At 42.6% G+C, this 280,051-nt stretch overlaps 4 protein-coding genes and 1 non-coding gene across 5 annotated transcripts; 3 read left to right on the plus strand and 2 right to left on the minus strand.

The window, feature by feature from the left end:
* Positions 1 to 12,729: 12,729 nt before the first annotated feature.
* On the plus strand, positions 12,730 to 39,818 carry TCP1 (t-complex 1). Its single transcript, XM_089673498.1, has 12 exons — positions 12,730 to 12,891; positions 15,128 to 15,213; positions 25,987 to 26,115; positions 26,700 to 26,797; positions 27,844 to 27,954; positions 28,723 to 28,904; positions 30,881 to 31,007; positions 33,296 to 33,471; positions 34,114 to 34,237; positions 36,377 to 36,569; positions 37,052 to 37,215; positions 39,467 to 39,818. The coding sequence occupies exons 1-12, from the start codon at positions 12,825 to 12,827 to the stop codon at positions 39,678 to 39,680; spliced, it is 1,671 nt and encodes a 556-aa protein (XP_089529624.1). The 5' UTR covers positions 12,730 to 12,824; the 3' UTR covers positions 39,681 to 39,818.
* On the plus strand, positions 21,310 to 21,444 carry LOC149465226 (small nucleolar RNA SNORA29). The gene has a single exon (XR_016312231.1). It is a non-coding gene; the product is annotated as a small nucleolar RNA SNORA29 (small nucleolar RNA).
* ACAT2 (acetyl-CoA acetyltransferase 2) lies at positions 39,815 to 100,308 on the minus strand. The gene is made up of 9 exons (XM_089673499.1): positions 100,147 to 100,308; positions 91,369 to 91,503; positions 89,827 to 90,008; positions 80,713 to 80,830; positions 54,291 to 54,434; positions 52,936 to 53,058; positions 50,467 to 50,621; positions 46,558 to 46,668; positions 39,815 to 44,063 (listed from the first exon to the last, which is right to left on the minus strand). Exons 1-9 carry the CDS (start codon positions 100,199 to 100,201, stop codon positions 43,890 to 43,892), a joined length of 1,197 nt encoding a protein of 398 aa, XP_089529625.1. The 5' UTR covers positions 100,202 to 100,308; the 3' UTR covers positions 39,815 to 43,889.
* A 12,840-nt stretch (positions 100,309 to 113,148) lies between these two features.
* WTAP (WT1 associated protein) lies at positions 113,149 to 191,063 on the minus strand. The gene is made up of 8 exons (XM_089673500.1): positions 190,834 to 191,063; positions 169,305 to 169,340; positions 169,162 to 169,217; positions 168,192 to 168,250; positions 156,102 to 156,229; positions 146,948 to 147,126; positions 128,342 to 128,496; positions 113,149 to 114,374 (listed from the first exon to the last, which is right to left on the minus strand). The coding sequence occupies exons 2-8, from the start codon at positions 169,332 to 169,334 to the stop codon at positions 113,800 to 113,802; spliced, it is 1,182 nt and encodes a 393-aa protein (XP_089529626.1). The 5' UTR covers positions 169,335 to 169,340; positions 190,834 to 191,063; the 3' UTR covers positions 113,149 to 113,799.
* Positions 191,064 to 260,524: 69,461 nt separating this feature from the next.
* Positions 260,525 to 278,419, plus strand: SOD2 (superoxide dismutase 2). Its single transcript, XM_089673502.1, has 5 exons — positions 260,525 to 260,673; positions 266,511 to 266,713; positions 269,293 to 269,409; positions 276,400 to 276,579; positions 278,082 to 278,419. The coding sequence occupies exons 1-5, from the start codon at positions 260,645 to 260,647 to the stop codon at positions 278,225 to 278,227; spliced, it is 675 nt and encodes a 224-aa protein (XP_089529628.1). The 5' UTR covers positions 260,525 to 260,644; the 3' UTR covers positions 278,228 to 278,419.
* The last annotated feature ends 1,632 nt before the right edge of the window (positions 278,420 to 280,051 follow it).

Genomic DNA, 280,051 nt, shown 5'->3' on the forward strand with positions numbered 1-280,051 from the left:
TTATACTATTTTCACACCCTCCCTGTGCAGGTTCCTCCTCATTGTCTTCGGTTGATTCAGGAGAAGATTATGCGTTTTATCTGGGCCGATAAGCGCCCCAGAGTCTCCAGAAATTTGCTTTTTCTTCATAGACTCCAGGGTGGTCTTGGGGTGCCTAATGTAACTAAGTATTATCAGGCAAGCCAGATTGTCCCCCTGTCTATGTTGCATGCTTCCTCAGACGTTCCTCTCTGGGTCCTGCTGGAACTACCTAATTGTGCCCCTATTGCGACATCAACGCTTCTATGGCTTCCCCCTACCCTGCACCCTATGGCACTGAGTCCGATTTTGCTCCATGGCTTACAAGTGTGGGACCCGGTACATTACTCCAGTGGCCTGATGTCACCTTCCCTGCCTTTGCTCCCAATTACTAACAACCCTCTCTTTCCACTGGGTTTAGATCAACCAAGGGCATTTTCTTGGTGGGTGGCCAATGGTTTTTCGCAGGTGCAACACTATTTGACTTCTCGGTCCTTCCCCACCTGGAATTCTCTTCGGGAGTCACGGGATGTCCCTCCGGCGGAATTTTTTCGTTACTTTCAATTGCGGCATTGGCTGATCTCACTGCAGGCACTTCCGCTTTCCCGTATCAGAAATCTGCCTTTGAACTGCTTTGCTAACAGCGTCCGGGCTCCCCGGGCCTTATTTCCCTTCTTTATGCAGCTTTGAACAGACGCTCGATGCATACTTCTCTTTCATATGTTGTTCAGTGGGAGCGCAACCTGGGGGCAGTTGTGGATCTGGAAGATTGGAATAGGGCCTAAATGTTCATTTAATACGACCATGCTGGAGGCGGCATACAAAGTATTGTTTCATTGGTATTGGGTTCCAGCTCATTTGGCCCAGGCGAACCCTGCCTGCAGTAATGGATGCTTTTGGGGTTGTGGCCATTGTGGTGATGTATTGCATATCTGGTGGTCATGCCTGAGACTGTTTTGTTTTTGGTCTCGTGTGTTTGGCCTCCTTTTCACCTTGTTCCATCTTTCCATACGTCGGGATGCTCGGTATGCTTTGCTTCATTGTCCCATACCGGGCCTCTTGGCTCATCAGCAGAAGATGGCTTCCTATTTGTTTTTGTCAGCCACTAGAACAATTGCTCAGGCCTGGAAGAGTCCGTTTGTCCCTCTTCAGGGGGTGCGGGACCATATGACCACTATGATGCTCAATGAACAGATGTCAAGTATCTGCAACGACTCCTAATGTAAATTCTTGAAAATATAAGAGCCATGGTTGCAATATGCCTTTCCCCCACTCCACCCGGCTAGTCTGGGGATGTGATGTTTGGTATTGGCGTTCTCGGACCAATACCTTATCTTTTTTCTTTTGTACTCCTCCTTCTTTTTCTTTTTTTGTTTGTTTTTGGTGTGGCAGTGGATAGCTGCCTTTAGTTTGAGTTACTGTTGGTGTTATACTAATGTTTTTGTCATTTACGTGCCATTGATAGCCCCTGCGTGGGCCTACTTTTTGCTCTGTTGGTGTTAGAGCACTGTTTTTTCTATTTTTTTATGTGCAATTGATAGCCCCTTCGTGGGCATGATTTGTTGCTCCTGTCTTAAACTGTTTAAACATTAATAAAAAACATTGAAATACATATAGTGAACTCAGTGTAGAGTTATTCACCTTGAGATCATCACAGAGGACAAGGGGGTACTCTTTATGTCTGGAGGAAAATAAATTTAATCTCCAAATACGGAAAGGTTTCTTCACAGTGAGGGCTGTGAAAATGTGGAATAGACTCCCTCAAGAGTTGGTTCTGGCCAGCTCAGTGGATTGCTTTAAAAAAGGCCTGGATTCTTTCTTGGATACACAGAATATAACTGGTTACTAACATTTATAGGTAAAATTGATCCAGGGAATATCCGATTGCCTCTCAGGGGGTCAGGAAGGAATTTTTTTCCCCTGCAGGAGTAAATTGGATCATGCTTTGTTGGGTTTTTTGCCTTCTTCTGGATCAACTGTGGATGTAGGATTATAATTTTTTTTTTTATGGTTAAACTGGATGGACTTTAGTCTTTTTTCAGCTAGACTAACTATGGAACTATGTAACCATTTTGAGTTGCTGCAATGAAATTTCACCAAAGTGGACTAGCCTGCTGCATCATTTTTTTCACTTTGATTTTCAGGGTGTCTTTGAATTCAGTCCTCTTTAAGTTGATAATTTTCATTTCCATCAAACAATGGGGCATCCTTACGTTCCTAACACATTACCCAGTCCATATCAGTATAGATATCCAGCATGATATTTTTCCCCATTGAGATCTGATGTGTTTTCAAAGTGTTCCTTTAATTTTTTTGAGCAGTGTATATCACTTTAAAAACATTTATGCCATTTAGATTATAATGTTCATTCACAGGATTATGTATATCAGAAGACACCAGTATGGTGTACTAGGCCAAATCATCTAGTAGAAGCTTGCATCTTGGGGCAATTTGCCTGGATATTTTGTTGTGGTGAGGAGAGGAAGGGTCTGTACTGGAGGAGAGGATCTGTACTGCAGGAGGGGGTCTATACTGGTGAGGATGGATGGATTCTGTACTGGAAGGAGAAAGGGGTCTGCAATAGGAAAGGAGGTTATTTACATTGTGTGCGTGGGTGTGTGGGGGGGGGGGGCGGGGACTGTACTGATAAGGGGCTGGGAGGGTGGGGGGGGTATGTGCTGTAGAGGTGGTCTGAACTAAGGGAGCTGTACTGAGGAGGACGTGGCGGGGTTGAATAGTGCTGAGAAGGGATTTGGAACTGTGAGGGGAGATCTGTCCTGGGGGGATATGGGTTTTGGGGATGGAGAGGAGGAATTTGTCATGGGAGGAGAGGGTAATTTCTGGTTGTACCCAATCCTGACACCTGTATGTTCTGTGTTATGCATTTTTGAGCCGGCTGATTGTGCAGTAACCACTCCTGACCCCTTCACTCTATGTGTTAATCATTCCACCCTATGCTCTGTTCAACATGCACTCCTGACCCCTGCACTCTGTATTACACACTCCTAACCTCTGTACTCTGTATTACACACTCCTGATGCTCTGCACAATAGATACTATGAGACACCTTTCATAAATCTGACTATTGCACTGTATATTGGGTTTTATATGACATACTCCTGACCACTGCACCCTAGTACATTACTCCAGATGTTCTTCTTTAAGGCGCTTGTAAGGGGACTTCTAATTGGCTGTGTGCTAGTGCAAATTGTACCAGTTTTCACCTTGCTTCTTCTTGAATAGGACAGTGACCCACTGCTGGTAGATGAGAGCCATATTGTGTCCAACTCCTGGCCGTAGGCCCGCTCACAGTATCTCTGGCCTTAGGCCTAATATTAAAGAATAAAGCAATGTCTACACAAGTAATGCTTTTTCTACACTTCTGTCACCAAGATTAACAAAGTGCTTTTCTGTAGTATACCAGTTTCTCTCTCTCTAAAATCCCATATTATAGTTCTGCCCAGTGGGGCATGCTCCCAGATGTCCTGTGATAAAGTCGGAAGTGACGAAACGTGTTAGAGGTGAAGTCAGACATAGACCGGAAGTTGTGGAGCGGCCATCTTGGACGAGGTCTATAGTGAGCAAACGCTGATTTTAAAGGAGAACATGCTATTAAATTATGTTTGTGTGTCAGCGCTTTTTTATGGAATAAACACCGATTTTAATACTTTATTACACTATGGAGGCCTTTTTGTTTTGATCCATTATATATTGACATTTGAGATCAGAAGTATTATTGGCTAAATCATCGTTATTCATTATTGGTGAAGTGGTGTAGCCTGATGCCTATGTGGCATTGGGAGCAATAATGGCCAGGAGGAGCCGGTAGTATTCCATGCTGACGACCCAGTCTGGTCCGGTAAGATGCATGGTCTGTGCGGTGGTGGAGTGTGGATTCACATTTCACTGGTGGTAATATGGATGTGTAAAGGGATCACAAGAGAGCACCATATTGAGAAGTCAAGATATCATACTATATTCTGATCTTTTCTGAGGGTCCATTACTTTGGAGAGGAAAGACGGAGAAAAGTTTACTGTGTGGGAGAATCTTATTGGTGGAATGTATTATGAGGAAATATTCAAGTAATTAGAGGGTAAGCGTAAGGATAACAGATATTTAGACGTGGACACTTGGTGAAGTGTGGAGCACATTTTTTACGTATTTTTGTAAGTGTGATTCGGAGTTATAATTTTGCGCATATTGAGGATAATACACTATGTGCGTTTTTTTTTTTTTGAGGGTAACAAGTGGAGAAAGGATTAATTATCTCGCACAGAAAGAACTGAACAAAGAAGGATTTATTCATCACTTTAGCGGTTACTTATTTAAATACGCTGCGAGAGACTTTTTTTTTTAATGCTCTCAGATGCTACTTTCACTCCCAGGTATACTAGTACTTATGTCAGCGAACGCTTAGCCTGGCCTAAAAGACCTTTTATATCCCTCTCACAGTCCACATCAAACCGTTAAATGAGTTAGGGCAACTACAGCTGGTTCTTTTGCGTGAAGCCTACCTCACCTGGGGCTTCAGCCCTATGAAGAGCCCTAAGAAGTAGCAGACTACATGCACGTGGCTCTGGAATGTTTGGTTCCCATGCCCCGTCTTTGTCTGACTCCTCCCAACCTGGCATTTACACGGACACTAATTCCACCCATTACATCGCTACAGGAGGGCTTTCTCTAAAAGGGACCTAACACCCAATTACATCAATTACATAATTTCCTCTACCATATTATTTTGGGACAAAACCACCCAGTGGCAGACTAGCTAACTGCACCTACTAACACTGCCAAAAAGTATTTATGATGGAACACCTTCATTTAAAAAAAAAATTGTATACCGAGGTCTGTTAAAATCTCACTTGTGGCATAGTCATAGGCATATTTTGTAGGTAAAAGGACTGGGGAATATGTGTGCTGTGCATGCAGTGAGTGAGTAGGTTTCCTAGGTTCTGCAGCAGTCAGCAGAAAATGTCATTGTCAAATGTTTTATAAATATTTGATGTAAAATGTATTTGAAGGGTAATTACTGTTCATTACTGCATTCTTTGGAAAAGAACTGTGATTGGCTGTCACAAATTCACATGACCGGGCCCCCATCCCATCGCCTCCCAATCATAATAAGAGACTGGGAGCTGTTGGATGTGAAAAGTGTGCGCTCTTAGCACAGAAACCTTAGCTGCCATGGATGCATCGCATCGACTTAAACCCCAGCCTACTTGCCACTTAACATAATTGTTATTTGGTCGGCAAGAGATTAACTATTTCCTGTCTGCTCATTGCCTGTACACGGCAGACAGGAAGCAGCGCTGATTAGGGCTGACGTACCTGTATATCAGCCCACATCAGTGGCTCCTGTGCAGCTCACAGAGCATGCACCTGGGAGCCTGGTGTCACCATCACATTACTGCTGTGTCCGGGGGGGTCATATGGTATTGTACCATGTGTGTCAGGGCAGGAGCTGAGGAACGGACAGGCAGGCCTAACAATGTAACGCACTGGCTGACGACAACCACCACCCACAGACCGAAGTCCCTCAGGGCGCGGAGTCTAAGTCCCAGGCTGCCCTTCACCAGGGCCCCTGATGGTGGGGATGGACTTGACGCAGCCAGGAACCAGGTCGCGGCCCCCGAGACACCTCAGCTGCGGTAATGGCCGCCGCCAATGGCGTGTAGCTGGTGGAAGAGACAAAAGAGTAGTCAGACAAGCCGGGGTCAACAACAACAGGACAAAACAGTACAGGACAGCAGACGAGAATCACAGGTCACTAGCCGGGTTCAGCAACAGAGGGTCAGATCAAAGGAGAATACAAAGAATAGTCAAGTCACAAGCCGAATCAGATACCAGGAGAGTCACGAGAGTCAGAACAGAGTAATAGCAACACAAAGACACAAGACACAAGTGCAAAGAGCATGTGCGGGCCACAGGCTTATATGTCATCAGCCACGCCCCTCTGGGGGATGGACCACAGAAACCTGAAGGCATAAAAGGATTCCCATCATGCACAGCAGAATCCAAGATGGACGCCAGCACATGGAGTAACATAACCTCAGGGAAAAGGTAGGACCTTGACAATGTGATTGCTGTGTCCAATCACAGCAATCACATAGTAAACAATGCCAAATGAAAGTAAAGATCGGTTCTCTTTCCTCTCACTCTGAGAGAAGAAAGAAGCAATGCTGCAGTCTGTCACACTGCTTGTGCACTCACAGACTGAAGTGCCAGCCACCCCAGTGTCCCTGATCACCGCCCCACTGTAATCATAATAAAAAATGCAGCCAGCCCTCTTACCTGTCCCAATGGTTACAAAAGCACCACCATGCAACATACCAATGATCTGATCACCGCCATAGCAGTGTCCTGACCACCGCCATACCCCATACCAGTGCCATGATCACCGACATATGCCACACCAGCCTCCTGATCACCACCATACACCATACCAGCACCCTGATCACCACCATACGCCATACCAGCGCTCTGATCACCGCCATAAACCATACCAGTGCCATGATCACCACCATACACCATACCAGCACCCTGATCACCACCATACGCCATACCAGCACTCTGATCACCGCCATAAACCATACCAGTGCCATGATCACCACCATACACCATACCAGCACCCTGATCACCACCATACGCCATACCAGCGCTCTGATCACCGCCATAAACCATACCAGCATTCTGATCACCACCATACACCATACCGGTGCCCTGATCACCACCATACACTATACCAGCACCCTGATCACCACCATACACCATACCAGCACTCTGATCACCGCCATAAACCAAACCAGTGCCATGATCACCGCCATTCCAGAGTCCTGATCACCACCATAGGCCATACCAGTGCCCTGATTACCCCATATGCCATAGCAGCGTCCTGACCACCGCCATACATCCTTATCACACCCATACCCCATACTAGCGTCCTGATCAATGCTATACCACATACCAGCATCCTGATCACCGCAATATGTCCTGATCACCGCCATACCTCATACCAACATCCAGATCACTGTCATACATCATACCAGCGTCCAGCATTTTAGGGTCTCAACTAATCAACTTTCAGATGTATATCCCATAGTTTGTAGACTCTATAACACAGATTAAATAATATACACTATTTTGGGTTATTTTTACCCACAAAATGTAAAGAAATACATTTTGGCCTAAATTTATGAAGGAAGATTATTTATTTGCAACATTTTATAACAAAAACTAAGCAAAAAATGTTTTTTTTTTTCTTCAAAAGTTTCGGTATTTTTTCACTTATATAGCAAAAAGTAAAAAAAAAACACAGTGGTGATCAAATGCCACTATAATGGAACCCCAAACACAGCTAGGAAACATGCAGTAAAAATGCACAAAGCTCAATGCCTGAAAGATGCAGAAGCTTCTTTGGCACATTTGTCATGCATAGGGCAGCCCATTCGAGTGAAAAAAATGTGACAAAAGATGTGCTAGTGTAGGGCTTGAAATTTCCTCTCGCCAGCTCGCCAATGGCGAGTGGAAATTATGGTGGGGGTCATTGCTGAGCAGGCTCAGAGCTCAGGCTGGATCTGTCATTGGCACTGGGAGCCGTCAGACTGCTCAATAGCTGAGCGCAGTGAAAGCAAAGGAAGGAGTGTGTGCTGTGCTCTCTGCCTCCCCCTAGGGTGCAGTACCCGGCTCTATGAGTGAACAACGAAGTACTGCAACTTTTTATGGGTGAGTGTGTGTGTGTACATGTACATGTGTGTGTTTGTGTGTGTATGGATGTACAATTGTACATGTGTCTGTGTGTATGTACATGTGTGTATCTGTACATGTGTCTGCGTGTATGTACAAGTGTGTGTGTGCATGTACATGTGTGTGTTTGTATGTACGTACATGTGTTTGTGTGTACATGTGTCTTTGTATGTATGTACATGTGTCTATGTATGTATGTACATGTGTCTGTGTGTATGTACATGTGTCTGTGCGTGTGTATTTCTGTGTATGTACATGTATCCGTGTGTATGAGTGTCTGTACGTGCCTGTGTGTGTATACGTGTCTGTATGTGTGTGTGTGTACATGTGTCTCTGTGCGTGTGTGTACATGTTTCTGTGTGTGTATGTGTATGTACATGTCTGTGTGTATGTACAGTTGTCTCTGTTTGTGTGTGTTTGTTGGTGGCGGGTAACTCTAAGGCCTGGCTAGTAGCTCAGAACTTAAAATTTTAAGCCCTGTGTTAGTGTGACATGCAAGTGTGAATGGGGACGAATAGGCTGCTGTACCCATGACACACAAACGTGACACGGTGCACATATGTGCCAGCATAAGGTTGCTTGGGCGCTAGGATGGGGGGTGGTGGTGGAAAAATTCAAATACCCAGCCTCTTGCTGGCAGGGCTGCTGTTAGAAACCATGGGGCCCGATACAAGCAACCTGACAGAGCCCCCCCCCCCAAAAAAAAAAACACAGTTTACTATGCTTCATTTATGAATGAACACGGTGAGTGATCGGTATCAATAACTCAATGTGTTAATTCAGGAAAGGGGCTGGTAAATGTGATATATTTACTGGACCCTTCCCCCAACTCTCCATCTTGAAGGTTCCTATTGCGTGCTTGCAGCTGCCAGTGGAAAGGAGAGGAGCGAAGCCGGCAGCACTGCGGGGATGGGGGCACACAGGGGGGCCTGGGCAGGAGGAAAGTTATAGTGCACAAGGAGGGTGATGGTTGCGGTGGGGAGGGGGGGATTATTGGAACTGATCCCCTGTACAGCTAAAACCAAAGGGAGAAATAGGAGAAGAAGCCAACTTTCAGCTGCTGCAGAAAGAGCCATACAGGGGATTGGTTCCAGGAACTGCAACCCCCCTCCCCCCCCCCGCCATGCTGATCATCCTCCCTGCCCACATCTGATTCACCCATCTGCCTGGGCCCTGTACATGAGGACTGGTAATACCCCCCAGGGGTGGACTGACAACTCATGGGGCCCCCGGGTAATAGGGGATCATGAGGCCCCTGTGTCCTTGCTCAAACTCAAAAAAGCCTATGAAAAAGGTATCAGGGGCATCTCATGGGGCCCCCTACTGACCCCGGGCCCTCGGGCAGTGCACGAGTTTCCAAATGGTCAGTCCGCCCCTGGTACCCCCTTATTTATGGCTCTGCTTGCTGGGGATTCATGTTATAACTCCTTCTCTTTGCTTTACCCTCCATCATGAGATAATTAAAATACCTGCCTTTCATTCCCTAATACTGCCCCCTCTCTCCTACTGGGCACAGCATAGAAATTTTAGGCTCCATGTACACTAGCGTTTTTTAAGCTCCTAGAAGCTGTTATTAACATTTTTTTCTGCTCCTATGTGTCCATGCAAACTACTTTAGGCTATTAGAATTTTTCAAGCTTCAGCTCCTAGGAGCAGAAAAAAAACACTAATAACACACTAGTACTCCTAAATGCTTCTAAACGCTAAAAAACGCCATTAAGCTTCATGCACACTAGCGGTTTTTTTTTTTAAAGCTCAAAAAACACTGGGAAAAATGCTGGATAAAAAAACACTGGTAACAGCATTTTTAGTAGCGTTTTAGGAGCGTTAAGAAGCATTTAGGATCATTATCATTTTATTAGCATTTTTACAGTACATGTAGAGGGAAAAAAAAGCTAGAAAAAAGTGTTTCGGAGAGCTGGAAAATCTCTCCAAAAAACTCTACATAACATTTGTTTTTCTGCGCCTAGACGCTAAAGCTCAGAAAATGTTAATAGTCTAAAGTAGTGTGCATGGACACATAAGATGACACTGTTTAGCTTCTAGGAGCAGAAAAAAATATGCTGATAACAGCTTCTAAAAAATGCTGGTGTGCATGGAGCCTTAGGCTGGCCATACACTATACAATTTTCTGTCCAAGTTCTGCCCAATTTCCTTTAGATTTACCTTTCACTATGTAGTGCAAGGGCCTGCCCAATTGGATACAACTGAAAGTATTGTTTAGGTTTGACCTCATATTATATGGTTTTGGTAAATCTAATGCAAAATTCTCAAGAAAACTGTATAGCGTATGGCCAGCCTTAGTTTGTCTCACCTGCCAAATGCACATAGCCAGTGTGGAGTGGCAGTGAATGATTAATCCCGCCCCCTCATTACACTCAGCTGTTTAACCACCTCCCACCCGCCCCATCAGGAAATGACGGACAGGCAGGAGTTGCCTTGTTCTGGGAGGACGTCATAGGAGGACAAAGTGGCAATCGATCGCGGTAAAAGAGCTGATGACGTAGGCTCTACCATGTGATCAGCTGTGTCCAATCACAGCTGATCACATGTAAACAGGAAATGCTGGTAAACGGCATTCCTCAGATGGGACATCTACACTGATATCAGGGTACTGATCATCAGTGCAGCCCCTTTAGTGCTGTCTTTCAATGCCCATCATTGCCTCTGATCAGTGCCCATCAATGCTACAAAACAATGCCCATCAATGCCACATATCAGTGTTGCCTGTCAATGCCCATCAGTGCCGCCTATCAGTGCCTCCTAATCAGTTCAGTCTATCAGTACCCATCAGTGCCACCTATCAGTGCCACCTATTAGGGCCAGTTAGTGCCACCTATCAGAGCCAGTCAGTTCTGCTTATCAGTGCCCATTATTGCCGCCTATTATTGCCAATAAGTGCTGCCTATCAATGCCCATCAGTGATGCCTGTCAATGTCCATCAGTGCCTCCTCATCAGTGTAGTCTGTTACTCATCAATGCCACTTATCAGTGCCCATCAGTGCCGCCTATCAGTGCTGATCAGTGCTGCCTATCAGTGCCCATCAGTGCTGCCTTTTGGTGCCCATTGATGCCTGTCAGTACCCATCAGTGCCGCCTATCAGTGCAGCCTCATCAGCACACATCAGAGAAGGAGAAAAATTACTTATTTACTAAATTTTATAACAGAAACAAAGAAAAAAACTTTTATTTTTTAAAAAAAGTGAGTTATTTTTAGTATTAGTACCATAGTGACGGTTATTTTTATTACTAGGACCATAGTGACTTTTTTTTTATTATTAGTACCATAGTGACGGTTATTTTTATTACTAGGACCATAGTGACGGTTATTTTTATTACTAGGACCCTAGTGACGGTTATTTTTATTACTAGGACCTTAGTGACGATTATTTTTATTACTAGGACCATAGTGACGGTTATTTTTATTAGTACCATAGTGACGGTTATTTTTGTTACTATGACCATAGTGACGGTTATTTTTATTAGTACCATAGTGACGGTTATTTTTATTACTAGGACCATAGTGACGGTTTTTTTATTACTAGGACCATAGTGACGGTTATTTTTATTACTAGGACCATAGTGACGGTTATTTTTATTACTAGGACCATAGTGACGGTTATTTTTATTAGTACCATAGTGACGGTTATTTTTATTACTAGGACCATAGTGACGGTTATTTTTATTAGTACCATAGTGACGGTTATTTTTATTAGTACCATAGCGGCGGTTAGTTTTATTACTAGGACCATAGCGACGGTTATTTTTATTATTAGTACCATAGTGACGGTTATCTTTATTACTAGGACCATAGTGACGGTTATTTTTATTACTAGGACCCTAGTGACGTTTTTTTTTTATTACTAGGACCATAGTGACGTTTTTTTTATTATTAGTACCATAGTGACGGTTATTTTTATTACTAGGACCCTAGTGACGGTTATTTTTATTACTAGGACCATAGTGACGGTTATTTTTATTAGTACCATAGTGACGGTTATTTTTATTACTGGGACCATAGTGACGGTTATTTTTATTAGTACCATAGTGATGGTTATTTTTATTACTAGTACCATAGTGACGGTTATTTTTATTACTAGGACCATAGTGACGGTTATTTTTATTATTAGGACCATAGTGACGGTTATTTTTATTACTAGGCCCATAGTGACGGTTATTTTTATTACTAGGACCATAGCGACGGTTATTTTTATTACTAGGACCCTAGTGAAGTTTTTTTTTATTATTAGTACCATAGTGATGGTTATTTTTATGACGGTTATTTTTATTACTAGGACCATAGCGACGGTTATTTTTATTACTAGGATTATAGCGACGGTTATTTTTATTACTAGAACCATAGCGACGGTTATTTTTATTACTAGGACCATAGTGACGGTTAACCATAGCGACGGTTATTATTACTAGGACCATAGCGACAGTTATTTTTATTACTAGGACCATAGCGACGGTTATTTTTATTATTAGGACCATAGCGACGGTTATTATTACTAGGACCATAGCGACGGTTATTTTTGTTACTAGGACCATAGCGGCGGTTATTTTTATTATTAGGACCATAGCGACGGTTATTATTACTAGGACCATAGCGACGGTTATTTTTGTTACTAGGACCATAGTGACGTTTATTTTCTGTTGGTATTATTAATGTTCCTCTCAGTGACAACCCAATTGAGAGAGAAGTGAAGCGCGCTCCCGTGCATCATCTGACAGAAGCAATCCTCGTGCACAGCACACATGCGCGCCTCCTCCAATCCATGCTAGACTAGAACATTCTTTGCGCTGTTCAGCACCGTACCGGACGGTCACGCCCCCATCCCATGACGTAACGACGCTCCTAACCCATTCCCTCCTGACGCACATCGCGTCCATCTGCTTAGGGCTTCTATTCCTTTTGTGGTAGTTGAGGGGTGTCTGAATTAGGCGGAGTCTAGTGGCTAAGCCACCGCGAAGGGGCGGGGATACCCAGCGTTCACTGCGGCCGGGCGGCGGTTGGGGAAGCACGTTGTAGCGGGTCTGTAGCCGGGATACGAGCAGGAAGATGATGGAAGGGCCGTTAGCCGTGTTCGGGGAGCGCAGCTCCGGTGATATCGTCAGAAGCCAGAATGGTGAATACACGGGCAGTGTGAGGGCGGCCTGGGCTGAGTCAGCATGCTTCATAATGGGGCTGTAGGGGAAGAGGAGAGCATGCTGGGTGCGGAGGGCCATGTGAGCCTTCCTGAGGCCGGGGACAGCGCTCTGTACTGTGTATGGCCGTCACCCGTGCTGGGGTCTCCCAGGTCTCTCCTTCAGTCCTAATACCTGACCATGGGTAAACTACAACCCTTTCTCCTCTGGTGAACAATATATACATGGGGGGGAAGGGGTTTACATCATAATTGGAAGTGACCAGTGGGAGTCATAATAAAGTGTGCCCGCAGCCAAATCCCCATCCATAGGTATGGGGGAGGGGTTGGATCCCCTGTCAGTTAATTGCTAACACATCCGCTCATTTCCAGTTGTCACAATAGGAAGTGATCGCAGACACTAGGTTTCCCCTCCTTTGTGAGGATGTCCCGAGGACACACTGGGGGTTATTTACTAAAACTGGAGAGTGCAAAATCTCATGCAGCTCTGCATAGAAACCAATCCGCTTCCAGGCTTTATTGTCAAAGCTTAGGATCTGCTCACATACAGGCATGTGGAATCGCTGCAATTCTGCCTGCAATTTCAAAATGCGCTGTTAGCCCAGGCTCACATATGTGCAGTTCCGTATATCGCATGTGATTCGCACAGTAACCGCACCTCGTTCCTGTGCAAATCACATGCGAATTGTGTGATTCTCAAATCATACCGCATCAAAAAGGTGCAGGACCTTTTTTTTTGGTCCGCACTAGAGTCGGTTCGCATGGGTATTCACATCTATGCAATCTGATTCTGCACATTGCACCGTGTTTTGTGGACCGATTTCGGGGTGTTAACATACACACCCGCAGTGGTTTGCAGGAATGGGTGCGATTCTGAAAACGCTGCAAATTCCTCATCGCATCAGTGTGAACCAAGGCATAAAATGTCAAATTGCACATAAGCATGTTCAGGTTGCATTAATTTCAATGGCACCCAAAAACGCGAAGCGATTAGGAGCGACGCGTCACCCAAAAGACATTTGGGAACACTCTGCTTTTCAGTCTTGCTGATCACTTCCTAATTGGTGGTTGCCTGGCACGCTTCATCTTTTATGCTTTTAATGGTTCACCAGGAACAAGCATGATGCTAATGGTTAATAAAGTCTTCTTGATTTTCAAATGGCGGAGATCATTTACTAAAGCTGGTTCCCTCAGAATCTTGTGTACTTATGCATGCAAACCAATCAGCTTACAGGTTGTCTTGCTAAAGCTTAAAGTGGTTCTAAAGGCTCAAGGTTTTTTTACCCCTATGTATTCTATGCATGAAGGTAAGGAAAAAAAAAAAACCTGTGTGCAGCTCCCACCCCAATTCTTACCTGAGTCCTCTCCAATCCAGTGATGTTCTTGTCAGCCTCTATCTGGGGACTCTTCCTTCTCATTGGCTGAGACAGCCAATGGGCTCCCGCTGCTGCTGTCAATCAGCCAGTAAGCAAATGAGGGAGGGGAGGGGGTTGAGCCTTGGCCCTGTGTTTTATGGATGCATAGAGCAATAGCTCAGGGACGAGCACATAGCGGTGCCCTCAGGGTGCACGGACTTCCCTGGGGACACTGCTTGATGGGGAGGAGCTATGAGTGCAGGGGAGGACCCGAGAAGAAGAGGATCTGAGCAAAACCATTGCACAAAGCAGGTAAGTATAGACATATAGTTATTGAAAAAAAAAAAAACTTAGTTTTAGTGTCACTTTAATTGAACAAGCCAAGGTTAGAAGCTGATTGGCTACCATGCAAAGGTGCATGCGTGAACCAGCTTTAATAAATAAACCCCAGTGTATTGAAGCTTTCAGGTTAGGACAGAGATGTAGCAAACATTCTTAATAGTAGAGGTCAGCATTGGCAGCCTACATTCTAGTGCAGGATTTTTTTTTACCCCATTTTAGTACCACTCTTTCCTTTCACTCTATGAAAGTGGTAGCTAATCTGATGGGAAATAAAAAAAAAAAAAAAAAGTTATCAGAAGGAGATGTCTGTCTTCTATGTGAAATAACAGAACATCAAAGAATACTTTATGTATACAGCGTATGTGTAGTACAAACACATAAGCTTTTTATTGTGGGATTGTTTACGATATGTTGCTTAGTAATATATTCTTGTGTATTTCAGGTATTTTGCGTTTTTGCACTTTAACAGACCACATGTTAGTATAATAAATAATAACCTCAATTTTGTTTTGTATTTTCAGTTATGGCAGCAGCATCCATTGCTAATATTGTCAAAAGCTCACTTGGTCCTGTTGGTCTGGATAAAATGTTGGTGGATGATATTGGGGTAAGCGTTTAAAGAAGCTTTGATTTTTCTTTGTTGACTTGCTTTATAAATTGGTGGTAAAATGTTAGAGGATGCGGTACAGGTCTCATATAGGATAAACTAACTTGCCTGGCAGTACTAGGGTCGTTGGTTCGAATCCCAGCCACGGCACCACCTGCCTGGAGTTTGTATGTTCTCCCTGTGCCTGAGTGGGTTTCCTCCGGGGACTCCAGGTTTCCTCTCACACTCCAAAGACATGCTGGTAGGTTAATTGGCTCCTGTCTAAATTGTCCCTAGTATGTGTATGTATGAATGTGAGTTAGGGACCTTAGATTGTACGCCCCTTGAGGGTCGGACTGATGTGAATGTACAATATATATGTAAAGCGCTGCGTAAATGGACGGCACTATATAAGTACCTGAAATAAATAAAGATCCTCTTGTGTAGTGGAAAAACAGAGTCCTCTATATAGGTTTGTTTTGCTGCTCAGTATGCCCTTGGGTATAGTGAACCATGATGATGGTCGGACTGCATGGGCTGTCAGGAGTTAACCAACCAGCCCTAGCCACATTTAGGATCTGTTTATATTTTGAAGTAACATAAGCATTATTGCAACTAACGTACGTAAGTTAATCCAGGGCTCAACAAATCCCAGGCGCCAGGTTGCCATGGTGACTAGAAATTGCATCCTTGCACCTGGTGTTTGACAGCCGTCCACTAGCGGGCATTGGGAAGCTGCTTTACTGATCCAGGGAAATCCAGCAGCTTAATTTCCTAGCTTTTCTTCCTCTCCATCCAGTCACAGCTCAGGGTGCCTCTCACGCAAAATTTAAAGGTTTCCTAGCCATAGCTCTCAGCGTATGGCCAAGAGGCATTCTAATTGGTCAGCACCATCACATGGTCAGTGCTGAACAATCAGAATCCATCTAGACTGTCCTGTCAGTGCTGAGAGGAGAAAGAGAGCAGCTGGGATTTTTTTTTTTTTTTTTTGGGTTCTCGTTTGAATGGGCTGCCTTAATGCGACACACAGTAAGTTGTTACACGTCACAATGTCTACTATCGTAAAAAAAAACAGACCGCCGACATGAGAAAGGGCCATAAAAGCACATTTTCAGCCAAAACACAAGGAAAACCCTAACTAGACGAGGGCAGCACAGTGGCTAAATGATTAGCACTTCCGCCTGGCAGTACTAGGATTATTGGTTTCGAATCCCCTCAATGGCACCACCTGCCTGGAGTTTGCATGTTCTCCCTGTGATGGATTCCTCTGGGTACTTTGGTTTCCTCCCACACTCCAAAGACAATGCTGGTAGGTTAAATGGATTCTGTCTAAGTTGGCTCTAGTATGTGTATGTATGAATGTAAGTTAGGGACTTTAGATTGTGTGTGTGTTTGTAGCGCTGCGTAAATTGACGGCGATATACAAGTACCTGTAATAAATAAAATAGACAGCCGTTTGTAGCACCTTACAGTCTAAGTTGGGATCAGTAGGGACTTCACGTTTGCCAAGTTCTACCAGGTGGATGTTGAACAGAGGAGCAGGTGGCAGCCTTACAAATCTGTAAAACAGATTCTTGGTGTTGAAAAGCCTAAGAAACTCCCTCAGACCTAGTGGAGTGGGCCTTAACAGGAAAGGGGGGAGCCTTATTCTATAGAGAATAGGCTGCAACAATGACATGTTGAATCCACCTAGCGATGGTGGAACAAGAAGCCGAATGCCCTTTGAGAACCTTGAGGAAGGTCAAAGAAAATCTGAAAGCCTAGGAGGCTTTAGCTGACGGGTAAACATGCACAGCAAAGAGAGCCCGCTTGGGGGCTGGACAGAAAGGTTGTAGATCAACATCCTGATTAAGGTGAAAGGAGGAGACCACCTTGGGCAAAAAAAAAAGAAACCTTTTAAGGGAGTTCAGCTAAGGGAGTATCCGTAATAGGTTAGAAAGGAGGTTTCTGAAGAGCTGAGCACACTAGCTTGAGGTCCCATGGTGTCATTGTAATGTGTTTAGGATGAGCTAAATGCGCAACTCCCCGCACAAAAGTCTGGAATGAGAGGTCAAAAAGTCTGACCCTTGAGGGTACTCAAGGCCAGATGCTGATCCAGACTTAACTGTAGAAAAGTCAGGATACGTCCAACAGAATACTGTCTAAGATGAAACTTGAAACGCAAAATAGGCCTTGTATGTGTAATCGTATATTTTGCAATAAGTCAACTACATAGCATGGAGGAGTGTCAGGATAAATTAATTCAATAAGCCTCTGGCCCTCAGGCCATGGACTTCAACAGCCTAGCCATCGAAGCCAGCGACTGAGAAGCAGAATGGTAGATCAGAACTTGAGACAGAAGGTTTCGTCAGTCTGCAAGATGCCAAGGGGAGTCTGCCTGCATTCAGAGAATGAGTACCGAGTTGTCATGGGCCAGTTTGGTGGCATAAGAATCACTGGAATAGCCTTTGACTCAACCCTGCAGAGTAGTCGAAGGCACTTTAGTGGAAGAAAAACATAGATAAGATGAAGCTGATCTTGAAGAACCACCGGGACATCGACTGCACAAGCCCAAGGATTTAGGGACCTGATGATGATCCTAGCCAGCTTTTTGTTGAATCAGAATGCCAAGTCCATATCTGGTATTCCCCCCCCCCCCCATGACAAGGTCCCGAAACAAGTCTGAGTAAAGGACCACTCTCTGTGATCCAAACAGACATTGATGGCTGAGAAGGTCGGCTTGCCAATTTTCTACTCCTGGAATGTGTACTGCGGTAAGGACCAAAATGTGATTGCCCAAGTCAGAACCAATTCCCTTCTGGTGACTCCTTGATGTAGGCTACTCCCATGGTATTGTCTGACTGGACATGTCAGAAGTACAGTGATGAGGAGACAGTCAAATTGCTCTGAGCTCCAGAAGATTTGTTTATGGGAAGGTTGATTCTTCCCCTGACCAGGTTCCTTGAACCATCCATGTTCCAAAGACTCCTCCCCAGCATCGGCCTAAAATTTATTTATTTTTTTTTAATACTTTTGTTGGATATGTTTTATAATAGAAAAATTTTTTTTTTCTAAAACTGTTGTTCTTTTTTGTTTATAACGCAAAAAGTAAAAACTGCAGAGGTGGTCAAATAACAAAAGAAAGCTCTACTTGGGGGGGAAAAAGGACAAAAATTTCATTTGGGTACAGTGTTGTATGACCGTGCAACAGTCAGTTAAAAATAACGCAGCGCTGTAACGCAAAAAATGGCCTGGTTAGGAAGGAGGGTAATTCCTCCGGAGCTGAAATGGTTAAAGTGATTGTAAACCTTGGATTTTTTTTTTTTTTTCAACAAACATGTCAAACTTACTTGATCTGTGTAATAGTTTTGCACAGAGCAGCCCTGATGATTTTTCTAGTGTCCCCCGCCAGTACTTCTGGGTCCTCCTGCCCCTAAGCAAGCCGTAAAAAAGTATAGTGTAGAGTTCCCCTATAGTAAGGTAAAAACCTTATGCCTTTAGAATTACTTTAAATCACTTCCTTAGGTTCAGGACTGCATGTCCCACAAGGCATTGCTCCTCAAACATTCACAAGTTCTCAGTCACTTACTGACAAGTATGAAGGGTGTACTGAGCTGTATGTATGCTGCACTGTATTTTCCTGATATGTAAGCCAATTATGAATCCTGTATGCAGGCCACCTAACCAGCTGACCAACTAATCAATTATGAAAATAGTTGTTAACAATTAGTTTTTTCAGACATAGAATTTTATACAAATTGGGCAGTTATTTCTGTGGACCTGGTTATTGCCTGCCTCAACGGGTTCCTTAGGTTCCACCAGGAAAACCTACTTGCAATTCCAATTTTCCCCTGCACCAGCGATTTTTAATGTTTTGTGTGAGGGACGATCATTTTCAATTTGTGGCTCTCCTTTTCAGCTTATCCACTGCTCGTGTTTACACAAAGGTCCTGGCTCTTCTTTGCTTTCAGAGTGTCTGCACTGTAGTTTACCTTACTGACCTGGTGTTGAAAGATTGGTCCGGCCAGCCTTTGAATGCCAGTTCAAAGAAGGGATCCTTCAGCAGTGCAAGTACTCCCCTGTGAGGCGAAAGTGCAAGATCAAGTGTATATATATATATATATATATATATATATATATATATATATATATATATATATATATATATATATATATATATATATATAGAGATGTGTGTGATTTTGCACAGGAGAGCAGCCCTGTAGCAGTAAAACCGCTATAGGGTGAATGTAAAGTGGTTAAGGGCTCTGTGCAGGGAAGATCAGCATCTGAACTCAGAGAAGCTGAAAGCAGAGAAACATGTGGGCATTGTCAGGCATCACTGATGGACACTGAAAGGTAGCACTCATATATGGCACTGACAGGTGGCACTGTGATTGGTGTGATTGGACAAAGCTGATCACATGGCAGAGCCGGTGTCATTGTCTCTTTACAGTCATCGGTGATCCCCTGTGTCCCAGATTGCCGCACATATGACGTCCTCCCAGAATGAGAGAACCTTCACCCTCCCATCATTACCTTATATGGCGGGCAAGAGGCTGTTAAAGTAGTAGAGTCCCCTTCGTGATTTCTACCTACAGGTAATTTTTTGAGGTTTTCATCTGATTAATCGAATGTATAATCTGCCAACTAATCGATTTATGAAAATAATCGTTCGCTGCAGCCCTATAAAATTCCTCTTCCAAGGAATATTGCTGTGAAAAGCAGTTAATGTATAAAGACCTTTTCAGTATGCGACCAATACAGTATAAATAGTCTGAGTGCATTGGAAAGGCTTCGGAGTCTTCTTGCGGCCCATACTAGTAACTTGGTTGGATGGTGTCCAGAGGTTCAATTTTAAACATGAGCACACCTCGTCCACCAAGACAGAAATGTCTGAATTTAGGTGAAAGAACTGCTGAAGTGGCCACCTCTGTCTTAGAATTGTTTGAGTCCTCTTCGTCTTTTAAAACCTCCTCTTTCTGCCCTCCCTTTCCTGTAGTAAAACACGAGCCAGATACCTCTGCTGACTGAAATGGGGTCCCTTGTAAGAGAAGAAAGAACCCTCCTTGAACCCATTGGCAGAAGGCGTGCTTGAAAACTCCTTAACACATCCTCTCTTCCCTTAGAATAATCCATTAATAGTAAGATGAAACCCAGAGGGGTATTTGGTAATAAGGTAACATGTTAACAGGCATCATAAGAAAGTTCTTAGACTTTTAATAAGGGGGTGTCCCAACAGTAGTTCCTTTCAGTTTAAAAACTGAGTGGAGAAAAGGACACTGGATAGTTTTAAAGGGACCACGTCCAACTTGCTAACTGGGTAGTGGCCGGAATATTTGAGTTATAAAACCCCCTAGCTTGACTCGTGTCAGACGTGCATCATACTCCCAAAAGAGTCTTCAAGGACTGGGTCACACCAGCACAGATTTCTCACTGCCCTGGGCCTGTACAGTACCCTGCGGATAATTCTGTGATCTGAACAATGCTAGATCTAGTGCTTGAAGTGACTACAGGCTAGACTTGTCTTCAATTACATAGACGGAGTCTGGATACGGTCGCAGTGGAGTGCCTAGGTACTGATCTAGAAACTATGCAATTAGCTAGAAAAGCTGGTGCATAGCCAGGTTGGTGCTGCAATACAGAAACAATTCCTCAGTAGAGAAGGATACTGGACACTCAGTGCACTCCCTCCCCAGCCACTGCACCGATCACACACACACAGGAGCATGGCCAAGGAGTTTCGTAGTGGGGTGGGAGGAGCCTGATGGAGAACCGAAACTCGTTTTCCATCAGTTCTGCCTTCCCTGTGACTCATTACCCATCCCTCTTTGTTTACATCCATCATTGGGTCAGGGAATACCTGCTGAATAGAGTTAAGGATATGGTCCTGTGTTGAAAGCTATCACATTTATGACCGCTTCCCTGAACACACATGCCTCACTCTGAGCACTGGCAGCTCCCTGTATACTTGCTCAGAGCTAATCGCTGCCAGGTTCCTAGTCCAACTTGCAATAATTCTTTGAATAAATTCTTAAATTGGTGGTAGTAACTATTACCAGACTAGCATCTTTGGGTCCTGAGTGCACAGCCAGCAAATATCAAGTAATATTACAGTTTTTTCTTTTTATTATCTATAGTCCCATTTTAGTACCACTTTTTCATTCCATAGAATAAGTGGCTATGCTAATGGGATAGAGCAACATCTGTTATCGTCTGAAGGAGTAGATGTCTTTTGATCTTCTTCTATATGAAATAACAGAACATCTTTTGTAAGAAAAGGTTTCTTTGCTGATTTTAGGTTTGGTGTTCATTTACAAAGAATATATGGAGAAAACTATATTGGTCCCATGGAAAAAGATGTATGTGTTGAGGATTTCTAGGGTACTTCTCTAAGTCGGACAGAGTAAACTGCTGAAGGAAAACCTTGAGGGTCCATTTATTATACATGATTTATATAGCGCCAACAGTTTGCTCAGCGCTTTACAAAATAAATGGACACAATACAGTTAAATACAAGAGGGGTAGGAGGGCCCTGCTCATTGGAGCTTACAATCTAAGAGGAAGGGGCTGGTGTTACAAACTGTAATAACTGTGGGAGATGGACTGGTAGAAGGAATAGAAGATTCTGTTATTAGCTGAAGGCGAGATAGGCTTCCCTGAAAAGAGGATTTCAGAGATCGCCTAAAAGTGGGCAGAGTAGGCTATAGTCTGATTAGGGTATAGCGTTCCAGAGGATGGGGGAGGCTCTGGAGAAGTCCTGGAGACCAGCAGTGGAGGAGGAGACGAGAGCTAGAAAGCAGGAGGTTGTGGGAGGAGCGGAGAGGACGGTTTGGGTTATATTTGGAGACAAGATTGGTGATGTAACTTGGGGCAGAGTTATAAATGGTTTTATATGTGATTGTTAAGGTTTTGAATTTTATTCGTTGGGCAATGGGAAGCCAGTGGAGAGATTGGCAGAGAGGGATGGCAGATATGGAACGGTTAGTAATGTGGATGAGTCTGCCAGCAGCATTCATGATAGACTGAAGAGGGGATAGCCTGCGATTTAGGTAGGCCAATGAGGAGGGAGTTACAATAGTCAAGGTGAGAGATAACAAGGGAGTGAATAAGTTGATGGAGAAGTCAGGGGAGGTGGCACGGGACGGAGGGAATACTAAGAGCTCAGTTTTAGAAAGATTGAGTTTGAGGAAGTGGAATGACATCCATGCCGATATGTCACTTAGGTTAGTAATGCGAGAGGAGACTGAAGGGATGAGGAGAGGAGTAGAAAGATAGATTTGTGTGTCATCAGCATAGAGATGGCCGTGAGAGTTTATCAAGTGACCAAGGGAGGAGGTGTAGATGGGGAAGAGAAGGGGTCCAAGGACAGAACCTTGAGGGACCCCTAGAGGAGGAGCAGACAGAGTTATAGGTAATGCTGAAGGAGCAATGCGATAGGTTGGAGAACAAGCAGAGAGCTGAGTCTCGAAGGGCAAGAGAGTGGAGTTTTTTGAGGAAGAGGGGATGGTTAACAGGATCAAAAGCCGCAGATAGGTCAAGTAGTAAGTGTACGGAGTAGTGGCCATTGGTTTTAGCAGTTAGGAAATCATTAGTGAGTTTTAGTAGGGCAGTTTAAGTGGAGTGTAGTGAGCAAAAGCCAGAATGTAAAGGGTCAAGAAGGTTGTTGTCAGGTAGGAGCTCAGGCGATTGTAGACTAAGCGTTCTAAGAGTTTAGAGGTAAACGGGAGCAGGGAGATGGGTCTTAATTTGTTCAGGTTGGGGGGGTCCAGGGAGGGTTTTTTAGTATGGGAGTGATCTGTGCATGCTCTAGAGGGGTGGGGAAGGCACCATTAGAGAGGGAGAGATTGAAGATGTGACGAGGACACTGAAGGTGATGAGATTGTGATGAGAGAGAGGAAAGGGGGTGTTTGTAAGGTTGTAGGGAGTTCAAAGATGGGAGAAGCAAGGTCTAATGTATTTCCATCAGAGTGAGTGGGGGACTGTGTCCATTGTGTTAAGGCAAAAGATGAGGTTATGTTGAAGAGTTGGGATGTAGCTGGGTTGTTAACATTAATGGGTAGGTTAAAATCTCTGAGAATGATGGTGGGTATTTCAGAGGAGAGAAAGTAGAGTAGCCAGGCAGAGAAGTCCTCAAAGTGGGACACCGGTCCAGGAGGCTGGTAGATCACTGCAATCCTTAGAGAAATGGGAGAAAACAGCCAAATGCAGTGAGTCTCGAAAGAATGAAGGATAGAGAGGGAGGGTTATGGAGGACTTGAAAGGTGCTCAGTGGGGATAGAAGCAAACCAACTTCACCTCCTTTCCGACTCCTGAGACTGGGTGAGTGAATCCAGAGAAGGCCTCCATAGGAAAGTGCTGCTGGAGAAACAGAATCTGCTGCTTGAAGCCAGGTCTCTGTAATTGCTAGTAGGTTAAGGGAGCGGGAGACAAAAAGGTCATGGACAGAGGTGAGCTTTTTACAGACAGAGCGGGCATTCCAGTGCGCACATGAAAAAGGGAGGATGGTTTTTAGGAGCACGGGGATAGAAATTAAATTAAGTGGATTGCTAGTATTCCCGGAGGAAGGAGAGTGCCTGGTGTGGGGTAAGATACCGGAGGACCAGGGTTTTGAGGAGATATCCCCAGAGTTTAGGAGGAGAGTGAGGAAAGTAAGGGGGGAGCGGGATGTATGAGTGCACATGCCTTCCTGTCCTGGTGTTTGGGTCAGCAGGTGAGTAAAGTATCAGCAGGAGGCGATAAGAGCAGTAGTAGGGAGATGGTAGAAGTGATGGTGATATGTATAAGCTTTGGGGTGGAGCAGAGGGGTAAAGAAATCAGATTTTGAGAATAGAGGATAGTAATCTGAAAGGGAGTAGAGGGGGCATTTTAAAAGGTACATTGAGTGTGAATCAAACTTGTAGGAGATGTATCCCAGGGTGTTTACTTGCAGCCCATCCAGCGTGCAGTAGAGTTCTTTGTTGAATCTTCCTGCTGCTTGAGTTCTCCTGCTTTAAACTGCTGTGTTCAACTGCTGCTTCACACTCCAGCAGACAATGCACTCACACAGGAAAATTGCCTCCCGTCTGCGATTGAACCCCGTCTGCGACCTCCCCCATAAGCTGGTCTAATTTACACCTATCTGATGCATAACGACACACCATTCATGCATTTCATTGGGGTCCTTTTAGCACCCCAGTGCATTATGGAAGTGTACCTCTGCACCTGCGTTGTATGCTTTTTGGTTGTTGGCAGCCCATTCTTTTTAATTCCCCAGTGTTCCAGAAGATTGGGTGTATATGGGTCCTGTCTAGTGGTGCACTAAAATGAAAATCCTGGTGCTGGAACCGAAAATTCAGGATGCACTTAGCCAAAAACTGAAAGTTTTTTTTTTTTTTTTTTTTTTTTTTTCAAGAAATGCTAAAAATTGTAGGTAATGTGGCTGGTGTTTTTGCATTGCAGTCTATGGGACGTGATTTTGCATTGCAGTTTGTTGGACATAACGTGCCATTATTGGCACTTTTTTTTTTTTCTTTTCCCCTCCTATTGGCAAAATGCCAATAGCCCAATTTTTGGTCAATTATTTTTGGCAGCCGAGATATTTTTGTATCCCAATGTGTGTGTGTTGTGCAGGGTGGATAAAAATCAATGATTTTTAAAAAAAAATCAAAAAAATCGGATTTTTTTTATTTAAATCGGATTTTTTTTTATTTAAATCAGATTTTTTTAAATAAAATGCTTTTTGAGGAAAATATATTACCATCCAAAGGTTATTCCATCATGAAATAAAGATTAGTTTTTTAATTATGTAGAATAAGGCTGTATATGTTTAATTTTTTTGGTGAATAAATTCCATGAATCCATTCACAATGTCATGCTCTTCCAGAGGTTTTTGTAAGATTATTGGGCAGTTTCTCTGCCTACAAGATATTATCACAGATGCTTGGTTTACTTTTGCAGTTCTCAAAACTGAATTTGACTCAGCGGAGATCACATGCCTCTTCTTCACAGCAAACATGTTATAACATAAACAGAGTTAAGAAAAAGACCTTAATCCTAACTTCTACAAACCTATGAATACAGAATCAACCCCTTCAGTGCTAAGTTTCAAGAAGTTCAGTGAATAGAATAGAAACAATATTTTTCTGATTGTTTGGAGTGGAATAGATCTGCACAAGAAGAAATGAAACTAAGTGTGAGGAGGAAGGGGCTGACAGTCTAAGTTTTTTTAAAAATATATATTTTGTTTAGCCAAATTAGTTAACAAACATGGATGTTTGTTTAAGCAAATAACATATGCTGGAATGTTATTGTTTCAGTTGAATAAATCTATTTAAATTGTTATTAAGGTAATGATTATTTTTCTCCTTCCTAAGTACAACAGAAAAGTTGTCCAAATACAAATGATTAACCTATTAAACTGGGGATTAAAAAACTAATATGAAAAGTTGTTGTTCATCTACTTGCATATTAAAGTTATACCAGCAAGAATTGGTCTTTATGTAGATTTAAATCAAGCCTTACTGACTAGTGATTTAAATCGTGATTTAAATCAAATCCACCCTGGTGTTGTGTGTGTGTGTGTGTTTTTTCATGATTTTAAGTAGGTGGGGGCGAGTGCAAGAGTAGTCATCTTATGCCTTTTTATTAAAATGCATCACCAACCCCTTTTCACTAAAAATCATCTAGGCTTTAACAGTACTGTACTTTGAACTAGAAACACACAAAAACTTAGAAATATAATGGGCATGGCAGTTGGTTGTGCAAAAAGGGGGAAAATATATAATATATATTTTATATATTTATTTTAATTTGGGTCATACTTTATTCTTATAGGATGTAACTATAACTAATGATGGGGCAACCATTCTGAAGTTGCTGGAAGTGGAACACCCGGCAGCCAAAGTCCTTTGTGAACTGGCAGATCTACAAGACACTGAAGTTGGAGATGGGACAACATCAGTAGTAAGTTTGATTAAATATCTCTATCTGAGAACGCAGCAACATCCGCACACGTAGGACACACAAAGCACTTACACACTGTCACTGACTATTATCCCAGTGTTTCTCCAACATACGTTTCTCTCCCTCTTACCTAATACTCCACCCACACGGCTGCATCATTCATTCACCATTTCCTGTGAATGCACAAACTACAGCTACTGTCAGCCTTGGCAGCTGACAGCTTATAGTACTGAATGGACTGCAAGGTCACTAATGAGTGGCCATGCAGTTCATTCACAAGTCCTGTAGCTTGTAAACCATCAACCTTTATGAAGGCACAGGCTGAAAGCTGCAGGGCTTATCTGCAGGAGTCTGCCATGGCACCCCTGAACCACTGATCATGGGTACAATGCTTTCCAGGCTCCTTTGAGAAAAAATAATTAAATGCACTTATTTTTTTTCTGCAAAAATATTTGCATTTATTTTTTCCCAAAAGGTGAACTTTTAAGCAATTATAAACTGAAAAATGATTTGTTCTAAATGACTTATTAAAGTTGTAATGGCCCTTTTACATTCCTTTACCTAAAGCAGTGTTCTATGCACAGGTAATTATTGCTGCGGAATTGCTGAAGAATGCTGACGAACTGGTGAAACAGAAAATTCACCCCACATCTATCATTGGGGGATATCGTCTGGCTTGCAAGTGGGTTATCTTGCTACTCTTATATATATATATATTTTTTTTTTCTTAGATTTCTACATTTTGCTCCATGCTATGTTCTTATTAAAACACTTTGTGATACATTTGTGAGGTTATCGTTCTTACCTCTTGATGGCAACAGCACAGGCTTCGCTTTCTGTTTTCATGTTGAAATCAGGCCTTCTGTGATGGCTATGCCATTGAAAAGGAGTTATTGTCCTACAGATTCTAGACATTTGTGTGAAATATCACCTGAAAAGTGACCTATCTGGCTTGCATTTTAATGTTGCTTCTGTATGGCAAAACTTGGCAAACTGCCGTATACATACAAAAGCTTATATTGGACCTAGTCAAAAAAGTTTATTCCCTGTCCGCCACCAAACAGATTCAAACCCACCTTTATCATTTCGTGCGATACATGGCTCCTCTATAATGAGTCTTGTGTTTCCAGTAAGCCTCTCATCTTGTTTGGAGGTGGTGAATCACTTGGAGGCAGATTTCACCTTAATAAGATTAATGCCTGCATGCCTATTTTGGGAAGTTTGGAAATTCACTGGATTAGTGCACTGGTGCTTTATGATTTTATGTATTTTGGGATTTAATGTATTCAGTGTATTCCAATTTCTTTTTTAAATCTATTAGCTCAGCACTTTTTGATGTACATTTTTTTTTTTTTGTAATTTTGTTACCCACAGCTAGGTCAAATTGCTAGAAAACTACCAACAGAGTAACCACTATTTCTCCATGAGGCCCAGAGTAGCAAGTCTTTCAAATTCTGGTGCATACAGTATGCCCCAAGCAACACTTATGCATTTAAAGTACCTTTTTCTGAGATTGCAGCTATAAAGATTAGGCAGTGCTCTAGTTACCCTTTTAAACCCAATTCTGAATGTTCTTAAGGAATTGGCATTGTATACACTCTTATAATAGTCTTTGCATATGGAATAGAACTGTTTGTTAACCTTGCTATGTAAGTAACTTCAACAACCATTTTTATTTGTTTTTGTTTTGTGTACTAAGTGTGCCATCTGTTTTTCTTTTCTCAAAAGAGAAGCCGTCCGATACATCAATGAAAATCTCACAATCAACACTGATGAGCTTGGCAAAGAGTGTCTTCTCAATGCTGCCAAGACATCAATGTCTTCTAAGATTATTGGAGTGTATCCTTTTCACTTTCATCATATGATTCATTATGAAAACGTGTTTTACTTGAATGCACTTTGCTGTGCTCCCCCACCTCCCTAAATACTTGCCCTCCCTTATACTTGTCCTCAGGCAATCCATTGCTGTGCCCAGTTGCATCTTCTCTCCCCTCTACTCACAGGGATTGAGGCACCAGAGGGAGCCATTGGCTCCTGCTGCTGTCAGTTAAATCCTGTGAGGAGGGAGTGGGGCTCAGCTGTGCTACATATCAATAGAGCCACACAACCCGGCTTGGCATCTAGCCCACCCATCTGCCCCATAGCAAGTATCTTGATATGGTGGTAGTGGCTAGCAAATGGTTTGCTATTGTGGCAGACACAGAAGAGAAGGAACCAGGGTTGCCTGGGGGAGGCTCAGGTAAGTATTGAGGGGGCTGGGGGTGTGTTTAAAAGGCAATGTTTAAAAAATTGCCTTTTTAAAGAGGAAACCAATATTAAAATCACTGTTTCGACTTACAGCCTATTTTGCTCTTCCCCTCTCAAAGTACATAAGACTACCATAAATATGGTATAAATATGCATAGGTGTGAATGAATCCTGACAAATTTCTGAGGGGATATCTGAACTAGTTGAGGTAATCCTGTACAATGAGAGAGAGAAAATATAAATACTTTTTTGCAAAGCTGTTTGGAATAATTGTTGAGGTACTTTTGTGCTTTCCATCGTTCCCATGTGAGCGAAAAATTTCTGCCATTTTTGATATGTTCACCTTGACTCTTTGTTTAGCGACAGTGACTTTTTTGCTACCATGGTGGTTGATGCTGCACTTGCAGTTAAGTACGTGGATCCTAAGGGTCTGGCTCGGTACCCCATCAATTCTATTAATGTCCTGAAGGCTCACGGCCGGAGTCAGAGGGAGAGCATTCTTGTCAATGGTTATGCACTTAACTGTGTGGTGGGCTCACAAGGTAACATGATATAATTTTGTAGCCAACGTTTGGCTTTCCCATCCTGGCATAGCTAAAAGTAACCTACCTCAGATTATTGGCTAGGCTTACCCACTTACTTCCGCTATTGTTAACAGACCAGTACATTTCATCTGGATTTACAACCCCGTATATCCTGCCAACTGTGGTTTACATTGTATACTTGCCGGCTGGCAAGATGTAATGGGACTTGCAGTTCCACCTGGAGATCTGCTGATTGCCTCCCGCTGTTCCAGAGTGTGCTGCAAATAGTTGAGCTTAGCTCCACCCCAGGGTTCATTCAATTACTTACAACTAGCAGATTGGGTTCTTTTCCATACAATCACTACATTCTCATTAGTCATTGGGTACATGTAGTATTCAATAAGACTGCTTTTGGTGTGGTTCGCCTCAAAATAGCTTTAAAAATGACTAGCATTTTTTAGGTGTTTTTGAAGCGGAACATCCTGGACATGTGACTTTTGTAGCTCAAATTGGGCAGATTTGCACATTTTTGCCAAGTTTTTATTCCCAAAACCTAGCAACAAATGATGGAATAGGTGATATTGGGCACAATTCAATAAGCGGTATCTTACCGCATCCAAGTATGCAGTAGGATACCACATAGCATTTAAAAAGAAAACAGAATTCCCTAAAAAAAAAAAACGCTACTAAAATACTGCGTGAGTTATTTTATCAAGTCACACAGAATTTTAGTAGTGAAAAACGTGAGTTAATGAATGTAAAAAGAATTGCTGGCAATTAAAAATTAAACGGCGTGGCCCCTCCATCCATACCAAGCTTTCCAGGGCTAGCCCCCCTCCCCCCCAAAACCAAAAGCACCTTGTTTCCATGTTGCTTTTGTTACCATTTATTTTAGTGGGTAGAGGCATTTTCTTTTTAACTCCCCAAAAATGCCTCAAAGATGCTGCAAGCAGGCGTTTTTACACCGCAGGCGCAACGCCTCAGTGTAAAAACATACATAGATATACATTAACAAACGCAGAGAAGCAGTTTTTTTTCTAGCTTTTAATGTGTTTTTTTTTTTTAATGCAAAAACGCTTCAAAAACTCCAGTGTGAAAGCAGCCTTATGGTTTCAGTGGCATGCCATTACTAAGCAGCTTAATTTCATTTGTTCCAATCTCCCCATGACTAATTTTGTTAGATTGACTGTATATGAAGTGTAATGGCTGTTTAAAGGATGGGGTCACCTTTATTAACATGTTGCATACATTTAGGATGTAACATGTTACTGTACAACATCCTCCCTTCACCCTCTGACAGCGGGCGGGAGCTTTTTCTGCTGGCACAGCCATCTGTTATTCACAGGCATCTGTGCATGAGAAAACTTCGAGTCCCATATGGCACTGTGGTAGACGGACTTATAGCATCCATGAACTGTGAACACACTGACCAGCATGCTTGTATTGCATTGCCAACAACTCAGGAACTGTCTACCTGTACAGAGGTAGGGGCAGAGAGTTTTAGGCAATGTGTGCTCTTATCGCGCATGCAATGTGTGCACTTATCGCGCATATAATGCTTTGCAGGCTCCTGTAAAAAAAAAAAAAAAATTAAATGGGCATTTTTATTTTATTTTTAAGGAAAGGTAAATTTAACCTTTTTGCTGTGCAAGCATACTTTATGGTCTGACTTTCTCATTATGAAGTGAGCCAATATCAGAAAAATAGGTTGCCAATGCTGACCCCTTCTAATGGCTGTTACCTAGTATGACACTGATTAAATAGGTTCAAAACTCTAAATCTTTAACTCAATTATGTAGTTCAGGCACTCTTGACTGCATACTTCTTCTGGGTCATTGACTTCAAAGTATTGAAGCCAGTGATAGCCAAGCAACTAGCATTTTGTCAGTATTTCTTTCAGTACAAGTCTTTTGTAATTGTATCAGATGGTTTATTGCTGCCCTGGTTAGGCCAAATTTTCAGTTTTGCCTTTCTGTGTCTACTTTATTTTTCAGGGATGAACAAAAGGATCACAAATGCAAAAATTGCCTGTCTAGATTTCAGTCTGCAGAAAACAAAAATGAAACTTGGTGTACAAGTTATCATTTCAGACCCATCTAAGCTGGATCAAATCAGACAAAGGTATGCACATCGTTTCAACACCTTGCCTATGAAGCAAGATCAGGAGTAGCTTTTTTGAACCCTACACTATTGTGTACACTAGCAATTAACAATATGGAAATTTCTGTGCTTTTGAAAGTATTGCACTGAAAATGATTTAGGTTGCCTCCAGGCATAATGGCTTGAGATTTGTCTTCAGTCACCCTTTATTTTATATTTGAGAGTGTTAGGATGCTGTGCAGTGCTATAAGAATCTTTGCAAATACATGCTCGCTGCTATTGAATATGGGTGCACTACTAATCCTTGCCAGCTCGTGACGTATCTGATGGTGGTAATAAAACACAGCAAGCATAGAGTGCACAGTATTGTGCAGAATCACCACTATAAATCCTTTCTAAAGCTGGCCATACATGATTTCAAATTCAGCTGGCTCAGCAGGGATCAGCTGAATTTTGATCCATGTATGGGCACTGTGTGTACTGCATAACTCAACCTACCGATTTAACTTCTGTTCAACCACCCTGTTGGACTTTTACCTGCTTGATCAGCCCTGCAGATTATAAACTGCAGCACAAATCAATGTGTTATGACAATGGGGAAGTCTCCCTGCTTTCAGAATACAATAGTTTAGCAAGAATAAGGTTGTTTTTTTTTTTTTTTTTCTTTTTCCCAACTGCTGGTTGAATGAAAAAAAGACTTCTGTATGGGCAGCCTAAGGATCCTAGGGATTTGAATAGGCTTTATCCTGTTGATCTGCTTATTAAGTGTGTGAATGTAGTGTAAAGATGGAAGCAAACCCCTCAAAAAGGGAGAAGATGGTTTCAAGTATTTAAGAAGATGCTTCGTAATACCAAGGTGATGCAGTGGACCTTTTTTCTTCAATATTTTAGTTCTGCATTTTTGAGCAGTTTATTATTCACATTGTTAAAACATGTTGCATTTAGGGGTCTTTCCACCTATTGTAGTAAATTCTCCCCATTTCAATTGCTGCCACACAGTACTAGTGGTGTGAACAGTTATACGCGTGGGGTAAAGTATTGATGGGCTTCTGTTTTTGTGCTGAAGAGTACCTTATATGCTTCCTAGTTTCACAGAAGCTGTACATTGATATACTTGCAGCCTATGACTTTAGTTAGACTGCTATTGTCTCCTGTTTAGTTATCTTAGTGTGCAAAGGAAACAGAGCAGGGCACCAGATTAGTGTATGGTTAAAAACAACACTTTAATGCCAGTTCCCACTTACATCTGAAAGACCTGTAGACTGCTCCAGGTGTCAGAGTGGTGGTGCAATATACAGCTCTCTGCAATCTGGATGGACTGATAGGGCTGCAGGGCACAAACGGACCCACTGCAAGATGGTAAATCTGCGGCATCTCCTTTAACTCATGACAATAACAGCAGACCTGGAGCAGTCTACAGGTCTTTCAGATGTAAGTGAGAAATGGCAAAGTGTTTTTACCCATACACTAATCTGGCGCCCTGCTCTGTTTCCTTTGTATGCTCGTGAGGGATTACCCAGATCCACTGGCTAGGAGCTGCCGGACAGTGTGTTTTTCTCACATCCACCTTTCCAGCCATCCATCCATCTGCTTTGTGAACTTAATGGATTATTCACCCTGGACTTGAGCGCTGATTATGCTTGTTAAATATCTTAATGCACAGTACAATATAGTTTTGTTATTTACGAAATCGCATTGAAAGACGTGCATAACAAACAAGTAAAAATATTCACTTACTTTTTTAAACCATCCAAGTTCACTGGAATGGACATTTTTACAGCTTTTACTATAAAGAACTCTTTCCATTTGTGGAGGTTAAACCTCTTTTTTTCCTCCAGTCACAATTTTGCTATCTTCAAGTGGACAAGTGGATTGATTGTTTATACATAGAGATTATATTGCTTCTTCTCAAGGTAGGAATACATTTTACATCTTGGCATGCCCCTTCAGTTTTTCTGCACACAGCCAAGCTTGGGAGTGTGCCTGTATGGATGCCTCCATACATATGGGCTTGCAATGGGGACACCTGCAGAAAGAAGGAGCAGAGAGAGTGCCAGCTGGGGATTCCAGAATAGGAAGTATGTGACTGCTCTGTGCAATACAATTGCATCGAGCAGGTAAATTTTCTCTTTTTTGTTCTTTTTTTTTTGCAATTTTAATAGGCTTCAGCATTTTACCTTTGCGAAGTCACCACTCAAGCAGTGCACTCAGATCAGCTTGTAAAATTGTCCAATAAAATTCTGCCCTTTTTGCTGTACTGTCCTGTGTATGCGCTTGTTTTCTTTACATTTTTTGTTGTGTCCTTATAGGGAATCTGACATTACCAAGGAGAGAATCCAGAAGATCTTGGCGACTGGGGCAAATGTTATTCTTACTACTGGTGGCATTGATGATATGTGCCTCAAGTACTTTGTTGATGCAGGTGCAATGGCTGTACGAAGAGTTCTTAAAAGGGATTTGAAACGTATTGCAAAAGCTACTGGAGGTAGGTTTAAGCACTGCGTGAAACTTGTTGAAAGCCTCCAGATATGACTTCTATAGGGTATGTGAATGCTCCCAAAACTGAAGCTGAAGGGTGCTCTAAAAAAGCAGTGAAAATATTTTGTAAAAATCCTGCTGTACATACAGCTTTTATATCGGTTGAAGCTAGTGTATACAAGGCCTAGGTGTGTTCTGCATTGATGTATAAACGTCTAAGGATTTTGTCACATTTTACTTGTTAGATGATAGGATTCTGGTTTTAAAATGTATATCAAATTATAAACCGTATTGTATAGTTTTCTAAAGCTGGCCATAGATGGATCGAATCGCGGCCGGTCCAGCAGCGACTGGCTGAGATTCAATCCATCTGTGGGTAGGCTGATTCTATTGATCAAGTTCAGTACAACCAGCCTGTCAGCCATGTTGGGCTATAGCCTCCAGCAGTAATTGTGTTCTGCTGGCAGGGAAGGGTCGCCGCCAGCAGAACCCAATGGTTCTGTAAGGGGGGGATTCCCCCATTAACCCTACCTGTGTTGATGAGGGAATCAAGCAAAAGAAAATTGTATCTTCTATGGCTTGGTTTAGAGGCAACGTGCAAATACATTTTATCAGTTTGATTACATAATGCACAATTATCTTTTAACAGCTACTGTTTGCTCAACACTTTGTAACCTGGAAGGCGAAGAAAGCTTTGAGGTGTCCATGTTGGGGCAGGCTGAAGAAGTTGTACAAGAAAGAATATGTGATGATGAGCTGATCCTAATTAAAAAGTAAGTGGACATTCAACTCATTTTAGATGGTGGTTATTCCATTTTATTACCACACTAATCTGTAGTGGTGCACCAAAATGAAAATTCTGGTCCCGAAACAAAAAATTCAAAATGCACTTGGCTGAAAACCAAAATGCTCAGTTTTTAAAAATGAATATGTATTTTTTGGAAAAAAATACTTTGATTAAAAAAAAAAAAAAAGCAAAACAATATATACCACAATTTTTTTGTAAAATATGAAAGAGAATGTTACGGCGAGTAAATAGATACCCAAAATGTCACGCTTTGAAATTGCTCGTGGTATGGCGTAAAACTGCGGTACTTAAATCTCCATGGGTGATGCTTTAAAAATTTCTATAGGTTAGCAGTGTAAATTTACAGAGGAGGTCTAGTGCGAGAATTATTGCTCTTGCTCTGATGTTCGTGGCGATACTTCGTGTGTGGTCTGAACACATTTACATATGTGGGCATGGCCTACGTATGCATTCACCACTATGTGTGAGCACGGCAAGGCAATTTATACCCTCAACATGGACATTACAAAAAATAATGAATTGTAGTCATATTGGTCCACAGACCGGATTCATCATATGCCCATGTTCTTTGCTGTTAAATATATGCCCAACATGGACTAGCAATGTACTGGTATGTCGCTGGACTTTGAGTGGGTATACTGGGATGATGCCTGCTGCTACAGGCATCATCCTGGTATTGTGTTTTTTTTTTCAGCTGGTGATCGGCTTTCATGTAAAAGCAATCCTAGTGGCCAATTAGCTGCTGAATTGTTTTTATGAGCAGTGGGAAGGAACATAAACAAAAGATTTGCATTTGAGGAATCGCTTTAAAAAAAATGTAATGTTTGGGGGCTCAAAGTAGTTTTCTAGCAAAAAACTGTTTTTTCATGTGAACAAAAAGTGCCAGAAAAGACTTGGTCTTCAAGAGTGGGTGATGTGTGGCATAAGCTTCTAATGTTTGCGCAGAAATGCCAGAATAGTAGAAGCCCCCCCCCCCCCCCCAAATGACCCCTTTTTGGAAAGTAGACACTCCAAGGGATTTGGTAAGAGGCATGGTGAGTGTTTTACAGATCTCATTTGTTGCCACGTTTTTGGAAAATGAAGAAAGAAAACAAAAGTTTTTTGTTTTTTTATTTTTTTCAAAACCCTGTGACAAAAATGATATCTGTAAAATACCATACCTCTTACCAAATTCCTAGGGCTGTCTACTTTCCAAAAAGGGGTCATTTGGGGGGGGGGGGGGGTGGTGTTTGTACTAGCCTGGCATTTTAGGGCCTCCGAAACTGTGATAGGTAGTGGGGAAGCAATATGAGGAAATTATGCCCTTTGAAAGCCTAGAGGTGGTCATTGGATTTTGGTGGCCTGTAAGTAGCTAGGCTGCCATAAAGTCTCTCACATGTGGTATCCCCATACTCTGGAGAAATAGAAGAATGTGATTTTGGGTGTTATTCCACATATATGCATGGCATTCATGAGCATTAGATAATTGAAGTGACAACTTTTGTGTAGAAAAAAAATTAAAATTGTCATTTCAAATAATTTGTGGCAAAAAAGTAAGATGTTCCATGGACTCAACATGCCTCTCTGCAAAATCCTTGGGGTGTCCTTTCCAAAAAGGGGTCAATTGGGGGGGGGGGGGGGTTGTACTGCCCTGGCATTTTAGCATCTCAAGAAATGTGATAGGCAGTCAAAGTAAAAGCTACATAAATTCCAGTATATATACCATAGTTTGTAGACGCAATAACACAAATCAATTAATATACATGTATTGATATTTTTTTTATTAAATACATGTAGCAGAATATATTTGCCTAAATTTATGACTGAGTTTATTTGGATATTTTTTATAGTCAAAAGTGAAAAAGTTGTTTTTTTTAAATGTTCGGTCTTTTTTGTTTATAGTGCAGAGAGTAAAAACTGCAGAGGTGATCAAATACTACAGAAAGAAAGCTCTATTTGTGTGTGAAAAAGGGCATAAATTTTGTTTGAGTACAGCATTGCACGACCGCGCAATTATCAGTTGAAGTAGCGCAGTGCCGAACAGCAAAAAATGGCCTGGTCATTAAGGGGGGTAAATCCTCAGGATGGCAAGTGGTTAAACTACATTGGCTATTTTTTGTTACAGTACAAAGGCTAGAACATGTGCTTCAATTATTCTTCGTGGGGCAAATGACTTCATGTGTGATGAAATGGAGCGATCTGTCCATGATGCACTTTGTGTAGTGAAGAGAGTCCTAGAATCCAAGTCTGTGGTACCAGGAGGAGGAGCGGTAGAGGCTGCACTTTCCATTTATCTTGAGAACTATGCTACTAGCATGGTAAGAATTCTGCCATCACGTTTAGTCTTTGCATGATGTTGTGTGTGTTTTTTTTTTTTTTTTTTTTTTTTTTTTTTTTTTTAAATAATTGTCCTAGACCTAAACTATGCCTCTGAGCGATAGCCACTTGCTGGCATTCCTCATTTCCAGCGTACTAATCTCATTGAGCAATGAGGCAGAGTGACCATGCCCTCTCTAGCCCACTCTTTTTTTGCTTTTTTAGAGAAACAAAGTAATGGCATGAAAGGAGCATGGATGGGTGGATATGTATACTTTGGCTGAGCTCTGAAGTTGGAAGGAGTCACTGTCACTTTGGCCTGAATGGACAGATGACAGGGCCTTTTTTTTTTAAATTGCCAATGTAGTTCAGTTTAATAGGATTGAAAAATACTAAATTATAAATAGATGCTTCCTTGTGTCAGTTGTGGCTGCATGATTTTGTGTTTTTGTTTTTTTCCCATCTCTTTAATTATTCCTTCTAGGGCTCCAGGGAACAATTGGCAATTGCAGAGTTTGCAAGAGCACTTCTGGTTATTCCAAAAACACTCGCAGTGAATGCTGCTCAAGATTCTATTGACCTGGTCGCTAAACTTCGCGCTTTCCATAACGAGGCTCAGGTCAATCCAGAACGCAAAAACCTTAAGTGGTAAGGATATAAGCTGAGCTCTTTGCTTATAGATCTTTCTGTTGGAACTTGTTTTATGCATAATGTCCTCCAAAGGTGGCGAGATTGTTTGAGATTACAAAATGTGCAAGCTCTCTAAAACAAAGAGCTACTTTAATCCCTGGAAAGCTAAAGATGATGCAGTTCCAACATGCTAATTACATGCCAGTCAAAAAAAAAAAAAAAAAAAATTTATAAACACATACAATATTGCCCAACGTATTGGTCGGCCTGCCTTTACACGCACATGAACTTTAATGGCATCCCAGTCTTAGTCTGTAGGGTTCAATATTGAGTTGGCCCTCCCTTTGCAGCTTTAACTCTCCTGGAAAGGCTGTCAAGGTTTAGGTGTGTGTCTGTGGGAATGTTTGACCATTCTTCCAGAAGCGCATTTGGGAGGTCAGGCACTGTCGGAAGAGAAGGCTTGGCTCTCAGTCTCCACTGTAATTCAGCCCAAAGGTGTTCTATCGGGTTGAGGTCAGGACTCTGTGCAGGCCAGTCACGTTCCTCCACCCCAAACTCACTCATCCATGTCTATATGGACCTTGCTTTGTACACTGGTGTGCAGTTAAGTTGGAACAGGAAGGGGCCATCCCCAAACTGTTCCCACAAAGTTGGGAGCATGAAATTGTCTAAAAATGTCTTGGTATGCTAATGTCTTAAGAGTTCCCTTCACTGGAACTATGGGGCCAAGCCCAACCACTGAAAAACAACCCCACACCATAATCCCCTCTCCACCAAATTTTACACTTGGCACAATGCAGTCAGGCAAGTACCGTTCTGGCAGCCGCCAAACCCAGACACGTCCAAAGGATTGCCAGACAGAGAATCGTGATTCATCACTCCAGAGAACATGGCTCCACTGCTCTAGAGTCCAGTGGCGGCGTGCTTTACACCACTGCATCCAACACTTTGCATTGCACTTGGTGATGTAAGGCTTGGATGCAGCTGCTTGGCCATGGAAACCCATTCCATGAAGCTCTCTATGCATTGTTGGTGTAGCCTTCAGATTAGCACAAGTTTTTTTAGGCCTTTAGTTATTGACTCTGCAGACATTTGGCAACTTCTGCGCAATGTACACTTCAGCATGTGCTGACCCCGCTCTGTCAGTTTTTGTGACGTGAGTTGCTGTTGTTCCCAGTTGTTTCCACTTTGTGATAATACCACTAACCGTTGACCGTGGAATATTTAGTAACAAGGAAATGTCACAGATGGGGCTTATTGCACAGGTGGCAACCTATCACAGTACCATGCTTGAATTCACTGAGCTCCTGAGAGCGACCCATTCTTTCACAAATGTTTGTAGAAGCAGTCTGCATGCCTAGGTGCTTGATTTTATAGACCTGTGGCCATGTAGGTGATTGAAACACCTGAAACCAATGATTTGGAGGGGTGTCCTAATGCTTTTGGCAAGTGTGTGTGTGATCTTTATTTTAAAAATTTTTTTTTTATAACAACTGCTTGAGAAGTGTAGCAAAATTACCAAATTTAAATTCCACCCGGAACGCTGAAGGATTTTGCCGGCTGCCATCTGACCATAGGCCGGGAGGGAAATGGTTAAGGTAAGTGTGTGTATATGTTATACACACTGCTAGGAAATGTGGGTGTTCTAGACTGATTCCTTTTTGTATACAGTCTATTGCAGGTAACACCCACAAACCTGTCCACCACTTTCCAGGTTCAGAATAATTCTAAAAGGATAGAGTAGGGTAAAGGCAGATGAGCTAGTTGCAGCTTCTCCCCCAGAACAGGAACTGGAAGCACTGCAATGGCTGGCAACGGATTGCAGAGATGACATTATTAACTGCTTTTCGTCCACCCTATAGCAGAAATACTGATAGGGTGGCTGAGGTGAACAAAAGCACGTGTATACATACATGACTTTGCATTTACGGGTAGGGGGCGCGCACGCGCCCTACCCACGCTGCGGCTGTCAATCACCAGGTCAGGCACATGCCTTACTCGCACCGCCATTTGTGGCCGTCAATCACCAGATCCCAGCTGGTGATTGCTGAGGAAATCCTCAGGAGGGCAAGTGGTTCATTTTAATAAGTTTTCTAGACTCCGTGGTTTTCTAAAGATGTGTATGTGGTGTGCATCAGCACATAAAGCAAAACTTTTAAACTAAACGTTAGCTTTAAAGTTCTATCGATAAATCCATATCAGCAGTTATCATGCTTTGTATTTTCTTTGTTCATGCCACTAATGTTTATATATTCTCCTCCTCCGTTAGGATTGGTCTTGACTTGCTCAATGGAAAGCCCCGAGATAACAAGCAAGCTGGTGTATTTGAACCCACTGTAGTCAAGACAAAGAGTCTGAAGTTTGCAACAGAAGCTGCAATCACAATCCTGCGAATTGATGACCTGATTAAGTTACACCCAGAGAGCAAAGAAGAAAAGGGGAAGTACCATGAAGCTGTGCAGTCTGGGTCAATTGAAGGTTGATCTGTCCTAAAGCCGTATCTTTGTTTTTGTATTACTGTAATTTATAAACTAGTAACCGTTTCATTTTTCATCTTGCACTTGTTGGTCTCACTGAAACCAGTCTCCCATACACTTAAATAAAAGCAAACTTTCAATTTACTTCCTTTGTGCCTTTATTTCACTGGTATATTACTGGATTCTGTTCTCTACAAGCGTTTAGAAGAAAATACTGAGTTATTAATGCATATTATGCTAGTTAAAGGCACTTAGTAACATTCTTAGCTTGAGCACACATGTTTCATCCATTAAATCACACAACATTAAAAAAAAAGCCTTCGTACAATGCTCATTTAAACACTCCAGCCACATGTTTTATGGAGGGTTAGAACTTCTGTTAGTCTTTACTGTCTTAAAATACTCAAAAAAAAAAAAAAATTAAAGGAACACTTTTTAATCAGCGTATAGCATCAAATCAATTAAACTCCTGGGATATTGATCTGGTCAGTTAAGTAGCAGAGGGGTTGTTAATCAGTTTTAATTCAGGTGGAGGCCACTGACATTTTTTCCCTACTCATCTGACTGTTTTTCACTAGTTTTGCATTGGCTAGGGACAGTGCCACTACTGGTAGCATGAGGTGATATCTGGACCCTACAGAGGTTGCACAGGTAGTCTAGGATGGCATATCAATATGTGCCATTGCCAGAAGGTTTGCTGTGTTTCCCAGCAGTCTCGAGCATGGAGGAGATTCTGGGAGACAGGCAGTTACTCTAGAGAGCTGGACAGGGATGTAGAAGTTCCTTAACCCATCAGCAGGACTTTATCTGCTCATTTTGTGCAAGGAGGAACAGGATGAGCACTGCCAGAGCCCTACAAAATAACCTCCAGCAGGCCACTGGTGTGAATGTCTGACCAAACAAATCAGAAACACTTCATGAGGGTGGCCTGAGGGCCCAATGTCCTCTAGTGGGCCCTGTGCTCACTGCCCAGCACCATAGAGCTCGATTGGCATTTGCTATTGAACACCAGAATTGGCAGGTCCACCACTGGCGCCCTGTGCTTTTCACAGATGACAGCAGGTTCACCCTGAGCACATGTGACAGATGTGAAAGGGTCTGGAGAAGCCGTGGAGAACATTATGCTGCCTGTAACATCGTTCAGCATGACCATTTCAGTGATGGTCTGAGGGAGACATCCATGGAGGGACGCACAGACTTCTACAGCCTAGACAATGGCAGCCTAACTGCCATTAGGTGTCGGAATGAAATCCTTGGACTTATTGTCAGACCCTATGCTGGTGCAGTGGGATCTGGTTTCCTCCTGCTGCACAACAATACTCATGTGGTGAGAGTATGCAGGCAGTGCCTGGAAGATGAAGAAATTGATACCATCGAATGGCCCCCACACGCGCCTGACCTAAATCTGGGATATCATGTTTTGGTCCATCTGACGCCACCAGGTTGTACCTCAGACTGTCCAGGAGCTCAGTGATGCCCTGGTCCAGATCTGGGAGGAAATACCCCAGGATACCATCCATCTCATTAGGAGCATGCCCCGACATTGTCAGGCATGCATACAAGCACGTGGGGGCCATACAAACTACTGAGTACCATTTTGAGTTGCTGCAATGAAATTTCAGCAAAATGGACTAGCCTGCTGTATCATTTTTTCACTCTGATTTTTGGGTGTCTTTAAAATCAATCTACAGATGACCGAATTAAATTTCCATTAACCAACGGGGCATCCTTACATTCCTAACACGTTACCCAGTCCATATCAGTATAGATATCCAGCATGAGATTTTTTTCTCATTGGGATCTGATGTTTTCAAAGTGTTACTTTAATTTGTTTGAGCAGTGTGTACATTAAAGTGTTACTAAACCCACAACAGTAAAATCAGTCTGTATATGCAGTAAAGCATGCTTGTTATACTCACTGTGGAACCTAAGGGTTTAATCTTCTGCATTGTGTAAAAAGGCTGTTTGATCCTGTCTTCTCTGATCCTCCCCTTCTTTTGACATCCCCAATCCATCTGCCATAGAGCATATGAAGACTTGCCACTGCTACTCTCTGTACTGTTTGGTATTGCTGGAGAGGGTCCATATGATTGGCACAGGGCCAGTCATTACTGTCCAGACAGAGGGTCGGGTTATGCAGCCTCTTAGGACAGTCAGAGGAGAATGAAAACGCCTTCTGATAGAAGTCACAAGACTGCTATATACTGCTGATAAGAAAAGGTATTTAGCAGTCTATATTTACTAAAATAATTGCATTTCTGTGTACTGTGTGAGACTGAATACAGTGAATGGAGGGTCATGGGTTTAGTAACACTACAAGGTTGCCATATCAAGTGTATCACAGTGCAAAAGTCACATTCCAGGCTAATCCTGGTACCTTGTCTATAGCTAGTGCTGATATCTGGATAGCTGCTGTACAGACACCACCTCAAGCAACAGTGTAGCAAGGAATCCAAAAGTAAGGGTGTGTTCACACTTGCAAATGCACTCACTCAGGGATTAGATGCTAGAACCCCAGCAGGGCTTCCTGCAATTATTGAAAGCAATGAGAGGCTACTGGCTCCCATAGCTAATTACGCCAACTTGTAATCGCTCATGCAGCGATCAATGCTGGACACAGCCCGTGTCCAGTGCTGATCACTGCATGAGTGATCACTTGCAAGTGGGCATTGGCAGCCTCCCATTGCTTTCAATGGGGCTGCCTCTCAAACCGACAGAAGCCCTGCTTTGGTTCTCGCATCTAATCGCCACATGTGCATTTGCAAGTATGAATGCACCCTAAAGCTAAAAAAATAAAAATTGTGCTTGCTCTCTGTTATGGTACAGCAGAGGGTGAATCTCCCAAACAATAACACTTGGCAAAATCCTGACAGGTTCTGACCCCCTCTACTAAAACTACACGGCTGGGGGGATCCTCTGGCACAAAAGGTTTTTGACTTTAATACATAGAATGTAAAGGTAAAAAGCCTTCAGCCTTTACAACCACCTATACCAAAGATAAGGTCATCTTTGGACCATGTTACATGTTCCACCCGTTTTTATGGTGGACTATGTAACATGTTCCCGCAGCTGCTGCCCCCTTCCTCCGTATAGAGAAACTTCTCCCTGTATTACCTGTCAGATTTGAAAACAGCAGGGTTACGGCCGCCTCACTCAAGTGTTCTGTGAATAAGTGCCTACAAGTCCCAACAGCCTTAGCGGCTGTTAGCTTGTAGTTTTCCATGAACTACCACCGCGTTGTGGAGCACTGTGGTAGTTCACAGAAGCTTCCAGTCAGTATATCTGCTTGCTTGTACATCCCGTACGGCAAGCAAATATTCTGACAGGTCTGCAGGAGACCTGCATGGCATCAGCGATCTACTGATCTCTGGTGCAATGCTTTACAGGCTCATTTGGACAAAAATAACTGTCCATTTTTTTTACCTGCAAAAAAAGTGCATTTATTATTTTTGTCCAAGAGGTGAACTTATCCTTTTACATCTGAAAGGCCTGGGCAGCAATCAATACATTGTCATAGGTTATAACTCTTGCTCACTTAAAGATGTGTTTTTGCCCATGTCCTCCATTAGGGGAGTTTTCCCTTTACTTCCTGTCATCACAGGAAGCAAGAATAAATCTCCCCAATATGTGCACAAATGGCAATAAATCTAACAGGCGCTATAACCCTTTTGGTTGGAATTGGGCTATAAGCCATTTACTGTAAACACCAATAAATGGCATTTCAGGTATTTCTGAGTGGGATACTGACAAGTGTAATTTCCCACTTGCTAGCCTCCTCGCTCAGGCACTTGGGCATTATAGCTGCAGACAGAATTTCAAGTTGTTTTACTTGCAATAGCCAGAAAAAATGGGCAGTACTAGAAAGTTGGTTGTGGAGATTTCACCACTACGGTCATTAGGCATTTTATTTTTTGAACTCTCATACACAGTAAATGCAACAGTCTTGTGCACTACCTTGTAACAAAACAACTCTGCTTGCTTGTAGTTTGTTTTGATGCCAAATGCAGGGTCATGAATATTTTGTCAAAAAAAGTTAAAATAATGCTAAAAAAACAAATTGTTACATCTAAAATTACTTCCAACTTGGGTGGAATGTCATAGTGTATCTTTGTAACAAGAACTGTTGCGGTTTCCTATTACCATGTTTTAAAAAATCTGAACCTTAAAAATTGGAGAAAAAAAAAAAAAGAATTGTAGATGTGGAGAATGTTGGTTTTAGCTTGTTCTCTCAACACACATTGCTATTCCCATGCCTCCACCTATACATAGGGCAGCCACTCCTTTCTTCCCACCAGTTCTTTCCAGAGCATAAAGGAGAGTCACCAAAATACGACAGCCAGACATTCCGAGAGGATGGCCGAGAGCTATGGCACCTCCTTGAATGTTAACCTGTAACAGAAGAAACTGCTTTAGCAACATACCAAAGTTGACTCAAAGATTTTTGTGTGTTTGTTTTTCAGAAATCCCTTCAAATGTTACTAAACCCAGGACACTGCATTCACTATATCTGGTCTCCCACAGTACACAGAACATGGAAATGCAATTATTTTAGTAAATATAACTGCTAAATACCTTTTCTCATCAGCAGTATATAGCAGTCTTGTGACTTCTATTGGTGTCTAGCAGAGCACTTGTTAAAGCTTGTGGGAAGAGTTTTTATTCTCCCCTGATTGTCCTATAAGGCTGCAGGATCTCTGACCTTCTGTCTGGACAATGCTGATCACAATCAGTCTCCCAAGAGAAAAAAAACTCTCTAGCTATACACACCAAACTGAGCATGTGCAGCTTGCCCCCAAGGCTCTGTTCTATCTGCAGATGGATTGGGGATTGTGGAAGAAGGCAAGGATCAAAGAAGACGGGATCAAACAGCCTTTTTACATAATGAAGATGATTACCTCATTATGTTCCACAGTGAGTATAACAAGCATGCTTTACTGCATATACAGACTGATTTTATGGTTGTGGATTTAGTAACATTTTAATCTCAAATTATTTGCCTAACTCCACTATCTTTGTCCCTTGAAACCCGAGGACCCAGTGCTAGCTATTCTTACATCTTTGTCAGTGTATCACAGACTATGAAGTTCTCTTCCAACTACTGTAATTTTCAGGTCAAGCTAAATCTCATTCAACAGCTATAGCCATTTTTAAGCAAAAGTGGAAATTCAAAAGAAAAATCCAGCTTCGTTCAAGTTATATTACCAGATTTGGTAGCGTAGCACATAGTTTTGAATTGATTTGCCTGTTTCTTCAAGTTCAGGTGGAATTCCTGAGGTCGTTGGAAAGGCACTTGATTGGAGCCTTCATTGAAGAAGAGCTCCAGTCTCCTGTGTAAAAAATTAAAAGTCAGTAGCTACAAAACACTGTAACTGCTGACTTAAAAAACAGCCATTCACCTGTCCCATGATCCAGTGGTGTGCTCACCCCAGCCGTTCTCATCTCCTGATGTCTGTCCCTGGGCACTGGCATGTTAACTGTGGGTACTCGGCTGTGGCAGCTTGCGGCTTCACAACCGGGCATCCACTGTGCATGCGCGAGACATGCCACGCATTGTGAATGGTCCCGCAGTCTTCTGGGACCGGTCACATGTCCCAGAAGACTCAAGAGGGTTTGGGGGTTAGAACTTCTTCCAAATGCCTAGGCCAGGGCTGTCAAACTGGCAGCTCTCCAGCTGTTGTGAAACTACAAGTCCCATCATGCCTCTGCCTTTGGGAGCCATGCTTGTGACTGTCAATCTTGAAATGCCTCATGGGACTTGTAGTTTAGCAACAGCTGGAGGATCACCAGTTTGACACCCGTGGCCTAGGCAGTTGGAGCAGACGTGGGTACCTGTCAAAATCAGGTACCCGCTCCTAATAAAATGTGCCATTTCTTTACTAGGAGCAGGGAAGGAGGCCTTAAAGTGGAACTTCCCCTTTTGGGTGGAGCACCTATTTAAGGTGCTGTGGAAGATGGTAGCTGCATTTAATGCGGTCTTCTATGCCCAGTTTATTTCCAGAGCCCTGCAGCTCAATATGCTATTAGTATGAGACAAGTGTCAGGAGTCCTTGGATATGTCAATGAATGACTCCCAAGACCAGGCCAGCTATGGAATGGTGGATATCCACACTTATGTTGGAAACTGGGAAATCCTTCTTTTGGATGAATTGGAAGGTGGTGACAACAGATGCCAGCTTTTAGGGCTAGAGAGGTGTTCTGCAGAACCTCTTGCCAATCAACATCCTGCAGCTTCAGGCAATTCATCTGGTTCTTCTACAATGGATTGTGTGTACCTTCGGGGTCTGCCCGTGACGATGCAGTTGCACAATGCCAAGCTGTAGTTACAGCTACTATGAATGAAGCAGCTGGACGGAGAGGGCAGGCGTACGTTTATTAACCCTTGGCACACTGGAAGATTACACTGCCACTGGTGGTGGTGGGGAGATTGGAGGAGGAAGGTTTAGGCAAAGGAAGGACACACTTTTACGTTTTAGGAAAACTAAGGCGATACCTACTGTGATGTACGATTATAAGCAATTGTGTAAGTAAAATTGTTTTGGCCAGTGTCTATCCACCTAAGGTGCCTGCATAACCTAAGTAATCGTAAATATTAACTCCTCTGTGTCCTTTAATGTACCCCAAGAAAAGGATTTTACAGGTAAACCATTTTCCAGATACTGCTTAGGCACAATTAACACTTCTAGATGTATAACATGGCAAATCCTCACTTTTTTAGTTTTAGGTTCATGAAGTTTGTGAGTCAATGAAAGTCTTGACTGCAAAGACTCTGCAAGGCAAATTCAGAATGTGCATGGTAGGGACTATTTCTTTCCCCACTTGGCCTAGAAAATCTCAACCCTGGGCTTGGCACAGATACCAAGATTGACAAATTAAGGTATCTTACCTTATCAGGGTTTATCCCCAATTCTCTCACAACTGCCAATGCTTGTGCTGCAAAAGCTTCATTTATTTCAAATACATCCACATCATCTAGGCTCCATCCAGCTTTTTCAACCTGCAGGGAATAAAATCCATTAGCATCTGGGAGATCTGTCCGTAATGATTTCTTCTGCTGGATGACAACAGTAAAACTGGCCATACATTTACACTAATCAGCCATAACATTATGATCACTGACAGGTAAAGTGAATATCATTGATTATCTCATTACAATGGCATCTGAAAATGGGTGGGATATATTAGACAGGAAGTAAACATGCTGTCCCTGAAGTTGATGCATTGAAGGCTGATAAAATGGCCAAGCATAAGAATTTGAGCGGCTTTGATAAGGCCCAAATTGTAACTGCTGTATGACTAGGAGCATGTCCAAATTTACAGCTCTTGTGGGATGTTCCCAGTTTGCAGGTATCAGGACCCATGATAAGTGGTCCAAGGTAGTTAGAAAAAGCTCTTCCCTATACCTGGACCTCTGAAGGACTGCCATAACTAGCTATTACCTTAACAACTTCCATTACAACTTTAGCAGAAGCTAATTTTAAGCACCCTTCTAAATAAACGAAGCGTTGAACTACAGCACATATCAAACTTTGAGCTGTCATGGGCAGGCAGGTTAGCCACCTTTAAAATGTTAGTACTACCACAACTTATATACTACTTCAGAACTCTTCCCATCCTCCTCAAAAGCTCCTAACTTCCCTATAGCCGATTGTCAGGAGCATGGAGACAAGTGATAGACCTCAGGAGGCTCAACATGTATATCAAGAAAAACAGATTCAAAATGGAATCTCTCCAGACAACTCTGAAAATCATTCAGCCAGGGGATTGGCTTCTATCAGTGGACCTCATGGATGCGTATTTCCATGTAACAGTAGCTCCAGTCTGCCAGGAATTTCTACGGTTTGCGGTAGGGCAGCTCCACTTCCAGTTTGTATGCCTACCCTTTGGGCTGACCACATCACCCAGAGTATTCATGAAGATTTCTCTGGCCCTAGTGGCATACCTAAAGTCGCAGGGAGTGCGAATATATCACTACTTGGACGACATTCTGCTCCTGAATCAAGACAGAGAGACGCTTCTGTCACACCAGAAGTTAACCATGGAGACACTAGAGAACTTCGGATGATTAATCAACCGAGAGAAGAGTCACCTTGTGCCAACCCAGAACCTGGTATACCTAGGCGCAGAAGTGAACACACGGGCATCAGTGGCGTTACCGGAGGACAAGATGTCAGGCATCCTGAAAACAATGTCAATAGCCCAGAAGAGGCTCCACCTTCCTGCAATAGAATGTATGAGACGGTTAGGAATTATGACCTCGGCTATTCCGATGGTCAAATGGGCCCCCTTCAGGTGGGACTCTTAGAACAATAGAGATTGAAGGCTCTTGGGCAGAAGACGCAAACCACTCCCCAGATGAGAATGAGCCTGGAATGGTGCTCTAGATGGCAGAATCTCCTATAATGCCATTCGTTACTTGCGATACAGTGGCAAGTGGTCCAATTGGATGCCAGCAAAGCGGGCTGGGGAACCCTGTGTGGAGTTCACTGGGCCCAGGGCCAGTGGCCATTCCAGGCTGTCAATAAGGTTTCCAATATTCTAGAATTGAGGGCAGCATTCCAAGCACTCCTGGCTTTCAAGAAAATCATTCAGGGTACACCCGTTCTGATGAAGTTGGACAACACAACGGCAGTAGCCTACATACGCAGACAGAGGGGCTCCCGCAGCATTCCCCTCCTGGGGGAGGTTATTCCAATTATGGAATGGGCCCAGCCCAACTTACAACTGCTAGCAGCAATGTATGTGCCCAGTCGCTTGAATACCCAGGCAAATTATCTATCCAGAACGAGTTTGGACAACATCGAGTGGGGCCTTTCACCTCAAGTTTTTCAGTCTAGTGGCTTGGGCCTTTCTGCCGGAGATAGACTGGTTTGCCTCCCCAGAGAATACCAAACTACCCCATTTTTTTCTCCAGGATCAGCCACCCACAAGCTATGGGGGTGGATGCGTAGACAATGGCATGGAATTTCAAGACTGCGTATGCCTTCCCTCCAATTCAAGTGATTCTGAGCTTGCTGCACAGAATACACCAGGAGAGGGTGACAGTTCTATCAGTAATACCAGATTGGCCAAAGCGACCCTGGTACCCGCTACTCCATTCATTGAACATCAGAGAACCATACCCTCTGCCAGTGACACTGGATCTGCTCATGCAGGGACCCATTCGACACCCCGCTCCAAAGAAATTCAGGCTGACGGTCTGGGTTTTGAATGGGAAAGGCTTATAAATCTAGGCTGCTCAACTAAGGTCACAGATACTTTGATGAGAGCTAGAAAGAACAGCACCAACACAGCCTATAGCAGGATATTGGGCAAGTTTGTGGAATTTGCAAACAGGCATGGCTTTGCGCCAGATACCCTGAGAATCTGCCACTTATTGGAATTCTTCCAGGTGGGGCTGGATATGGGTCTGTCTGTGAGTAATCTGAAGGCTAACGTTTCTGCACTCTCTGCTTTTACAGGTACCCTATGGGCATCGGACTCTTTAGTGGTTCAGTTCTTTAAGGCAGCTATCAGCCAAAGACCACCCAAGCCTCTGATTTTCCCAAAATGGGACTTGCCACTGGTGTTGGACTTCCTCTCATCAGACACCTTCAATCATCCTGTGTCGCTATGGCATCTTACTCTGAAAACCGCGTTTCTCGTGGCAACATCAGCCGGAAGAGTCCCGGAGCTGGCAGCCTTCCGTTCTTTCCGGATAGAGTCGTGCTTAGACCAATGTTCGGATTTGTAACCAAAATTGCCTCCAGGTTTCACATAATGCAAGACATTACACCCCCGATGCTCCTTTTGGAAAATTCCCAGGACCCAAGTCCATTGGATGTTGGGCACTCATTGAGAGACTATGTGGATGTTACTTCCGAGCTCAGGAAGTCAGAGCATCTTTTCACCACCCCTAACAGTGCACGGAAAGGCTTGAGAGCTTCTAGTAGAGCAATCGCTACTTAGCTGGTCAAGACCATCTCTTTAGCTTACAGAGCGAAAGGCATGCCTATGCCTGAGGGGTTCACAGCGCATTCCAGTACAGGGGTTTCAACCTCATGGGCAGCAGTGGGCCGAGTTTCCCCAGTAACAATCTGCAAAGTGGCTACATGGTCTTCTGTTCATACCTTCAGAACTCATTATTGTATAGAACCTGCGGCTTTGACTACTGCTGATTTTGGCAGGGGTGTCTTGGCCTCTGCTTTCAGGCAATATTAAATTGTTTTTGCATTACTCTCCCATGTGTAGCTAGTTAAATCCCAGCTGTGCTGACATAGAGCCATCAGGAAAATGGAAAATTGAATTCAAATACTTACCGTAATTTTCTTTTCCAGACGAGCTCAAATCCCACCCAGTTTAGCAGTACGAGTTACGGAACGCCTAGGCTGAGGTGGGTCAAAAATTTATTGAGTTACGTCCTGATCAGGCAGGGGTGGGCGGGGCCTCACCCAGCTGTGCTGCCATGGAGCTCCTCAAGAAAGGAAAATTACAGTAAGTATTTGAATTCAATTTTCTGTTTTCTGGATGCAAACCTGCAAAATCTTATGCATGGTTTGGGAAAAATCAATCCGAGAGTATGATTATGAAGCACATATTAACTCTAAAGATGTATTTTATTGTGTTGATGGCAACATTTTAACAACTAAAAAGTTATCTAAAAGTCTGAAGCAACAGTCTTTTGATTTGAATCAAGTTTGCAAAATTCTGTTTAGTAATGTGATCAAATATACTTGTAGCAAAGAACACTGATGACATGACATGACAGAACAGTAATCTAAATCTTTCTGATTGACTTACTGCAATAGATACTTACAGCTTTTCTGATGGCTGGGATTGGTCCAACTCCCATAACAGATGGATCCAAACCAGCCTGAGCTGTGCAGACAATCTGTGCCAACGGGGAGAGGTGTCTGCGGTGTGCTTCAGACTTCCGCATGAGAACCACTGCTGCTGCTCCATCATTAATACCTGAGAAGAGGATATTAATAGTAGTGTATCAGCACCAATGTCATCTGAATCATTCATATAGATCTGCAATCTTTATTTTTTTTTTAAGACAAATTCATTTTACCATAGGCTCTACTATAACAACTTCATGTATAATATTTTCCATTTTGATGATCTCTTAAAATACGTATGTGTTCACAAATATTAAAGCCTCCCCTACATAATCAAGCTTATGCTGCCACTGCCAGACCACGTGGGCAGATGAGCAGCAAAACTTGTGAGCAGAAACAGGGCAGGTGGACTGAATAAAGAGATATTGGAGTAATAAAACCTACAGAACTGTGTATGCGTTCATGTTTTTGACTGCGACGCAGCAAAGACGACTACATAGGAGCAGTAAGGGACAGGTCCTACACAAGCTACTGTGTGTGCCTGGTCCATGGGCCAAAAAAGGATGAAATTGAAAGGAAAAAACAGTGACTTTTAGCAAGGATGAAGTGTTAAGTCTCACAAAATATGGGGTAGATGGAAGGCACAGTAAAAAAAAAGGAACTTTATTGATAATTTACTGTGAGATTTTGATTTTTGCTCAGATTTGGGCTTTAAAGGAAACCCATCTTCGTTGTAATATCCCATGTATACAGGGGTTAGACAAAAAAATGGAAACACTACATGATTTGCAGCTGTGAAAGTGAAGACATGTTTCACATTGAAAGCTGAAGTGATGTAACATTCTTTTGCTGCTGCTGTGTAATGAGACACCTAGCTAACAGGTGGGAAGCCTCACTTTCATCATTCACTGCATGCGCTGCTAGTAACAGAAAGTCATGTCAGAGCTTACTGAGCTTCACAGAGGGAAAATTGTTGGTGCCCACTTAGCTGGTGCCTCCGTGACTTAGCTTACCAATTTATTTGCCGTGTACAGTGTCAAAGGTTAGGAAGGAATATACAATTTCAGGGAAAACGTTGTCTGATAAGCATAAGAAGTTGACATGGTCAACTGACCGAAAGAGACAAAAGACATTGTGCAGAATTGTGAACTAGAATAAGAAAACAACTGCTGCAAAAGTGACTGCAGAGCTCAATCTCAGCACTGTGAAGGAAAAATTTCCTCCCCACTTAGGACAATACAGCTAGACCTCAAGAGACGGGACAGAGATACCCACACATGGTTTGGTAGAATAAGAATTAAAAAAAAAACAAAAAGAAAAAAAAATACATAATTTCCCTCACTTGCACTTGTTATAAACCAGGGGTGTCAAACTGGTGGCCCTCCAGCTGTTCTGAAACTACAAGTCCCATCATTCCTCTGCCTTTGGAAGTCATGCTGGTAACTGTCAATCTTGCAATGCCTCATGGGACTGGAGGGCCGCCTCAATGCCTCATGGGACTGGAGGGCTGCCAGTTTGAGACCTGTGTTATAAACCCTTCCAAATCCACATTCTAAGCCCGTTCCTGAGATCACTGAGCAAATCACTGAATCAAGTGAACAAATTAAATTCCTCTGGGCCAATAACACACCACAGATATTTAGCACAAGCTTACTTTTACCAAAACATAGGGGGTTCTTGGTTTCCTATTTTTCCTGTAAATATGGAAGCATTTATTATTTTTTTAAAAAGTGGCACCTGAAACATGATGCGGTTTTGCCACAATTGTGCATTATTTATCGCGTGGCGATTGTGGCAAACCACATCACATGAAGCATGTCACCCAAAAGAAGCTCCTGCTCCTTTTTGGGCAACAAGCTTCACGCGATGTGGTGTTTCACGACAATTGCAGCAAAACCACACCATGTTTTAGGTGCCATTAAAAATTAATGGCACACAAACAATTTTGGCATTTTGCCAAGATTGCAGTGCGATTTGAAATTGCGGGCGGAATAACCACGATTCTGCCCATAATCCTAAATGGCCAGTGAACAAGGGCCTTCAAGTTAATAATGCATAGGCCAGTGCAAATTGGCTTAATGGAAACTTGCTGTAATATCAGAACGTCTCTTTTTTTTCAACTTTACACATGCCGGTGAGAAATCCTATTGTGGCTTTCAGTAGTCCGTGATGCTAGCCTATTTCTTTCTTCTAATATGCAGAAAAAGTAAGGCTGGCTATACACCATGTAATTTTCTTACAGTTTTCTGGCTAATTTCCTTTAGATTTACCTTCCACTATGTAGTGCAAGGGCCTGCCTAATTAGATACAATTGAAAGTGTTGTTTTCGTTTAATCTCATATTATATGTTTTTTGTTAAAACTAGAGCAAAAATCTCAGAAAAATTGTATAATGTATGGCCAACCTAAATCTTTTGAATCCAATGATAAGAGCAGTTCACTAACCTGATGCATTAGCAGGGGTTACTGTACCAGTCCCATCCTTGAGAAAATAAGGTTTTAACTTTGACATTGCTTCTAAAGTACTGCCATGTCTAGGAAATTCATCAGTTTTCACTACAACAGGACCTGTAAAAAAAAAAAGAATATAACTTACAGACAATACAGCTGTATTATCAAATCCTGCAATGACAAGGACAACTGACTCAAGAGATTGATCTTATAAACAGAGCAATATTCTGGATTTATGTTGTGCTAGGCTCAAGTGAATGATGGTATATTATAAAGACAAACCACAGACTTCTGTATGTCACTGCAGGCTGCTCTAAATCATGCAAAATTGTGTGAAACTTGACATACAGTACCTTGCTTTGCCCACATGCACCACAGGAAAAAAATATATAAATAATGAAAAAGAAAAAGTCTAGCTTTTGTTAAAGTGGGAATTCCCCTGTCACAAAGGCACATCGGAGAGATCACTGTACTAACATCCGCTTAGTACAGCTGCCTTTCAGTTTTCTTTGTTTGAAAAAAAACAAAAAAAAAAAATGAATGAGTGTACCAGGCCTAACACTATCCTCTCCCCAGACTAAAAATATTGCTGTCCAAAAAAGGTATCTGCTTTACCACTTCATCCAGAGAGCAGATACCCTAAGACAGGAAGTGTGTTACTGTCTGGATTAGCAGGTGAAATGAAAGAAAAAAAAAAAAAAAGCCAAAAAAGAAAAATGAATGCAGCCACCACATCCAAGGATAAGTAGGCCTCAATAGCTTACATTTTTGCTTTTGGGTTGAATACCATTTTAAAGCTTACATTTATAGTTTAGAATAGATTAGTAAATCAATCAATCAGCACAAGGGAACGTAACTTACTATTAGTGAGTTGTGTCCCTTGTGCTGCTGTCTCCTAGTTTTGTAGAAATCCTCATCTGCCCCCAAGCTTCTCAGCCGTAATCTTCTGGAGTGGCCTTCTGTGTCAACGAAGCTGTAGGTGTGTATCCCCCAAATTCACACTGTCTGTGTTCAGGGACTTGCATCCACACCCACAAGTAAATCAAATTGGGATCGGTGGCTGTGTCTGTTCAGCCTCTGCATCCCAGTTGACATAAATGGGACTGCCTGCACATGGATGCATGATATACCACTGCATCCCATGCTGTCAAGCACAGCCCTGACACAGGTGTCACACATGGGCGCATAAATATGCCAATGTGAACGAGGCCTAAATAAAAGAAGTCACAGATCAGAAACTATAAACAATGAGACAATCTTGATAAAATGTTTAACAGAAGTTGTTTGATATTTTAGGCAAAATGAACATAAGCACATGCTATAGTTAAAGGAAAATAAAACGTATAAACCTTTCCTGGAGGGCACCTCAACGAATACAATTTCTTTGTCGAAATGGCCAGCTTTTTGTGCAGCCTCAGTCCTGTTTTGTGATTGAACCGCTTGCTTGTCCTGCTCTTCTCTGGATATTTTCCATTGTTTGGCCACATTTTCAGCTAGAAAAGAAACAAAAAACAATTGAGATTATATATACACTGCTCAAAAAAATTAAAAGGAACACTTTGAAAACACATCAGATTTCAATAGGGAAAAATATCATGCTGGATATCTATACTGATATGGACTGGGTGATGTGTTAGGAAAGTAAGGATACCCCATAGCTTGATGGAAATGAAAATTATCAACCCACAAAGGACTGAATTCAAAGACACCCTGAAAATCAAAGTGAAAAAATGATGCAGCAGGCTAATCCATTTTGCTGAAATTTCAACTCAAAAGTAGTTTGTATGGCCCCCACGTGCTTGTATGCATGCCTGACAATGTTGGGGCATGCTTCTAATGAGACGACGGATGGTGTCTTGGGGTATTTCCTCCCAGATCTGGACCAGGGCATCACTGAGCTCCTGGACAGTCTGAGGTGCAACCTGGCAGTGTCGGATGGACCGAAACATGATATCCCAGAGGTGTTCTATTAGATTTAGGTCAGGCGAGTGTGGGGACCATTTATTGGTATCAATTCCTTCATCCTCCAGGAACAGCCTGCATCGCCACATGAGGCCGGGCATTGTCATGAACCAGGAGGAACTCAGGACCCACTGCACCAGCGTAGGGCCTGACAATGGGTCCAAGGGTTTCATTCTGATACCTAATGGCAGTCAGGGTGCCATTGTCCAGCCTGTAGAGGTCTGTGCGTCCCTCCATGGATATGCCTCCCCAGACCATCACTGACCCACCACCAAAACGGTCATGCTGAATGAAGTTACAGGCAGCATAACGTTCTCCGCGGCTTCTCCAGACCCTTTCACATCTGTCACATGTGCTCAGGGTGAACCTGCTGTCATCTGTGTAAAGCACAGGGCGCCAGTGGTGGACTTGCCAATTCTGGTGTTCAATAGCAAATGCCAATCGAGCTCTATGGTGCAGGGCAGTTGAGCACAGGGCCCACTAGAGGACATCGAGCCCTGAGGCCACCCTCATGAAGTCTGTTTCTGATTGTTTGGTCAGAGACATTCACACCAGTGACCTGCTGGAGGTAATTTTGTAGGGCTCTGGCTGTGCTCACCCTGTTCTTCCTTGAACAAAGCAGCAGATACTGGTCCTGCTAATGGGTTAAGGACCTTCTACAGCCCTGTCCAGCTCTCCTAGAGTAACTGCCTGTCTCCTGGTATCTCCTCCATGCTCTTCAGACTGTGCTGAGAGGCACAACAAACCTTCTGGCAATGGCACATATTGATATGCCATCCTGGAGTAGTTGGACTGCCTGTGCAACTTCTGTTGGGTCCAGGTATCGCCTCATGCTAACAGCAGTGACACTGACCCTAGCGAAATGAAAAACTATCGAAAAATATCAGAAAAGATGAGTAGGGAAAAAAATGTCAGTGACTTCTACCTGTAAAACCATTCCTGTTTTGGGGGTCATCTCTTGTTGCCCATCTAGTGCACCTGTTGTTAATTTCATTAACACCAAAGCAGCTGAAACTGATTAACAACCCCCTTAACTGACCAGATCAATATCCCAGGAGTTTAATTGACTTGATGCTATACTCTGATTAAAAAGTGTTATTTACCAGTAAACATAAATAGAAGACAACTATCATTCTATTTAAAATATGCACATTCCGTTTGTAGCATTCAACATACAGTATGTTCTCGCAACTAACTCTCTAATTTTTTTATATCAGAGAAACCTTTCATTTTAACAGGGATGTGTAGACTTTTTATATCCACTGTACATGTATTTAAAAAAATACATTTAATGATTTCTTATTTACAGAGCTGCGATACTTTTTTGTCTTCCTCTGCCTACAGTTCAGTTTTAACATACAGTATATGCATGACACATGCCTGTGAAACTGCAATACACAAAATGTGCTGCAATACATTTTAAATTGTGTCAAGTGTGTTTTTTCCAAAGGTCCCATTCAATTTACTTGAATATGAAAATGTATTTAAAAGTGAACCAAATGCAGCATACACAGTCTATTTCCACTACATTAAAATAGTGCTGAAGCGAACAGACCCTACCAAAATAATAGACTTATCTTGTCCATGAGTTTTGAACGATGGCACAATGAATGACAACACATCTGGTATACACAAATTCCTAAAACACCTGTAACTATAATAAATCTAATGCTATTCTTCCTAGCCCCCCCCGGACTAATCTACACTAAAGCCTCTTGCACATGGGTAGCCTTAATATGTAATATTTTTATGCATTGAGGTGTTTTTATTTATTTTTTTCGGATTTAGATGCAGCCCATTGTTGTCAATGATCCTGTACACATAGATGCATAACCTTATGCTGCATATAGATAAGTAAAAAAAAAACAAATTGCATTACAGATGCTTACAATAATTTCCCTTTCCTGATGAGCTCCATGTCAGCACAACTGGTAAGGGCCCTGACACCCATGTTTCCAGGACCTAACTCATAGATTTGAGCCCACCTGCAGCTTCGGCATTCTGCAACTAGTCCTACCAAGCTGGGTGGGAATTGTACTGACATGTAGCTCGTCAGGAAATGAAAAATTACAGTAAGTACCTGTTATTCAATTTTCCATTTCCCTGACAGCTCCATGTCAGCACAGCTGGGAACTAACTAGCCACACGGGGGAGGGATAATGCTACACACTCCTCCATTCTGACTAAAAGCAGATGTCAGGATGCTTCTGCCAAACTCAACTGTCAGTAAGACTGCTTCTGTACAGTAATGAGCCATGAACATGTGTGTTTCTGTATATGTGTATATATATAAAGAAAATTTTTTTGACCCCCCCACGTAGCTGCCTCGTATATAGTGTCTGGGAACACTCAGTCTGCTGCCACTCACAAGGTCAAGACCTTTCGGGTGGACAGTAATGTGATCCCCCTATCACAGCCAACCCTTTCAACTTGTAGGCGAAGGAAATGAGCTTCACCAACCAAGAGGCAATAATCTTGTTGGAAGCTGTGAAATCATTGCACGCTCCACCTGGAATGACAAACAATGCTCCGACTTCCTGATGATAGATGTCACCTTGATGTAACATTTTAAAACTTGGCCCACATCTGATGGGCTAACTTCTTGGGTACTCCGCAAGAAGGACGTAAGAAGGACAACTTTTTGTGTAACTCTCTGAAGGCCACTTATCTTGAGCATCAGCATGAGTACCACTCTATCCAGGATAAACCCAAGAAAGGGTTCTGTAAACCCCAGGGCCGCTAATATGGACACTCTTCTGTTTGATGTAATTGCCACCAGGAAAGCAGTTTTCAGCAAGAGGTACCACAGGGGGGCACTTTGATTGAAGGCATCTGATGCAAACAAATCCAACACCAATGGGAGATCCCACTTCACAAACAATAATCCCTTGGGTATGTTTCAACCAAGTTGAAGCTTGAAAAACAGTATAAATTGAGTGTTGGATGCTCACTGTATGCCACTGAAGGAAGAGATAGCTGAAATGTGGGCCCACATCATACTTGCGCATAAACCTAAATCAACCCCGCCTACAGAAACTTCAGAATGTGACAGACTTGTGAAGATCCCTGTGTAAAACGTTAATCAGCAGCAATCCTGTCACTTTGGGGTTTATTTACTAAAGCTGGAGAGTCCAAAAATCAGACTCCCTTCTGCATAGAAACCAATCAGCTTCTAATCTCAGCTTGTTCAAGGAAGATTTGGCAATGAAACCTGGAAGCTGATTGGTTTCTATGCAGAAGGGAGTCTGATTTTGGACTCTCCAGCTTTAGTAAATAAACCCCTTTATGTCATATTCTACTATAGGCACTGTTAGTGCTGTCCTTCTTTGCTTTCATAAGAGTATTTACAACCTTTACAGAGCACCCGAGATCTATTAGCCTCTGCCTCTCAAGGCTGAAGCCATGAGCTTGAGCCTGTCAGGTGTTGGATGAATGGGACTTTGGAGAAGATCTGGCAGAGGGAGAGGGCCTTTGACAATCATTAGCAGGAAGCTGAGAATCAGAGGGAGAGGCAGAAAGGCATATGCTGTCCTGGAGATCCACTCTGCAATCAGCACCTCCACCCCGATTGCTTGTGGATGCTAGAACCTGGAACAGAACTTCAGCAACTTCGTGTTGACTGGGGATGTGAACAGGTCTACCTCTGGAAGAGATTACAAGCCCCTTTGTTCTCAAAAGACTTACGGCAGTCAGGACCATTCATTGTTTCATTGACAAATTGTTTGCTTAAAGATTCTTCCGACCGGGCACATAGGCTGCAGATAGCTGCAGGATATTGACTTGGGCCAACACTAGAATCGGAGAAACCTCCTTCAGGAGGGAGACACTGAGTGCCCCCTTGTTTCCGGGTGTAAGCCATAGTCATTGTACTATCTAACTTCACCAGGACAGGTCCACCCTGGATGAGGTGACTGAAGGCTATGAGAACTAAAGTTCCGTTCTTAACTCCAGGATGTTCGACACGATCTTGGACCCTTGAAAAAGGCCATTGGTTCTGATCCTATTGTTCCTGAATTAGGGCTCTCCAACTATTTTGCTGGTGTCTTACTGTATCACGAGCCACTAGGTCGTCAGATGGGAATGACATTGCAGAAGATTCTCCTTCTCCCAACCACGTTTAGGCTTGCTTTCATACAGGGCGTAATCCATATCTTCTGACCTAGGCCCTCCAACTTCTACTAGTCCAGAAACCCGGCTTGAAAGGGGGCGATAGTTCAACTGAGCTTATCTGACCTGCTGGAGTGAGGTTATTTATGCGGCCCAATCTGAGACACTAAGGATGAAAAATCTTCTAAATATTTCCTGAAATGCAAGAAAATATGTGTCCATCACCAAAGCTGTACCTATGTCCAAAGAGGAGCCACCAAGTGCCCATAAGACAAGTATGTATAGCACAATCCCCAAAATACCAGCAAGCATCCTGACATGAAGCTCTTCGCTGACTTCCTGGATTATGTGCTGGCTTTTTCTTTGATTCCCAGCCAGGAATGCAGAAGCTACCCTCTCTGGAGTGAGCATGGAAATTGACTCTTGAGCTTCAGTCTCATTTAACTCAACAGATGTTTGTCTTGAGGCAGGAAGCCAAACTGACCACTATTAATTTAGGCTTCACCTTCTAAGATCAAGAACAATACAGTGATTTAATACGTCCTTGAAGGCCACAGCATCTTCTAAATGGTAAAGTCATGTATCTGGCCAGTCCCCAAAAGAGACACACCAACCAAAGGGGTGACTCAAACCCTTTGACATCCTGCTATGACAACATGCTTCAATCTTCTAGAACAAGCACTTGATTCAGCCACCATAAGGGAATTTTCAAACTGTCTTTTGAAGGCACTTCTACAGATTTGCTTGTATTCAGAGGCATTTCATCAACCTTACAAAAGGAGGATTCAAAAACCTGGACAAAGGTCGCCCTCATCTTCCTGTTCAGAAGGGACTAAAGAGAATTGATTGGCTTGAGAAAGCTCCGAGACCAGTTATAATAGCCCTAAAAGGAAGACTGGACATTGCCAGAATAGATGGTCCTTGCAGAAGGTGAATTCAGCAATTCTTTTAGAGTGTCTTGACCACATACTTTATTAATTATGACAACTTCATCACTATCATCCTAATCACTGTCTACTTGAACAAAGCAGGAATCATGCAGTCATGTTCATCCACATGTTCTTTGGATGAATCTGGCAATGGTTGATTTGCCCGAGAAGGTTCTGAGACTGCTGATTGGCAGAATAGATGACCCCTTCACAAGGTGAGTGGAAGCAACTCCTTTAGAATGTATTGACCACAAAGTCAATGAATGTGATAACTTTTTAAGTGTCAACTTTCCTGGCTGTTTGAACCAGCAGGGTTCATACAGTCATGCTCATCTGACTCTTTTAGAAGAGTCTGAAGAGGATTGTTTGCCATGAAGGCCAGGAGACTGCTCATTGATAGAATATATAACGCCTTCATAGTTTGAGTTGAAACACTCCCTTTAGAGCAGTGTTTCTCAAGCTTTTTCAGTCAAGGCACGCTTAACAATTCTGCACAATCTCGAGGCACCCAAAACAAATTATAAAAAAATAAACAAAATAGTTTCACAGAACGCAGCAACGTTGTAGGACACCCAACGTTAGAGGTTATTTATTCTTTTAAAGCAGAAACACTTTTGCACTTCTCTGTTTCTCTTATCCCTCAGTTTCACTCTTGCACTCATCTAATGTGACCCCAGTGCTTATGAAGAGGGGCTGGGAAGGGGAAAGAAAGGATGCTGTGCAGGTGTCCAATGTCCTGCTTATGAACTGATTACATAATTGGTTGTTATATGGCCAGTGGCTAGAAAGTTGTAATGGTGCACAATGAAAACCTGTGGCTTTGAGAAACTAAAAGACAGGCTTCATCCACCTGCTGGCTTGTATACAATTTTGGGCAATGTTTAGGCATTTTGTCAAGGCACCCCTAAAGAAAACAGTAGGCACCCTGGTTGAAAAAGGCTGCTTTAGATTGTATTAGCCTCATGTGACAACCTGTTAGGTGTCATCATCTTTATCCTCGGTTGCTTGAACAAAGAAGTATTTATGTAGTTATGTCAAACCGCATCATCCTCTTTGGAAACTCTCAAAAGGGCTGTTTCACCTGGAAAGGCTAGGCCGCTTGCCAAAGCAGAAAACCCTTTCACAGGGTAAGTGGAAACACTGAGGCTGCAGGTGGGCTCAAATTATGAGTTAGGTCTTGGAAACATGGGGGGGGGGTGGGGGGGGAGCTGTGCTGACGTGGAGCTGTCAGAAAAATTGTGTTGATGGTCAGTATTTTGCATGCAATTACGTGCCGTCACACACAATTCCTTCACTTGATTGAAAAAAGCTAGAAGAATTTTTATGTGTGTATGCATCCTCACATTTTTTTTCTGCCAGGGATATCTGATGTTCATTCATCAGTACCACGTGCAAATACCCTAAAAACCTCCGAATTTATTATAACTATGAAGGCAACATGTCCTACTGGGCAGTATTCTCCTTGCAATCTGCCTCAGGGGTGCAATAGACATTAAAAGGAAATACATAAAAAGTGAGGGGAATTTCCCTCTTAGAATGTGGTCATTGGAACAGGTGTCCCTTTTAGAAAGTTTCAAAATTTTGGATTTCCCATTGTATTCTGTCTTGGTAAGATGGTAAACAGGACAAAGAGACGGTGAATCCACCCAGCGGAGCCACAGACAGCAATAAAAACATGACAAGGGCTCCAAGCCTTCCCCACCCTACACAAATCTAAAGAATAAAGTTTTGGCAGTACATACATTTTAATAAATGCAATGATAATATTTAGTATATGAACTTCTTTTTTACTATTTCAGGTGCCTTTATGTAAGCTTTTATTCACATTCACAGCAAGCGGTCTGCTGTTAGGGGTGCTCACAATGGTTACCTTTAATTCACATGGCTTAAATGTTATATGTAGAGATGAGCGAATCGAAGTATCCGAAGTGGAATTCGAGTCGAATATCGGAAAAATTTCGATTCGTGCCGAATCCGAAAAACAGCCTAATTCGGACGCGCGAATCGAAATTTTTCCGAAAATGGCGGCTGACATGTGCGGCGACGGAGCGGGGATGTCGGGGAAGGCGCGCAGACAAGGCGCGCTGCCCCATAATGCATTCCTCAACGACATGTGATCGCATCAGCCAATCAGCAGCCAGCCAGCCAGCACTGTGTAATGGTCGAGGTATATATAGCGGCCATTTTGGAAATCTTCATTTGCCTGCAGTCATTGAACAGAGGCAGACCGCTCTGTACTAGGGACAGGGACAGAGTTAGGGCCACAGAAACGAGAATTGGGGACAGAGAGAAGTTACTTAGGGACAGAGAACCATTACTCAGGGACACAGACTTGTTAATGAGGGCCACAGAATCGTTATTTAGGGACAAAGAAACGCTAGTTAGGGCCACAGAATTCATACTCAGGGACAGACAGAATTGTTACTCAGTGCCAGAGAATTGTTACTTAGGGCCACAGAAACGTTATTAGGGCCACAGAATTTTTACTCAGGGACAGACAGAATTGTTACTGAGTGCCAGAGAATTGTTACTCAGGGACAGACAGAATTGTTACTGAGTGCCAGAGAATTCTTACTCAGGGCCACAGAATTCATTCTCAGGGACAGACAGAATTGTTACTCAGGGACAGACAGAATTGTTACTGAGTGCCAGAGAATTGTTACTCAGGGACAGACAGAATTGTTACTGAGTGCCAGAGAATTGTTACTCAGGGACAGACAGAATTGTTACTGAGTGCCAGAGAATTGTTACTCAGGGACAGACAGAATTGTTACTGAGTGCCAGAGAATTGTTACTCAGGGACAGACAGAATTGTTACTGAGTGCCAGAGAATTGTTACTCGCACAGACACAAAATTGTTACTTGCACAGACACAGAATTGTTACTCGCACAGACACAGAATTGTTACTCAGGGCCACAGAATTCATACTCAGGGACAGACAGAATTGTTACTGAGTGCCAGAGAATTGTTACTCAGGGACAGACAGAATTGTTACTGAGTGCCAGAGAATTGTTACTCGCACAGACACAAAATTGTTACTTGCACAGACACAGAATTGTTACTCGCACAGACACAGAATTGTTACTGAGTGCCAGAGAATTGTTACTCAGGGACAGACAGAATTGTTACTGAGTGCCAGAGAATTGTTACTCAGGGACAGACAGAATTGTTACTGAGTGCCAGAGAATTGTTACTCAGGGACAGACAGAATTGTTACTGAGTGCCAGAGAATTGTTACTCAGGGACAGACAGAATTGTTACTGAGTGCCAGAGAATTGTTACTCAGGGACAGACAGAATTGTTACTGAGTGCCAGAGAATTGTTACTCGCACAGACACAAAATTGTTACTTGCACAGACACAGAATTGTTACTCGCACAGACACAGAATTGTTACTCAGGGCCACAGAATTCATACTCAGGGACAGACAGAATTGTTACTGAGTGCCAGAGAATTGTTACTCAGGGACAGACAGAATTGTTACTGAGTGCCAGAGAATTGTTACTCGCACAGACACAAAATTGTTACTTGCACAGACACAGAATTGTTACTCGCACAGACACAGAATTGTTACTCAGGGCCACAGAATTCATACTCAGGGACAGACAGAATTGTTACTGAGTGCCAGAGAATTGTTACTCAGGGACAGACAGAATTGTTACTGAGTGCCAGAGAATTGTTACTCAGGGACAGACAGAATTGTTACTGAGTGCCAGAGAATTGTTACTCGCACAGACACAAAATTGTTACTTGCACAGACACAGAATTGTTACTCGCACAGACACAGAATTGTTACTCAGGGCCACAGAATTCATACTCAGGGACAGACAGAATTGTTACTGAGTGCCAGAGAATTGTTACTCAGGGACAGACAGAATTGTTACTGAGTGCCAGAGAATTGTTACTCAGGGACAGACAGAATTGTTACTGAGTGCCAGAGAATTGTTACTCAGGGACAGACAGAATTGTTACTGAGTGCCAGAGAATTGTTACTCGCACAGACACAAAATTGTTACTTGCACAGACACAGAATTGTTACTCGCACAGACACAGAATTGTTACTGAGTGCCAGAGAATTGTTACTCAGGGACAGACAGAATTGTTACTGAGTGCCAGAGAATTGTTACTCAGGGACACCTAATCGTTGAATTAAATAGTATGTCAGACAACATGCAGAGGAGTGGCAGAGGAGGCAATGTTTTAGGAGCGAGCAGACGTGGCAGCAGAGGAAGGGGTCGAGGCAGCAGTATTCGCAGCCAGAGGCCAGTGCTCCCGGTGTCATCCAGCGGTCGTGTCTCCACCGACAACCCTGCCGTCATTGATTGGTTGGCTCGGTCGTCTTCCTCTTCCCAGGTCACCTCTGACACCTACAGCCAACGGTCGGTGGGTACGTCAGACACAACCGTTAGTTGGCATGGCCCGGGACCAAGCCCACTGAAATCACGTGTCCTCTACCTGCCCCTGTCCTTTGCTGTTCCCTCACCAAGCGAAGTATCGCATGCTGTGGGCTCAGCCCCACTGTACAGTGAGGAAGAGCTAACAGAGGGCGGTCAGGAACGGGGGGAGACATCGGCCTTTTCAGCAGCCAAGCGAACAAGTACTGGCGAGGAGAGTGGCTCGGTAGCCGGTCTAGAGACAGGTCTGTCTCCTGACCCAGACGCAGCCGAGGGGGCTAGTAGTGAGGCGGAGACCCTACTTGATGATGAGGAGGTTGATCGCACTTGGCAGCCTCGTCGTCATCAGGCAATTTCTTCCGCATCATCAGGAGAAGAGGGTGGCAGCTTGGCAGCGAGCAAAACAGTCGGTGGGTTGCCCAGGAGACAGCAGCAGGGTCGCATCAGTGTCAGTGGAGCCAAACGTCCACGGAGTAGAGCACCAGCTCCACTGCAGCCTACCACCACGGCCAGTAGTGGTGCCGGTGCGCACGGAGGAAGTAGCAGTCAGCCAGTGAAGAGTAGCGGGGGCAAAGTTTCCTACTCGGTGGTGTGGCAATTTTTCCTCAAGCCGCCCGAGGAAGTAAACGTAGCCGTATGTCGACTATGTGGCCAGAAATGCAAGCGTGGCCAGGGGGCCCATGTTGGGACTACAGCGTTGCGTCAGCATATGCAGCGTCACCATTCGGTGGCCTGGGAAAACCGTGATAAACATACGGCGGTTCTGCCTGCCCCAGCCCCCGCTCCATCACCCGCTCCGTTACTTGCTCCGTCACCCGACGTCGTCAATCGCCCTCTATCAGCCAGTCAAGGCTCCAACACCTCTGCTGAGGGGAGTTGTCGCTCATTGGCATCTTCCGCTCGTTCAGATGCTCCTTCTCCTGCTACTCCTCTTCTCGGATTCCGTCAACAGTCTTTCTTGGAATCCGTATCCAAGAGACAACAGTTTGCGAGCACGCACCCGACGGTGCAAAAGCTGAACGTCCTCCTGTCCAAGTTGCTGGTGCTGCAGTCCCTCCCTTTCCAACTGGTGGACTCAGCACCTTTCCGAGAAATGATGGCTTGTGCCGCGCCGCGGTGGAGAGTGCCAAGCCGTCATTTCTTTGCCCAAAAGGCAGTGCCAGCCCTGCATTCACATGTAGAAGAGATGGTGGGCCAGTCTTTGAGCATGTCGGTCTCTGCCAAAGTGCACGGCAGCGCCGACGTGTGGAGCTGTAACTACGGTCAGGGACAGTACATGTCATTTACGGCCCACTGGGTGAACGTGGTGCCGGCACAGCCGCACCAGCAACTTGGACAGGTCACGACGCTTTTGCCTCCACGTTTGCACGTCCTTGGTCCAGCAAGCATGTCCGCCTCTACCACCTCTTTTTCCGCCGTGTCCTCAGCCGCCACCCCCGTGCCAAGTCCCATTACCCGACCGGCATATCACATGTGCAGGGCGCAACGGTGTCACGCTGTGCTGCACCTGGTATGCCTTGGCGAACGTAGTCACACAGGGGAGGAACTGCTGAGTGTAATGAACAGAGAAATCGACAGATGGCTGTCTCCGCGCAAACTAAAAATCGGAACCATGTTGACTGACAACGGAAAGAACATGGTGTCTGCTCTGCGTCAAGGAAGGTTGTGCCATGCGCCATGCATGGCTCACGTGTTCAATCTGGTTGTCAAGCGATTCCTAAAATCCACCATCCCACTGCAAGACATCCTTAAAATGTCACGTAAACTGTGCATGCATTTCAGCCATTCCTACACCGCAAAGAACACCCTCATTGAGCTGCAGCGGCAGAACGGAATTCCACAGCATCGCCTGATCTGCGACGTTGCAACAAGGTGGAATTCAACCCTACACATGTTAGACCGCCTTTACGAGCAGCGAAAGGCCATCACCGATTTCCTGATGTTACAAGCGGATAAAGGTACTCCCCTGTGTAACTTAGATGTCAGCCATTGGCAGCTCATGCGTGACACCTGCCGCTTGCTCAGGCCCTTTGAGGAGGCCACGCTATTCGTGAGTCGGCAGGACTATGGGATGAACGACGTCATTCCTCTGTTGCACGTCCTGGAACAAATGCTGTTAACAATGGCTGGTCAGGGTGCGGTAGACGTGGCGCACAGATGTCAACGCCACATGACCCCTGTGGGGGCAGGACAGGAAGAAGAGGAGGAGGTAGAGGAGGACATTTGTGCTCAGGAATTATTGAGTGAAATGGGTGGTTTTTCCACTCAGCGGACAGGAGTGGAGGAGCAGGAGCATCTGGTAGAGGAGGAGGAGGAGGAGACAGAGGACCCAGACGCACCGTGGCAGTATGCTGTGGAGATGGAGGCAGGGAGTCCCTCGCATTCCTTGGCACAAATGGCCCATAGCATGCTCGGTTGCTTGCGTAGCGACAGCCGAATAATAACCATCAGACAGAGGGATGACTTTTGGCTGTCCACCTTGTTGGACCCTCGCTACCGGTCCAAAATGGTGGCCTTTTTCACACCTGCTGAGAGGGAGGCCAAAATTACGTACTATAAAAACCACCTATGTAGTCAGTTGGTCTCTGCCTTTGTGCGCCAACGTCCATCCTCAGACACTGTGGGCCCTGTGCGCTCGCGTTCCGCTGGCATGGCAGCAGGGGAGGGGTGGGGTGGTAGGAGCAGTGGCAGCTCCACCAGCAGTGGCTGCCTCAGTCTGCAGTCGATGATGAGTAGCTTTCTTCACCAGCGCAGTGAGGAAACTACTAACCAGCCGCAGCAGCAGCAGCAGCATCAGGTGGACCTGGAGCAGGAGCTCAAACAACAGGCTTGGGCCTACTTGGACAGCACCCTGCCAACCGAGGTAGACAATCCCCTTGACTACTGGGCAACGAAACTTGACCTTTGGCCCCAACTAGCTGAATTTGCCCTTGAAAGGCTGTCATGCCCGGCCAGTAGCGTGGCATCGGAGCGCGTGTTTAGTGCGGCAGGAGGTATTGTAACTCCGCGGAGGACACGACTGTCCACCCAAAGTGTGGAGAGACTCACGTTTGTGAAAATGAATCAGGCGTGGATTAGTCTGGATTTCAAACCACCAGTTCCTGACACAACTGACTAAATCCGCCATGAATCATGCCTCAAACATGTGCCACTTTGAGGTCTCCTCACACACTGCTGGTGTGTTGAATTTTTTGACATAGGGTGCTGGCAGATTATGGGCCTCCTATAGCTGCTGCCAGGCCCCTAATCTGCCATAGGCCCCTATATACCGCTTCCTCATGCTGCTGCCAGGTCCAGAGTCTCTCATGGGTCCCTGTACGGCCTCCCATTGCTGCTGTCTCCATCGCCACACTCTGCTGCCATGTGCCACTTTCAGGTCTCTTCACACTGCTGGTGTGTTAAATTTTTTGACATAGGGTGCAGGCAGATTACGGGCCTCACATAGCTGCTGCCAGGCCCCTAATCTGCCATGGGCCCCTATATACCGCCTCCTCATGCTGCTGCCAAGTCTAGAGTCTCTCATGGGTCCCTGTACGGCCTCCCATTGCTGCTGTCTCCATCGCCACACTCTGCTGCCATGTGCCACTTTCAGGTCTCTTCACACTGCTGGTGTGTTTAATTTTTTGACATAGGGTGCAGGCAGATTACGGGCCTCACATAGCTGCTGCCAGGCCCCTAATCTGCCATGGGCCCCTATATACCGCCTCCTCATGCTGCTGCCAAGTCTAGAGTCTCTCATGGGTCCCTGTACGGCCTCCCATTGCTGCTGTCTCCATCGCCACACTCTGCTGCCATGTGCCACTTTCAGGTCTCTTCACACTGCTGGTGTGTTTAATTTTTTGACATAGGGTGCAGGCAGATTACGGGCCTCACATAGCTGCTGCCAGGCCCCTAATCTGCCATGGGCCCCTATATACCGCCTCCTCATGCTGCTGCCAAGTCCAGAGTCTCTCATGGGTCCCTGTACGGCCTCCCATTGCTGCTGTCTCCATCGCCACACTCTGCTGCCATGTGCCACTTTCAGGTCTCTTCACACTGCTGGTGTGTTAAATTTTTTGACATAGGGTGCAGGCAGATTACGGGCCTCACATAGCTGCTGCCAGGCCCCTAATCTGCCATGGGCCCCTATATACCGCCTCCTCATGCTGCTGCCAAGTCCAGAGTCTCTCATGGGTCCCTGTACGGCCTCCCATTGCTGCTGTCTCCATCGCCACACTCTGCTGCCATGTGCCACTTTCAGGTCTCTTCACACTGCTGGTGTGTTTAATTTTTTGACATAGGGTGCAGGCAGATTACGGGCCTCACATAGCTGCTGCCAGGCCCCTAATCTGCCATGGGCCCCTATATACCGCCTCCTCATGCTGCTGCCAAGTCTAGAGTCTCTCATGGGTCCCTGTACGGCCTCCCATTGCTGCTGTCTCCATCGCCACACTCTGCCATGTGCCACTTTCAGGTCTCTTCACACTGCTGGTGTGTTTAATTTTTTGACATAGGGTGCAGGCAGATTACGGGCCTCACATAGCTGCTGCCAGGCCCCTAATCTGCCATGGGCCCCTATATACCGCCTCCTCATGCTGCTGCCAAGTCTAGAGTCTGTCATGGGTCCCTGTACGGCCTCCCATTGCTGCTGTCTCCATCGCCACACTCTGCCATGTGCCACTTTCAGGTCTCTTCACACTGCTGGTGTGTTAAATTTTTTGACATAGGGTGCAGGCAGATTACGGGCCTCACATAGCTGCTGCCAGGCCCCTAATCTGCCATGGGCCCCTATATACCGCCTCCTCATGCTGCTGCCAAGTCCAGAGTCTCTCATGGGTTCCTGTACGGCCTCCCATTGCTGCTGTCTCCATCGCCACACTCTGCTGCCATGTGCCACTTTCAGGTCTCTTCACACTGCTGGTGTGTTAAATTTTTTGACATAGGGTGCAGGCAGATTACGGGCCTCACATAGCTGCTGCCAGGCCCCTAATCTGCCATGGGCCCCTATATACCGCCTCCTCATGCTGCTGCCAAGTCTAGAGTCTCTCATGGGTCCCTGTACGGCCTCCCATTGCTGCTGTCTCCATCGCCACACTCTGCTGCCATGTGCCACTTTCAGGTCTCTTCACACTGCTGGTGTGTTAAATTTTTTGACATAGGGTGCAGGCAGATTACAGGCCTCACATAGCTGCTGCCAGGCCCCTAATCTGCCATGGGCCCCTATATACCGCCTCCTCATGCTGCTGCCAAGTCCAGAGTCTCTCATGGGTCCCTGTACGGCCTCCCATTGCTGCTGTCTCCATCGCCACACTCTGCTGCCATGTGCCACTTTCAGGTCTCTTCACACTGCTGGTGTGTTAAATTTTTTGACATAGGGTGCAGGCAGATTACGGGCCTCACATAGCTGCTGCCAGGCCCCTAATCTGCCATGGGCCCCTATATACCGCCTCCTCATGCTGCTGCCAAGTCTAGAGTCTGTCATGGGTCCCTGTACGGCCTCCCATTGCTGCTGTCTCCATCGCCACACTCTGCTGCCATGTGCCACTTTCAGGTCTCTTCACACTGCTGGTGTGTTAAATTTTTTGACATAGGGTGCAGGCAGATTACGGGCCTCACATAGCTGCTGCCAGGCCCCTAATCTGCCATGGGCCCCTATATACCGCCTCCTCATGCTGCTGCCAAGTCTAGAGTCTGTCATGGGTCCCTGTACGGCCTCCCATTGCTGCTGTCTCCATCGCCACACTCTGCTGCCATGTGCCACTTTCAGGTCTCTTCACACTGCTGGTGTGTTAAATTTTTTGACATAGGGTGCAGGCAGATTACGGGCCTCACATAGCTGCTGCCAGGCCCCTAATCTGCCATGGGCCCCTATATACCGCCTCCTCATGCTGCTGCCAAGTCTAGAGTCTGTCATGGGTCCCTGTACGGCCTCCCATTGCTGCTGTCTCCATCGCCACACTCTGCTGCCATGTGCCACTTTCAGGTCTCTTCACACTGCTGGTGTGTTAAATTTTTTGACATAGGGTGCAGGCAGATTACGGGCCTCACATAGCTGCTGCCAGGCCCCTAATCTGCCATGGGCCCCTATATACCGCCTCCTCATGCTGCTGCCAAGTCTAGAGTCTGTCATGGGTCCCTGTACGGCCTCCCATTGCTGCTGTCTCCATCGCCACACTCTGCTGCCATGTGCCACTTTCAGGTCTCTTCACACTGCTGGTGTGTTTAATTTTTTGACATAGGGTGCAGGCAGATTACGGGCCTCACATAGCTGCTGCCAGGCCCCTAATCTGCCATGGGCCCCTATATACCGCCTCCTCATGCTGCTGCCAAGTCTAGAGTCTCTCATGGGTCCCTGTACGGCCTCCCATTGCTGCTGTCTCCATCGCCACACTCTGCCATGTGCCACTTTCAGGTCTCTTCACACTGCTGGTGTGTTTAATTTTTTGACATAGGGTGCAGGCAGATTACGGGCCTCACATAGCTGCTGCCAGGCCCCTAATCTGCCATGGGCCCCTATATACCGCCTCCTCATGCTGCTGCCAAGTCTAGAGTCTGTCATGGGTCCCTGTACGGCCTCCCATTGCTGCTGTCTCCATCGCCACACTCTGCCATGTGCCACTTTCAGGTCTCTTCACACTGCTGGTGTGTTAAATTTTTTGACATAGGGTGCAGGCAGATTACGGGCCTCACATAGCTGCTGCCAGGCCCCTAATCTGCCATGGGCCCCTATATACCGCCTCCTCATGCTGCTGCCAAGTCCAGAGTCTCTCATGGGTCCCTGTACGGCCTCCCATTGCTGCTGTCTCCATCGCCACACTCTGCTGCCATGTGCCACTTTCAGGTCTCTTCACACTGCTGGTGTGTTAAATTTTTTGACATAGGGTGCAGGCAGATTACGGGCCTCACATAGCTGCTGCCAGGCCCCTAATCTGCCATGGGCCCCTATATACCGCCTCCTCATGCTGCTGCCAAGTCTAGAGTCTCTCATGGGTCCCTGTACGGCCTCCCATTGCTGCTGTCTCCATCGCCACACTCTGCTGCCATGTGCCACTTTCAGGTCTCTTCACACTGCTGGTGTGTTAAATTTTTTGACATAGGGTGCAGGCAGATTACGGGCCTCACATAGCTGCTGCCAGGCCCCTAATCTGCCATGGGCCCCTATATACCGCCTCCTCATGCTGCTGCCAAGTCCAGAGTCTCTCATGGGTCCCTGTACGGCCTCCCATTGCTGCTGTCTCCATCGCCACACTCTGCTGCCATGTGCCACTTTCAGGTCTCTTCACACTGCTGGTGTGTTTAATTTTTTGACATAGGGTGCAGGCAGATTACGGGCCTCACATAGCTGCTGCCAGGCCCCTAATCTGCCATGGGCCCCTATATACCGCCTCCTCATGCTGCTGCCAAGTCTAGAGTCTGTCATGGGTCCCTGTACGGCCTCCCATTGCTGCTGTCTCCATCGCCACACTCTGCTGCCATGTGCCACTTTCAGGTCTCTTCACACTGCTGGTGTGTTAAATTTTTTGACATAGGGTGCAGGCAGATTACGGGCCTCACATAGCTGCTGCCAGGCCCCTAATCTGCCATGGGCCCCTATATACCGCCTCCTCATGCTGCTGCCAAGTCTAGAGTCTCTCATGGGTCCCTGTACGGCCTCCCATTGCTGCTGTCTCCATCGCCACACTCTGCTGCCATGTGCCACTTTCAGGTCTCTTCACACTGCTGGTGTGTTTAATTTTTTGACATAGGGTGCAGGCAGATTACGGGCCTCACATAGCTGCTGCCAGGCCCCTAATCTGCCATGGGCCCCTATATACCGCCTCCTCATGCTGCTGCCAAGTCTAGAGTCTGTCATGGGTCCCTGTACGGCCTCCCATTGCTGCTGTCTCCATCGCCACACTCTGCCATGTGCCACTTTCAGGTCTCTTCACACTGCTGGTGTGTTTAATTTTTTGACATAGGGTGCAGGCAGATTACGGGCCTCACATAGCTGCTGCCAGGCCCCTAATCTGCCATGGGCCCCTATATACCGCCTCCTCATGCTGCTGCCAAGTCTAGAGTCTCTCATGGGTCCCTGTACGGCCTCCCATTGCTGCTGTCTCCATCGCCACACTCTGCTGCCATGTGCCACTTTCAGGTCTCTTCACACTGCTGGTGTGTTTAATTTTTTGACATAGGGTGCAGGCAGATTACGGGCCTCACATAGCTGCTGCCAGGCCCCTAATCTGCCATGGGCCCCTATATACCGCCTCCTCATGCTGCTGCCAAGTCCAGAGTCTCTCATGGGTCCCTGTACGGCCTCCCATTGCTGCTGTCTCCATCGCCACACTCTGCTGCCATGTGCCACTTTCAGGTCTCTTCACACTGCTGGTGTGTTAAATTTTTTGACATAGGGTGCAGGCAGATTACGGGCCTCACATAGCTGCTGCCAGGCCCCTAATCTGCCATGGGCCCCTATATACCGCCTCCTCATGCTGCTGCCAAGTCCAGAGTCTCTCATGGGTCCCTGTACGGCCTCCCATTGCTGCTGTCTCCATCGCCACACTCTGCTGCCATGTGCCACTTTCAGGTCTCTTCACACTGCTGGTGTGTTTAATTTTTTGACATAGGGTGCAGGCAGATTACGGGCCTCACATAGCTGCTGCCAGGCCCCTAATCTGCCATGGGCCCCTATATACCGCCTCCTCATGCTGCTGCCAAGTCTAGAGTCTCTCATGGGTCCCTGTACGGCCTCCCATTGCTGCTGTCTCCATCGCCACACTCTGCCATGTGCCACTTTCAGGTCTCTTCACACTGCTGGTGTGTTTAATTTTTTGACATAGGGTGCAGGCAGATTACGGGCCTCACATAGCTGCTGCCAGGCCCCTAATCTGCCATGGGCCCCTATATACCGCCTCCTCATGCTGCTGCCAAGTCTAGAGTCTGTCATGGGTCCCTGTACGGCCTCCCATTGCTGCTGTCTCCATCGCCACACTCTGCCATGTGCCACTTTCAGGTCTCTTCACACTGCTGGTGTGTTAAATTTTTTGACATAGGGTGCAGGCAGATTACGGGCCTCACATAGCTGCTGCCAGGCCCCTAATCTGCCATGGGCCCCTATATACCGCCTCCTCATGCTGCTGCCAAGTTCAGAGTCTCTCATGGGTCCCTGTACGGCCTCCCATTGCTGCTGTCTCCATCGCCACACTCTGCCATGTGCCACTTTCAGGTCTCTTCACACTGCTGGTGTGTTAAATTTTTTGACAAAGGGTGCAGGCAGATTACGGGCCTCACATAGCTGCTGCCAGGCCCCTAATCTGCCATGGGCCCCTATATACCGCCTCCTCATGCTGCTGCCAAGTCCAGAGTCTCTCATGGGTCCCTGTACGGCCTCCCATTGCTGCTGTCTCCATCGCCACACTCTGCTGCCATGTGCCACTTTCAGGTCTCTTCACACTGCTGGTGTGTTAAATTTTTTGACATAGGGTGCAGGCAGATTACGGGCCTCACATAGCTGCTGCCAGGCCCCTAATCTGCCATGGGCCCCTATATACCGCCTCCTCATGCTGCTGCCAAGTCCAGAGTCTCTCATGGGTCCCTGTACGGCCTCCCATTGCTGCTGTCTCCATCGCCACACTCTGCTGCCATGTGCCACTTTCAGGTCTCTTCACACTGCTGGTGTGTTTAATTTTTTGACATAGGGTGCAGGCAGATTACGGGCCTCACATAGCTGCTGCCAGGCCCCTAATCTGCCATGGGCCCCTATATACCGCCTCCTCATGCTGCTGCCAAGTCTAGAGTCTGTCATGGGTCCCTGTACGGCCTCCCATTGCTGCTGTCTCCATCGCCACACTCTGCTGCCATGTGCCACTTTCAGGTCTCTTCACACTGCTGGTGTGTTAAATTTTTTGACATAGGGTGCAGGCAGATTACGGGCCTCACATAGCTGCTGCCAGGCCCCTAATCTGCCATGGGCCCCTATATACCGCCTCCTCATGCTGCTGCCAAGTCTAGAGTCTCTCATGGGTCCCTGTACGGCCTCCCATTGCTGCTGTCTCCATCGCCACACTCTGCTGCCATGTGCCACTTTCAGGTCTCTTCACACTGCTGGTGTGTTTAATTTTTTGACATAGGGTGCAGGCAGATTACGGGCCTCACATAGCTGCTGCCAGGCCCCTAATCTGCCATGGGCCCCTATATACCGCCTCCTCATGCTGCTGCCAAGTCTAGAGTCTGTCATGGGTCCCTGTACGGCCTCCCATTGCTGCTGTCTCCATCGCCACACTCTGCCATGTGCCACTTTCAGGTCTCTTCACACTGCTGGTGTGTTTAATTTTTTGACATAGGGTGCAGGCAGATTACGGGCCTCACATAGCTGCTGCCAGGCCCCTAATCTGCCATGGGCCCCTATATACCGCCTCCTCATGCTGCTGCCAAGTCTAGAGTCTCTCATGGGTCCCTGTACGGCCTCCCATTGCTGCTGTCTCCATCGCCACACTCTGCTGCCATGTGCCACTTTCAGGTCTCTTCACACTGCTGGTGTGTTTAATTTTTTGACATAGGGTGCAGGCAGATTACGGGCCTCACATAGCTGCTGCCAGGCCCCTAATCTGCCATGGGCCCCTATATACCGCCTCCTCATGCTGCTGCCAAGTCCAGAGTCTCTCATGGGTCCCTGTACGGCCTCCCATTGCTGCTGTCTCCATCGCCACACTCTGCTGCCATGTGCCACTTTCAGGTCTCTTCACACTGCTGGTGTGTTTAATTTTTTGACATAGGGTGCAGGCAGATTACGGGCCTCACATAGCTGCTGCCAGGCCCCTAATCTGCCATGGGCCCCTATATACCGCCTCCTCATGCTGCTGCCAAGTCTAGAGTCTCTCATGGGTCCCTGTACGGCCTCCCATTGCTGCTGTCTCCATCGCCACACTCTGCCATGTGCCACTTTCAGGTCTCTTCACACTGCTGGTGTGTTTAATTTTTTGACATAGGGTGCAGGCAGATTACGGGCCTCACATAGCTGCTGCCAGGCCCCTAATCTGCCATGGGCCCCTATATACCGCCTCCTCATGCTGCTGCCAAGTCTAGAGTCTGTCATGGGTCCCTGTACGGCCTCCCATTGCTGCTGTCTCCATCGCCACACTCTGCCATGTGCCACTTTCAGGTCTCTTCACACTGCTGGTGTGTTAAATTTTTTGACATAGGGTGCAGGCAGATTACGGGCCTCACATAGCTGCTGCCAGGCCCCTAATCTGCCATGGGCCCCTATATACCGCCTCCTCATGCTGCTGCCAAGTCCAGAGTCTCTCATGGGTCCCTGTACGGCCTCCCATTGCTGCTGTCTCCATCGCCACACTCTGCTGCCATGTGCCACTTTCAGGTCTCTTCACACTGCTGGTGTGTTAAATTTTTTGACATAGGGTGCAGGCAGATTACGGGCCTCACATAGCTGCTGCCAGGCCCCTAATCTGCCATGGGCCCCTATATACCGCCTCCTCATGCTGCTGCCAAGTCTAGAGTCTCTCATGGGTCCCTGTACGGCCTCCCATTGCTGCTGTCTCCATCGCCACACTCTGCTGCCATGTGCCACTTTCAGGTCTCTTCACACTGCTGGTGTGTTAAATTTTTTGACATAGGGTGCAGGCAGATTACGGGCCTCACATAGCTGCTGCCAGGCCCCTAATCTGCCATGGGCCCCTATATACCGCCTCCTCATGCTGCTGCCAAGTCCAGAGTCTCTCATGGGTCCCTGTACGGCCTCCCATTGCTGCTGTCTCCATCGCCACACTCTGCTGCCATGTGCCACTTTCAGGTCTCTTCACACTGCTGGTGTGTTAAATTTTTTGACATAGGGTGCAGGCAGATTACGGGCCTCACATAGCTGCTGCCAGGCCCCTAATCTGCCATGGGCCCCTATATACCGCCTCCTCATGCTGCTGCCAAGTCTAGAGTCTGTCATGGGTCCCTGTACGGCCTCCCATTGCTGCTGTCTCCATCGCCACACTCTGCTGCCATGTGCCACTTTCAGGTCTCTTCACACTGCTGGTGTGTTAAATTTTTTGACATAGGGTGCAGGCAGATTACGGGCCTCACATAGCTGCTGCCAGGCCCCTAATCTGCCATGGGCCCCTATATACCGCCTCCTCATGCTGCTGCCAAGTCTAGAGTCTGTCATGGGTCCCTGTACGGCCTCCCATTGCTGCTGTCTCCATCGCCACACTCTGCTGCCATGTGCCACTTTCAGGTCTCTTCACACTGCTGGTGTGTTAAATTTTTTGACATAGGGTGCAGGCAGATTACGGGCCTCACATAGCTGCTGCCAGGCCCCTAATCTGCCATGGGCCCCTATATACCGCCTCCTCATGCTGCTGCCAAGTCTAGAGTCTGTCATGGGTCCCTGTACGGCCTCCCATTGCTGCTGTCTCCATCGCCACACTCTGCTGCCATGTGCCACTTTCAGGTCTCTTCACACTGCTGGTGTGTTAAATTTTTTGACATAGGGTGCAGGCAGATTACGGGCCTCACATAGCTGCTGCCAGGCCCCTAATCTGCCATGGGCCCCTATATACCGCCTCCTCATGCTGCTGCCAAGTCTAGAGTCTGTCATGGGTCCCTGTACGGCCTCCCATTGCTGCTGTCTCCATCGCCACACTCTGCTGCCATGTGCCACTTTCAGGTCTCTTCACACTGCTGGTGTGTTAAATTTTTTGACATAGGGTGCAGGCAGATTACGGGCCTCACATAGCTGCTGCCAGGCCCCTAATCTGCCATGGGCCCCTATATACCGCCTCCTCATGCTGCTGCCAAGTCCAGAGTCTCTCATGGGTCCCTGTACGGCCTCCCATTGCTGCTGTCTCCATCGCCACACTCTGCTGCCATGTGCCACTTTCAGGTCTCTTCACACTGCTGGTGTGTTTAATTTTTTGACATAGGGTGCAGGCAGATTACGGGCCTCACATAGCTGCTGCCAGGCCCCTAATCTGCCATGGGCCCCTATATACCGCCTCCTCATGCTGCTGCCAAGTCTAGAGTCTCTCATGGGTCCCTGTACGGCCTCCCATTGCTGCTGTCTCCATCGCCACACTCTGCCATGTGCCACTTTCAGGTCTCTTCACACTGCTGGTGTGTTTAATTTTTTGACATAGGGTGCAGGCAGATTACGGGCCTCACATAGCTGCTGCCAGGCCCCTAATCTGCCATGGGCCCCTATATACCGCCTCCTCATGCTGCTGCCAAGTCTAGAGTCTGTCATGGGTCCCTGTACGGCCTCCCATTGCTGCTGTCTCCATCGCCACACTCTGCCATGTGCCACTTTCAGGTCTCTTCACACTGCTGGTGTGTTTAATTTTTTGACATAGGGTGCAGGCAGATTACGGGCCTCACATAGCTGCTGCCAGGCCCCTAATCTGCCATGGGCCCCTATATACCGCCTCCTCATGCTGCTGCCAAGTCCAGAGTCTCTCATGGGTCCCTGTACGGCCTCCCATTGCTGCTGTCTCCATCGCCACACTCTGCTGCCATGTGCCACTTTCAGGTCTCTTCACACTGCTGGTGTGTTAAATTTTTTGACATAGGGTGCAGGCAGATTACGGGCCTCACATAGCTGCTGCCAGGCCCCTAATCTGCCATGGGCCCCTATATACCGCCTCCTCATGCTGCTGCCAAGTCTAGAGTCTGTCATGGGTCCCTGTACGGCCTCCCATTGCTGCTGTCTCCATCGCCACACTCTGCTGCCATGTGCCACTTTCAGGTCTCTTCACACTGCTGGTGTGTTTAATTTTTTGACATAGGGTGCAGGCAGATTACGGGCCTCACATAGCTGCTGCCAGGCCCCTAATCTGCCATGGGCCCCTATATACCGCCTCCTCATGCTGCTGCCAAGTCCAGAGTCTCTCATGGGTCCCTGTACGGCCTCCCATTGCTGCTGTCTCCATCGCCACACTCTGCTGCCATGTGCCACTTTCAGGTCTCTTCACACTGCTGGTGTGTTAAATTTTTTGACATAGGGTGCTGGCAGATTACGGGCCTCCCATTGCTGCTGCCAGACATGTAATCTGCCATGGGCCCCCGTACCGACTCCTCATGCTGTGACGTTGCAACAAGGTGTAATTCAACCCTACATATGTTAGACCGCCTTTACGAACAGCTAAAGGCCATCACAGATTTCCTGATGTTAAAAGCGGATAAAGGTACTCCCTGTGTAACTTAGATGTCAGCCATTGTCAGCTCATGTGTGACACCTGCGCTTGCTCAGGCCCTTTGAGGAGGCCACGCTATTCGTGAGTCGGCAGGACTATGGGATGAATGAGGTCAAATCGGCCATGGGCCCCCGTACCGCCTGTTCACGCTGATGCTGGTCCCACAGTGTGACCTGGGTCCCTGTACGGCCTCCCATTGCTTCCACTCTGCCATGTGCCACTTTGAAATCTCCTCACACTCCTGCGGTTGTCCATTTTGTCATAGGTTGCTGGCAGATTACAGGCCTTCCATAGGTGCCACCAAGCCCCATATCGGCCATGGGCCCCCGTACCGCCTGGTCACGCTGCTGCTGGGCCCACAGTGTGACCTGGGTCCCTGTACCGCCTCCCATTGCTCCCACTCTGCCATGTGCCACTTTCAGGTCTCCTCACGCTCCTGCTGGTTTCCATTTTGTCATAGGTTGCTGTATGGCCTCCCATTGCTGCTGCCTCCACCGCCACACTGTGGCTCCAAACACTGGTTTTGGCCCCGTGACTGGCCAAAGGAGTGAAGTGTGCAGTGATTCTAAGATCGACGGCACTCATCTGCATGTCATACTGACAGACAGTATTATTTCTCTTCCCCAGCAGACTCCAAGGGCATTTACATTAAAGGTACAGTGTTCTGCACTAATATTAAGTCTCTCTGAAGCCTAGAAACACCCTTTTTTAAGTTAAATTCACAGCGAATTTATTCGACTCGAATCGAATATTGTCCACGAATTCGCCGAATCAGTCGAATCGAATTTTTCATTTCTTCGCTCATCTCTAGTTATATGTAAAAACAATAAAAAAAAAAAAATAATAATAATACTGCTCAAGTAGCCCTGGCAGTGTCCTGATGTTTTCGAAAAAATGAATAATGTGCTTTTCATCTGACAGAGTAGTCTGCATGTAAATGTGGAAAAAATAAATAAATTTGAATATTTAGTACTGTCATTACAAGTATAAATAACATATCCTCTTAGTTTGTAAGCTCCAAGGAGCAGAGCCCTCCTATCCCTCTTGTATCCCTCTTGTATTGTTGCTGTATTGTCTCCCGTTATATTGTAAAGCGCTGAGCAAACTGTTGATGCTATATAAATCCTGTATAATAATAATAATAATATTCTCTGAATACATTATCTTTCTAATAGTGATCCTTTAAAAGGAACAGCATTGCACACTTAAAATGCTTATAGCAGTATTAAACTCAAAAGTAAACATTTATTATTGCGGCTTACAAATCCTTAGATGTGGTGGCTGCATTAGTTTTCTATTTTTAGCCTTTCCTTCCACCTAATGATCCAGCCAGTAATTCTGTTTTACAACAGAACAAGCTGTCCTGCATGGTTAGCAGTCAGGGAGTTGAGACAAACTGTTTAACACTGATCAGGGTGCTTACAATGATCAGCTTTTAATCATTCATGTAAAACTTTTATGAGCTTGAGATTGGCTTCAATTTGTTAATGTATCTAAATCTGCTAGTCCATCTAACACTCCCCTCCCCCAGATTAACACTGATGCAGTCCAAAAGTGTCAATGTGCTCCTTCATTTGGAGTGGGGACAGTCTAATACAGGAGGTGTGTTACTGGCCAGATTACCTGGTGAAAATCAGAAGGGAGGGAGGGGAGGCCTAAAAAAAATAGAAAACAAATGCAGCAATTACATCTAATCATTGGTAAGCTTCAATATAATACATTTACTTTTTTACTTAATACTGCTTTAAGAGCGAGTATACTTACCAAGGCCCTGGATGCCCTTGGAAATTGTGCTGATCGAAAACCGCTCCCCAAGTATGCTCAGTTAGCACAGTGTGTATTGTGATGTCATTTTCAGGTTGACAACGGCATTGTGAGATCCTTTTAGTAACTAAGGTGGTCAAGGAAAAAAAGATTGTACGCTCCTTGAGGGTTAGGGGCTGATGTGAATGTACAATATATAAAGTGCTGCATAAATTGGTAAATTGACAGCGCTGTATAAGTACCTGTAATAGATATATAGGAAAAAAAACTGCCTTATGTGACCAGGATTTGTAGCCTAAGGTTGCAAGATTGTGGCGATGATGTTAGCATACATTTTGCTTTTCTAGTTTTCCAGATGTCCCACTGGATCCAGAATAAAGGAAAATCAGCATTTACATTATCTAAAATGTAGGTTTTATGGTCCTTGAGTGGAAATAAATGGTCAGTCTGCAATCATCTTACCAGTTACTCCCATGTGGTACTTGTAAAAGGCATCATTGAGACCGTCACAAAGTATGCTGTCTTGTAATGGGACATCCCCAGCTTTCACACCTGCTCTCATCTGGACCAAGTGAGGAGCCTGAAAAAGAATGATTTAGTTAAAACACTTAAATGGTAAGCAAGTTTAAAAGATAGGAAGTAAATACACTGCTCCAAAAAATTAAAGGAACACTTTGAAAACACATTAGATCTCAATGGAGAAAAATATCATGCTGGATATCTATACGGATATGTGTTAGGAATGTTAGGATGCCCCATCGTTTGATGGAAATTAAAATGATCAATCTACAGAGGACTGAATTCAAAAGACACCTGAAAATCAAAGCTAAAAAAAATGATGCAGCACGATAGTCCATTTTGCTGAAATGTCATTGCAGCAACTCAGAATGGTACTCAGTAGTTTGTATGGCCCCTAAGTGCTTGTATGCATGCCTGGAAATGTTGGGACATGCTCCTAATGAGACGACGAATGCTGTCCTGGGGTATTTCTTCCCAGATCTGGACCAGGGCATCACTGAGCTCCTGGACAGTCTGAGGTGCAACCTGGTGGTGTCGGATGGACCGAACCGTGATATCCCAGAGGTGTTCTATTGGATTTTGGTCAGGCGAGTGTGGGGGCCATTCAATGGTATCAATTCCATCATTCTCCAGGAATTGGCTGCATACTCTCGCCACATGAGGCCAGGCATTGCCGCTCACCAGGAGGAACCCAGGACCCACTGCACCAGCGTAGGGTCTAACAATGTGTCCAAGCATTTCATCTTGATACCTAATGGCAGTAAGGGTGCCATTGTCTAGCCTGTAGAGGTCTGTGCGTCTATCCATGGAAATGCCTCCCCAGACCATCACTGACCCACCACCAAAATTGTCATGCTGAATGTTATTACAAGAAGCATAACATTCTCCTTGGCTTCTCCAGACCCTTTCACGGCTGTCACATGTACTCAGGGTGAACCTGCTCCGATCTGTGAAGAGCACAGGGCGCCAGTGGTGGACCTGCCAATTCTGGAGTTTAATGGCAAATGCCAATCGAGCTCTATGGTGCTGGGCAGTGAGCACAGGGCCCACTAGAGGACTTCAGGCCCTCAGGCCACCCTCATGAAGTCCGTTTCTGATTGTTTTGTCAGAGACATTCACACCAGTGGCCTGCTGGAGGTAATTTTGTAGGGCTCTGGCAGTGCTCATCCTGTTCTTCCTTGCACAAAGGAGCAGATACTGGTCTCCTGGAATCTCCTCCATGCTCTTTAGACTGTGCTGGGAGACACAGCAAACCTTCTGGCAATGGCATGTATTCATGTGCTATCCTGGAGGAATTGGACTGCCTGTCAAACTTCTGTAGGGTCCAGGAATCACCTCATGCTACCAGTTGTGACACTGACCCTAGCCAAATGCAAAACTAGTAAAAAACAGTCAGAAAAGATGAGTAGGGAAAAAAATGTCAGTGGCCTTCACCTGTAAAACCATTCCTGTTTTGGGGGTTGTCTTATTGTTGCCCATCTAGTGCATCTGTTAAATTTAATTAACACCAAAGCAGCTGAAACTGATTAACAGCCCTCTCTGCTACTTAATTGATCAGTTTGATATCCCAAGAGTATAAATGACTTGATGCTATACTCTGATTAAAAAGCGTTCATTTAATTTTTTTGAGCAGTGTATATGCACATGAATAAAAGACATGTAAAAGTAACTTTCAGCACTAGGCTCTAGCATAATGTTATAGTTTAAGGAAAAAATAAATACTAACAATAATGAGTATACAGAATAAATCTACATCCTGTATAATATTTAAAATAGATATAAGAACTTCCCAGTGCAGCTGACAGGAAACAGGAAGTTTGTTTCTATTAGCTTTATACCCACAGTGAACATGTTCCATCCAGTGTCTGCTCTCCTACTTCAGAGTTCCACTCACCTCTCTGCACTCTCCTAAAGAAGAATGCTTGTTGTATTGAAATGATGTGAACTTGTGAGCTACTATGGTGGTATACAAACACCTACAAATAATTAACTCCTATAAGTATGACGGTGCATCAACACAAAAACACATACTCACAATATTATGTGGAAATGAATAAATAAAATATTAAGTGTGTCGCGCTCCTCAATATTGTTTAGTAGTGAATAAATATAAGAAAATAATAAATAAATAAATAGAATTTAAATAATTCTAAATGGATCCATAGTGATAAAATTTAAAAACCCCTGGTGTTATATTTAATTAACCATACAAATAAAATTAAATAGTGTGAAAATAGCTGATAAATTCAGATTATATGGACACAATATTAATTAAATCAGGTAAACTAAAAAACCCCCATACGTAGTGGTATATTATGTGCAAAACTTATATGTGCAAAAAATGCAAAAATACTTCATAAAACAGTGAAGAAAAAAAAAAAAATATATATATATATATATAATAAAAAACAGTATACTAATTCATATAAAAATTGACAAATCAAAAATGATAAATAAATAATAGTAAAACAATACAAATAATATAGTTTATTCACTCTCACTTGTGCAGCCTAAAAATAGTGATAAGAGCTATATACTGGTTATCCTTAACTCAGGTGACAAATGATTGTCCCAAACGTGGAAAATGTATTGCTGTTGAGGTAGATTGTAATATTCCTTTCCTTCCACTAGATGGCCTTTTCTTCTGTGTTATAAGGGTTGGATAGATGGAAGTAGATATCTCCCCTCGTCCTATTAAAGACTATCTCCTCTTCTTCCCTTTTGCTCCTCCAATTTAGGCCATGTAAAAGAAAGATTCCCACATAGTGCTTTATCCTTCATATAGGGTTTAATGTGTCTCCAGCCAAATGCAAACTTACATTTTCACAGGGTAATACAGAGCGTTTTAAAAATGTGTGTGCCCTCGCACAGTGACAGTACTCGCCGTTCCATTGTTGGTGGCGTCGTGACGTCAGAGCCCCTCCCCTACGCGTTACGCCACAGGGTCACGTGGCTTCCTCAGGGGGATGTAATAAGACGCCATGACGCTACTGCCCTTATATAGGTCGTTCCAGCGCCATTTTCCCGGAGCCCGCACAGAGGCGGCCATCTCAATGGGGCCAGATATTTTGCTTGTGTTCCCGCAATGTGTACATGCATAGACCACATTGCTTATATTTTATTTGCAAGATTTATTAGGAAACAACCTTTACTCTGACTATGTGTCACTAGTACTGTGACCGGGCTGGGCACCAAAAAATACAATAATTATGTATATACAGAAACTTTTGCTTGGACACCTTATTAAAAAACCTTTTAATCAATTTATTTAAAATATGTAAAATAATATTTATAGAGGAGGAAGTTATTTTATTTATTACGGGTAAAAATATTTAAAAAATAAAAATGATAATTACTTGGACACCTTATTAGTTCTTATTGTCTCATGATATACAGTAAAAAAAACTTTTTAATTAATTTATTTAAAATATGTAAAATAATATTTATAGAGGAGGAAGTTATTTTATTTATTGCAAGGAAAATAATAAATAATAAATAAAAATAATAATAATATAAGAAAAGAGTGAAAATTTGAAATTAAAAATAAATGTAGAGGAATATATCTACAGAAGTCAGAAAAAAGAAATACTAATATATAATAGGTATATTGATGATATTGTTCTTATATGGGATGGCATTAAAGAGGATTTAGAGGATTTTTATGAGAACCTAAATAGGAATGAAAACAACATAACTTTGAGCTGGAATATAAGTAAAGAGGTTGTAAATTTCCTAGATATACTGATGGTAAAAGAAGGCAATATGATATATACAAAGAATTCTTTCAAACAGACAGATCGTAATGCATATATACCAACTACAAGCTGTCACTATCCACCTTGGATCAATAATATGCCCAAGGGTCAATTTATAAGGCTCAAAAGAAATTGCACTAAAGAAATTGATTATAGAGCACAAAGCGAAGTATTAACACAAAGACTCATAGACAAAGGATTCTGAGTTAAGGATAACCAGTATATAGCTCTAATCACTATTTTTAGGCTGCACAAGTGAGAGTGAGCAAACTAGATTATTTTTATTGTTTTACTATTTATTTATCATTTTTGATTTATCAATTTTTATATGAATTAGTATACTGTTTTTTATTATATATATATATATTTTTTTTTTTTCTTCACTGTTTTATGAAATATTTTTGCATTTTTTGCACATATAAGTTTTGCACATAATATACCACTACGTATGGGGTTTTTTTAGTTTACCTGATTTAATTAATATTGTGTCCATATAATCTGAATTTATCAGCTATTTTCACACTATTTAATTTTATTTGTATGGTTAATTAAATATAACACCAGGGGTTTTTAAATTTTATCACTATGGATCCATTTAGAATTATTTAAATTCTATTTATTTATTTATTATTTTCTTATATTTATTCACTACTAAACAATATTGAGGAGCGCGACACACTTAATATTTTATTGCTTGTTGTATTGAGCAGTACTTGATTCTAGCGCACATAGGTTTTTTTTTTACTAAAACTGCATGGTGCAAAATGTGGTGCAACTCTTCATATGAACCAATCAGCTTCCAGGCTTTATTGTCAAAACTTACTGTATTTTTCGCACCATAAGAGGCACTTTTTTTCCCACAAAAAAATGGGGGAAATGTCTGTGCGTCTTATGGAGTGGCTGGCCCGGTAGTTCTCCCCCCCCCCCCGTTCGCTGAAGACGTGTCAGAATACCGGCCACTCGGCTGTTCTGTGCAGCAGAACCTGCAGACTTCAAGCGGTCCTACCTGTTCCTCGGTCCAGCGGTGTTCTCAAAATCTTCTCTCCCTGGTGCTGGCATCTTTAGTGTGCGGCTTCACAGCCGGGTTCCCACTGCGCATGCACGAGAAGCACTGCGCTTTGTGAATGGCTCTGTAGTCTCCTGGGACCTGTCACATGTCCCAGAAAACTACGGGGAGGGAGGGGGAAGGACAACTCCACCGAAGTGGGAGCGGGTACCTGTCAAATTCGGGTATCCACTCCCCCCCTGCGCTCCCAAAGGTCCGCAGTCTCTGGTCATCTCCTGTACTATGTCTGCAGTCCATTGGTTCAGAATATTTTTTTTCTTCCTCCAAAACCTAGGTGCGTGTTATGGAGCGAAAATACGGTAAATGAATAGGCTGAAGATAGAAGCCGATTAGCTACAAAAACACAGCTGCGCCAGATTCTGTGTGCACCAGTTTTAGTAAATCAACCCCATAGATTTGTATATTCTCAGGTACCACCTACCTCTCTGCTCTCCCCTTTAGTGTTGCACTACCTGTTCTCCTTGCTCTCTTCAATGTTACAGCCTCCTCCTGCAGCAGTAATCCCTGCATATATGGGTAGTAAAAATTATTTAAAAACCTGCCAGAATTTGGCTTTTTTGTATATGGAGGCTGTTAGAATAGGTTATACATTCTATTAACAATGTGCAGAGAGCTACAGTAGGTGTGTGAACTATTCCTTCAAACCACTCTTTGCTTTTCATATTCTGTTAATTATTTATATTGATACATTTATAGTGTCAGTAACATCCTGGTGTTACCAATTCCAGTCTCACAGCACTTAGCAATTTACACTGTACCAATAACCTGTTGTCATCAGTATGGATGTGAACTACTAATATACAGGTGCTGTTCTTTTTTGTGTAATGCCTAACTGAATGTAACCCCAGCATTTCACATTCCTGATGTCTGTTGTACCATGTACTTGCATTAAAAAAAAATATCCTGTACTCTTTATATTTCTTGCTTTGTGTGAAATACCTGGTGATACTGCCAGTCCCACACTCTCCTATCTCAAACTGACCAGGTTAGCACATTCACCCAGCTTGGTCGGTTTTCTCGCTGTGCAGGGGGTGTACTGTTTTTTTTTTACCACCTCCACCTCTCTAAACCCTCATGCAGCTGAGAACACAGATTATGTGATAACGTATTACAAAAAAAGAAAAAGGGGACAGACACGCACTCACACATGTTTTGCCTTGCATTTCTGTTTTAAACTAAACAGGTTGTTTAGCAAGGTAAGAATTCTTATATACTTCAAATCAGCTAAATACATTTCAGATGCATTAAAGAACTAGCGGTTTAAAGTTTTTCAGATCTTCTTTAGAAAGTGGTGGCACCATGAGCAGTGCAGCATGCTGCAAAAAAGAACTCCTTGCTCTCTGTGTGGTAGTAGTGGTCCTGTTGCAGAAGTCTGAAATACTCCATGTTAAAAGTCCACCTTTTGACCATGAATAATAAATGCCCTTTTTTGCAGGTAAAAAAAAGTGCATTAATTATTATTTTCGGTTGCAGGAGCCTTTAAAAGCATTGCACCAGATCATTGGTACCATGCAGGTCTCCTGCAGACCTGTCAGTATATCTGCTTGCCCGTACGGCAAGCAGATATACTAACAGGAAGACTCAATGAACTAACATAGCACTCCACAGCGTCAAAGTAGTTCATTGAGAACTACAAGCCGACAGCCTCTTAGGCTGTGGGGACTTGTAGTTCATTCACAGAACACTGTGAATGAATGATGCGGCTGTGTGGACAGAGCCCTGAAAGGCAGTTTTTAAAAAAAAAAAAGTGACAGCTTGTACGTGGAACTTCCCCTCATTCTTCTGTCACAGGGATTAGGGGGGAGGGGGGGGGGGGTCAACAGCTGCAGCATTGAGCATAAGCTACCTTCCCAAAGGTGTTCCCAAAGGTGAACTTATCCCTTAAGTCAGAGTTACAGGTCTCCAGTCTGTAAAGAGCATGAGCTTTGACAGAGGATATGTTGGATCTTCACAGACTGACCACTGCTTCCACACAAAGAGCAAGAGTTCTTTCCAACAACATGCTGGCTTTTCTTAAGGTGGAAGAAAAGCCTAAGTCTAACCCTCGTACTACCCATTCTGCTTAACATGTATAATAAAAGATACTGTACGTACATAATGTATATTTACTTAATTTTAGTCTGCTCCGGTCATGTGATCCTGCAGCTTTGGCTTTCCTGTGTAAGTGAGTAACAGCTGCATGGAAGAGGAGGGAGCTCTGACAATGGCTGAGCCATGGGAGCCGGTGATGTCATGGCTGTTTCCGGAAGTCACAGCCATTGTCACCATGCACAGCTACGCCAGATTCTGATTGCACCAGTATTACTAAATCCCCCACAAAGTGTCTTGTGTGTATTTGCCAGACAGCATACCATAACAAGTAATACAGTACGTGTCATTTTTTCTGTCCGACTATTCCTCTCTTTAATGTTAAATTAGTGGAAGCAGGAGAAATTTATAATTAGCACAATAAATCTTCTTAAGGATTTATAGTTCACAGTTTATAGTCTCAGTGTAGTGATGCAGATTATTGGTGAGAGAAGTTGAAGGTGATTTGGTTCATTGGTGCATATGGACCAACATGCACAGCTGTTCCAGAGTGTACATTAACCAAATGTAGCTAATGGGCCATGTTTGTTAAGCAGCACTCCCCGACCTCGGACTCCTGGAAATAAGAATTTAATATGTGTGTTCACCCTCCTCATATACTGTCCCCTCTCCTCTGTTCCTGTTGGTGGGGCCTCTCCTCTCAACTAGGGAGTAGTGGTGGCTAGCTCCCGGGTCAAATCTCAGGATGGTCACTTCTGGCCATCGGGCAGAGCCTGGGCTCACTGTTAGCTCCTCAGAGTGCCATCTTCACCAACTTCCTGGCCAGCCAATCAGAGAAAACCCCATCCCCAGCTCGCCTCCTGATTAGGGGGTCAAAAAAGGGCAGGAAGCTCCAGCCAATGTAGAGGGGAGAAGCTGACAGGCTACCCAATCCCCCTCACAAGGTCAATGACCAATGAATAAGAGAAGGTGAGGAGCTCAGTGGATGGCTGCCAGAGGGGTCCTCATGCCTTGTGCTAGCGATGGGATGGTGGGAGCCCAGGCTCCAGGATGCAATTTATGGTAGCCATGGCGACCTGGCGCCCAGGATTTGTTGAGCCCTGTGTTAATACAATAGTACATTAATGATAAGGCTATGAGTGTCCAGCCCTGAGAAATTTAGTCATGCTTGCCAGATGATTTCAAAGTTTAAAGATTTACCCTATGTCTGTATATAAAGCTGGCTTGATGAATTACCCGAAATTTGTTCCATAGGCGGACTTGTCAGCACTAACCAGTGTAACAAAAGTCAATTTGGTAATCATCTTATGTTGAAGAAGCCAGACAAAAAATTCTCGGCACCTCAAACAGTGCCTGCATCTAATCAGGTCAAGTCAATGTTCTCGTATTCTGACAGCTGCGAGTACCAGCTGTCAGAATACAATAGCCGGCACTGCATATGAAGACTGGCACCTGGAAGAAGCTGGGGAGAAAGGTGCCAGTGCTGGCAAGGGACCTCATGGGCATTGCACCATTGCCATAGAGGTGAGTAATCCTAAAATTTAGTTCCACTAAATTTTCGTAGCCAGAAATGAAACTCTAGAACTTGCAGGGTCAGTCTATGGGTGTAAATAAGGATATTCAATGATTCCTAATAAGCATACTGAATGTGAGGGAGTGGTGGACGCCGTTCCACTGATCCCCAGGAGTCAAGCAGAAAGCAACGTGAGCTCCATCTGGCCTCAGCCATCACGCCGGCCATGCCCTCTGACGTGTTTCGCCCGGCCCAGCGGCTGAGGCCAACTAGAGCTCACATCGCTTTCTGCTTGACTCCTGGGGATCGGTAGAACGGCATCCACCCCTCCTCACATTCAGTATGTCTCTGGTATGACTCGGGACACTGCTCCCCTCTCTTTCACTGCCGGCGAGGTGATTATACTTTCTGTCCAGCTTCGAGCGGCGCCACAGGCTTGTTACAAGGTCCTAATAAGTATAGTTTGGGATGTGGTTGCAGGTGACAGTAACAAAATGGACACACACACACACCTCTCTTAAATAGTAGTTCATGATAATCTGTCTTCTTTAATCAATATTGTTTCACATTCTCAAAAAGGTCAGTGGAATGTCTCTATGTCTTGTAAGGAAAAAACTTCAATAGAAGTGGATTACTTCTACACATAAATATCTCCAAGTCAAAATTTCAACAAGAAGAAAACTTAACCTCCATACCTGACTCATGTTCTCCATACCACCAGCAACCACAATATCAGACTCTCCTGTCAGTATGGCCTGAGCTCCAAGGCTAACTGCCTTCAGGCCCGAACCACAGATCATCTGGCAGCTCCATGCAGGAACAGAGTAAGGAACTGAGGCTCCCACAGCAGCTTGGCGAGTTGGGTTTTGCCCAGTGCCTGCAGGACACAGGAAAATAAGGATATACAGTAGCAGAGAGAAGACAGTTTAACTGGAAAAATAAATATAAGCAATTTTGGACATATCTAAATAATGAGAGCATTTGCCTATACAGTAATTGCTTATACAATATTTATACAAGTCTACCTAATTGTCATTTGTCTATAACAGTGTGCACTAAAGAAAACGTGGGAACATTTTCACATCTTTTTTTCCTATAAATAATGTGCATGCTACTTCCAATCCCCTGTAAAGCACTGCTGTGCACCCCCATTTTCCTCTGATTGTCCTATGAGGCTACATGACCCCTGACCCTCTGTCTTGGCAGTGCTAATCACATAAAAAGTTAACACTGGCAGCGCCGGCTCCCACCCTCCGTCCAGAACTCTGCTGCCTTACACTTTCTCCTCGGTGTACACCTGCAAGTAGGACACTGCTTATTCTTGTGTGGGGGGTAATGTTAAGGGAACAGAGGGCACTACAGTGTGTGTGCTATAGGGGGGGAAGGAGGTGGGACAGAGGACACTGCTATGGGGTGCAAGGGACACTGCTATGGGGGGGAAGGGGGGGCAGAGGACACTGCTATGGGGGGAAGGCGGGGCAGAGGTCACCAGCTGCCTTAAGATGCCAGGGTAGGGGGAGCAGTAAAATTCAAATCCCCAGCCACTTGCTAGGAATTTGGATTTATAAGATACTTGTCTTCCGACGATCCCGTGTTTTCCTCCTGCAACAGATGAAAGACAGCTTCTCCTCTTCTCCGTCCAGACGGCATTTAGCTGCTGCAGGAGGAAAGTTCTAGTAAATGCCTCCCCCGCTGCACCACCTGTCCTTTTTCCTCTTTTTTTTTGCCTGGATCCTCCTCGTGTGCTCCCCAAAGATGGCTCAAAAAAAAAATTTAAAAAAATAATAATAATAAATATATATATATATATATATATATATATATAATATTTACACACACACAAAAATAATGAAAAATAAAAGTTGCAATAAATACTAAAAATAAAAACTACTGACACCATCCACTACCCTACCAAATGACAAGGTCTACTTTTCAAGTAGGCCAAGTTTATATTTTTACAGTGCAATTTGTTTTAATATATTTTTCTGAGTTTTCCTTACAATTTAGTTAGGCCTTGCTAGTTAATTTCTTGAAGAAAAAAAAAAAAAGGAGAATGCCAAACCAACCCCAGTGATCTCTGATCTCTTTCATGTTGTTCAAGTAGATCTCCACCTCTGAAAGGTTGAATACCCCTGCTCTAAAGCATTGTACAAAATGATGTTTCTTCTATATAGTTCACTAGGAGAATAAAATAAATTGGATATATTTTAAATACAAAATTAAAGAAATTAGCCTACCTGCAGTCAACACATGTCCAAATATAACTTCAGAAATTTCATCTGGTTTAATGTCGGCTCTCTTCAGCACTTCACCGATCACTATGCTACCCAGGGTATGAACCGGGAGAGTGGACAGGGTTCCAGTAAATGAACCTAACAGAGGGGGAAATATATAAATACAGAGCTAAAAACTGCATACCGATCAATAGTCACATCAGAGGGACAAGGACCAATGTAGTTGCAGACAACACTTAGGGCCCATTCACACTAAAGTGATGTTGTGATACTTCAGCATGTTCTACGGCAGGCATTAACATGTGTTGCCTTGAGGCAGCCCATTCATTATGAACAGGCTGCTAATGCACCACAACAAATTAAAAAAAACGCAGTGCACCACAATGCATGGTATGTGTGTTGCGGTGTGCAGCAGTGCATTGAACTCTACTATATAGTGTATTGGGGTGCCACTCACAATGAATGGCACTGCATATAGAAACAAAAAGCAGGTGCGTTGCCATTCATTGTGGGTCATTGCCACAACACAAAAGTATGAATGGGCCTTAAAGCTTAACTTCAGGTATGATCTGTATTGCAGATATTTGTCCAGGTATGAGTTTGCATTACCCATACCTGGTGAGCCACAGGAGAAGCTGGAAATCACAGAAGTCATACTACTACAGTGATAGCTGCAATCTGCTGGGTCCTGGATTCTATGCAGCGGCTTCACTACTGTACACTAACCCCAGGGGGTCACATGCATTGCACCATCGCCATTAAAGTGGAAGTAATTTCCCACTGGACACTTAATAAAGCTCACCTGCATGTACAAGGAAGATCTCCTAGAACATGCACCGTTTAAGAGATATTCAATGTGAATGACATCACCAGCGCATGCGCTCTGAAAAAGCAGCATACCCGTGCCGTTCCTTCAGTGCTTTGTGCCGCGGCCAAGACGTCATCGTGGGTCAGCTAGCCAAGAGGCCAGAGCTCATGAACCTGGGTGAAGATGGAATCCCTGTCAGCGGTGACAGTGCGTCACTGGAGGGCTTCCTTCTAAGGGAAGTCTTTCATAAATGTGCAATATGACATTATTTTGCAGGGGAATATTTTTTTTTTGGTGGTTTACTACCAAAATCGTGAGTTTTTTTTCCAGTAAATACGCAGCGTTTTCTGATTGAACCTGGTGAAAATGACGCCATCACTCCTTCTCTCTACCTTGTCCAATTAAAGACAGCCTTTTATTCATTGAAAAAATACAATGCGGTGTGAATGACCTTCTGTAGTCAGTGTGCAGCGGAGCAGCTGTTTGCACAGAACCTGGGCAGAACCCATAAGATCTACTACTGCTGAAGACTACAGTGATTTCCAGCTTTCTCAGTGGCCCGTCTGGTATGAGATGTGCATACTTACCTTGTGCCCAGCTGGACCAATGTAAAGCTGGTCATACACTGTGTAATTTCATTTATCTTAACTAAAAATATGTAGTATCCAATCAGGCGGGCCCTTGTACTACATATTTGATAGGAGAGCTAAAAGAGATTGTACAATCAGATTGTATGGTGTATGGCAATACAAATCATTTCTAGAGTTCAGCTTTAACTAAAGCTGTACAAAAGCATCAGCACCGTATACACTCACCGGCCACTTTATTATTAGGTACACCTGTTCAATTGCTTGGTAACACAAATTGCTAATCAGCCAATCACATGACAGCAACTCAATGCATTTAGGAATCTAGACATGGTGAAGACGACTTGCTGAAGTTTAAATCGAGCATCAGAATGGGAAAGAAAATAGATTGAAGTGACTTTGAACGTTGGTGGTGCCAGATGGGCTGGTCTTAGTTTTTCAAAAACTGCTGCTCTACTGGGATTTTCACACACAACCATCTCTAGGGTTTACAGAGAATGGTCCGAAAAAGAGAAAATATCCAGTGAGCAGAAGATGTGTGGATGAAAATGCCTTGATGAGGTCAGAGGAGAATGAGCAGACTGGTTCAAGATGATAGAAAGGCAACAGTAACTCCTGTCAACATGGCCCAAAATCTCTGAGGAATGTTTCCAACACCTTGTTGAATCTATGCCATGAAGAATTAAGGCGGTTCTGAAAGCAAGGGGCGTCCAACCCAGTACTAGCAAGGTGTACCTAATAAAGTGGCCGGTGGGTGTAAATAATAAGAGGAAAAATGTTAAACCGACACAATCATTGGCAGGTTACAAGTAAAAATATAAATCCACATCTCAAATATGCATTGCCTATGAAGGTAATGTACAGGGGCGGACTGACACCTCATGGGGCCCCCGGGCAATAGGGGGATCATGGGGCCCCTGTGTCCTTGCCCAAACTCAAAAAAGCCTATGAAAAAGGTACCAGGGGCATCTCATGGGGCCCCCTACTGACCCGAGTTTCCAAATGGTCAGTCTGCCCCAGGTAATGTACTAAAAAAAAGGCACATCTACAGAGGCACAAAGATAAAAATGAAATCTGACTGCCAATCTCTAGCGAACGCAGTTACGTCAAAACATTCCAGCTTTATTAACCAAATTTGTGAAAGGCTGCATAAAGACATATGAAAAGGTTATTTAGGGAAAGCCAAGAAAGGTTGTATAAGGACAGAACAGTTCACGTGTTTAAATATTACTGATGTGACACGGCTACTCTGCCAATTTGCCTTTGGACTTTCCCCTATGACTTTGGACAAAAGAACATGATCCGATCAGTAGACTGGCCTGTCCTATCACACTGACAGTATGCAGAGGAGGCATGGACTGACAGCGTGGACCTGGGACATGGTTCTATACTCACAGGCAATCAGATCGCTGGGAGGGCTGCCAGCTGCACAGCTACCCTATCACAGAGCCACCAGCATATATGGTTCTACAACAGCCAGCCAATCAGCTGCAGAGGAGAGCAGGGCTCACTGTCAACACGTAAAAATCCTCCCTTCACTCCACACTGAGCTCATGAATATTCATGAACCCCAGATCCATGCAACAGCATGCTATACAAGAAGCTATGAATCCCAGGAGAAGCTGATTGTAGAGGACTATGCAGCATGTGCTCTTCATTGTCTGTTTACAATTTTCACATTCTACTGTTCATGCATGTAACCCGTACAGTGATCTGTATTTACCATTGTGAGAAAATTGAGCAGATCTCTATACACTTTACCAGGGGCGGACTGACCATTTGGAAACTCGGGCACTGGCCGAGGGCCCGGGGTCAGTAGGGGGCCCTATGAGATGCCCCGGTACTTTTTTCATAGGCTTTTTTGAGTTTGGGCAAGGACACAGGGGCCCCATGATCCCCTATTTCCCGGGGGCCCCATGAGTTGCCAGTCCGCCCCTGCGCTTTACATATATATTGTACATTCACATCAGTCCCTAACCCTCAAGAGGTGTACAATCTAAGGTCCCTAACTTACATTCATACATACACATATTAGGGCCAATTTAGACAGAAGCCAATGAACCTACCAGCATGTCTTTGGAGTGTGGGAGGAAACCGGAGTACCCGGAGGAAACCCATGCAGGCACAGGGAGAACATGCAAACTCCAGGCAAGTGGTACCGTGGTTGGGATTTGAACCGACAACGCTAGTACTGCCAGGCGGAAGTGCTAACCATTTAGCCACTGTGCTGCCTACAGTATATGTAAACCCTCCACTTTGTAAAACAACCTATTCAGTTTAAAACAGAAAATTAAAAACAAAACATTTGTGTATAGATGTAAAAAAAAAAAAATCATTATAAAACACAACTTTTCCCTTTTATATAAATGATCACATAATCACATATCTTCTGTTCTCAGCTGCATAAGAGCTGGGAGAGGAGAAACCGTAGAACACAGAGCTCCCCAGTCAAAGGCTGTGTGGGGGGGGAAGGGGGAGGTGTCGTCAGAACAAGTTTGACCATTGAAGGAGAGCAGGCTGAGTTCCAGCAAAGCTAGAGAACTGACCACACCGTGCTCTCATGCATAGTGTGGTCAGTTTTAATAGGAAAGCAGAGGGACTGGCAGAACACCAGGGATTTCACAGACAAGAAGCAATACAAAGAACAGGATACTTTTTCATACAAGTACATGGTACAGCAGGCACATAGGAATATGAAATGCTGGGTTTACATATTCTTTAACCCCTTAGGCTGGGTTCACACCTACATGTTAAATCACACACTTTCCCGAAATGCAGAGAAATGTGCCGCAGTGCACATCTGCAAATGCATACGCCAAACTTCATGGTGCCGTGGCACCACGCAGTTTAGTACAGGGCATTTTTGAGTCACAACCAGTTGTGGATTTTCCCTCATCACATGAACATGCGCTGCCTTCTGCAGATGGACACAAATGACTAGATTTCTTAATGGTGCCCCCATGCATCTGGCAAAAGCGTGGGGGCTTGAAACCGCCACCATACGGTCTAGTGCAGCACTATTTTTCACGCCCAGAGGGCAGCCAATTGAAATTAATGAGCTTCCCTAAACGCACAAAAATAAATGTGCACACTTAAGGCGCAACTTACGGTGTGAACAAGCCCTTAGGGACTGCCAAGTTTCTTGCATGTAGGTCAGCCAATTGCAATGAATGGGCTGGCCTACATATGATGCATTGGAAACGCACACATGCTCAGTAGCACCTGTAGCTATGAACCAAGTCTTATACCTAGGGCTGCTGAGATGGAAATCAACCCCAACTTCAACATACACACACTAATATCTGCAGTGCTTAAAGTGTTACTAAACCCAGGACCCTGCATTCACTATATCTGGTCTCCCACAGTACACACAACATGGAAATGCAATTTAGTAAATATAAACTGCTAAATACCTTTTATCTTCAACAGTTAGAGCAGTCTTGTGAATTCTATCAGTATCCAGCAGAGCACTGGTTAAAGCTTGTATAAGGCGGTTTCATTTTTCTCCAGGAGGATGCAGAACCCTTGACCTCTGTTTGGACAGTGCTGATTGGCCCTGTGCTGATCACATGCACTCTCCCAAGGAAAAAAAAAACCCCTCTCTAGCAATACACACACCAAACTGTGCATGTGTAGAGTGTCTCCACACAATCTGTCTGATCAAGAGATAAGAGGGGGACACTGGAAGAAGGGGAGGATCAGAGCACACAGGATCAAACAGGCTTTTTACACAATGCAGAGGATTAACCCCTTAGGTTTTGCAGGGAGTATAACAAGCATGCTTTACTGCATATACAGACTGATTTTACTGTTTGGTAACACTTTAAACACCCCAATTGCTCTTGTTTCATCCCCAATTTAGAAAGAACAATAATCTGTACATTGGTACACTCCTACTTAGAGTGAATCCCTGGGGCTGCACATAGCCACCCATAGACATAGTTGCAGATGACTGTATGTAGCCCTGCGCAGCTGCATGGGTAATATGGCGCATGGTTACAGGCGTAATGTCCCAGACACGGGTGGTGTGCGTTTGAGATATGGGGTTGACTCACTAAAACTGCATAGAGCAAAATCTGATGCAGCACTGCACAGAAACCAATCAGCTTCCAGTTTATTTGTCAAAGCTTAATTTGAAAAAGTTGAAGTTAGAAGCCGAATGGCTACCACGCACAGCTGCACCTGATTTTGCACTCTCCAGTTTTAGTAAATCTCCCCCTGTATGTATTAGGCTCACCATACACATTACAATCTGACTTTAGAACCCTTTCATACTGATATGTTTTTATCTTGCAAGAAAGTTGCAAGAAAAAGGTTTCCTTCTAAATCTTGGGGGAACCTGCGCTGCAGGTTCGGTGCATTTTGAAAAATCCTGCATGCTGCATCTTTGGTACGGTTTTGAAAACTGCACCAAAAATACAGCTCCTCATTGAAATTAAGGGAAAAAACAACAAAAACGCACCGGATTTTGGTGCGTTTTTTTAATTACATGTCCACTTTTCACAGGTACAGGCAACCAAAAGATGCACCAGAAATTCATCTGAAATGCACCGGTTTTTGGTGCATTTTTTAAACTACATGTCCATTTTTCACAGGTACAGGCAACCAAAAGATGCACCAGAAATGCATCTGAAGCACAGCAAAAATCGCTGCAAAAACACACATGCGTTTTTACAGCAATTTTGCAACAGAGCAGTGTGAAAGTAACCTTAGTGCTACCAAAACTAGGTAAAAGGATCTATGTAATCTATCCATTCAATCTGTATGCAGACCATTGCATAGCTGTTAACAGATCTAAGGCAGCTCATTTATTAAACATTTTTTTTATTCAACCAGTGGATTGAATTAAAAAAAATTGATCAGATTCCCTCATCCACATATATGACGTTGATCGGGTTATCACTCCTGCTGTGGTTTTGTATTCTGACAGGGTGTTCTCTGCCATCAGAATACCATGATCAGTGCTGCCGGCTATAGATGGCAGACACTGATCATTCAGGAAAAACCCGACAGGCTGGTTGTACACAAGTTGATTGCCAGATTTTTGTACAATCAGCTAGCCAATACATGGATTAAAATGTGGCTGATCCCTGCTGAATTGGATGGATTTTGATCCATATATGGCCTGCTTAAGGCTCACCACACATATTACACACACACATTACAATCTGACTGTACAATCTCCTTTATAATGTAGTGAATGACTTACTAAATATTAGTCCTCATGCACACTTGACTTTTTGATAACGCTGGTAAGGTTAGCTGTGTAAAATCACGTTAAAAACGTGAGTTTTTCAGCTATTTTTAGCGTTTTTGCATTAGCGTTTTGCTGCGTTTTGTTTTTTTAGTGGGTTTTTTTGCTCAAAAAAAGTCCAAAAATGCCAGTTTGTGGCGTTTTACTGTATTTTTAGAGTGTCTTTACAGCTGAAAAACTCCTCTAGAAACCCATTAGTTTTTGTTTTTTTTCCAGCCAAAAAACGTTGATTAAAGTCTATGTGTGCATGGACACAGGAAACTATCAAACGCCAAAAAAAGCAGCTGTAAAAATGTCCAGTGTGCATGAGGACTAAATAGATTAGGTAGGTCATCATATGACATAGTTTTGGTAATCTAATTGTTGATTGTATGATCAGATAGTAATGTATATGGTAACCTCTTGTACCAGATTATATTGTAACTGGAATGTCTAAATTAATTTTATAAAGTGCTGAGCAAACTGTTGGCGCTATATAAATCTCTTAGATTGTAAGCTCCTAGGATCAGGCCCTCCTAACCCTCTTGTATTGAACTGTATTGTTGCTGTATTGTCTCCCTTTAGGCTCCTGTACACTGCAGCTGATAAACTTGTGTTTAGGAGCTTTTCTGCGTTATTTTCAGCAGCCCCTGAAATCTCCCTAATGTTTTCCTATGTACATGTACACTATGTTGTTTACAGGCAGTTGAGTTTACAGTCGTTTTTCTGAACGCACCAAACTTGCGTTCAGGAGTAGATTTTATCAGCGTTTCAAACGTGGCTAACCGCGTTTATAAGTGTTTGGGAATTTTTTTTTAACTCTTCCATTTCCAGATGCTGTCCGGAGCCTTTTTTCATCATGAAAAATGCATGCAAAGCGTTTTCCCGGTACTCAAATGGACCTGGTACACCATACTTTGAGGTTTTGCATGAAAGAAAATATGTTAGACACTGCTGCAATAATTTCTGCACAGAAATGAGCTGGAACACATCCAAACACCACACAAAAAAAAGACAGCTAATCTCAACAAATACTGCTCTCTCTATTGATCTCAAAATGTCCGAAATAGTTACTTTTTTACTGTTTTTCAGTGCATTCTGGACATTTTGGAAGGTCTCCTGAGGTTATCTTTAAAAAAACGCTTCTAAACGCAAACGCGCATAAACGCGGTATGGAAATGCGGCTAAACAGACGGTTTTTAACCTACGTTTTCCAGCAGTCAGCTTCCATCGTTCAGAAGTGTCCCGTGTACATGGAGCCTTATATTGTAAAGCGCTGCGCAAACTGTTGGCGCTATATAAATCTTTTAGATTGTAAGCTCCAAGGAGCAGGGCCCTCCTATCCCTCTTGTATTGAACTGTATTTTTGCTGTATTGTGTCCCTTTATATTGTAAAGTGCTGAGCAAACTGTTGGCGCTATATAAATCTCTTAGATTGTAAGCTCCCAGGATCAGGCCCTCCTTTCCCTCTTGTATTATATTGTATTTTTGTTGTATTGTCTACCTTTATATTGTAAAGAGCTGAGCAAACTGTTGGCGCGATATAAATCTGTTAGATTGTAAGCTCCAAGGATCAGGCCCTCCTTTCCCTCTTGTATTGAACTGTATTGCTGCTGTATTGTCTACATTTATATTGTAAAGCGCTGAACAAACTGTTGGTGCTATATAAATCTCTTAGATTGTAAGCTCTTAGGATCATGCCCTCCTTTCCCTCTTGTATTGAACTGTATTGTTGCTGTATTATCTCCTGTTATATTGTAAAGCGCTGAGCAAACTGTTGGTGCCATATAAATCCTGTATAATAATAGAGATTGTACGATCAGATTGTAAGGTGTGTTTGGTGAGCTTTAGCTTTCTAGAACTTTCCAATGTTTTTTGCAATGGTGATAAATAATGAGGGAGCAGACATCAGGATGGAATGTCTCCCCAAACACAGTGTTGACCCCCTTCCTACACAGCAATTCCTGGCTGAGCTCTCACTAGTTACAAGTGACAGCTCCTATCTCTGGATCTATACTGATGCTGCACCTCCAGCAATACACATTCAATCAGTTTTATGAAGGATAGCAATACCACCCCCCAGGACCATAGATGATGAATGTACAGCATACACCTACACAGAGTGATCACCTCATATATAGGGTGCTGGTTACCTATAGGTGTGCGGGCAGCAGACACGATGACTACGGGCTCCTGAGTAGAAGTCATCCTCCAGGACTGGGCTCCTTCTTCTCCTCTGTACTCTTCTCACACCACAAGATGATCTGAGCTCTGCCAGCACTGCCAGCACGTTACTGTTTCACCAGCCTACCAGCCCTTCCTGGATGACTAAGAATAGCAATTATGCCACCTACTGGCCTGGAGGGAGAATACCTCGAACAGCATCAGGCTTGCCATTTATTACATGTTGAAGATTGATTCTTAACGCCATTTCATCTTCCTGAGATGTGCTTATTGCAGTGTTGCCTACCTAAACTCACTGACACCCAGGGGCATCCCTAGGGTTGGTGTCACCCGTTGCGATAACACTTGGTGACACTCCCTCCGACGGTCCCTGCAGAATGGATCGGATCTGCGGATTGAGCATAATGGATCAGAGTCCGATCCATTATGCTCCCCAATCTGCAGATCCGATCCATCCTGCGGGGATCATCGGCATGCAACCTATACGGGGTGACACCGGACCCGCTCCACGAAAAGGTAAGTTGTAAAGAAAGCCAACGATCCCCGCAGGATGGATCGAATCTGTGGATTGGGGAGCATAATGGATCGGACTTAGCAATATAATTTAAGGTAGATCTTAAAAAAACATATTTCTTTCAGTATAGTAAGGGAGGGTTATTTTAACCACTTCCCCTCCAGACGCTTTGCCCCCCTTCATCACCAGCCCATTTATTCGGTACTGCGCTACTTTAACCACTTCCTGTCTGGACACTTTTACCCCCTTCCTGTCCAGGGCAATTTTCAGCTTTCAGCGCTATCACACTTTGACAATTGCGCGGTCATGCAACACTGTACCCATATGAATTTTTTACCATTTTTTGGAGACAGATAAAGCTTTATTTTGGTGGTATTTATTCACCGCTGGGATTTTTATTTTTTTGCTATGTAAATGAAAATGTCCAAAAATTTTGAAAAAAAGTGTTTTTCTTATAAAATTTTGCAAATAAATAATCTTTTTTCATACATCTTGGCCGAAATGTATTCCGTTATCTTTTTAGCAAAAAAACAAAATAAGCCAAATTAGTTTATAATCAAAAATTATAATTTTTCAACTTTTTTTTACATTTTTATTTTATTTTTTTATATTATTTGTTTTTTTACATACTATAACCCTAACAGTACAGTGTCACCATGGTGACACTGTACTACTTGTGGGGGGTGCTGAAGATTTTTTTTTTTTTTTTACAGTGATTGCTTTTACACCCATATAGGATGTAAAAGTAATCATTTCTCTTTCTCTCTCTCTGCATTCTTGCAGCCATTGAGAAATACTGAGTGAGCTGTGATTGGTCACAGCTTGTCACATGGTACAAGGCTGTTGTGAATAGCCTTGTACCATGTAACCTCTGTGATCATTCACAGATTTCACACGTAGTAAGTAATGACGTCAAAAGTGACATCTTGCTTACTACTTTGCATGTGATCACTGATTGGCCTATCAGTGATCACATGATCGGGACCTCGTGCAGAGGTCCCATCCGACGATCAGTGTTTCACTGTGTCCGGAGGACACAGCGGGCACCGGATCGCGGTGCTGCGCGCTCCCAGGGAGCGCGCACAGCTAGAAATGGCGGGTGCCGTTTATGAATGGCAACCCACCCCTGGAGTGCCACCGTCCTACCGTTTATAAACAGCAGGCGGACTGCAAGTGGTTAACTGGTAATTGCACTGTCATGTGCCGCTGTACCCAAACAAGATTTATATAATTGTTTTTCACACATAGAGCTTTCTTTTGGTGGTATTTGATCACCACTGTGTTTTTTATTTATTGCGATATAAATGAAAAAAGACCGAACATTTTGGAAAAAAAAATATTTTCTACTTTCTGTTATAACAAATATCCAATGAACTCAAATTTCATCATAAATTTAGGCCTAAATGTATTCTGCTATGTCTTTGGTAAAAAAAATTTCAATAAGTGCATATTGATTGGTTTATATGAAAGTTAGCCCTGGTTTACAATGATTCAATGCAGAATTCGCACTGGTTTCTGTGCGATTTCCACACCGCATCATAATCACACCCCATTCATTCGAACCAATGTGAGTGTGTATTTTAAGTTACCAACACCCCGAAATCGGTTCACAAAATGCGGTGCGATGTACAGAATCGGATTGCATGTATGTGAACACCCATGCAATCTGATTCTGGTGTGGACAAAAAATAGGGTCCTGCACTATTTTGGTGGGTATGCGATGCAATTTGACCCATACAAAATGTATGGCTCAAACTGCAGTGCACAGAAATCGCATGTGATTTGCACAGGAATGCGGTGTGGCTCCTGTGCGAATCACATGATATGTGCCGCACCGCATCAGTATGAACCCAGGCTTATAGTGTCTACAAACGATGGTATATATACTGGAATTTATGCAGCTTTTACTTTCTGACTGCCTATCACATTTCGTGAGGTGCTAAAATCTTCTTTTTTTTTTTTTTTTACACAAAGTTGTCACTTAAATTACATATTGCTCACACATGCCATGGGTATATATGGAATTACACCCCAAAATATATTCTGCTACTTCTCTTGAGTATGGGGATACCACATGTGTGCTAGACTTTTTGGCAGTCTAGCCACATACAGAACCCCAAAATCCATTGAAAGCCTGAAGGTGCGTAATTTTCTCATTTCACTTCCTCACTACCTATCACAGTTTTGGAGGCCCTTAAATGTCAGGCTAGCAGAAAGTGACAACTTTGTGTAAAAAAAAAAATCATTTTCCAAAAACTTGTAGTAAAATATAAAATCTTCCATGGACTCAAATGCCTCTCATCAAATAGGTTTGGGTGTGTACTTTACAAAAAAGGGGTCATGGGGGGGGGGGTTGTGCTATCCTGGCATTTTATGCCCAACATTAGAAGCTTCTGTCACACATCACCCACTCTTCTAACCACTTAAAGACCAAGCCTTTTCTGACAATTTTTGTTCACATGAAAAATAAAACAGTACTTTTTGCCAGGAAATTACTTTGAACCACCAAACATTATAATATATATATATAATTTTTTTTTTTTTTTTTAAAGCAGAGGCTCTAGAGAATAAAATATTGGGTGTTACAATTTTTTTTATGTCACACAGTATTTCCACAGCAATTTTTCAAACACAAATTTTTTGGAAAAATACACTTTTTTAAATTTTAATGGCACAGAAAGACAATATATTGCTCAATTGTTTGACAAAAAATAAAAGCTGATGTTATGCTGAGTAAACAGATATCAAACATGACATGCTTTAAAATTGCACATGCCCTGTGCAATGGCGACAAACTATCGCCAGATCACCACACTGCGGTGAGATCTGTCACCACCTGACACAGCTGATGACCGATCTATGTACTGGGCTGTTGCCGGACCAATCACAGCAGGTCAAGAAACTTGTCAGAAGAACAGGATGCAGAGGTCTGCTGTGCACTTTACGGAGGCTTGGAGTGAGGAGTGCTTACTACCCTGAGAGGAGCCTGTGAGGAATCTGCCCCTAATAGGATTGGTGTAATCCTTTGAGCGAGCTGACCCTGTGGGGTCAATGTAAGGAGGTAAGGGGGCATTTTGGCCACTGTAGAATTATTACGTATTGGACACATACACAGTCACTTGAATGAGAATTGAGTTGGAGCACCATCATTGGATATATATATTTATATACACCGTGTGTGGACTGGCTTGTGATGGTTTATGTTTTATGATATATCTTATTGATTTGTTTTTTGTGTGTTAATCACTATTGTATTTTATGACACTATATATCACTTGCACTTGCTATATTCCCACAGAGGGAATTCACGTGTTGCACAATTGTGTCTGTATCCCTTTATGTGCATTATAGGGGGATTGAGTGTGTCACTATTTATATTTATATTTATGTAGTATTTATTTAGCGCTACACTTTGCATTTATGAGTCACTTCACTTATTGGGTATAAGGTTACTGTCAGCAGCTTTAGGGTTTAAGCGCAGCTCCATTTTAAGCGCAGGAGGATCATCTATTTTGTGGTCAAAATTGCCTCTCCTGAACGCGATCAGAAAACATCCTCTAAACTCCCATACAACTAAACTACTAAAAACTTTCATGTGTGCATGGACACAAAAGATAACATTAGGGGAGTTCAAGGGCAGAAAAAGAAATGCTCAAACTTGAGATTAACAGCCGCCTTAGGCCTCATGTACACTACTGCTCCTAAACATGAGTTTAGGAGCTTTAGGCATTTTTTTGCCAAAGTCCCTGAACTCAATTCAATAAAAACCTATGTGTCCATGTACACATAGGTTTTCACCATAGTTTATGAGTATCAGAAGTTAGGGGCAGTTAAACTTTCCTCTTCTGAATGCAGAATAATCTCATTCAGGAGAGGAACGTTTTGGCAAAAACATGTGTGCACCGCCGCTCTGCTTTCTGGAGCTTGGTGCGTTCCAGTCTCCGGACCTGGAAGTGATGTCAGTATTATATGGCGGATGTAACAACTGCCTCTAGATGTTTTGCCGATCGGCGTCCTCAGGAAGCCCTTTGTGTGATGTTGACTTAAAGTCCGCAGCTGTCTTTTCATGGAGAAATAAATCAGTGGACTTCTTTTTTTTTATTCTTTGGCAATTGATCCCTCAGTGGTTATATATAAAGATAGTGCAGCGCTACATATAACTCTAAACAAGGGCCATATAATGGTATATATAACTCATAGAGTGCAGGAAATAAACACATAGGTGAATAAAAAGGTGAGCCTAAAGAAACATAAACCCCTTACTCACTGGACTGATAACAGACATAAGTATGCATAAAACATACTATCCCTTCTTGATCCTCATCTGAGCGATCATAAATAGTTGCAGAAAGTGTGTGTGTCCCTTTAAGAGATATGATGATAATGATAACAGTGAGCCGTGCCAAAACACACTTCAAAAACAGTGATGCAGCCCTCCACTCCTACTTGTGCATACATGCTGCAATAAAAATGTCCACATAGATGCCACAAAATCACACTCATGCAAGTGATATTCTAGTGCTTATGCTGATAACGTGCCAATCCTCAGTAGATGGAGTGCCCCCTCACCTTCCTGCCCAGGCCCCACAGGGCCAATGAGCCTTATGAATCACTCTGGTGGTCCTCCCAGGACTGGGTGCTCCTTAGTAATGGTGGTGGTACTCTCTCCTCCTTTAATGGTATAGCCTCCAGCCTCTAATAACACTGCTGTGTATATTGCTCTCCATACACGTCCCCAATAGAAAAACAGATAATGGCCAACATAGTGTAAACCTGATTTATTAACCACTTGCCTACAGGGCACTTATACCCCCTTTATGCCCAGGCCAATTTCCAGGTCATGCAACACTGTACCCATATGAAATTTTTATAATTTTTTTGTGACAGATAGAGCTTTATTTTGGTGGTATTTAATCACCTCTGGGTTTTTTAGTTTTACCTCATTTCCCCCGTATTGCCTAACTAAATGAAGCTGTGAAGAACCTTCCTCATTCTACACGTAAACTGATCACCTTTATGCTACTGGTGGCCAAGCTCACTATAGCTCGCTCATGGAAACGACCCTCCGTTTCCATTTCTACGTTCAGACACAGTTTCTTGGATGATGCTCGATAAACATCTTGCTAGCATCATTAATGATACTACCAAATGGTTTGAGCTGGTCTGGAGTTCATGGGCCAGCTATATGGATATTGACCATTAGAGACCTAAAGTGTCTTTTACATGAGTCCAACAGCTCAGTGTGCTTTTTATCTAACCTTCTGGGTTTCCCTCCTATTTTCTAATCTTCCCATATTTTCTTTACTCCTTTCATCTGTTCCTCTCTCTACGTTCTGCATCTTTCGGGCAATGCCTTTTAAAATGCATTATGTGAGATACATGGAGTTAATGTATATTTTGCAGTTGTTCTGTAACTATCGTTTATGCTAGCAATCCCTAAGAGATGCTCTAAGTGATACACTGATAAAGGGTCCAACGTTGGGTTAAACTATATTGTTGTGGTTCTGTGCTTACATCCAGTCCTCTATTATAATATGTCTCTTATGCTTTTTTTTCTTCACCATGACTCACCAGTACTCTGTCTTTGATGTACGTTTCTTTGTACTTTTATATTCTTAATTAAAAAAGTTTGAAATTAAAGGCACGTGTGTACATAACATAATACCTATGGGTAAATTAATACCCAAATAAATCTTTAAACAATCACCCAGACCCGCCTAGGACCAGTGAAAGACAGTGAGGACTTATTTTATTAGGACATACAAATAGTTCACCCTACATTTAATTTTAACTTTAATAAAAAAAAACACCCTCATAGGGAAAATCTAAAAAAGGACCCAAAGTAAGTGGGCTTCTAAGGGTCCAAGAAAACTTGCAGGTTTAACTCCATATTAAGCCCTTTTGGGATCATAGTGCCTAGTTTGAAAATATTTTTTTCCCCCTTTCTGAAAAGGACAGTATTGAAATCACCTCTACAATTAGATAGTTTTAGGGCATAAAAACGCTTCACCCGAAGACCATATGGTCTCCAATCATGCAGTTGGGCGGTTTTCTTCTTTCCATAATTGATATTATTGCTGTATTCACCGATGCGGACTCAGAGCTGCCACTTCGTTTTTCCTTCATAAAGTTTTTTGCATGGGCACTCCATAATATAAAGGACCCATGCCAAACCACAATTAATACATTTTCTGATGTGATAGACATTTTTGTGGTCTGCATTGTTGAACACATCGGTACGATCAACAAACTTGCATATCTGGCACAGTCCACAGGGGAACATTCCCTTGATTTGTAAGCCAGTGTCTGGAGGATGTCTGCACATACTCCGATTGGACTAGTATACCCCGCAAATTCCTAGCTCAACTCACCAATAGTGGTCTATGGACCACGATGGCCACTAACTATGGAGACCGAGTAACAATATGCCAGTGCCTCAGTGTGTTACAATTCTAACCAAATCAAGATCTCGCTGGTCATTTGTGGATGCTATAATACTTAAAAGTTCCATCCTTTCACAGGCTGCTCTGATGGTTCTAAGAGGGTAACCCCTCTCTCTAAACCTTTCATACAGTTTACCTGCCTCATGTCAATAGTCAGCATCCCTTAAACAGTTTATACAAATATGCTTAAGCCGATCAATCGGTATTCTTTTTATAAGGGACCTAGGGTGATGACTCAAGGCACGCATTAGGGTGTTTGCCACTATTTCCTTCATATATGTTTTGACACAGATGTCCTTAAATAAGAGAGTCTGTGCCATTTGAGGTGCCTGCAGTGTGGAAGTAAGATAAGGACAGAGCCTCCCCTGGATAGGGAGAGAGTAGAAGTATTAGGGGGAGGAAAAGGATCGGTTTCCCATTATAGGGTGTCTTCTTTGTCTTCTCAGAACACTCTCTCACTGGCAGCTGGATATCTGCAAGGATATTCGGGGATTGCAGTGTAACGCAGTTATACCACAAACCTTCTAGGGGAAGTGCTCCTCTTGTATTCTGTGGTCTCTATCATAACACTGCTGGAAAACAACCTTGCTGATAAACATTACTGTATGTTCTGCAACATATGTAGTACCATTATTATTATTGCCTTGTTTGTGCCTATTCAATTTCTACAATATAAACAAAGTTTAAGTACCCACATATGTTGACTACAAGCAGGGCCACAGTACCGTGCATATTCTTCTCCATTAAGGTATATAGGTTCTCCATTGATCTAAGGCTTGCCACATAAGTAAGGTGAAAAAGGGGTCGTTTAGAATTAGGTTACATAGAAGTTTTATTTTCTTTTAAATCCACAAGAAACGCTTAAACAAATGCTTAAAAAAAGCTAGTTATATTCCACTAGCCAAATCCTTATAGGTTTACATTTTTACCCTTCATTTTTCTTTTCTGACTAGCCTGACTGGGATAGAGAATTTGGCGCATGAGTATGTGTTCAGGTAGGTACAGTACTGAACACCAATTCTGAGGGTTGGGAAGGGAAGTTATTATGGAAGCCTGCCACTGACCACCAGTGCTGGGTGGGGGGGGGGGGGGGTTCTTACTATTATAGCCTGGCCATTAACTACCAATGCTGGGAAATTTACATCAACTCTGAAAGTTGCAATAACAGGCAGTGAAGGGACTGGCAAGGAGACAGTCTGATTGTGTGGTCTTAAATAGAAAGAGTACTTAACATTGATCTTTGAATCAGACTCTACCAAGAAGAATTCTGACAAAAGCAATGTATGACCTATAACCTATAGGTCCAATTATGAAGAACTTTTTGAAGATTAGATACTCAGGGTGGTGTATTTATTTATTGTAAAAGACCATTTTAGCACTGCTTATACGTAGTATTTTTGGGAACATGTATGCCATTTCAAGTGTGCTGCTTAGTTTCAGGGGATTTGAAGAAAATGAAGGTTTTAGTAATAAAAAAATATATCTGTATGAGAGAATGGGGAGGGGGTGTTATAAAGAAATAAGATGGGTTGGGCTGGTGATTAAAAAATAATCTGCCCTGGGTTTTAGATAGGCTAGGTACTTTACCGACCTGACCTAGTTGCAGAGCTGCGCAAAGAACATACATTCATTCATACCAATAGCAACTGGTTAAAGTGAACCAGTGCTGTGTTCATGCAGGACAAAGCAACCTATTCAATTACTTGGCCACCCCCTCTTCCAGCTACTAATACCTATCTTCCCTTTACGTCTCCCAAGTTTGCAACTAGTAGATGAGGGACACACATGTAGACAACATGCTCTGCAGAGTGCTGCAGCAAAAACGGGAGCGCCTATACTGTGCTAAATATTGGGCATAGCTTAAAGAAGCAAGCTAATGCCTAGTACACACGATGAGAAAATCAGACAAGAAAATACCACTTTCGGAGAGATTGTCCAATAATCTGATCGTTAGTACACAGCTTTCAAGAGCCAATCACAACACTAAAGAAAACCACTAAATTAGGAGGATTTTTGTTCGAGGCAGAAATGGCTGTATTAAAGCTGTCAAAGGAATTGTGCCATGGATTAAAAAAAAAAAAAAAAATCACTCTTTAATCAGACAGGCCTCTTGCTGTGTGTCAGAGGTATAAGTAGGCTAGTGAAATAATGTAAGTTGAAAAAAAGTGCTGCGCTACATATATAAAATGCACAATTCCTATCAAACTAAAAACCAGAAACTCAGGACAATGAACTCCAAAGAACAGAGATAATGTGCCTCAAAAAAATATATAATACTCAAAAAAATGTTTATCAACCAATGTCCAATTAATTAATCGTTCTTCTGTGAACCCTCCTTGAGATAACGACCACCGTATGCAACTGTCACAGGATTCCAGTGCAAACTATCCTCCACCATAAATCTGCTCACCTCCAGCAGTGTGACCTCACATTATACAATGTTTTGGTCTAACTGCACTTTTGGTCCCAGACGTATGGGCTCTGAAGATCAACTTGCTGAATAATATCTCCAAGGATATTAGTATACAGCTGAAACTTGAAAAATTAGAATATCGTGCAAAAGTTCATTTATTTCAGTAATGCAACTTAAAAGGTGAAACTAATATATGAGATAGACTCATTACATGCAAAGCAAGATAGCTCAAGCTGTGATTTGTCATAATTGTGATGATTATGGCTTACAGCTCATGAAAACCCCAAATCCACAATCTCAGAAAATTAGAATATTGTCAAAAGGTGCAATATTCTAGGCTCAAAGTGTCCCACTCTAATCAGCTAATTAAGTCATAACACCTGCAAAGGGTTCCTGAGCCTTTTAAATGGTCTCTCAGTCTGGTTCAGTAGGAATCACAATCATGGGAAAGACTGCTGACCTGACAGTTGTGCAGAAAACCATCATTAACACCCTCCATAAGGAGGTAAAGCCTCAAAAGGTAATTGCAAAAGAAGTTGGATGTTCCCAAAGAGCTGTATCAAAGCACATTAATAGAAAGTTATGTGGAAGGGAAAAGTGTAGAAGAAAAAGGTGCACAAGCAGCAGGGATGACCGCAGCCTGGAGAGGATTGTCAGGAAAAGGCCATTCAAAAGTGTTGGGGACTTTCACAAGGAGTGGACTGAGGCTGGAGTCAGTGCATCAAGAGCCACCACACACAGACGGATCCTGGGCATTGGCTTCAAATGTCGTATTCCTCTTGTCAAGCAGCTCCTGAACAACAAACAATATCAAAAGCGTCTTACCTGGGCTAAAGAAAAACAGACCTGGTCTGTTGTTCAGTGGTCCAAAGTCCTCTTTTCTGATGAGAGCAACTTTTGCATCTCATTTGGAAACCAAGGATTCAGAGTATGGAGGAAGAATGGAGAGGCACACACTGCAAGATGCTTGAAGTCCAGTGTGAAGTTTCCACAGTCTGTGTTGATTTGGGGAGCCATGTCATCTGCTGGTGTTGGTCCACTGTGCTTCATTAAGTCCAGGGTCAACGCAGCCGTCTACCAGGAGATTTTGGAGCACTTCATGCTTCCTTCCGCAGACGAGCTTTATGGGGATGCTGACTTCATTTTCCAGCAGGACTTGGCACCTGCCCACACTGCCAAAAGCACCAAAACCTGGTTCAATGACCGTGGGATTACTGTGCTTGATTGGCCAGCAAACTCTCCTGACCTGAACCCCATAGAGTATGTATGGGGCATTGCCAAGAGAAAGATGAGAGACATGAGACCGAACTATGCAGAAGAGCTGAAGGCCGCTATTGAAGGATCCTGGTCTTCCATAACACCTCAGCAGTGCCACAGGCTGATAGCTTCCATGCTACGCCACATTGAGGCAGTAATTGCTGCAAAAGGGGCCCAACCCAAGTACTGAGTACATATGCATGCTTATACTTTTCAGAGGTCAGATATTGTTCTATGTACAATCCTTGTTTTATTGATTGCATGTAATATTCTAATTTTCTGAGGTTGTGGATTTGGGGTTTTCATGAGCTGTAAACCATAATCATCACAATTATGACAAATCACGGCTTGAATGATCTTGCTTCGCATGTAATGAGTCTCATATATTAGTTTCACCTTTTAAGTTGCATTACTGAAATAAATGAACTTTTGCACGATATTCTACTTTTTCGAGTTTCACCTGTAGGTATAAGTAGCTTTGGATGCCGATACTCGTGCTATATGGTGTTCCTGCTTCAGTGTTAGGGAGGCCTCATCACTCTGCGGAGTTATGTAGCCCTAGCAAAGTGACAGCCTGAGCTTTTGGCGGGGCTCCATTATTGGTCATTCACCTGAGCTTAGGCTCTGAGTAGTTCGGTTTCAGTGCCAAGTTTGAAGTTTACACAGAAATTCATTTGACGCAACCTCAGTTACAACAGTAATGGTTAATACAGGGCAATTCTGTCTTACGTGTCCATGCTGCTGGCCCTGTAAAAGGGTCCAGGTTTCACCTGTCATGGAGGACATAGGCCCAGAAGGAACATGGCAGGTAGTTTGTTCCAAACATCTTGGAGAACTAACCACAGGTCTTATGTGGATGTAGGCTGACTTAAATCCTTCTATTTTTTTCATGTAATCTTAGACTCAAGATGTTGAGATCAGGGCTCTGTGAGGCCAAAGCATCGCTTCCAGAACATCGTTTTTCTTTATGCTGAAGGTAGTTTTTAATGACATTGGCTGTATATATGGGGTAGTTGCCCTCCTGCAGAATAAATTTGGGGCTGATCGAACACCTCCCTGATGGCATGATAAGCATCTGTATATTTCAGCATTGAGGTCAAAATTGATCTTAACCAAATCTCAAACTACATTTGCAGAAATGCATTCCCAAACTTGCAAGGAACATCCACCATGCTTCACTGTTGCCTGCAGACACTCATTGTACCACTCTCCAGCCCTTCGGTGAACAAACTGCCTCCTGCTACAGCCAAATATTTAAAATTTTGACTCATTTAGCCTTGTTTCCATGTCATAGGTATGGCTTTTTTGGCTGCAATTCTTCCATGAAGACCACCTCTGACCAGACTTTTCCAGACAGTGGATTAGTGTGTACCTGGGTCCCACTGGTTTCCGCCAGTTCTGTCCTGATGGAACTGTTGGACACCTTCTGACATCGAAGGAAAGTAAGCATAAGTCTTTAATGTGCTTCATTACGTTTCCTTGGCTGTTAGCAGTTTCTTTGTGCGTCTTCAAACAAGCTTGAACAGCACATCTTGAAACCCCAGCCTGCTTTGAAATTCTTGCCTGGAAGAAACCACTCTGATGCAGTACAACTCCCAGTCTTGCCATTGTGTATTACCTGTGACATTAATCTGTCTTCCACAACCCCACCTTAGTAGCAAAATGTATCTGTTCCTCACCCGGTTTTAAGCCTTGTACACAGCTGTTTGTTAATGACTGTTTCAACCTACATATGAAATTGATGATTAGCACCTGATTGGAGTTACTGGTTAATCATAAGTATAATTATAGAAAATCCCTGACTGCGCAAGTGTACAAAATGTGTAAGAAGTGATACTGGTTTGAAGCCAAAAGTCACACCAAATATTAAAAGTGATTTAGATTTTTCTTCTGTTTGCTCACTTTGCATTTTTTAAATTGATAAAAATAAAATATATTTTTGAAAGCATTCTTTCTTTACAGCATTTCTTCATACCTGCCTAAACCTGTATTTTCAGAAAGTTGTTAGCAATGGCAGACACTTTCCAGTATATGCTTCCTTTTAAGCTCCTCAGAATAGTATTTATTTAACAATTGTTCATCCATTGTATCAACATTACATACATAAAAAGGGACAAGGCTTACAGACACTTCCAAAGTATACCAACGTTTCATAATTGGAAGTGGTGCATATGATAAATGAAGATGCACTAAAAGTGGTCTCTACAGTGGAGGTAGTCATTTCAGAAACTGATCAGATAATCACCTCCCTAGGAAATGGTGTCACCAAGATGCCATAATAGCACTAGTACTTTGGAAATTAAATTTCTGTCATATCATTTACTGAATGCACAAAATGGCTGTGTAAAGGTGACATTAAAAATCTTTATTTTGGTTTGGTCAGTACAGGCAAGGTAATATTGGAGTCACAGAGTCATATGCATAAACAAAGTACAACAGTTTGAAAACTGAGCAACGGCACACAATTCTAACGTTCAGCCATCTAAAGGAGGAAAAATCAGCCATGAACAAAATGTTTTTACTGAAGAGAGCAAAACTGTGTTTAACACTGAAACTACCAGAGGACTCTAATAGTCCAACCTGTGGTATACCTATGTCACTGGGTAAACTTTGGCAGCCAAACCCACACAGTACCATGAGATTGTTGATAATGTCTAGATAAGATGAAAACATGGGTAGGAATGCCATTACACAGCTAAGAATTTAGATACACGTTGTACAGACATCATTTATGTGAAATATTTTCAAAGTTGTAAATTAGTTCAGCTTTTCATTACCTTACATAAAAATAATCATCTAAACAAATGTAAATTTTCTTCTTTACAACTTTCAACGTAATTATCTGTTAAAACATCCAAATTGGCAGAGTTATTACAGTAAGCAACAATGAAAAACAAAACTCAAAGGCAAAAATTATGACAAAATATGCACTGGACAGTATTAGTTCTGAAATTAAAGGATGTATAAAAGGGAGAAAAAAAAAGTTTATTTATTTTTACAAAACAGAGCCCTGCATATTTGCTCCAGAGTCCAAGCCATTTTGAATGTGACGGGAGCTTACAGTTCGGCTGCCTTTCCCACTCCTTGGCTTCTCCTCCTGAGAGTCATGATTGGAGTCTGTGTCATTAGAGTGGTGGGTTAGAGAGTTCTCACTTCCAGTGGGAGAGTCTACACTCTCATACCCAGTACTAAGCTGATTCATATAGCTTCCTCCACCTCTACCAGTTCTCTCCTCCGAGTGGTTTGGCAATTTGCCCTCATTCACTGGAGATGCAGGAAAGTCATCTTCTGCGTTACTACTCTCTCTATAAAGCCCTGTAGAGCTGTGAGTTCTCTGGTGAGAAGAGCCTCCATTGCTCGGTCCATTTGACAAGCGACTGCATTCCTTACTGCTAGATTCTCCTTCTTCCTTGGTCTCTGCTGGAGTCCTGAGAGCTAAATTTTGAGATTGCTGCTGTTGCAATTGAGATAGCTGTTGTCGAGATTCCTTCAGCTGCTGTTGTAGGACCAAAATAGTGCTCTGCATTCCCTCCACCTCTTCATCTAATTGAATAATGAAGTCATTCAGCTCTGCATAATGGAAAAACAAAGGCATAACATTAGAAACCATACCTAAAATTTAAACAGCAATTTCTTTTTTATTATGGGTAGAGTAAGGGAAGGTTAAAACCCCTGTCAGTTTTAATTTTGCCATCTGGTGTCCATTTGGGAGATTCCCCTCACATAATGTATCATAGGGAAGGAAAAAAAAAAAAAAAAAAAAAAACAACAAAAAAAACAACAGGAAGTGTTTCCCTACAAAAGAGAGAGGACCACTGGTTGTCAACCAAGATCACCAGAACGAGTTCCCCCACTGGAAGATTTCCACTTTACTCCTGGTGAAAACTCAAAATTTGGTATTACGTGTTACTTTTACTCCTGGTGATAAACAGTAAACAAGACAAATAGAAAGGGTGAATCTTCCCAATAGAGCCACAGACCGCAATAAAAACCTGAAAGGTGATTTTATCTCTCCCCTTTATCCAAAGCTGAAAATAAAGTTCTGCCTACCGTTCTACTACATAGAAATACAAATCAAACGCCCTATTATACACTGCTCCAAAAAATTAAAGGAACACTTAAAAAAAAAAACACATCAGATCTCAAATGGGGAAAAATATCATGCTCGGTAATGTGTTAGGAACGTAAGGATACCCCATCGTTTGATGGAAATGAAAATTATTAATCTACAGATGACTGAATTCAAAGACACCCCAAAAATCAAAGTGAAAAAATTATGCAGCAGGCTAGTCCACTTTGCTGAAAATTTCATTGCAGCAACTCAAAATGGTACTCGTTTGTATGGCCCCCACGTGCTTGTATGCATTCCTGACAACGCTGGGGAATGCTCCTAATGAGACTGATGGTGTCCTGGGGTATTACCTTCCAGATCTGGACCAGGGCATCACTGAGCTCCTGGACAGGCTGAGGAGCAACCTGGCGTCGTTGGATGGACCAAAACATGATATTCCAGAGCAGGGGCGGACTGACCATTTGGAAACTCGGGCACTGCCCGAGGTCAGTAGGGGGCGCCATGAGATGCCACTGGTACCTTTCATAGGCTTTTTTTGGGTGTGGTTTGAGTGTGGGCTAGGACACAGGGGCCCCATGATTCCCTATTGCCCGGGGGCCCCATGAGTTGCCAGTCTGCCCCTGTTCCAGAGGTGTTCTATTGGATTTTGAGGTCAAGGGAGCATGGGAGCCATTCAATGGTATCAATTCCTTCATCCTCCAGGAACTGCCTGCATACTCGCCATGAGGCCAGGCATTGTCATGTACCAGGAGGAACCCGGGACCCACTACACAAGCGTAGGGTCTGACAATGGGTCCAAGAAATTAATCCTGATACCTAATGGCAGTCAGGGTGCCATTGTCTAGCCTGTAGATGTCTGTGCATCCCTCCATGGATATGCCAACCCAGACATCACTGACCGACCACCAAAACGGTCATGCTGAACAATGTTACAGGCATCATAACATTCTCCACAGCTTCTTCAGACCCTTTCACGTCTGTCACATGTGCTCAGGGTGAACCTGCTCTCATCTGTGAAAAGCACAGGGCGCCAGTGGTGGACCTGCCAATTCTGGTGTTCACTGCCCAGCACCATAGTGCTCGATTGGCATTTGCTATTGAACACAGGATCCACGAGAATACATCAAGCCACCCTCATGAAGTCTGTTTCTGATTGTTTGGTCAGAGACATTCACACCAGTGGCCTGCTGGGGGTCATGTTGTAGGGCTCTGGCAGCGCTCATCCTGTAACTCCTTTCACAAAAGAGCAGATATTGGTCCTTTGGATGGGTTAAGGACCTTCTACAGCCCTGTCCAGCTCTCCTAGAGTAACTGCCTGTCTCCTGGAATCTCCTCCATGCTTTTGAGACTGTGCTGGGAGACACCGCAAACCTTCTGGTAATGGCACGTATTGATGTGCCATCCTGGAGAAGTTGGACTGCCTGTACAACCTCTGAAGGGTCCAGGTATCGCCTCATGCTACCAGTAGTGACACTGACCCTAGCCAAATGCAAAACTAGTGAAAAATAGTCAGAAAAGAGTAGGGAAAAAAATGTCAGTGTCCTCCAACTGTAAGGCCCCATGTACACAGGACGTTTCTGAACGATGGAAACTGACTGCTGGAAAACGTAGGTTAAAAAATGCCTGTTTAGCTGCATTTGCATAACACGTTTATGAGCGTTTGCATTTAGAAGCATTTTTTAAAGATAAGCATAGGAGAACCTCCCAAATGCCCAGAATGCACTGAAAAGTGGTAAATTATTAACTATTTCAGACTGTATCAGAGAAGTACACACAGTAGAAGCAGACACAGCAGTATGTGTTGCCATTAGCTAGGTGTGAGTTGCTCATTGTTTCCAAGGGTGGGAAGGTGTCTGCTGGAGTGAGTCATTAAGGTCACCTGGCAGGGGGTCTTCAAGAGAAAGTTGGTATGAATGGTCATTAACAAATATTTTGTTTCCAAGGGTGGGAGAGGTCTGAAGTGTGGATTGGTCATTACAATGTGTGAGAAGCTTGGTAGGAACATCCTGTGTTAAGTGTTTTGTCCATCTGAGCACCTTGAAAACGCTTTGCATGCATTTTTCATGATGAAAAAAAGGCTCTGGACACCATTGGGAACTGAAAGAGTTAAAAAAAAATTTAATAATAATGTGTACTTGTGAGCTACTATAGTGATATTTAAAAAATGCTTATAAATAACTGACTCCTAAAAATGTGATGGTGCATCAACACAAATACACACTCATAATACTGTGTGAAAATAAACTAATGAAATATTAAATGTGTCGCGCTCCATCTACTAAACACTGAAATATTTGCAATACTCTCCCCTTCAAACGTGCATTTCATGCACATCTGTGCTAATTAATAATAAATATAAATAAATATTAATCCATAGTGATGTAAATAAATTAAAATTAAATTGTAAAGGATAAAGCACTATGTAGGAATCTTTCTTTTTCATGGTCTAAACTGGAGGAGCAAAAGGGAAGAAGAGGAGATAGGAGATAGATCCCCACAGGACGAGGGGAGATATCCGCATTCATCCATCTAGCCCTCACAGCTCAGAAGAATTTGGGAGGCCACCCAGTGGAAGGAGAGTAATATTACAGTCCACTCCAACAGCAATATATATTTTTTTATATATATATAAAGATCAAAATTGGGACACTTATATTATGTCTAGTTAAGGACAATAAGTATATAGCTCCATTTAGAACTTTGGGCTGTATAAGTGAGGTGAGCACACAATATCACTTGCACAGCAAGACTAAATAGAGGTCTTTTTTATTTTTATTTTCATTTTAAATTTTTTTGTGTATTTTGAATTTTGCACATATATATTTTGTTTTGCACATATATATCACCTTAAATGGTGGTTTCTTGTTTATCTAATTTTTATAACAATAATATCACGTATATGGAATTTGAATATATTTATTAGTTTTTCACATTATTGATCTTATTAATTTATAAAACATTTAGCAATATTGCTTAATAATCAATTATAGCACAGAGGTGTTTTAATTTTATTTTATTTACATCACTATGGATTAATATTTATTTATTTATATTATTTATTATTAATTAGCACAGATGTGCATGAAATGCACGTTTGAAGGGGAGAGTATTGCAAATATTTCAGTGTTTAGTAGATGGAGCGCGACACATTTAATATTTCATTAGTTTAAAAAAAAATTTCAACCGCAAAAGTTTATAAACACGGTTTGCCGTTTTGCATTTGAAAGGCTGATAACATCGACATCTGAACGCAAGTTTGTTGCGTTAAAAAGAAAACTGTAAACTCAACTGCATGTAAACGAAGATGTGTACATGGACACATAGGAAAACATTAGGGTGAGTTCAGGGGCTGCTGAAAAAAATGCTGAACAGCTCCTAAACGTGAGTTTAGCAGTTGTAGTGTACATGAGCCCTAAAAGCATTCCTGTTTTGGGTGTCGTCTCATTGTTGCCCATCTAGGGCACTTGTTGTCAATTTTACTAACACCGAAGCAGTTTAAACTGATTAACAACCCCCCCCGCTACTTAACTGACCAGATCAATATCCCAGGAGTTTAATTGGCTTGATACTATGCTCAAAAAAATTAAAGGAACACTTTTTAATCACAGTATTTTCACACAGATTTTGTCAGATCTAAAAAAAAAAAAAAAGCAAATACTCTTTGGACAAATGAGAAGACGGATTGTTTCAGTAAAATGCACATCATTGAACCTCACATTAGCTGGCTTCGTTTAACCACCTCCCGCCCGCCATATAAGGTAATGAAGGGCGCAAGGCAGTTCTCTCGTCCTGGGAGGACGTCACATGACGTCCTCCGACTCTAACCACCCATGCGCGGTTATCAGTGTTGTGCTGTGTCCCTCGGACACAGCAGATCATCGATCAATGAAAAGAGCCGAAGATGTCGGCTCGGTCATGTGATCAGCTGCGTCCAATCACAGCTGATCGCATGTAAACAGGGAAATGCCAGTTTTCGGTATTTCTCTCCTCATGAGCTGTCACGCTGACAGCTCGAGAGGAGAGCCGGTAATCGGCATTCCTCGGAGGGGATATATACACTGATCATCAGGGCACTGATGATCAGTGTGCCCTGATGATCAGTGTAGCCCCAGCAGTGCCACCTGTCAGTAACCATCAATGCCACCTGCCAGTGCCCATCAGTGCTCATCAATGCCACCTGCCAGTGCCCATCAATGCCGCATATCAGTGCCTACCAGTGCACATCAATGCCACATATCAGTGCCCATCTGAGCTGCCTTTCAGTGTCACCTATCAGTGCCACCTATCAATGCCAGTCAGTGCCACCTAACAGTGCCAGTCAGTGTCGCCTATCAGTGCTGCATATGAGTGCTGCCTTTCAGTGCCCATCAGTGATGCCTGTCAATGCCCATTAGTGCCACCTACTAGTGCCTCATCAGTGCAGCCTATCAGTGCCCATCACTGCAGCCTCATTAGCGCACATCAGTGAAGGAGCAAAATCACTTATTTACAAAATTTTATAACAAACAGAAAAAACGTTTTTTTTTCCAAAATTTTCAGTTTTTGGTTTGTTTAGCACAAAAAATAAAACACCCAGAGGTAATTAAATACCACTAAAAGAAAGCTCTGTCTCAAAGAAAGATAAAAATTGCATATCGGTACAGTGTTACATGACCGTGCAATTGTCTTTCAAAGTGCAACAGCACTGAAAGCTGAAAACTAGCCTGGGCAGGAAGGGGGTATAAGTGCCCTGTAGGCGAGTGGTTAAATGAAAAATTTAAAAAAACTGGCCTTTGCCAAGCTCACTGAGGAGGGTACACAGACATTGGTCTGAGGTGATATTTATGAAAACAATCTGCCCACTCACTACTATGCGTAAATGTAATATGAATGTGGATGGAAAAGAAGGTGGTGGTGGCTGTACTGTTCTAACTCACAAGAGCTTCTGCAAGCGATTTTTAATAAAAGCCTTGGTTTTAACAGGTAATTAATCCATTTCACAATATAACTGGGCATCAGAAATATAAATAGATCTTTTTTGGCATGGCTATAGATTAGATTTAACCACTTGAGCCCCAGCCACTGCATTAAAACGTTTGCAGGGCGGCACAGCTGCGCAACACCACGTTTTAAAATGTGGTTTTGCAAAACAGGTAGGGGGCGCGCGAGGCGCCCGCCCTACCTGTTCCGCAGGTGTCAGCAGCGGGTCTCAGCCGCCGGGTCACAGCCGGTCATTACCAGCCGTTTCCCGGCAATTAGCGGCAAATCGCTGACAGAGAGCAGGACTGCATTGTTTACACACAGCCCTGCTCTCTGTCAGTTGCCTGTCAGCTCCTGACAAGCTGAACTGGAGAGGAGTTTATCTCTCTGGATCAGCCTGTCCCCATCCAGCACACACCCCCGCCCCCTAGTAAAACACTACCCTCACACAGTTAACCCTTTCAGTGAATAAAAATGTTAACTCCTTCCTCCCCAGTGCCATTAGTACAGTGTCAGTGGGTTTTTTTTGTTCACTGATCACTATATTGGTGTCACTGGGGATGTCAGTGACCCCAAGTCAGTTCCCCCCCAGTGTCAAAAAGTCCGCCGCAGTCCCGCCATAAGTCGCTGATCGCCGCCATTATTCGTATAAAAAAATAAAAATAAAAATCCCAGTATCTTTCCCGCCATTTGTAAACGCTATAACTTTCATGTAAACCAATTAATTTACACGTATTGGGACTTTTTTTTTTTAGCAAAGACATGTCACAGAATGCATTGGACAAAATTTGTGCCAAAATTAGATTTTTTAATTTTTTTACTGGACATGTTTTATAGCAAAAGTCCAAAATAGTTTTTTTTTTTCTCAAAATTGTCAGCCTTTTTTTTATAGCGCAAAAAAATCAAAAACCGCACAGGTGATCAAATACCACCGAAAGAAAGCTCAATTTGTGGGAAAAAAGGATGTAAATTTAATTTGGGTGCAGTGTTGCATGACCGTGCAATTGTCAGTTAAAGTAACGCAGCGCCGTTACACAAACCTCTTCTGTAACCGCTTCCTGACCACCCTTCAGCAGAAATACTGCTACAGGGCGGCATGGGTACGCAAAAATCACATAAAATGCCCCCACCCCCCAAAATGACCCCTTTTTGGAAAGTAGTCACCCCAAACTATTTGCTGAGAGGAATGTTGAATCAATAGAAGAATTTATTTTTTTTAACCACAAGTTTTTGGAAAATGACAAAAAAAAAAAATTATGTATATTTTATTTTTTACACAAAATTGTCACTTAAATGATTTACTGCTCACACATGCCATGGGTATATGTGGAATTACTCCCCAAAATACATTTTGCTACTTCTCCTGAGTATGGGGGTACCACATGTGAGACTTTTTGGCAGTCTAGCCAACTACAGGACCCCAAAATCCAATAAGCACCTTCAGGCTTTTAAAGGGCTTTATTTCCTCATTACACTCCCAGACTACCTATCACAGTTTCGGAGGCCCTGAAATGCCAGGATAGCACCCTCCCCCCCAAATTACCCCTTTTTGGAAAGTAGACACCCCAAGGAATTTGATAAAAAGCACGGTAAGTATTTTGTAGATCTCATTTGGTGCCACACGTTTTTGGAAAATGAAGAAAAAAACAAAAACATATATTTCTTCTATTTTTTTTATATTTCAAAACCTTGTGAGAAAAAATGAGATCTGCAAAATACTCACCATGCCTCTTTTTAAATTCCTTGGGGTGTCTACTTTCCAGAAAGGGGACATTTGGGGGGGGGGGTGGGGGTTTGGGGCTATCCTGGCATGTCAGGGCCTTCGAAACTGTGATAGGTAGTTAGGAAGTGTAATGAGGAAGTTACGCACCTTCAGGCTTTCAAAGTGGTCACTGGATTTCAGGCTCCTGTATGTGGCTAGGGTCCCAAAATGTCTCACACATGTGGTATCCCCATACTCAGTAGAAGTAGCAGAATGTATTTTGGGGTGTAATTCCACATATACTCATGGCTTGTGCGAGAAATAAATCATTTAAATGACAACTTTGTGTAAAAAAAAAAAAAGTTGTCATTTTCCAGAAACTTGTGGAAAAAAAATAAATCTTCCATGGACTCCATATGCCTCTCAGCAGATAGCTTAGGGTGTCTAATTTCCGAAAAGGAGTAATTTGAGGGTGTTTGTACTATCCTGGTATTATAGCACCTCAAGAAATGTGATGGGCAGTCAGAAAGTAAAAGCTATGTAAATTCCATTATCTATACCATAGTTTGTAGACGCTATAACTTTCACAAAAAGCAATCAATATAAACTTATTGGCATTTTTTTAACCAAAAACATGTAGCAGAATAAATTTTGGCCTAAATTTATGACGTAATTTTAGTTTTTTTTTTAGATATTTTGTATGACCAAAATGAAGAAATATTTTTTTTCTTCAAACATTTTTATGGTTATAGCGCCAAAAATAAAAAGTGCACAGGTGATCAAATACCACCAAAAGAATGCTCTATTTGTGTTAAAAAAAGGACATAAATTTCATTTATGTACCGTATTGCATGACAGCGCAATTGTCCGTTTTACCAATGCAGCGCTGTACAGCAACAAAATGTCGTAAATTGCAGTATCTATACCATAGTTTGTAGACGCTATAACTTTCACACAAAGCAATCAATATACACTTATTGGGATTTTTTTTTTTTAAAGAAACGTAGCAGAATACATTTTGGCCTAAATTTATAACTAACTTTGAGTTTACTATATATTTTTTATAGCTGAAAGTAAAAAATATTGTTTTTCTTAAAAATATTTGGTCTTTTTTTGTTTATAGCGTGAAAAATAAAAAGCGCACAGGTGATCAAATACCACCGAAAGAAAGCTCTATTTGTGTGAAAAAAGGATGTAAATTTCGTTTAGGTGCAGCATTGCATGACCGCACAATTATCAGTTGAATTAGTGCAGCGCCGAGTAGCAAAAAGAGGCCTGGTCATTAAGGGGGGTAAATCCTCAGGAGCGCAAGTGGTTAAAGAGCTCAACTCTGTGCTCAACAGAATCTCCTAGATTGTAAGCTCATAAGAGCAGGGCCCTCAATCCCCTCATGTTTTGCATTGTATTGTTATTGTTCTGTCACATGTTCTGTCCCCCTCTGTAATGTACAGCGCTGAGTGAACTATTGGCGCTTTATAAATACTGTATAATAATAATAATATGACCTGGATGTTAAGGTTAAACAGACCATCTCTCAATATCTCCTGAATTGGTTAGCATTTTTTTGTGACTTTTTTGGAGAGACAATTGAAAGCAGTTGTAAAGAATACTTTATTTAAATAATAAACATGTTATATTACTCAGAACCCCCTAACCTGGGGTCCCTTGTGATGCCCTCTGCTCCTCCTTTTCTGTGTGTGAACTCCTATCGCAAGCCGCATGCTCCATAGACATACAGACTGGCTTGACACCACTCCCCATCCGCCTTCTCCCAAAATTTGTTTGACAGCAGCAGGAGCCAATGGTTCCCGCTGCTGCCTCTGTGTCCTGCGAGAAGAGGAACAGAGACCAAACGCCACTGCAAAATGGGCACACCACTGGATCGAAATAGGATAGGTAAATATAGGGAGGTGAGAGGGCGATACAACTGCTGGGACATTTTTATTTTCTTACCTTAATGCAGGGAATGCATTGAAAGTGGCTGTAAACCCTTACACACAGTATACCTAGTGAAGTGATTGGCCTCAGGTGATACACAGAGATGAAACAAATCCTCCTACATAAGTTGTACCTGTCTATCTGCAGCCTTCTCTACATCCATTCAAAGTGCTGAATTTACAGCTGGTCAGAGTTCAGAAAAAAGGGGGGCGGACAGCTTAGGTTTCACTATGCAGAGCTCAGTGAGGAGTTCTGTGAGCTCTCTGGAGGAAAGACACACCCCCTACACACAGCTCACAGGAACAGAGTTGAGGGTGCCACCATTTTTCTCTTGGTGAAAGGAGAACTTGTCAGAAGTGACTCATGCTGATAGCAGAGGAACAAAGCAGCAGACATACCACAGAGGAATATGCTTTGTTCACATTTCAGGTCTGTGATTTACAACCACTTTAAAAAAGGTAAGAAAAAGGCTGGCCTTTAGAACCACTTTAATGCACCTGAAAGGTAAATATGACACTACTGCAAAAAAAAAAAAAGTAACTGTGGTTATATACTGGATATAAGAAATGTAACCAGTAATGACTTCGAGCATAGCTTATATGTTCCAGAGCCCTGCACCAATGTTAAAGTAAAGTATAACTAAAGGCAAACTTTTTAAAGTTTTGGATAGAGTAGAAGGGGATTAGAATTCCTTTCAGGTTTTATTGTCTGTAACCGTTAGGGAGATTCACCCCCTCTATTTGTTCTGTTTACCATTTTAATTGAAAGTGAAAGTAAAAAAAAAAAAATCCAAACTTTTGGGTTGTCACCAGAAAAGTAAGAGGGGAAATCTTCCAATGGGGACACAGGTTCTGATGACCAGGGGGAGCCCCAAGGAATTCCCTTAATTTGCAGGGATTTCCTCTCACTTCCTGTTTGGTTATGAGACAGGAGGTGAAGGGAAAGCTCCCCAATGGGACACAGAAGGTGAAAATAAATCTGACGGGTTACAACCCTCCCTTGCTCTATCCAAACTGGAAAAACAAAAAACGTTTTGCCTGTGGTTCTACTTTATTTGCAGCAAATGGTGTAGGGCTTTTCACAGGTTGCCACCCCCCCCCCCCCCCCCATTCTTAAACAGCCTCAATTAACTAATTTCTTTCCCAGCCTCTTTGTAGTCTATTTCTTAAATTCTCTTTGCTTTTACAATACATAGCTACATTTTATCTCTTAAGAGGCAAAACCACATTAAAAAAAAAAAAAAAAGGTTTGTTCACCACCCCTTCCCCCCCCCCCCCAAAAAAAAAATCATATCTCATGTATCATAAGTAGAGTTAATTGGCCCTGGAGCATAATTGGATCAAAGTGGCTAAAGAGGAAAAGAAAATATATTCAGTATTCACTATTCTGCGTAACAAGCCATTTGTGCACTATTTGCTTCAGTCTGAGTGCCAACATGTAGGTGTAGTTCAGGCAGCTTTTTACAAGCCCATAGACTGCTTAGCACCATTTTCCTCAGACAGCTTGTCACATTGTAATTATTCTGTACTGGTGCAGGCATCAATGTGTAATGATGTACACAGTCATTACTTTTGCAAATAGTTTTATGCTTAAAGTGTCTATAAACCCACATCATTAAAAACTACCAATAAATGTTGTATTACATGCTGTTCATACCCACTCGGGTCACTATAGGATTTGTGTTCTGTATTCTGCCTTGTTGATCCTGCTGTTCATCTTCCTCCCCATGTCCCAACTGTAGATGGGGATTTTGCAAAGCAATGTTGGCAGCTAGTTCACATGCTCAGATTTCAGTGTATTTTTATCCGGAGCATTTCCTCCCTATCACATCTGAGCTGTCAATGTGACTATAGAGTCACACATGTGGGTGTATACACAGTGCTAAAATGACAGCCCACTCCCTCCCTCCTTTTCCATGCCCATTAACCAACTAAACACAATGGGAGTGAGATATTATACCTTGAATGATGGAGGCTTCACCTCCCTGTTATTTTAAGACACAGGCCTGAAGGGCGTGACACAGCCTGTGACTGGCAGTAATCTGCCCACACTATATATTTGCCAAAAAATAATAAATATTTGATTTCAAATATACAGTTAGGTCCATATATATTTGGACACAGGCACAAATCAATTTTTTTTCCAGGTATTTACCAAAACATATTCAAGCTATAGTTCTATAATGGATATGGGTTGAAAGTGCACACTCTTAGATTTAATTTGAGGGTATGTACATCCAAATTGGAGGAAGGGATTAGGAATTACAGCTCTTAAGGAGTAGCCATCCCCCCCTTTTTCAAGGGACCAAAAGTAATTGGACAATTGAATCAAAAGCGGTTTCATGGCCAGGTGTGGGCTACTCCATTATTTCTTAATCAATTAAGCAGGTAAAAGGTCTGGAGTTGATTTTAAGTGTGGTATTTGCATTTTGAATCCATTGCTGTGAACCCACATCATGCGTTCAAAGGAGCTGTCCATGTAAGTGAAACAGGCCATTGTAAGGCATCAAAAACAAAACAAATCCATGAGACAGATAGGAGCAACATTAGGAGTGGCCAAATCAACAGTTTGGTACATTCCGAGGAAAGAAGAACGCACTGGTGAGCTCAGCAACATAAAAAGGTACAGCTGTCCATGGAAGACAACAGTGGTGGATGATCGCAGGATCCTCTTTATGGTAAAGAAAAAACCCATCCACAACATCCAGATGGTGGGCGGATCATTGTCAAAGTCTACAATCAAGAGAAGACTTCACAAGAGCAAATACAGAGGGTTCACCACAAGGTGCAAACTATTCATAAATCTGAAGAATAGCAAAGCCAGATTAGACTGCCAAAAAACATCTAAAAAAGCCATACCAGTTCTGGAAAAGCATTCTTTGGACGGATGAAACTAAGATTAATCTGTACCAGAATGATGTGAAGAAAAATAAAAAGAAAAAAAAAGCTCATGATTTAAAGCACACAATGTCATCTGTAAAGGACAGTGGAGGCAGTGTGATGGCATGGGTATGCATGGCTTCCAGTGGCATTTGGTCAATGGTGTTTATTGATAATGTGATAGAAGCAGCCGTATTAATCCTGCAGTGTTTAGAGATTTACGATCATCCCAGATTCAGCCAAATGTAGCAAAGTTCATTGGACGGCGCTTGACAGTACAGATGGACAATGATCCAAAACACACTGCAAAAGCAACCCAGGAGCCTTTGAAGGAAAAGAAGTGGAATATTCTGCAATGGCCGAGTCAATCTACCTGATCTCAACCCAATTGAGCATGCATTTCACTTGCTGAAGGCAAAACTAAAGGCAGAAAGACCCACAAAGAACAACTGAAGAAAGCTGCAGTTAAGCTAGCAAAAGCATCAGAAAGGAGGAAACACAGTCTTTAGTAATGTCCATGGGTTCCAGACTTCAGGCAGTCATTGCCAGTAAAAGATTCTCAACAAAATATTAAAAATGAACATTTTATTTATGATTATATTCATATGTCCAATTACATTTGAGCCCCTAAAAATGGAGGGACGGTTTATTATGATGGTTGCAGTTCCTAAAATTTGTACTTGATATTTATGATCAACCCCTTTTATTAAAGCTGAAAGTCTGCACTTCAAATTCAATTGAATTGTTTCGTTTTAATTTATTCTGGTGGAATACAGAGCCAAAAGTATGAAAATTGGCTTTTGACAATTTTGGTTGCTACCCATGCTGTAATAATTTATTTAAACCTTTTCACACTGAATGAAGCACCTGCATGCACAGGTCAACAGGGTATGTAAAACAGATTTCTTAATTACCTTGTGCAAAGAGACATGGAAAGAAGGCGCCTCAAAGTGTAGTATTGGCAGTTAACATACAAAGATAAAATTCCACTTACAGGAAGTCAAAACACAACAGGCTCATCATAGTAAATCGACCGATTTTCCTGATGGTATGGGTTAAGGGCCGTCCGGCCATCCAGCGGCAGCGTGACCCATGGAACGCAAGGATGTCGGAACTAAGATGGCTGTAGAACCTCGGGAGGAGTCATGGAATGCATACGTCGGAGGTGACGCAAGGTGGGAGCGGTAACACGTTTCGGAGCATGCACAAAGAGCTCCTTCATCAGAGCCTTTCGTATTTTGACTTTCTGTAAGTGGAATTTTATCTTTGTATGTTAATAAACTGCCAATACTACACTTAGAGGCACCATCTTACCATGTCTCTTTGCACTATAGCTTTGCTTCCAACTCTATGTAGAGCTGCCACGGTGTCTGTTGGGCTTCCCTATCCTTGATAACCATTCTGGCACCCCCCCAAGCGGCTACAGAGGTCTGGTTCCAGCAGGAGCGTCCTATGGACTATACACTTTGCTTAATTACCTCGCATGTAATCTCATAGAAATCAGTTTAGCAAACGTGAGTTTCCAATGTACTACTAAAAAATATCTAGAAACACAATGCTTGGAAATAGTTAATATCCACCCAACTTTGTTTCTAATTTGGGTTCCAATGATGGGAGGCTCTTTATGGCTCCACATTTGTGCGATATTAGATATGACTTGAGTCGCGCAGAATTGCATGATAATGGAAATCACTTTGTTTTCAACGGTGCCTGTTCATATCAATACAATTTAGCAAAGTGTGATTTTGAAAGAGGTTCCTGTACTACTCGAGTGCAATTGCAGCATGATTTTGACCGCATAGAATATAGACACCTGTTACAAGTTGCACTACATTATTGCACTGAAAGTCAAATCAAGAATCAGAGCGCAGCAATGTAAACCTATGTCAGAACTGCTTCAACAGAAGCTGTAGAACAAAAAGTGTAGGTACAAAAAATGTAAACATAAAATTAACACATTTTATGCATTGAACAATATAACCCTTACCATCCTGGCTGCTTTTAAGTTCCTCACTATACTTTTTCTGTAAAGCCAATTCTGCCTCAAGCTGAGCAATGCGACCCTGGGACAGCTGTCTCCCCAGCTCCTGATTCTCCTGGATAAGCATTCGACACTTCGCCATTAACTTTTTGCCTGTTTGGCTGTAAAGGAAAGAGTTTGTCAAAACATGGACACGTTAATTTATGCACGTTGTTGAATTAGAGAACTGCGTTAAACATGCAAATGACAACTATTCAGAGGTTTTTTCCAAATATTTTTTTACTCAAAAGAATGAATATCCTTCTACAAGAGAATGGTTCAATTCTAAATGTAGGATTGCATTATCCATAAGAAACCGTTTGTTGGAATAAAATGAAGAGCTTTTGTAGAGTGATAAATGCCGATGCAACAAAACAGATAACACCAATATCACATTACTTGAAACATGTCTTCAATAGGATTCAGATGACCATGGGATAATGTCACTTCACTTACAAATGCAAACAGCTGCAGCCAGTTTACAACTTGATAAAAAATAATGTTCTTTAGCAAGCACTATACATTTCACAAATAATTATGATACCAAAATGAGTGTGTGTTGTAAATTGCCTTCAGCATTTTTGCTGCTTCTTCCTGCCAGAAGCTGCCATTTTGTTGAAGCACAGAGCCATCAGCAGCATTAAAATTTTAGGCTGCCAGCAGATCGGCCTCTAAAAATTTGGCACAGTGCCTAAAAATAGAGAGCAACTGAGCAGGGTGAGACAGTGTATTACTGGATATTAAACAGTTGAGGCACTTTTTATAATGTTTTACATAGCTACACTTGCAAAAGGGGCCAGCCTGAAGTCATCTAGCAGGACTTAATTCTCTGACTTCAAGAAAGATAACTAAAAAGGCCAACAAAAGGTAACTGAAATGTTACCACATCCATCTCCTTGCTGTCCTTTCTAAGTTATGATCCCCAAAACCTCTGCCGAGGGCACAACAGTACCATTAGCTTAACACTTCAGCTCAATGTGCCATTTGCTTACTTAACCTGTTTTTCTGAACAAACTGGTCAAAGTAAATTGCGGTTCTATAAATTTTCATTGCAGACCATTACAATTCCAAATTAGACAATTCCAGTGATAGAAAGTGCACAGACCAGAATGACTGAGCTAACGATACTTCTATGCGCTCTACACAGCTGTCAAAGATCTACAACTCAGGAAAGACCATGTGGAAGTAAGTGTACTTAACATGTTACCCTGCTCTCCTTTCCAGTTAATTTTCTAGAAGTTTCCTTTAACCTTTACAGTGTGTGGAAACATAGGAAAAAGTACATAAAAAGTGTAACTAAAAGGTCAAAACAAACATTCTTAAAAGGGAAGGTTATAACCCCTTTAAAATTTTTTTTTTTAATCTGTTTCCCACTGGGGAGATATCCCTTCACTTCCCTATCCCACAGCCAAAACAGAGAAAATCCCTAAAAAGTGAGGGGATCCTGGGGGTGTGACCAGGGTCACCAAAACTAGGACCGTAATTCAATTTAATAATATAATTGAAAAGCCCAGCATTGAGTCCTCTCAACATCCAAAGATACATGGAATAATTCAAATGGCTTTAGAGGAATCAAATGTCAAAATCTATTCTGGCAGACAAAGTGTCCTGTAGGACTCAAATCAAAAGTAGTACAATATGTGTGTATAAAGATCACTGCAACCAAATAAAAAGGTTTCCACCAAAACAAGGAATTCAAGGTGTTAGTAGTTGTGTGCATTTCACTTTATTCCTTTACCCTGTTTGGAAAGTAGCAGACTGTTTAAGAATCAAACCACGCAGCTTCAAAACATGGTCCTGAGCATCTTGGAGAGAACAGTTGGGGTATAATTTGTGACCATGAGAGACAACAAATGAGAAACCATGAGAAAAGAATAACTGTAAATTATACACCGCAAAATAAATAAACATATATATATATATATATATATATATATATATATATATATATATATATATATATAATTTTGTTACTCACCATAAAATTCCTTTCTCTGAGTTAATTGATGGACACAGCCACTCTTAATCTTGACCAAACAGGGTTTTATAGCACCACCTACAGGGGTAGGATACTAGGAAGAAAATAATTTTTCACCTCCTATGGGCAGTCCTCTTTAGGTATAAAATCCTCGGTCTCTTACAAGCAAGCTAGATACACACAGTGCAGTGTACCAAGAGAATTTCCAAGAGAGGGGTAGGTGTCAGGTAATGACTCAGACAAAGGGATTTCACAGTAACAAAAAATCCTGTTTTCTCTTACTTCATTGACGGACACAGCCTCTTTTTTAATCTTGACGAAACAGGGACATCCCCAAGCAGTGCCATATTAAAAAGGACGGGAAATCAAACTAAAAGCCTAGAGCGACAAAACACTCAGAACCATCCCGAAGGGCCGCACAAAACCCAAAAAACAGCAGCCTGCAAAACTTTGTGGAAAACCTTTAACCCATAACATTCTGTGAGCAGCTTGCCTTCAGCAGAAAGAAGGTTTTATACCTAGAGGATTGCCAATAGGAGGTGCCAAATTCTTTTCTGCCTAGTGTCCTACTCATGTACTGGTGCTATAAAACCCTGTTTGGTCAAGATCAAGAAAAAAAGGTTGTGTCTATCAATGAACACAAGAAACAAAAAAAACTCTTGAAAGAAAAAAAAAAATATATATATAGGCTGTCAATACGGACATCATTAAAATGTTACCTGCCCATCGCCGATACTCTAAATCAAGCACTGCCCACCTCCCCAAGACAAACCTTGTGATTAACATCAGGCCTGCATACCTATCAAATCACTACAGCCAAAAAAGCATTTTCACAGAGAGGTCAACACTAGCAACCCACATTAAACAAGATCCCTTTAAAAATTCAGATACAATGAGGACCTGCTAAATTCCATTTCAGTGTAGCTGCATTAATTGCGTGAACAATGGTGGTCACAAATCTGAACACGTTCATTCACAGAAGAATCAAAGTAAAATGTACAATTGCAAAGCTTTAGTGAACAATTTGTGTACTAGTTGGGAACCCCATCACCCTTAAAATTAATTTGTCGCCATCAACTCCAAGGAACATTTATGCAAAAAGCAGATACCTTAAAAAATGTGTTGGCTTTACTGTCCCGTGAGTATCTGTGACCCCCCCCCCCCCAACAATTTATTATTGGCTATTCATATGCATAGGTCAATAGTTAAAAGTATATCTAAAGAAACAGCCCAATCTAAAGCTAAAATATCTCTTTCTTGGATTGAGTAGATGTAGAGGATGGTTAACCAGTCCCGTCAACTCCAGCACACTGCTTTGTATTGCTCTGCATAGCAGAGTAAGCAGTGTGCTTACAGTGAAAAGCACAGACACAGCCCCATAGTGAAACACACAGTTAACCCTTTGATCGCCCCAGATGTTAACCCCTTCCTGCCCAGTGCCATTAGTACAGTGTCAATGCATTTTATTAGCACTGATCACTGTATTGGTGTAACTGGGGATGTCAGGGACACTAAGTCAGTTCTCCCCAGAGTCAGAATGCCCGCCGCAGTCCCGCTATAAGGCGCTGATCGCCGCCATTACTAGTAAAAGAATATATATGCTGCCATTTGTAAACGGTATACCTTTCACATAAACCAATTAATTTACAAGTATTGGGATTTTTTTTTTTAGCAAAACATGTAACAGAATACATTTTGCCCTACATTAATGACAATTTGATTTTTAAAATTTATTTACTGGACATCTTTAATAGCAAAAAGTCAATATTGTTTTTTTTCCCTCAATAATTGTCGTTCTTTTATTTATAGCACAAAAAGTAAAAAAACGCACAGGCAATTAAATACCACCAAAATAAAGCTATTTGTGGGGGAAAAAAAAGGACGTAAATTTAATTTGGGTGCAGCAATGCATGACCGCACAATTGTCATTTAACGTAACGCAGCTCCGTAACACAATGGCCTGGTCAGGAAGGGGGGGGGGGGTAAATCCTCTGGTGGGAAAGTGGTTAAATAGACCACATGGGATCAAATAATAATAGGAGGTTATTGTTAAGGTTTACACAAGATTTAACTAGGTCATTAAATAAAATCTAAATCAAAAAGAATATAGTACTGCTAAGACCATTTAAAATAATTTAAGTGTCAAATCCTAAATGACACTTAATTTATTTTCCCCACAAAAATTCCTCAATTAAATATTTAAAAAAAAAAAATTGGTATATTTCCATACAGCTTTTTTAGACTTTATTCAGCAAGCTTTAGCGTTCATGTAATAATTTCTATGGTTTTTCAATACATAATTTTCAGCTTCCTGCGATTCTTTACAAATGCTAAATTACACCTAGCATTCCATATGTTGTACTTGTACCAAATACAGCCTTAATCCAGAAAAGATCTCAAAGCAGTCAAGTAAATTTTTTTAAACTACATTTAAACCTTGATTTAGGTGTAAATTAGGTCATTGCAAATGTGTGTAATTGTACATGCTTAGTTGTTACCACATAGTACATGCAAAATTCCAACATAAGGAATTCTGATTAAAAGACATATTACCAGTTTTATAAGATTACAAATTGCTATACTTTAGTTTACAAAATTTTTAAGTTTATTTTGCACCTACTGCAACATTAAAAAGGAAAACGAAATCCTCCAGATGAGTACTTGCAGTCAAATCATTGACATTCACCCAAAACCTGTCTCTCTTTGGCAGAAAGAGGGGTATAGTGTCCTCTACAGGAGGATAATACAGATTTAAATAGCACAGTTGGGCCTCATGCACACTGGCCATTTATCCACAATGCACAAGACTGGCATTTAGGGGAACATGGAATGCACAGATGTACAGTCCTGTCCAGCCCAGCTTCCGGCAGCCTGTAAAGCTCTGAAAACTGCTGTGGCTGGATGGTGCCATTAACGGTTAAGGCATTATGTGCCAAAGGACAGATTTCTAGATGCAGACCACTTGTAGCAGCTTCTCCGTTATACAGACCCTCATCAGCAGGGCTAGAAGGTGCACCTGTGCCTTCCACTCACAACTAAACACCGGAGTGTCATGCACTTGGGATAAATATCCAGTGTGCTTTAGGCCTTACACTGTGGGGACTTCATGTCTTTGAAACAGCGGAGGACACAGCTACTGGAGTGCCCAGGAAGCCAGCACACAAATTATCATAAGCAGACTTTGCAACAGTATTTTTACACCGTATTTGTCATGAAGATGGCCTTCAGTCATGTATGAAGGTTCAGTTTTAAATTAGAATAGCATAAATTTAGAATACATTTTATGTGCATAAGCATGCATTTAGACATGTTTATGCCCGCTGCTCAAAAATACACCTGCAAATGACAAATTACACAATGTTCATATGCACATTAGATAACCTAGTAAATGAAAAAAAAAAATGAGGCCTAAGAGTGACAACTGCCTGACCTAACATGGTCTCACAGCAAGTGTTTAACAGCATCAATAACAGAGTCTCATAGTTCAGCCAATGTAAAAGTACTAGGAGTTTCTATCCGACATTAATGTGCTTCAGAATTTGGAATACTGTGTGAGAAAAGGCTGTTGGCCAGCAAGGAAATGTGAGATTTTCATAACCTTTCACCAAGCACATTAAAAGAACTCCCCAAGAATGCATATAAAACGTATTCTTTTAAATGTAAACCTATGCAAATCTAAGCAATGCAAGCGAGCATTTGATAGAAATTGCATCAGTAAAGGTTGCCCTCAGTGAGATCACCATGTCAAACATCATGTGAAAATGATCTGCAGATCAAGATATATTGGCAATGATCTGAAAACTTTCAAATATCTTGCAGAAGTCAAGTCACTCATCACATTAAAACAGTAAATATAGAAAAGCAGGTCCTAACAGATGAGGCAAAGTTCAATGAATATAGAGAAATCTGAGATTTAGAAGTAATTTTAGATGTCTAGATTTACGGACATTTGACTAATGGTCATCAGTGTAGGTAACCTCTGCCAACAACCTCATGTATAGGGGTTTCATAAGTTTTCTCTTTATTATGGTCAAGACTTGAAAAAAAAAATTGAAAAGGTTTCCTTTATTAAGGTAAACACGAAGATTTTTCATAATATATTGTGATCTTATTGAGCTAGCAGATTAAAGCCCTAATTTCCATTTTACATAGTTAACTTTTATACTTTTCCTATATACTAACTTATCTACAATTTATTACCGTGTTAATAGCTACATTTTTTGATGAATTTTATAACATGTAGAGCAATTGCCATTTGCCTAACATCCTTTATACATAATATATTGAAAAAAAAAAAAAAAAGTGCACATTACTGATTACATTGCAATACTGTATTCTTTGTATGTGGCATGGCTACTAGCCTAGAAAAACAAAACAAAACACAATTTCAATTAAAATTTCACATACCACTTACATTCACTGAGATTCTATATCCAACAAATCAGACTGTGGAAAAGTTTCCTCAAACAAGACCACAGAAGGCCAACAATTTCTATTTTCCCTAAAACATGTTTAATCTACCCAGTCCAGAGCGTTCCTGAAACTGCTGTTGAACTCAGTATTGTGAATGTTTTTAACAGATCTTCAATGCAAGCTACATTTGTTCAGAGCCTTTTGACTTGACTGCACTTTAGGCTCCATTCACACTTGTACGACTACAAAGTCGTACAACTGAAGCAACTTTCACGCAACTTTGGATGGGTGCAACTTGGGCTTTGACCAATGATAGATAATGAACTGTTGCACAATTGTCACATGCAAAACATTCAAGTGTGAGTTTCACGTGACTTTTGAAAGTAATATTGAAATCTATGGCCCTCAAGTCACATGAAAGTCAGACCAAAGTAGTGGATGAACTACTTTGAAGTTGGTGCAACTTGAACATGCATAGATATGAACTGTACTCATTGGAAAAGGAGGGGTAAGACTGGTCATGCGACCTTAATGTCCAAAGTCGCATGACAAGTTACACAAGTGTGATTGGAGCCCTAAACCTACTTTAAAGTACCATAGCATGTAAAAAAGAATCTTGCTACATTTTTTTTCTAAGCTGCCTCGACTAAAAGAAAGGTTTCCATTTATAGTGCTCAGAAAAGCAAATTTTAAGTTCTCCTAAAAGCTGCATGTACTCTAAACCTTACCAACTTACATGGAACGTTTTGATGTACAAACTACAAGAAATAGATTCCAATGTAGAATGTTGCTACCAACAGTAATTGGAAGTCAGTGCTGATTCTGATTTGTTGCCGTCTCCCTTCAGCTTAGACATCTTACAAAAATAGGCCAATCGGGCTTAGCTTAAGGGTGGACCTAAATTCCACATCCCCCCTTTTGCCACAAATACAGGCTTGTCTTTCGGGTTCCTCCTATTCCTACCAGTCATGACCTCGCTGACATGTCTTTGCCAAAGTGGAGGGTGGATTTTGAGAATTACAGTTACAGATTGCAGACCAAAGCCCAAAAACACACCCAGCCACAGTCCTGGGGATAGTATATGGGCAATGAATTGAAAAGGCGGCAAATAGGCTGCAGTTAATCAGACCCTGAGGGGTCTAGTAATCAGGAAAATGTAATATTGCCATATACATATGTTAAAAACCCTAATATAGGCTATCTTCATCCAAAAAACAGTGAAAATCTCTCTTTTAAACAAAAGCAGGTTTGATCTGCTTCTAAAAAGTTTGTACAGTTTTGGAATGGAGGTTAAAAGTGATATTAAAGCTTCACTTTTTTTCCCCATTAAAACAAACATGTTATACTAATCTGCTCTAAGCAATGTTTTGCACAGAGCAGTCTAGATCATCCTCTTCTGGGGTCCCCCACCGGCTCCTCCTCCTGTCGAGTGCCCACCATAGGAAGCAGCTTCCAATGTTGGTTACTTGTGTGGGCTTGATCCCGAGCTGGGCTGTTTGTGTGTATTCAGACACAGCCCAGCTTGGCCCTGCCCTCCACACACAGGTTTTGATTATTAGCAGCAGGAGCCAATGGCTCCTGTTGCTCTCAGACAAGTCTGCAAGAGCCAGCGCTGGACCAAGATCGGGCTCAGCTAAGTATTTGGGGGGGGGGGGGGGCTGAAAGCAAAAGATGTTCAGTTTGATGCAGAGAATACATAAAAAAACCAAAAACCCAAAAAAACACCTTTACAACCACTTTCATAACGAACACATAACCATAAAAATGAAGGACAATGGGGACTAAAAGTAATGTATCCTACTTCAACTGGAGGCACAGCAGGCTATACCTATTAAACAAATATAAAAGGAATTTACATCCTACCACAGGACTAAACAAGCCCAGCAAACATTTTAAATCAAAACCATGTTCTCTACACATGAAAAGGGTTAGTTCACCTTTGCAATAATATTGTCTATGCATTTTAGCATCCCCAAAACAATAAACCGGTGCTAGGGCTTTGAATAAGATGATGTTTTTCAATGTAATACTTCTGGGCCATACATGGCTTCTGACAAGCATGTCCAAAAAAAAATTTAAAAAAAAGGTATAAGACCCATTGCTGCTCCCCCCACCCCACTGGACATTGCACGTGCACCCCTCAGCTTTGCAGGGATGAGTGCTCTGGCTCAAACAACCCATGCATGTTCTGTGTCTCTGTCTACCCTCAATTTCACAATAGTGGCTAAGCTCAGCCCTTGCAATAGAGAAGAGACAGGCACTGCAAGCTTGTAGTTTTTAAACAAGCCAGAAAACCCTCCATAATGCAAAGCTGAGGGGCATATGCCCACTGTCCAGTGCATGCTGCTATCTAGGTGGGTGCTTGCTTACCTAGTTCTTTTTCAGACAGGCTAAGGAGAAGTCCCGCTCAGCCTTCATTCATATCATGGGCTAACCACTATATGCTAGCATCGATTACTTTAATACTTCTTTACATCAGAGAAAATCCTACACCATGCTTATTAGAATGAAAACAAATCTTTCTACATCTAAGCCACTTTGGCCTAGTAGAGTTTAAACTAATTTTTTTAAGTGCATTTTCAGAATGATATACGTTATAAACAATGCATTGAATTTTTCTTTGTTTGAACACATCTATTAAATAGTTGTAGGAAAGATAAGGTTTACACAGGATATTAATAAAAAGTGCATAGAAAAGCACTTTAAGGCTGTCCATAGATGGGCTGTTTATCGGCCGAATTTTCTGCCAAACGAAAAATCGGTTGGCCCCGTTGCCGATGCGGCCACCAATGTCCATGAAAAACGGCCATTTTTCGCGGATTTGCCAGCATGACTGATAAAACTAAATGAGAAGATCTGCGAAAAATGGCCGATGAGCTGAACCCACCAACGGCGTGAATATCGGCCGATTTTTTGTGCGGACAAACATTCCGCCGATAAACGGCCTGTCTATGGCCTGCCTTAGATGTTTTTTCTGTTTGTATTTGCACTATGAAATTACAACTGTATTGTAACAGCGGCATTACCAAAAACAGGAATCAAGATTTTAACACCTTCATAGTCCAGCCAAAGCACTCTGATGTGAACAGAATCTAAAAACGATTTTCAAAAAAAACAAAAAGGTATATTAAAGTAAGCCTGTGGGCTCACCTTACCTTGTAAAGTGATCCCAGGTCCATAGTGAAAACATCTCCAGGTGCCTGCTTGCATCTTCGGTTTATCTTAGAGCACTTGGTTATCTTCAATCTTCTATTATACAAATATCACCCCACAACTTTCATGGTTGATATTTGGCCTGTCCAATGCGATGGGCATCCTTACTAGTCAACAGGAAGGCGTGATGGGCAGTATTTGCATTATATAAGATCTGAGTTTAGGTACCTGGGTGCTCTGAAGATAAAGTGAGGAAGTAAGAAAAAGTAATGCAAGCCCAAAGGATTGCTTCAAGGAGGTTTTTTTAACAATGTAAATCTAAATATCTGCAAAAAGACTAATTTACTGCTAAGCATGACCATGCACACTCTAGATTAGCCATAATAAAAACGGATATCAGGTGGTTTGTTGTCATTCACTAAAAAAAGCCCAATTTGTGTGCTCCTATAGAAAAGAGATGGAGCTGTCGACCAGAGGTTATGAAAGGAGTGTTCTGTTGAGGCTGGGGTATGATGAGGCTGTTTGGTCATTGCAGGAACCTCTAATACTAGTAGGATTTAGGAGATTATCATGACACTTATAGAAACTAGAAGTGGATTGCAAGTTATTTCAGAAACACAAGAGTCATTAAGGAAACCCTATTCTTACAGGTACTTTTGGGCCCAGTAAAGAAAACCTTTCACTGTAAATATTTGAAAACCTGAATTGCCAATTACAATTGCTGGCTCAAAAATCGTTATCTCAATTCTTGCACTCAGCCGCTTTTGTAAGCAATTTATAAAATCTTTCAAATCAACCTGTATTAAAGTAGCATTGGGGGTGTCAATGATGACTTTTCATTCTCACTACACCAATTGCCTGGCTTACATGCCGAGTCACTGCCCTGGAACATGGCAGGTTTTGAGTTTAGAGAGGGGAAAAAGGACAGAAAGTCACCGGATGCAGAATTCTCAGAAAAGGTGGTTTTTTGAAAAGCTAAGTATGAAAAATTTACAAAGAGGTTACCTGGACATCAATTTACAAAGATTTATCTGGAAGCCAATAGGTTGCCAAAGCACATTTTAGCCAAGGAGAGCTATGAATTTATTTACAATCATTTTGGCAAAGACTATTACATTCATGTTTGGGGGCAGGTAGACCATGGGACTATGCACTGTTAAAAAGTAAACATAAACCTTCAGATTTAAAATAGTTAGACCTGACTAGCCATGCTTCAAAAGTTAACTCCCACCAACAGCCATTTTCGTGTCCAGTAAGTGGCCCCAGAAGCTGAAGTAGCACTGAACAAGCCTTAGATTAGAAGTTAGAGTCCTAGTAAAATGAAAGCAGCGTAAGGAAAAAAAAAAAAAAAAGGTAAAGTCTTTTGGTAAAAAGTAGGCATCCTGTATTTTCTCTTAAGACAAGACTTCAACCTTTACACAAGTCAGGTTTAGGTTCATTTTATGTTTTTGAACTTTTGAATATGAAGCAATACTTTAAAAATTCATGTAAAAATAAACTTTGTTTGCTCATACGGTGCCTCCAACTGTTCAGCAAAAGACCACACTGCTGCTGACATAGAAAATGATTGGTGATAATGTACACTGTGTTTTGCAGTTAAAGGCTAAGTTTACCTCTTGGAGAATGTAACATGTTCACCTCCCCCGGAACCCCAGATCCCCACCTCAGTGACAGTGGGCGGGTGTTCCTCTCCCCTGCAGCTGCTATCACGTTTCAAAAGTCAGTGCAGCTGTGCAAGGCGTCGCTCACACAGCCACATCATTCATTCACAGCATTATGTGAGATTAGAAACTACAAGTCCCGTCTGCCACCGCGGCAAATGCCTTGTAGTGCTCAATAAACTAGGATAACGCTAATGAGTGCTTTTGTATTTCAATCACAAGCTCTGCAGCTTTCCATCAGAAAACTCACACAGGAGGTACAGGCAGAATGCTTTAATTTTTCTGCAGGATTCTGGCATTGCACCCGTGACCCACTTTTGTCTGCAATGCTTTGCACTGTCCTTGCGTAAAAAATAATAAATGCACATTTTTCCCTGCAAAAAAGAAGTGTATTTATTATTTTTTTCCCATCCAAGGTGAACTTGGCCTTTAAAAACCTGACAGGACAAAAGTCCATTAAACTGAACAGTACTTAAAACACAAAACTTTCTAAAATACTGGTCCAAAAAGATGTTATAGCACAGCACATTTACCTTCAGACACTTCTATGTTTTGATGTTTTACGATAAGATTCAGAACTTGATTACAACAAAGAAAACCAATGTTACCTGCATGTAAAAATGTTTAATAACTCAGATCTGATGCTTTTGCTATGCACAATGTAGCTTACTTGAATAAGTGTTTAATTACACTAGCAATATCCAAAATGTTATTTTTAAATAAAGAGGTTGAACATTTCATGCACTGGAAGTTGAATCCCTGCTTACAAGAAACATGATATAATAAAGCATAATATTCTGACTCTAACAGACATTACCATATAAAAAGATAAAATTATCCAATACAAAACAAATTAGCCATTAGAATAAACTTTCAGTATGAAACATGATGCTACTAGCACCTATTATATAGCTTTTCTTATTTTTGAAAAAATTGCATACTTAGAACTGCCAAAAAAAAAAAAAGGAAGATCTTGCTTTCCAAATCTACATGCTTCATTTTTAAATTGATCCTGTCACTTAGAACCAGTTCACACAAGTGAATTGGATGCGTTTTGAACCGCATCCAATTCGCATGACATGTGAAAGAACATTGCTTTCATTTGTGCCTGTTCAAATATGTCTGGTGCAGCTAGAGTACGGATTCAGTGCGAATTGAAAAAGAGTCTTGTCAGTTTTCTAAACGGTGCGGTCCGGCTCATGTGTGAATTCAGGCTCATTGACTTCTATGGGAATGCTTCTGAATCACAGACGTCATTCAGTTGTGAACAGGATAAATTCCTGACCTGATCCTGATGTACACCTGACCTGATCCTGATGTAAACCTGACACGAAACGCTGAACTACTTTGTCAATTAGCTATGAAAACTGAGCTTCAGTTCGCACTGCACATGTGTGAATCCATGCTTAGAGCACATACCAAGAGATGCCAGCAGTTATTAACTATAAAACAATTATCTGAAACTTTGTAACCAGAATGTCTGCCTTCAGGGCAAAGTCCTGCTCAAGCCTCGAAGAGAAGGCATGTATTTTAACCAATTCAGTAGCAGCCATGTTGAGCCATGGGTGGCCCTACATGCTTGACCCAAGCACGACATAAAAGGATTTTACCACTTACTGTGGGGGTCATGAAGAGGAGTAAATCTTACAGAGGACAAGTGGTTTAAAAATGATCTAGGCTGGGTGGATCATTATCAGCTGAATATTTACTGTTTGGTAGCAACAGGAGCCATACCTGCCTGAATACAATGAATAAAATGACACGATGGGGGAATCAACTCGTTTTCTTTTATCTCGCAGGATCAAGGGCCAAAATTCAGAACGTCTACACTCAGCCCATGGCCATTTTCTTTGTTCAGTTTAGAGTGCCTCATTAGCCACTTTAAAATGTTTGCTTTAAGCCAATTTGTATACAGCTATGAAATATGTGTCAATGCAGTTTAATCCAGATACATGGCAGAGACCATAAAAGGGTCCACAGAATCGTCTTATTTTATTGCCAACTATTTACAGTCACCACAGGCAAATACATGAAACACAAATAACACTGGCTACATTAAGTACTTACCATTGAATCACTGTACTTCCTTTTTCACATGTTATCTGCTCCTAAAGCAGACCATGCATGAAAATAAATTAAGGATTGTTTATCTTGCAGCCACCAAACCAAAAATAAATAATTTTAAAACAATGCGAATGTTACCTTCCAAACTGTCTTCTGGATACTTTGGCTAGAAAATGGAGGACAAAGAAACGTACTAAGGCTGGAGCAGCCAGAATCTGGATTAGCTGTGCATAACTGATCAGCTTCTAGTTCTCATTATCAAATCTGAAAGCGATCTTGAACCCAAAGCCAAAAAACAAAATATGCTACAGCTTTCCAATTCTGTGGAAGTGGTGGCTGCATTCATTTCCTTTGATATGCTTTTTTCCCCCTTCACTTTCACCCACCGATTCTGCCAGCAAGTCTTATTTTAACCACTTCCCGACCGGCCGTTGTATATAAACGGCCGGACGGTGGCACTGCAGGGTCGGGTGGCCGTCTATAAATGGCCTACCCGCACCCTGCTTGTGCGCGCTCCCTGGGAGCGCGCAGCACCGCGATCCGGTGCCCGCTGTGTCCTCCGGACACAGTGAAACACCAGTCGTCGGACGGGACCTCTGTACGAGGTCCCGATCATGTGATCACTGATTGGCCAATCAGTGATCACATGCAAAGTAGTAAGCAAGATGTCACTTCTGACATCATTGCTTACTATGTGTGAAATCTGTGAATGATCACAGAGGTCACATGGTACAAGGCTATACACAACAGCCTTGTACCATGTGACAAGCTCTGACCAATCACAGCTCACTGTATTTCTCAATGAGTGCAGGAATGCACACAGAGAGAAAGAGAAATGATTGCTTTTACATCCTACATGGGTGTAAAAGCAATCAGTGTAAAAAAAAAAAAAATCTTTATCACCCCTCACAAGTAGTACAGTGTCACCATGGTGACACTGTACTGCTAGGGTGACAGTATGTAAAAAAAAAAAAAAAAAAAAAATATAAAAAAATAAAATAAAAATGTAAAAAAAAATGTTTAAAAATTATAATTTTTGCTTATAAACTAATTTGGATTTTTTTTTTTTACTAAAAAGATAACGGAATAAATTTTGGCTAAGATTTATGATGAAATATTATTTATTTGCAAAATTTTATAAAAAAAACACTTTTTTAAAAATTTTTTGGACATTTCATTTACATAGCAAAAAAAATACAAATCCCAGTGGTGAATAAATACCACCAAAATAAAGCTTTATCTATCTAAAAAAAATGGTAAAAAATTCATTTGGGTACAGTGTTGCATGACCGCGCAATTGTCATTCAAAATGTGATAGCGCTAAAAGCTGAAAATTGCCCTGGTCAGGAAGGGGGTAAAAGTGTCCGGTCTGGAAGTGGTTAAAAGACCAGGCTGTCCAGCAAAAGTGTCAGTCAAGAGTGTTGAGTCAAACCTTTTAACACTAATGGATGCTTACAATGGGAAGCTTTTAGTCAATTATGTAAAAGCTCTATCCCAAAAGGGGGGGGGGAATGTTGCTGTAACTGCTTTAAAAAGTGTTAGGCTTGACTAACAAATTAAAACCAAACTCTAGTGCTATCTAAGGCTAGGTTCACATATGTGCGGGTGCTGCTGCTGTGGATCCGCACAAAAATCCGTGCAGCCGCACCGGCCGCACAAAGGAATGCGTACCCACGGACCGGGGCCATTAATTCTAAATACACGCCGCCCACACTAGAAATCGCAACCGTACTGGGAACCTCGGTTCCCGTGCGGGCTGCGGTTCCAGAAGTGAAGGGACTCCTTCCCTGCCTGTTCTGGGAGTCCATTCAAATGGATGGGGTCTCGTGCCCACGCAAAACGTGGACCGCCACCGTGGTTAAGGATTAGAAAGCTAAAGCTACAATATAAATCATATAAATACCACTTTACCTTAAACTGAGTAGCTACTATGCACATCTGCTTTACGTTTTAGAAATCTCCCCAGAGTCTTCTCACCAGATCCAAGGAAAGTGGAGGATCCCAAATCTCACACGATGGTGATGTTCAAGCACTGTGAGATTCTCAAAGGAATTGAGTTCCTCTACTTTTCCAAGATTCTGGAAGAAGGATCATCACTCTCGTAGGGGGAACATGCTGAAAGCTGAGGTGTAGGGCAAGTATCTTTTCAATTTGTCTTCCAAATTTTTTATTTTGCTTTCACATTAGGAAGGTGGGGGTATGCAAGATAAGAAAACCTTGCATTTTCAGGCAAAAATCACTTTATGTAAAATACTATCTGTAAATAATATGATGCTGTTCCTTTTAATTATGTGAACTGAGAGGCATCACTCCCAACCAACGCTGGTGAGCAGCTTGTAGATGGGGAGGTAGATTCTATACATGACTGCTGATTATTCAGCTGAGAGGAACCCAGCACAAAGCTCATCCACCAGCTGCAGAATATAGAGGTGAGCAGCATGACTTCAGTAATTGCAGCTCATGTAAATCCAGGGCTGGCACGGAGGATCATATTATTAAATACATACCATTGCATCGACAAATATAGCCCACACCTGATAAACTATGAAAGTGCAGTTATTCTTGAATATATTCCAATTCATTTTGGTTCATAGTCAGTGCATACCAGTCATATTTATCAATATATATATAATATACACACAGGACTGAAAATACAAAACGTCTACCAATTTTTTACCAAGTAATCTGACATTAACTATAAAATGCAACTTACTTGATGGAGAGGACTTCAGTTCCCTGTTCTGTTTTATAGGCACAATAGCCATTTAAATTCTATGGCAGTTCAAGATCCATATCAATCACATTGTTAGACAAATATTTAACTTTTCTTAACAGATCTTGTGGCATTTATCACTTTACAAAACTCAATTCTATTCCTGTACATGTTGCTAACATTTGCAATAATTCAATTTCTAAAACAAAAACACTATATGTGAGACAAATACAAAGGTTTTGGGCATAAAAATGCAGAGTATACATGTCCAATAACTTGCACATCTTCTAGAGATGGCAATAAGCTCATGTGTCAACCAAATTCCACTTACCAAAATGGGTAAACAAAAAAACAAAACAAAAAAAAAAAAGCTGCAACTGGCTGAAACCAAGAGAAAACCTATGGAAAATAAGGCACCTAGGAGGTGGTTTTTCAGTTGGCTGTTAAACCCTTAAAACCATCCCAGGATGCACCCTCCCATTGTTTCGTACTATCAAAACAGCATACTATTGGTCATATACACATCCCTCTGTGTATATGTAACATTAGAATATTTTACTTCTCACCCAGAATTGAGGGATCTGGCAAACCAAACTTGATATATCTGTGTTTGGTAAAAGCTGGCAAGTTGAATCGCTTGTTTTCTCAGAGATTCCCACTAAATACCATTTTGCTTTAAATGCACTGTAATCTTAAATCATCCTGCTACATTTTTTCAGGATATAAAATGGATGAAAGAATGAGGTATTATCAAAAAGGACACAAAAGATGTGCAGACCTTGGCTACTTCTGGATGATTCAAGTTGATAGCTTTTATCAAAATGTGCAATACCTGTTCCAGAATGGAGCCAATTATCTCGAACTTTTAAATAAAATATTTTAGAAAAGTAATTTTACAACATATGTAAATCGGTATCCAATAAACTGCATCCAAATTAATTTATTTGAACTTTTCTGGTTTAAGGTAATTAAGCAGGAAACACAATATTTGCATTGTCACATTAGCAATCACGTCTGAAGTTTAATCGAAAAAAAAAAAAATAAATAACCTACTGTAAATTAAAAGACACAACAGTTTTGCTTTAGAAAGATCTATTTTTCACATTTCTGCAACCTGCTAATCTTATTCATAAATCGACTTATGTCCCGAATAGAGCAGGTTCTGAACTCACTTACCTGATTTTCAAAAAAAATATCCAATACTGGTTTTAAATTGTTTACATGCCAAAAATATATTACTATTTTCCCACATCATGGTTAAGCAAAATGGACAATCAATGCAAACAGAACCTATGAAAAGACTGTGGTTACTTGTTATACGTAAAGAACAAAATTTCATGTACCTTAACATCTTCACAGAAGATCTAATTCAATAAAAATGTCTAGACAATGTTCCTTAAAAAAAAGAAGAAAAAAAAAAAAAAGGAAGACGGTCCTTTAATCCCCTTTTACGGCTTATTTCCAGAACGGAAATCTAAAATACTTTTACTAGAAAAATCTTTTTTGGTTCCCACAGGGAAACTTCAGTTTTTCACAAAGTGCAATGTAACTCCAAAGGCATGAATTTAAAAAACAAAAACAAAAAAAACAAAAAAAAAAAAAAACAAAAAAAAAAAAAAAAAAAGGACTTAAAATGCAGGCAAATCAATAGAATAATCAATACCAACAAGCCTGAAAGTTAAGTCTGTGGCATGCTCTTCAAATCTACTGTATAAATGTCTAGTACCGACTGATAGCCACAAAACACTTCTTTTCATGTCCTAAACTTTGTTCCAATGAAAGTGATTAATCGCCTTCCCCAAAAATGCACACTTTTTTTTCTGAACGTCCAATGGATAGACCACAAAAGAAGTGTGCTTGAAGCAAACTAATTACCAGCTGTATAAGAGCAACAAAAATACATACTGGCTGGTATATCAAAAGCATGCACTACACTAGTGTGATGAATCACATTTATGCACCGAAGGCTACTACAAAACAACCCCTTTTAAGACAAAAAATTCACCATTTGATTGGGCTCAACAGTTCATTGAACAATCATGGAGTCCAGAGTCTTAATTGGAAATACGGCCTGATAATGTCTATAAGTCACTAGGCTCAAGGTAAACGTAAAGAAATTTCCACCTTTAAAAACCTTTTATGGGGATTTAGCATGTTCAACTCATGAAATTTATGGCAAAAAGAAAAAAAATACTAGGTTCTCTCCTCCATAAAATGGCTGCTGACACAATGTGCCAGACACATAAGACTTCTTTTCCCCCTGTATTTTCTTCACTCAGAACCATTTCTGCAAGTGTCTAAGTGTTCTAGAACTGGGGACACTGCTGGATGTGGCTGCTTCTTCGGAATAGTCCGACGCTCTCAGGCCTCTGAAGCAAATGAGGGGAGGAAAATAAAAAGCTGAAATACAAGGTTCATCTGATAAGTTTTACATTAAGCAATATAAGCTGGATAATGTAAGAAAGGTGCTTTTTTGGCTCACAAGAGTCTGAGTCTTGGTGTGCAAAACGAGTACTTGGCCATCCCACCATAGTATTCTCGCAGTGGGATTGTCAGGGAAGTCTTGACTGGGAAGTATTTGGTTTGTTTACCTATCAGGCGTAAATTTCCAGGCACTCAGTTCATTTTGGGCTTGTTCCAGTTTGTCTTTAGTCTGTTCCAGTTCGGCTTTCATTTTGAGGAAAAACAAGTTGATAGCCGGGTCAACCATAGTAGTTCTCAGCTGGGCAACGCTGGGCTGCTGCACTTGTTTGAGGTGCTGAATCTGGTTCTGCAGAAAAGTCAAACAGTGAAAATTACTAGCATGCCAAAACAAGATAAAGACTCAAGAAGCTGGTATTTTAAAGATGAATTCCAGGTGTGGGTATTTTATATTGAGTTACACTGGTCCAGCTTGGAGCATTATAATTATGCATATACCATACCTGGCCAATGCCCCTGGAAGCTGGAAATTACTGAAGCAGACAAAGCTACTCCACTGACCACCACAATTGTCTGGGCCCCATGCCTAGCATTCCCCTGAAGCATTCTAAACATCGGAGGTCTGCCACTCGACATGTGCGCCTTTCAGAAAAAGCTTTGCATTTTCAGAATGAACAAGAAGCATTTTCTGATTGGACGAGGTCCCAAGCATGACGTCACCGCCCCAGCTTGTCCAATAAATAAAATGCTTTGAACTCAGAAAAATAATGCCTGTGCCAAGTATACTACCTCCTATGTCCCGAATGCTGCAGGACAGCTGCTCAGTGCAGGACCCGGAAGCAAATGTAGATCACTGAAATAATGTATACTTCAGTGATTTCCAGCTTCTGGGGGCATTGGCCAGGTATGGTGTATAAATGGTTACAAAGGTCCAAGCTGGAACATAACTATGTATAAAATATTTATACATTGAATGCCTCTAACATAAAAAAAGGGTACAATTAGAATAATGTTGCATAAGCAAAATGACCATCTCTACAAGAGTACATATAATATTTTTGATAGATTGCTTTTTCTAACATTTTTTGTAGGTGGTTTTAAAGTTGAATTGCTAGATAAGGATATATTTTCCATATACAAGAGGCACGTGTATTTTTTTACTTGAATCTTGGTATGCGTGCTTATTTCTTCCATATCTGTGCTCTAACCCAGCATGAAATTTGTCTTTGTACGGGAGCTTCCTTTTATCAAGAGCAGTCACTGTTACTAGAACTTCCTGTGAAGGGTAAGTGGTCTTGTATCCTCCTGTGAAGGGTAAGTGGCTACTGAGGAACATATTTAAATGAAAGTTTGTGTCCAGAGTTCAGAATGCATCTGCAGCCTTATGAGCAAAAGGACTTTTATTTATGAAAAAGCCTTAACAGCATCCGTTTTTTTTTCTTGTATAAAAAAAAAAAAAAGCAAACACTGAAAACTTGAATTCATGGTCACCTGTACTACTGCCTGTTGCTCAGACCTTCGCTTTGTTCAAAAGCTATGGTCTCCAGTGCAGTTCTCAAATCCAATTCTTCAGGGTGTGTCTGATGCTAGAATCGCTCATCGCAAGCAGTTGTTCCATCTGCTGGTCTCTACTGTGCTACAGTGGCCAGAAGCACAGTGCATGGTAGGGAACAAAAATGCAACACACTAAGACCGGACGTGTGTCAGATGGCCATAGCTCTTCAGTACACTGATGATCCAAGAAACGATGGAGTATCAAACTCTTAAAGGTGTTTTTTTTCTTTTTCATTAAAGTTTTGAATTCTAAATTGTTTACTGACAGAAGTTTAAACAAAAACATAAAATTTGAGCGGACAACTCTTCATTCTTCCAAGAACAACTTTTACTGCCCTCTTCAGACAATTCAACATTGCACAGTTGCTTATTAAAAGAAAAAAAAAGAAAAAAAAAAAAAAAAGAAAAATACTACTGAGCTGTAATTTGCTTTAAAAAGGATTTACAAGATATACATTTGTAATAAACATCTAGCAGTCAGAAAGCAGCATTTACATTTCCGGTTTTATTACATTAGGAGTAAGATTTGTGCTATGTTCAAAAACATGACAATTAGCATGAGTATCTAAAACATCGTAAGATCATTTCAAAACCGTTTCCTCATCAAAATTCCTGCAATCACATTGAGATGAGCATTTGGCTGGTCTCTGTGCATTGAATCTTCATTTTAAAGTGGAACTTCATTCTGTCAATCAACATTTACCATTTTGAACCCTAGATAGATATGATATGTTTTCCTATGTACTTGTTTTTATTTTTTTTTATATATTTCAATGGTTTTTATTAAGTTTAATTATAAACAGTATAAACAGAGGCATCAAAACACGCCCACACAGGGGCTATCAATTGCACCAATAAAAAAATAAATTAATAAGCATAATAGAGAAAACAGTGCTCTAACTCCAAGGCAAAAGGAAAATGTACGCCCACGCAGGGGCTAGCAATGGCACATAAGTTACAATAACATTAATGTAACTCAGACTATAACAACTAAAGGCAGCTCCTATGTACTTGTTTTAAACTGTATTTTACATTTTAGTTACTTCCTTGGTTCCAGGCCTTGGAGTCTTCAAGAGGGAGGAGCAATTTTCTCAGCTAAAGAACAGAATTCTGCCTGTATGCATGAGCTGGGGACAGATGGATTCCAGGAAGTGATTGTTACATGAATCATCTGACCTCACTCAAGATAGCCACAGACGGAAATGCTAGGGGGTGTTTTACGAAGTGATTTCTCAGCAAAATAAAGCGTAGAGACTTGGATGGATGGCTAAGTTTGCTTAGAATATTAAAAATAAAAAACAGCGCTTTTGGTTTGTGGTGCTCAGATGCAGTGTAGTTCCACTTTAGAAGATCACTGCCTCAGTTTCAAGCAATGATAATCACAGGACAACTGTTTGGTGGTGGTGAGCGTAACCACTGACAGGATCACATACTATGCAGACTAAAAAAATATAAGTCTTTGAGTAAATAGTACCAAAGTAAAACCTAAAGTAGATGGACAAAAGGGAGAGTAATGGTAAAGCCCATAGAGGTAGTATGGCCGTGGTCAATTCTGTCTTGGTCAGGTAACCATTTGATGTCAGGAATGTCAGGCAGAGAACTGATAACAGACAGCTCATGTGGAACATGAAGAGGGTACGTTTGCCAATGGTTATGCTCTTCTGGAAGAGGGCAGTTAAAGATTCTGGTACTAGAAATCAAACACAGGATAGCGGTGTTTGCCACGTCACATGCATTAATGCTTGTAGTTTAGCGAAGCTTTGTGAGCCGACAACTTGTGTACAGAGATAACTTAAGACAATTACAGAGACATGGGTACTGGAATTCAAATGGCTGGGAAATAGCTATACTGGGGTACACACTATACAAGAAAAGGTGTAAGAAAAGGTGAGCCATCACCCCCCCGAACTACTTGAGACCTTATCTGGGTCTGCCTACCTAGAGAGGAATGTTCCTTTAGGTATGTAAGGATTATGAGAGCCTGTTGATTGAGGAGATAACGGAAACCACAATGAAAGTTGAAGTTTTAATTATGGGTAACGCCATTATTCCAAGCACTGACCGGAGTTTTCAAACTGAGCTTACAAGCAGGAGCAGAGATATGTTATAATCAATGAACAATGATAAAGAAGTGTAGAAAAACAAACAGTGGTTTTGGTAAAGAGCAGAAAAAAGGAAATGGCTAGATGTGGAAAGGAGAAGTATAGCCAAAGCTTCTGCTATGGATCACAGAGGTGCAGTTAGGACTAAAGCCCGCTGTTGGCTGATGTCACGTAGCTAGTCCAGGCTCTGAAAAGACCCTGACAATATTGTCAGGAATCTGCCCAGAAGCCTAGACCGGAAGCCACTGAGAGCCTGAACCAGCCGCTCCTACTCCCTCCACAGCCCAGCAACCCAGTGAGCAGACTTAAGACCAAGAACTGAGCAATCAGAGGTGTTTGACTGCTCAGTTCTCGGTGCAGAGCCAGCAGGGCACAGATGCAGCTTCAGATCGACGGTGCATCCTTCTAGGTCGGTCTATTTTTTTTTTCCCAGAAAGTCATACTTCTCTTTTAAGATGACAATTTCTATTAAATAGATACATATTAGTGACAAGAAGAAAAGATACTATAGAATCAAAGAAATCAAAACTAAATACAACACTTATGTTGAGGGAGACCTGAATGCAGTAAGCACTGCAGTTCCATCTTCCCAGATATCAGTAACACTAACAAAAAACAAACTGTGGGATCTTATTGGTCCTTGTCAAGGTTTCTAGAAAAAGAGGCAGCAGATGAATTACCTACTTAAAAATAGGAATTAAACGCTCTCAATCAGCATGGAAGGAAGATATATTTACTAGTTTCAAACTTTATTTTTCACATTTCTTTAGTTGCTTCCTGATTTCTGGCTCAGGCCAAAATGTCATACATCCCATGAGTTTTCATGGGCATTTTTTTTTTACTTTCATCAGAAGAAGGGTGGGGCTCTCTCAGCTAAGCACACTCTCCTGCCTGAGCTAAGGGCAGATTGATTCCAAGAAGTAAATGCTAACTTCTTCATCTGGTCAATATGGATGCAGTTAAAAATGCTAGGTGGTGTTTTTCAATGTGATATCTCAATGAAATAAAGCATGGAGACATGGATGGGGGAGTTTGCTTTGAATATTAAAAATGAATTAAATAGTGTTCAGTTTGTGATGTTCAGATACAGTTTAGTGCCGCTTCAAAAAGCTGATGGTATTCATCCCAGAGAACTTCAAGGTATAGTTGTTGGACCATTACGAATCTTTATAATCAATCTAAAAACAGAAGTACTGTGTAACTGGAAGACAGCTATTAATCCACAAAAAGTAGTAAGGAATAAGCCGGCAGCTGCCCGCCAAGGAGTTTAACTTCTGTATTAGTAAAATTAATAATTTCTTAATAAGGATCAAAGATCCTTGAAAAACATTCAACTTGTTGACCTAAACAAATATGATTTTACCGAGAGCTGATCATGGCAGACTAGTTGGATGAATTATTTGGCTAAATTGCACTTTCTGGACAAGGGTGATGCTGTGAGCATAACCTATTTTAATTACAGCAAAGTTATGAAATGGTTCAAAATTATGATCTCATAAATAAAGTTGTACAAAGACTTTACTCTTTGGTGGTTTAGTGCAATCACAGCTAAAAAGACAGATAAAGTGGGGTTGTAAGTGAAGTTTAATCAAAACAAAGTCCAGTCACTAGTGGAGTACCATATTATATTCCTGGAAGTGTTTGTAAACATGAACATGCTTTCGCATTATTGGAAGACTGGTCAAAGCAATGGAATCTGCAATTGATTTCTAAATGCAAAGGAAGCACTTAGGGCAGGGGTCTGCAACCTTTAAGACATAAAGAGCCACTTGGACCCATTTCCGAGAGGGAAAAAAAGACTGGGAGCCGCAAAACCATTGCAACATTTAAAACAAATCCGACACTGCATATATTGCAAAAAACGCTCTGGTCATGAAGGGGGTTTAAGGGCCCAGTAAGCAAAGTGTTAATCAGGGCCACAGTGTATCGTCATAATCACAATCATAGCCTTAGGTCAGTGGTGGGCAACCTTTTTTTTCGACTGAGCCAAATCTCGCCAAAACCACGATTGAAATTTATTTTGAGAGAAACATTTTTAAAACTGAAAATACATCCCCCATATAGTAATTCATCCCCCATATAGTAATTCATCCCCCCTATAGTAATTCATCCCCCATAGTAATTCATTCCCCATATTGTGTGAATTCACTTACCTTTGCTCCGCGCGTTCCTCTCGCTGGGTTCCCGCGCCGTTCTGGTCTTCAGGGCGGACTGTGAGAGGAGAGGAGTTCGTCACGCTGCCCCGCCTACATCCGGGCTGCCCCGCCTACATCCTGACAGCCAATGTTTGCCAGCGGGCGCCCGGCACACAGAAGATCTACATTAAAAGAGCCGCGGCTTGCCGACCCTATTGCCTGTCACCTGGTGGGCAGTGTGCTCCGGAGCCGCAGGAAAGGTGAAAAAGAGCCGCATGCGGCTCCGGAGCCGCGGGTTGCCGACACCCGACTTAGGGGAAAAAAGGATCCTCTGATTGAGTACAATATCGTGGGTACAGAGCTTGTCAGAATGGAGGAAAAAAAGATTAAGGAATGTTTTTTTCAAATAATTGCAAAATGAGCAGTGTGGTCTGGCATTGAGAAAGCAAATCGTATTCTGGGTATCACTAGAGGATCACCGGCTGGAGATAGGAGGTCCTAGTTCCCCTATACTGATCTTAAGATAGACCTAATTTAAAATTCTGTGTCTAGTTCTAGGTACCTCTCAAAAATACATTGGTAAGATAAAAAGAGTCCAGATATAAGCAACAGAAAAACCAAAAAATGACTAAGGGAAAAGACATTTCAGGAGAGACTGCATAAACTTAAAAACGCAGTCTTGAAGAAGGGAAAGGGGTGGACAGAACCAAAACCTTTAAATACATTAAAAGTGTGAATAAGGTCCAAGAGGGCAGTATTTTCAATATGAAGCAAAGATCAAGAATACAGGGACGTGACAGCAAAACCAGTAGGATCAAGTTCAAATCTAACCTTAGAAAGGATTGTGCTGAAAGAGTAGTTGATGATTGGAACAGACTACCAGCAGAGATAAGTCAGTCAAAAGGTAAGGCCTTTTTCACGCAAAGCGATATGTATGACCGTCATCCGAAACATGAAGGCCCGTTTTCAGTAACACGGGATGTTCAAGTGTTCCATGCACGGGCCTGCAGGCAGCCTGTTAAAATAAATGACAGGCAGATGGCTGCATGGACCTCTATGCGTATCCAAAAATGTACATCCTTGCGGGTCTGATGCACAATTCGGAACACAGTCTGACTGGTACGCCTGTTGAATGAGGCCTTATTGAATTTACACACGCTTGGGACAAAAAGATTTATACAGACATTAAAAAACAAAAAAGGGGCGAACTAGATAAACTTCTTGGTCTTTTCTTGCCATCACTTCTCCGTTTTGATTTGTAAGGTCAGTAAAGCCTAAGTTCTTCTGTGGCTTGTGTACGCTCACTCAGCACTTTATTAGTAATACTATGGTATACACAAATTGTGGCTATGAAGGGATGCACAGTCAGAAAAATTATTCAAATAGGCTACAGCATTCAACTGATCATTTGTTGGTATTGACAGGCCAATGGAGTGCCAAGAAAACATTTCCCACATCATTACCATCCTGGATTGTTGAGCCAAAATAGTCTGGGTGCAGGATTCATTTTGTTAATGGCAAATTCTGACCCTACCATCTGTGTGCCTCAGCATAAAACGATCAAGCTTCGGTGGGCTTTTTTTTTTTGATCCAGCCTCAACTTTATGTTCTTGGCAGACAAAAGTGGAACCCAACATGGTCTTCTTGTTGTAGCCCATATTTGTCAAAGTTGCCCATTCAGTAAGGCTCTTCTGCTCACCACAGTGGTGAAAAGTGGTATCGGAGTTATGGTAGCCTGTCAACTCAAACCAGTTTGGAAATTCTCCGCTGACCTCTCTCATCCATAATGCATTTATGGGATCTTTCACACAGACGTCCCGATCGGGTTTGCCTGCCCGTTTTTCAGGCAGACCAGATCGGAACCTCCATTCTCCTCTATGGAGCAGCAGGTGTAAACATACATGTCAACATCCAATCCGCTAAAAACAGACAGATGGGGATCCAATTCCCCTTCCGTTAGATTGGATGAAAACTGACAGGTGGTCTGTTTTCATCCGACCACCCACTGAGGAGAGCGAGCAGCTCTATGTCTGCTCTGCAGCACCGGAATGGACACAGAAGCTGTCCTCCATTTGCTCAGCGGGGATCAGCGAAGAGATCCCACACTGAGCAAGCGGATCCGCTAAACAAGTCCACCCCATGTGAAAGGACCCTATGTCTGTAGAACTACCATTCACTGTATATATATTTTTTTTGTGTTTCACTTTTTAAAAAAACAAACCACCACCACCCACAGATCAGTAGTTACAGAAATATTCAAAGCAGCCTGTCTGGCACCATGATCAACATCATTTACTCTTACCATTAGGATGTTGGATATGAATTTTAACTGAAACTCCTAAATCGGCATCTGCATGATTTAATGCACTTTGCTGCTTCCTGCATGTAATTGGCTGATTAGATATTCGCACAAGTGATCCTAGTAAAGTACTTAGTGAATATTTATGTACAATAAAGCTGGAACTCTTCACATACTCACAAGAAACCCATCATGATAGAACACGGATTACTCATCTTTGAAAGGTGCATATTCTAGGGCCTTGTATTTTTACAAATGTTTCATCTCTTAAAGCTGGCCATACACTAGTAGAATTTTGTTAAGAAATTTTCATTTTAAGAAAGTCTGATTTTCTAAGTTAGTGGGGTCAAATTGACAGTTTTCAACCACAGTGACCAGAACATTTGAAGGTGTAGGGTAACAAACACATTTCTAACAACGAATGTGGTTTCCATTCTGGAAAGTCCATTGAATCCAAAATCAAATGTTAAAAGCAAACCTTTTTAAAATGCTCTCTTTTTTGTTTACAAACGTTTTTATTTAAGAAACAGACTGCAAAAACAGCATTTAAAATTACTTTCAAATTTACATTTGTTAAGTCATCGAATGTACCGATGAAAATTTTCGTACAAAGCAAAATTACGGTCGCCCAAAAGTGAACTAGCGCACGGCCAGCTTTAGTCCCGACACCCAATCTGCACATTTTTTCCCCCAAGAGGTTTGTTTCAGGTCAGTTCTTTATTAAGTAGTAAAGATTAAAGGAGAAGTATGACAGCCCTGGATCATGTACATTAAAAAAAAATGGCAGCTCATTTCTATTCTGACCTATTGGTTTTAAAAAGGATAAAATTAACACTGAAAAGATCAAAATTACATTGAGATAAAGCAGGAGAAAAGGAGGGGAGAAAAAAAAAAAAAAGAAAAAAAGGTTTGTATTGGAAAGGTGTTTCGTAAAAATGAATATGATAATAGGATACATTTTACAAAATTGCACAGAAAACATTCGCAGCACTTTATATGTGTTTGCAGCTACTGACATTTTTACTTGTAAACCTGCTACTAAAACAGTAACATTCAAATGGACTTGTTCTGTAACGTTGGATGCATTTGGCAGCTTATCTATGCCACTTCTGTCCAGTTAAATCCATCTATATAAACTCTAGGTTATATATTATCATGTATGAGTGCAAATGTAAATCGGCCATTACTGAGCAAAATGTTATACAGAAAAAAAAAAGGATTCAAAATTACTAACTGTGCATTCCTGCATCTCCTGTTCCTTAGTGGCCAGCCTCATCACCAATATGTTCTCCCTTCGAGCAGAATCTTGCTGTTGCTGCTTTAGCTTTTCCTCAGACTCTCGAAGTCCAGTCACATCATTAGCTGAAAACAAAAGAAAGGCATGTATCATGCTGGAAAGTATAATCTAAGATTGACAGTAAAAGGTCTAAACTAAAAGTTATAGTTACAATCATTTAAAACTGTAGAAATAATAGGTATCAATTTGGTGAGATTTCTGATTTGCATTTTTTCTTTTTACCACAAGAACAAATCAGTTTTTGACAGTAGATACACAAAAGCACATTAACACAGTAGAAAAATGTATAGCAACTGAACAGAGTAGCAGTGTTGCCTCTAAAAACTTAATGACAAAAAAAAAATAAATTAGATTAAAAAAAAATAAAAAAAATCAACTGCTTCGGATACCTGACCTCCTCCAGCAGGTAAATTGTACATACATCGCCCCCCACCCCCTTCCCACTTTCTGATGGCCACAAAACCTTTGGCACTTGTGTCAAGAAGGGTGCTTGCCATGACGTTACAAATATTTGAGAAATGGACTCCCTTGTTTCACATTAACCACTTCAAGTCCGGACACTTTTACCCCCTTCCCGTCCAGGCCAATTTTCAGCGCTATTACACTTTGAATGACAATTGCGCAGTCATGCAACACTGTACCCATATGAATTTTTTTAGCATTTTTTTGAGACAGAAAAAACTTTATTATGGTGGTATTTATTCACCACTGGGATTTTTATTTTTTTTTGCTATATAAATGAAATGTCCAAAATTTTGAAAAAAAAGTGTTTTTCTTATACAATTTTGCAAATAAATAATCTTTCTTCCTAAATCCTGGCCAACATTTATTCAGTTAACTTTTTAGTAAAAAAACAAAACAAAACCCAAATTAGTTTATAACCAAAAATTATATAATTGTTTTAAAAATTTTTTTACATTTTTATATATATATATATATATATATATATATTTTTTTTTTTTCCTACATACCGTCACCCTAGCAGCACAGTGTCACCATAGTGACTGTACTACTTGTGGGGGGTGATGAAATTTATAATTTTTTTTTACACCGATTGCTTTTATACCCATAAAGGCTGTAAAAGCAATCATTTCTCCTCCACTCTGGCTGCATTCTTGCAGCCATTGAGAAATACTGTGTGAGTTGTGATTGGTCACAGCTTGTCACATGGTACAAGGCTGTTGTGAATAGCCTTGTACCATGTGATCTCTGTGATCATTCACAGATTTCACACGTAGTAAGCAATGATGTCAGAAGTGACATCTTGCTTACTACTCATGTGATCACTGATTGGCCAATCAGTGATCACATGATCAGGACCCCACACAGAGGTCCCGTACAACAATCCGGAGGACACAGCGGACACCGGATTGCGGTGTTGCGCGCTCCCAGGGAGCACGCACAAGCAGGGTGCGGGGAGACCGTTTATAAAAAACGGCCACCCGCCCCTGCACTGCTCCCGTCCGACCGTTAATATACAGGGGCCGGATGGGAAGTGGTTAAGGTGTCATTCAGGGAAAATTCTCATTTACTCCTACGCTGAGAGTTCCATCTATGCAGTGCAGCTTAGTGTATTTTTAAGAATTAGGAAATGTGACATGCCAACATACATAAAGAAGGCCACTTGAAAGAATAGTAAATGCACATGTACTGTACTTGAGCATTTTTAAAACAACTGCATCAAGAAAGCTCCCTATAGTCTGAACAATTCTTCACTTTGAATAATGTAAGGCTTCCATCACATAGGACAAAGTATTAAATGTCAAAACTATACCGTAATATTGGGTTAAAGTGGTTGGAACCCTTACATATACTCAGTGAAGTGACTAGCATCAGGTGAAACACAGATGAAACAAATACACCCATAGCCTAGATTGTAAGCTCGAAAGAGCAGGGCCCTCAATCCCCTCATGTTTTGCATTGTATTGGTATTGTTCTGTCACATGTTCTGTCCCCCTTTGTAATGTACAGCGCTGAGCGAACTATTAGCGCTTTATAAATACTGTATAATAATAATAATAATAGACTCCATAAGTTGTACCTGGTTATCTGCAATTGTTTTCTACAGCTTTCTACAAAAAACAATTTATGCATCATCTCTGGACCCTGAAAAACAGATGGAGATCGGAGGTCTCACACTGCAGAGTTCAGTGAGGAGAGCTATGACTCCTGATTGGAGGGTAGGAACACACCCCCTCCTCCCAGTACATGGGGGGACATGTACAGCTCTGGCTGGCAATCACAGGCTGTGTGCTGAAGCTCTCCTCCCCTATTGCAAATGATCTCTTAGATTCTGGAAAAGGAGACAGAAGTGACTCAGACTGTAGACTCAGAGGAATGAGGTAGCAGAGAGAAATCACATTCAGTATAGACCAATGTGCTGTTGTCATATTTCATGTTTTAGGTTTTACAACCACTTTAACTACTTCCCAGTCACTCACAGTACATATACTGCAGATGGGCGGCACAGGCAGGCCAAGGGAGATACCCATATGTTGTTTAGCAAATGTGCACTGGTACTCCTTCTGGGGAACATGGTGGACACAGGGGATCACTGTGCAATCACATGATCTTAGTGTTCGCACAAGTGTTATGAATGGGTTTCATTTATAACAGCGGTGCTTCATATTGTGATGCTGTGATTGGCCCACAGCTATCACATGGTATAGCACTCTGTACCATGTGATCACAATACTTAGAACAGTTATGAAATTCATTCATGACAGTTCAAAGTATTGCTGTTACAGTGATCATCACTGTAACAGCAATCAAATTGTAAAAAAAATATAAAGCAGGTAAAATAAGTATTGAACACGTCCCCATTTTTCTCAGTAAATAGATTTCTAAAGGTGCTACTGACATGAAATTTTCACGTTAGTACCAACCCATGCAATCCTTACATGCAAAGAAACTGAAACAAATAAGTTCAGAAATTAAGTCATGTGTATTAGAACGGAATGACAGAGAAAAAGTACTGAATACGCTAACTGAAATTTATGTGATACTTCGTAAAAATCCTTTGTTGGTAACAGTAGTTTCAAGACGCCTCCAGTATGGAAAAACTAGTTGCATGCATTGCTCAGGTGTGATTTTGGCCAAATTCTTCCACACAAGCAGTCTTCAAATCTTGAAGGTTCCGTAAGCCTCTTCTATGAACTTTGATATTCAGTTCTTTCCATAGCTTTTCTATTGGATTCAGGTTAGGTGATTGACTGAGCCATTCTTGCAGCTTTTTTTCTTCTTCTTTGAAACCAAATAGTTTCCAGCTGATATTAATTTGCACTGACAAGGGGCAGGACTGCTAATAAATGATAGATTTTAGATAGTGTCTTGGCTTTCTATGCCTTTTTGCACCTCCCTTTCTTCAAGTGTTCAATACTTTTTCCCTGTGTCGTTTCATTTTATTACAAAAAATAAACAACAACACACACACTATATTGCCAAACGTATTGGGACGCCAGTCTTTACACGCACATGAACTTTAATGACATCCCAGTCTTGGTCCGTAGGGTTCAATATTGAGTTGGTCCCACCCTTTGCAGCTATAACAGCTTCAACTCCTCTGGGAAGGCTGTCCAGAAGGTGTAGGAGAGTGTTCATGCGAACGTTTGCCCATTCTTCCAGAAACACATTTGTGAGGTCAGGCACTGATGTCGGACAAGAAGACCTGGCTCATGGTCTCCGCTTGAATTCATCCCAAGGGTGTTCTATAGAGGTCAGGAGTCTGTGCAGGCCAGAGCCGTTCCTCCACCCCAAACTCGCTCATCCATATCTTTTTGGGCCTTGCTTTGTGCACTGGTGTGCAGCCATGTTGGAACAGAAAGGGGCCATCCCCAAACTGTTCCCACAAAGTTGGGAGCATGAAATAGTATGAAGAAAACCTTAAGAGTTCCCTTCAATGGAACGAAGGGGCCAAGCCCAAACCCTGAAAAACAACCCCACACCATAATCCCCCCTCCACCAAACTTTACACTTGGCACAATGCAGTCAGATAAGTACCGTTCTCCTGGCAACAGCCAAACTCAGACACGTCCATCAGATTGCCAGAGAGAGAAGCGTGATTCATCAATCCAGAGAACACGTCTCCTCTGCTCTAGAGTCTAGTGGCGGAGTGCTTTACAGCAACTGCATCCAACGGTTGGCATTGCACTTGGTGATGTAAGGTTTGTCTGCAGCTGCTTGGCCATGGAAACCCATTCCAAGAAGCTCTCTACCCATCGTTATGCTAATTTGAAGGCCACATGAAGTTTAGAGTTCTTTAGCTATTGACTCTGCAGACAGCTGGCGACTTCTGTGCACTGTGCGTTTCAGCATGCATTGAAACAGCTCTGTCATGTTACGTGGTCTACCACTTTGTGGCTGAGCTGCTGCTGTTCCCAGTTGTTTCCACTTTGTTATAGTACCACTAACAGTTGACCGTGGAATATTTAGTAGCAAGGAAATTTCACGGATGGATGTAAAATTACAAAGCGGGGTCAGGGCATGCTGAAGCGCACAGTGTCCAGAAGTCTCCAACTGTCTGCAGAGTCAATAGCTAAAGACCTTCAAACTTCATGTGGCCTTCAGATTAGCACAACAGTGCATAGAGAGCTTCATGGAATGGGTTTCCATGGCCAATCAGCTGCATCCAAGCCTTACATCACCAAGTGCAATGCAAAGCGTCACATGCAGTGGTGTAAAACACGCCGCCACTGGAATCTAGAGCAGTGGAGACGTGTTCTCTGGAGTGATCAATCACGCTTCTCTGTCTGACAATCCAATGGATGTGTCTAGGTTAGGTGGTTGCAAGGAGAACAGTACTTGCCTGACTGCATTGTCCCAAGTGTAACGTTTGGTGGAGGGGGGATTATGGTGTGAGGTTGTTTTTCAGGGGATGGGCTTGGCCCCTTCGTTCCAGTGAAGGGAACTCTTAAGGTGTCAGCATACCACAATTTCAAGCTCTCAACTTTGTGGGAACAGTTTGGTGATGGCCCCTTCCTGTTCCAACATGACTACACACCAGTGCACAAAGCAAAGTCCATAAAGACATTGATGAGCGACTTTGGGGTGGAAGAACTTGACTGGCCCACACAGAGTCCTGCCCTCAACTTGGTTAGAACACATTTGGGACGAATTAGAGTGGAGACTACGAGCCAGGCCTTCTCGTCTGACATAAGTGCCTAACCTCACAAATGTGCTTCTGGAAGAATGGTCAAACATTCCCATAGACACTCCTAAACCTTGTGGACAGCCTTCCCAGAAGAGCTGAAGCTGTTATAACTGCAAAGGGTAGGCTAGCTCAATATTGAACCCTACGGACCAAGACTGGGATGCCAACAAAGTTCATGTGGGTGTAAAGGCAGGTGTCCCAAAACGTCTGGCAATATGGTATATGTGTGTATATGACTATATATACACACACACACATATTCATACACACACGTTTGTAGATGCTATAAACTTTCACACAGACAATATACACTTATTATGAATTTTTTTAACCAGACTTGTAGCAAAATACATTTTGGTCTAAATTTATAAAGACATTTGATATTATTGGATATGTTTTATAAAGTAGAAAATCTTTTTTCAAAATTTTGTTTTTGTTAGTATATATATTAAAAGAATAATTTTAACTCAGTGGCGATCAAATATCACTAAAAGAAAGTTCTATTTGTGTGAGAAAAATTATATAAATGTAATTTAGGTACAGTGTTACATGACTGAGCAACTGCCAGTTAAAGTAGCGCAGTGCTGAACAGCAAAAGTGGTCTGGTCATAAAAGGGGTAAAATCTTTCAGAAGACAAATGGTTAAGTCTGTGTTCAGATTCCAATAGCTTACATATATACGAGATGCTAAAGTAGTGTAAACACATAACACTGACATATCTCCATCTTTACTGCAAGTCAGTGATGAAAAGGCTGGAATGCCTGAAGTTAAGATAATTTTGGAATTAATACGAGCAATAGATTACCTCCGTGCCATCCAATTTCTAAAACTTTGAGGGAATGTACTAAAGCTGGAGCAGAGATAACTAGGAGCAGCTATGCAAGGCAACCAGTTTTCATTTCCATCTTGTTCAGTTAAGCATTGAAGGTGAAAGCTACGAGTTGACTGGTTGCCATGCACAATTGCTCCAGATTCTGTCTTGTTCCAGTCTAAGTAAAGTCCCCTGTCTTTTCCCACTGTGGGGCGTACATAGCTGGATTTCAGTTTGTAGTGCTTGCCAGCTGTGTCCATCTGCCCCATATTGGCACTATATGCCCATACTATTAAAGTATGCTATAAACAAGTATTTGGCCATCTGCAAAGTACAGCAGGGACGAGCCATAGAGCAACCAATTGGACACAGCTGACCAACTTGAACATGTTTTGACATATATTGAAACAAAGAATCCCTATTTTTTTTTTATAACTGTATGGTAGTTTGCAGAGTGTTAACTTTAGCGAGTGCACACACACACACACACACACACACACAATGAGGTTCTGAGCATAGACATCTCTATTTCAGTGAATTGTGCACTAAATGCCTGAAAACACCATATCATTTTTTTTTTTTAACTAATAGAAGCACAAATTTTGCTCTCTGCACTGTAACATTGTGTATGTGTGTGGGAGTACATAAACACAAAAGATAAATGTGGCAAAAAGGTTTCTGGCTTCCGCTGTGTGATGAGACACCTAGCTAACAGACGGGAAGCCTCACTTTCGTCATTCACTACGTGCGCTGCTAGTAAGAGTCATGTCAGAGTTTACTGAGCTTCAAAGAGGGCAAATTGTTGGTGCCTGCTGGTGCCTTTGTGACTGAAGTAGTACAGTAACAAAGGTTATGACAGCATATACAGTTTTTAAGAAAACATTGTCTGACAAGCTTAAGCAGCCTACATGGTCAGCTAACCGAAAAAAAGAGGACATTGTGCAGGCTTGTACCCTGGCATAAGAAAACAACTGCTACAAAAAGTGACTGCAGAGCTCAATCAGTCCTGTAAAGGAATAGACGGCACAGTCAGGTTGGTGAATTCACAGTTTCCTACTGAACTTAAAGTCTATGGAAACTTTAGCTATAATTTTCTCCCTTTTGGTCATTGAAGCATCTTTTTATATCAGTTTGAGATTCTTTTAGACATTCTGAGCTGACCGGTGCCCTTTGCACTCATCTCATTCTATCTCAAAGAGCCCTCCTAGTTCTTGTCTAAGGCTAGCCATTCATTTTTATAATTTTCCTTTAGATTTACCAATACCATATAATATGAGGTCAAACCTAAACACTTTCAATTAGTATGGAATCAGGCAAGCCCTTGCACTACATAGTTGAAGGTAAATCTAAAGTAAATTGAATAAGAAAAATGTATGGCCAGCTTTAGACTACAGAATAACCAGGCTTTATGTTGTAGAGATCCAAGAGTGGACTGGTTGAGTAGTTCAGAAAGATAATAGACAGGGTTGAAGCCACTTTGTCCACCACAGAGCTTTAAACATATTTATAGTCAAAATTAATATTCCTTTCCACATTGTACTTCAGTTCTTCTTAGCCTACTCCTATTAATTTAAACAGTCTTCAAGTTCGTAAACTTATTTTGAGAAGGTTCCAACACATACTTCCTTGAATTCTGTGACACATATTCAATATGCCCCGTTAGTATGCACTGCTCTCACACATTTCGCAGAGCCTGCCTTCTGAACTGCAGAGAAGAGGAGTTCCAGATGGCAAAGTCAGTGCAGGAATCACTACTAGCAGGCAGCAAGGTACCATGGGATATATAAAACTTCGAAATTTAAAGTAAAACAGCAGAGGAGAAGCTGCAAAGCATGTAGGAAAGTTAGCAAGTTGTGGAAAGAGATGACCAGCAGACAGGCAGCACTCACAACATTTTGCAAGTAAACTCATTTTGGATTGCCAAATAAAATTACTGTTTTTATTGTGATTACAATGCTGATGTTATAAAATGGAAGAGCGTACGCTGTGGCTATAGAACTACTTTAGAAGTCCAATACATTTCTGGCACATCACAGGTATTTGTCTGTACTTGTAGGTTCTTAAAAAGGTATTAAAAAAGGGGAATGGTGCATGCATTGCAGAGGTACGTACTGCATGTGTTTTTTTTTTTAATTGACCTTGACATATTTTAATAAAGGACAGCCATATGAGTGTACTCAAAATATGACGATGATGGGAAAAGCAGTGGACTGATAAGGTCACTGCCAGAGCCGTTTTTTTGCAATTTTTGTGCACACGTTTAAAAAGTAATTTTTACGTTTGAGAAATACACAAGACCCCCCAAACATTATATTTTTTCTGAAAGCAGACACCCTAGAGAATAAAATAGTGGTAGTTCCAATTTTTTACAGCAATTACCCAAATTTCTGGTAAAATATAAGAGATGAAGTTGCACTGAATAAATACTAAACATGTCAAACCTTATATTTGTGTGCGCCTATGAAATGGCAATAAGCTGCAGTGCTCTATATTTTCTATAGGTGTCGCTTCAAAGGCCCTTAAAGGTCATCAGTTTAGCGTTACGGAGGGGGGTCTTGTACTAGAATTATTATGCTCACTCCGGCGTGCATGGTGATATATATGTATTGCAATCAGCGGTTTCACACATAGGTGCCCTGACGTGTGCCTTTACGTTCGTACGTGCTTTTTGTTTGTGTGGGGGGGGGCTCAAAATTTATTGGGGGGGATGTTATGTGCTTGGGTGTAACTTTATATTGCAATTTAAAAAAAAAAAAAAAATTACTAAACCCCCCCCCCCCCATAGGGGACAGGAAGTCCTCAAATGTGACGATTTTTAAGTGAGAGGTTCTCTTTATTGGGACATGCGGAGTCTAAAAGACCGGGGGCTGTGGAAGCAATCAGGTGGCAATGCAGCCGAACTGCTTCTACCTGACAGACCTGTGTCATACCAATACAAACAAAAGAAATAAATATAGGAATGCCTAAACATTTGTAATTGCAACAGTTTTCTGGGTGAAGTGGCGCATTATCTGACAGAAATGCAGGGGTACTAATATTTTTGGCCATGAGTGTATACTTCTATTTGTCATAGGAGTGCCCTTTGTTCTGCACTCCTGTGACCTATTTTCAGCCGAAAGCAGGCTAAAGCCCACTGTTGGCTAGTATCACTCAGCCAGTCCAGGCTCAGGAAAGATGGACCAGCACCTAGTTCAGCCACCCAGCGTGCCACTGAGAGCCTAAGCCAGCCACCCCTGCCCCCTCCACAGCCCAACACTACAGTGAGCACTGGAGGGGCAGAGCAGAGAGTCGGTGACTAACAGTCTCCAGCTTGATGATGACTGAAGACAGAGAACTGAGCAATCGGATGGTGTTTGATAGCTTAATTCTCAGTCCTCCAGTTGGTGGGGGTTGAATATGACTTTTTTTTTTGTTTTTTTGCACAAACCCATACTTCCCTTTTAAAAAGTGTTGACACAACTTGCATAATATTGCAGTTTAAGCATAGGAATACATGGATTTACTAAACATGCTCTCAAGTTTGTCGGTGCAATTACTTGACTGTTAAGATAACACACATAAAAGCACTGACTTCCACTGGCTGGTGAACAACTACACTTTCAATGGGAAAAGTAATAAAGCCTAACAAGTACCAGGGCAACACAGGAAACAGGCTTAATCTTATGAGCAAGTACTGCTGCCCACAAGAAAATATATGATAAGAATTGAAACACTGACATACTGTATATTGGTAAGATTATCCACATCAAGCTTATAGATCTTATTTACAAGCTTATCTAAAATACATTGAAAGACTATACATTTCCCTTAAGTATGCCTCAAGCAATCAAAAATAGATTTCAATGTTCGTTAACTCATTTAATAATCCTAGGGACATCATGGATTTTAATAAAGCCTATTAACTTTGTTCCTCTGGGAGCAGCTGCTGCATGACCGGGCCACATAAATATTACTTTGTTTACAAATGCCTGTATATCTAAACTTAGAACAAGAAATGTATACATTTTCCATGTTTCTAAAACCGGCATCACATGGGATAGGCAAGAATTTGGTAAATATATGAAGTGGGCCAGCTTTTAGCAGTGTATGCTTCTCCAGTGATCACAAGACTGAAGGCGCAGTATAGAAACCATTCACGGTCCTAAAATTTAAGACATGGAATCCCGACAGGTATGTGAAGCAGATGCCTTCCATGCTTTCATTTCTGATCTGTAGACAGGTCCATACAAAAGGCAGACATGCGAATGCCCATGTTGACGGATCTCAAAGTACAGGAAAACAAAAACTTAGAAGGTTATATTTGTGTCCCTGGACAAGGCGAGACATTTCTCGTTGCCAATTTCTAGACAAAAATGCTTGATCAGCACACTTACAGAGCTGAGCTCATCGATATGTCTGAATAAAATGCCTACTCTTCCAAAATGCAAAATTTTAGCACAATGCCTCCCAGCCAATATAAAATGTTTTTAAATGTCTGATGAAAGGTTATAGTTCAGATTCAAGAGGAAAAAATAAATAAAATAAAAAAAATTGCAAGCTGCAAAAGCTCAAGGAAACCAAGGATAGGGAGAGAACAAGGTTTGTGGAGCTAATCTAATTCAGGGCAAAAACCTAAAGTGCAATACAATCACCCTAAAGTGAACTTAGATTTAAGCAACCTTATCCACCAAACACTGTAAGACACGCTGTAAATGACAGTACAGAATCTGTAGCTGCTCTCCTGCCCAAGAGCACTTTTTTGTGGAATGGTTCTAACAGATGGGTTCCCCTGGGAGGTTAGCATCCAGGAACGATGTCCAGTAATCAGTGACAGGTGAAGGCAGGATATTCTTATCAAACCTACTGACAGGTTCCTGTGCAGCTAGGTACTGGCCTATGTGCTCTGATGCCATAGCCATATTCACGCTTTATATACTAATGGCACATTTATTTACTGTCTTGCTTTGTCACATTACGTTATGCGAAGAAAACCCATGGGAGACATCACAGCTTGACAGTGGAACTCAACTTGAGTAAAAATTTGCTGTGTTCTAAGGAAAAGTTAGAAAATGTTTATTTTGCTTAAGCTGTACTGTGACAAACGTACATTATGTTTGGAATTCCTCCTGAAAAATACCAGTGCACTTCCTACTTTACAAATGCTACATCTACCCTTTTTCAAGAAGGCTGCTGCCAGAAATGCTATGGAGTTATTTTCAAAGTGATTTCTCAGCAAAATAAATCATATCCACATGGATGGGAGTTTGTTTTGAATATTAAAAATGAATTAAAGTGTTACTAAACCCTGGAGCCTACATTCACTATATCTAGTCTCCCACAGTACAAAGAACATGCAAATATCTGAGTAAATATATACTGCTAAATACCCTTTCTCATCAGCAGTATATAGCAGTCTTGTGACTTCTATCAGTGTCCAGCTGAATACTGGTTAAAGCTTGTAGGAGGAGTTTTCAGTCTGACTGTCCTAAGGCTGCATGACCTCTGATCATCTGGACAGTGCTGTTTGACCCTGTGCTGATCACATGCACCCTCCCAAAGAAGAAAAAAAAAAACAAACTCTCTTGCAATACACACTAAACGGTGCATATGCAGACTGCCTCCTAGGAATCTGTACTATCAGTAGATAGATTGAGGACAGTAGAAGAAGGGAGGATCAGAGAAAACAGAAGCAAACAGCCTTTTTATACAATGCAGAGGAACAACTGCTTAGGTTCCACAGTGAGAACAAGCAGCACGCTTTACTGCATATACAGACCGATTTTACTGTTGTGGGTTTAGTGACACTTTAAATGGCCCTTTTTGGTTTATGGTGTTCAGATACAGTGTAGCTCCGCTTTAAGTCAATAATGGGGGGAAAAAGATCAGCCTCGGGGAAACCACAGGCAATATTGCTAAATAAACCTTTTCCCTCTGCCTGACTTTTTGAGCACAGCTTTCAGAGTTCAGTTCCCCTTTAAACTTTAGTACAGGTCCACTTTAAATTCTCGCTTTTTCTCTCACAGTAACTACAAAAGACTTTTCTATAGATTTTTTTTTTTTTTTTTTTTAACAAGACACCAAACTTACAATTCAGATCTGTATATTTGTTCTCCAGGGCTTGGACGTAAGCCTCATATTGCTTCCACCTATAATTTAGAGGAAAAGAAAAAAAAAAAAAACTTCAATAGGTGATGTTTCAATAAAGTTAACCAAAATAACAGCATGATGAGTTGTAACAATCCACACTCCTACACAATGCAGGCCGGCAGGCACGTGTTCTATGGAGAATAACATACACCCTCTGGTGTGAATATGAAATTATATATAAATAAAAGCAACCTATGGAGGAACAGCAACCACCAGCCCAATGCTTATCAGGTTTACTGCTTGTTTAGCAGAGGTATGTGCATTTTATATTTCTGAGCAAGCAACCCAAAAGGCCCTGAACCCACAGAAGTCAATACACAAATGCTGACTTCTATCTTCATAATCTACTTTTCCTATACCAATTGAGGGGAAAAAAAACAGTTCATGGATTACCAAAATTATTTTTTTTTGCTAAACCTACAAGGCAGATATGCACTTTAACAATTCATAAAACATTTTAGTACATCTACTGGGCTTCAAGTCTCAAAGCAGATCACCTAAAAGGGAAGTTCTACTCATTCTCCTCCCTCCACCTTGTTTTTTTTTTTGTTCAGGGAGCAGGTACCTAATTTTGACAGGTGCCTTCTCCTACTTCTGCTCTATTTCCCTAGGCGAGTGGAGGGTTACACATTCCCCTCTTCTCATCCCAACCTCCTGGGACCAGTCACAGGAGACAGTCGGACAATTTACAAAGTGCAGTGTGTCTCAATGTGGAGCCAGCTGTGATGCACCAGGAAGTCACAGTCAGCTTTGGACATCCAAGATGGTGGTGCTGGGGACTTAAAGACCAAAAGAACCAGTCCAGGTGACAGCGCTGGATCTCTGGACCGAAAAGTGTATTTTTATTAAAAGTCAGCAGCTACAGTATCCCCAGAATGAAGCTACTCTTTAAGTGCCAAACATTCTTTACCTTAGAAGTAACTCTTCCCTTGGTAAGGCTTTAAAGTCCGATTCAGTAAGGCGAACCTGAAAGAAAAAAACAATTAAATACCTTTGACTGAAAAAAACAACCACAAGATTAACAAATACACACAAACACATGCTTGGACTGACCTTTTTGGGGAGGGGTTCTTCGTTGGTCATTGTGACCTGAAACAAAGATATTTCAGGTTACTAAAACATGAAATCAAATGTTAATAAGGCATGATCAAATCAGACTTGAGTTGACTGAAAGATTCCCTGGTGAACTAGAATATCCTCATTAGCCAGGTAACCCTCCTTATGTGTAACACTGGAAAGGGGGCACAAATTGACTGTATTCTGCATTATGTGACTTTCCTCCAACATGACAAAGCACCAGGTAAACCAGTTCCCACTTCCTGCAGTATACTTCGTGCTAAAGTCACCCACCGAAACACAAAAGTCTAGGAGATGCTTTTAATAACTTACAGCTGTAATAAAACAGGTAAAAAAAGTGCATTTATTATTTTTGTCTGCAGGAGCCTGCAAAGCATTGCACCAACGGTCAATAGATCGCTGATGCCATGCAGGTCTCCTGCAGACCAGTCAGAATATACCGTATTTTTCGCCGTATAAGACGCACTTTTTCTTCCCCAAAACTGGGGGGGGAAATGTCAGTGCGTCTTATAGAGCGAATATGGAGCGGCCGGTCCGGTATTTCCACCGCGGCCGTGTCAGAATACCGGGCCGGCCGCTCAGCTCTGCAGCGGGACCTTACCTGTTCCTCTATCCAGCGGCGTGCTGTCTTCCCGGCTTCTGTAGTGTGGGCACTGGGCATGACAGCCGGGTGCCAAGTGCGCATGCGCAAGAAGCGGTGCTTTTTGTGAATGGTAAGGCGGTACCTGGGACACATGACAGATCCCAGAACCCGCCGGACCAATCACAAAGCACAAGTGCTTCTCGCTCATGCGCACTGGGCACCCGGCTGTCATGCCGAGCGCCATTACAGAAGCCGGGAAGACAGCACGCGGCTGGATCGAGGAACAGGTAAGATCAAACAAAAACTCTGCGGAAGTAAGAGCAGGTACCTGTCAAATGCAGGTACCCGCTCCCCACTTCCCCAAAGGTCAGCAGTCATCTGTACTGTCCGCAGTCCCTGGTCATCCCTGTGCTGTCCGCAGTCCCTGGTCATCCCTGTGCTGTCCGCAGTCCCTGGTCATCCCTGTGCTGTCCGCAGTCCCTGGTCATCCCTGTGCTGTCCGCAGTCCCTGGTCATCCCTGTGCTGTCCGCAGTCTCTGGTCATCCCTGTGCTGTCCGCAGTCTCTGGTCATCCCTGTGCTGTCCGCAGTCTCTGGTCATCCCTGTGCTGTCCGCAGTCTCTGGTCATCCCTGTGCTGTCCGCAGTCTCTGGTCATCTCCTGTACTGTGTCTGCAGTCCATTAGTTCAGAATTTTTTTTTTCCGGTTTTCTGCCTCTAAAACCTAGGTGTGTCTTATGGTCAGGTGCGTCTTATACGGCGAAAAATACGGTATGCTTGCCATACGGGAGGGACGAGCAAGCAGACATTCTGACAGGATGCTTCAATGAACTACCATGGCATTCCACAGCGCAATGAACAAGTAGTTCATTGAAAACTACAAGCCGACAGTCACTAAGGCTGCCAAGACGTGTAGGCACTTATTCACAGAACTCTGCGGCCATGTTGGTGAAGCCCCGCACAGCCGCGCTGTTTTCAAATCTCACAGATGGTACGGGGAAACTTCTCAGGTGCGGCTGCAGCTATGGGAACATGCTACATCCTAAAAGCGGGTGGAACATGTAACATGCTCCCAAAGGTGAACTTATCCTTTAAAACTTTGAAAAGTTCCACAATATCAAACGCCTTTCTAAACTTATGGATTGTACCTCAATGCGACACGCTGCCTTGATAATAAATAGCATGTCAAAAACTAAAGTATTAAAGGCCAAGTTCACCTTTTTAGGAAAGCCCGAGAGCAGCGGTGCTCAACATGTAGCTCTCAGAGCCCACTGATGAGGCCTTCGACCTCAAACAGGGAAGTGCACTTCTGTTATATCCTGCAGGTTTGGTGTACTTTCAGAAAGTGCCCCACACCCGCAAGATAGAAGTCTATGGCAAAACGCAGCAAACCTGTAGGTGCACTGTGCTGCAGGTAAACAGCAGCACATCAGTGGGAAAGCAGACTTATAGGAGCCACAGGACAGTAAGAGCTTGTTTACATTTGCAGTTTGGGGGGTTGGTAAAACCCCATAGTTGAGATGTGTTTTTACCACACCACCCAACCACAAGGGTAGCGTCAAGGGTGGCATTGGTGACCCTGCCCCATGCTTCAGGAAGCTCATGTGGCCTCCCTGTCACATTCTGTTTTACACTTGGACAGGAGGGGCAGAGTGGGTGGCATATAAAGAAAATGCCGAAAGCCGGGTTCTCCTCCTCTCCCTCCATTCAGTGGCTGCAGGAGGAAAATGTTCATCATGCTATTCAAATAAAAAAGAAATCTAAATTCTGAGCCATTTCATTTCAGCCTACGACCAGTTGCCAAATCTCTTAAGTGGCCCTTGCTTTTCAAAAGGTTGAGCACCCCTGCACTAAAGAAAGCCATTTTTAGCAAAGCCCTAGAAAATAAGCCGGTGCACACATTGGTCCCCACGCCATCAGGTGACAGCAGTCCGGTCTCAGCTCTGCTGCCGACAGGGAGAGAGCGCACTGCGCATGCACCAGGACTTGAATGAACAACAGCTCCCACTCCTGTGATACTGGAGGCAATTGACCAACAACTGTCCTGTCCAGGTAATAAAGCAGGATACAGAATGGAAGTTTTTAAACTAGGTTTCAGTGGTGGGAGGGGATGGCCAAAATGATCTACAGGAAAACACACTTACATTAACCACTTCCCTAGCGGGCACTTTTACCCCCTTCCTACCCAGGCCAATTTTCAGCTTTCAGTGCTGTCGCCCTCTGAATGACAATTGCGAGGTCATGCAACACTGCCTATATGACATTTTTATAATTTTTTTTTCCCCCCACACAAATAGAGCTTTCTTTTGGTGGTATTTAATCACCACTGTTTTTTTTCTTTGCACTATAAAACAAACCAAAAAAAAAAAAGAACAGCGAAAACTTTGCAAAATTTTATAATAGAAACAAAGAAAAAAACATTTTTTTTCCAAACAGGTAATATTTCTCCTTGTGCATTAATGAGGCTGCACTGATGAGGAGGAACTGATGGGGCAGCACTGGTAATGAGTGCAGATGACACAGCGATCACAGAGAGTGTGCCACTGGGGGTGTGTTCTGGGAGGATGTCATGGCGCCCTCCCAGAACTGGACGACCGCACTGTAGCTGGTTAAATAACATTTTACAAAACTACACAGTGCGTTTTAGCCAGCAGGGGACTCTTGCCCAAATATGATTTTCCTAAAAATGGTGAATTTAGACTTATAACAAAACAAACTGCTGATTTCGTATCGGGTTCCGTGTGATTTCCGCACCGCATCATAATCGCACCCTATTCATATCGTCCACTGCAGGTATGTGTTTTAAGTTAACGACACCCTGAATTCAGTTCGTAAAATGCAGTGCGATCTGCAGAAATCGGATGGCATGGGTGTGAACAACCATTCCATCCGATTCTGGCGCAGACAAAAAGGGTCTTACACTCTTCTGGTGCAAATGCGGTGCGATTTGAACACAAAACGTATGGCTCAAATTGCACTGGAATGCGGTGCAGTTCCTGTGCGAATCACATGCGATGTGCCACACCGCATCAGTGTGAACTCGGGTTTATAACTTTTCAAAGAAAGCCTCTATTTTCAGGTCAATGGACAGAATCTGTTACTTATGTCAAGAATGTAACTAATTAAACCTTGTTTATACTTGTGCCATCTGAAAAGCCATTCACAGTGCATTGCCCTTCAGAAGGATTTTATGTTATATTGCTTTCTCATCTGCTTTAACCCCCTGTTCACATCAAGCCCAACTTTGAAATTGTGCAACTTACAGTGAAGTCGCACGATTTCAACGTTGGGTGAGATGACAATTTCAGATGTGATTTGCAAGACATCTGACACAGATGTCTATGCAAATCGCACCAAAAGTAGTACATGTGCTACTTTAGAAATCAGTGCGGCTCCAACCAAGTCAGAACTGCAGATTTGACCGCTCTAATTACGGACAATAGGGAGCGACTTGGCATACGATTTGCAAAGTGTAAACGAGGCCATAAACATGCAACAGTTTTCCAAGACCACTTCACATTATCATGCTTCAGAATGCAGTCTTTTTTTTTTTTTTGTAAATACATTCAAAGCAAAGAGCAAGGGTTCTTCTTGTTATTTTGTTCGGTCACACTTGATATTTACAACGCTCTACCAAACAAGGAAAATCAATCTAATTCCTGGTTTAGCTTTTCTACTTTCTGGATGTCCTTCCCACTAACTGGATACAGGTAATAATGCAAATTCACTATCCAGGGGACAGGCTAAAGGCAGAATGTTGATAGTATGTTCTATTGCTAAAAGCAGGGTCACCTTTTCAATCAGGCCTGGTTCACACCAATGCGTTTTAGTGCTTTTTTTCAGAAATACTCTACAGTTCTTTATAGTTTCCTATGGGACATGTTCACATCTATGCTGTTTTGAGCTGCTGCATTATTGGAAAGAATCAGGGACTTTTTTTTAAACGCAAGATGCAAGGTTTTTGTTACAATAGAGTTTAGAAACACTGACCTCTGGAAATGCTGCAGAAAAGCATGTAGTGTGTTTTTTGCCGCATTTTGATTCTGTCCAACAAAAACATTTCCCCTTTAACAAAAAAAAAACAAAAAAAAAAACACAACTGCTAAAGAAAAACAAAACACGCCATAAAAAAGCGGCAAAAATGCTAAATGCACTGCAAAACGCACACTGCATTGGTGTGAACCAGGCCTTGTGCCATGTGGTAGATGTCTTTGCAGATTCTTTGCAGCCCAACAGATGAAACAAAATTTACCATGATGAAGGAAAACCTATTCAACTCAATATTTGCACCATTTTCTAGCTGGCAAAGATGGCATTCTGATAAAAGCAGAGATCCCAGGAACTACGGGAGGAGGGGAGGGCCCACCAATCTGTGAAAGTGGCAGCTATGGAGCTGCCGCAATACCTTCAGGCCAGTAAACGGCTGAAAAAAAAAAAAAAAAAAAAACACAAGCTGCTGGCTGCTACTGCCAGCAGCTTGTGCTTAAAGGTTCACGCTTTATGTCCAACTGAGTATGAAGCATGCCAATGCCAAGAGGACCCATTTATCTAAATATAGATGCATTCTCATGTTTTACATGCAAAACATCAGTTTTATTACCAATTGCCTTTACCTTTTCACCCACTGCTCTCATAATCTACTTGCTGCCGCTACTAGAAACCTGTAGAGACATCAAAGTGGTTTCTAAAGCCAAACCTGTTTATTACCTTAAAGGGTAAGTTCACCTTTGCGAACATGTAATATTTTCCCCATGCTGCAGCCCCTGCCCACACTCTCCCCCCTCCCCATGACAAAAGTACAGGGAGACGTTCCCCATACTGTCACTTTTTGAAAAAAAGGGCGGCCGTGTGGGGCTCTGCCCACACAGCGCATCATGCATTCAGTGTTCTGTGAATGAAAGAACTACAAGTCCTAACAGTATTAGCGGCTGTCGGCTTGTAGTTCTCAATTAACTACCACAGCTATGTGGAGCGCCGTGGTAGTTCATTGAATCTTCCTGTCAGTATATTTGCCCCACAGAGAAGAGAAAGAGCCAAGATTGCTAGCAGGCGACCCCAGAAGAGGAGGTTCAGGGCCGCTCAGTTTAACTTTACTGGTGCAATTTGCCTAGAATATGACATTCACCATACATCACTTACTGCACTAAGGTACTTCAATAACTGAAGTGTATGTCTAAAACAGTGGCCCAAAACTGCAGCCCTTGGGCCAAATGTAGTCCTTTGGGGTGAAATTCCTCCCACAGATTCCAACAATGGGGCACAATTCTTCTACCCACCTACACCAACAATGGGACAGGATTTTCCCTCCAACATACACCAACAATGGGGCATGATTCTTCTTCCCACTAACACCAATAGGGCACAATTCTTTCTCCCACAGACACCATGGATGGGCACTGTTCCTCCCACCAACAATAATGTGGCATGATTCTACCCTCCCACAAGAATCAACGAGGCATGAGTCTTCCTCCCCCCGACACCAGCCAGAGGGACCCAATTCCTCCTCCCACGGACACCAGCCAGGAGGCCCCCCGATTCCTCTTCCCACCGCCACCAGCCAGGGGGCCCCCTGATTCCTCTTCCCACCGCCACCAGCCAGGGGGCCCCCTGATTCCTCCTCCCACCGACACCAGCCAGGGGGCCCCCCGATTCCTTCTCCCACCGACACCAGTCAGAGGGCCCCTCCCCATTCCCCCTCCCACCGACACCAGTCAGAGGGCCCCTCCCCATTCCCCCTCCCACCGACACCAGTCAGAGGGCCCCTCCCCATTCCCCCTCCCACCGACACCAGTCAGAGGGCCCCTCCCCATTCCCCCTCCCACCGACACCAGTCAGAGGGCCCCTCCCCATTCCTCCTCCCACAGACACCAGTCAGAGGGCCCCTCCCCATTCCTCCTCCCACTGACACCAGAGGGCCCCTCCCCATTCCTCCTCCCACCGACACCAGAGGGCCCCTCCCCATTCCTCCTCCCACCGACACCAGTCAGAGGGCCCCTCCCCATTCCTCCTCCCACCGACACCAGTCAGAGGGCCCCTCCCCATTCCTCCTCCCACCGACACCAGTCAGAGGGCCCCTCCCCATTCCTCCTCCCACCGACACCCGCCGGGGGCCCCCCATTCCTCCTCCCACTGACACCAGCCTGGGGGCCCTCCATTCCTCCCATTGAACCCAGCCAGGGCCCCCCACCCCCCCGATTCTTCCTCCCTCTGGCACCAGCCAGGGGGTACCATTCCTCCTCCAACTGACATAAACCAGGAGCACGATTCCCAGTCCCACCAACACCAACAAAGGGGCACGATTCCTCCTTCCACTGACATCAACCATGGGGCACGATTCCCCTCCCCAGACACCAACCAGGGGTACGATTCCTCCTCCCACCGACACCAACAAAGGGGCACAATTTCTCCTTCCAATGACACCAACCATGGGGCACGATTCCTCCCGATACCATCAATGGGGCATTATTCCTCCTTACATTGATCACAGGTACAAGATTATTTTTTTTCACAGACCATCGAATCTGGGGCATTGTTACCTTGTTTGACCAATGCCGCTGAGGCATCTTCTACTCCCACTGACTACAGTCTTGTCTCCCTGAAATCTGAAGGACAGTGAACTGGCCATTCGTTTAGAAAATATGAGGACCCATGGTATAAGGGGATGCAAGGTACAATGCTTCATAATTACAACCTGTGACTATGCCAAAAGCAAAATGTCCAATTTGACGTTCATCCTAATAAACATGAGCAAGTGCAATGGAATGGTCCTTAATCTATAGGAGCAGATGCAGGTGTGTATCTGGAAGTTTCCTAATATGTCTACAATATATATACAGATATGAAGACGACTACAGTTTTCCCTTGACAAATCTCTTCCACTAAACATGGCAGAGGTTCATCCCAACAAGGCTAACTTCGTAGCTTTGATTGAAGAGGTTTTCAAGTGGGAATTGCAGTACAAAGATTATACAAAAAAACTGATCTGATGAGTCCGGTTAGTTTCTGACAGATCAGAAGTAGTAAACAAAATGACCATAAATAGCTTAATCCAAGCTTCATTATTGGTCAGGTAGATTTCATATTATCCTGCAAGACAGAAATAGAAATGTTGTCAAGGTACAGGGTTGTTTATCTGAAATTATTTGGTCCTTTGTGCCCTGTGTACTAGCATAACAGCTGCACCACCTAATTAATCTCTGCCATCTAGATGCCTACTAATTAGGCACCCTGGATAGAACACAAATGTGCAAAGCATTAAATATGATCAGCAAGTGTTATAAAACTGCCGTTTCCAATATACACTACCAGTCAAAAAAGTTTTACAACACACCAATTGTTCCACTTTCTATTGAAATTTACAGTTTAAAGTGGAACTAGACTGCGTCTGAGCACCACAAAACCAAAAACACTATAAGTCATTTTTAATATACAAAGCAAACTCACCCATCCATTTAGGTCTCCATGCTTTGTTTTGCTGAAAAATAACTTTGAAAAACACCTCCTTGCATCTCTAGCCAGAGCAATCTTGACTAAGGGCAGATGATTTTTGTAGCATTTACCTCCTCAAAACTCATCTGCCCTTCACTCAGGCATGTGGGAAGGAGGGTGTGTTTAGTTAAGAAATCCCCTTCTTCCTTTCTGAAGACTACTGGGATGTCATTTGCTTAGGCCTAGAAACTAAAAACCAACAAAAAAAAAAGTTTAAAACACGCAAGTATGATAGAGTTTTCTATTTATCTATTAATGGTAGCATAAGAATTAAGGGACAAAACAAAAAAAGAATGGAAATGTTTTCTCTAACAAAAGATTTGACTCGCCAAATAGCCCCTTTTGTATATAAAACAGCCAAAAACACTTGTGGCATTCTCTCTACAACAGAAATCAAGTTTACACAAATGTGTTGCACTTCTAGGTTTCTTTGCTTTCACCTTTCTGTCCAGTTCATCATAAACCAGCTCAATGGGGTTTAACTAACATGAATGCCCTACACCCGCACAAACAAATAAGTAAACAATTCAGGGCCCAAAATATCAATTAAAAATTAGTGACAACAGAAAGATACTTGTCATTTGACTCAAAAGGCATAAACAAAACATCAAGGTCAAAAAATAAAAATAAAGTGTAGTCAAACCTCAAAGGAGGTTAAATCTAGAGAGACTACTAGCCATTCCATGATCTGAAGCCTACTATTTCGTTCATTTCTTCTAATGTGGTTCTGACAGACTAGAGGTATATTTTGGGTCATTATCTTGGTGTAGGATGAACTCTGAACAATTAGGTATATTTCAGTTTTGTACTGCATGGCACTGCGACATGCTGTGATAATAGTTTTGGTTCAGGATGCCACTCATTCTGTGTAAGTTGCTGGTTCTGGATCCAGTAAAAGAGCCCCAGACCATCATGCTTCCTCCTTCATGTTTGGCTTTGGGTCTGCCTAACCTCCTTCTGTCAGGGTTTCATCCAGTTTCCAAGTGCCTTTTAATGGTGTAGAAAACACCTTGGATTTCTTTGCAATTTCTCTAAAGGAAAGACCTACACTTTTAAGGGTTATAATGGTCTGCCGGTCTTTCGTTACAAACTGCCCTTTTCTCACCATTTTGAGAGCAATATAATACTGCAGTTCAATAGTGTCCAAATATTGTTTAACTGCTTCCACGCCGCAGAAATACTGCTACAGGGTGGCACGGGTGCGCATAATCACGTACATATACACATGATTTTGCAATTCCAGGTAGGGGGAACCCTACCCGCGTCGCCATTCGCAGCCTCGGCTGTCAATCACCAGGTCCCAGCCAGTTATACTCCCCACCGGCACCCGGCGATCTCCCGAGGATTTCCAATGGGGGAGAGACCTGTATGTAAACGATACAGATATCTCCCGTCAGCTCCTGCACACTGCTTTGCAGAGCCATACAAAGCATTGTGCTTACAGTGGAAAAAAAAACAGCCCACAGTTAACCCTTTGATCGCCTAACATGTTAACCCCTTTCTTCCCAGTGCCATTAGTATAGTGTCAGTGTGTTTTATTAGCACTGATCACTGTATTGGTGTCACTGGGGATGCCAGTGACACCAAGTCAGTTCCCCCCCAGTGCTGTCAGAATGCCTGCCGCAGTCCCGCTGATCGCCGCCATTACTAGTAAAAATGATTAAAAAAAATATATTGCCGTATATATACCGTCATTTGTAAACGCTATATAACATTCACGTAAACCAATTAACCGCTTCAATACAGGGCACTTTTACCCCCTTCCTGCCCAGGCCAATTTTCAGGTTTCAGCGATCTCACACTTTGAATGACAATTGTGCCGTCATACAACACTGTACCCAAACTAAAATGTTATTTTCTTCAGACAACTAGAGCTTTCTTTTGGTGGTATTTAATCGCCACTAGGGTTTTCATTTTTTGCTAAATTAACAAAAAAAAGACAGAAAATTTTGGAAAAAAAAACGAACACGTTTTTCTTTGTTTCTGTTATAAAAGTTTGCAAATAAATAATTTATCTTCATAAATATAGGCCAAGATGTATTCTGCTACATGTCTTTGGTGAAAATAACCCAAATTAGGATGTATTATTTAGTCTGTAGGAAAGTTATAGAGTTCACAAACTATGGTATAGATCTGAATATTGATATCTGAAGTACTGACAGCCATCTACTTTCTTGAGGTCCAAGAACGTCAGAACAGTACAGATATCCCCCAAATCCCAAATGACCCCTTTTTGCAAAGTAGACAATCCGACATATTTCATAGCAGGCATGGCGAGTTTTTTGAAGTTGTAATTTTTTTGTCAATTTTTCAGAAAATGAAGAAATGAAAAAAATTTTTTTCACTTTTTTTTTCTTTTTACATACTGTCACCAGTGCAGTACAGCGTCATCATATAACTGGCATGGCGGTGATCAGGGACACTGACTGGTGACAGTACAAAAAAAAAAAAATTGATAATTTTTTTTTATTACATTTTTTTCTCTTTAAGATTTTTTTTTATCATATTTCACTATGACCAAAGTAGTATAATGTTACCATAGTAACATTGTACTACTTTGGGGAAGTGATCAGTATTTTTTTTTTTTTTTTTTTTTTTTTTTACACAATTTGCTTATAGCAAAGAATTACTTTGCTATAAGCAAGCATTTACCTGAATGACATCGATTCATTCAGGGTTTTTTTTTTTTGTGCTTAGCTGTGATTTGGCCACAGCTAATCACATGACACAGCTGGGCTGTGATTGGCCCAGCTTGTGCATGTGATCGCTGTGACCATTCACAGCTAGACACACTTGTATACAATGGATGGCATGAAAGGATGTCTTCCATTGTATACAACTGTCATGTGACCTGCTGTGATTGGTCACAGCAGGTCACATGGTACTGGCAACAGGGCCGATACACAGATCTGTCATCGGCCGTGTCCAAGGTACACAGGCGGTAACAGATCACGCCGCAGCACAGCCCTGTGGGCACGCGCGATGCGCGTTCCTGAAAGGATGCCATATGGCGTCCACCCGTAGGGACGAACTGTTCGCCGGGCCGTCATCTGGTTAATTTACACGTATTGGGTTTTTTTTTTTCTCAGCAAAGACATGTCGCATTATACATTTTGGCCTATACTTATGATGAATTTTTTTTTTCCCTAGACATGTTTATTAGCAAAAAGTAAAAAACAGTTTTTTTCCCCAAAATTGTCGGTCTTTTATTGTTCATAGCGCAAAAAATTAAAAAAAACAAACAAAAAAACACAAAAAAAGGCGATCAAATACCACTGAAAGACAGCACTATTTGTGGGGGGGGGGGGGTAAAGGACGTAAACTTCATTTGGGTGCAGCGTTGCATGACCGCGCTATTGTCAGTTAAAGTAATGCAGCGCCATATCGCAAAAAAATGGCCTGGTCAGGAAGGGGGGGGGTAAATCCTCTGGAGGGCAAGTGGTTAAGAGAGTGTAGTAACACAGTGTTTCAATACTGCTTGTAAGTAGCCAACAAAAGTTGGGACAACTGTAAGAATTGTTAGCATAAACTTTTAAGGCTTAATATACTTACATTATTTCTTCCCTTAAAAAGGCCTTTTTGTAGGCCTCTGGAATGTACATTTTTCAGTTTTTAACAACTGTTAAGATCACATAATATCCTCTTACTACATACAAAGACAGCTATGACATTCCATATTTAGTCTACTGGTTAACAACATTGGTATCTACATATAAAACTGACATTTTCTTCATAAAATAACTACACAATGAGTACTCAGGTTCACAGCAAAATGATTAAGTACATCAACTAGAACTCTACAAGCATTTTCACTTGTGTAATAAAAAGCTGCATACCACGGAGGGACAGAAGACTTTCTATGTAGGAATGAAAATATGAAGACATAATATGGACAGGCACAAGTGTGACTACACTAATGCTAGCCATACACAAAGCAAAGCAGTTTTAATTACTTCCAATCCCAAGAACAGATCAAGGCAACCTACTGCTAGTATTTTCATTAGTTATATGGTTTTAACAATCTGTGAAAGTCTGTATTGTATTGGTTTTTTTACCTAGGAAAACAGCTTCCATTTACTGGAAATCGCTATATGTCCAAGCATGAGGCAATTTTCACATTTATCATGTATCAAAAGGGAATTTTTTTCCTGAAAAGAGTTTCTTTTTTAACCATTTACTGCCTGCCATTCGCATGTGGGGTAGCTGCCACATTTATGCATACAGCCGATGCTGCTGTTTTGCGCCAGAAGGGCACTAACTCAGACGCCGAGGTTTTTTATGAGAGTTTATTTATTTATTACCTGGAGGAACTGCTAGCTGCCATGCAGCAAAGGATAAGTAAAACTTCTTTTCAAAGCGGTAGAAAAGTCCCCTCTGTGATTTTTACCTACAGGAAGAGGCTGGCTCACGCTCTCAGCAGATCACTGATTGGCTGAGCCAGGTGCTACTCCAGACTCTGGGGCAACTTTAAAGATGGGATCTTTCCCCAGACTGGACCAGCTGAGTGGCTTCAGCCTGCTGTCAGCTGAAAGCGGGTTACAGGAGTGCAGAACGAACTGCTATCCTATGATTCACAGGAGAAGTACAGCCAGAATATCTTTGGCTGTACTTCTCCTTTAAGTGACAGTAAACAAGGCTCCACTTACACTAATGTCCATGGTGAAAAATTGTGAAGGATGACATTACCCAGCATGGTTGCTTCAGAACATGTGCATAATTGAGCACATTCCCGACCCACAGTCAAAACACACTGCGCTTTAGCAGTGCCATTAAGAATTAATGGCTCCCCCAGGCATTGCAAAACACAGCACCTTGCGGTTCTGTGCAGCACGTTTTAGGAAAAGTTTCCGGGACTTTTTTTCGTGTTTCTCAAAAGTACAGCAGTCATTCAAATAAATGGGCTACCTGTGTTGTATTCCCTACTTTATGGAAAATATGAAAGTGGGTTTCTAAACTCAGAAACAAGCAAGCACTAGGCAATCCCAAAAAACTGACTAAAGGACTACACAATGCATCTTTATTCAAGCTTTACATGATCTTCCCATTGTCCTACTAAGCATAGCTTACACTGGGGCACCAAGTAAGACTGCCAGCTATTACCAGACTTGTCTTTTGATTTAAAAAATGCCAGCCATTGTGTGTGTCTTACATTTGCACCTGCCACCATAAAATAATAAATAAAATAAATAGAAATCTTTTATAGCATAAAAGGACCACAAGCAAAGATATGGCATTCAGTAAGTTTTTTCTACTCAACAAGGCTACATATTTTTCTACAAATGACTTTGGTGAGCTGGCCAGCAAAAACGTTAACAGTTAGGACAAACTATAAGGCTGCATCCACACGTTCACATAGCAGGGACAAGTGCTCCCACTACACAATCCTGACAGGCAACCGTTAAGTGATTTTGTTTATCACATAGGGCTGCCCATTTGCTTGAATGGGCTGCCTTATGCGCATTCGTCACCCGAAAAGAAGCTTCTGCTCCTTTTCGAGTGACAAGCTTCTTGAAAAGTGTTGTTTGCAGCAATTGGCAAGCGGCAATTGCAGCTGAGCCACATCACGCTTGGGGTGCCATTGAAAGATAATGGCATCCAAACATGAGCAGCGATTGCCACTGAATTTGGGATTGCGGATGGAACAGCGATTCTGCCATGATACCAAATTGCGAGATGTAAACAGAGCCTCACACTGCCAGCAACCAAACATCAAGTATCACTTGTAAACATGAGAAGTATGAAAGAAAAAAAAAAAAGAAAATATACTGAATACTATAACTACAGGCATAAACCACACGTTCGTGGAATACAATAATTTACACCTTGGTGGCCCTGGAAAATGTTTTTTCCCTTTTAATCTCCTGCAGATATCCACAAAATATACACCTGACCACAAACACAATTACTACCTGCTGGGAAATCTATGCACATTATACACTGAGAAATTTGCAGTTTCTTGCAGCCAGGGGGAGTTTTTCAGCTGCAGCACGATGTTGAAGAAGCTCAAAAATCAGTGTGATTTGGAAAAACAGAGCAATTACAGCATATTCTACACATATGCCTTTTGTTCATTCCGTTGGAGTCACACCGATTTTGAAAGTAGTTCATGCACTACTTTTCAGGTGTGACGTGCATAGACATCTGTGTATGAAATCGCACAGGCATTGACTTTGAAATCATGTGACTTCGAGTGAACTCGCTTGATTTCAAAGTCGGGTTCCGTGTGACCAAAGCCTAACAACCACTTTAAAGAAAATTTAAAAAGCCTACAACCTCTACAGTACAACCAAAGCCTCCCATACGAAAGTCTAAACAAATACAAAATCCAGTTACTATGTGATACAGAACTCTCAAAGTAAACCAAAAATAAATATACTGTCCCTCCCTCCTAGACACTTCAGCCTTAAATTGTTGTATCAGAGACAGTGCTGTCAATCCACAAATCAGTGGGCAGGGCTAGGTGTGGCTAGGGCAAGAGTAGGCAACCTGCGGCTCTCTAGCTGTTGTGGAACTACATTTCCCATGAGGCATTGCAACATTACAAAACTGACAGTTACAGCTATGACTTGCAGAGGCATGATGGAACTTGTAGTCCTGCAACAGCTGGAGAGCCGCAGGTTGCCTACCCCTGGGCTAGGGGCTGACAAGTTACAGGTTTGTGAATAAACAGTGGGCATGCTGATAGCCAGGTCCCCCTGCAACATTTTTTTATCCCACTATAGTGGGAGAAGGCACTGCTTCTGTTTCTACAGAGCTTGCAGCGAAGACAAATCTAAAATGAGAAGAAAGGTTTAGACTTTAGATATAATTTAGATACAGTCCTCAAGGATGACATTTTAGACTTCAAAATGTGTCTTCTTATCCCCCGTTCAGAGTGTAGAGTGGTTTATCTTCTGGAAACTCTTACACTGTAATCCTCAGTGGATTATTACACATTGAGCTCAATTCACAAAGCTATTTCTCTCATTTGGCTCCTATTTCCTTGACACCGCACTTTACCCACTGAGTAGCTCTTAAATCCCAATTCTCAATAGTGCACAACAAGCTATAATAAAAAGAAGAGGGTGTATTTAGGGTGTAACATGTTGCTGTTTCAGCAGCCCCCACATCCCCTACTGGGATACTCTCCCTGCACCCGCTTTTATAATTTTTTTAAAACCATAGCCGTGCAAGGCTCCACCCACGCCATTCACTCACAGAGTTCTGTGAATGGGAGAATTGCAAGTACTGACAGCCTTTGCAGCCGACAGCTTATAGTTCTCAATGAACTACCAGGCTGCAGTTGAGGTCTCTAGGTAGTTCACTGTTGCTTTCTGTCATTCAGTAACTGCCTGAGCGTATGAGCAGAAAGATACACTGAAAGCCTGCAGGCGCCTGAGATTGTATCTGCAATCTTCTGCTCTGTACATTGTGGTATTTTAACCACTACTAGTACTACAATAAACCTCTAAGCTTTGGGATTAGTAAAGTATTCTGAATCTAAGGGGCAAATTTATAAAAAAAGGAGTGGATATCACCACTGGCACTTAGGCACCACAGAATTTACTCAACCCTAAGGGCTACTTCACACTAGATGAGGTCCAGTGCATTTTTTTTGTCTGCATAAAAAAATGCATGTAGTGTTTTCCATGTATTCCAATGGCCCTAGTTCACACCAGTGCAGTCAGTTTCCGGTGCAGAAAAAAGAAGAGGCAGAAGTAGAACATGCTGCCTTTTTTTCCCCGCACAGAACTGTACTGGAACATAGCACACTGCAACAAAACTGCATTGGAACGGAGTGTGATGTGAACTGTAAGCAAAAACATATCCGAAATGCATGCAGAGGGCGTTTTTGTGGTGTGAACTGGCCCTAAAAGAACGTCATAGTCACTCATTAGAATCAGAATTACTCCACCATGGAAGACGTCGCATTTACCTCCACATATCACCAATATGGTGGTATTTCTTAATTTGTCACAGCCTTAGCACCAGGATCTAAAAGTATCTTACATAAGAACTACCTCAGGTTCTCACACGCCTCCGAAACAACTAGAAAACTGACTCAAACAAGGTCCTGTGCCAAATTCATGAAAGCTATTGCAACAATGTCTATTGCCCCTTTGCAGTAAACCAGCAACTTCCAGGCGATACGGCCTCCTCTGGAGTAACTTTATATTTGCATGCAGTTACTATGCCGCAACATTGAGCCAAGTATTTGGCTTGCAGTTGTTGCATGGTCCAATTGACTTCAATGGGGAAATCTGACAGGCAGTGCCACCTGTCAAACATGAAATGTCAAATAAATGTGGCCTTGACCACAAAGGAAAGCATTGTGGCATGTATACGACCCCCTCTGGTCACGTTTTAGATGGGCAGGGAAAGGGGAAAAAAAAAAAAAAAAAAAAAAGAAAGGGGCCTCAACCGCCTATTTTTCCACATGTTGCTGCTGTATAAAACTGGCAGAAAGATCCTGAGCAAAAACTGCAAGTTATGTTCTGTAAAAACCTCATCTGAACACAAGTATACCCGCATTAAATTCTCCATCCTTTTCTAGCTGCCTGTGTTTTAATGTACAGCATACGTTCATATCTACTTGCATATATTTGCAAATTATTGCACGCAAACCTAAAATTTTCACTTTTTATTTTCCATTTCTTTTTCTCCCGAATTCGTGGCTGCACTATAGATCTTTACTAAGATGTGAACATTGTCCCATAGATAACAATGCAACCGTTTTAAGAGCCGTAATCAAAAAAATGCTACATAACTAGAAACACAATTGTGCCACACAGTGTCACAAATAAGTACATGAATTCAGCGCATGTGTACCAACAATTACCATATTGCAGCGTTTTGTTATGAATTTAGTACAAGGCTTCCAACTACATCCACATCACTAGAAATGTGGTGCAAATACCATAACGAGACATTAAACCCAAAAATGTAATATATTGCAGCTAACCAATCCTTAGATAAGGTGGCTGCAGTAATTTTCTATTTTTAAGTGTTTATTTCGTCTATTTCACCTGGTGATCTTGTCAGTAACACTTCCTGTATTAGGGGGTCTACATTCCGGATGAAGCAGTAAAGCAAACATCTCTGGACAGAGGAAATGGTGGTGTTAGACTTGCAGATTTAGATGGACTTGACCAACACACTGAAGTTGAACTCCAACTAACGCTTTCTAAGCAGTAACAGCAGTTTTTTTTTTTCCTTTTTGGGAAAACCCTGTGAACATGTGATCGCTGAGTTCTCACCCTTAGAGCCAACGGCGGACAGACGCAGCATTGCACCGATGCTGCATCCACCTAGGTACATAGAAATATGGAAAAAAAAAAATCCTACTTCTCTTAAGTTTTTAACTTATTTATTTCACAACACTTATTTGCTGTGCCTCTGCCCTGGTGGTGTAGTGGCAGGCCTGCAAACAAAATCAATCATTGCCCTTGGATGGACTTATTTATGTTTGCACAATGCCCACCTGCTTGGTGACGTAGCGGTAGAGCACTTGCCACAGCTTTTGCGGTCTGGATGCCACGTCTCATGTTGCTGCACCCTGATTGACATGTGTGGCGCGTGACATCCTCCTGCGTTTCTTTCCATAAAGGTGGCAGTACAGTCTGCGGACTTGAAGGTATCTCAGCATTTGTAGAAGTACTCATGCAAATGCTTCGTATTGGTACCGGTACAGCGCTGAAAAGTACCATGCAATCTGGTGTGGGCAAATGCACTGTTTGCCTCTTGTGTTTGGGGTGCTGTTAACTTCTTTTTGACACCCACTGCAGATTGCAAATGTACTGTGTTTTGCACGCGCTTTGAATCGCACAGGAACACACAGCACATTCCGGTCCGATTCAGATGCGGGCATGGTGTGAACCTGCCCTTAAGTTAAACTCCAGGTGGCATACACCTCGTTGGATCTAACCCACTATAAGCCAGCACATGGTAAAAAGTCACCAAATTCCTGAATTTCCGCTTTAAAGTGGCAGAAAAATCAAGTCTTACCTGTAGGCACCTCTGAAACAGCTTGAACTTGAGCTGTTAACCACTTGCTGACCACCCCATAGCAAATGTACTGCTACAGGGCAGGCATGCTGTGCAAAATTACACATATCCACACGTGATCTTACAATACACATAGGGGGCACCCACGCCGCACTACCCGCACTGTCATTGGCTCCCAGAGATGTCATTCACTGGGTCTCGGCCAGCAATTCATGGCTGGGACTCTGATCGGCGGAGTGGAAACAACATAGATCTCTCTCCTGTCAGCAGGGATGTACGGCACTCGATCTCTCTGCTAAGCAGAGAGATCGAAAGCAGCACATCCTCTAGTAAAGCACTACAGAGAAATCACAAAGCAGTACACAATTAACCCTCTGATCGCCCCAAATGTTAACCCTTCCTGCCCAGTGTCATTACGCGGTGATCTTGGGCAAAACGGACAGGGGAGAGACCTGTGTGTAAACAATGCAAGTCTCTCCCCTGAAAGGAAAATGTATGTACGAGCGCATCTATAAAATAGCAGCTGAACATTAGGTACCATACACCCTAAAAACAATATAAATCATAAGATGCAGCGCTACAGAGCCAAAATGTTAAAATAGAAGCGAATAAATGCATCAAATAAATAAATCAATACTAGATGACTGGACAGATGCAACAGTTCATAGAATAAGGTGACTTTTAGTGCTCTCCTCTATTTCATATCCTCCTGATGCTCAGGCGTTGTGCAAAATAGTGCTGAAGAAATGCACACTCACCAGAACGCACAGGAAAATGAGCGTTTGTCAGTATAGATTCCCCTTAGACTCATCAGCTGGTCAGGATGTGGTAGTATGATAGCCTCCTTCCAGAGCTCCTGAATATTCCTGTGCAGTCCCTTGATAGGTGGCCGCCGGAGCTCCACGATGCTCCAGCGGCGTGACGTCACGGCGTTCCTGGCTCCTCCGTGACGTCACGCTGCTGGAGCATCGTGGAGCTCCGGCGGCCATCTTTACCATTGGACGGTCAGTCCACATTTTCATATACACTGCTGTGTATCACGGACATCTGTTGTCTAAATAAATCCTCTTTTAATTACTACACTATGGATACGTTTTTGTTTTGACTCCCTTGGGGAGTATCCATTTCAGTCACTCATTTCTCTGCCGGGTAAGAAACGCATGTAAGCCTTAAGGAGAAGTCCACAGGCCACCTATCAAGGGACTGCACAGGAATATTCAGGAGCTCTGGAAGGAGGCTATCATACTACCACATCCTGACCAGCTGATGAGTCTAAGGGGAATCTATACTGACAAACGCTCATTTTCCTGTGCGTTCTGGTGAGTGTGCATTTCTTCAGCACTATTTTGCACAACTCCTGAGCATCAGGAGGATATGAAATAGAGGAGAGCACTAAAAGTCACCTTATTCTATGAACTGTTGCATCTGTCCAGTCATCTAGTATTGATTTATTTATTTGATGCATTTATTCGCTTCTATTTTAACATTTTGGCTCTGTAGCGCTGCATCTTATGATTTATAAGTCTCTCCCCTGTCAGCATGGACATGCTGCTTTGCATCTCTCTGCACAGCAGATACAAAGCAGCATGTCTCCAAAGCAAAACAGCACACAATGTAAAACACACACAGCTAACCCTTTGATCGCCCCAGATGTTAACCCCTTCCTGCCCAGTGTCATTAATACAGCACCAGTGCTTTTTATTAGCACTGATCACTGTATTAGTGTCACTGGAGATGTCAGTGGCAGTTAATTTCCCATCCAGTGTCAGTTAACAAGTTAGAATGCCAGCTGCAGTCCCGCCGCAAGTCACTGATCGCCGCCATTACTAGTATAAAAATATAAATTCCAGTATATATATACTGCATTTTCTAGACACTAACTTTCACGTAAATCAAATATGCACTTATTGATTTTTTTTTCTACCACAGACATATAGCAGAATACACTTAGGCCTACATTTATGAAGTCATTTTATTTTTTATTAGATCGGTTTTATAGTAAAAAGTCAAAAATATATTTTTTTTTTCAAAATTGTCGGCGCAAAAAAGAGAAACTTCAGAAGTGATCAAATACCACCAAAAGAAAGCTCAATTTTGGGAGGGGGGGGATGACAAATTTAATTTACGTACAAACACTGCATGACCGCGAAATTGTGAGTTAAATTACCGCAGCGCCGTATCGTAGAAAATGGCCTGGTCATGAAGGGGGGGGGGGATTTTCCAAAGGGCAACTGGATAAGGAGTACCTGCATTGACTTAAGTGGATGATATAATTCATGCATGCACAGATCACTGAGTGTGCCATGGATCCAAAGAGTATCGGGCCACCATGACGACTCCTGTGCACACGCGTCGGCGTGACATCATGCATGTTCTCCTTGTGCTGTGTGGGCTGCCCCCCACACTCCAAAGACATGCTGGTACTTTAACTGTCCCTAGTGTGCATATTTATTATAGGTACTTGTATAGCGCCGTTAATTTACAGTGCTTTACATATATATTGTGCGTTTACAATAGTCCCTAACCTTTAAAGGGCGTACAATCTACGGTCCCTAACTTACAATCATACATACATATATTAGGGCCAATTTAGACAGGATCCAATTAACCTATCAGCATGTCTTTGGAGTGTGGGAGGAAACTGGAGTACCCGGAGGAAACCCACGCAGGCACAGAGAGAACATGCAAACTCCAGGCAGGTGGTGCCGTGGTTGGGATTCGAACCAACGACCCTAGTACTGCCAGGCGGAAGTGCTAACCATTTAGCCACTGTTTATGAATGTGATTTAGGGACCTTAGATTGTAAGCTCCTTGACGGCAGACACTGATGTGAATGTATAATATATATGTAAAGAGCTGAGTAAATTGACGGCGCTATATAAGTAACTGAAATAAACTGTGGCTGTAGCCCGATGCAGCCACTGTTGGGGTATTCAGACAGCCGGACATCCAAGCTATAGTGTGGATGATGGACTGTTTTTGTTTTTTGTTCAGTTACCAGGAAAAATTAAACAAAAAAAAAAACAATTGGTGTTTGTCCCAGTTTATTGAGCCTCCCCATATCATACATACATGTGTGTCTTCTATGGTGGGAAGCTGACAGGTTCCCCCCTCCCCTGACAGGGCCTCTTTATTATAATCACCAGCTCCCGACTGACCATGAACTTTCTCAATGTCTCCAGAAGAGAGAAAAAGCTGTGTGAGGTAACTAAGGCTGTCCCCTGACGATTGTGAGGTAGAACATGTATTGCTGGTAAAGGAGCTCAGCCATCTTAGCGAAGTGAGCAGTACACATAGCATGTCCTATATCATCTCCTAGCAATGACTATGGCCGGCCCCAGGAGGTCACCTCCCCGCTTAGTCCCGCTCCGCCATGTTTATCCAGAGCTCATAATCTCATCACAACCCACCATAGAGCCGGGAATGTCCTCTACCTCAGCGCGGCCTCTTACCTAGAGCGGGAGCTACGCAACCCGAGCGGCTCCGGCTCCTCACAGCGCCCGTACAGCACACCGGATGGAAGCGGCTGGAGGGGGGTCCTACTCAGGATCACTTAATGGCTTCGACACCACAGATAAACGGTTCTAAGGCTCTCTTCTCTTTGGCGCTCTTCTCCTTCTCCCCGTCCTCTCCCTTCGTACTCTTCTTTCTCTGTGCTTCCCCAACACAAAATGGCGGCGGAGGAGGAAATGAGTGAAAGGCCTGCCTCCATGTTAGACACAAACACACCCCCACAGCGCTCACACCCTCAGCACACTGTGCACGGCTCTCTGAGGGAATCCTGTCATGAGGGAATGCCATGGCTGACTACATTCTACATAATGCTAGGTGTCTGATTGTGATGTGGACCTACTCACACAATAGGGCGGAAAGTGACAGAAGAGTCAAAACAGTGGCAGTCAGCTTATGAGGGAAAGCAGGCCTTGAATGTGGCCCCTGAGGTTACCAAAGGGCCACTCATGGTGTTCAATATACACTGCTCAAAAAATTGAAGGAACACTTTTTAATCAGAGTATAGCATCCCCCTACTCATCTTTTCTGACTGTTTTGCATTTGGTTAGGGACAGTGTCACTACTGGTAGCATGAGGTGATACCTGGACCCTACAGAGGTTACACAGGCAGTCCAACTCCTCCAGAACGGCACATCAATAAGTGTGATTGCCAGAAGGTTTGCTGTCTCCCAGCACAGTCTCAAGAGCATGGAGGAGATCCCAGGAGACAGGCAGTTACTCTAGGAGAGCTGGACAGGGCCATAGAAGGTCCTTAACCCATCAGCAGGATCGGTGTCTGCTCGTTTTTACGAGGAGTAATAGGATGAGTACTGCCAGAGCCCTACAAAATGACCTCCAGCAGGCCACTGGTGTGAATGTCTCTGACCAAACAATCAGAAACAGACTTCATGAGGATGGCCTGAGGGCCTGATGTCCTCTAGTGGGCCCTGTGCTCATTGACCAGCTCAATTGGCATTTGCCATTGAACACCAGAATTGGAAGGTCCACCACTGGCACCCTGTGCTCTTCACAGATGAGAGTAGGTTCACCCTGAGCACGTGAAAGACATGAAAGGGTTTGGAGAAGCTGTGGAGAACGTTATGCTGCCTGTAACATCGTTCAACATGACCATTTTGGTGGTGGGTCAGTGATGGTCTTGAGAGGCATATTCATGGAGGGCCACACAGACATCTACAGGCTAGATAATGGCATCCTGAGTGCCATTAGGTATCGGGATGAAAGCCTTGGACCCATTGTCAGACCCTACGCTGGTGCAGTGGGTCCTGGGTTCCTCTTGGTGCACGTCAATGATCGCCTGACCTAAATCCAATAGAACAACTCTGGGATCTCATGTTTTGGTCTGTCTGATGCCGCCATGTTGCACCTCAGATTGTTCAGGAGCTCAGTGATGCCCAGGTTCAGATCCGATAGGAAATACCCCAGGATACCATCCGTCTCAGGAGCATGCCCCGACATTGTCAGGCATGCATACAAGCACGTGGGGGCCATACAAATTACTGAGTACCATTCTGAGTTGCTTCACTTTCACTTTGATTTTCGGGGTGTCTTTGAATTCAGTCCTCTGTAGGTTGATAATTTTCATTTCCATCAAACGATGGGGCATACTTACATTCCTAACACGTTACCCGGTCCATATCAGTATAGATATCCAGAATGAGATTTTTACCCATTGAGATCTGATGTGTTTTCAGTGTTCCTTTAATTTGTTTGGAGCATTGTATGAAATGCTTGAGAGGACTGTCAGAAACTGTAGACCTGAGGCCTCATGCACACAGAGCATTTTTGCAGCCACTGTTAGGCCTCATGTACACTGCTGCTCCTAAACGTGAGTTTAGGAGCTTTTGCAATTTTTTTGCCAAAGCCCATGAACTCAACTCAATAAAAGCCTCTGTGTCCATGTACACGTAGGCTTTTACCAGGGTTTAGGAGCAGCAGAGCTTAGGGGCAGTTAAACGTTCCTCTTCTAAACGTTGAATAATCGCGTTCAGCAGAGGAACGTTTTGGTCAAAAACCACTAAACGTGGCTAGCATTTATGCTGCGTTTAGCGGTTTTTGGGCGTTTATCCATGTCAATGGAAAGTACTCTGACCAATCAAATTAATAAACATCCAATTGCTAAGTACGGCTAAATGCGGTACCGCATTTACACGCGTTTTTGCAGTGTTTAGCATTTTTCTGCTGCCAAGAGAGTTTAATGACTAGGTGAATTCATATATACGTGAGCCATAGGTGTGGCAGACTTTTTTTTTTACTGCTTCCAAAGCTTGTAATGAGAGTTCTTCGTAGGGTGGGTTTAATTACACTTTAACCGCTTCCTGACCGCCTTTTAGCAGATATACTGCTACAGGGCGGTAGGGGTGCACAAAACCACGTATATATGTGATTTGTATTTCTGGGTAGGGGGCGTGCATGAGCGACACTTGTGCCCTACCTGCGCCGCCATGTGTGGCCGGTGCTGTCAATCACCGGTTCCCAACCGATGATTACATGCTGGCGCCCGGTGATTACCGAGGATCTCCGACGGGGAGGAGGGATACTTTGTTTACTAACAGTCCTCCTCCCTGTTGGCTCGGGCACACTGATATGGATGGCTGTGCACAGCACAGCCATCCAGAGCAGTGTACTTACAGTGAAGCACCAACCCACCGCCCCTCAGTAAAACACTTCCAGCACACAGTTAACCCTTTGATCACCCCTCATGTTAACCCCTTCCTGCCCAGTGCCATTAGTACAGTGTCATTGCTTTTTTTTTTTTTAACACTGATCACTGTATTGGTGTCACTGGTAACAGAATGCCTGCCGTAGTCTCGCTATAAGTCACTGCCGCCATTACTAATAAAAAAATAAAAAAAATAATTCCAGTATCTATACCGCCATTTGTAAACGCTATAACTTTCACGTAAACCATTTAATTTACACGTATTGGGATTTATTTTTTTTAGCAAAGACGTAGCAGAATAAATTTTGGCCTAAATTTATGACGAAATTAGATTTTTTTAAATTTCTTTACTGGACATGTTTAGTAGCAAAAAGTCAAACATTGTTTTTTTTCTCAAAATTGTCGGTCTTTTTTTATAGCGCAAAAAAAAGAGGCGATCAAATACCACCGAAAGAAAGCTCAATTCGTGGAGAAAAAAAGGACGTAAATTTCAATTGGGTGCAGCGTTGCATGACCGTGCAATTGTCAGTTACAGTAACGTAACTCTGTAATGCAAAAAAATGGCCTGGTCAGGAAGGGGGGGGGTCGTGGTAAATCCTCAGGAGGGCAAATGGTTAAGGAATGCATATCTCATAGGCTAGTTTACCACCCCCAGTGCAGAGCTCTCCCCCTAAACCTTTACTTCCAGTACAGAGCTCCCCCAAATCCTCTCTACCCCACCTAAAGAATACCAAGGATAGGAGAGAGGGGCTGCCACCGAAGGGCAACCAAAATTGACAGGTAGCAGTGTGCAGGCTGCCAGCGCAGACTTTAGGAGAAGTTGCTGCAAATACACTAGAGCAGTGTTTTTCAACCTTTATTCCAGTCAAGGCGCCCTTGAAAAGTATTTTCAGTCTCGAGGTACCCCAGTAGGGGAACATGAGCAAAATTGCAAGTGTTACTGGCACACAGACAAATGTGCTGCTGCACTGGGGTGCCATTAATGCACTGGGGTGCCATTAATAGTAATTTTTCTCCTTCACTGATGTGCGCTAATGAGGCTGCTGTGATGGGCACTGATAGATGGCACTGATGGGTACTGACAGGCATCATTGATGGGTACTGAAAGGCAGCACTGATGGGCACTGATATATGGCACTGATACAGTGAAGGAAATAAGTATTTGATCCCCTGCTGATTTTGAATGTTTGCCCACTCACAAAGAAATGATCAGTCTAAAAATCGACTGGTAGGTGTATTGTAACACTGAGAGACAGAATAGCAACAAAAAATTCAAAAGAAATGCATGTCTAACAAATGATGCACTGATTTGCATGTTCATGAGGGAAATAAGTATTTGATCCCCTATCATTCAGCAGGAGTTCTGGCTACTAGGTGTCTTTCCTACAAGTAACAAGATGAGATTGGAAACAGTCCCTTAAAGCGAGTGCTGACAATCTCATTTTGTTACCTGTATAAAAGACACCTGTCCACAGGAGCAATCAAACAATCGGATTCCAAAATCTCCACCATGGCAAAGACCAAAGAGGTGTCCAAGGATGTCAGGGACAAGATTGTAGACCTACACAAGGCTGGACTGGGCTACCAAACTATCACCAAGCAGCTTGGTGAGAAGGTGACAATGGTTGGTGCAATCATTCACAAATGGGAGAAACACAAAACAACTGTCAGTCTCCCTAGGTGAGGTGCACCATGCAAGATCTCACCTCGTGGAGTGTCAATGATCATGAGAACAGTGAGGAATCATCCCAGAACTGACCCAAAACACACGGCCAAGGCAACAAAGGAGTGGCGCAAGAAGAAGCACATTAAGGTCCTGGAATGGCCTAGCCAGTCTCCAGACCTTAATCCGATTAAAAATCTGTAGAGGAAGCTGAAAGTTTGAGTTGCCAAATGTCAGCCACCAATTCTTAATGAGTTGGAGAGGATCTGCCAAAAGGAGTGGGTCAAAATCCCTCCTGAGATGTGTGCAAACCTGGTGGCCAACTACATGAAACGTCTGACCTCTGTGATTGCCAACAAGGGATTTGCCACCAAGTACGAAGTCATGTTTTGTGAAGGGGATCAAATACTTATTTCCCTCATGAACATGCAAATCAGTGCATCATTTGTTAGACATGCATTTCTTTTGAATTTAAATACAAATATATAAACTCTATATATCCCTACCAAAAAAGTACCACTCTCACCCTTGAAAGTGCAAAATAAAATAAAATAAGACCTTTTCTGTAATCCCTTTAGCACACTCCCATCATCTACCCTCATACATAAAATTATTATAATATTGTATATGTATATATAAGTGTCCATGCAAAAGTTCATACAAAGTACTCTTTCAAGTGTTGAAAACCAATCCAGTTCGTAGCTTTTCAATCCAAGATACCTCAAAAAAAAAATAAACTAAATATAGTGCATTATCTTTAAAACAAAACAAAAACACTTGTGACACTTAAAGTGATTCCTCCTAAACCCACACTCGTGAGAAACCAACACTTCAACTTGTGATTAGTGCAAAAATCCAAAAACAGTGTCACCATTCAAATGTAGTTAAATACCATTACCCTCTCATGGATAATGAAACTTCACAACCATTCCATGTTAATCCACATCAAACTACTCGTGATCACATGCATCAAATATAAGTAGTGCCACAACTCTTGCAGGATAATATACCATTACCCTCGACCTGCTTCTGTTGGTGGAGTGCTCTCAGGGAAGTGGCGCTCATGAAATCTGCTCACAGAATTGGAACAAATGCTTTCTGGGGGGGATCCTTGCTGATAGATAAGGGAAGTGACAACTTCTTATTTATTTATTTCAAGTACTTATATAGCACTGTCAATTTACGCAGCACTTTACATATATATTGTACATTCACATCAGTCCCTAACCCTCAAGGGGTGTACAATCTAAGGTCCTTAACTCACATTCATACATACACATACTAGGGCCAATTTTTAGAGAGGATCCACATAACCTACCAGCATGTCTTTGGAGTGTGGGAGGAAACTGGAGTACCTGGAGGAAACCCACGCAGGCACAGGGAGAACATGCAAACACCAGACAGGAGGTGCCGTGGCTGGGATTCGAGCCAACGACCCTAGTACTGCCAGGCGGAAGTGCTAACCATTTAGCCACTGTGCTGCCCCAACTTCTTTTATAAATTTGAGGAAGGCAGTGGGTCTTTCTGTGGATTTGTTGTAGGTGACATATGTATTATATCAGAGGCGTCCCTATGGTAGGTGTCACCCGGTGCGGTAACACTTGGTGACACCCCCTACGACGATCTCCGACGAATGGATCGGATCTGCGGATTGAGCATAATGGATCGGACTCCGATCCATTATGCTCAATCCGCATATCCGATGCATCCTGCGGGGATTGTCGGGGGTCCAGTGTCACCCTGTATAGGTTGCATGCCGACGAGGATCGTCAGTATGCAACCTATACGGGATGATACAGGACCCGCTCCAAGAAAAGTTGTAAAGAAAGCCGACGATCCCCGCAGGATGGATCGGATCCATCCTGCGGGGATCATCGGCTTGCTTTACAACTTACCTTTTTGTGGAGCGGGTCCGGTGTCACCCCGTGCGGTCGGTGTCATCCAGTGCGGACCGCACCCCCCGTACCTGCCTCGGGACGCCACTGCATTATATATAGCCAAATTAATAAAATAGATTGCAACTTTTTTATACCACAAATGGGACCTTCTTGTTGCTAAATAGGGCTGCAACATCTGATCGTTGAAATCCACCCCCCCCCCATGTAGAGATTATAATCTTGGATGGCCAAAGGTTGTTGAATTGGACCATGTCTTCCATTAATTTCCACCGAGGTGTCGTTGTGGATGGTGGACGGAACATAATTGTCTCTCCTATTCTTCCACTTCAGGGCCAGCACTTCATCATTTCTTAGGCTTGCTGATTCCCCCCTTTGTAGGCTGGTATTTACTAGTGATTGTGGGAAGCCCTTCCTGTTTTTTTCGGGAGGTAAAACAGACAAAGGTTTTCTTACGGTACAGGTGTCGGAAAAGGGACAGACTGGTATAGAAATTATCCATGTAAATGTGATAACCTTTTTGGAAAAGTGGATAAGCCAGGTCCCAGACAATTTTTCCACTTGTTCTAGTGTAGGTTGGGCACTCAGGGGGCTGGAGCTGGGAATCTTTGCCTTCATATACGAGTAACGCATATAAATATCCCATGGCTCTTTCACCAAGCTTGTAGAGCTTTATTCCATATCTCGCCCTCTTACTCGCAATATATTGATTAATTCCTAGCCGACCAGTGACGTGGATAAGGGATTCGTCCACACATGTTTTTATCGGGGACAAGAAGTTCAGCAAATCATTGAGAAAAACATTTAAGAAGTGGGCAAATTTTGTATAATTTGTCATAGTTGGGATGATCTCTGGAAAGGCACTGGGTATTTTCACTTCATTACAGCAGAAAAAATTGGCATGTGGTAGATTGCGTTTGTGGACCAGTATGCATGCCCTTCATTTTTTTTTGTAAGCCCCATGTTAATGGTGAGGCCTAAAAATAACTTAAATTCCTCCAATGTAGGATGAACTGGGGTTGTTAGAAATGAATTGTTGGGCAAAAAGGTTTGTCTGGTCCACAATAAACTGTAGTAAAGTGTCGGGAAAAAATAAATTAAAAAAATCAATTGATGAAAAATTCTCAGTGTTGGCCTGCACACCTGGCTGTGCGGTGAATGGGGGAATGCTTGCTGATCCGGAGTTGGAGGGCAGCAATAATGGGTTGGCAAGAGCATCTGGGAGGTATGTTTGGGCCCTGATTCTTGGGGGTTGATGGAATATTTCAGTCGCATCTGTAGTGCCGAATAGAATTTCGATAAAGAGGCTCTTGCTCTATACCAACGCTTTTTACATAGGGGATATCCTAGTGGATGCTGGATAGAGCATACTGTATAGCCAGTTTTAAACAGAGGGAAGATCTTCTATTGAAGAAAAAAACATGCAGTGGGAGTGATAGTAAGAAAAATGATAATGTCAATCAAACCAGTAAAAGGAATCTTACTTTTTCTACTCTATTCAGTTCAGTAGAATTTAATGAAATTAAACGCATTGTCACCCATTATCTTCCTATCCTATGTGAGGACCAGACATGTGCAAATATACTCAAGGACGGTATTAATGTAGTTTCAAAAAGAGCCCCCACCTTAGGTAACTTTTTGTCTTCCAGCTTCTATAGTCCCATACAAGCACAATCCACCACGTGGTTGCATTTCAAAAGCAACTACCATTGTGGTGCATTCTCTTGTCCATGCTGTATACATATTATTAAGGGCAATAAATTTCAGTCTACTGCTCGTAATAAAGAATATAGTATTGCTTCCTTCTATAACTGTAATACCACCTATGTGATTTATCTGATCACCTGTAAACTTTGTAATATTCAGTATTTTGGAACATACGACCAGACATTTAAGGGATCGTTTTTATGAACGTCTATATAGTATAGAAAGACATCTCTCTACTAGTGTGGCCTGCCAATTCAATCATTGTCATGCAGGAGATATTACGGCAGTACAGGTACAGGTTGTTAAAAAAACTTGTCCTTTCAAAAGAGGTGGTGATACATTTTTGCGGTTGTGCAAAAGGGAGGTATTCTGGATATTGCATCTAAATACGCGTGTCCCACAGGGTTTGAACCATGAATGGGACATCACATATTTTTATGATTGATAAAGAGCATGTCTCTAGTGTTCCCTTCACCCCTGTATATAGATGCATATATACACATGTGTGTGCATCCATATATATATGTATGTGTATATATGTATTTTATTATGCTTATATGTATGTATCCTTTCATATATTTCATTACTCAGTTTATTTGGATGCACGTTCATTTGGGCACATCATGCACCTAACATGTGCACATTCATGTGCACACACATCTTTAACACCATCTCTCTTCTCCCTTTGGGATTTTCCTTTTTTTTTTCTTTTTGTTTTTTGATGCGTTGTTTTTTGATGCGTTACTTTTGATATATATTTTTCTTCTGCTGTTTTGATATAATCCGGTCTGAACAGGTATGTTTTTTTGTGATTTTTTTTTATTTTATCCCAAGTAGACATGCTTTTTTTTTGTTTTTTTTATGCATTTTTTGTATGAGTTTTTTGCATATATTTATATTTAAATTTTGATTATTTACAAATGTGGCTTCTTAGTCCATATCTTCTTGGGATATTTACTCACTTTTACCCGTGTTTGTTATTCTATTTTTCATTTATAATTTTTTCATAATTTTTTCACAATTATTTTATCCATTATTCTTTTTCTCTTTCTTTGTTTCTCCTTTTATTCCACTTCACTTTCCTTTTTTCCTTTTCTTCCTTTCTGGTTGTTCTCTGAGATCACTACTTTTGATACAATGGTTTTATATGTCTTGTTACAATGTATTAGTAGGCGTACCCTCAGGATTCAGGAGTGCTGATAAGGACAGGTGTTCTTTATTAACTAATACCTATATAAGACAGCACTTTTGTTATTTTCTTTGTTATGATTAAGCACGAGATTGTGTGAAATGCGTTAACAGGTCCTGTGTTCATGTCCTGTTGTTTTGTGTGTTCTATGGATCAATAAATACACACTATATTCATCTATCCTCTGTCTTGGAAATTCGCTTTAACGAATTTCTCCTTACCGTGAGTACTCGCAGTTGGATGCGCAGAAATCCCCCATAAAGCTGTGCGAATCTCGCTTACCACGACTTCAGCTAAACTACACGATTCCTGCCCATCCAAATGGGTTAGCTCTGTTGAAATGTGGGTGATGGAGCTCCGTTACCCTAGAATAATCACACGACACTCTAAGGCTGGTGTTGCAATTCACACATAAGGGCCGGTTTCAGACTCAGCCCCTGGTTTTATTACAAGCAGACACGCCCCCCACATGAATAAAGTCAATCCCCTCCCACCGAACAATGCAATGGGGAGTGCCTATACACGGGATATACATTCCGATTGGAGTATAGCCTTTCCTATTATCTATCACTGGTCCTCCCCCATGAGCCTTCTGAGGTCAGCAAACTTCCTCCCCTTCCCCCCCCATGAGCCTTCTGAGGTCAGCAAACTTCCTGTCCTACTAGCTCCTATTGGTATGTAAATTCTTTGTACAAGCATTCCCTAAGCTAAACATCAGTCTGTACCTGGATGGGCCCGATACGATCTTTATTAAAACACATCCATCCAAGATACAGTTCAGATTGGTAATGGGTTGTAAGATATGCATAAGCCTACACGCGGAGTTCGTACCGCTTGGCGCCTTGCGTTATGAAGTCCATGTGGTACTATGCTGCTGATATGTGGATACAGGCCCGCGGTCTACTGCCAGCGGCATTCGCATCGAATGCCGTGGTGGTATACACGCCGGTCTATGAGATGGCAGATCTACCATCTCATCCATTACCGAGCTGAGTACTGTAATACATACATTGTACATGCGCATGGCCCAATTGCAGCCTTAAGAGCTTTAATTAAGCCACACGAGAGACATATGAATAACACGAATATATGACACATTTAAAGTTCGACCAACAATACAAAATTTCCATGACATTCCCTCCTGTTTTATCATATTCTCCTCTTGTCCCTTCTTGATCTTCTTCAGCTTGATGGGTGTAGTCTCAAAACCTCAAAGAGTTCCTGTAGTTGTCCCTGAGAATAAAAGCTCCACGGGGTACCTGAAACAACAAGACCCGACGCAAACTCGACGCAAACAGGCTTGAATGAAGCGATGATCCTCCAGATCGTTGGAACCTTCACTACAGGAAGGCTCTTGCAATAACCACAAACAGACTTGTGGTATGAATAAGGCTTGTGATCCCACGGTGGTCTGGGGAGATCCAGCAGCAGATTCTCAAATTGCCCCTGCAGACAGGGCCACACAAGGCTGGTCTCGACCCAGACAGTTTTCCAAATCGCAGACACAAACCATGATGAGGCTTGAAGCTTGCTTGGAGGTCTTGGAGAATGTGGTCTTCAGGGAGATAAATTAGAGGGAAGCCAGGACGTAATCTGTAGAGAAGATGGTTGGTTGGTGAGGTCTTCCTCCGATCAGTGGTTGGAGTGGGATCCCAGGAGCGGGCATGGAGATGTGGTCGTCTGCCCGAGCTTGGCTTACACGGTCGATGATGAACAGGAACATCTCACCGCGGCATATAAGAGGCAGAGGAAAAAGAGAAGCATCAGGATATACACTCCCACTTCCTTCAACCAAGATCCGATGGAGAACAGGAAATCTCCCAATCCTCCCAAACCCTTGAACGGATTCCAACCCTCACTAGCTATAGCTCTAGCTTTTCCCTGTAGTTCACTAACTTTGTCCATATGGGCCTGGACCTTGTCATCGGTGTCTTCTATCCAAGTACAACAATCCTCTCCGATGAACTCACAGAACCCCCCTTTGGCGGCTAAAAGATAAGCTGATGTTAAAGCACACCTGAGGGCTGCCTAGCTGTCCAGTTACCCATAATGGACTGACGAGGGTCCTACAGGAGCTAGAGCTAATATTGGTGCTAAAACTGATGTTACCTGCTAAAAATGTGTCATTAAGTTCTACCAACAAATGTCTACGTGGGGGCTGACCAGGGGTCTCTTGCTTTTTCATGCCGACGCGGATGTCATATAGGGCATGAACAGCGGCCATTGCAGACATGTGATGACTGGGTGGGGGCTTAGAGCATACCCAACAGTTGGCTTTGTTGGCGGTTCTGGCTAAACGCAGATGCATTTTAAATAAAAGGTTGGGGTATCTGCCGTCTTTTCCTCCGTTAACACACATGTAAGACATACAAACAAAAAGAAAAAGGAAAATGACACCCCTCATTCTCTGGTGTAGCTGAAAAGCTTCTTGCAGTGGCTTGCATGCACCCAGTTGTCTCGTCCCTCGAGCTTGAGTGAGGTAGGTGTCGTCAGCTGGACTTGGTATGGTCCGGTGAACCGTGGCTCGAGTCCACTTCTTTGATGTTTCTTTAGGACAACCCAATCACCTGGCTCAATAGAAAGAACACCTGTTATTGCATTTGAATCGGGGAGCGATTCGCGAACCCGATGGTGTATCTTCTGCAGCTCCCGTTGCAGAGATTGCACGTAACCTGTAAGCTGTGAATGCAAAGACGACAACTGTTGAGGAAAGTACAACCCTGTTTTGGGAGGTCCCCCAAACAACACCTCGTAGGGTGACAGCCCATGTGGTTTCCAAGGGGCATTCCAGATGGAATAGGGGGCAATAGGGGGACACTCAGGCCAAGGTTTTTGGGTATCGGCCATGATGTTGGAGATCATGTTTTTAAGGATTCCGTTAAGACGTTCAACCTTACCGCTACTCTCGGGGTGATATGGGGTGTGTCGTCGCTGACTCCAGTTCCTCCAAAGAAATGCAGTCGTGTCCTTTGGAAGAGAGGTTAGTAGTGGACAAAGAAGACATGTTAGCAGAAGAGGTGTTAGTATTGTTAGTCGTGTTGCAAAATTCAGCACTGTCATTGTTGTCCTCCCCCCCCTTCTCATCTTCTGACACAGGAAGAAGAGAAGCTGGGTTAAGAATAGTGCATCGTTTGATAGTAAGGTTAGTAGGGGTTAGGAGGGCTTTCCCCTGAGAGGGGTACCTTGCCTTGGATGTCCTGTTTTCGCAAGACCGTTCTTGCTGCACTGGTGTCGGTGAGGCAAGGGAGGGGATAATTTAATTCCTCTAGAAAAAGATGGATCTGGGCCGACACCGATTTGTCAACTTCCTATGAGAATTCATAGGAGTTACTTACCATGGTGGTCACAGGGGCGGAGGACTCATCAGGAATGAACTGCCACCGACCTTTAGGTAATTGGGGACAGCTCCTCCTCATGTGCCCCGTTTGGTGGCACTGAAAGCACCTGGGTGGGGGCCTATCCTTCCTGTGACCCAGATCCCTTGGTTTTTCGTGTGGGGTCAGGGACATAAGAACTTTGGCCTTGTCCTGTTTTCTTCTATCCATTTCCCTCTCTATTGCCGCAAGAGTGGAAAGGATAGCAGGGATAGACATCTCATTATATTCGGGTCGGGCCAGAACCAGTCTTTCCCGAATTTTAGTATCGATGCCTTCCAAAAATTTGGCCCGCAACAGAATGTGCGTCGCGGTCACCTTTACCCCTTCAGTTGGAGCATCAGGTCCAACTTCCAGATCCGCATCCAGTGCCGTCTGTTTGAGACGGCGCCAGAAGCAGGCGCTTTCCTCATTAGGACCCTGGGTGAGCTTCATCATGTCCGTAGTAGAGGTAGCACCATACATTTCTGGAAGCTTTGCCTTTAGCTGTGCACAGAACTCTTTGCCCCCTGAAGTCATCTCCTCATGCGTGGTTATAGAGCACCCTGCAATCACTGTACTGGCCACTTCCATGCCCACCTTTGCCCGCAGGATCTGCGCACAATCTGACCCGCTCATACCATAGCTGAACTGGTTTTGTCCAAACATTCGAGCAAATCCTCTCGGATTGACTCGATAGTCCGGGAGCTCAGCCAGAATAGTGCGGATCTCTGCCGGGGTGAAGGGGACATGCCAAACTACCCGTTCCCCTAAAGTCCGTTCCCCCTGTGCATTGGGAGGACCTTCAAATTGTTGCACCCTGACTGGATAGGCCTCGGTCCGGGAAGAGTGCAAGGGCTGGCCCAGCTTCATCGGTGGGCTTAGATTAACCACCTCGCTTACTGCACCTTCAGGTTTGAGGTCCCTCAGATCAGGGTATAGCTGGGGGGCAGGGGTCTGATCAGTGGTTCGTAGCGCTTTGATGCAATCCGCCCTGTTTCTTAACCGGGTGTCTATTCCCCTTGATTCACAGATAGTCTGCAAATCGGTTGTTGAGTAGGCTTCATAGTTGGAAACAGAAGGAGCTGGGGTGAAGCAGGGAGAAGGGAGAGGTAGAGGCTGAGGCATAGAGACAGAAGACACGGAAGGTACGTCAAGAGTGACGTCACTAACAGAAGAGACAGGTGCAGTTATACTTTTCTCAGCCACTGTTGGTTGTTCGGGAACCCCAGCAGACCCTGATCCTGCCTGCCTTAGTAGAGTCAGCCCTGAAAGAGCTTCCTCCACCTCTGACACCGGATCCTCCTGTTTTATTCCCTCTGGAGGCCAGGTATACATCACCTGGTTCTTCCGGACAGACACCAGTTTATGTATGCCCTGCTTCCCTAATCGGATTGACCTGTGAAGCCATAAGCTGTGCGATCTCTAGTTCTGATGCCTGCATCCGTGGTTCAAATTCAGAGATGAATTTTTCCCACCTCCATGCGTCAAATGTACCTTCCCGGGGAATTTCCCATCTGGTACCCTTCGACCACTTATTCCACCTTTTGAGGGGTTCTGTAGACTTCCCCCCCAAACTCACCTTCATCAGTTGTGCAGCTGTCCTTACCCTGAAGAGGGCTGGTTCCCCCTCTCTCTTCATGGACTGACTACTGCCCATCGTGACTAGTCACTGGTATATATCCCGCGTCCGGGTACCTGTTTACCCCCTGGAGCACTCGGTGGGATCCTACCGAGAGGCCTGATTCCACCACTTTCCCAGCACAGCGTAATTTATGTGATACTTATCGATCACCCGAAGCGCATCAAGTGGCGGTCAGACTGAGAGCACACCTCCCACTCCCACAGCGCAATTTATGTGATCCTGACCACCCGAAGTGTTTGTGGTAACCAGGCTAAGCGTTACACTTCCCTGGACCGCCCACTCGCACAGCGTAATTTATGTGGTTCTCATCACCCACTGTGTTTGGCAGGCCACACCGCACAATGATGAAAGTGGCTTTTCTCTCCCTGCACACAGTAGCTAACACAAGTCAAAACAAAAAGAGGGGTTCTTGGATGTTACTTAGGGGTCACTGGTTGGCCGGAAACCTGCTAACTGACCTTTAGGAAATTTGTGTAAAGAAAAATCTTTCCTAATACACACAGAAAAACCCCTTTTCAACCTGAAAAACCGTTAAAAAGGACAAAGTGGATCCTTATGAAAAACACGGGACGTTTCACAGTAAAACAATTACACAGAGGTAAACCGAAAAACTGCGCCAAAAGTAACCTTGTTGCTGACGCAAAAATCACTCGTACCAGCACCGCTAAACGATCTGCGCTACACACGCAATCTTCGCTGCAACCACCTAAAACCGTTTACACAAAAAGTCTGCTGGATGCGAAACACGCAACGCAGCAGCTTTAAAACAAACCCGCTTTACAATAAGGAACTACTTTTAACAAGAAAAACACAAGAAAAACATAATCACTATACAAGAAATCTATGTGCAAAAACCCAGACTTCAGCGCGCTCACTAAATGTGGAACATTTGAGGGAAAAACTCGCTTAACACACTTTAAATTGGCCGGCAATACGCAAATTTAAAGCTCAAAGCAAACAACTTAAACTGTAAAAATTTGGATTAAAAACACAAAATGGGTCAAATGCATATAGGAAACTTCATGCACATTGCATAGAGATCATTGAAACTCAAAGCAAAACTTGGAAAAAGGAATGGTGGAGAAGCCACATGGCATTCACAACTGGTTGCCAAACAAAGCAGCACATGTGGTTAGTCAAGAAAATGGCCCCCCACAGGGAAGCACATGTGGTAGTCAACAAAATGGCCACCAACAGGGAACACATGTGGTAGTCAACAAAATGGCCACCAACAGGTAAAGCACATGGGAACACTAGCCTCAAAATTGCCTCTAACCTCTTACATAAAACAGACTTTTGGACAGAACATACACTGGACAATTACACAACAATATACAGCACACATACAACACAATTTGGCACGATCACAGAACGGACATAAAACACCAACATATCACACTAACATGCACATGTAACAGAAAGGACCCCCTGCTGCATGCTTGCTGGGAGCAGTAGTACCACAAAACATTGCACAGACTACATACACACAAAAGGTCTTACAACAGTTAACAATTAAGCTAAACCTTTCAGCACTGTAATAATTACCTCACGTGGAGGGGGGTAAAGCAATCACCACAGTACCTACAACCCGCAAATACTTACCTAACACTATGCAACAACTTTTACCCGCTAAAACATATACCCGTTTAATTTTTGGTTGGAAGATTTTTAAACTTGACCAAATCCAGCCAACCAAACCCACCCCTCTGCTGCTCTCCGCAGAGACAAACCCTTGTCTTTCACCCACAAATCAAGATTTTAGGACAAAACTAGGTCCTTGCTAAGCGGTAATTCTTGTTAGCTAACAGAGAGCGAAATCAGCCACACGAACGCGCAAAAAGCGATCCTCTTAATGGCAGAGAGACCTGAAATGTGCCGGCATACTTTTTGCTAGTTCATGATGGCTCATTCCCCCCTCCTGCTCGGTTAGCTATCCCAGAATACGCGTTAGTATCCACCAGGCTCGCCAAACTGTCTTGGAAATTCGCTTTAACGAATTTCTCCTTACTGTGAGTACTCGCAGTTGGATGCGCAGAAATCCCCCATAAAGCTGTGCGAATCTCGCTTACCACGACTACAGCTAAACTAACCCATTCAAATGGGTTAGCTCTGTTGAAATGTGGGTGATGGAGCTCCGTTACCCTAGAATAATCACACGACACTCTAAGGCTGGTGTTGCAATTCACACATAAGGGCCGGTTTCAGACTCAGCCCCCGGTTTTATTACAAGCAGACACGCCCCCCACATGAATAAAGTCAATCCCCTCCCACCGAACAATGCAATGGGGAGTGCCTATACACGGGATATACATTCCAATTGGAGCATAGCCTTTCCTATTATCTATCACTGGTCCTCCCCCATGAGCCTTCTGAGGTCAGCAAACTTCCTCCCCTTCCCCCCCATGAGCCTTCTGAGGTCAGCAAACTTCCTGTCCTACTAGCTCCTATTGGTATGTAAATTCTTTGTACAAGCATTCCCTAAGATAAACATCAGTCTGTACCTGGATAGGCCCGATACGATCTTTATTAAAACACATCCATCCAAGATACAGTTCAGATTGGTAATGGGTTGTAAGATATGCATAAGCCTACACGCGGAGTTCGTACCGCTTGGCGCCTTGCGTTATGAAGTCCATGTGGTACTATGCTGCTGATATGTGGATACAGGCCCGCGGTCTACTGCCAGCGGCATTCGCATCGAATGCCGTGGTGGTATACACGCCGGTCTATAAGCGCAGATCTGCCATCTCATCCATTACCGAGCTGAGTACTGTAATACATACATTGTACATGCGCATGGCCCAATTGCAGCCTTAAGAGCTTTAATTAAGCCACACGAGAGACATATGAATAACACGAATATATGACACATTTAAAGTTCGACCAACAATACAAAATTTCCATGACACCTCCGGTGTGCGGCTGACCCTTCTTCCTATTGCATCGTGTGTGGTGGCGAGCCAGAGCTTGCACCTGTTGTGGATTGATCTGGATTGTTTGCCTGAGCGGTATACTTTTGTTCTTTGTAATATTCCAGTGCTGGTACTGGGTTTTTCCTCTATGGATCTAGCGCCAATGGTGTTTGCCGATTGACCATTGGGGTGTATGGCACTGCTGGTAGCTGCCTTGTTTTCAGAGTGCCATATCTTTTTAGGAGGGACCCTTTCCTCCTCTGATTCAGTTGCTGATCCTCTGCTTTCTATGTGAGTGAGAGCTCCCCGCTGCTCTCTTCCGTCATACTGAGGATATTGAATGTCATCTCACTAGTGTAAACTTGTTTTGACATGGCTGGCTCTGGTGACACTGGGACAGGTAGACTGCTGATGTTTGCTGTAGGACGGGTACTCTGGTGATGGTGGCTGTGTGACAGTACTCTGATTATGGCTGTGTGACGGTACTCTGCTGATGATGGCACTTATGGGTGACAGGTGCACTGCTGAACTCTGCTGGGTGATAGGTGCACTGCTGATGGTCACTGATGGGCGACAGTTACACTGTGTTAGACGTTTTCCTTAACCTAATATCTAATATCTTCTTATTAACAGTACTAACATATAAATGAATGAGTTGGATCTTAATAGCATAATTGAGTTATTATATTTCTATTTGTTCTAGATTGGGAAAAGTAAGTAAATAGACTTCATAGTCTATGAATATACATATGAACATATATCTTGGTTTTTTCTCTACATTCAAGCGACATGTGGTAGTAACTATTCCTCCCCCATCCTCCCCCATCTATGTAAGAGATAAAGTTACACTCAGACTCTGAGAGAAGTAGACTGGAGGTTTGTTATATATACATCTGTTTCCAATTATCTTGGTGGAACTACAAGGAACACAAGAGAAGATCAGCCCATTTTTAGGAGATGGTGGGGGCTGGATTGCTCTTTTAAGAGGAGAACAAATACTTTTTAAACACACTTTCATTTGGAAGCAAGGCAAAGGGAGCCTGCTTATACACACACAGATTCATATTATACACACACAATTACATACAATTTTTATATCAAGAACTTAACTATATTTTTTGGACATTATTTAAACATTCTGTATTCCAATATTTTATTTCTAATTTTATGCAACATTATTATTAAATCATCTTTTTGAGTTTATTCAAGAGTTGGAAGGACTTTCTATTCTAAACCTTTTCTCATCAAATACAAGTTAACAAAATATCAAGACAATACGATACTTTACAGTGGTGAGCCTCCAGCTCGATTAGTTTTTGAATATCGATCGTTTTTTACTTTTTTCTCCTTCACCTTGATGAGAGGGAAGATGTTTGCAACTTCAGCAAAATACGAAGTCAAGCTTTCAGGAGAAGTAAAAGTCTTCAACAGATGAATCTTCGGCATAATCGAGAACCTAAAAGTAAAATTGGTGAGAATTTTGCGCAATTGCAAGAAAACGCTGTTCCTTGGTGATGTAATTTCCCACCAAGAGAGAAAAGACGCGTTACGTGAAGAAAGACCTTCTTAATCGGTAAGTAATGGATTTTATTGATGAATTATCTAGAGAGAGTAAGTTAGAATTCAAGAATCTGTCTAAATTTGTTAAAGAAGATGAACTTTGGCGGTACATGTATAATGAATGCTTACAGGCTAATATTAAGATAGAAAAATCTAAGTTTTCCTTTAAGAAATTAAGCAAACAAGTTAGAAATGTAATGAAGTTAGTTAATGTTTTTAACGCCATGATTTTTGATGTTCCTAAGAATGCTGCTTGTCTAATGCAAGAAACCAATGTATGTGCTAGGTGCCTGACTTTGACTGAGCAAATAGATGACCTGCAAAGTGCAATTCAAACAGAAGACATTCAGTTATCTGACCTGCAGAATGATCTTAAAAGAAATTGTGTGAATACTAAGGCAGAGAAACAAAAATCTTTTGTACCAGACATCCAGTCTATAGAAGGTGATCCTGCAGATCAGGAAGACATTTTTAAGAGAAAATTAAGAGATAAAGCTGCAGAACTTAATCTTAAAATCCTTGATCAGCTCATGAAAATTTTGAAGGATATGCCAGCCTGTAATATGAAAGTTGATGCTTTTCATAACATGGAGGTTTATGAAACTTTTTGTAATAATTTTTGTTTAAATCAGGAGCAAAGAAATTTTCTCTTCTGTTTAAATGCTCCCCAGCGTTATGGCACGTAGATTAATCAAAACGCCATATATTGAGGATGATGAGCAAATTCATAGCAATGCATCAGACCGACTGCATCAATTATTGATATTTACTACTGGAGAGGAAACTCCTTCTCTGGAAATCTTGGACTCCTTAAGAGTTACGATTAATGATGATCCTTTTGATTTTAAAAATAGATTTTCCAAAGTATACAAAATGATATTTAATTTGGACAATGAGACTTCTATGGTAAATGCTTTTGTTAAAAAATTCAAGTATCTAGATTCAGCATCTCTTATTATTGCTACTGGAAAAATGATTTAGATCAAGCAGCCAAAGTTATAGATACAGTTAGAAGACAACTTAAACTAAACAATCAGAAGAAGGAACGTGTAATTGTTCAAAATGGAGAACAGAGAGAGACCATGTGCTTAGCCACACCCAATTATGGTGATGAACACGTCACAGGCAGGACTAAAGTCTCAGAGCAGACAGGAAGTACCATTTGTTTCTATTGTAAACAATTTGGTCATTTGAAAAGAGATTGTGTTCATTATAAATTAGATTTACAAAGAAAAACATTGGAATTAGAAGATGAAAATATAATTTCTGAACAATCTGCTCCTCCATGTTCCAACAATAGTCTGTCTGAGTTGCCTTATGCCTCAGCAGTCAAAGAGATCAGTTCACTGAGAGTCAACAACAGCTTAAACAATATGGTAAATAGTGCTGTTGTCATTAATAGCTGAACCGGATATCGTATGTACCTCAGGATATGCACAGCCAAAAGGGAAGCCAAGGGTACCAGGACAGCGACAACCAAAGGAAATGTTCCAGGGGTGCAGCCCTCCTCAGACGGGGAAATCAGCCACTGGATAGAGAGAAAACAGGTGGCGCACACACCTAGTGCATTATCCAAGGTTTATTGTAGGAATGAGATAATAAAAACATACAGACGAAGCATGTATCTAAAAAGCATAGAAAAATGACAATGGCCACAATGGCAGGCAAGGTGTTCTCACTGTCAGTGCGGTCCAATGGCTGACGCGTTTCGGGGACGAATCCCTTTCCTCAGAGCTGATGACCAACCTCTGATGCTGATGTATGATGTATGGACAGAAAGAGCCTCACTGTTGATGCCTGCCAGTCAATAAACCTTGGATAATGCACTAGGTGTGTGCGCCACCTGTTTTCTCTCTATCTCTGTTGTCATTAATAGGAATGGTTTATTGCCATTGCCGAAATTAAAATCAAGATCAAATCGAGATTCTTCTTCCTTACCGTTGGAATATGTTGCTCCAATTCTATTGGATGAATGTGGAAGGCCATATGTACAGTGTGTATTGAATGGCAGAACTATACATTTTTAGTAGATTCAGGAGCTCAAATCAGTTTGACTAAACATAGATTACCTGTAAATGCCAATTCTCCAAAATGCAATTTACTCGATTTTAGTGGAAAATGTAGTTCAGTTGCTAGGAAAGTTTCTAATGTGACTTTTGAGATTCCAGGATTTTTGAAAACTGACATAAACATCTGGTATTGTCATGATGCACAAAACATTCTTGGTATTGATGTGATTAGCAAACTCAATTTGATAATTGATTTATATACTTCAATGTTATGGAGAGATCCATCTAGGCCCAAATCAACGTTAATTGATTCTTCCATGTACAGTAATGTTGGAAGTATTTGTACAGCAACTGCTGACATGTCTTCAGATCATAAATGGCCACATACAGGAACCAATCTTGAATTGGAACAATTGGTTAGATCACATAAAGATCTTTGGAGTCAAAGCAAAAATGATGCAGGTTTGCTTAAAGATTTTGAAGTTGATATTGAAGGTAGAGACCCTAAGCCTCAACCTCAATACAAATTGCCATTAGAATCAATTAATTCAATTTCTTCCATTATAGAGGAGTTTTTACAGCAAGGAATTTTAAAGAAAGCACAATCAGTGGTGAATAATTATATTTGGCCTATCAAGAAAGCTGTTAATTCATATTCTTTACCAGTTGATTTCAGGACATTGAACAAATGAATCACAAATAACAAATCTATTGTTCCTGATTTTAACATAATGTCACATCTGGATGCCAAGGCCAAAATATTCTCTGTACTTGAAATCACCAATAGTCATTTTTCAGTACCATTAGCTAAGAGTTGTCAATATAAACTTGCCTTTAGCTTCAACAAAGAAACATATACATTCACGAGGCTAGTCCCAGGCTTGGATGTGAGTGATGGAATTGTTCATGAGTATTTGGGGAAAATATTATCTAAATTCTCAAGGCCAGAATGTATTGTCCAGCATGTAGGCACACTTCTCTTGTCTACACAAAATATAACTGAACATATCACTCTTTTGTCTGAAATATTTACTTTGTTACAAACAGCAGGATTGAAATTTGAATACAGAGAAAGTTCAGTTGATGAAAAGACAGGTGGAATTCCTTCATATGCAAATTAGTCATGGACAGAGACAGTTATTGCAAGAAAAAGTTAGAACTATTTCTGCTTATCCAATTCCAAAAAATCGCAAGGCTTTGCATCAGTGTTTGAATTAAGTAAATCATTGTAAAGATTTCATATCTGATTTTGCATAAAAGTCTAGATCATTATTTGATTGTTTGAGACAAAAATATGGTATGTTTGATCAATGGGATCAAACTGAGAAAGAAGCCTTTGAACTATTGAAAAGGGATCTGCAGATTGCTACTACATTAAGTACTGCTGAGTTTTGTAGTAAAATTCCTTTTGTATTAGAAACCAATGTTTCCAATAATGCAATCTCAGCAACTTTGTCACAATTAAAAGAAGGTAATCAGAAAATAATAGGTTTCTTTTCAAGAACTTTGACAAATATGGAGAAAAACTTTGATGCACATATGAAAAAATTGTTAAGTGTTTTCTTTGCAGTCAAGGTTACTGAAAACATTGTGAGATCTAGTAAGATCATATTACAGACACCTGATTCATCACTGAAACTCCTAGAGGAAGATGGTTCAACAGAAAATTATCGTGAAAATTATCCTATATGGTACAAAACACTGTCATCCAAACACATTCAGATAGATGTAACAGGAAGACATTTTCAGGAAAACATACCAACACATGTTTATACAGCTGTAGGTGAGAAGTTTGTACCTCATGTTTTCAACATAAGAACTGAGAAAAGTTTTGAACCAGTATGTATTACTGCAGAACAGTCTAACACTACAAGAAGTAAGTCAACGCAGAAAACAGTTACGCATATTTCCAATTTTATAGAGATAAGAACAAAGGCATAGTCCTTTGTCATCTCTGGGTTGATACAAAACCTTTCTTTGGTTTTGAAACCAAGGTTTCTGAATCATGACCAATAATGGAGATGTAGTGTCCTGTTATATTTTAAATAGAACACTACAAGTCAATTTGTAGAAGAATTTAGGCCATTTTAGGAAAAATAGAACACTACAAATCAATAGAAAATGTTATAATGAAAATGTCTTCCATGTCGTGACTAGAAATGTTTGTGATTGTGATATGTAATATTAACAGATAAATGTAAGAGGATTAATCAATGTAAAATTAGCAATGCCAAAATAATGATACTGCATATCTATTACAGGAAATGACCTAAGAGTAACTGTTAAAGGAAGAAAACTCAATATTTCTAAACCTTTCAGATGATAATACATTTTCCAAGAAGGAAATTTATTCTAAAAGAAGCTTTGCAACAAGAATTTCACTCATCATAGTTTTTGTTGTTCTTTTTATGTTCAATAAAGTTATTTTAACTTTACAGAGTGCTAGAAGAAGAAGACAAGACATCTCAAGGTATCTCATAGAGGAAAAACTTATAAAACAATTGACTTTTGACTACTGATGAAATAATTCATTCGCAGATATATTTTTTTTTTTTGTGTAAATTTTATTTTGACATGATATGTTTACCATATCAAGATGAGATCAGTTTTCACATGAACATTTGCAATCACACACTACGTATTTTCAGAATTGAAAGGGTTAAACCTTTGTTACAACAGAGTCACTCTAATTAGTCAGAACATCTGTTGTTAATTAAGCTAGAGATACGTTTTTCTAAGGTACATATTGAAAAACTGAGACAGCTTTACATTGTTATATGTATGGTTTAAAAAAAAAAAACCTTTTGATATACATGTATGAATTGAAATTAGGGAACACAAGTTTATGTTTAAATGTTGATAAGGTAATTTGAATTATAGAACTGTGTGCTTCACACATTTTGGAGGGAAAATATGAAACATCTATTTTCTTAAGTGACATACTTTAAAGTATTGTACTATAATGTTACAGTTATACATTTATTAAGGGGATGAATTATTTGGTGAAAGGAAAATAATAAGGGTAAAAATATTTTGATGTGATACATAACAAAAGTTTTATCAAAGAATAATTTTCCCATTAAAGAATCAAATTAAAGATATGTTCAGATCAATTATTTTAAGATCCAAAAACGCATGAATGGATACGAAAGTGACGAGAATGTGTATAAATGGATTAAGATAAGGAAAATGATTACGATTTGATAAAATCGATCATTTTGAGAGGGAAATGTTAGAAGCTTTCCTTAACCTAATATCTAATATCTTCTTATTAACAGTACTAACATATGTATGAATGAGTTGGATCTTAATAGCATAATTGAGTTATTATATTTCTATTTGTTCTAGATTGGGAAAAGTAAATAAACAGACTTCATAGTCTGTGAATATACATATGAACATATATCTTGTTTTTTTTTCTATATTTAAGCAACATGTGGTAGTAACTATTCCTCCCCCATCCTTCCCCATCTATGTAAGAGATAAAGTTACACTCAGATTCTGAGAGAAGTAGACTGGAGGTTTGTTATATATACATCTGTTTCCAATTATCTTGGTGGGACTACAAGGAACACAAGAGAAGATCAGCCCATTTTTAGGAGATGGTGGGGGCTGGATTGCTCTTTTAAGAGGAGAACAAAGACTTTTTAAACACACTTTCATTTGGAAGCAAAGCAAAGGGAGCCTGCTTATGCACACACAGATTCATATTATACACACACAATTACATACAATTTTTATATCAAGAACTTAACTATATTTTTTGGACATTATTTAAACATTCTGTATTCCAATATTTTATTTCTAATTTTATGCAACATTATTATTAAATCATCTTTTTGAGTTTATTCAAGAGTTGGAAGGTCTTTCTATTTTAAACCTTTTCTCATCAAATACAAGTTAACAAAATATCGAGACAACACGATATTTTACACACTGATGGGCGACGAGTACACGGATGGGCAACAGGTGTACTGCTGGTCGCGCAACAGGTACACTGATGGGCGAGGGGTACACTGATGGGCAACAGATGCACTGCTGATTGGCACTGATCGGTGACAGGTGCACTGCTAATCGGCACTGATGGACAACAGGTGCACTGCTGGGCGACGGGTACACTGATCGGCACTGATGGGCGACAGATACACTGCTGATCGGCACTGATCGGTGACAGGTGCACTGCTGATCGGCACTGATGGGCAACAGGTGCACTGCTGATCGGCAATGATGGGCGACAGGTACACTGATGGGCAACATGTACACTGATGGGCACTGATGGGCGACAGGGAAACTGATGGGTGACAGGTACACTGATGGGTGACAGGTCCACTGATGGGCACTGTGACAGGGGCTGTAATGTGTGTATGCACTGTAAAACCGGTAACTCACTGTTAGAAGATTCCTCTCCTCACACAAGATCTGTGTGGGAGGAGAGGAAGCTGGTAATAGTGAGTTACTGCTCTGTGTTTACATTTGTGACAGGCTGTGATTGCACACAGCCTGTCACATAGTAAAGAACCACAGCCAATGGCTCTTTACCACGATCGATGATGATCTATGTCCAAGGGACACAGATCATCTGCGATCACCGTACGGTGCGCTCCCACAGCATGCACGGTTAGAGTGGGAGGATGTCATATGACGTTCTCCCAGAAGGAGAGAACCGCCGCCCGTCCGTTATTTCCATATATGGCGGGTGGGAGGCAGTTAATAAAAGACCACATAGAATCCAGCATGGATTCATGAAAGACAGAAGTTGTCAAACAAATCTGATGTCTTTTATTAGGAGGTAAGCAAAACCTTAGAAGTGGCTGTGGAAGTAGTATGCTTAGATTTTGCAAAAGTGACACAGTTCCCCACAAACGGCTAAGTTCTAGTCTACAGGCTTGGAAAAATCAGCTTGTAAATGGATCGTATTCATAGAGTAGTGGTTCATACTCTGAATGGTCTAGGGTTGTTAGTGGTGTATCCCAAGGTTCAATGTTGAGACCCTTATTCTTTAATACATACCTCTCAACAGTCCCGGATTGGGAGGAACTTTCCCGCATTTCCGCCTTTGTCCCACAGTCCCGGTGTACAGGGGCTTTGTCACGCATTACTCTATCTATTCTTTATATGCTAACTTCCAGCTGAGCAGGACCTGCAGTAGTGTGAACAGTGTGCACATCTAGCACAGCCAGGGATTGGCGAGCAAACCATCAAGGCTTGCAGCTTGCAATCAGAGAGAGAGTGCAGCTGTGAACTCCAACCTGTGATGTCGGGAATGCACGGGGCCTATATGCGTTTCAGGGGCTCCACCCTCTTTGTCAAGCAGGGCCTGAATTATACACTGCTGCTGGTGCACATGCAGTAGTTCCAATTGGCCCTGCCCCTTGCCACCTTTTTCCTGGCATGCACTGTATAAATGCTTTTTCCCTATTAATGGGTTACTTTTAAAAGGGGGTGGAGCCCTTGAAACGCATATCAGCCCCACCCATCTCTGACATCACAGGTTGGACTTGACAGCTGCACTCATTGCAGCAGTACCCCCGTTTGCTTGTTCTCCAATCTCTGGCTGTGCTATATGTTCACACTGCTGCAGGTTCTGCTCGGCTGCTCTCATTTGTTATCCATTTGATGCCTGCATTTTTGCCTCGGCTCCTGTATGCTGTTAATCAATATTTTAGAACATAAGTGTATGTTTAATTGGTGTCTTGGTGGTTTAACTAACTTCTGAACCTTGCACTCTGTACGTAACGCATCCCTGAATCCTGCACTCTGTACATAATGCATTCCTGAATCCTGCACTCTGTATGAAATGTACTCCTGAATCCTGCACTCTGTACATAACACATTCCTGAATCCTGCACTCTGTACATAACGCATTCCTGAATACTGCACTCTGTACATAACGCACTCCTGAATCCTGCACTCTGTACATAACGCATTCCTGAATCCTGCACTCTGTACGTAACGCATTCCTGAATCCTTCACTCTGTACATAACGCATTAATGAATCCTTCACTCTGTACATAACGCATTCCTGAATCCTGCACTCTGTACGTAACGCATTCCTGAATCCTGCACTCTGTACGTAATGCATTCCTGAATCCTTCACTCTGTACATAACGCATTAATTAATCCTTCACTCTGTACATAACGCATTCCTGAATCCTGCACTCTGTACGTAACGCATTCCTGAATCCTGCACTCTGTACGTAACGCATTCCTGAATCCTTCACTCTGTACATAACACATTAATAAATCCTTCACTCTGTACATAATGCATTCCTGAATCCTGCACTCTGTATGAAATGTACTCCTGAATCCTGCACTCTGTACATAACGCATTCCTGAATACTGCACTCTGTACGTAACGCACTCCTGAAACCTGCACTCTGTACGTAACGCATTCCTGAATCCTGCACTCTGTACGTAACGCATTCCTGAATTCTGCACTCTGTACGTAAAGCATTCCTGAATCCTGCACTCTGTACGTAACGCATTCCTGAATCCTGCACTCTGTACGTAACGCATTCCTGTATCCTGCACTCTGTATGTAACGCACTCCTGAATCCTGCACGCTGTACGTAACGCATTCCTGAATCCTTCACTCTGTACATAACGCATTAATGAATCCTTCACTCTGTACATAATGCATTCCTGAATCCTTCACTCTGTACATAACGCATTCCTGAATCCTTCACTCTGTACATAATGCATTCCTGAATCCTTCCACACTTTGTGTAACGCACTCTTCCACATTTTGTGCAAAACCATTTGTAATGGCAGCTTTTTTTTCTTTTTTATTAAATAATTGTGCTCGGTTTTGTGTCCGTGAGACTTACTTATGGCACAGCAATCAAAGCATACAGTATTTTATAGGTACAAGGAAGCCCAGGTTTGTTGAACCATGCCCCTTACCCCCCCCCCTCCACTATTAAACATTTGGCCACACCCTTTTTTGCCATGGCATGCTGCGCACGCCACAGGTCACTTCCTCCGTCAAGAGTCCCTAATTCTGAAGTTGAAAAGTTGGGAGGTATGTTAATATAGTTATAAAATATATAGGGTCTATGATTAAAAGTTCTATTACAGTCTTTGCAGATGACACCAAGCTATGCAGTGGAATAACATCCTTACAAGATATCTCAAACTTACAAACCGCCCTCAATGCACTGTGTATTTGGACAACTGTGTGGTAAATGAGGTTTAATGTTGAAAAATGTAAAGTTATGCACTTGGGGGCCAAAAACACGCATGCCACATACATGCTAGGAGGAATACTGCTGGTAGTATCAATGGAGAAGGATCTGGATGTTCTGATAGATCATAGGCCTAATAATGGAATGCAAGGACAAGCTGCGGTTTCCAAAGCGAGCAAAATAATTTCTTGTATTAGAAGAGGTATATAATCCAAAGAGACATCATTGTACCCCTGTACAAATCATTAGTAACACCTCATCTGTAATACACTGTTCAGTTTTGGGCACCAGTTCACAAAAAGGATATCGGGGAACTGGAGAAAGTGCAGAGAAGGGCAACCAAACTACTAAGAGGCATGGAGGAGCTCAACTATAGTATGAGGAAAGATTAGCTGAACTAAATGTATTCTCTCTTGAGAAGAGGAGATTAACCCCTTGACGCCGACGTCACACAAATATGTGGCCTCACGGAACTGGGCTTTTTCCGTGGGACCGCATATTTGCGTACCTGTCTTTGTGCTGGGAGCGAGCCGCACTAACGATCCGGACCCGGGACTCCCGATTCCGGGTCACATGATCGCTGTGATAGCCTCTGATTGGCTATCACAGTTGCTGTGCAGCCCGGCCCCCTTGTTTTTTTCTCTCTCTATGAATGGAGAAGAGAGATACATTGTATCTCTCTAACTCCTGGCATAGAGAGAAAAAAAAATGTTTGTAAAAAAATAAACATTAAAAAATAAAATAAAAAATAAAGAAAAAATACCTAGATCAAGGTTTGATCTAGTTCAGTGCCAGGGTAAGTGTTTGGGTCAAGGTCAGGGTCAAAGGTCAAGGTCAAAAGGTCAGGGTCAAAGGTCAGGATTTTAAAAACAAAATTGGTATCAGTGTCAGTTAGTGTCAATGTCAGTGTCGGTGTGTTTTACGTAAAAAAAAAAAAAAAAAAAGACAACAACAAAATGTGCACTATTGTTTCTGGGCTGTACTACGGGTACAAACAACAAATCACATACACTTATACAGGTGAAACTTGAAAAATTAGAATATTGTGCAAAAGTTCATTTATTTCAGTAATGCAACTTAAAAGGTGAAACGAATATATGAGATAGACTCATTACATGCAAAGCAAGATAGTTCAAGCCGTGATTTGTCATAATTGTGATGATTATGGCTTACAACTCATGAAAACCCCAAATCCACAAACTCAGAAAATTAGAATATTACATACAATCAATAAAACAAGGATTGTACATAGAACAATATCGGACCTCTGACAAGTATAAGCATGCATATGTACTCAGTACTTGGTTTGGGCCCCTTTTGCAGCAATTACTGCCTCAATGCGGCGTGGCATGGAAGCTATCTGCCTGTGGCACTGCTGAGGTGTTATTGAAGACCAGGATGCTTCAATAGCGGCCTTCAGCTCTTCTGCATTGTTCAGTCTCATGTCTCTCATCTTTCTCTTGGCAATGCCCCATAGATTCTCTATGGGGTTCAGGTCAGGCAAGTTTGCTGGCTAATCAAGCACAGTAATCCCACGGTCATTGAACCAGGTTTTGGTGCTTTTGGCAGTGTGGGCAGGTGCCAAGTCCTGCTGGAAAATGAAGTCAGCATCCCCATAAAGCTCGTCTGCGGAAGGAAGCATGAAGTGCTCCAAAATCTCCTGGTAGACGGCTGCATTGGCCCTGGACTTAATGAAGCACAGTGGACCAACACCAGCAGATGACATGGCTCCCCAAATCAACACAAACTGTGGAAACTTCACACTGGACTTCAAGCATCTTGCAGTGTGTGCCTCTCCATTCTTCCTCCATACTCTGGGTCCTTGGTTTCCAAATGAGATGCAAAAGTTGCTCTCATCAGAAAAAAGGACTTTGGACCACTGAGCAACAGACCAGGTCTGTTTTTCTTTAGCCCAGCTAAGACGCTTCTGACGTTGTTTGTTGTTCAGGAGCAGCTTGACGAGGAATATGACATTTGAAGCCCATGTCCAGGATCCGTCTGTGTGTGGTGGCTCTTGATGCACTGACTCCAGCCTCAGTCTACTCCTTGTGAAAGTCCCCAACACTTTTGAATGGCCTTTTCCTAACAATCCTCTCTAGGCTGCGGTCATCCCTGCTGCTTGTGCACCTTTTTCTTCCACACTTTTCCCTTCCACATAACTTTCTATTAATGTGCTTTGATACAGCACTTTGGGAACATCCAACTTCTTTTGCAATTACCTTTTGAGGCTTTCCCTCCTTATGGAGGGTGTCAATGATGGTTTTCTGCACAGCTGTCAGGTCAGCAGTCTTTCCCATGATTGTGATTCCTACTGAACCAGACTGAGAGACCATTTAAAGGCTCAGGAACCCTTTGCAGGTGTTATGGCTTAATTAGCTGAGTAGAGTGGGACACTTTGAGCCTAGAATATTGCACCTTTTCACAATATTCTAATTTTCTGAGATTGTGGATTTGGGGTTTTCATGAGCTGTAAGCCATAATCATCACAATTATGACAAATCACGGCTTGAACTATCTTGCTTTGCATGTAATGAGTCTATCTCATATATTAGTTTCACCTTTTAAGTTGCATTACTGAAATAAATGAACTTTTGCACGGTATTCAAATTTTTTGAGTTTCACCTGTATATCTAACAATTGGTAAGCTGTGATATAAAAAAACATTTTTGGCTTTAAAGTGGTAGTAAAGCTTCATTTTTTTAATATTAAAATACAAGCATGTCAGACTTACCTGCTAAGTGTAATGATTTTGCATAGAGCAGCCTTTTCTGGGTCCTCCGCTGGAGCTCGTGACCCCTCCCCAGTGCTTTTGGGGCATTTGTGCGTGCTCGCTCTCGATTCAGCCCTGTATGTCCATAAGACAAATAGAGTGCAGATCAGCCCTGCCCCCTCCTTACTGACTGTGACTGACACTGATTTGGGTTATTTTACATGTATTTTATACATTTTGGCCTAAATCTATGAAAAACAATTATTCATTGGCAAAATGTTATAACAGAAACAAAGAAAAACAAGGTTTTTTTTTGTTTATTTAGCAAAAAAATAACACCCTGTGGTGACTAAATATCACCAAATGAAAGCTCTGTTTGTGTGAAAAAAAAGTGAAAAATGTTTTTATGGGTACAATGTTGCATGACCGTGCAATTGTCATTCAACTGCGACAGCTCTGAAAACTGAAAACTGGCTTGGGCAGGAAGGGGGTAAAAGTGGCTAGTATTGGAGTGGTTAAACAACCAAACAGATAGATGAAATTTCAAAGCTGCAATAGATGGGGTATGTGAGAGATAAGTACATTTGGATGGCTGGGCCAGAAATGACAATAGAAAACACTTCTATTACGAAAAGTGAAATTCTGCCCGAAAAGGTGAACTTAGGCTGGCCATACATTATACAATTATCTGGAGATTTTTGGTTTAGATTTACCAAAAACCATATAATAGGAGGACAAACCTAAACACTTTCAGTTGTATCCAATTAGGCAGGCCCTTGCACTACACAGTTGAAGGTAAATCTAAAGGAAATTGGGCAGAAAATTGGAAGATAATTGTATAATGTATGGCCAGCCTTAGCCTTTAACCACTTCAATACCGGGTACTTTTCCCCCTTCCTGCCCAGGCCAACTTTCAGCATTCAGTGTTAAAGCTGAAACCCCAGTGTCAACACTTTACACACAAAACTTTTTTAGCATTTTTTTCAGACAAATAGATCTTTCTTTATGTAGTATTTAATCCCCACTAAGTTTTTAAGGTTTTGCTAAATAAACAAAAAAAAACCCTAAACTTTTGAAAAAAACACATTTTTCTTCTTTTCTGTTATAACATTTTGCAAATAAATAACCTTTCTTCATAAATTTAGGTCAAATGTATTCTGCTACATTTCTTTGGTGAAAATACTCCAAATTAGTGTATATTATTTGGTCTGTAGGAGTCCACAAACCACGGTATATACAGTAGATCTGACAATCAATCAGTCCTGATGTACTGATGGCCAATCTCATTTCTTGAGGCCCGAAAATGCCAGAATAGTAAAAATACCCCCCAAATGACCCATATTTGGAAAACAGACAGTCCAAGGTATTTAGTAAGAGGAATGGTAAGTTTTTTGAAGTTGTAATTCGTTACAGTATTTTGGAAAATAAAGAAATTCACTATATATATATATTTTTTACATATTGTCACCAGTCCAGTACAGCCTTATCATATAACTGGTGTGGCGATGATCAGGGACACTGATAGGTGACAGTATGTTAAAAAAAATAAAATAATAAGAATGTAATTTTGAGTTTTTTTATAATTTCTTTTTCTATTTTTTTTTTCAACACACTGTAACCAGAGCAATACAATGTTACCATAGTAACATTGTACTACTCTGGGCAAGTGATCAGGATTTTTTTTTTACACATTATGATTGCTAATACCAATGTATTTCATTGATATTTGCAACCATTGTTACAGAATTACACTGATTAATTCAGTTTTTGTTGTGATTGGCTATGGCTATGATTGGCTATGATTGGGCAATGCTCATCACATGATATAGATGGGCTGTGATTGGCCCTGTCTGCACCTTGTGACCGCTGTGACCATTCACAGCTAACAACATAATTGTGTACAATGGCTGGCATGAAAGGGAGCCATCCACTGTATACAATTGTCATGTGATCTGCTGTGATTGGTCACAGCGGTCACATGACACTTGCAGCAGGCCAGTGTAGTGATCTGTGGACACAGGTGACAAATCTCCCTGCTGCACAGCCCTGCAGCCGCGTGAGCAGCACCTTCTGACAGAATGTCATATGACGTCCACTCAAAAGGAGGAGTTTCCCATCTGGCATACCCGTGCCATTCCTTCAGAGCTGTGTGCCATGGCCTGGGACTCCTGCGTACATGCGCAGGAGTGACGTCATCACGGCCCGGCCTGTCAGATGGCCGGGGATCGCGAATCCGAAAGAAAGATCGGGTGAAGATGGAAGTCTCAGCGTGCTTTGCTAGGTGACTTCCTGGCAACTTTAGTACTACTTTGATGCTACTTTGAAGTGATTTTCATGCTATGTGACTTTACCTGTGGCCAATGAGAATGTGATGTCCTGTAATGTCGTATCTAAATCACATCAATATAGATGAGCAACTTCCATTAAGCTTTACCTTCACCCTATAGCAGTTTTACTGCTACAGGGAGGCTCTCCTCTGCAAAATCACGTATATATACGTGACATTGCACTTCCGCCTCATAGGGGCGTGTGCGCCACCAGCGGATCTCTTCTACTGTGAACTTTCACTGCAGAAGCCGATCTATGAGTCTCAGTAAATGGATCTTTACCGGCACCTGCAGATCGTCAGGCAAGGAGAAAGAACAGAGCTGTGCTTATGTTTACATAGGCACAGTTCTGTTGTGACAGGGGAAAGTGATGGATCGTGTGTCAAAGCAGAGCTGGAAACATGATCCATCACTTCCCCTTGTACCAGCGCCATCTAGTGTACACCAAGCACATGGCCAGGCACACACTTAACCTTTTGATCACCTTAGATGTTAACCCCTTCCCAACCAGTGTTATTAGTACAGTAATCTGTATATTTTTCGCACTGATCACTGTATTAGTGTCGCTGGTTCCCACAAAGTGTCAGTTAGTGTAAAAATGTCCCCCGCAATATTGCAAACCTGTTATAAGTAGCCGATCGACACCATTACTAGTATGAAAAAATAAATTTGTCTGGGCAACAATCAATAATATTTTGTTGTTTGTTCATTTCCTATGTGTATATTGCAAACCAGGAAGACACACAAGGCCCTAATCTGCTGTCAAGGGACATCCAGTTCCATTGCTGAGAACACTACTGTTTAGCTGGCAATGTCTCACATCACACATATTGGATATTCATCCTGTTGCCAGCAAAACAAATGTCATGAAAAAGGCATGAAAACCCCTATATAATCTCTTTTAATGGCAATGGTCTTATTCCAATGATTTTTATAGCTTCTGATCAGATCTGCAAAGCAGATGGAATTCTTGGCTCTTTCATGCTCTGTTCAATGCAGAAAAGTATGCATGCCATGTACTATATTCATCTATCGGGAAGCCATATATAACAATAGGCAGGTGTAGTATGTAAGCTAGAGATATTGGAACCGATGTGCCTCAATGCCTCAAACACCTCAGCCATCAAGTGTGAACTGAGTTGTTTGGCTCAGTACAGACTTTTAGATCCGGTGTTTGCAGGATACTTGGCAAGGGCCACAGCCGCCTTCCTAACCCCTACACACTGCTGGTAAGGGTTGTAATACGGACAAGCCTTTAAGTAAGTATTATGACCCATTTCTTTATACAAATCTGTATGTGTCAGTATAGATTTTGGATGATTTATTTGTACAACTGCTCTCTTCAGATCATGCCATCGAATTTCAAAAAGACAGATGTCAGAAATCGTGTTGTGTATTTGAAATACATAATTTGATTTATTGCTGAGTTTGCAATGACGTCTTAATGCTCATGCACACTGAAGCTCAAAGTAGCTGCTCCTACAGGCTTTTGAGATTTAATTTTTCTTTGCCTGTTAACTTTTCTCCATGTTAGCCAATGTGTCCATGCACACTATAGGCATTTTCAGGATTTTACAGGCATATGAGCATACAGGCAGAAAAGACCCCACACCAAACTTGTGTTTTTGACAAGCAGAAAAGATGCATAAGGACGCTAAAATGCTCGGAAGTGCTTTTTTCAAAAATGAGGATTCAACTTAATTTTTTTCATTATAATTAATTATAATGAACTATTTAATATTAATTTAATATTAATTATAATGAACTATTTAATATTTATATTTTTTATATATGACATTTATTATATAGTAATTATTTATTAATTAAAAAATAAAAAATATATATTGTGCAATAAAAACTTGCAAATATGCGCGTTTTTATCACGCGTTTCTTTAAGCTTATTTTTGGGCTTTTTATTTGAGCTGCAGTGTGCATGAGCCCTTACTTGGTGACACAAGTTTTAGATCACACCGCTTACATGCATATGTATTTGTAAAACTTCCTTCTATAACTTGAAAATGATTGACTCCTCAATAATTGCAAGATGAGCAGGAAAACAATACCCTTCTTGTTGGTATTCTCAATACACTTTTGTGGAGCCTATGTATGAAAAGTGTGCTAACAAGAAATGTTTTTGTTCCTCATAGAAACAGATCATGATACACTTAATTGTTAACACTGTACAACAGAAATTAAAGATAAAAGCTGATTGGTTGCTATAAGAAACAAGAAATGATTTTGTTGCCACACTAATAATACACAAGACCATATACCTTAGATTGTACACCCCTTGAGGGTTAGGGACTGATATGAATGTACAATAAGTATGTAAAGTGCTGCGTAAATTGATGGCTCTATATATGAGTACCTGAAATAAATAAACACTAATCGGCCACTTTATTAGGTACACTTGTTCAATTGCTTTGCAACACAAATTGCTAATCAGCCAATCACATGGCAGCAACTCAATACATTTATGCATGCAGATGTGGTGAAGACAACTTTCTGAAGTTCAAACTCAGCATCAGAATGGGGAAGAAAGGGGATTTAAGTGACTTTGAACGTGGCATGGTTGTTGGTGCCAGATGGGCTGCTCTGAAAATTTCAAAAACTGCTGATCTACTGAGATTTTCATTCACAACCATCACTAGGGTTTAAAGAGAATGGTCCGAAAAAGAGAAAATATCATTATATATTTATTAATATATTAAAAACGCATTTCAACGTGCAGTATATATTTCTATATATATTTATTGAAATATATACTGTTTGAAATATATTGAATACAGCCAAAATTGTAGTATTTCAAATATATGTCAATATATTTGGGAAGAATATTTTTAAAATATATTTCAAATATATTTTTTCTTCTGTGTGGGCCCAGTAATCACTGGGCGCCAGCGGGGAAACACCGTCTGGGTGACAAGAGCAGACCTGCCACAAAAACGGTATATAACGAATCCCATGCGGAGTAATAATTCACTATATTAGTGGATGAAATTATTTTTATTAAGATCACATGGATCATGAAATGGTAGACATTTATATCATGGTGAACGCATTGTCAATCATGAAAGTAAAATCAGAAAAATAAAAACAAAAAACGTTCTGCGTTTTCACTTAGCTGCATATATGGCAAAAAGAGCCAGATAAAAATTGGCAAAGACTACTTCTGTATTCATTATGGAAAGTCCATATATGGAATCCAGATATGTATATATCTTCGGTATTCTTAATCTGTATCTTCTATCCTTAGAGGTATCAAGGTAATTTCTTCCAATTCATCAAATGTGGTGATGGAAGCATGAATAGCAGAAATCCTGAAGAATAAATGTGCAATGAGTACAAAAATCCTTGAATAATTGCTAAATACCTGTCATGAACTTGCAATGTCAAGATATATCCTATTAGTAAATCATATGGCCACTGATGGAGGAATGTAATATGATTGGATTATTTATTACCTTCTTAGCAGATCATCATCATCACTTGGATTGATTAAAGTAGATTCACAGTATATGGCCGATTTCATTCGGACGATATTTCTTAAATAAGGTATTTTCAGTGGATAGCAGTAGTTATGGTTCTAAAATAAATAAACAAATGTTATAGCAACAAATTCACATGAAAATCATGGGCACTTCCAAATGAAGAAAATAATTACCCTCATAGAGACCATAATGTTTCCACTCGTGAGATATATATCTGTGTAAATCATCTGTGGTGATGGGAGATGTATTCTCCTTTATACCAAAAATTGTAGAACTATTGTAGAGATATCTTGATTGTGCACTAAGGCACTAGACATTCAAGTAACTTGCCTAAAAACGGCTCCAAAAATGTCTCTTTTATGTAAGAGCAAGGCAGTTACTTTAAGGGATTCTTAGGACCGGTCGTCTCGTTTTGCATATAGTAATGCTTATAAGATAAAAAAATCAGTATTCACCTATAAAAGGCCCAAAAATTTCTCTATATTTAAGAGTGGTGGAATTCCCAATTGAGGCAGAGAACATATAGATCCCGTGTCACTTAAAAAGCAAGTTGTAACTTAGCTCTATTCAAGGGTTACTTGCCACCGGTGGAAGTGAACTAATGCCACTTGAATTTGCAATGAACTCCCGGGAGTCATAAATACTTGTGGTTTTTCGTCTTGCCTCGTGGTTGTCCAAGATGGAGGCGTATTGCTTGCCTCTTTCCCCTCATGGACATCGCAGCATGGAAGGACGCAGAGCGTGATGATGTCACTACGTTGACGCGTTTCGTCCGCCAATCATCGTGGACTTTGTCAGAACTGGGAGGGGATAACTCTTCTCATTCCTTTTATAGTGCAACATTTGCATATTTCTATCATTTTGTCACCCTCTTGTGTTGAAATGTCATCACTACATTGCTAGTCCAAATTTAATTATAAAATAAATGATTGGCATTGAGCATCAAACAATGGCCCACATAATAGATTGAGATTCAGATAGTATTATAAAATCGGCATTCTCAAAAGATATGACTCAGACATCAGATGACAATTTATTGGATATTAAAAATAAATTTAAAAATCATAAGAAATTAACAATTAAATATCTAAATAGAAAATGGGATATTACATCCTTAGAATCCTACATTGAAAATGGTATTATCCCTAGAAGATTAAGGGAAAGATTAATTCCAGCTGAATGTCTCCATATACCCAGATTTTTGGAAAAATGGAAAGATAAATGTATTAAACACAGTATTGAGGTTGTGCATTTAATAGTTGAAGAAGAAAAAATTCAACTAAATGAACTCTCAGAACAAATTGAAATTAGTACTGAATCCCTTGATCCTCTTAAGGATAATCCAGAATTTGATAAACATAATGAATTTTTAAAAAAGGAGATAAAAAAGATTTTAAAAAATCTGAAATTTACTAAACAACAAAAATTTTAAAAGAGATATAGAAGACTGGGGTAAGGATGAAATGTTTGATTTATCAAATTCACGTGGAAGAAGTAGATCTAAACGGAAACGATATCCATCACGTAAAATTAGACCAGGATCCTCGGTCAGTGAGGATGATGATGACAATAATACAAAGAAAACAGTAAGTCTTTTAGAAAAAGAAAAAACCAATATGAAGAATATAGACACCTCAAAATCATAGAACAAACTTGAAATCGCAAAAAAGACGAAAGAACTATTCAAAATGCCCCCAAAGCTACCAATTTAAATCGAACAAGGAGCCACAAGAAATAGATCTGTATATAAAACCTACAATGTAATGACATCATCACGCTCTGCGTCCTTCCATGCTGTGATGTCCATGAGGGGAAAGAGGCAAGCAATACGCCTCCATCTTGGACAACCACGAGGCAAGACGGAAAACCACAAGTATTTATGACTTCCGGAGTTCATTGCAAATTCAAGTGGCATTAGTTCACCTCCACCAGTAGCAAGTAACCCTTGAATAGAGCTAAGTTATAACTTGCTATTTAAGTGACACAGGATCTATATGATCTGAGCCTCAATTGGGAATTCCAGCACTCTTATATATAGAGAAATTTTTGGGCCTTTTATAGGTGAATTCTGATTTTTTTATCTTATAAGCATTACTATATGCAAAACGGGACACCCGGTCTAAGAAGGCCTTAAAGGAACCGCCTTGCTCTTACATGAAAGAAACATTTTTGGAGACGTTTTTAGGCAAGTTACTTGAATGTCTAGTGCCTCAGTGCACAATCAAGATATCTCTACAATAGTTCTACAATTTTTGATACAAAGGAGAATACATCTCTCATCACCAGGGGCGGACTGACCATTTGGAAACTCAGGCACTGCCCGAGGGCCCGGAGTCAGTAGGGGGCCCCATGAGATGCCCCTTGTACCTTTTTCATAGGCTTTTTTAAATTTGGGCAAGGACACGGGGCCCCATGATCCCTTATTGCCTGGGGGCCCCATGAGTTGTCAGTCCTCTCCTGCTCATCACCACAGAGGATTTACACAGATATATATCTCACCAGTGGAAACATTATGGTCTTTATGAGGGTAATTATTTTCTTCATTTGGAAGTGCCCATGATTTTCATGTGAATTTGTTGCTATAACATTTATTTATTTTAGAACCATAACTACTGCTATCCACTGAAAATACCTTATTTAAGAAATATCGGCCGATTGAAATCGGCCATATACTGTGAATCTACTTTAATCAATCCAAGTGATGATGATCTGCTAAGAAGGTAATAAATAATCCAATCATATTACATTACACTTTGATGAATTGGAAGGAATTACCTTGATACCTCTAAAGATAGAAGGTACAGATTAAGAATACTGAAAATATATACATGTCTGGCTTCCATATATGGACTTTCCATAATGAATACAGAAGTAGTCTTTGCCAATTTTTATCTGGCTCTTTTTGCCATATATGCAGCTAAGTGAAAACGCAGAACGTTTTTTGTTTTTTGTTTTTATTTTTCTGATTTTACTTTCATGATTGACAATGTGTTCACCATGATATAAATGTCTACCTTTTCATGATCTATGTGATCTTAAAAAAAATATTTGCATCCACTATTACAGTTGATTATTACTCCACATGGGATTTGTTATATACCGCTTTTGTGGCAGGTCAGCTCTTGTCAGATGCTAATATCTATTTATATGTCATTTGGTTTAAGAATCCACACCCTAGTAGTGGTGAGTTGGGGAAATGCATTTCAATGGGTGGATACACCTGGTCTTTTGGCACCCTTTCTTTTTTGTATAAACACCTTCTGGGACCTGGTGATTGACAGCTGCAGCCATGAATGGTGATGCCCCCTACCTGGAAATACAAAATCACTTATATATACGGGATTTTGCGCACCCCTGCCGCCCTGTAGCAGTATTTCTGCTATAGGGCGGTCGGGAAGCGATTAATATTACAAAAATTGAAAATGAATGCTCCCAACACAGGGTGGTTACTGTGGGGGCAAAATAGGAGTTCTAAAGTGCCTCATCCTAATATTGGCTAATTGTAGATTGAACAAAACTCATGGACTTTATAGGCACTACAACACCCATCAGTGAAGGAGAAAAATTTCTTATTTACAAAACTTTATAACAGAAACTTTTTTTTTTTTCAAAATGTTTTAGTTTGTTTAGCAAAAAAATAAAAACCCCAGTGGTGATCAAATTCCACCAAAAGAAAGCTCTATTTGTCTCCACAAAATTAACAAAACTTTAGTTTGGGTTGAGTGTTGCATGACCTCACAATTGTCATTCAAAGTATGAGACCGCTGAAAGCTGAAAATTGGTCTGGGCAGGAAGGGGGTAAAAGTGCCCAGTAGACAAGTGGTTAAGTCTAAGAGGCCAGTGTTACATACAGTGAGGAACAGAAGTATTTGAACACCCTGCAATTTTGTAAGTTCTCCCACTTAGAAATCATGGAGGGGTCTGAAATTCACATTGTAGTTGCATTCCCACTCTGAGAGACAGAATTAAAAAAAAATTTCAGGAAATCATATTGTATGATTTTTAAAGAATTTATTTGTCTTGCACTGCTGAACATAGGTATTTGAACACCTAAGAAACAGCAAGAATTCTGGCTCTCAAAGACCTGTTACTGTGCCTTTAAAAAGTCCACCACTACTCCACTCATTAATCTAACTTAGTAGCACCTGTCTGAGCTCTTTAAAGACACCTGTTCACCCCACAGTCAGTCAGACGCCAACTACTACCATGGGCAAGACCAAAGAGCTGTCAAAAGACACCAGAGACAAAATTGTGGACCTCCACAAGGCTGGAAAGCGCTATAGGGCAATTGCCAAGCAGCTTGGTGAAAATAGATCAACTGTTAGAGCAATTGTTAGAAAATGGAAGAGGCTAAAGACGACTGTCAGTCTCCCTTGGACTGGGGCTCCATGCAAGATCTCACCTCGTGGGGTATCACTGATGATCAGAAAGGTGAGGAATCAGCCCAGAACTACAAGGGAGGAGCTGGTCAATGACATGAAGAGAGCTGGGACCACAGTTTCAAAGGTCACTGTCGGTATAACACTACACCGTCATGGTTTCAATCATGCATTGCACGGAAGGTTCCCCTGATCAAGTCATCACATGTCCAGGCCCGTCTGAAGTTTGTCAATGACCATCTGGATGATCCAAAGGAGGCATGGGAGAAAGTCATGTGGTCAGATGAGACCAAAGTAGAACTTTTTGGTCTAAACTTCACTCGTCGTGTTTGGAAAAAGAAGAATGAGTTGCATCCCAAGAACACCATCCCTACTGTGAAGCATGGGGGTGGTAACATCATGCTTTGGGGGTGCATTTCTGCAAAGGGGACAGGACGACTGCACTGTATTAAGGAGAGGATGAATGGGGCCGTTTATTGTAAGATTTTGAGCAACAACCTCCTTCCCTTAGTCAGAGCATCGAAGATGGGTCGTGGCTGGGTCTTCCAACATGACAACGACCCGAAGCACACAGCCAGGATAACCAAGGAGTGGCTCTGTAAGAAGCATATCAAGGTTCTGGAGTGGCCTAGCCAGTCTCCAGACCTAAATCCAACAGAACATCTTTGGAGGGAGCTGAAACTCCGTGTTGCTCAGCGACAGCCCCGAAACCTGACAGATCTAGAGGAGATCTGTGTGGAGGAGTGGACCAAAATCCCTGTTGCAGTGTGTGCAAACCTGGTCAAGAACTACAGGAAACGTTTGACCTCTGTAATTGCAAACAAAGGCTTCTGTACCAAATATTAACACTGATTTTCTCAGGTGTTCAAATACTTATGTTCAGCAGTGCAAGACAAATAAATTCTTTAAAAAGCATACAATGTGATTTCCTGAATTTTTTTTAAAATTCTGTCTCTCGGAGTGGGAATGTACCTACAATGTGAATTTCAGAACCCTCCATGATTTCTTAGTGGGAGAACTTGCAAAATCACAGGGTGTTCAAATACTTCTGTTCCTCACTGTATATAGGTCTGTGAAGAAACACAACAAAATAAATAATTAATAAGCCATGTGAGCCCTTTTTTTTTTCTTGTGAGAGTGCATGTGATCAGCACAGGGCCAGTCAGCACTGTCGAGACAGAGGTCAGGGGTTCTGCATCCTCCTGGAGAAAAATGAAAACTTCTCCTACAAGCTTTAACCAGTGCTCTGCTGAATACTGATAGAAGTCAGAAGATTGCTCTAACTTCTGATGAAATGTTTAGCAGTTTATATTTACTAAAATAATTGCATTTCCATGTTCTGCGTACTGTGGGAGACTAGAATTAGTGAATGCAGGGTCCTGGGTTTACTAACACTTTAAATACATCCCTCCTACACTTAGTTACCTAGCAACAAGGAGCCGAAAATGTCAATGACCAGACACAGCCAAAAACACAACTGGAGCACAACACAGCCCAGACAGGCCAACTGCACAAACAAATGGGGCCAAACCACCGATGAGAAAAAAACAACAAACTCAGCATTACAACTACAAAAATGGGGATATAAAAACCGGAGAGCGGGGTACATCCACCCACAGCCACCTTTCACATAAACTCATAATAAAAGGAACAGTGCAATACATTAAATGTAAAACATAAAAATATAAAAACACAAATATAAATTATTTAAAAAAATATAAATCTCATTAGGTAGGTAACTTTATTCATATCTCACCCTATACCATACCTATAGGTCCATATACCAATAAATAAAACAATATAAAATCTGCACACTACCTCATTAAAGCTTATATTACTCAAGGAGAGAAAGATGAACAAACACCCATCAAACAGGGCTGATAACCCTATATACCACTATGGTGAATATTCCTAAAAATGTACCTCACTGACAAAGGTGATGATCCTGACTAAATTTACTATTTTTAATGAAGTAATTACCCACAAGGTAGTAACCCCATCCTATACGCCAGTAATACATTCAAACCCCCAGGGGTTAAAACCTCTGTAGTATAAATCCAAAAGGGTTCTCAACTCAACTGCCGCACAAAATTACCTCCCTTACAGTGTTTCTCTACCTTCTCAATCCCTCAAAATTTAAGGGAACTAGGATCCTTCCCATGATGTAATTTAAAATGTTTAGAGACAGAATGATTATTTTCATTTTTCTTATTATATTATATATTAACATGCTCCGCTAACCTCACTTTCAATGGTCTGGAGGTGCGTCCCATACATTGGAACCCACAACTGCACTCCAGCATGTACACCACCCCACATGTGGAGCATGTGATGAAATCCTTAATAGGATGGCTGTTGGAAATACTAGTGGAGGTGACAGTTAGTAGTGTAGTGAATGGCGACAGCTAGTAAGGCAGTGGATGGTGACAGTTGGTAAGGCAGTAGATGGTGACAGTTAGTAAGGCAGAGGATGATGACAGTAAGGCAGTAGATGGTGACAGTTAGTAAGGCAAAGGATGATGACAATAAGGCAGTGGATAGTGACAGTAAGTAGTGCAGTGGTTGGTGACAGTTAGTAGTGCAATGGATGGTCACAGATATTAAGGTAGTGGATGGTGACGGTAAGTATTGCAGTGGATGGTGACAGTTATGCCGAGGATGGTGACAGTTAGTAAGGCAGTGGATGGTGACAGTTAGTAGTGCAGATGATGGTGACAGTTAGTAAGGCAGAAGATGGTGACAGTAAGGCAATGGATGGTGACAGTAGTGCAGTGGGTGGTGACAGTTAGTAGTGCAGAGGATGGTGACAGTTAGTAGAGAAGAGGACGGTGACAGTTACTAAGGCACTGGATGGTGACAGTTAGTAGTGTAGAGGATGGTGATAGAAAGGCAGTGGATGGTGACAGTTAGTATTGCAGAGGATGGTGATAGTTAGTAAACCAGTGGATTGTTACAGTTAGTAATGCAGAGGATGGTGACAGTTAGTAAGGCAGTAGATGGTGACAGTTAGTAGTGCAGAGGATGGTGACAGAAAGGCAGTGGATGGTTACAGTTAGTAGTGCAGAGGATGGTGACATTAAGGCAGAGGATGGTGACAGCAAGGCAGTGGATGGTGACAGTTAGTAGTGCAGAGAATGGTGACAGTTAGTAGTGCAGAGGATGGTGACAGTTAGTAGTGAAGAGGACAGTGATAATTAAGTAAGGTACTGGGTGATGACAGTTAGTAGTGCAGTGGATGGGGACAGTTGAAGGAATTAGCCTTTCAGCATTACCATACCGCCATATTGTCTCTTGACCTGAGATCTGCCATTTTAAGATAAGAATCCATTTTGAGATTTATGTCAGTACTTAAAGATGAATTTGTGTTTTAAGACTGTTTCTTACTTTCGATAAGAGTCTGAGGTTCCTCTTTTCCCTTCAGATGTAACTTCCTTTTTTCCTCTACCGAGCACAAGACTGAAAGTCTGCGGTGGGCTTTTTCCTGTTGCAAGAGTATTAATAAACTATAGCCAGCGCTAAAAGGGAAGTTGTCTACTTTCTATATTAATGTTTGACGCATATAATAATAATTAACATAAATGCTAAATGATTGGGCATTACTGACGTATATAATATTCTGATTGGTCAATGCATACCTGTCAATTGATTGGTTCTTATATTTCCATGTATTGTTTTAAGTTTCATATATAAGTTTGAACACGGAAGAATAAATTCAGTTCCTTCTGAGATACCACCTTGTGTCTGTGTGCAATTTCCTGTATCTCAAAGGGGACTCCAGGCCTGTAGACAGACATTGATCAGGGCCAGGGGACTGACGGGAGTCGGTAGCTACAGGAAGGAACGAGAGGAGCCAATTCCTTTCAATTGGGGGCTCGTGTCCGGGATGAGATAATCATCCTTTTCGGTAGGTAAGATTTTTTGTCATTCTGTCAATTAGTCTGTCTTGCCGGAAGGGCTCTGATTAAAATCTCATGCCCTTAGGTAGCACCGGGCTTCGCGTCTAAAGACGCTAGTGGCCAGGCGCAAAGTGCTGTGGGGAGCACAAGGTCTTTTGGAAAAGACCAGGAGCAGTTTTGGGAACTGCACAGTCTCTTATGAGAAGGGGCTGAAAAGAGTTTCTCTGAGAAGAAACCAGGAAAAGTCCGGGGCTGATCAATTCTGTCTTGCAACTCTTTGCTTTTCTTCCTATCGCATAGAAGTATAAGATAATTTGTTTGTGTGACACAAGTGCCCAGTTGGTAAGTGTATGGGCCAGAGGTCACTGAAGGTATTGTCAACTTCCGTTGTAAGACGCACCACCCCTTTAGCTAGGCCTTATTGGCTGATGACCTAGAGAAGGTGATAGCATGGTGACACGGAGTTGGGTGCCTATGTAAATGTCTTGTTCAAATTGTGTTGTAGGCTTATTGTTAGAAAAGTGGGAGTTAGTCAGAGTCAGGATATTATTAGAAGTATTGTATATCCAGGTTATAATCTCCACTTTTGGTCAACCACTAGAGAAAGACCCAATAAATATCTTAAGTCCAGACATTTTTATAAAGTAAATTGTCATTTGGAAGTTGACCCCTGTTTTTTGGGACAGCCTATAGGACAGATTTGTAACACAGACCTTTGTAAGTGTAAAAATGGGAAGTGGTCAAAGTAAGGATAAACTCCCTCCCCCAAATGTTGGTGAGACATGTAAAGATTATGTAGCCCGTATCTGTGGGACAGATTACTATCTAGTTAACCCCTGGGTGGATAAATTAGCAGACTGGAGTGAATTCATGGGAAGTGTTGACCCGTTCCCCCGTGATGGGAGCAATGATATTTTTCATATGGATATGATTAGGGGTCTCTGTCTGGGGGATAAACAGGCTTTCCCATGGTATAAGGGAGATCCTGTGTGGGATCAGAAATACATGACCAAAGGTGGACAAAATTGGTTAGAATTTGCCCCTCTCTGGTTTCATAGACAAACTGGGAAACAAAATAAAGCCAAAGCTAGAAATGTAGATGCCACTAAAATACATGCATTAGAGTCAGAAATAGACAGACCCACACACCCTCTCATGCCATTCCCTCCCCCATATGTCCCATCTGTCCCACAGCCCACAAAACTTTATCCATCTCTTACTGAAGAAGATATTGATTTTTTAGCCGGACATTATGCAGTCCAACACCCCACTGCACCTCCAGCACCAACACTTCCACAGACCCCTCAAATACCTAGTGCTGTTCACATTTCTACCACACAGCCTAGTACAGTTCAAACTCCCGCGCCCTCCCAGGGTGTGGTTCAAAGTCCTACCACACAGGGAGCGACAGGGGGAATAGCTGTTTCTTCAACTACTGAAGCAGATGACTCACTTGTTGATGAATCCGCTAGTTCAGGCTCTCTGCTGTTCAGAGCAGCTAATAGTCTAGGTATAGTGGACATGCTAAGTCCATCACACACACGCCATAATACCCAATATGGTATTGATTCCAATACACAACAGATGCCCTTCATGACAATAGGAGACAATCTATTAAAGAAACCCATTGAGATAGAAGACATAAATAGGATTGTCAAACATTGTCCAAGACCCACTGTTTCTTCAACGGCTACTGTGAGCTATTTGAAGAAAGCATGTAAAGGTAGAAATTACACACAAGAGGATATGCGCCTTATCCTCGATGGAATATTGGGACAAACTTCCCCCTGGAATTGGGGTAATGTTGGGACCATATCCATCCTAGAAGCAGGCAACATTACTGCCACAAATTATAAATTAAACACAGAAGATGGTAGGGACAATATGTGGAGAGAGGTCTCAGAAGAAATGGAACGAGCTTTCCAATCTAGATCCTCCCTCCCTACCGCAGTAGCCTGCAAGCAAAAGTCAGGAGAAACTGTGTTAGATTTTTGGAAAAGATTTAATGAGACATGGACACAAGAGGCAGGACTGACATTGCAAGACACCATGCATAGTCTACTGATTCAGACTTTCCTGTCCAATCTAAAACCCAGTGTCATGTTAACTGTAAAACAGATGATTTCTGAATGGCCCACTTGTACCAGAGAACAATTTCAATTGAAATTGACTGAGAAAGATGCTGCCGGATGTCTAGAGATACCCAAGGCGGTGGCCACTCATTTTCAGGAAGATCCCTTTCCCCACACAAACCCACCGTACAAGAGAAGGGGGGGTTTCAATAACCGAGGCAGAGGCCGGTTTAGGGGAAGAGGGAGGAATAATAGGGGACGGGACACGGGTTGTTTTAACTGTGGGGCTGAGGATCATTGGAGAAATCAATGTCCATATGAAACTCAGGACCACGCCCAGCATAGCCCCTCCCCAGGCCAACCACAAAGGGACCTCCCACAGCAGAATGTGAGGTTTCCTATCTCTTGGCAGACACAATCACAAAATAAATGAAGGTGCCCAGAAGGTGGTATCCCAGCATTCCCGCTTGTCTCTCACTCTTATAAGGAACAACCCCTTGTATCCTTGCATATACAGGGCAAATTAACCCCATTCTTGTTGGACTCAGGCGCGACTCGTTCGAGTCTGAGTGAGGATTATTATAAGGGAGAGGTAATGAATGCTGAACCTTCCATGGGAATAAATGGGATACTGACCAAGACTTATAAAACACCGCCTCTTCCAATTTTTGACCCCATACAGGGAATCACTCTGCTAGATCACTCATTCAGAATCATACCCAATTGTCCAGTTAATTTGTTAGGGAGAGACCTCATGGGAGAGTTGAACATCAACTTGAAATCCACAAGGAGAGGTGGTATAGTGGCTCATTCTGCCAAAATGCCAATCATCCCTGCCATGACAATGATTACTAAAGAAGACCCCTCATTTCCTGCTGGAACAATTAATGACAAAGTTTGGGCAAAAAGTGCCTTGGATGTGGGATTCATTTCCTGCACTCCATATAAGGCCACACTGAAACCATGGGCTCAACCTGTGTTTCACAAACAATACCCTTTGTCAAAAGAAAAGGAGGAAGGAATAGCGCCCATGGTGGAACACTTTCTCAAGGAAGGAGTCCTTGAAGAGGTGATTTCACCATACAACAGCCCAATAAATCCAGTTAAGAAGCCGGACGGCTCTTACAGATTTGTGCAGGACCTGAGGGCCATTAATGATCTTGTGATTCCCATTGCCCCAATAGTGCCTGATGTACCAACACTCATTTCCTCCATCCCAGCTGATGCTGAGTTTTTCACAGTGATTGATCTGACAAATGCATTTTTTTCAATCCCTGTTGCCAAGGAGACACGCCCAATTTTTGCGTTTCATTACAGGAGGAAGACCCTTACTTGGTGTAAATTACCGCAAGGGTATGTAGATTCGCCTGTGGTCTACTCTGTTGTCCTCCAGGCTACCTTAAAGCCATGGACTCCTTGCCATGGTTCAGTATTGGTTCAATACGCAGATGATTTGCTTCTCTGTAGTGTTAATCGGGCAGCCAGCCAAGGGGATAGTGTAGATCTCATGAACTGGTTATGTGAATGTGGTCATAAAGTGTCTAAGAAAAAGCTACAATGGTGTCAGAAAACTGTTGAATACCTTGGTTTTGTTCTCACAAAAGGTGAAAGGAAAGTCAGCCACAAAAGAGCTGCGGCTCTTATGGGTCTGCCCCGCCCATTGACCAAGAAAGACATGCTCACCTTTCTTGGTATGATTGGTTACTGCCGCCAATGGATACCTGACTGTTCCTACTATGACAACATTTTGAGACAAGCCACAGGTTCAGAAATGTCAGATCTTGTGAAATGGTCAGATGATATGTGCAATGCTTTTGTGTATCTGAAAAATGCTATGGTAATAGCCCCTGGTCTTGGTCTGCCCGCATATAATCAAATGTTTCATCTGTATGCTAGGGAAAATTGTAAAACTATGGCAGGGGTCCTGGCCCAGGAGCATGGAGGAAAACTCCGCCCTGTTGCTTTTTTCTCAAAAATGGTTCCAGTACAGGTCCAAGGCATGCCTGCGTGTCTCAGAGCACTAGCATCAAGCGCTATGGTGGTCCAAATGGCTACGTCACTCACTCTGGGACATGAGACCACCTTACATACCACCCACAATGTGTCTATTCTACTCAAGAATATACATACCCAACACATGTCAGCCCAGAGACTTAGTGGATATGAGGTTATACTGTTGTCAAACCCTAAGTTGAGAATAAAATATACCTCTCCCACTTCAGGTCCAGCTCCAATTTTAAATGCCTTATTAGGCTTAAAGGGAGAGCAGGATGAAGTTGTTCCACAGCATGATTGCCTGGAATTGATTCATCAGGACACCTCCCCAAGACAGGATATGTCTTCTGTGGCTCTTCCAGAGGCACAGAATGTTTTTGTAGATGGCTCTTGCTCGAGACCCACTGACACTGTTTACCATGCAGGATATGCGGTGGTGCAGTTGCCAGATAAAGTACTTGAAGCAAAACCCATCCCATACCAGTCAGCTCAGGCCGCTGAACTGATAGCCCTTACAAGAGCATGTCAGCTTTTTGAGGGTCAGGATGTAAATATTTACACAGATTCCAGATATGCGTTTGGCGTGTGCCACGATTTTGGAATAATTTGGGAAAAGAGAGGATTTATTGCAGCAGATGGAAAATCCATCTCACATTCATCTCTGGTGAAGGCTTTACTCAAAGCCATACAACTGCCAAGATCCCTTGCTATCCTACACTGTAGGGCACACACAAATGAACAAACTGATATTGCAAAGGGAAATGCTTTAGCTGACAAAGTAGCAAAAGAGGCGGCCCTTACCCAGCCTGCCATGATCCAAATGCCAATGCTCACCCCTGAAATGCCACTGTTGGATCAAACATTGCAGGATTTACAGACATATGCTACCTCAGAAGATATTAAGCAGTGGAATGCAGCTGGTGTGACAAAAGATCCACAAACTGGACTTTGTGTCACAGAGGGGAGACCATGCATTCCAAAGGCCAGTGCACCTCTGTTCATCTCACAGTATCATGGAGTAGGTCACAGGGGATGGCAGGTTACATGTGAACTGCTGGATAATGATTTTTTCATTCCTGGCCTTCCCTCTTTGGTAAAATCATATGTGTCTAGATGCATTACATGCATAAGGAATAACCCAAACAATCCTCACAAGGCAAGACATGAACACCTGACATACCCATCAACACCTTTTACTCACCTACAGGTAGACTTTACACACATGCCAAAGGAAGGAAAAAGACAAGAATATCTTTTGGTAATTGTGGACATGTTTAGCCGCTGGGTAGAAAGCTTTGTAACCACAAAAGAAGATGCCCAAACTGTAGTGAGGATCCTTACACGGGAAATTATTCCCAGGTGGGGATGTCCACTCCAGATTAATTCTGACAACGGTCCAGCATTTGTGGCCAAGGTATGTCAGGATTTGGTGAAAACACTCAAAATTGAGTGGAAGTTTCACATTCCTTACCACCCTCAGAGCTCAGGTATAGTGGAAAGGATGAATAGGACCCTCAAGGATAAAATTAGGAAGGCTACTGGAGGTACCTTTGCAAACTGGAAGAAAATACTGCCTGCAGTCTTGGCAGAGGTAAGGATGACTCCTTCTAAAAAGACAGGTTACTCCCCCTTTGAGGTTCTAATGGGTAGGCCCTTTCCCACTCCCTGGGCCAGACAGCCACTCATGGTAGAAAGAGGGGATTTGGAATTGATTCAGGAGGAATATGTGAGAAAACTTATTGAAACTTTGGACAAGGTTGAAAGAAATGTTGCTCGCACCTTTCCTCTTTCTTCACAGGAACCAACTCACTCTTTCCAAGTCGGGGACCGTGTGGTGATACAAGCCCTCCATAGGAATCGGAAGCAAGAGTATCCCTTTGGGCCCCCCACTTCTGTGATCGCTGTCACCAGGACCGCTGTCCTGACTGAGGATTCCAAGGCCTGGATCCATGCCAGCCGTGTAAAAAGGGTGAACCAAGCCCCTAAGAAGCAAGACAAAGGCAAAGACACAGATACAGAAGAAGAAAAAGGAAGTGAAGCCGGTGTAAAAGTCTTTGAAGAAGATGACCTTTCTGATGCTCTCACAGAACTCTGGGCAGACATTTTGCTTCCTCATACTAGCAGCCCTGACTGTGTTCCTCCCAGTATGGACAATAACTAACTGTATTTATCACCCAGATGATTATGGAGTGATTAAGAGTATATGTAATACCTCCATACAAGCTAGTGACCCAGATAATGCAGAACCAGTGCACACACAAAACCATAGTACACAACATTCTAGTGTCAGAAAGAAACGAAGTCTAACCCGCACTAAGAGAAGGATGAGAAGAATGTCCTTTGTACAAGATAAGGGATGGGGGTTACAGGAAACACCAGTCTTGACTACTGAGGATGTAAATCAGACCATAGTGTTTACTCTGACTAAAAACCAGGTGTTTGACCCGACTAAAGTTACTTATGATATTGGACCTTATAATGTGTACATGTGTGGGAGGAATAAGCCCTGTGGTTACTGGGAGAATATATGGTGGACAACAGACCCTCATAAATGGGAGACCCAATCAGCTAGAATTCCCCTAGAGGACATAGGCACCTATTAAAGAATCTCTATAGCAAAAGGCCAAGGGAATATCATTTTCACAATAAGGAACCCACAGGTCAGAGATAGTGGGGAATATAGGTTGGGAATAACTGTGTCAGGAACAGACCCCTGGGCCAACCTCATATTACAGGTAAAACCCTCCCCAAGAGTCCATGTCAATACCATAGACAATTCATTCCCCAAAGTTAGGAATCGACTGGATAATGAGGTGACAGGAGTAGTGATGCAATCAGAAGACAGATTAAGCATTGAAACTGGTTACTCTGACAAAAATGAATGGATTGAATGGGTGAGATGGACCACTAAAAGTAAGGGACAGGGAGACTGTGTTTCATGTGCCAATCCCCGCCCCCTACTTGCCACAGTTCCTTTGTTAGAAGAAGAAACTAATATGTCCTGCCTAATTAGAATGTATAAAGATAACATCACTGAGAAGGAATGTTCTGATTTTGTTAAGAGGTTCCCTGTTACCGGATTACGAAATTTACCTTTGGCCTCTAAACCGGTACCAGGAAATTTTACCTGCTTTGAACATGATGATGCTAAGGGTAAAGATTTAGGTACATTCCCACCTAATTACTGTGTTAAGACCATCCGCACCTCCGCAGAAGGCTACCGGAAGGAATGGTTTCAGGACCACCGGCAGCAACTGTCAGATGTGTGGTGGCTGTGTGGAGATATGAGACTCAGAGCCAGACTCCCCAGCAGATGGAAGGGAAGCTGCGCTTTGACCCATCTTCTCATGCCTTTCTTTATGATCAAAGTAGAAGATGGGATAAGAAGCTTGCCCATCTTGGAAAAATCCAGATCTAGAAGGTATAAAAGAAATGCACCCCGTGGTTCCTTTGATAATAGAGTTTACATAGATGCTATAGGTGTACCAAGAGGAGTCCCTGATGAGTTTAAAGCTCAGGACCAGATTGCTGCAGGGTTTGCCTCTATTGCTATATGGGTACAGCCTAACAAAAATGTGGATTGGATTAATTACATTTATTATAATCAACAAAGGTTTGTTAACTATACTAGAGATGCTCTAAAGGGGGTCTCTGCCCAACTTGATGCAACATCCCTTACTGCTTGGCAAAACCGCATTGCTCTTGATATGTTATTAGCTGAGAAAGGAGGAGTATGTAAAATGTTTGGTTCCTACTGCTGTACTTTTATCCCCAATAACACCGCTCCTGATGGAAGCATTACTAGAGCCCTTCAAGGCCTCCAAATGTTGTCTGAAGAATTGGCTGAAAACTCAGGAGTAGAAAATCCACTAGCTGGTTTTTTTGAAAATTGGTTTGGTAGATGGGGAACTCTGATGAAAACTATGCTGATTTCTATAGTAATGGCTGCTGCAGTATTAACTCTGTGTGGTTGCTGTTGTATCCCCTGCATCCGAGGTTTAATGCAGAAACTTATTGACGCCACCATTACTAGAACCATGTGGAATCAGTGTCTTGATAAAGGACCTACTAAGGGCCCCAGGTACCAACCTGTAAAAAAGGTGTAAGGTCACGTGCGTGACCTAAGAGGGGGTTTGAAGGAATTAGCCTTTCAGCATTACCATACCGCCATATTGTCTCTTGACCTGAGATCTGCCATTTTAAGATAAGAATCCATTTTGAGATTTATGTCAGTACTTAAAGATGAATTTGTGTTTTAAGACTGTTTCTTACTTTCGATAAGAGTCTGAGGTTCCTCTTTTCCCTTCAGATGTAACTTCCTTTTTTCCTCTACCGAGCACAAGACTGAAAGTCTGCGGTGGGCTTTTTCCTGTTGCAAGAGTATTAATAAACTATAGCCAGCGCTAAAAGGGAAGTTGTCTACTTTCTATATTAATGTTTGACGCATATAATAATAATTAACATAAATGCTAAATGATTGGGCATTACTGACGTATATAATATTCTGATTGGTCAATGCATACCTGTCAATTGATTGGTTCTTATATTTCCATGTATTGTTTTAAGTTTCATATATAAGTTTGAACACGGAAGAATAAATTCAGTTCCTTCTGAGATACCACCTTGTGTCTGTGTGCAATTTCCTGTATCTCAAAGGGGACTCCAGGCCTGTAGACAGACATTGATCAGGGCCAGGGGACTGACGGGAGTCGGTAGCTACAGGAAGGAACGAGAGGAGCCAATTCCTTTCAACAGTTAGTAGTGTAGATGATGGTGAGAGTTAGTAAAGCAGTGGATAGTGACAGTTAGCAGTGCATTGGATGGTGACCGTTAGTAAAGCAGTGGATGGTGACAGTTAGTAATGCTGAGGATGGCGACAGTTAGTAATACTGAGGATGGCGACAGTTAGTAGTGCAGTGGATGGTGACAGTTAGTAGTGCAGAGGATGGTGATAGTTAGTAAGGCACTGGGTGGTGACAGTTAGTAGTGCAATGTATGGTGACAGTAAGGCAGTGGATGGTAACAGTTAGTAGTGCAGAGGATGGTGACAGTTAGTAAAGCAGTGTATGGTGACAGTTAGTATTTCAGTGGATGGTGACAGTAGTGCACTGGATGGTGACAGTAAGGCAGAGGATGGTGACAATAAGATAGTGGATGGTGACAGTTAGTAGTGCAGTGGATGGTGACAGTTAATATGGCAGAGGATGGTGACAATAAGATAGTGGATGGTGACAGTTAGTAGTGCAGTGGATGGTGACAGTTAGTAGTGCAGAGGATGGTGATAGTTAGTAAGGCACTGGATGGTGACAGTTAGTAGTGCAGTGGATGGTGACAGTAAGGCAGTGGATGGTGACAGGCAGTAGTGCAGAGGATGGTGACAGTTAGTAAAGCAGTGTAAGGTGACAGTTAGTATTGCAGTGGATGGTGACAGTAAGTAGTGCAGTGGATGGTGACAGTTAGTAATGAAGAGGATGGTGACAGTTAGTAAGGCAGTGGATGGTGACAGTTAGTAGTGCAGTGGATGGTGACAGCTAGTAAGGCAGAGGATGGTGACAATAAGATAGTGGATGGTGACAGTTAGTAGTGCAGTGGATGGTGACAGTTAGTAAGGCAGAGAATGGTGACAATAAGATAGTGGATGGTGACAGTTAGTAGTGCAGTGTATGGTGACAGTAAGGCAGTGGATGGTGACAGTTAGAAGTGCAGAGGATGGTGACAGTTAGTAAAGCAGTGTATGGTGACAGTTAGTATTGCAGTGGATGGTGACAGTAAGTAGTGCAGTGGATGGTGACAGTTAGTAATGCAGTGGATGGTGACAGTTAGTAAGGCAGTGGATGGTGACAGTTAGTAAGGCACTGGATGGTGACAGTTAGTAGTGCAGTGGATGGTGACAGTAAGGCAGAGGGTGGTGACAATAAGATAGTGGATGGTGACAATTAGTAGTGCAGTGGATGGTGACAGTAAGGCAGTGGATGATGATAGTAGTGCAGTGGATGGTGACAGTTATTAGTGCAGAGGATGGTGACAGTTAGTAAGGCAGAGGGTGGTGACAGTTAGTAGTGCAGTGGATGGTGACAGTAAGTCAGTGGATGGTGACAGTTAGTAGTGCAGTGGATGGTGACAGTTAGTAAGGCAGAGGGTGGTGACAATAAGATAGTGGATGGTGACAGTTAGTAGTGCAGTGGATGGTGACAGTAAGGCAGTGGATGGTGACAGTTAGTAGTGCAGAGGATGGTGACAGTTAGTAAAGCAGTGTATGGTGACAGTTAGTATTGCAGTGGATGGTGAAAGTAAGTAGTGCAGTGGATGGTGACAGTTAGTAATGCAGTGGATGGAGACAGTTAGTAAGGCAGTGGATGGTGACAGTTAGTAAGGCACTGGATGGTGACAGTAGTTCAGTGGATGGTGACAGTTAGTAGTGCAGTGGATGGTGACAGTTATTAGTGCAGAGGATGGTGACAGTTAGTAAGGCAAAGGGTGGTGACAATAAGATAGTGGATGGTGACAGTTAGTAGTGCAGAGGATGGTGACAGTTAGTAGTGCAGAGGATGGTGACAGTTAGTAAGGCAGTGGATGGTGACAATTAGCAGTGCAGTGGATGGTGAAAGTAAGGCAGGGGATGGTGACAGTTAGTATTGCAGAGGATGGTAGCAGTTAGTAGTGCAGAGGATGGTGACAGTTAGTAAAGCAGTGGATGGTGACAGTTAGTATTGCAGTGGATGGTGACAGTTAGTAGTGCAGTGGATGGGGACAGTTAGTAATGCAGAGGATGGTGACAGTAAGGCAGTGGATGGTGACAGTAGTGCAGAGGATGGTGACAGAAAGGCAGTGGATGGTGACAGTGAGTAGCAGCAGTAGATGGTAACAGTAGTGCAGAGGTCAGTGACAGTAAGGCAGAGGATGGTGATAGTTAATATTGTAGTGGATGGTGACAGTTAGTAAGGCGGTGGATGGTGACAGTTAGCAAGGCACTGGATGGTGACAGTTAGTAGTGCAGTGGATGGTGACAGTTAGTAGTGCAGAGGATGGTGACAGTTAGTAAGGCACTGGATGGTGGCAATTAGCAGTGTAGCGGATGGTGAAAGTAAGGCAGTGGATGGTTACAGTTAGTAGTGCAGAGGATGGTGGCAGTTAGTAGTGCAGAGGATGGTGACAGTTAGTATAGCAGTGGATGGTGACAGTTAGTATTGCAGTGGATGGTGACAGTTAGTAGTGCAGTGGATGGGGACAGTTTGTAATGCAGAGGATGGTGACAGTAAGGCAGTGGATGGTGACAGTAGTGCAGAGGATGGTGACAGAAAGGCAGTGGATGGTGACAGTGAGTAGCAGCAGTGGATGGTAACAGTAGTGCAGAGGTCGGTGAAAGTAAGGCAGAGGATGGTGATAGTTAATATTGTAGTGGATGGTGACAGTTAGTAGTGTAGTGGATGGTGACAGTTAATAAGGCGGTGGATGGTGACAGTTAGCAAGGCACTGGATGGTGACAGTTAATAGTGCAGTGGATGGTGACAGGAAGGCAGTGGATGGTGACGGTCAGTAATGCAGTGGATGGTGACAGTAAGGCAGTGGATGGTGACAGTACTGCAAGTTAATGGTGACAGCTAGTAAGGCAGTGGATGGTGACAGTTTGTAGTGCAGTGGATGGTGACAGTAAGGCAGTGGATGGTGACAGTAGTGTAGAAAATGGTGACAGTTAGTAAGGCAGTGGATGGTGACAGTAAGGCACTGGATAGTGACAGTTAATAGTGCAGTGGATGGTGACAGTAAGGCAGTGGATGGTGACAGTAGTGCAGTGGATTGTGACAGTTAATTGTGCAGAAGATGGTGACAGTAAGGCAGTGGATGGTGACAGTACTGCAAGTTGATGGTGACAGCTAGTAAGGCAGTGGATGGTCACAGTTTGTAAGGCAGTGGATGGTGACAGTTAGTAAGGCAGTGGATGGTGACAGTTAGTAGTGCAGTGGATGGTGACAGTTAGTAGTGCAGAAGATGGTGACAGTTCGTAAGGCAGAGGGTGGTGACAATAAGATAGTGGATGGTGACAGTTAGTAGTGCAGAGGATGGTGACAGTTAGTAAGGCACTGGATGGTGACAATTAGCAGTGCAGTGGATGGTGACAGTAAGGCAGTGGATGGTGACAGTTAGTAGTGCAGAGGATGGTGACAGTTAGTAAAGCAGTGGATAGTGACAGTTAGTATTGCAGTGGATGGTGACAATTAGTAAGGCAATGGATGGTGACAGTAGTGCAGAGGATGGTGACAGAAAGGCAGTGGATGGTGACAGTGAGTAGCAGCAGTGGATGGTAACAGTTAGTAGTGCAGAGGTCGGTGACAGTAAGGCAGAGGATGGTGATAGTTAATATTGCAGTGGATGGTGACAGTGAGTAGTGCAGTGGATGGTGACAGTTAGTAAGACAGTGGATGGTGACAGTATTGCAAGTTAATGGTGACAGCTTGTAAGGCAGTGGATGGTGACAGTAGTGTAGAGGATGGTGACAGTAAGGCAGTGGATGGTGACAGTATTGCAGTGGATGATGACAGTAAGTCAGTGGATGGTGACAATATTGCAGTGGTTGGTGACAGTTAGTAGTGCAGTGGATGGTGACAGATAATAGTGCAGTGAATGGTCACAGCTAGTAATGCAGTGAATGGTGACAGTTAGTAGAGCATAGGATAGTGACAGATGTGTAAGGCAGTGGATGGTGAAAGTTAATAGTACAGTTGATAGTTACAGTTAATAGTGCAGTGAATAGTGACAGCTAGTAAGGCATTGGATGGTTACAGCGAGTAGTGCAGAGGATGGTGACAGTTAGTAAGGCAGTGGATGTGACAGGTATTAGTTCAGAGGACGGTGACAGTTTGTAGTGCAGAGGATGGTGACAGTTAGACAGTGGATAGTGACAGTATTGCAGTGGATGGTGACAGTCGTGCAGAGGATGGTGACAGTAGTGCAGTGGATGGTGACAGTTAATAGTGCAGTGGATGGTGACAGTTAATAGTGCAGTGGATGGTAACAATCAGTACAAAATCAATTAGTGCAGCCAAATTAATGTGACAGTGTTATAAAACAAACAAATGTTGCAAGCTAGCACCAATAAAGTGAAATCACCACGCTCAATGTACAACAATTATATCCAAATTAGGGCAGCACAGCATAATCAAAATTATTAACCTCCTTGGCGGTTTTCCCGAGTGTAGCTCGGGGTAGAATTTCTATACCAAGAACGGTAACCCCGAGCTACACTCGGGCTTACCATGCAGCGTTCTCTGGGGGTCCCTGCAGCACTTACCTTGTCCTTCGCTCCCACGATGGGTCCCCTGCAGTGTCCCCGTCCATCTCCTCCGGCGGATGCCGGCATCTGGCTTCCGTGTTCCGGTCCCCGTGACATCGGAACGTTCGGGCGGCGGAACCGGCGGGAAATTTGAAATTTTTTAAAAATGACATTTTTGCTGTCATTGCTGTTTCACTGCATTTCACATACATTTTGTCCCCACTGCTTTGTCCTGCGCCCTGCCTGCATTTTGACTGTTCTTTCTGCCTGGAAACTTAGAAAAGTCCATGGCGGCCAAAAAGCATCCCTTTACGTCAAAAGCGGTTTTAGAACAGCGATAGTAAATCAGAACCACTTGCAGAATTGAGTGATAATGATTTGTGGGGAAATTCGTCATCAGACACTGAAAACGATTTTGCGACTTTGCTCAGCGATGTGCGAATTTGCCTCTGTATTTCAAATTTCAGTGTTTTTGGTTTGATTATATTATTGAATTAAATTTATTATTATTATATTATTATTTTTTATGATTATTTATTAAATTATAATTTATGATTTCGTGTTTCAAGTTTTATCATATCCGGAATGTTTAATAGACTCTTTTTCGGATAGATTTCAGTGAGTTATTCCTAAAAATTACAGCCTACAATTAAAAACTACATATTTCCATGCAAAAAAATGGTACCGCTTTCAGCACAAAATTCCTGACATGATCATACCGCCAGGGAGGTTAAAGTAGTAATAAAAAATGTGCTACTCCACTACATACATCTAATATATAATCAAAACCACAACATAAGAAAATAAAGTCCAAAATATTATTATTATACAGGATATATAATATTGTTGCAGTATAATTCTTGTAACCACCTCTGTGACACTGTGCTCCAACAAATAAGTAAACGTGCTCCGTGTCTCCACCACCATATAGATGAGACTCTCACTTCAAAGCCTTGACCCCTGCATTACCAGAGAGGTCAAAGCCAGCAGTGTTCACCTCAGGGGTGATGATAACTCTGATTGCTGTCTATCAGGTCCTCATTCTTTCCTCAGATTAAACCACTCTTCCACATTTCAAGATTACTCGATAAATAAAATGGAAGGAGAGGGAAGCACACAAAGTCTAGTGCTCTCTGTATAAATACTGTTTAATATTAAAGTGTTACTAAACCCACAACAGTAAAATCAGTCTGTATATGCAGTAAAGCATGCTTGTTATGCTCACCGTGGGTCCTAGGGGGTTAATCCTCTGCATTGTGTAAAAATGCTGTTTGATCTTGACTTCTCTGATCCTCCCCTTCTTCCAGTGCCCATCTATTATCTCCTTAGAAAACATATTGTATAAAGACACTCTGCGCATGCTCAGTTTAGTATGTATTGCTAGAGAGTTTTTTGTTTTTTTTTCTTGGGAGAGTGCAAGTGATCAGCACAGGGCCAATCAGCAGTCCAGACAGAGGCCAGGAGTTCTGCATTCTCCTAGAGCAGAAAGAAAACCCCCCCTACAAGCTTTAACCAGCGCTCTGCTGAACACTGATAGAAGTCACAAGACTGCTCTAACTGATGAGAAAAGGTATTTAGCAGTTTATATTTAGTAAAATAATTGCATTTCTATGTCCTGTGTACTGTGAGAGACCAGATAGTGTGAATGCAGGGTCCTGGGTTTAGTAACACTTTAAAAAAAGAATTGCACTTACATAGAAAAGCACTGCAACCAGTGATAACTTGTACACGTGTCAAACACGGAACGCCGGCATACAGCTTAAAATCCAAGATGGCCACAGGATGATGTCATGCCTGTAGCTCCGCCCCCCTATACGCATTATATCCAAGGTCGGGGCCTGTTTTCTGTAACTACACCTGTTTTTATTTTCTTTTTCAACAAGAACATGAAGTGTCAGGGAATGGGAAGATCGCCGCAGCGATCGAATCTGCACATGCGTAAAATCCTGACAAAACGTACAGGCAGGCGGGCACTAGGACCCAGGGGTGCCTGTCACAAATGACGGCGCTGAGCAAGCACTAGGACCCAGGAGCGCCTGTCAGGAGTCGGGCGGACTATTTAAACCCGGCTCTTGCAATGCTCAAGTCTGTGTTCCTGAGTTCCTGTGAGTAGTTTTTTTGTTGCCGACCCTGCCTGATCCTGATTTGCTGTCCGTCTCCTGCGCTGATCCCTGGCTTTGTCTGACCATTCTCCTGCTCTGATCCCTGGCTTTGTCTGACCATTCTCCTGCTCTGATCCCTGGCTTTGTCTGACCATTCTCCTGCTTAACCCCATATGTTCTGACCTCCTGTTGACGATCCCGGCTTGTGACCTGTTTATCCCTCTGCCTGCTGATTCTGTACTACACCGCCACCACTGTTACCGACCCAGCCTGCCCGACGCTGCTTCAGTTACCTTCTCACATCAGACTCTTACCTGCTATACACCTTCAACGGTGCCTCTACCACAGCTGGGTGAACCCAGGGGCCGCAACCTGGTCTCGGCCTGCTCCAAGTCCATCCCCACCATCAGGGGCTCTGGTGAACAAGCAGGTCGGAGCTTAGATTCCGCGCCTTGGGGGATTCCGGTCTGTGGAGTGCTAGAGGCTACTGCTGCAGGATCCCTGACAGAACCACACGGCCATGTCAGAGTCTGGAGGAGGACCTTCACCCTGGGAAGGCGATGGGACAACTGTACGATGACCCACATCGAGCCGCCTCGGCCGAAGCAGCCCTCTATTCATTACAACAGGGACGCCGGGCAGCGGAGGACTATGCCGCTGAGTTCAGGCAATGGAGTGCAGACACACAGTGGAATGATGCAGCTTTACGCCACCAGTTCCGGTTGGGACTGTCAGAACCACTGAAGGATGAGTTGGCGAGAACAGGAATTCCAGACTCTTTGGAAGGTTTAATCGATCGGGCCATACAGATCGATCGCCGACTGTGGGAAAGGAGACAGCAGAGGTCCAGCCAGGGGCAGAGAACTTCATGGATGATGCCTAGAGTACCAGTCATGCCAAGGGTCAGTGTCGAAGTCGGAGATCCGAACCGTCCGAGGGGGCCGAGCCTATGCAACTCGGACTGATGCGGCCTACTCTCTCTACTGAGGAACAGCAGAGGCGTCGAGCCAATAACCTGTGTCTTTACTGCGGAGCAGCGGGTCATATAGTGCGTTCCTGTCCGAAGAGACTGTAAGTTCTCTCCTATTCCTTTTAATATATCTACTGTATGTGCAGGCAACCCCACTCACTTGGCTGTACCTGTGTCTCTTCAGCTTCCCAGAGGAAGCACACAGGTGATGGCTATCATTGATTCCGGGGCCTGTAGTTGCTTTGTCGATCTCGGTTTCGCTACCCAGCACCAGATACCGTTACTCGCCAAAGAACATGGGGTGAATATTTTTCTGGCGGATGGGTCTCAGATAAAATCGGGGATGGTAGACCGGGAAACCCATCCTATACACACCACGGTGGCGGGTTATCACCAGGAGTTTCTCCGCTTGGATGCCATTGTGTCCCCCCTATTTCCAGTTATTCTGGGGCTCCCTTGGCTACGAGCTCACGACCCCCAAATTGACTGGAAGTCTGGGTCGGTCCAGTTCCACTCACGATACTGTCAGGAACATTGTCTACCTAGGGCATCACTAGATACCCCAGCCTTGTTAACTGTAAGCTCTGAGGCCGAGTTAACTCAATTGGTACCTGCAGCTTACCACCAATTCCTGGACGTGTTTAGTCCACGGGGGGCAGAGGTTCTTCCCCCACATCGGGCCTATGATTGCCCCATCGATCTGCTTCCAGGCTCCGAGATTCCTTTCGGCTGCATTTTTCCCTTATCTGAGTGGGAACTAGGGGCCTTAAGAGAATATATAGACCAGAGCCTCCGGAAGGGATTTATCCACCCTTCCACATCCCCGGCCGGGGCAGGGATTTTCTTTGTTGAAAAGAAGGACGGATACCTGAGACCGTGTGTTGATTACAGAGACCTCAATAAGATTACGGTCAAAAACCGCTACCCAGAATTGTTTCAGAGATTGAGGACAGCATCCATCTTCTCCAAGTTGGACCTCAGGGGTGCCTATAAATTGGTTCGTATACGTGAGGGGGACGAGTGGAAAACGGCGTTTCGCAGTCGGTTTGGACATTTTGAATGTCTTGTCATGCCTTTTGGGCTATGTAATGCACCGGCCACCTTCCAGCACTTTGTCAATGACATTTTCAGGGACTTTCTGGATATCTTTGTCATTGTCTATTTGGACGATATCCTGATATTTTCCTCTTCCCTGGAAGCACATCAGGGACATGTTAAGAGTGTGCTGGAACGCCTCCGTCAGCATGGCCTTTATGCGAAAACTGAGAAATGCTGCTTTGAACAGGAAAGCATTTCATTTCTTGGTTTAATAATCTCCACTACGGGGATCGCTATGGACCCACAAAAGATCTCGGCCATCCTGGAATGGCCTGCCCCCACAGATAAGAAGGGAGTTCAGAGATTTATTGGGTTTGCCAATTTTTATAGAAAGTTCATAAAGAACTTCTCAGGCCTGGTAGCGCCCATTACCCAGCTCACCAAGGTAGGAGTACGTTTCCAATGGACTCCAGCTGCACAGGCAGCTTTTGACGTATTGAAAAAAATATTTACAACGGCTCCCATTCTGAGCCACCCTGACGCATCCCTACCCTACATACTAGAGGTAGACGCATCGGAAGTGGCTGTTGGAGCAGTATTGTCACAGAAGGTAGGGGCCAAGGAGCTAATGCACCCAGTGGCTTTTTTCTCCAGAAAGCTAACCCCTTCTGAAAGGAACTATGATATTGGGGATAGGGAGTTACTAGCCATTAAGACCACTCTGGAGGAATAGCGTTATCTGCTAGAGGGGGCCCTACACCCTATTCTGGTCTATACTGACCACAAAAACCTTGAGTATTTAAAAACAGCCAAACGCCTCCGTCCACGCCAGGCCAGATGGGCACTGTTTTTCGCTAGATTTAGTCTTCACATAACATATCATCCTGGGTCAAAGAACACTAAGCCTGATGCCCTTTCTCGGATGTTCGAGGATCCTAGGGAGACGCCCCAGCCAGACACCATCCTGCCGGCAGGTAGCTTTCTATTGCTACAGTCGGAACTATTGTCTAAATTGCAGGCGGCCTCCAGCCAGGTTCCTGACCTGCCTGGGGTCTCCCTGCTGAACAAGGAGGGTCTTTTTTGGAAAGGGGAACAGGTTGTGGTACCCAAGGAGGTCCAATCCTTGGTGTTGGGGTTTTGTCATGACCATCCCCTAGCGGGATACTTCGGGATACATAAGACATTAGAGCTGACACGACGCACATTTTGGTGGCCAAACATGGCCAAGGACTGTGAAGCATATGTGAAATCTTGCCCGGTCTGTAACCGAAACAAACCCACCAGAGACAAGGCCTGGGGCCTATTGAAACCTCTGCCAATACCTGACCGACCCTGAAGTATGATCTCATTAGATTTTATTGTTGACTTGCCACCCTCACGAGACCACACCGTGATCTTTGTGGTTGTGGATTGCCTGTCTAAAATGGCCCATTTTCTGCCACTAGCCAAGACACCATCGGCCTCTGAAACAGCCCAAGTATTTATTAAAGAGATTGTGAGGCTGCACGGAGTGCCAAAAGAGATTGTCTCGGACCGTGGAGTACAGTTTACTTCCAGATTCTGGAAAGCATTATGTGAGGGGCTGGCGATTAAGTTATCTTTCTTGTCAGCATATCACCCCCAGACAAACGGGCAGACAGAGCGAACTAATCAAACGCTTGAGCAATACCTGAGATGCTATACATCTTTCCTGCAGGATGACTGGCTGACACTTCTACCAATGGCGGAATTCGCATATAACAATGCGAATCATTCCGCCACCAACCAATCCCCATTTTTCGCTAATTATGGGTTTCACCCTACCTTCCTGCCAGACCTGGTTCCTGACAACTTAATACCGGCAGCCCAGGACACCTTAGAATTCTTCACTGCCAATAACAAGCTACTACAAGAGACAATGGCTAAAGCCCAAGAGGACAGTAAAAGGTTCTGTGACAGGAGGAGAAAGGGAGAATTGGTTATACATCCTGGGGATCGGGTTTGGTTATCAACGTCAACCTGAAACTGACTTGCCCATCCAGAAAATTGGAACCCAAGTTTGTGGGGCCCTTCCAGGTAGAACTTAAGATTAACGAAGTAGCGTTTAAATTGACTCTCCCTGAATCCCTCAAGATACACCCAGTCTTCCATGTATCGTTGTTGAAGCCTGTGGTTCCAGACCCCTTTTTAGACCGCAGGTCTAGACCTCCAGAAGCCATAGACATCAATGGGGAGGAAGAATTTGAGGTGGAAGCAATTTTGGATTGTAGGAGGAGGGGTGGTCAGGTACAATATTTAATTAAGTGGAAAGGCTATGGGCCGGAGGAAAACTCGTGGGAACCTGCCCAGAACGTCCATGCCCCCAGATTAATGCGGGAATTCCTACGTAAACAGCCTCAAAGGAGGAATCGGGTAGGCATCTGGAGGCTGCCCGTAAGGGGGCGGGGCAATGTCAGGGGATGGGAAGATCGCCACAGCGATCGAATCTGCACATGCGTAGAATCCTGACAAAACGTGCAGGCGGGCACTAGGACCCAGGCGCGCCTGTCACAAATGACGGCGCTGGGCAAGCACTAGGACCCAGGAGCGCCTGTCAGGAGTCGGGCGGACTATTTAAACCCGGCTCTTGCAATGCTCAAGTGCCGTGTGGTCTTATCTGTGTTCTCCTGCTCTGATCCCTGGCTTTGTCTGACCATTCTCCTGCTTAACCCCATACGTTCTGACCTCCTGTTGATGATCCCGGCTTGTGACCTGTTTATCCCTCTGCCTGCTGATTCTGTACTACACCGCCACCACTGTTACCGACCCGGCCTGCCCGACGCTGCTTCAGTTACCTCCTCACATCAGACTCTTACCCGCTATACACCTTCAACGGTGCCTCTACCACAGCTGGGTGAACCTAGGGGCTGCGACCTGGTCTCGGCCTGCTCCAAGCCCATCCCCACCATCAGGGGCTCTGGTGAACAAGCAGGTCGGAGCTTAGATTCCGCGCCTTGGGGGATTCCGGTCTGTGGAGTGCTAGAGGCTACTGCTGCAGGATCCCTGACAGGAAGTGTTTAATGTTTGTTAAGAATAAAGATTTCCCATAAACAACTGCAGCCTTTTCAGCTTTTAGTGAAGGTCTTCTCCATTCTCCCTTTGATACATATATGCCTGTAAGTTCTTTCATTGTGTTTGTTAAAGTCACTTTCATAGCTAGATGGCATTTCAATGTGATTTGCAGGTAGCTGTTTGTAAGAAATTTGTTAATTGTATGCATTTGTGAGGGACATGTATACAAGCATATTGTAAATTCAGTTTATGTGATTGTATTGCAGTTTTACAGAACTAATAACAAAGGTAAAATCAGCTTTGGAATGAAACACAATGCTATGATGTACACTGGACAGGGATGTCCATTCTCCAGTCTCCCTCACAGCAAGAGGAAGCTATGTCCTATACTCCCTCAGAAAATGCAGCTCTTTCCCCTCCTCCTGGCAATCTCCCTCTGGGAAATGCTCTTGATTATAATAGACTCTGTCTCCTCTGGACTACAGTTCCCACCAGGGGTGGACTGACAACTCATGGGGCCCCTGGGCAATAGGGGATCATGGGGCCTCTGTGTCCTTGCCCAAACTCAAAAAAGCCTATGAAAAAGGTACCAGGGGCATCTCATAGGGCCCCCGACTAACCGTGGGCCCTCCGGCAGTGCCCGAGTTTCCAAATGCTTAGTCCGCCCCTGGTTCCCACAGTTTACATAGTGCTGCCTGACTTAGTCTATTGAATTCTTCCTGCTCTGCAGCTTCCTCTTTCTGCTAATATAAACTTTACCAGTTCAGCACTGCAGGGCAGCAGCTACAGAGAGCAGCTGCAGCCAGTGTCTCTCTCACTTTCCTTTCTTAGCTAAGTACCTGTCTAAGATAAGATGGAGGGTCCATTGAGTGCTCCCCTATGATCACAAGAACGAGCATAAAGCAAGCACTCCCCCTTATCCACTGATCCACGTGTATTCAGTGTTCTCTTTTTCCCCTTGCCACAGCAGTATTTATGCCTTTAAAGTGCACTTTATAGTTTTGAACAGATAAGACTTTTTTTTACTTTTTACTGACCATCGGAATGGACTAATTGGTTTTCAATGCATTTACATGTTTTTTTTTTTTAATCATGTCCCTTTATGCCTTTAAAATGCACTTTATAAAGAGTTTTGAACAGATAAGACTTTTTTTTTAAACTTTTTTCTGACCTCCGGAACAGATTAATTGGTTTTCAATGCATTTACAAATTCATTTTTAATCATGTCCCTGTACAGTATTTGTGCCTTTAAAGTGCACTTTGTAAAGAGTTTTGAACAGATAAAAGACTTTTTTTTAACTTTTTTTTCTGACCTCTGGAATGGAGTAATTGGTTTTCAATGCATACCTATGGGAAACCGCGTTTCGGTTTACTAATTTTTCTCAATACGAAAAGTCCCGCATAACTAATTCAATTTGTAAACTGAGGTACACCTGTATCCAATAAAGATCATATCTGGAGATCAGCTTTAGGCTGCTTTCACACTAATCTGTTTTTGTCCAGTTAAAAAAAGCAGAAGAAAACTGCATCCCTTTAAATCCTGTGTAGCTCTTCGCACTGGTCCATTGCGCTTTAGTTGCGGTTAAGGCTACTTTCACACTGATCTGTTTTTACTGCAATTGCGGTACATCTTTAGCATGACATGTGACTCAAAAACCACACCAAAAACACATTAGGGGTGCATTTTTTATTGCGTTTTTGCTGCATTTTCCATTGATTTCAATGGGTAGGTCTGTTTTTGGTGCTGTCTTTTTACTGCACCAAACCTGCACCAAAAATGCAGCAAGCAGGATTTTTAAAAACTCACCTGACCCTCAATGGATCAGTGTGAAGAGTTCCATAGGAATACATGTTCACATGTTTTTCTTCCACTTTTTCTAACACAAAAGCTAAAGAAAAACGGATTAGTGTGAAAGCAGTCTTACCCCCGATTCACATCTGTGCAGTCGTGCGGGCCACGATTTGTGCAGACATGAGACCCCATTCGTTTAAATTGACTACCATGATTTGGGACATGCAGGAACGATGTCCCTGCACTACTTTGGAAATCGCAGCCTAAACGGGAACCAAGGTTCCCAGTACGGTTGCGATTTCCAGTGTGGGTGGTGTGCCATTAGAATTAATGGCACCCGCCCACGGGTCCCGCATTCCTCTGTGTGGTTGGTGCAGCTGTAGGCATTTGTGTGGATCCCGCAGTGGCAGCACCCACATAGATATGAACCAAGGCTTAGGCTCCATGCATACCAGCAGTTTTTTTTAAGCTCCTAGAAGCTAAACAATGTCATTCTATGTGTCTATGCACACTACTTTAGCCTATTAGCATGTTTTGAGCTTCAGCGTCTAGGAGCAACAAAAAACAAAATTGTTTTTGTAGAGTTTTTTGGAGCATTTTTGCAGCAGAAAAAAGCTAAACGCTACTAAAATGCTCCCAACTGTTTTTTTTCTAGGTTTTTTTTTTCCCTCTACTGTACTGTAAAAATGCTAGTAAAATGCTAATGCTCCTGCACGCTTCTGGATGCTATTAAAATGCTACTAAAAATGCTATTACAAGCTACCGTATATCTGTTTTTTGAGCTTAAAAAAAAAACCTAGTGCGCTTGGAGCCTAAAAAAATCCTGCTTGCTACATTTTTGGTGCATGTTTGGTCTGGTACAAAAAAGCACCAGAAATATATACCTCCCATGAATTGAAGGGAAACTACATCAAAAATGCATGAAAAATTGATGAAAAATGCAGCGCACCTGTGGGAAGTGCCCTTCTAATTAACTCATCACAGTGTGATTTTGGAAAAGGTTCCTGGTTGACTTCAGTGTGATTTCAGCCCCCTAGACGTCAATGTTATCTCAAAGAAGTCACATCAGCATAGATAAGGCTCTGTTCACATATGGGCGTTTGAATTGTGGGCAGAATCGCTGCGATTCTGGCTGTGATTTCAAAATGCTCTGCTAAAATGACAAATGCCATTCATTATAACGGCACCTAAAAACGTGGTGCGGTTCTGCTGCAATTGTTTCACGATAAATCGCGCTGCAGTTGCGGCAAACTGCATCGCTCCAAGCTTGCTGCCCAAATAAAGCTCCTGCTCCTTTTTGGGCAACAAGCTTCTCACAATGTGAGTTGCCACGATTGCAGTGCAATTTGTCGATCAAAGGAAGGAATGATCAATCAACCGAAGGAAGTTTCAAACTGCTTCTGTGTGAACCTAGCCTTTACACACTGGTCACACCGATCCTGACTTTGACATTGTGCGACTTTCAGCGAAGTTGCACGATTTCAAAGTCGGATGACTTGCCGATTTGAGGTGCGATTTGCAAGACATCTGACACAAATGTTTATGAAAATTGCACCAAAAGTAGTACATGCATTACTTTAGAAATTTATGCGGCTCCGAATGTGGTAGCACCCAGATATTGTAGAGTTCCCCTTTAAACTGTAACATTTCTAGCAGCCTCTGCTTGTAAAGCAAAGTTTTCAGCGACTCCCCCTTGCTTATTTCTTGTGACTATTATGTACCAGCTCCTAGCTGGGACCCTTATCTGCAGCTGCTGTCTGCAGAGTTTAGAATGCCTGTTGAAAATATAGAAAGTGAGAGAGAAATGTATGTATTGTGACGTAATCTTTGGTATATACGTTTGTAAGAAGTTTTCTATAACCCACTTAGCAGATGAGAGCATAAGCTGTCTGTTGGGTCAAAACAGCACTGTTTTTAATAAATCAGTTGTATTCCTTTATTCCGTGTCCAGAGTTCTCTGCTTTGCCAAAATTGCTACTACACGACCAAGTCGGAATCGCATTGATATGGCCGCTGTAATTGCGAAAAATAGAGTGTGACTTGCCATGTGATTTGCAAGTCGTCTGGCATTCAAATGGCATGCCAAGTCACACCCAGTGTGACCGGGGACTTAGGCAGCAAGGATGACAGGGGAGGAGAGTTGATGGTTAAAAATAATCTCATCCATCAAAGTTGCACATGAATGCTTCTTATCTACGCTGACTCGACTTCGGTGACATATCATAGAAGTCTAGAGGGCTGAAATTGCACTGAAGTCGGAATATAATGTGATTTCTTTTGTCATGCAATTCTGTAAACTAAAGTTGCATTGAAGTCGCATCAATAGTCATACTGGAAATTTCATGAACATTTCTTTAAAATAGTGGGAAGTGATATGGGGAAAAAATGCAACACAAACATGGCAAAAATGCATAATGTGTTAAAATCAACAAAAGTGCATATGCAATTTTTTTTTGCATTTTTCATCAGCAATGTAGAATTAGGCTCCAATTATTTGCAACACGCAATGATTTTAAAGCTCATTTGGCCCTCTGACTGCACTGGAAATGTTATTATAAAGTGCAGTAACACTTCAACACAAACAGACTCATTTGCATCATGAAATCATAGGATGCAAATGAGAAATAAAACATCAGAAACACAAGTGAAGGGTTGAAGTCCCCTATAACGTGATGATGTTCCATGAACCATAGTCCTCAATGACTGGCAAAACGTCTGCTGCCCTTATACAGGTGCACAGCGCCCCATGGCGGCAAGCAGAGGCAGGAACGCGATGACAGCTGTACCCGCGGTAACACCGGAAGTAGTCAGGGGAGGCGGTGGGAGGAGACAGACCAAGGTCAGGCTGTCATAAGTACTTGGATGAGGTGCTGTGTGGTTGTGCAATCACATTGGTAGACCATGCTCTGCAGACTGAGCCTGGGCGGCAGGTGAGTGCTGGCAGTCCGGTGCGGTATGTGTGCGTGCTCTATGGGGACATGTAGAGGGTTGGAGTATATCCCCGGGTGACAGCGAACCCTCCGCCTGCTGGAACTGAGCCATGTGATGGAATGTTCTCATCGCTGACATATGGGCACTTTATTAAAGGGGCAGAGTGCCAGCTGTCCCATAGACTGTACACACAGAGGTCTGGAGGATACTTGATTTCATGTATAGAAAGAGTTACCTTCTTATTTTGTTTGTTGGGGTCCCAGAACTTTGTAAGAGAAGGTCCAGATCGCTGTCTGTTCAGATTGTGTGGAGGCCAGCCTGTACTAAGAGACCGCCAGCACTGGCGTCGGTGGGAGTGCTAAGAGACCGCCAGCACTGGCGTCGGTGGGAGTGCTAAGAGACCGCCAGCACTGGCGTCGGTGGGAGTGCTAAGAGACCGCCAGCACTGGCGTCGGTGGGAGTGCTAAGAGACCGCCAGCACTGGCGTCGGTGGGAGTGCTAAGAGACCGCCAGCACTGGCGTCGGTGGGAGTGCTAAGAGACCGCCAGCACTGGCGTCGGTGGGAGTGCTAAGAGACCGCCAGCACTGGCGTCGGTGGGAGTGCTAAGAGACCGCCAGCACTGGCGTCGGTGGGAGTGCTAAGAGACCGCCAGCACTGGCGTCGGTGGGAGTGCTAAGAGACCGCCAGCACTGGCGTCGGTGGGAGTGCTAAGAGACCGCCAGCACTGGCGTCGGTGGGAGTGCTAAGAGACCGCCAGCACTGGCGTCGGTGGGAGTGCTAAGAGACCGCCAGCACTGGCGTCGGTGGGAGTGCTAAGAGACCGCCAGCACTGGCGTCGGTGGGAGTGCTAAGAGACCGCCAGCACTGGCGTCGGTGGGAGTGCTAAGAGACCGCCAGCACTGGCGTCGGTGGGAGTGCTAAGAGACCGCCAGCACTGGCGTCGGTGGGAGTGCTAAGAGACCGCCAGCACTGGCGTCGGTGGGAGTGCTAAGAGACCGCCAGCACTGGCGTCGGTGGGAGTGCTAAGAGACCGCCAGCACTGGCGTCGGTGGGAGTGCTAAGAGACCGCCAGCACTGGCGTCGGTGGGAGTGCTAAGAGACCGCCAGCACTGGCGTCGGTGGGAGTGCTAAGAGACCGCCAGCACTGGCGTCGGTGGGAGTGCTAAGAGACCGCCAGCACTGGCGTCGGTGGGAGTGCTAAGAGACCGCCAGCACTGGCGTCGGTGGGAGTGCTAAGAGACCGCCAGCACTGGCGTCGGTGGGAGTAATGTAGAGCCCCCAGCACTGGCGTCGGTGGGAGTAATAAAAGTTCTCTGGCATTGGTGTCAGTGGGAATAATACAAGACCCTCAGCACTGGCGTTCGTGAGAGACATGTAGAGGCCCCTGCACTGGCATCAGTGGGAGTAATAAAAGACCTTCAGTACTGGTGTCAGTGGGATTAATAAAGGACCCCCAGCACCAAAAGTAATAAATGACTTTCAGCACTGGTATCAGGGGGAGTAATAAAAAGCTCTTGGCACTGGTGTCAAGGTAATATAGAGTCCCCAGCATTGTCAGTGAGAGTAATACAGTTGCAAGAAAAAGTATGTGAACCCCTTGGGATTACGTGGAGTTTTGCGTGAATTGGGCATAAAATGTGCTCTGAACGTCATCTAAGTCACAACAATAGAAGAACGCAGTCTGCTGAACATAATACTACACAAACATTAGATTTTGCCATGGTTTAATTGCACATAACATGTAAACATTCACAGTGCAGGGAGGAAAAAGTATGTGAGGTCCTAGCTTAATGACTTCTCCCAGAGCTAATTGGAGCCAGGAGTGAGCCAACCTTGACTCCAATCAGTGTGATGATATTGGATGTGTTGCTGACAGCTGTCCGGCCCTTAAAAAACACACCTGTGTAAAAAACACACCAGACATCCCAAGAATATTGCTACACTGAAACAGTTTTGTTAAGAGGAGTGGTCCAAAATGACTCCAGAATCGTTGTGCAGGTCTGATCTGCAACTACAGGAAACGTTTGGTTGAGGTTATTGCTGCCAAAGGAGGGTCAACCAGTTATTAAGTCCAAAGGTTCACATACTTTTTCCTCCCTGCACTGTGAATGTTTACATGTTATGTGCAATTAAACCATGGCAACATCTGTTTGTGTGGTATTATGTTCAGCAGACTGTGTTCTTCTATTGTTGTGACTTAGATGACGTTCAGAGCACATTTTATGCCCAATTCATGCAAAACTCCACGTAATCCCAAGGGGTTCACATACTTTTTCTTGCAACTGTAAAAGACCCTCAGCACTGTTGACAGTGGGAGTAATAAAGGACCCCTAGCACCAAGAGTAATAAAAGACCTCCAGCTCTGGTGTCGGGGAGTAATGAAAAACTCTTAGCACTGGTGTCAAAGTAATATAGAGCCCTCAGCACTGTTATCAGAGAGTAATTTAGAGCCCCCTGCACTGGCATCAGTGGGAGTAATAAAAGACCACCAACACTGGTGGGAGTAATGGCCTCCAGCACTGGGGTCAGTGGGAACAATAAAAGACCCCCAGTACTGGCATCAGTGAAAGTTATAAACTGCCTCCAGCACTAGTGGAAGTGGGAATAAGGACCCCCAGCACTGGTGACAGTGAGTAATAAAAGACCCCCAGCACTGGTGTCACTGAGAGTAATATAAAACCCCCGGCACTGGTGTCAGTGAGAGTAATAAATGGCCTCCAGCCCTGGTGTCAGTGGAAGTAATAAAAGACCTCCAGCACTGCTTTCAGTGGGAGTAATGAAAGACCCCTAGCACTGGTGTCAGTGAGAGTATTATAGAGCCCCCAGTACTGGTGTCAGTGGGAGTAAAAAAAGACCTCCAGCAGTAGCATCAATGGGAGTAATAAAAGACACTCAGCATTGGTGTCAGTGAGAGTAATAAAAAACCTCCAGAGTACTGAGTGTAATAAAAGACCTTCAGCACTGGTGTCAGTGGTAGTAAAAATAGTTTCACACATCTGTTCAATTACCACACACTATTATACACACTTATAAAATGATGGTAGAAAATGGAAAAAAAAATTAAATGAATAAAACAAAAGGGCTGCTTGAAAAGAAAAGAATGATTGCTTACCTGTCATGCCGCCAATCATCATCCTGTGGTGGAACTATGGTAGCTGAAAAATCTTCTGGGATGTCTGGTCCCCACCTTGAACTGTGGTTCCATCTGCTGTATTAATTGAAAAGATACTACAAGGCATTTTGTGAGTGACTTCAGAGCCAAGAGAGCGACTCCCATTTGGTCAGTGTGCAGGAGGAAAGCCAATCGCAGAGGGCCCGGAAGATCATGTAGAAGTGCAGAATACTACAGAGATTTCCAGCTTTCCCAATGGCCCATCATGTATGAGCCATGCATACTTTTGCCAAGCTGGCCCAATGTAAGTATGCAATGCCAATAGTTCCTGGAGTTCAGCTTTACATTTTTTTTTATTTTTTTGAGGAGGTAATGTTGGGTCTTTTATTACTCTGACACCAGTGCTGGAGGTCTTGTTATTACTCGCTGCTGCCATTGCTGGGGGCTCTATATTACTCTCGCTGCCGCCAGTGCTGGTGGCTCTATATTACTCTCGCTGCCACCAGTGCTGGTGGCTCTATATTACTCTCGCTGCCACCAGTGCTGGGGGCTCTATATTACTCTCGCTGCCACCAGTGCTGGTGGCTCTATATTACTCTCGCTGCCGCCAGTGCTGGGGGCTCTATATTGCTGCCGCCAATGCTGGCGGCTCTATATTACTCCTGCTGCCGCCAGTGCTGGCGGCTCTATATTACTCCTGCCGCCGCCAGTGCTGGCGGTTCTATATTACTCCTGCCGCCGCCAGTGCTGGCGGCTCTATATTACTCCTGCCGCCGCCAGTGCTGGCGGCTCTATATTACTCCTGCCGCCGCCAGTGCTGGCCGGCTCTATATTACTCCTGCCGCCGCCAGTGCTGGCCGGCTCTATATTACTCCTGCCGCCGCCACTGCTGGCCGGCTCTATATTACTCCTGCCGCCGCCACTGCTGGCCGGCTCTATATTACTCCTGCCGCCGCCACTGCTGGCCGGCTCTATATTACTCCTGCCGCCGCCACTGCTGGCCGGCTCTATATTACTCCTGCCGCCGCCACTGCTGGCCGGGTCTATATTACTCCTGCCGCCGCCACTGCTGGCCGGCTCTATATTACTCCTGCCGCCGCCACTGCTGGCCGGCTCTATATTACTCCTGCCGCCGCCACTGCTGGCCGGCTCTATATTACTCCTGCCGCCGCCACTGCTGGCCGGCTCTATATTACTCCTGCCGCCGCCACTGCTGGCCGGCTCTATATTACTCCTGCCGCCGCCACTGCTGGCCGGCTCTATATTACTCCTGCCGCCGCCACTGCTGGCCGGCTCTATATTACTCCTGCCGCCGCCACTGCTGGCCGGCTCTATATTACTCCTGCCGCCGCCACTGCTGGCCGGCTCTATATTACTCCTGCCGCCGCCACTGCTGGCCGGCTCTATATTACTCCTGCCGCCGCCACTGCTGGCCGGCTCTATATTACTCCTGCCGCCGCCACTGCTGGCCGGCTCTATATTACTCCTGCCGCCGCCACTGCTGGCCGGCTCTATATTACTCCTGCCGCCGCCACTGCTGGCCGGCTCTATATTACTCCTGCCGCCGCCACTGCTGGCCGGCTCTATATTACTCCTGCCGCCGCCACTGCTGGCCGGCTCTATATTACTCCTGCCGCCGCCACTGCTGGCCGGCTCTATATTACTCCTGCCGCCGCCACTGCTGGCCGGCTCTATATTACTCCTGCCGCCGCCACTGCTGGCCGGCTCTATATTACTCCTGCCGCCGCCACTGCTGGCCGGCTCTATATTACTCCTGCCGCCGCCACTGCTGGCCGGCTCTATATTACTCCTGCCGCCGCCACTGCTGGCCGGCTCTATATTACTCCTGCCGCCGCCACTGCTGGCCGGCTCTATATTACTCCTGCCGCCGCCACTGCTGGCCGGCTCTATATTACTCCTGCCGCCGCCACTGCTGGCCGGCTCTATATTACTCCTGCCGCCGCCACTGCTGGCCGGCTCTATATTACTCCTGCCGCCGCCACTGCTGGCCGGCTCTATATTACTCCTGCCGCCGCCACTGCTGGCCGGCTCTATATTACTCCTGCCGCCGCCACTGCTGGCCGGCTCTATATTACTCCTGCCGCCGCCACTGCTGGCCGGCTCTATATTACTCCTGCCGCCGCCACTGCTGGCCGGCTCTATATTACTCCTGCCGCCGCCACTGCTGGCCGGCTCTATATTACTCCTGCCGCCGCCACTGCTGGCCGGCTCTATATTACTCCTGCCGCCGCCACTGCTGGCCGGCTCTATATTACTCCTGCCGCCGCCACTGCTGGCCGGCTCTATATTACTCCTGCCGCCGCCAGTGCTGGCCGGCTCTATATTACTCCTGCCGCCGCCAGTGCTGGCCGGCTCTATATTACTCCTGCCGCCGCCAGTGCTGGCCGGCTCTATATTACTCCTGTTGCCGCCAGTGCTAAGAGTTTATTACTCCCCCTGACACCAGTGCTGAAAGTCTTTTATTACTCTTGGTGCTGGGGGTCCTTTATTACTCCCATATCTAGTAGTAGATATTCTTTGACATTGCGGGGGCATATATGCTTGGAGTTCCACTTTAAATTACTTCTGTTAATGTAATCCTTATGGTTCAGTTCCACTAACATGACCGTGCTTTCACATATTAATCTCGTGTTTTGTTCTGTTTATAAAGACCTTCAATTCAGAGCTTTTTTTTTTTTTTTTTTTTTTTTTTTTCTTTACAGAACAAGCCTTAAACTTGTTCCTGCCTTGGGATGCTCTTCCTCCAGACAGAAATATACATTGCCTGACTTGCCTTATGATTTCGGTGCACTGCAGCCTCATATCAGTGCTGAGATTATGCAGCTCCATCACAATAAACATCATGCTGCCTACGTCAACAACCTAAATATTGCAGAGGAGAAATATGCCGAGGCTCTGGCTAAAGGTATAAAAATGGCTGCACACAGTAATTCAAACAAATGCTTAACCACTTCCCGTCTGGGCCAATGTACGTAAACGGCCGGATGGAAGCAGTGCAGCAGTGGGTGGCCGTTTATAAACGTCCTCCCGCATTCCCTGCCTGTGTGCGCTCCCTTGGAGCGCGTAGCACTGCGATCCGGTACCCTCTGTGTCCAACCGATCGCTGTACGGGACCTCTGTAAGGTTCCGATCTTGTGATCACTGATTGGCCAATCCGTGATCACATGAATAGTCGTAAGCAAGATGTCACTTGCTGACATCATTGCTTACTACTAGTGAAATTTGTGAATGATCACAGAGGTCGCATCGTACAAAGCTATTCACAACAGCCTTGTACCATGTGACAAGCTGTGACCAATCACAGCTTTCACAGTATTTCTCAACGGCTGCAAGAATTCAGCCAGAGAGAATCCGAAATGATTGCTTTTACACCTATAAAGGCTGCAAAAGCAATCAGTGTAAAAAAAAAAAAAAAAAAAAAAAAAAAAAAAAAATCTTCATCACCCCCCACAAGTAGAATTTGTGGTGACACTCTACTGTTAGGGTGACAGTGTTAAAAAAAAAAAAAATGTAAACAATTTTTGAAAAATTATAATTTTTGGTTATAAACTAATTTTGGGTTATTATTATATATATATATATATATATATTTTTTTTTTTTTTTTTTACTAAAAAGAGAGCTGAATACATTTTGGCCAAGATTTATGAAGAAAGATTATTTATTTGCAAAATGTTATAAGAACACTTTTTTTTTTTTTTTTTTTTTTTTTTTTTTTTTTTCAAAATGTTTGGACTTTTTCATTTATATAGAAAAAAAAAAAAATCCCAGTGGTGAATAAATACAACCAAAATAACGTTTTATCTGACTCAAAAAATGCTAAAAAAATTCATATGGGTACAGTGTTGCATGATCGCACAATTGGCATTCAAAGTGTGATAGCACTGAAAGCTGAAAATTGGCCTGGACAGGAAGGGGGTGAAAGTGTCCAGACTTGAAGTGTTTAAATAATATTTAATAACCATGAAAAGAGAGGATAGTATAAACATCTTCTGTCTTCTTCATATAATAGGATAATATTGTTAACCCTTTGATAACTAAAGGTCATTACCCCTTATGCTGATAGAAATTTTTTTTTATTTTTCACACATGTTAAAATCTGCATTTTTGGATAGAATATTACTAAAAGTGGCTGTAAAGGCTGAAGGTTTTATACCTATGCTTGAAGGTAAAAAAACCTTCAGCATGCAACTCCCCCCTTAACTTTTCTACCAGAGCAGCTTTTTTTCAGGTTTTGCACACATGTTAAAGTTCACATTTTAGGTCTGAAAATTCGCTTTTACAGTTGTGTGGCTGTAAAGCTGAATCCTTACCACCTGAAAGCCAATGGACAGCTCCGCAAATTTAACCCCTTGGCGCCGGTGCCTCCCAGCCCTTTAAGGGTTCCAGAAGTCAGGGGGTGGGGTTTTAAGGTCATGTGACCGCCGTGACATGATCGGGAAAGGTCCCAATCGAAAGAGGAGATCGGGACCTTTCCGTGAGTACCAGACGTGTGTGCTGGTAGTGCACAGGGCACACGCTCTCAGCACATATGGTTTTTTTACTTGCACACAAATGTGCAGCCGCTGGGCGTCTAGGCCCAGATGCCAGGATGCCAGATGCCGGCATGAAGAGGTTAAACACACTCAGGGGAATTAACAAAGAGTTGTGCAAGCACAAGCCTGCACAACTCTTCTAAATTTGGAATGCGGAACAGATGCTGCTCCTAAAGGTGGGAAAACACGATTAGAAAATTGACCGATCGGTCATCTGACGACCGAGAGGCATTCGTTCGTTGGTCGAAATTGTGGCCCACATTAACCAATCTACAAAAAATCATTCCTTGGGCAATACGTAGTGTAGATGTCTTCCGTACAAGTGGAAGTGATGCAGTGTGCGTGTGACCTTGTAGCCGCGCTCTTCCGGCCAGAACGAGCGATATATACACAATTAACAGCAATGAGTATAATACAGTTTATTACATTATTATATACATAAATAGTGATACATAAAATATAATATGCAGAATTCTGGTTTCATTATCTCATTCGGCCAATCTACTTTTAACATTTGGATTTTTCGTTCGTGTTTACGAAGATTCCTTGGACATAAACATCCGAGTCATCTTCTGTTTCCTCATGCGTGATAGCGCTTGATAGATTTTTATTTTTTTTTTTGTACAACCGTCATACCACCACATAGAAAATCGGTCGTTCGTGTGTGAAACGACAACATTTTTCACTGTTCAACCGGATTTTTTTCGTTCACAATATCGTTATCGGTTAAAACCTCCTGCTCATCAACGAAGAGAAAATTGTTCGATCAGTGGTTCCATATAATTTTTCGTACGCTTTTCTTATGTGTACGGGGCATTAGTAACAAAAGTGATGCAAGCCCCTTTGTTAATTAGGAGCGATCAGTTCTCTATATAGAATACATCAGTCTTTATATGTGTTGTTTAGAAATGTTACTATTTGTTGTCTAACAAGTAATCTTTACCTTTGCAGGAGATGTTACTACTCAAATTTCCCTCCAGCCTGCTCTTAAATTTAATGGGGGAGGCCATATAAATCACTCAATTTTCTGGACAAACCTGTCTCCCAATGGTGGAGGAGAACCCCAAGGTCAGTGAAGATTGAATATAAGATATTTTTTTTAAAGGCCCCTTTCACATGAGAGGACCGACTGTTTTTCAAGCGGGCCCGATTGGATGCTCCATTGCTCTCTTTGACAGAACAGACGGATGAGGATCCATTTCCCATCTGTCCGGCGGATCGAATGGAAACACAGGCGTTTTTTTTTTCTTATCCGACAGCTCATAGAGTACAGCGGGCTCTATGGGCTTATGCAGAGCAGACACAGACCTGTCATCTGCTTGCTCAGTGGGGATCAGCACGCAGATCCCCCGCTGGACAAGTGGATCCGCTGATGTGTGAAAAGGACCTAACTTGTGAGATACAACAAAACACTTTCAATTGTATATTTAACAGACTAAAGGGGAACAAATAAGAGAAGTTAATTGTTAGTGTTCGCATATACTACATGTGGGATCTCCGTGGAAGTTGGAAATCACTGTAATAGGCACCATTTGGGGAACACTTAGCATTTTCTGAGTGAATGCAAAGAGTTCTCTGCTTGGGTGAGATGTGGAGGTGATAACATGATCTCTATCTCATCCAATCATAGAACACTTTGGAATCATTCAGAAAATGCAAAGTGTTCTGTAAATGGCATCAGTGCCAAAACAAGTAACCGCCTGTGTCCAGTAAGCAGCAGGGCAGCACTAGACCCGGAAGCTAGTGGAAATCATTGGGAGTAGCGGGGAGAAAAGGAACTCTCCTACTGCCATCGCCAGTTGCAGACATTTAAAATGCATTTTTGTCTAAATTTGGTATATAAACACTACTGATGATACTACATATTCATATTAGAATTAATATCAAAGTGTTAATGTGTAAAAACTATTCAGTATGCCTAAAGTAGTTCGAAAATCTCTAAAACCTTTTTACATTCATAAAAAGTTTTTAGGCAGTAGTATCCCCCTCACCTACCCCTTACAATTATGTGAGCCCTCATCCGATCGAGCAGTGTGCCTGTCTGCAGTTCTTCTCTCCTCACTTCCTGGTCTCACGGGCTTTGCTGAGGCAGCCAGAGCCATTCACTCTCTCTGCTGTCAATAAAAGCCAGTGATCAGGCAGCAGGGGGTGGGGCCAAGTCCTGCTGTCTGTGTCTATAGATGCAGACGGTGAGACTTGGGAGCAAGCGCACGAGTGCCCCCATAGAAAGCTGCTGTGCCGGATCATAGATTTATACTTGGTGAGGTTGGAAAGACACTAGTTCAACCAACAAACACATTCCTGCCATCAGAATACAGTGATTAGTGTTGCCAGCTATAGCCAGTGGCACTGATCGTTCAGAAAAAAAACCCAACAGGCTGGTTGTACAGAAGTCAATAAATAGAACCAGGTTGCCCATACATGGATCAAAATTCTGCCATTCCCTGCTGAACCAGCTGAATTTCAATCCATGTGTAGCTGGTTTTAGTATGAATAGATGTGTTTTCAGGAATCGGCATGTATTAGCATGCAGTTTCCTGCACAGCTTCTATGTGAACCCAGGCTTGCCATAGTGACTTCAACATGAGTTCACACAGTCTCATGAAGAGTTCCACCAGCGACGCTCTGGTTCCCTATCCAACTGTGAACATTGTATGGGCTCAAATTGCACCACAAAATGTGTGCGTGTGTGTATATAATATGTATGTGTGTGTATATGAGAAATGAAAAAAAAAAAATATGTGTATATATATCTATCATTTTTTTTAATGTATTTGTTATTACAGGTACTTAGCACCATCAATTTACATAGCTCTTTACATATATACACTCACCGGCCTCTTTATTAGGTACACATGGTCAATTGCTTGGTAACAAAAATTACTAGCTAGCCAATCACATGGCGGCATCTAGACATGGTGAAGAAGACTTGCTGAAGTTCAAACCGAGCATCAGAATGGGGAAGAAAGGGGTTTTAAGTGACTTTGAATGTGGCATGGTGGTTGGCGCCAAACGGGCTGGTCTGAGTATTTTAAAAACTGCTGATCTGCTTTTCACTCACAACCATCTCTAGGGTTTATAGGGAATGGTTCAAAAAAGAGAAGATATTCAGTGAGTGGTAGTTGTGTGGACAAAAATTCCTTGGTGAGGTCAGGGGAGAATGGGCAGACTGGTTCAAGTTGATAGAAAGGCAAGAGTAACTCAAATAACCGCTTGTTACAACCAAGGTATGCAGAATACCATCTCTGAATGCACAACATGTCGAACCTTGCAGCAGATGGACTACAGCAGCAGAAGACAACACCGGGTGCCACTCCTGTCAGCTAAGAACAGGAAATGGAGGCTACAATTCGCACAGGCTAACCAAAATTCGCCAGTAGAAGATTGGAAAAACGTTACCTGATGGGTCTTGATTTCAACTGTGACATTCAGATGGTAGGGTCAGAATTTGGCATAAACAACATGAAAGCATGGATCCATCCTGCCTTGTATCAATGGTTTATGCTGGTGGTGTAATGGTTTGGGGGATATTTTCCTGGCACACCTTGGGCCCCTTCCAGCAGGATAATGCACCATGTCACATAGCTCAAATGATCTCAAACTGGTTTCTTTAACATGACAAATGAGTTCACTGTACTACAATGACCTCCACAGTCACCAGATCTCAATCGAATAGAGCACTGTTAGGATGTGGTGGAACGGGAGATTCGCATCATGGATGTGCAACCGACAAGTCTGCAGCAACTGCGTGATGCTATTCTGTCAATATGAATCAACATCTCTGAGGAATGTTTCCAACACCTTGTTGAATCTATACCACGAAGAATTAAGGCAGTTCTGAAGGCAAAAGGAGGTCCAACCTAGTACTAGCTAGCTGTATCTAATAATAAAGTGGCAGGTGAGTGTATATTGTACATTCACATCAGTCCCTAACCCTCAAGGACTGTACAATCTAAGGTTCCTAACTCACATTCATACATATACATACTAGGGCCAATTTAGACAGGATCCAACTAACCTATCAGCATGTCTTTGAAGTGTGGGGAAAACCAGAGTACCTGAAGAAAACCCAAGCAGGCACAGGGAGAACATGCAAACTCCAAGCAGGTAGTGCCATTGTTGGAATTTCAACAGATGACCCTAGTGTTGTCAGGCTAACCACTGTGCTGTCCACCACTTTAATAGGCCAATTCATACTTACAATCCCAGAGAGCCTATTTACATTTGTACAGTGTATAAACGCGTGTTGTGCCAGAAATCCATAGGCTGCCAACTCCCAAAAATCGGATGTGCCACAAAATGTTTATTGCAACACTCTTTTGCATTTTGCTTTGGTGAGTTGGTGTGCCATTCAGAGGGAATGGCACTACAACACATGTAATGCTCATTGTGGTAACTAGGCCCTTAAAAAATTGATGGCCATGGCAAAGTTAAGAAACACTAATGTACAGAAACAAGGTATACCTGTGCTCAAATCCCAATAGCTTGTACATGCATTTATCTATCAGGTGCTAAAGGGGTGTAACCACATGGTAACACTAGAAATCCTGGAGGAACCCTCTGCACACAGTGGATTTGAGCACAGGTATATCTTGTTTCTGTTACATAGTAGGTCAGTAGCCAGAACTAAATCTAGTAGCTCTCCCCCACTTTTTGTCTGTTTGCCCCAGGTTGGCATTGTGTCCACAGTAGCATTTGCGTTGGCAGAGTAGGACTGGCCATAGAGGGAATACTTTGACGCAATTGGCCAGCCTAAGCATGTATTGCAATATGTGTGAACTAAAAATCCATATATATATATATATATATATATATATATATATATATATATATATATATATATATATATATATATATATATATATATTTTATTTTTTATTTTTATTTATTTTTTTATTGCAACATTTGCTGGAAAGGGTGAAGAGGGTTCCTCCAGGATTTCTACACTAATGTACAGGACACAGTATAATTCCAATGCTGCGGTTTACCTGATCTGCTTACTATTTTTCCCATAACTCTGCACAGATCTTAAAGTGTTACTAAACCCACAACAGTAAAATCAGTCTGTATGTGCCGTAAAGTATGCTTGATATACTCCCTTTGTTACATAAAATTACATGTAGTGCGCTAACTCCTCCTCAAAAGTATATAAAACTCAAGTAAGCAATAAGCATCAGCCCACAAATCAACTGTGAAAGAGTAGTGATCTAATCCCAGATTCAAAATGTCCTAATATTGTGCTGTCATCCACTTTTCAAAATGCGGTTGTATTAAAGCACAGTTCCACTCACACTGTAAAAAAAAAAATAAAAATAGAAGTCAGCAACTACAAAAACTGTAGCTGCTGACTTTTAAAAACAAAAAAAACAAAAAACAGCCACTCGCCTGTCCCACGGTGTCCTTCCCGTACCATGTTTCACAAGCCGTCTGGTGTTCCAGGCGCCGGCACCTTCAGTGTGGGCACCCGGCTGTGACATTTTGCGGCTTCACAGCTGTGTGCCCACTGTGCATACGCGAGTAGCGCTGCGCTTCCTGAATGGCCCCGTAGTCTTCTGGGAACTGTCGCATGTCCCAGAAGACTACCGGGAGGGTAGGAGGACAACTTCTGCTTCCAATCACCTAGGCGATCACAGCGGAAGTGGGGAGAGGGTACCTGTAAATTTCGGGTATCTGCTCCCCAAAGGTGCCAATCCTTAATGGGAGAGGGGGACCAGTCTTTAGAGTGGAACTTCCCCTTTTGGGTGGACACACTCCCTGCTCACCTTAAGATTCGTCCTACATATTATAATAGGTCAAATGCTTTTGTTGGAATGTATATCTTTCATGTTGCGATTAAATCCATGTTTTACTCCCTCCAAATATGTCTTCACTTAGTCATGGCTCCAAACCATGCAAAAAACCAAAATATATTCTGTAGTGCAACACTGTTTAAATAAACTACACACTAAGTGAACTAAACGTATGCACTCGCATAGAACAGAACACAACGTCAACGTGCTCCACAACAAAGTGTTTCAATATTCGCACTATCCAACTTGTACATTTATCCATAGTACTTCCAGTCACCAATAAGTGTACCATGCACTCACCTTCTTCCTTGACCTGTATTGGAAATAGGTCACAAGCACTTTAAACATTGCTCAATCTCTGCTCATCTACTGCTGTCCTTTTAATGGCTATTTCCTTGGTACTGGCTCTTTAACCTCCCTAGCGGTATGATTATTTCATATTTTTGGTGCTGAAAGCGGTACCGTTATTTTGCATGGAAATATGTAGTTTTTTTATTGTAGGCTGTAATTTTTAGGAATAACTCACTGAAATCTGTCTGAACAAGAGTCTAAATCATACATTTAATTCAATAATATAATCAAACCAAAAACACTGAAATTTGAAATATAGCGCCAAGTTCGCACATTGCTGAGCAAAGTCGCAAAATAGTTTTCAGTGTCTGATGACGAATTTCTCCACGAATCATCACTCAATTCTGCAAGTGGTTCTGATTTACTATCGCTGTTCTCTAGCTGATCTAAACCCGCTTTTGACCTAAAGGGACGCTTTTTGGACGCCATGGACTTTTCTAAGTTTCCAGGCAGAAAGAACAGTCAAAATCCAGACAGGGGACAAGACAAAGCACTAGGGACAAAATGTATGTGAAATGGGTTTAAACAGCAATGTTTTACTATGTAAAATCGTTTTGAAAAAAATGACATTTTTTTTTAAATTTTCAAATTTCCCGCTGCCGCCGGCGCCCGTACGTCCCGACGTCACAGGGACCGGAACACAGGAGGCGGATGCCGGCATCCGCCAGAGGAGATGGCCGGGGACGCTGCATGGGACACATCGTGGGAGCGCAGGACAAGGTAAGTGCTGCAGGGACTCCCTATGCAGCGCCGCATGGTAAGCCCGAGTGTAGCTTGGGGTTACTGCTTTTGGTATAGACATTTTACCCCGAGCTACACTCGGGAATACCGCTAGGGAGGTTAAGAGACCGAACTCTAGAGTTCCCACTAGGATGGTATATGCTCAGGGGAAAGATGGACAATTCATAGTGCAACCCCATATAAAATTCCGCTTTATTACAATAACAATATTCACTCACAAAAGTGTACCGCTAAAAGGCATAAAAATACAATATCAAAGGTATTTTCTCTCACCACACTTTCCGATTTGCGCGATACCGGAAGTGACATCACTAGGCACCGCCTGACGCTTTGCGTCACTGCTCATGTGACTTCCTCAGGTTAAGGAGCCCTATGACATGCGTCAATTAAGTAGAGCCCTAGACATGTTTACAGGTAACCATGGTAATCGGAACCAAACTAAAGACTCCAGCAATGATTGGAAGCTAATAGTTGGCTGCCAACAAAAACCTTGTAAGCTTACTAATCAATTACCGGTCCACAAAGTGTAACATATGGAATTAGAACAAAGCTCCCTATTAAAACCATTGCTAAAAACATAAAACTTGACAACCCCCCCCCCCCCCCCCATATAATTGTTAAAGAAAATAATAAAAATAGGATCATGTATTAAATGATTTGTTTATTTAATACATGATCCTTTTTTTTATTTCTTATCATTAGGATCCTATGTTTTGTTTTTAGCGATTTGTTTTAATAGGGAGCTTTGTTCTAATTCTATATGGTAAATTCTCTGGACCGGTTTAACATTCACAGGGGAATAATGAGGTCTGAGATGCAGAGATTGATAAGGCAGATACAGTGAAGGCTAACCTTCCAGTTAGCAGTCCATTTTAAAAGGTGCATCAAGGCATACATCATTAACTTCAAAACAGAAGCACGTAATGATGTGCAATAAAGTTGGTTAAAACCCTTATAAAATATATACAGTAGTTCAGTTGGAGGGGAATTACTTCTTAACTGTGGTTTCACAGAAAAGACGTTCGTAAGCTCAAAATGCACAAGTCTCTGATGTGGAAAATTAAACCTCAATGCAGTGAACCCCAGTGTTAGAATCTGGGCAGAACCTACATATGCTACCAATCTGTTTTCAGATGCTGCATTTACCTGCTTGTCATTGTATATTTGTATTTATTAGGTGAACTTTTGGAAGCAATAAAACGCGATTTTGGTTCTTTCGAGAAGTTGAAAGATAAACTTACAACAATGTCAGTGGCAGTTCAGGGTTCTGGATGGGGCTGGCTTGGTTACAACAAAGAATCTAGCCGCTTACAAGTTGCCGCCTGTGCAAACCAGGATCCCCTGCAAGGAACAACAGGTGAGGGACATCAAGTTTTTGCTCAGGGTTCACATCTTTATCCCTATAGCACATACAGTTTTTTTTTTTTTTTTTTTCTTTACAAAAAATGTATCAATTAACTGATGTATTAGTATTCTTGCCCAAAAGCAGTCATTTTGTATATTTATTCACATTGTCTGTTTGAATGGACTATTTTCTCACATGGCCAGCAGGCCACATTCATTAATTAGGACTCGCTGCTATTTCTGTTTCTTTAGACATTTTGATTTACTGCACTATGCTGGACTTGACTAACATGTTCAGCTTGTTCTTCCCTTTCCCTTATGTCTGTTCTTCCCTTATGTTTTTATGTCTTTGATCCCTTTCATAGGCAGATCCACTTTGCTTAGCAGGGGTTCTGTCCACTGATCCTGTGCTGTGCAGAGCAGAGTACGCATGACAGATCTGTGTCCGCCCAGTTTATACAGAACAGACAGAGTCTGCTCTGCTCTGTGGGTGGTCGGGTGTAAGCAGACTGGCTCTCTGTTTACATACGACTACTATCCGATCTGCCTAGACAAAGGGAAATGTCTTCCATTTCTTTTCTTTTTGGTGGACCGGGTTATAAGAGGTAGACTGGAGTAGACTGACACAAGTTTGTTTACACCTTCCGGTCAATAGGAATACATGGACCAACCGATCAGGTCCGCCTGAACAACTGACAGGCAAACCTGATTGGATTGCCCACACGATAGGGGCCTTAAAGTTTAAATTGATCATTGACCGATAAATCCCTTCATGCACCTTGGTTATGGAGTGTTCTTTGTTGACATTTACTTGTTAGCTACTGTACTTTTAATTTTTATTTACAGTATGTTTTGTGTGTGTGGTGTTTTTTTGTTTTTTTTTTTTCCCTCTATATTCTATCACAGTGGTGCCTTTTTTATTTGACTACATACAGTATCTTACTTGTATATATTATGATGTTAAAGTAGAAATAAAAGCAAAACTTTTTTTCTTTTTTTCAATCTGGATAGAGTAAGGTATGGCTATAACCCCTATCAAGTTTTTGTTTGCCATCTGTGTCCAGTAAGGGGAGATTTCCATTGACTTTTTTGTTCCATAGCCAAAACAGAATTTGAGTAGAAATCCCTCCAAAGTGAGGGAATCCCTGGATGTCACTACAACTAGTGTTCGAATTGGAAGATTTCCCCTTTTATTACTGTTCTGATGTCAACCCAAAATTTTTCTTTTACTTTCACATTTGATGATCCTAGTAAACCGGACAAATGGAGAGGGTGAATCTCCCTAAAGGATATCAATAAAAACTGACAAGTGTTTTTTAATCCTTCTCAACTCTATCCAAACCTAATAAAAACCCAAAAAACTTTTTTTACCATTTAGTTACACTTTAAATGATATATATATATATATATATATATATATATATTAATAAAGCTATCCCCCATCTCCCCAAACCTATCCTTGCATGAAACAGATGGTCTACTGTCATACTAAGTTTCCTATTTTATTTCTCACAGGTCTTATTCCTCTTCTGGGCATTGATGTATGGGAGCATGCGTACTATCTTCAGTATAAAAATGTTAGGCCAGACTACCTGAAAGCCATCTGGAATGTCATCAACTGGCAGAATGTATCTGAAAGATATCAGGCTTGTAAAAAATAAGCTAGTGCCTTTTTCTACCTGTTCTGTCCTTAAAAAGCACTTACAACTTGATATGTCTAGAATTACTGATAGAGTTGTTCATTTTGTTGTAGTCACATTAAATACATTTTTCAAAGTTGTGTTGAAATATTGGCAGTCTGTAAAGTCACATAAGTCTACTTTCCACCAAAAATAAACTGAACTTTCACCATGTTTATATTTGTACAAAGTTTTTTTGACAGATATTCAGTTTTTCTACACGTTCAATGATGTACACCACACAGCGGTAGTCAGACACTTTTTTTTTTCTCAAGTGTCTCAAAAAAAGAAACCTTTTTACAAATGAGATATAGTAATTTTTATCTATTGCTGTGCATATACTTCTGAATATTTCCCAAGTCACTGTCACAAACTCCTTGTATGACTTCATTTATTTTTTTGAATGAGTGTACAGATAAAAATTTTCAGTTTTACAGGCGTTCCTCACATTGTTTTATTCAAAATTTTACATCCATGCTGATGGTGGTTGATGGTACATATCACGAAAAAAAAAAAAAGGCTACTGAGTTTTGTGGATTGCAAGTGGCTTCATGTGTTTCATCTCTCTGCGCTCCCATTGTACTGGAAATGTCACAAAATACTAATAAGGTATGCACCAAAAAAAAAAGTACCTCAATTGCTGTTGTCCATAGACAGAGGACGAGAAGCGGTTCCTTCATCCTTCCTGATGCACAGAGCTATCAATATTGTCCTACATATCATGCAAGTGAACTGCAGTAGAATGAGCAGAAAATACAGGTCATTTTTACCAGATTATCAGAGAATGACACTTTCAGTGCAAAAAGTAAAGGTGACATCCACTTATCTTTTCTAAACCATGAATTGGTAGTACAGGTTTTAGAAAATGATATATATTCACACTTGATTGTAGGATATAAAACCAATAGACAAATAGTCTTCGTAATTACTATATGTATAATTTCCTCCTGTGTAATGCAGTTCCTATTTTCTTTCTAGTCCATTGAAGGATATTGCAATTCATATTCGTACACAATGGGGTTCATGTTACTAAAACTGTAGAGTGCAAAATCTGGTGCAGCTCTGCATAGAAACCAATCTATATTTTTTTTATTTTTTTTTTTTTTTGTCAAAGCTTAATTGAACAAGTTGACGTTAGAAGCTGATTGGCTACCATGCACAGCTGCACCCAATTTTGCATGTTTTAGTAAATCAACCCCAATGAGGTTTACTGCTGCCTACAGAGGATTGGACACTAGACACAGAGGAACTGAAGGCCAGCCCTTAGGCTCTATAATCCTGCTTTGTTTAACCATTGCCTTAAATAAGGATGTAAATCTTCTTTTCAGATGGTTTGCTGTTGAACTTGGAAAGCCTGTTTTGGCCAGTGTGAGAATAGGGGTTTTTTTTACCTTTTTTGCAACTTTTTCTTTCTTGGGCTAGGAGTGGACCATCAGGAGTCACTTGTGATGTGAGCTTTGGCCATTCTTTTTTTCAGAGGCAATGGCCCTTCTCTTCATTGATGCTGACCTTAATTCTGGGAGTGGTGTTATAGCACTACGTTTATCTCTGCTACTTTAACTCCGTGTTATCAGTCCTTTAGAAAACCTTCTTTCACCCAATTAGGGGTATTTTCTTATCTTCTCTTTTCCACAAGGTGGCCTTTCGGTCATTATATCAGCAGGGAGGTTTAATAGCTGGAGCCTCTGTCGTTTTTAAGAAGCCCTTTTTGGTGCTTTATGAATTTTGTGGTTATGGTGAGACAGTCTTTATTTTTTTTTTTACTTAAAATGTTTTGTTTTTTTCACTTGAGTGAAGAGTTTCCTT

This window comes from Staurois parvus, unplaced genomic scaffold, assembly GCF_062004578.1.
Source record: "Staurois parvus isolate SC_StPar_1 unplaced genomic scaffold, SC_StPar_1.0 ptg000139l, whole genome shotgun sequence".
Lineage (NCBI taxonomy): Eukaryota > Metazoa > Chordata > Amphibia > Anura > Ranidae > Staurois > Staurois parvus.

Excerpts from the sequence above, each read along its gene's own strand:
- TCP1 (XM_089673498.1), top strand. The coding sequence starts at position 12,825 with ATGATGGAAGGGCCGTTAGCCGTGTTCGGGGAGCGCAGCTCCGGTGAT. Across the intron at positions 26,798-27,843 it reads GGATATCGTCTGGCTTGCAA|AGAAGCCGTCCGATACATCA; the intron begins GTGGGTTATCTT and ends TTTTCTCAAAAG. Across the intron at positions 33,472-34,113 it reads TATTGCAAAAGCTACTGGAG|CTACTGTTTGCTCAACACTT; the intron begins GTAGGTTTAAGC and ends ATCTTTTAACAG.
- ACAT2 (XM_089673499.1), bottom strand. The coding sequence starts at position 100,201 with ATGACTTCTACTCAGGAGCCCGTAGTCATCGTGTCTGCTGCCCGCACA. Across the intron at positions 80,831-89,826 it reads GTATGGAGAACATGAGTCAG|GCTCCTCACTTGGTCCAGAT; the intron begins GTATGGAGGTTA and ends ATTCTTTTTCAG. Across the intron at positions 44,064-46,557 it reads TGGGGATAAACCCTGATAAG|GTTAACATTCAAGGAGGTGC; the intron begins GTAAGATACCTT and ends CTTCTGTTACAG.
- WTAP (XM_089673500.1), bottom strand. The coding sequence starts at position 169,334 with ATGACCAACGAAGAACCCCTCCCCAAAAAG. Across the intron at positions 156,230-168,191 it reads CAAATATACAGATCTGAATT|CTAATGATGTGACTGGACTT; the intron begins GTAAGTTTGGTG and ends TTTTGTTTTCAG. Across the intron at positions 147,127-156,101 it reads AGGAGATGCAGGAATGCACA|AACCAGATTCAGCACCTCAA; the intron begins GTTAGTAATTTT and ends ACTTTTCTGCAG.
- SOD2 (XM_089673502.1), top strand. The coding sequence starts at position 260,645 with ATGCTCTGCAGACTGAGCCTGGGCGGCAG. Across the intron at positions 266,714-269,292 it reads TGCCGAGGCTCTGGCTAAAG|GAGATGTTACTACTCAAATT; the intron begins GTATAAAAATGG and ends TTACCTTTGCAG. Across the intron at positions 276,580-278,081 it reads TCCCCTGCAAGGAACAACAG|GTCTTATTCCTCTTCTGGGC; the intron begins GTGAGGGACATC and ends TATTTCTCACAG.